The sequence below is a fragment of the Lygodium microphyllum genome, chromosome 10 (genome assembly GCF_053477565.2).
Source record: "Lygodium microphyllum isolate KBCC chromosome 10, Lygodium_microphyllum_v1.1.10, whole genome shotgun sequence".
Classification (NCBI taxonomy): Eukaryota; Viridiplantae; Streptophyta; class Polypodiopsida; order Schizaeales; family Lygodiaceae; genus Lygodium; species Lygodium microphyllum.
This window is the reverse complement of record NC_141144.1, coordinates 121,176,505-121,464,862: the sequence shown is the minus strand read 5'-3', so window position 1 is coordinate 121,464,862 and position 288,358 is coordinate 121,176,505. Positions and strand designations below refer to the sequence as shown.

The window sequence follows — 288,358 nt, the reverse complement described above, 5'->3', positions numbered from 1 at the left end:
TGCCCAAGAAATAACGCAGCTCTCCCAAATCCTTCATCTCAAACTTCTGCTTCAATAGCATTTTCACATGAAGGATATCTTCATCACTGTCACCTGTCATAATCAAATCATCAACATAAATGACAAGTAGCATAATACCGTTCTCTGTTTTTCTCACATAAAGTGAGAAATCTGCCTTGGAAATCTGAAAGCCAATAGTGACAAGATACTGTCCTATCTTGTCAGACCATGCTCTAGGTGCTTGCTTCAAGCCATACAAAGCTTTCTTCAACCTGCAAACAAACTCAGGATGAACAGCATGCACATAACCTGGTGGCTGCTCCATATAGATCTCTTCTTGCAAATCACCATGCAAGAAGGCATTCTTTACATCCATCTGATGTAAAGACCATCCCTTTGATGCAGCCATAGCAATGACTGCTCTTACGGTTGCCATCCTTGCAACCGAACTGAATGTTTCTTCATAGTCAATGCCATATGTTTGTGCATACCCCTTGACTACTAATCTTGCCTTGTATCTGTTCACAGAACCATCAGCATTGTGCTCCACCTTATAAACCCACTTACAGCCAATTGCATTTTTATCTTTAGGCAAAGGTACCAATTCCCATGTAGCATTTGCTTCCAAGGCATCCATTTCTTCATCCATGGCTTTCTCCCATTTTTCTTTTCCCATGGCTTGCTCAAAAGAAGTGGGTTCTGGTTCCTATATCACCTTGACCATATATGCATAGTGAATGGCTGTAAATCCATCATATTTCAGCCTATCCACAGGATACCTAACTCTGGTAGACCTACGCAAAGTGGGTTCACTCCCAGGTGCTCTCAAAACATCCCTGGTCTTCCTTACTCCAGGTGTAACAATAGAAGGAATACCCAACTCATCATCAATGCTCTGTTCTGAGCCACTGGATTCACCATCCACATAAGAGTGACCTACATTCACATCAAAGATGGGCTGATCAACCTTCTCTTTTCCTTTTCGTGATACCTGCATACCACTATCTGCATTGCTTTGAGAAGATTCTCCTGATCTCAATCTGCCTGTCCATGGCGAAGAATGTGAACCACTGCTAGAAGACGCTCCAGGTCCACTAATATTTTGTGATTGCTGCTGTGAATTCTGTGCAGCATTACCATTTTGTGCATCTATATCATCAATCACATTTACTGGTTTATACCAGCTACTCATCTCATCAAAAACAACATCTCTGCTCACTGTAAACTTACGAGTAGAAGGGTTATAGCATCTATACCCTTTTTGCTGCAGAGAGTAACCAATAAAGATGCACTTCTCAGCTTTTGGATCCAACTTGGATCTCAACTCATCTGGCACATGTACATAGGCAATGCAACCAAAAATTTTCAAATGAGAAATATCAGGTTTCCTACCAGTATACCTCTCCTCTGGAGTCATTCCATGTATTGCTGCAGTGGGAGTCCTGTTCATTATGTAGACTGCTGTAGCAACTGCTTCAGCTCAATAAAAATCTGGCAAGTCTTTTTCATTGAGCATGGCACGAGATACCTCTCCAATATGCCTGTTTTTCCTTTCTGCAATTCCATTTTGTTGTGGGGTATGACTGCATGAATATTGTTGCTTTATGCCATGCTCCTGCAGGAACCTTGCAAACTCATTTGAGAGGTACTCTCCCCCTCCATCTGACCTTAGGCATTTTATTTGCAGGCCTGTTTCTTTTTCAACCATAGCTTTAAGAGTTTTGAAATGCCCAAAACTTCACTTTTCTTTTTCATAAAATACACCCAAACTTTTCTGCTATAGTCATCAATAAAAGTGACAAAATAATGACAGCCTCCAAGAGATGCAGCTTTAGTAGTCCACACATCAGAGTGGATTAATTCCAATGGCTTCTTACTCTCTTGAACATGTCTAGGAAATGGTTTCCTTGCCTGTTTTCCAAACTGACACGCTTCACATACCTTATGCATTTCTGCAACCTTGAACTTAGGCAATCCTGCAACAATGTTTTGGGCCTGCATTGATTTAAGTCGTTGTACATAAACTTGACCAATGCGTTTATGCCATATATCAATATCTGCAACAACTACACCGGTCCCATGTGCAAACATTGCTGCACTCAATTCAGGCATGTCTGCATCCAATGTAAACATTATGCCCTTCTTCTTTCCTTTTGCTATCAAGCGACCTTTATTTTTCATATCCTCAACAAAGCATCCATGAGGATTAAATCTGACCTGCAAGCCCTGTTCAACCATTTGACCAACAAAAACCAGATTCTTGGTGATATTCGGGACATGAAATACATCGGACAGGTATTTCTTTTTCCCATCCTGCATAGACAAAGGAATTTTTCCAATCTGCACAATCGGATGTGCAGTATCATCACCAGTCTCCACAAATCCTGGTTTTTCCATTTTCCTTGCATCCTCCATCCATTCTGCATGACCTGTCATGTGGTTTGATGCACCTGAGTCAACATACCACACATCGTTGCTTTCTTCTGCACTTGTCACAGAATTGTTCATGTGCTGCACCATAAACAAATGCTCATTTCTGTCATCACCCTGTCTACTAGAAGATGCATAATTTCCTTGTTGCAGTTTTCCATTCATGATGTCATTCTGCTTTTTATAGCAGTCTTTAGTCATATGACCCATTTTACCACAATAGTAGCATTCAACATTACTGTTTGCATTTTGGCCTCTTTGCCATCCACCACGACCTCTTTGGCTCCCCCTGTCTCTAGAGTTACCACGTCCTCCTCCATAGGACTGGTTTTCTTGAGTTTGCTGCATATTCTGATTTCTACCACGGCCTCCAAATCGGCCTCCTCTACCTCTGCCTCTACCTCTTCCAGCATTTGAGTAGAAGACAGTTTCTTTTGAAGTTCCTCCTGAAGAAGATGCACCACCATTTCTCTGCTCCTCAGAAATTAGAAGAGCAATCAACTCCTCAAAATCAAGAAATCTTTCACGGACGGAAATGGATGTCTGAAACTGCGCATAATCCTTTCCTAGACCATTCAAGGTCACAGAAACTAAATCATCATCTTCCACTAGCGACCCAATGGAAGCAAGTGCATCTGCAATCTTCTTCACCTTCATGTGGTAGTCATTGATGCTCATATTTTCTCTTTGCACATTGTGCAACTCTTGCTTGAGCTGCATTTTCCTGGCTTGCGTATTTGTGCTATACATCTTTGACAGAGTATCCCATGCCTCCTTTGGCGTACTTGCATCCTGAATATGCACAATCATAGAGTCTGAAATGCTGATAGACAGCCAGTACATAACTTTCCTGGCTCTCTCATGCCATGCTTTGAATGCCTGCATTTTCTGTTGATTGGGAACATCAGGAAGAACTGGTTCTTCTTCATTTCCTGCAACAAATTCCCAATATCCTTTTCCCATAAGGAAATTCGTCATTCTAAACTTCCATGCTTGGAAGTTGTTCTTGTCAAGCTTTTCAGTGACAATCTGTGAGAGAGAATCAGATGCCATTACAGAATACTGCAAAAAATTCTGTCACTGCAAAAAAACACAGCTTCACCCTCACAAGAGCAAATCTGCAAAACTGGCGAAAGTGGTATTTGACCACATAGTCACTTCCTAGTGACGATTTTGCATAAACAGGAACCAAGGATGATTCTGTAACTCCCAATGTCTCTGTGCACAAGCATACGATGCAATTTCTACAGAAACTTTTCACCGACCTGTAGAACAGTGGCTGCACAGCATAAAACTGGGCCTTTTCCTGAGTGCGTGCAGAAAACTTCCGCCTCCAAAACAGGCCCCCTTGCTTCACCGCGAAGGGCGTCTCAACCTGAGACAATGTACTCCTGCACTTTCTGGCTGTGCTACCTGCAGAGATCTGCTCCCAAAACAGAAAATGAAAGCAACACTGCTCCTCTTACCAGAACACCGCGAGCTTGGCTTGCTTTCTTGAGCTCCTTACCACGAACAAGGCTCTGATACCATGTCAAGATTGTGGGAGAGAAGGAAGGAGTCTCACTTGTATCTTTCTTGCTTGCACAATGGGGGAATACACACAAGGGTGGAGGCTGAAAACAGTTTTCCTCTTCTTAGTTGTGTAAGCCAAAAGAACTCTCATACAAAGAAATAGAAGAACCTTATATATGGGTCTCAAACCAAACTCAACTAACTAAGGTGGCATACTAACTGAGCCATGAACTAGAGTAGATAAGGATAGCTATCATGTAGCTATTATTCATGGGCGGTGTACCAACCACGTCTGCAACTGACAAGTCAGTGATATAATTACACAACGGTCACCCTGGCGTATCACGAGTGGAGCTCGATATCTCAACACCCGCGTGGGCTACAGGTTTTTAGCCATGGTCACCTATATGCGACACGGAGCCAGTGTTTATTGATGCACACAGAGGGAGCACTTAGCCCAGTGTATCTTCATTGAGGGAGATTATTTTGAACTGCTTTTGCACGAGATTTAGGGTCTTGAATATTCCGTAGCGGAAATATTACACTCAAGCACACGCAAGAAGATAAGAGAAGAGAATAAGAAGAAGAAGAAGCTCTTTGCCAACACCAAGAATGAGAGTTTCCATTAACTTTTTGGCTTATATACATGCCCTCTTTCCCTTGGGTGGTCATCCCCTTTTTACATGGCCGACTAGACCCTTTTTCCCATTGTCCTAACTTCCTAGCTTAGTCCTACCACCCGTCCATGGTTACAAATCACACATGAGGGAGCCTAGTGCTCTTTTACAAAGATTTTGGTTGTGCCTTTATATTTAAAGGTGTGCCTTCTTGCTTTTGGCTTTTTTGCAACTTCCATGGTTGCACCTTGGACTCCTGGTGGTTGTTCCCACGCTTTTAGATTTTTTCCAAGCCCGTTATCTTGTGAGGTGCCTTTTCCTTTTTTTTGCCTCACACTTTTCCTCTTGATGCCTCTTTTTTCACTTTCTCTGCTTTGTAGTAAACACATGCAAGTATTCCAAACACCATTGATTGCCAAGAACATGGTAAGATGCTCTCAATTGAAGGTTATGGTGAATACTAGTTGAATGGCACCTTGTAGGAGACTTGAAAACTTTGAAATGCATATGTGGAATCTTCAATGGTGAAAATGCAAAATTTCCATGCCTATATTACTTTAGAGGGTGGATGAAAGGAGGAAAGAACTACTAGCAAAGAGTAATAAATGTTGCATTGGCACATGATAAAGAAGATCCCACATGGAAGCCCATCTTCAATATTCCTTTAGATCATATCCACATTTTTTCAATGTGTGATTTTGTTAGGATCATGAAAAAAATTGCATGTGAATATGTTTTCTTTGCTTATAAAGTGCAATCGAAAAAAGAGCCATTACAACACTCTAAAATCACCTCAACTGAGTCCAAATTTGACCAAACATACCTAGATTGATATATTGAAATCACATCTAATGTGCATGTGTAACTCATATAGTGATGTTAGACTACTTGTAAAGTGGCTATTAGATCAACTAGCCTAGTGATAAGAGAAAAACCCATGAGGCGAGAAAAACTTGCTTAATTCTGCATGTTAACTTTAGAGAAACTTTACACGAAATCCTCCAAAATCCTATGTGAGTGGCCAAATTTAGAGCCTTTTAATCTATGATAGCCTATACTATTCAATGCACTACCTCATGTATTAGACCACCTAAAGAGACTTTATCTTTAAATAGCGACACAACATTGGGATCACTTTTAATGAATGCACTACCCATTTTGGACCTATGAGACTCATGACCCACTTGGGGAGATTGTCTCTAGAGTTCTAATGGAGAAATAAAGGAGCCATCTAAACCTAAGTTGCCAAAAAAGCATAGGCGTCAAACCTCAAACCCCACTAACAAACTCATATCTAGCTACAAGAGACCAAGTTCCAATCACATTGATTGGTTTTTGTGACCACCTTGATTGAAAAGAACTGTTTTGTAAAATTATCTCCAAAGTGCTCATAGTTAAGCCAAATCAAGAGCTATCTAGCCTACAACATAACAAGCTATGCCTAGTCCTATGTCTAGTGCTATAGCATAGCAAATATTTCTAGTACTATGTCAAAGTAGTGGACACCAAAAATAAGCCCCACTGAGAGTGCAAGAGTTAGTTTTCCAATGACCTTGAGTATATTCAAGGATTCACCTTGACTAAACAAGAACATACATGACCCATCTCTTGGAATCAACCATGATTTTCAATCAACAAGTTGAATTGGGGAGCTTTCTAAACTAAAACATAGCCAATTAACCTAGCATTACTCCAATCATTTAGACTATAGAAGTAGGAACCATACTTCGTGCTAGGAGTCTTCAATTTATCACCTTGAGAAGATCAAGGATCACCTCAACTAGTTTCCCCATCTCATGAAAATGACCACAACTTTTTGCCTATGAATCTAATTCAAGTCTTGACTAAATTGAAATGGAGCTAGTTGTAACTAGTACAACTTAAATAGTAAGCCACAAAAAGAAAACTCGCAACTAGTGGTAAGAAGCCAAATTTGATCACATTGACTAGAATAACGACCATCTCAACACATCACCTCGAGTACACAAAAGCAACTACTTTTTTAGTCCTAGCCACTACCTACTAGCTATAATACACTCTTGTTATTAGTTTCTAACATATTATTCCTCTAAGAGTTTGGAAACTACCTTATTTGAGTTGAATAACTTGCTAAAAATAGCCAAAAACCTTAACCTCTAGTGAGTGGATAGCATGAGCTTAGATTGACTTTGGAATTGAAATTACAAAGTGTCAATTTATTGCACCTAATTGAAATGTTTTCAAGCAAAAATCTCTTTTTCTCACATCCCTCTTTATGCATCTTTGTTCATGCCTTCAATCATTACAAATGTAAGAGGTGTTGGGAGTGCTTATTAACTACTTTGAATTAGTAGAGCCAGTAACTCCCTCTTGAGGCTACCATTGCCCTTGCATGGCTACAATGGTGAACCTAATCATATGCCATGAATTGGCACTAGAGTGCTACATAACTGGCTATCCAGATTGTTGGCATATGGCTTATTGGAAATCCATCTTTAGATTCCAAGAATCTATGGTTAGACAACATCCTCTACAACATGAGAATTTTGTAATTTTAAAATTTCCTCCACAACAATAGAGATACGTGCCATTTTTAGGAGTTTGGCATGTTTGCTTATCAAACTTCATTTTCTTAAGCATCTAGATCATCCTATTGACAAGATTTTGATCTTAGAAATGTAGGTTGACTTCAATATCATAGTCCACACTATGTGATTGAATGTCATAGTCCATACTATGTGATTGAATGTCATGGTCCATACTATGTGATCTTGATCTTGTTATGTAGTTTGATTTTGATATCATGGCCCATACTCTCTATGATTGAATAATGAAGCCATATGGAAGGATATTGAGGCATTTTTGTTAATAATTCCAACAAGTAATATCTCCATATATGATGTAAGGAGAGCATATACATGCCAACTTCCTTGAAGGTATTTGATTCACACATGTAGGGAGCATATTCTGTGGTTGGATATGTTTTGTACCTATCATAATTGCAATTCTTATTTTGGGATTCTTTGGAAAGTGAGGTGACCTCTCGAATGACCTTCCTCAAGAAATGCTTGAGATTGGGAGTCATTCTACTAATAGTAGAATCCCAAAGAAGATCAGGAGCATCTAATCATATGCTTATTTTAAACCGAATTAATGGAGTCTATACATAAAGGAATTGGAAGAATCTACCCATCGTAAAGAAAATATATAAAGAAGGAGATTGGGAGGGGAGAGAAAGTTTAAATGAGGAGATAGAGAAAGACTAGAAATAGAGAGAGAGAGAGAGAGAGAGAGAAAGTAGAGAGAGAAGGGAGGGGAAACCATAGATGCTGAACAAGAAGGTTGGAGATGAAGAGGATTTGTATTACTAAATGAATGATGAAAAAAATAATCCTCTTACATCTTATACTCATGCCAGTGTGGCTCTAGTATTATTCTCTCACTAAAATTAAATGTCTATTTTCCCATATCATTACAATCCATCCTCACCTAAGAGTTTTGCCCTAAAAAACAAAAGAATATATTATTACAAATGATTTCGTAATGAGGATGATACAGTACTACTCTATTACAATGATTAGAAGAATATGGACAATCTAAAGAAAATTTTATGAAACTAGTTGGAATCGAAGGAGGGGACTAACTAGACCATATGTACATCCATCATAGGCCATAAATATGAAATCTTGGTCACAATATATTCATGGAAATCCACTTGCAAACAATGAATAGTATGCTATCTACAATAGTCCCCGTTGTAGTAAAATTGAGATAATTTTTTATGGACTTGTCCTAATTAAGTGTGCTATATGTCAAAAGAAATCTCATGATATGTACTTTCAGGCTATAGGTAAGTCATCTTTGAAAATTGATCATGATACAAACTATTCTTAAACAATGAGCTATCTAATGGTTGTTTGTAGCAAAGTAGGGGCCAAATATGTCTATTCTTTTAGCCCAAAGTGCCTCTTTAAGATAGGAAAGCTCCTCCACTATAGACAATGTTCTCAGAAGCCTCCTTTGAAGATAAGAATTTCCATTTGATAAGATATTCCACTATAGATCTAGTATAAAGCTTCTTTTCCAACTAGCCAATAGTCACCTCAAGGATATATTGAATAATTCTCTCTTCATCCATTGGTGGCAACTCCTCAAGTTAATCCACTTGTGAGCCAATAATGATCTTAGAGATATATTGAATAATTCCCTCTTCATCCATCGGTGTTTAAGATAATCCACTTATGAGCCAATGAAAGGTTTTTGTTGACTCACATGAAAAACATTATGGATATTTATAGTAGAAACCTGCATGCCAAGTCTCCAATCCATTTAAAGACCTTGTATAATCGATATAGCACTACCTCTTCTTCTTGAAACTCCATGGGTCTCCATCTCTCATCAACATAAAGTTTCATCTACTCTTGTGCCTTCTTGAGGTTCACTTTGAATTGATGAAGTAGGACCTATATTATTTCTAGCTTTTTCTTTCCTTGTGGGTTGATCTTTTCATTGAACATAACTATTGGGAGGGGCACTTTATATCCGTACAAAGCCTCAAAAGGGGAACTCCAATATTGTCGTGTGATGTTATTATAAGAAAATTCCACTAGATAAATCCAAGCACCCCATGCATGCTGCACATCATGGCAGTAGTAGCGAACATTAGTATCAAGCTATTTGTTGACCCATTGTTCTTGATAGTAATTTTATTCAAAAACCTTGTTAGCATATTTGATGCATATGTATGTGGACTAGGTCTAAGAGAATGGATAGATACGTGGATGGATAAGGATGGATGAGTTGGCACCAAAAAGAGACTACATACAATGTATGAAACGTATCCCATAGGCAAAAAGAAGGGTGAGTGTCCAAGTTGAAAAACTATAAATTCATGTACTTGTTGAAAAATAAATCAATCATATTTCTTTCATACATTCTTATTAAGAATGGCTCTCTTTCATATTGTCCATAATTTTGTCATTGGTATGAGAGCCAATGATAGGTAGGTAGAGAGACGTTGTTCTTTTCCTTCTTTTCTAAAGCAAGAGACTCTTATTTTTAGAAAAATTCTACAATCTCATCATTATCACATTTTTCTTCTTCTTCCTCCACACTATCAATTACACTAGATTGAATGTGCCTCTCACTTGTCCTCTATTGCCACACCTCAATCCTCTCTCTCTCTCTCTCTCTCTCTCTCTCTCTCTCTCTCTCTCTCTCTCTCTCTCTCTCTCTCTCTCTCTCTCTCTCTCTCTCTCTCTCTCTCTCTCTCTCTCTCTCTCTCTCTACAATCTTTTTTATTTGCAAGCTTCAAGGCACTTCGTCTCATGACCCGCACTACCACCAAGCTTGCAACCATCTTTGTTCCTCATCATATCACCACACTATTGCAAGAAAAAGTATTAACTTTCTCAAGGCTGCCATGCTGCAAACGCTAATCCTTGTTCCATGCTCCCAGAAAAGGGAGGAGCTTCGATTGAGCCCTGAGCATAGGCTAAAGAAGAATTCATAGCAAAAGAAAAGGAAGCAACTGCATCGTTAATGAAAGAGTTATCCACCTCCAACTCAGTATTGTTCAAAAATGCCTTGAAGTCCTGCATCATCCTGCAGCCAGAAAATCAGCATTGTTTTCAGACCTAGTTTTCTTTCATTATCGTATCTCCTTCCCTTCAAACCTTAGATATTAAGGTTTTTAAAAAGTTCCTTTTCACATATCTTCATCACTCAAGCTAGTGTCTTCCTAAAGGCTGCTTCACACTAGCAAAACTAACAAGTTTACTTGGAAGGGTTGTTCACACTGCAAAGATTTTCTTTAGCCGCTAATTATTTGTATTGACTACGCTTGAAGTATTTTCAAATCAAAAGTCATTGTATTTGCATTTGTACCATTCAAGCACATCTACCCTTGAAAAGCAAAATTTTCATTCTTGTAAACCGAAGTTAGATATAATATTATGTATAATAACTTGGTAAGACCTCTCCATTAAGAAAAATTTCAACTCAATATGTAATTGATAAATTCATGGGGTTTGGATTCCACACTTGGCAATCCAAAATTATGTGTATTGTTATGCAAAAGAGCTTATGGGGCATCATCATTGGGAGATACACAACAACAAGCTTGGGAGAAGAATACGAAGCAAACAATGAAAAAGCATTGGGATATATAGTAATAGGCTTAGGTGATGAGTACATACATCGCATTGATAGTATTCCAACTGCAAAGTCACCATGGGAGTGTCAAGATTGTGGGAGAGAAGGAAGGAGTCTCACTTGTAGCTTTCTCACTTACACAATGGGGGAATACACTGAAAGGTGGAGGCTGAAAACAGTTTTCCTCTTCTTAGTTGTGTAAGCCAAAAGAACTCTCATACAAAGAAATAGAAGAACCCTATATATGGGTATCAAACCAAACTCAACTAAATAAGGTGGCATACTAACTGAACCACAAACTAGAGTAGATAAGGATAGCTATCATCTAGCTATTATTTATGGGCGGTGTACCAACCGCATCTGCAACTAACAAGTCGGTGACATAAATGCACAACGGTCACCCTGGCATATCACGAGTGGAGCTCGATATCTCAACACTCCCCCTCGAGCTCAATCCCAATTCCTGCACACCAAGCAAGTCTCTGAACTTGCCCAGCTTCTCTGCACCCAATGCCTTCGTGAATATGTCAGCTACCTGATCCTCTGTGCTGACATAAACTAGATCAATAAGACCTAGTAAAACCCTCTCCCGCACATAGTGATAATGCACCTCAATGTGCTTTGTTCTAGCATGATATACTGGGTTATTTGCCAAGTGTATACTACTCATGTTGTCACAATAAATGATAACTGGCCCATCTGTAGACTGATGCATATCATAAAGTAGCTTATGCAACCAAGCTACCTCACATGCAGCCATTGCTGCACCCCTGTACTCAGCCTCTGTGCTCGACAAGGCAACTGTAGGTTGTTTCTTGCTGCTCCAAGTAACTGCAACACTCCCAAAAGAGAACACATATCCACTGGTAGATCGCCTATCAGAAATACTACCAACCCAATCAGCATCAGTGTATCCATGAAACTGTATCTGAACCCCAGTCTCATAAAATAGTCCATACTGCAATGTGGACTTCACATACCTGAGTATGCGTCTAGCCGCATCCAAATGTGGTTTCCTTGGAGCCTGCATAAACTGACTTACCAATCCAATAGCATAGCTCAAATCTGGCTTGGTAATAGTCATATAAATCAAACTTCCTACTATGTGTCTGTACATAGTAGGGTCTTCGAGAAGCTCACCTGCATCTACGCTCAACTTCACATTCTGCTCCAAAGGAACTGAAATAGACTTACAGCCTGTCATCCCATATTTGGACAGCATGTCCAATCCATACTGCCTCTGCAAGAGCCATATCCCACTTGGTGATCTAATCACCTCAATGCCCAAGAAATAACGCAGCTCTCCCAAATCCTTCATCTCAAACTTCTGCTTCAATAGCATTTTCACATGAAGGATATCTTCATCACTATCACCTGTGATAATCAAATCATCAACATAAATGACAAGTAGCATAATACCTTTCTATTTTTTTCTCTTATAAAGTGAGAAATCTGCCTTGGAAATCTGAAAGCCAATAGTGACAAGATATTGTCCTATCTTGTCAGACCATGCTCTAGGTGCTTGCTTCAAGCCACACAAGGCTTTCTTCAACCTGCAAACAAACTTAGGATAAACAGTGTTAACCCTCAAACGAACGAAGGTGGAAAATCCAGGAAAAGAGAAACGGAAGACAAAGACGCACAAGGAGAAGAGTCCTAAATAAGAGAGAAAGGTGCACAAGGAAAAGCGCAAGTCAAAACTTTTGTAAAAGGGTGCAAGTGTATCATGGCTTAATTCAAGGAGCACCGGGCTCTCACCCGTGCAATTTGTAAATGTAGATGGGCGGTGAAAAGGAAGCTAGGAAGATAGAAGGACAATGGGAAAAAGGGCCTAGGCTACGGCCGGCCATGTAAACAGGGGAAAAGGGGATAACCGCCCAAAAGGGATTTAGGGTTTTGTATATAAAGTTGGAAAGTGAATGAGAAGCTCATTCTTGTGTGTGGCAAAAAGTGGCTCTCTTCTTCTTCTTCTTCTTCTTCTTCTTCTTCTTCCTTGCTTAAGCTTGTGCTTGAGAGAGGGAGTGTGAGAGTGTGAGGGAGTGAGTATGTGAGGGTGAGGGACCAAGGAGGAGAAGCTCTCCATCTTCTCCTCTCTTCTTCTCTTCTCTTCTCTTCTCTTGTCTTGCTCGCGGCAATGGAGCTTGGAGCGTGGAGCTTGAGGATGGAGCTTGCTTGAAGCTTGCACTTGGATTGTGGAGCCACCGAGTGTGCGGGAGAGGAGGTAACTCGAACGGCACGGAGGTAAGCTCACTACACCCGTAGATATGGATGGCACGTTGGTTATGTGAGAGGTAGCCATTAGTGCTCGGCTTGGAACGCTTGAAACAATAAGCTGTCCGTGGGTCTTAGCGGTTGAGCGAAAGCTCTCACATTTTGGTTCCGTTGCCGGGACCACGGATTCAAGCCTTGAGCGCTTGCGCGCTTCAAATCAAGCATCAAAGTAAGGGTCTCCCCGAATCGGTGCTTGAGATAGGTAGGAAGTGAGGGGGTTGAAGATGGTATTTGATCTCCTTGGCAAGTAGGTTTTTTGTTTTGGTTGAGGTTTTGTTGAGAGATGGAGTAGTGTAGGTATTTATTTTATGATTTGGATGCATTAGAGTAGGAGAAAACAAGGAAAAACAAAGAAAACAAGCACCAGGGTTTATTGTTGCAAAATAGGGCAAAAATCATGCAAGAATTGGCAAAACGCTTGTTAGTGATGCCTAAGATTGGCATGTAAGTGATTGGGGGCACCAAAAGCATGCCCGGGAAGGGGTATAAGAGCCAAGAGGCCAGGGGAGAGCTCATTTGTGACTATTCAGTTTGAGAGAGAGAGAGAGAGAGAGAGAGAGCCATTGCATGATCTGCCCCGATCTAGCCATTGACGAGCCTATCGCACTAACCAGGTACATAAAACCCTTCCCCTGTCATCCTAGATAGGACCTGGAGGTTTGTGCTTGGAATGGTTGGGTAAATCACAAGAATCGAGCAGGATTGGCATCACGCTGTTTCCGTCACGCCGCATTCAGCCCGTCCGAGCGGTTGCTCCTGGGCCGAGCCCCAGAATCGGCCCTCGGCCCCTTACCATTCGGCCACTCGGCCCAAAACCCTAGTTGCCCCTCGGACCGTCCGAGGCAACTATCCGAGTCAACCCACTCGGCCGTCCGAGTCAGGCTCTTTGCCACGTGGCACATTCGGCCCTCAGCCAACTGCCGTTCGGACCGTCCGAGTTATCCTGTCCAAACCTGTCATTCGACCCGTCCGAATAAAAATCGCCCGAGTCAGATCTGGAGATTCGGCCCTTGACCCTGAGCCATTCAGCCCGTTCGAGTGACCCACTCGGACCCTGCAATTCGGACCAGTTGGTCCGAGTGCAATTTTCTGTCAAATCTATCAGAAATTTGACCCGACCCAGCAACTATGCAGTGGCATAACTTGTCCAAATCCTGCGGATGCTCAGAACTTGATTCTGGCACACGTAATAGGAAAAAAACCGTAGCGACAACCGCTTAGCAGCCAGAGGTATGCAATTGCGAGACACAGAGACTTAGATGCAAACCGCTGAGTTGCAAGACTTGATCGGCCAAAATGACGCGAGAGTGCGTAAGACGCTTAGAAATTAGTTGCCGCACCTGCCCTGAATTTTCGCACTTGAAGTACACTTAAGGAAACTGAAAGCCTGATTGAGCACAAGCGCACAGGAAGGACACACACGTTGAGTGGCCATAAATTGAGGATTGTATTCGATAAAGGAACTCACTCAGATAAACCACTCAAGGACCCCACCAGTAGGAAAGGACCCCCGCAGAGCGGGCCCTACCCCCTCTGCACCTCCCTCAAGTAGGTTGGAGAGAAAACGCGCGTCGTGATAGGCCCTCTAAATTGGACCCTAGTGTAGCAATGGCTCTGCACGAGCATGGATTCTCCCTTGCACAAGAGCAACCAAAATCCCGTGCCCGAATAGAGACAAACAGAGACCCTAGAACCTCAATGGGCCCATCTAGCCAACAAATGCAAAAAGGCCACACTACAAAAACACATACGTGTTGCATTCGGACTGCATCTAGTCAAAGCAGAAAGCAACAACATCAAGCTGCAATAGCGAGAATGACTAGATATGACAGTCCTGACAACAGATGCTCCTTGAATAGCCCTACACTGACGATCCAAGGCACCAATGGAGAATCCACATCTGGTCGTACAGTTGGGGACTCAAGGGCATTTGTTAGAAGGCTTAAATTTACAAGCCAAGACCCGGAAGATGAAGACATGGTACCACCTGCTTATCTTAGGGTCAAACTCACCACAGAAAGAGAGCATAGTGTTGATGCTCTCATTGATGAAGGAGCAGATTTCAATAACTTAACTTACGAAGCATGGATCCTACTAGGCCAACCAGAGCTCACACCGACTAGTGCAACTCTTAGCCCTTATGGGAGACACCCACAAGCACTCATAGGGAAGTGTAGAATCCTTGCGACAATTGAAACAGAAAGCTTGCCTATCCTATTTCATGTTCCTCCAAATAGTGCTAGTGTAGCTGCTGGAAAGAAACCCTTCTAGGAAGACCCTTCAAAAGGGTGACCAAGTGTGAGACTAACTATGTAGCATAGAGGATACACCTGACACTACCAGGTGTGAGAACAGTCACGACCTTTAGCGAGGGTGACCTCATCGGACCTCGAGGGAAAGGCAAGCAGGGTGCTGACATGACAGTCAAGCCTGTTGACAAGAGCGGGGACTTGTTGGAAGAGTTAATACAAGCGCAAGTCGAACAGCGAGAACCGGTGAGTAAGGCCATGCTGGAAGCAAGAAGGTCAGGAGACAATGCCAAGGATGGCCTTGGGACTTACAAATATCGTAGAAGACCCCAAAGGAAGCCCAAGCCTTATAGACGCAGGCATCGATGGAAGGTCAGCACAATGCAGCGATGGATATCCACAACGTTGCTGTGTGCGCAAGGGTACTACGCAGGTAACCGATGGATTTGGGTACCAAAATCCCCTGCTAAACTGCCCCTATCAGCTGAAGGCCAGGGTGCATCAAAAGCAATGAAGCACAGGAGGAAATCTAAGAGAAACTCTAGGGCTCGAGGCAAGAAACCAGATATGATTGTTCAAAGGAAAGAGCCTCAGCCTAGCCTGCTAAATGGACAGATGTCATGTGTAACCATTGAGCATGCACAACAATCGTTAGTGCCCAAAGAGCCTTTGATTTCCCAAGGGGAGAACAAGCATCGTAGACACAACGTTGCTCAAGGCAAGGCTGATCGCTCAACAAATCAAATGGCACAATCATCTAATAGCCTCGAGCAAATCACTCAGCCAGCGCCAAGTCCACCTAAGAACCCTAGATCTTCTACATCCTCTTTTTCCAAACAGACATAGGAAGCACAACAACGGTTGTTAAGGGAAACTGCTCAATTCCAATCTCTATCTCCATCTAAGCTTCCAAATGTCCAAGAGGAGGGACATGACGCCATCTGTAGCTCTCAACCCAAGGATATGCATAAGCAACGTAATGTGATTGGATCAAATCATGCTCGATCTACACAGATGAGTGCTCAAAGGGCAACAAAAAACACGGCCACTTCCGACCGCCCTAGGGACTTGACACCGCAATCCACCAAGGGTAGCCAACCCACTAAACTAGCTGCTACTACTTCCAAACAGGGATCACAGCAGTCACAGCCCTTGGCCGTGGCAATGCCCCGTGTGGAACGTGTCCTTAGTGGTTTACCTCTGGAGGAGGTGTTGCAACCAACTTCCTCAAAAACTCTAGCACTTCCAAAGTGCCTAAAGCCTAAGCTGGAGGAGTTCATCACAAGGGAGCTGACTGAAGAGCTAGACTTCCCGAAAAGGGAAGCAGTTGGGCCCTCACAGCCTGGTAAGGCTATTCAGCAGGCCACAGCCATGTCCCATAAGGACATAGTAGAGAAAGAGAATGCTGAGGCCCAACCAAGCACAGCAACAGCTGAACTGGTCCAGGGTCCTGAGTCGTTGAGCGATGCACCTTCATTGACCCGGAAAAAGAGGAGAAAACAATGAAGACAACAGCAGTCACAGGTGGTTGTGGACCCCAAGAGCATTGAGACCAAGAGTGACGAAGAGCTCGAGAATAAAACATCAAGTCCATCCACCAATGAACCCATCGATGCCTCTCCTGATAGCGGTGAAACCACAGTCACATTCATGGGCTCTATAAAATTAAAGCAGCTGTTGCCATCAACAGTTGCTTCCAACACGCAATCCACCGACAATAAAACTCACGCCGATCAATCAGGAGCGGATACAGCGTCGTCGTAACAGGGTGACAAATCTATACCAGTCACATCCGGGAAGAACCATGACAAAAGAGCAGCAAAACCCCAGGAAAAACGCATGATCCCTGAGAGCATAAGCAATCCTAGCGTCGACCAATCTTGCTCATCTAGGCCTAATCCCCCAGCTAAGCTAAACCTAGACAAATTCCTAGAACCTTGCATGAGATGGCAACCGAGCAAGCCCTCATTGAACATAGAAGGGTCGCAGACTGCTTATCTGAGTTGGATGCTAAGCTCAAGGTGTTCGCACGAGTCTATGTCCTTGCAGACGTGGGCACAATTCCCAAGGAGCAGCTTGGAGATTACTTGCCCTTCCCTCTATCATGGGAGGAGCAAGAACATCTTGATGAGCACTACAACAGGCTTCTGCATAAACGCATGCGACTCATCTCTGATGAGGAAGCCGACAAATTGCGCTTAACCGTCACGTTCAATGAAGTGCTCTGCCGACCGAATCTTGTAGACATAGAGCAACTAAAGCGATTGTCAGCAGGCCAGAGCCAATTCGAGCAGCGTTGATGCGAATGCCACGTTGTAATGGCCGAACTAGGGGCTCGGATCATGACAGTCTCTGAGGAGAAATTGGCCAAATGGCGGTCTCAAAGAGACCCAACCTATGTGGCACCAACTTCCCTTCGAGTGCTAACTGACATTTGGGGTATGGATTTAGCTTAAACTAGCCCAGAGAGCCCCTTGATTGATAAGGTTCTCACTGAGGAAGAGTTACACATTGCCAGTAGAGTTGGACAAGGTTCCATGCTGCTTGATGTGGCAAAATATCTATCGGTACTAAGTAAGCTGCCACGAGTGCTGGATGCGTATGCCACGCTCCAGTACAACCCCGAGTTCTACAATTGGTTCTTATCCTTGTGAAGTGACATGGATCCATGAATGTGTATATAAATAAACACTGATGTTTGTGTCACCATGTATAAACAACATCAACACACAAGCAATGATAGTCAAGCGCAGGGAGAAGAGTTGGGTTGGACGGGCTAAGCTTCTCAAATCCTCCTCTCATCACGAATTTAAAAGTCGTGTGACCATCCCCATCTCCAAGTGAAGGGCATGCAACCCACATTACTGCCCTAGGGAGCCTTGACCAACAACTCTGATGGTGTAGACAGGGTATAGTTCCTTCCTACACACCTTCTTCCCCTTCCAGTCTACCCTTCTGAGGAGGAGCCCTGCCTAAATCCGTGACCGCCAGCCGACGTAACTCGACGTGAACCAAGATCTGCTAATGGCAGGAGGCTAAATATACATCACAGGGGCCATCCCTCTATAACAATCACTGCATGCACTACCCCTCCCCTTCTCGTCCTATGCGCTTGACGACCCAACATAATCCCTTACATATAAATGATATTATCATGAAACGAATCCTAATCCTTCATTCGCATCTTACAGGCCGCCCTATGAGGAAAGCATGGAGAGCCAAAAACAGCTAGCTTGCAAGGACGCCCTCCGCAGTCGACGGGAACGTGCGGCACGTGCCCCTCCACCGGTGCGCTACGTGCCCACCCTCAAAAGGTACGCGAAGAAGCGAGGCCCTAAACGACACCGTCCTGGACGAAGGCCGAAGAATCACCGGGCCAAGAGTGTCGTGACTCAAAGAAATGCATAGCATGTGGCAACGCCTGTTGCACAGACCCCCAACGCACGCTCGGGCACTAGATGCTCACGAAGTGACAAAGCGGCCAGGGATAGGGTAGAATTTAATAAATTGTTTAAAGACATTCTGGACATGGCAGCGACCCGGGACTACACCATTCATGTCCCGGTCGACATGTTCCCCGCCCAACCTCATAGGAGCCCCGCACTAACACCGCCCCAGTCGCCTAGCCAACCGGACTCACCCCGCCTCATACCTATCAACTGAATCTCCATAATGTACAAGTAGCTCGACAAGTCAGCATGCCAAAACATTTTGTTTTTTTATGAGTAAAGGGGCAATATCCCCACTTGTACACTTTCCCGTTACTTCTCGTTAATGCATGCGACCTTAACAAGCAATGAAATAGGCATCCCAATAGACATCATAGAATTCTGAAAAATTATGTCTTATCATGATTGCATTTGTTCGATGCACTTAACACAAGCGAGCATATACTCTCACGAAGTGACAAGTGGATGCAGGATAATACAGATCCTTGTACGAAAGTGTTCAATGCCCAATCACCGCAAGATCATTGACCCCACAAAGAGCCGCAACAAAGCCACGCTGCTGAAAGCAAAAATCACCCTTACCGACCACCCACGTCGCATGGCCCAACGCACATTCATGGGCCACGCTCCCTTTCTAGGTCAAACTCTATAGTTGGCTCACGGGAGTCGTTACCTCAATTGCGCCAACATCGCGTGTGTCGCAAGGAGGTTTGCAATATCTCAAGTGTATCTCCCCATCTCAACAACTGCTTCTCTAACAACGAGACTGGGGCACAATCATCACTATAATATCCATTTCTTGAGCCTTCGAGCTTGACATTTTCCAACCCGCTGAAAGGCTGATAGCCTCAACATATTGCAATGGTTGTACTTAGGCAAGTCACAAAAAAAAAAAAAACGAACGAAAAGAACCACCCACAATCACAGCATAGCACCTAGGGGTCCTCAAATTAGGTACGTCCAGTGACCTTGATCGACTGGCTCCGTCCCTAGTCCCCTAGCCCTTTAGCATCATCCATAATTGTTCAGGGCACATCAAGGGCAGGACATACCTAGGGAGCTTGTCTCGCCTATGGATAGACCTGTCACCCTGACCCACTTGCACAATTCCCTCTTGCACTCTGCCTTAATACCATTGCAATCAATTGTGGTAAGCACCGCATGATTGGCCATGACATGTACACCGTCCTCATCAAGCAAGTCCAATAGCTTCCAGCTCTATCGGAAGTGCGGTGTCCCTGTATTCAATTATGCTACATCGTGCAGTCACAATGCAAAGGATGTCTCATATACCTTCACGTGTACTTCTTCTCAACATGAACAACTTTGCTTCATCCACACATTGTTACGAGAAACTAGCTCACGGTCTTCTAACTACGTAATATCTAAGTATACACGAGCACTTACATAATATCTGCACCGAAGTATATACACAGTTTGGGTCCTCAAGTGCAGGACAACACTCTCAGCTTACTTAGAGTTCGACCTGTCTCCCAAACTAATCAAATATATCTTGTGCACGATAAGAAGACAAGCATTGCCCCTTAGGGAGAGACCACATGAGAGGTTTTCAATTGCAGGTATTGAAGACTCCAACGAAGGTGTCATTCGCTCTTCATTAACACTCAACTCTGAATTCCTATCCTTATCACCCTGTAAGCCTGCCAAGAATCAGCATGTACAGAATCCCCAACAACCCACCACTCGTACTCCATCAGTGCAACCCAAAAAAAAAAAAAGCCCTACCACCAACTTCCATCGCCCTGCCACCTACCACTTAACCCACCAACAGGCTCCCAGGACCCTCTTTCACACCACCACCAACACTCCTCCATGGAAACCACAGGCGTCCTTGTCACCCACGTCTTTGGTGCATGCTCCAGCCTGCTACCTATGACGGTGAGTGCCATGGGACTGGCACTCGTCTAAGAGGGGGTAATGTTAACCCTCAAACGAATGAAGGTGGAAAATCCAAGAAAAGAGAAACGGAAGACAAAGACGCACAAGGAGAAGAGTCCTAAATAAGGGAGAAAGGCGCACAAGGAAAAGCGTAAGTCAAAACTTTTGTAAAAGAGCGCAAGCATATCATGGCTTAATTCAAGGAGCGTCGGGCTCTCACCCGTGCAATTTGTAAATGTAGATAGACGGTGGAAAGGAAGCTAGGAAGATAGAAGGACAATGGGAAAAAGGGCCTAGGCTACGGCCGGCCATGTAAAAAGGGGAAAAGGGGATGATCGCCCAAAAGGGATTCAGGGTTTTGTATATAGTTGAAAAGTGAATGAGAAGCTCATTCTTGTGTGTGGCAAAAAGTGGCTCTCTTCTTCTTCTTCTTGCTTGCTTAAGCTTGTGCTTGAGAGAGAGTGTGTGAGAGTGTGAGGGAGTGAGTATGTGAGGGTGAGGGACCAAGGAGGAGAAGCTCTCGAGTCTTCTCCTCTCTTCTTCTCTTCTCTTCTCTTCTCTTGTCTTGCTCGCGGCAATGGAGCTTGGAGCGTGGAGCTTGAGGATGGAGCTTTCTTGAAGCTTGCACTTGGATCGTTGAGCCAGCGGAGTGCGCGGGAGAGGAGGTAACTCGAACGGCACGGAGGTAAGCTCACTACACCCGTAGATATGGATGGCGCGTTGGTTATGTGAGAGGTAACCATTAGTGCTCGGCTTGGAATGCTTGAAACAATAAGCGGTCTGTGGGTCTTGGCGGTTGAGTGAAAGCTCCCACAAACAACATGCACATAACCTGGTGGCTACTCCATATATACCTCTTCTTTCAAATCACCATGCAAGAAGGCATTCTTTACATCTATCTGATGTAAAGACTATTCCTTCGATACAGCCATAGCAATGACTGCTCTTACGGTTGCCATCCTTGCAACCGGACTGAATGTTTCTTCAAAATCAATGCCATATGTTTATGCATACCCCTTGACTACTAATCTTGCCCTCTATCTGTTCACAAAACCATCTGCATTGTGCTTCACCTTATAAATCCACTTACAACCAATTGCATTCTTATCTTTAGGCAAAGGTACCAATTCCCATGTAGCATTTGCTTCCAAGGCATCCATTTCTTCATCCACGGCTTTCTCTCATTTTTCTTTTCCCATGGCTTGCTCAAAAGAAGTGGGTTCTAGTTCCTGTATCACTTTGACCATATAGGCATAGTGAATGGCTGTAAATCCATCATATTTCAGCCTATCCACAGGATACCTAGCTCTGATAGACCTGCGCAAAGTAGGTTCACTCCCAGGTGCTCTCAAAACATCCCTGGTCTTCCTTACTCCAGGTGTAACAATAGAAGGAATACCCAACTCATCATCAATGCTCTGTTCTGAGCCACTGGATTCACCATCCACATAAGAGTGACCTGTATTCACATCAAACATGGACTGATCTACCTTCTCTTTTCATTTTCGTGATACCTGCATACCACTATCTGCATTGCTTTGAGAAGATTCTCCTGATCTCAATCTGCCTGTCCATGGCAAAGAATGTGAACCACTGCTAGAGGACGCTCCAGGTCCACTAATATCTTGTGACTGCTGCTGTGAATTCTGTGTAGCATTACCATTTTGTGCATCTACATTATCAATCACATTTACTGGTTTATACCAGCTACTCATCTCATCAAAAACAACATCTCTACTCACTGTAAACTTACGAGTAGAAGGGTTATAGCATCTATACCCTTTGTGCTGCAGAGAGTAACCAATAAAGATGCACTTCTCAGCTTTTGGATCCAACTTGGATCTCAACTCATCTGGCACATGAACATAGGCAATGCAACCAAAAATTTTCAAATGAGAAATATCTGGTTTCCTACCAATATACCTCTCCTCTGGAGTCATGCCATGTATTGTTGCAATGGGAGTCCTGTTCATTATGTAGATTGCTGTAGCAACTGCCTCAGCCCAGTAAAAATCTGGCAGGTATTTTTCTTTCAGCATGGCACGAGATACCTCTCCAATATGCTTGTTTTTCCTTTCTGCAATTCCATTTTGTTGTGGGGTATGACTGCATGAATATTGCTGCTTTATACCATGCTCCTGCAGGAACCTTGCAAACTCATTTGAGAGGTACTCTCCCCCTCTATCTGACCTTAGGCATTTTATTTGCAGGCCTGTTTCTTTTTCAACCATAGCTTTAAGAGTTTTGAAATACCCAAAAACTTCGCTTTTCTTTTTCATAAAGTACACCCAAACTTTTATGCTATAGTCATCAATAAAAGTGACAAAATAATGAGCCTCCAAGAGATGTAGCTTTAGTAGTCCACACATCAGAGTGGATTAATTCCAATGGCTTCTTACTCTCTTAAACATGTCTAGGAAATGGTTTCCTTGCCTGTTTTTCAAACTGACAAGCTTCACATACCTTATGCATTTCTGCAACCTTGAATTTAGGCAATCCTACAATAATATTTTGGGCTTGCATTGATTTAAGTCGCTGTACATTAACATGACCAATGCGTTTATGCCAGATATCAATATCTGCAACTACACCGGTCCCATGTGCAAACATTGATGCACTCAATTCACGCATGTCTACATCCAACGTAAACATTATTCCCTTCTTCTTTCCTTTTGCTATCAAGCGACCTTTATTTTTCATATCCTCAACAAAGCATCCATGAGGATTAAATCTGACTTGCAAGCCCTGCTCAACCATTTGACCAACAGAAACCAGGTTCTTGGTGATATTCGGGACATGGAATACATTCGACACGTATTTCTTTTTCCCATCCTACATAAACAAAGGAATATTTCCAATCTGCACAATAGGATGTGCAGTATCATCACCAGTCTCCACAAATCTTGGTTTTTCCATTTTCCTTGCATCCTGCATCCATTCTGCATGACCTGTCATGTGGTTTGATGCACCTGAGTCAACATACCACACATCGTTGCTTTCTTCTGCACTTGTCACAGAATTGGTCATGGGCTGCACTATAAACAAATGCTCATTTTTGTCATCACCCTGTCTACTAGAAGATGCATAATTCCCTTGTTGCAATTTTCCATTCATGATGTCATTCTGCTTTTTATAGCAGTCTTTAGCCATATGATCCATTTTACCACAGTAGTAGCATTCAACATTGCTGTTTGCATTTTGGCCTCTTTGCCATCCACCACGACCTCTTTGGCTCCCCCTGCCTCTAGAGTTACCACATCCTCCTCCAAAGGACTGGTTTTCTTGAGTTTGATGCATATTCTAATTTCTACCACGGCCTCCTCTACCTCTACCTCTACCTCTTCCAGCATTTGAGTAGAAGACAGCTTCTTTTGAAGTTCCTCCTGAAGAAGACGCACCACCATTTCTCTGCTCCTCAGACATTAGAAGAGCAATCAACTCCTCAAAATCGGGAAATCTTTCATGGACTGAAATGGATGTTCGGAACTGTGCATAATCCTTTCCTAGACCATTCAAGGTCACAGAAACTAAATCATCATCTTCCACTGGCGACCCAATGGAAGCAAGTGCATCTGCAATCTTCTTCACCTTCATGTGGTAGTCATTGATGCTCATACTTTCTCTTTGCACATTGTGCAACTCTTGCTTGAGCTGCATTTTCCTTGCTTGCGTATTTGTGCTATACATTTTTCACAAAGTATCCCATGCCTCCTTTGGCGTACTTGCATCCTGAATATGCACAATCATAGAGACTGAAATACTGATAGACAGCCAGTACATAACTTTTTTGGCTCTCTCATGCCATGCTTTAAATGCCTGCATCTGCTGTTGATTGGGAACATCAGGAAGAACTGATTCTTCTTCATTTCCTGCAACAAATTCCCAATATCCTTTTCCCATAAGGAAATTCGTCATTCTAAACTTCCATGCTTGGAAGTTGTTCTTGTCAAGCTTTTCAGTGACAATCTGTGAAAGAGAATCAGATGCCATTACAGAACATTGCAAAAAATTCTGTCACTGTAAAAAACAAAGCTTCAGTCTCACAAGGGCAAATCTGCAAAACTGACGAAAGTGGTATTTGACCACACAGTCACTTTCTAGTGACGATTTTGCATCAACAGGCAACAAGGATGATTCTGTAACTCCCAATGTCTCTGCGCACAGGCATACGATGCAATTTCTATGGTAACTTTTCACCGACCTGTAGAACAGTGGTCGCACAGCATAAAACAGGGCCTTTTCCTGAGTGCGTGCAGAAAACTTTCGCCTCCAAAACAGGCCCCGAAATGGCCTCAAATCAAAAAAACAGAGCAACCAAGGGCTAAAGCAATGTCCCGCAGCATATACTGCCCTCTTGCTACACCGCGAAGGGCGTCTCAATCTGAGACAATGCACTCTTGCACTTTTCGGCTGTGCTACCTGCAAAGACTTGCTCCCAAAACAGAAAAATGAAAGCAACACTAGTCCTCTTACCAAAACACAGCGAACTTGGTTTGCTTTCTTGAGCTCCTTACCACGAACAAGGCTCTGTTACCATGTCGAGATTGTGGGAGAGAAGGAAGGAGTCTCACTTGTAGCTTTCTTGCTTGCGCAATGGGGGAATACACAAACAGGTGGAGGCTGAAAACAGTTTTCCTCTTCTTAGTTGTGTAAGCCGAAAGAACTCTAGTACATAGAAATAGAAGAACCCTATATATGGGTCTCAAACCAAACTCAACTAACCAAGGTGGCATACTAACTGAGCCACGAACTAGAGTAGATAAGGATAGCTATCATCTAGCTATTATTCATGGGCGGTGTACCAACCGCATCTACAGCTAACAAGTCGGTGACATAAATGCACAATGGTCACCTTGGCATATCACGAGTGGAGCTCGATATCTCAACAGTAGGTGGGCAAAGTTGTCAGGCGGTTTTTCACGCCCCTTTGGGTTCTTTGTTAGTGAGGGAGAGCCACCTCTCTTTTGTCCCACTATCTCCCCCAACATCCACCTTTTTCCTTGGTGGGTATTCTCAACATAGCATAGCATGCTACTCTAAGCAACCAGGAATTGGAAATGCAATTGAAATGGAAAACATCAATCAAATGTGAGAAGGATTGGGGATAGAGAGTACCTCTTGGATTAGTGACTCACTATCTATTACAATACTTAATCTCTTTTTATCAAATTTTCATCAAAAATAAGCTAATCATCATTAGAAAGTATTAAAGAAAAAATTACAAAAATGGATTCTCCTATTGAAGCTTGCCTAAGTGAATTGTTAGGCAAAAGGCAATTCCACAATGCTAATAAAATGCCTCTAATTCTCTAACTTGATAACAATGATTGGGCTCAAAATTTATGAGGATTTTCAATTCTTTAATCTCCCAAAGCAATTAGATTAAGCTTAACAAGAGGATGAATGAGAGAGTCAAAGAATTGGTGGAGAATATCTAACTCAATAGGTTAAAGAAGACTTGAATGCTCCCAAAGCTTGAAGATACTCCCTCATGACCAATGTGGCTTGAACAACCTTCAATCCTCACTCCTTGAAGGCTTTGCTCTTTGTTTTCCATTCTAGGGTTTCAGGAAGAGAAATATGTGAAAATGAATGAAGAGAATACTCAGAATGAAGATTATTATTATTACTTCAAGCCTTGATGCCAAAGTGAAAGAGTAGTAAGAGGAGATCAACAAGAATCCCTAAAAATGCACTACATATTCTGGGCTGGTCATCCTAGGGTGCAAGAAATGATTGATGCTACCGATATTGGTTATGTCATGGTTGGAAACTATAAAAGGAAGCAAATTCAAGTGTCGGATGACCTCTAGAGGCCAAGATTCGGGATATAGAATGAGTTCTTGGTTTATTCCTCCATGAAAATTGTGAGAAAGCTTGAAGAAAGGGGAAAGGGAACCCTTACTTTCAATAGTAGTGACAACTTACTGCTTCCTTAACCTCACTTAGCCACATTTCTCCAAAATTCTTATCAAAATGGTTTGGAAATTGATTCATGACCTGCTATTTTAGCCACAATGTGTTGAAAGCAAAGCATAGGAACTCTCCCTACATTAGAGAGGATAAGGGTAGCTAGGTGTAAAAGGGCTGGAGGATAGGGGAAACCCTGACCCTAACTCCTCCAGTGGCTATATAAACAGCCTAAAGTACACACTCAATTTAGAGGAGAGTGTACTAGTTGTACTTTGAGCAACTAACTAAACAAGATCTTGTCTCGTACTTGAGCTCCCTCTCTCCCTCTTGTGCACACTCTCTCAAACCTTCAACTCTGATTTGCAACATGGTATCAGAGCCTTCTCTAATCTCTTCAGCTTCCTATACCATCAGCTTCACTACATGCACATGATTTTTTTCCATCATCTTCATCTTTTACCTCTTGCCACCATAGCTAGCCAGACCCCTTAACCTTGGAGGACTTGGGGAAGCCAAAAGAGAGCATTTCAGCTCTTGACCTCAACTGAGGACTTCTTCCCCAACACAAGGCGACCTAGCATGGCACATCAGAGGGCAACATTATGCGACGTGGTGGGTGGCATTATCTAAAATGTAGAATCGGTGCAGTTTTTGGCAGCGTGATGTTTCCAGGCTTGGCGTGGGCAGCAGGCGGCGCAATCTTTGTGACCACCATAGGGCTTTCATAGCCCTTCTAATTAGACCATCTCTCCCTAAGAGGGCTTAGGAAAAATTCATCTCTGTTAGCTGCTAGAAGCCAAACCCTAACTGTCAGTTTCCTGGTAGCCATAGCCAAGAATGTTCAAGCTTCTTCAACTTTTAAATTTTTCAATGTTTGGTCATTAACAGTGATTTTAATCACTAATTCAACCTTTTTTGAGTCAGTTACTAATCTGGAAACTTTATCTCAGAGATTATTGCACTTGGAAAGTCATCATCAAGCTCATCAAGACCGACATCTACCATCTCTAGCAACATGAGCTACAGATGAGTGCTTGTAAGCACTAAGGCACATTGATCAATCAATGTTGCTGCTGGTATTTAGAAAATTTGAATGTTTTTCATCAGAAAATTAAAGCAATAGATTACTTTACTTCATTTTGTAAGGCTAATGTGTAGAATTATAAACACATAGACCATCATACACTAAAATTGTATTGCATACCTTGTGTGACTTTTTTCAAGTACACTGGTCAATGAAATCAGAGGGATGAGTGTCATTGTACTCTCCTCGGAATCATTAGCAACAAGCATTGAAATCATAGACCGTCCTTGTCCAACACAAGGCTCATCCATTAAGCTATACCACAAGGAGGAGCCAGAAGTCCAGTCTAGGTTCACATCATTGAAGCCTAAAAAGACCATTAAACCTCGGAAGAAGACTGCACATAAGAAAGGACCATCCACGTCATATTTTGAAATATTACATATGTATGATTTTTAGCCTTTTTCCTCATTACAACTTTGATATCAATTGTTTGATTTGCTTCCGCATTCAATGGCAAGGCTGTAAGAGACTAGACACTGCCCTTGTTCTAACAAGTGGTAAGACCTTCCCAATGGCCACAACATATGCTGATGTTCGTCCTCAAATTCGGAAATTTAATGGAAAATATTTCCATCCTTGGCAAGTTTTGATCAAATAGAAAATGATGAAAAGAGGATATTGGACCTTCATATGAGGAACCAAAGTAATTGACCCATCTAATCCCCTTGATGTAGAAGATGATGAGCAGGCTCAGGCCATCATCATGCTTCATTTAGATGAATCCTTAATTCATCACATTGACCAACTCTTAACTACAAAAGAAAAATGGGATGAGCTCGAAAGGCTCTACGGTGCTATAGGGAAGAACTCCAAGATACTTCTCAAGATTGAGTTTTTTAGCTTGGAATACAAACAAGGAGAAGACCTAAGCAAGTTCATTTCACATATGAAGGGGCTTATGGCACAGCTTGCCTCCGTTCAGGCACTCATTCATGATGAAGTTGCCATTGCCATCCTCCTAAAGTCTGTGAAGAAGGTTTTTCCAACCCTTGTGACTACCCTAACTAATATCCCAAACCCAACTTTAGCAAGTACCATCTAGTCATGCCTAGATGAAGAGAAGAGAAACCATACTGAAGGGTCATTAGCATTTACTTCCCGTGAGCAAGTGTTAGTTCATACAACTTCTACTAAGTGCTCCTTCTGTCACAAAAAGGGGCATATTATGAGCAACTACTGGAAGAAATACCCTGACAAAATGAAGTGCAATAAATGCAAAAAGATTGGGGCATATCACCAGTAAAGTGTCATGGTGTTCCAAAAGTACCTAAGGAATTGGAGGTCAACTGTGCCTCCCAATCCATAGGTGGGCAACTTTTTTGAGCCTTATAACACTCTCTACCTATAACTTTTTCTTGTAGCCTGATTTATAAAGGCATCTCATTGAGAATTAAGGGGAGGCATCCTATTTGTATCCAATGCCACCTAGCATTGAGGGGGGGTGTTGAAAGGTAAGCATAGGAACTCTCCCTACATTAGAGAGGATAAGGGTAGCTAGGTGTAAAAGGGTTGGAGGACACAGGAAACCCTAACCCTAACTCCTCTAGTGGCTATATAAACAGCCTAAAGTACACACTCAATTTAGAGGAAAGTGTACTAGTTGTACTTTGAGCAACTAACTAAACAAGATCTTGTCTTGTACTTGAGCTCCCTCTCTCCCTCTTGTGCACAATCTATCAAGCTTTCAACTCTGATTTGCAACACAATGTTGCCAAACTTGTCCAAGTCTCATATCAGAGCTTCCAAGTGAGTCTCTGCTTCAAGTAGATAACCTATAAGTACCTACCTAGCATGTGCCACTTATACCTATTGTCTTCGATTTGATGGAGGAAAATAAGAAAAAAAATGGATATAGAAAATGAAGAAATAAAATGGAATAAGAGCCTAAGCTCTGATACCACTTGTAAAGAAGGATATTAGGAGGAGAGAGAAATACTTAAAAAGGAGAGATAAATTCTAGACAAGGAGGAGAGAAAGACTATAAAAGAGAGAGAAAGTCTAGACGGGGAGAGAGAGAAAGAGCAGAAATAGAGAGAGAAATTAAAGAGAGACAGGAGAGAAAGCCATAGATGTTGGACAAGAAGGTTGAAGATGAAGAGCATATTTATATTACTAAATGAATGATGAAAAAAATAATCCTCTTATATATTATACTCATGCTACTGTAGTTAGAGTAGTATTCTCTTACTAAAATTAAGTTTCTATTTTTCCACTTCATTAAAAAATAAGAACTTCAGTAAACCCACAACAATATTTTTCACCTACTCTTCATGCAGATATCACATATGTGTGTGCTCTTAAGACAAGCATTTTCTAAGAATATAGAAGAAAATGGATTGGAGGGGATATGAAATGTTAAAATTTTCACAAATCAAAAGCTCTAATATGAGACTTGGACAATTTTGGTAACATTGTGGCTAACATAGCATGTGTCATGGATCAATTTCCAATCATTTTGATAAGCATTTTGGAGAAATGTGTCCAAGTGAGGTTAAAGAAGCAGTAAGTTGTCACTACTGTTGAAAGTAAGGGTTCTTTTTCCCCTTTCTTCAAGCTTTCTCACAGTTTTCATGGAGGAATCAACCAAGAACTCATTCTATATCCCAAATCTTAGCATCTAGAGGTCATCCAACACTTGAATTTTCTTCCTCTTATAGTTTCCAACCATGACATAATCAATATCGGTAGCATCAATCATTTCTTGCACCCTAGGATGATCAGCCTAGAATATGTAGTGCATTTTTAGGGATTCTTGTTGATCTCCTCTTACTGCTCTTTCACTTTGTCATAAAGGCTTGAAGTAATAATAATAGTCTTCATGCTGAGTATTCTCTTCATTCATTTTCTGCATATTTCTCTTCCTGAAACCCTAGAATGGACAACAAAGAGCAAAGCCTTCAAGGAGTGAGGATTGAAGGTTGTTCAAGCCACATTGGTCATGAGGGAGTATCTTCAAGCTTTGGGAGTGTTCAAGTCTTCTTTAACCTATTGAATTGTCATCAACTTAGGAGTTTCCTTGATACTTCTTTTGGACTATAGCCTTCCACTTCATAGAACCTTATAGCCACAACACATAGCACTTGTGATATTCCCTCAAATGCATAACACTTGTCCTATTTCCTCAAACATATCTCTACCCCTTTATACATACTAGTGTTCCTTGGATGCTTCGTGCATAAGGAACACTAGGCGCGAAGCTACAGTGAAGTAACCTGTAATGTCCCCATTACTTAGTTTATTTTAAGGTGCATATACATGGTGTTGCACATCCACACATAGAAAAAAAAAACTGCAAAATCTCTACATGATTTACAAGAAGCGTGACTAGTTTACTAGAATAGTTTGAAATCTCTAGTATCATGTTTAGATGACTTAATTTTCACTTTAGATGGATTCAAATATATATTGTGACTTATTTTGAAGGGAATAAGTCGTCCAAGACAAAAGATAGATAAAAATAATACGATTTGCAAAAATCGTCATTTTCGTCTATTTTTTAATAGATTTTTGTAGTTTTTCCCTTGATGACTTGTTGATCGATCGTTTTAAGTACCCGAACGTCAATATTTGGAGTTCATACGACGAAGTTATGATCCAAACAAGTTGCAGGGCAGAAAAACAAAATGAAATCTTGTCATCAATGATGTCATCAAAAATGCCAAAAAAGCAGGTGCCCTCTCTTTACCCCCCTCCCTCTCTCACTACTATATAAATAGGGATAGAGCATCATGTAAGAGACACACAATGACCCATGTAGAAGTCTCTCTACTGCTGCTATTGATGCGACAAAGCTCTGTTGTAATCAGCTGAGCCTCTCTCTCTCTCTCTCTCTCTCTCTCTCTCTCTCTCTCTCTCTCTCCAACCCTACACAGAAGCGCTACCCAAACTCGTCAGCTTCTTCCATGGCTTCCACGAGATGAGGATCGACAAGAGCAATCCTTACAGGACGAGATGCTAAAGGAGGAGCAACAACAGAAATCTTGACGAGGACGAGACATTGATCAAGAAGGAGGAGACTCTGCTCCACGAGATGAAGAGGTATCAACCCAAGGAAGGGGATACGCTAAAGGTCTCTCATGCTCTTCTACTTTGATCCGAGAAGAGAAGACACTGAAGAACTCTATCATATTCTATCATACCTCTACTCTCATCTCTATTTTATCATGGCCCCGAAGAAAAAAGAGTTCAGAAGCGGAAATCACAAATAACCCTACTAACGTGGAAGCAACAGTGGGAGTTGCGAGCACGGGAGTCACTAACGGAGTCAGGGCGCGGATGACAACCCTTTACCAACTGCGATACCACAAGTTTTTCTAAAAAAATTCTATCCAAATAAGATAAGTCTCTTGAGAAATACTGACTTAAGGCCTAGAAACTTGGTTACAAGAACTGGGAAGTTGGAGATCCCAAAATCTAGATATCCCTAGTTAAATTCCAAGGGGAAGATTTGATTATGTGAAACTCAAGTGTCGATTGCTACTAGAATTAAGCATCACTTGAAAGGTTCATGATTGATTGAAGTCATAATTGCTTGTAGATATCAATCTTGTTTGTGATCTTCTAGATTAGATCATGATTGAATTAAATATTGAAACAGATAAGCATTGAGGAGCCATATACCTTCCCCAAGGATAGGTGTTAAATCCCCATACCAAGAGGGGGATGTTTTTACCACCGCAGAAGAATGGACCGGCTCTGATGGCGAGAGGTCTCCCAGCAGGGATTGTATTAAGTAGGCGGTGGAAAGGTGCTAGGGGGCTCTTGCTAGTAAATCCTTTTTTCGCACCTAGGAACTACTTGGTCCCCTGTATGGCCCAAGTTCTACTTGGGACACCTATGAACGCTAGCTATAGGTGGATTTGATCTTGGTGACGTGCAGATGCGCCGGATGAGGCAGCACGTGAAATTGTATTTTTTCTCCTGTATGGGCAGGAGAACACACATTATGGAACATAATCAATGAACTTGTTTTATTCCGATTGTATGTCCGTGAGTAAATTACATAAACGAACAACTGTGCAAAAAAGGATATTAATTAATAAAGTTGTTTTAATATGTTTCACGTAATGTGGTAGGTAATTAGATAACTAAGAACTTCCATAGAGGGAAGCGGGCGGATGCATTCCCGACGAATCCAATATATGGCAGGGTAGTCTCGGTTAGCCAAGAGGTTTTCCCAAAACGCTAGGAAGAAACTCTAGGAAGAGCCGATTCGCTGACTTACCTAGGGTTTAGTCTTAGAACCTGAACTGTAAATTATCTTAGGGGAAAGGTACGGCAGTTGTACCAGAGCATTGTGAGGGATTTCATAAATCCTTAGTCCGCTACTGAAAAAAAGTGTTGTACTCCATGAACCAAGGGTAATGGCAGTTGCTCCTTTCGAACAAGAAGCCTCTCGAAGGACACCTCCGGATGTGAGTTAGTTGTTAATAGGTGACTGTTAGATCAATTAGGAGCCTTCAGGTCAGTCCTCCAAGGGTAACGGTAGGACGCTTCCCTTGCGGGATAGACCTAGGGTTAACCAGCCAGAAAAAATCCGATCATTTTGGTTAGAGTACGGGTGGTGATGGCTGGAAGGTAAACTCTGGGGGACTACTAAAACGTTACTCGTCACGTAATCAAAGGCGGGTACGTTACATAGCCTTACAAGGATAGTAAAGTTCTCATGCTACTGCATGGCAACTTCACTTCCCTTGCTTCTCTCTCTCTCTCTCTCTCTCTCTCTCTATTTATTTCTCCATCTATATACATACATATTTATGTGTGTGTGTATGTGTGTGTTCTCTCTTCCTTTTCTCCTCTATCTTCTTTTTCTTCTTGATTCGTCTTTGATCTCTCTCTCTCTCTCTCTCTCTCTCTCTCTCTCTCTCTCTCTCTCTCTCTCTCTCTCTCTCTCTCTCTCTCTCTCTCTCTCTCTCTCTCATAGCTTTGTCGTTTCTTCCTGTCAAGTTCAAAACTTGTCGCATTGCCTTGCCCTAGTAGATGCCACTATAGTCTTAGATCCCGATCAATGCCATTTTGGGGGAATGGAGCTGAGACTATATCCTACGGGTAGAGGGACAGATGTGTATCGCACCCCCTCATTTCTCACTCTCTTTAAACCAAGTGTGGCATAGATCTACTTTAGTTTGAGTTGACTTGAAAATTCAATGAATCACTACATGAGAGAGAGAGAGAGAGAGAGAGAGACTCTAGCATATTGGTGGCCCATCTTTCCACCTCTAGTGGCTCTACGTGTGTGTGTGTGTGTGTGTGTAATCCATATCATTATTGCTCTTACCAACACCTACATCCTACTTAGATCACTGCTAACCACCCCCACATGAGCACAGAGAGAGAGAGAGAGAGAGAGGAGAGAGGGGGGAGGGAAGGAGGAGTCATAGAGATAGTTAGTTGTATATCAAGAGAGGGGGAAAAAGAGACTCTCAAATTCAAATTTGGTTTGGAGGCATCTAGAGGCTTAGAATTAGGTTAGGAGCTTCCCAAGTCTATAACCAATATAATATAGTATACTAGTGTTCCACGCATGCTTTGCACACGGCATGGAATGTTGGGCCGTTGTCTCGAAGAAGTGACAAGCGAAGTAGTTCCTGTGCGTAACTTCGCTCAACAATCCATTTCTCATCTTTCTCTCTGCACTTTTTCCTCTCTATTTCTAATCTTTTTCTTTATCCTCTCTCTCTCTCCCCCCAATTTCCTATGTCTAATTTTCTCTCTCTCTCTTTCTCTACCTTCTATTTTAGTTTATTTTTCTCCTCTCCTAGTTCTCTCTCTCTCTCTCTCTTCCCTCTCTCTCTTTTCTTTTCGTTTTCTCTCCCTCTCATCTTTTTTCCTTCTTTTTCTTCTCTCTCTTCATTATCTTTTTAAAAATTTTCTTTTCTCTCTCTCTCTCACTCTCTTTTAAATGTTAAATTTTATCTCTCTATTATTCTCTCTCTCTCTCTCTGTTTATATTCTCTCTTCTTCTTCCTCTTCCTCTCTCTCTCTCCTCTATTTTTTCTTCTCTCTTTAAATTTTATCTTTCCTCTCTCTCTCTCTCTCTCCTTCTTCTTCTTCTTCTTCTTTCCCCCCTCAGTTTCTCTTAAAGTATGTACATTTTATCTTTTCTCTATATATTGTTCTCTCTCTTTATGTTCATATTCTCTCTCTTCTTCTCCTCTCTCTCTCTCCATCCCCTTTTCTTCTCCTCTCCTTTCTCCTAATTTTTATTTTTTTCTTCTCTCCCTCTCTCTCTTTTAAATTTAATCTTGTTTCTCTCTCTCTCTTCCCCCCCTCTCCTTCTCTCTCCCTTCCCTTCTCTCTCAAAAAATATTTAAATTTAAAAAAGACTTTTCACTTTCCTCTTTTTTTCCATCTCTCTTCCTCTTTTCCTCTTTCTTCTTCTTCTTCTTCTTCTTCTTCTCTCTCTTCGTTTTTCTTCTCTCTCTCTCTCCCCTCTCTCCTCTCTTTTCCTTCTCTCTCCTCCTCTTTTTTCCTTTTTCTTCTTCTCTCTCTTCATTCTCTCTTTAAAGTTGTTTCTTTTCTCTTTCTTTTAAATGTTATCTTTCCTCTCTCTATAATTCTCTCTCTCTTTGTTCAAATTCTCTCTCTTCTTCTTCTTCTTTTCTCTCTCTCCTTTTTTTATCACTGTCTCTCTCCCCCTTTTCTTCTTCCCCCTCTCTCCTCCCTTTCTTCTTTTCCTCTCTCTCTCCCTTAAATTTTACATTTTCTCTCACTATAATTCTCTTTCTCTCTTCGGTTCCCCTCTCTCTCATCTTCTTTGCTTCTTTTTCTCTTTGTATCTTTCTCTCAATTCCTCTCAGATTCTCTCTCTCTCTCTCTCTCTCTCTCTCTCTCTCTCTCTCTCTCTCTCTCTCTCTCTCTCTCTCTCTCTCTCTCTCTCTCTCTCTCTCAATATTTCTATTTTCCTCTATTTCTCTTTCAAGTTTTTTTCTCGCTCTCTTTTCTCTCTATTTTTTTCTTTTCTCTCTTTCCCTTTCTCTCCCCCTATTTTCTCTCTCTTTCAAATTATATATATTGTCTATGTGTGTGTCTCTCTCTCTCTAAGTTAAAAACTATATTAAAAATATTTACTTTTAAAAAAAGACTATTCTCTTTTCTCTTTTCTCCCCCCTCTCCATCTTTTTCTCTTTCTTCTTTCTCTTTTTTTTTATCATTCCTCTTCTTCTCCCTCTCAAAGTGTGTGAAAAACTATGTCAAAATAACCTTAAATTTAAAAACTATGTCAAAATAACTTTTTTTTATCATTCCTCTTCTTCTCCCTCTCAAAGTGTGTGAAAAACTATGTCAAAATAACCTTAAATTTAAAAAAGCTTTTAAAATTTTTAATTAAAAAGAAAGTTTAAATTAAAAAGTTTTATCTATGAGAGAGAGAGAAAGAGAGAGAACCTAGGTCCTACACATGAGAAAGAGGGGAGGGGAAGAAAAAGATTTAATTTTAAAAAGACTATTCTCTTTCTTCTTTCCCTCCATCTCTATCTTTTTCTCTTTCTTCTTCTTCGTCCTCTCTCTCTCTCTCTCTCTCTCTCTCTCTCTCTCTCTCAAAGTGTGTGAAAAACTATGTTTGAAAACTTTAAATTAAAAAAGATTTTAAATATGTTTAATTTAAAGAAAAGTTTAATCTAATTGTGAAATAGAAGAGAGAGAGAGAGAGAAACTTTTGATTTAAAAAGAAGTTTGATTTAATGAGAGAGAGAACCTAGGCCTTACACATGAGAGAGAGGGGAGGAGGGGGGAGGAATTTAATTAAAAATGGGAGGGGGAAAAGAAAGAGAAAGATTATAAGTGAGAGAGAGGGGATGGGGTTTTAATTTGAGAGAGAGAGCCTAGGCCCTACAATGAGAGAGAGAGGGCGGGGGGGGGGGGGGGGGGGGGATACTTTTAATTCAAAAGGGAAGGAGGAAGAGAAAATGAGAGATAACACTTGAAAGAGAGGGGATTTTAATTGAAAAAAATAAGGTTTGGAAAAGGGGGTAGGTTCGGGAAGCCCTTTGGAAGTTTGAGGCTTTCTGAACCTACCAAAGAAAAATAGTAGTAAGATATATGTAGATGCATATGTCTTCTATATTATTCTTGTATGGCTTATGTCTTGCCCAATATGCAAGTCGGATCTCTCTTGGTGTTTCAAATTTCCAACCTATAAGTATAGCCTAGACCTTAGGGTATATAAGGTGAGTATATCCATACAATGAAAATAGTATTTTCCCATGATATTGTTTATCTCCTTGTCTTTGCTCAATACATTGTGCTCCAATGCTCCAATTTGCTTACTGTTACACACCCTATGTCACATCTTGCAATGCGTACAAAATAGCTTAGCAAAGTTGTATCCTTTCACATCACTTGGAAAAGGTCCTTGTACGTGAACAAAAGATCCTATCCACAGTTGCATACCCAAAGAGTTGAGAGGCATGTCCTACCAAGTGGATGCAAGGATCGTATAGAGGTTGAAGGATACCACCCTTGTGGAAAAAGGCGATTGAAGGATACCACCCATGTGTTTAAAATAGCCTATAAAATGTTAGCCTGATGTGGTTGATGGTTTTAACTTTTGTGGCCTAGGGCTTGTGAATGGTTGTAAAGAGTAATTCGTTAATCAATGTAATATAACTACCGCATCACAGAAAACACGCCTGGTTGTAGCGGGGATAATCGGGCTAGTCTGCTCGCACGCAGAGGGATGGGGGTGGAGTGGATTTGGGTTGAGACCCTTGCAAGCCCTGTTAACCGACGGAAAATGGATGTGTTAGTTAGTAGGCAGAGTGACAATAAAACGGCGCCAATGTGGAGGAGCTTCCCGGAGCAACCCTCGATTACCTTACCACCTACCTCACTGCACCATCGTCCTCTTGCCCCCACTCACACACATGGAGCTCTGGCCAGCCTTCTATCTGGTTTTTCGTTGATATCTCAACATGTGAAAGTGTATCCCAGATTTGGATCGAGAAAATGCGATTGCGTCTGCAAATCTCCGTTCCGGGAGGATTACAAATAAAAGTGATATATTAAAAAGTACAAATTTGTCATGACTGCTGGAGTAGCTCAGTTGGTTAGAGCGTGTGGCTGTTAACCACAAGATCGGAGGTTCAAGCCCTCCCTCTAGCGTTACCTTGCCCAGATATAAATGTTCTCTTGATCCCAAAATTTTGTCCAACTTTGGGCTTTTCCGTTCTATAAATTAAACTTTCTCAACTATTGACCTCTCCCAAAAACTTTTGATTTTTAAACCTTCGCATAAAGCTTTAGGGTAAAGGGAGCCATGTTCTAAAAAGGTAACCACTTTAGGGTAAAGGGAGCCATGTTTTAAGAAGGTAACCTAGACACTTCAAAGTTCAAATTCACAATTGTTCTATTGTTTGCATGGAAAATATTCGACATGCAAGGCTTCGCTCACATGAAGCGAGAAAATCACAAATCTTTTTGACATGCAAGGCTTCGCTTGTATGAAGAGAGCGAATGACAAATCTTGTGCCATGATTGATCCACTAAATTGATTGAGCATGCTTGCTATTAATAACTAAAAGTAAGCTAAGATAATGCCATAGGAGAGGACTAATGAAAACACAATGCTCACATATCTAAATCATTAGAACTTCAATGCCATAAAACTCACTTTGTCATCATTCAAATTGTTTGTGATTACCTATTTACTGGCCCCTTCACCCTAGTGAGTATATTTTATTCTATGATACTTTGTTTGAATTGTTCTCAAAATTACTCTAGCACCATTGTGCAACAATATATTTATTATGCTTTTGGAGTAGGCCATGTCCAAAAAACATTTGAGTAACTTCAATATTTCCGTTTGCTCATGAAATTTCTAGTAACTCAAACCCTCCCATTGACTCAAAAACTTTTAAGTAGCCTCGACCCTTCCACCACCACCTTAGCACACTATTAAACTTCTTGTGAACTTTGGAAATATTTGACCACATTTAGAAACTTTCAAGTAGTTGCTTGAGAACCTTTATGACAATTTGACCATACATATAAAACTTGCATCTAGAAAATTATTTTTGCCACGCTAGACAACCTCATTTTAACTTTATCATAGCTACAAGTACACATCTCAAATGTAGCTTAACAATACGACAACAACATTTTCATTTTTGAGAGCAAAGCCAACCATCTCTTAATGGTTGATGTAGGCCATTTGTCCCCATTGTTGCATGTGCTCATAACATCCATAAAGTTAGGTTGACTCATGATCATAGATGTATTTTCATCCACAAATCTCTCTCTCTCTCTCTCTCTCTCTCTCTCTCTCTCTCTCTCTCTCTCTCTCTCTCTCTCTCTCTCTCTCAACATGGAAGTTTTTGTCACTCAAACATTCTAAAAAGTTTCTCATGACAAATCTAAAAAATGTATCTACCTCTCATGGGTTTGGGTGGTATATATTTATGAAGATGGACTTATGTAGATTACTATATATATAGTAGATATATTATTTTTCTTCACTAATCACAATGTACCATCATTGCCTCCCTCCCTCCTTCCCCTTACTCTTGAGAAAAAGAAAAATTATTATAGTACATGTTGTGCACACATATCCCATTAATGGCTCTAGTATGGAGCTAAAGTGGAATGAATGTTAATGAACTTCTAATACCCATCTCATTCCTATGCTTACATTATTGACTGCATCTTTCATAAGAGTATACCACTTTGTCATCAATAGTAACTACAACTTGCACACTTGGCCCATGATCTATGACTATGTCACCACCAACACCTCTCTTATCCTTGCTGCCATGCTAGCTTGTAACAATCAATGGCCAAGTAGACATCTCAATTACCCAACCCTTCCACTTCCTAGACTAGGCACCCACATCTAGGGAACACTTGGAAGGAAAGATCATGTAAAACTTGGAATTATTATGTACATCTCTTATCTCCTTTATCTCAAATAATTAAAGTGTTTGAAGTGTATCATATATTTCAAATCATAAAGGGTTTAAGGCATGTTATCTAGGTGTTTTAGAAAATGTGTATATGCTATCATCTTCAAAGAAGTTGTATTATCTTACTAACATTGCAAAGTAAAATACTAGATAAAATTTCTTTACTTCTTCCTTTCATTCTATCTATATTTTATTCTTGTCTATCACTTGTATGCGAGAGAGAAATGTTATTGTAAGGACACATGCATGTGCACACACCCCCACCCCCCCCCCCCACCCAATTCCCACACACACTGTAATATACTCACATTTTTTTTGTCACACACACAAACATTGATAATCCAACACACACACCAATGTTGATAAACTCCACAAAGGGAACACAAAAGAATAAGTGAGTTAGTATCAATTGGTAATTAGTAAGTTAGTGATGAGCATTAGTTAGACTAACTATACTTAGGGAGGGGGGAGGTGGCCATTTCAAGCCATTGTTGGCCACACACCCCCCCCTTTGGAGTTGCCTTCAATAGTGCTAGCCACTTTCCCCCATCACCATTTCTACCCATCTATGATATACCCCTTTCCCCCTCCAAAAAAAAATAGTAACATAGTAGATAAAATAGACTTACTGCTTCCTTCCATTCTATCTATATTTTGTTGTTGATCAAAGAGTGTGCACAAGAGAGAGTGCATGCACACACACACCCATTCCCCCACACAATAATATACTCACCTCTTTTTCATCACATGCACGAACATCGATAATTCATCACACACACATATGGTGATAAACTCTACCAAGGGAACACAATAAAATAAGCAATTTAGTATTAATCATTAGTTAGTAGGTTAGTGATGAGCATTAATTAGTTCACTATACTTAAGGAGGGTGGAGGTGGCTCCCCCCCACCCTTGGCACCTTGCCCCCAAAATGATCCTTTGCTCCTCTTCCTCCTTAAGAATGAATGCCTCCCCTCCTCCTTTGCATGCTTCGCTTCCCCTCCATAATATATATATATATATATATATATATATAGCAAGCCAAGAGGTTGTTCCAAAGGTGCAAAGAGAGAGAGAGAGAGAATTACAAAGAGGTCGGGATAAAAGTGAGAGAAGAGAAAAGAAAAAAAGAGATAGAGGGAGAAAGAGAAAGAGAAACATGAAGTGAAAACAAAGATGGCAAGGATAGAAGCATGTGTGCAAGATTCAACTAGTATATCCCCCCCCCTTTTTTTTCCTTATACTTTCTATCTTTCACTCCCATGTAGCTACAATGCTACAAAATATACATGGATGAAAAGGGATCATTTTCAAATGTAATGAATGAATCTAGGCATATGAACACCATCAATAATATCTAGGTTCTTTATGTTTATTATTAACTTAAATTAATTAAATAAGAAAGGCTACAAAATTATTGTTATTTCTAGGATAAACATTAGACAATAAAATAATTTTGTGTTTTTGAAAAAACACTACAAAAGAGAAATATCAAAGAAATAGTCAAGAAATCATATATCCACTTAGGAAAGAAATTATCAAAAAAATCAAACACTCAAAAAGAACTAGGAAAATTTTATTATAAACTTAATTACTAAGGGGACAATTCAAATAGTAAATATGCTAGATAATTCATTGGAAAATTTGTATTATGTTGGAAATACTAAGTGTTATAGTATTTGGTCCAAAAATATCAAAGAAATTATGATAAAATTCCTAGTGATAAAAATTCTAGGGAATTTTTCTAGCAATAAAAATTCTAGGAAATTTTCTAGTAAAAAAATAGAGTGAGAGAACCTATTAGGAAAAATCATATGTTTAGGTGGAATACCAAGCAAGGGTATAGGAAGTAGAGTACGGTTAGAAGTCACTAGGAACATGCATATGATGGCACTCTACGAATATTTCATCTTGTATAGTATAGAAACCTTGAAGCTAGAGTACTTACTATAGGTATGTGCAAGTTTGATGAGTCTGAAAATAGGGATCATACATATAGTGATTGCCATCTCTTAATTTATCCTAAGACAAAGTTTTGAAAAATAGAATAGGTCCAATATAGATGAATGAAACTTAGGACTAAAGTATAGGACATTGTAAGTGATCTTAGGTGAATGAACTAGACCTTGCTAAGATAAACATTGTTCATATAGAGCGGCAAGAGAGGGATTAAGAGATTTGCTTGAATTCCCTAGTTGGTAGGAATGGTAGACAAATATATAGGATATACAATACGGTTTGAATTACACATAGTGACGATATGAAATATCCTTTTACTAGAGTTAGGGATCATGCAATGATAGACTATTTGAGTATGAGGTTAGTTGAGGTAGAGGAATCCAAAGACCTTTTGGAATTATGTATTGTGTTGCAATGCAAATAATTTAAATAATGATCTTGTAAGGGGATACAGTAAATGTAATGTTTTTTGCAATCATACATTGTGTTTGGGTGGGGGTGATGCTATTGAAGATAGGGATCGTGCAATGGTATCATGTTGAGATGTTGCAATTGGAACCTAGTTATTAAAGTTCAATTGTTATTTGGTGGAAATATTTATAGTTGAATTTGGCCAGTTATGGATGTGGCTGAAGAGCCTGACTATCATGATGTGATGAGGATATTGTCAAATTGTAAGGCATGTACTCTCCCCAAGTCTTCTTGTGATCATCTTACCACCCAGCCAGATATTTCCATCTAGAGTGTAGACTACCACATAGTCAAGAGGTTAAACATGCAAGGATGTTTTCCCCTTATGGCAGCACAAGAACCAATGGGGTTCTGGTCAAATAGGCAATACTCATGAGCAATCCTCCAATAGGGAAGGAGTCCTTGATATGGGAATGGTACATGGTGATGGGGATCATAAAGGCTTTGAATTTCAAGAGAGGGGTTAGGGTGAGAAAGGGACCTCGATTAGGGTCAAAATATCCAATGACAAAGATAAAAGTCTTGGACTTGGCACTAGAGATGATGATTATATAAAATGAACTTAATTGTTGGGAAAATATTATTTTGAATTGCTTTTGTGTGGTGATTAAAGGAATTCATTGAACCTCTTGTAATGGACTAATTAAATAAACTTATTTTATACATCTCACAACGTCATAGGGCCTAAGTAGATAACTAAGCATGTTAGGTGAGTGAGTAGAACTTAGGGCGTAGAAAGAGGGTAAACCATTGTCATGATGATATTGTCTTACGAATAGGTGGACTCGATGAGTCAGGTGCTCCACGATTCCAAAAATGATTAAAATAGGAATAGAATCGAATGATGACTTTGTAAGACTACTGTCTTTCATCTTGATTAAGCACCATTTTAGAGGGGCCAAAGTGAGATTATGCCTTACGGGCCGAGGGATTGAACTCAACTCTCCTTCATCTCTCACTCTCTTTGAACCAAGTTTGGTGATCAGTCTACTCTTGGCTTCAGTTTTGCAAAGTGACGTTTCTTGGTTGGGTGCTAGATTGTTGATGGAGACTGTTAGGTCATAGGTCCCTCAAAGTCAATCTTAGTGGGTTGGACAATGCCAATAAATAGATAATGTTTATCTCATTCTGGACAGGATGGTTTGGATTTTTTAAGGTTAGACACTTTGGTTCTCCAAGATAGACTCGAAAGTCATTTGACTGATTAAGTCCATGAATCCTAAGGGGTCTAGACAATGTTGTTTAGGAGAGGCATCCTAGCGACTACCAAACGTCCTCTCCCTTGGCTTGGCTAGGGGTGACACACACACACACACACACACACACACACACACACACACACACACACACACACACACACACACACACACACACACACACACACACACACACACACACACACACACACACACACACACACACACACACACACACACACACACACACACACACACACACACACACACACACACACACACACACACACACACACACACACACACACACATTCAACATGCTTTATTGGTGTAGTCAAATGTCATTTGGGCCAAGGCCATGTTCATGTGCAAATTGAGCATGGTTACTTTGACAATCAAGAAGTTAATGATGAAGAACTAATCATTTCTATATTGATTAAATTGTTGCAAGTTGTAGTTAGGACAAAGCTTGCTGAAGGGGTGAATGGCTTTGTTGGGAGTGGCATGGCTTGAGAATGTGCACTAGCACCAAGTAGTAATCAGTTTATATGTTGCTGCAAAGTCACAACATGTAGTGACCTATCATACCTATAGCATGGGTCATATCAGTCAATGGTCAAAACTAGGCAAGGTATCATGATGCATGGTCCACCTCCTTACCAAATGGACTTACCATTGGTGGAAGTTGAGACCTCATGTTGGCATTCCCATTTGTAGTCATGGAGTCCCATATCGATGTCTCAAAAGAAATGCACAACACTCCTTATTTTGAAGCTCAAATGTGTTCCCTCGAGGATGGTAGGAAGTTGAGATGTCATGTAGGTATACCCATTTGTAGTCATTGAATCCCAAACTAATATCTCAAAAAGAGATGCATCACACTCCTTAATTTGAAGCTTAAAGGTGTTTCCTCAAAGATGCAAGTTACCAAACTTGATCTCCTATTGCTAGCTATTGGCAATAGGTGAAAAATAGATATCTCACCACTCAATTGTATCTTCCTAGATAGCACTTAGCCTTAGAGAAGGGACGTGCATTTGGTAGGCACCAATAAGTGTGATCTGTAGTGAGCCATTGTTGGCCAAAATAAGGGCTAGAAGAGCATTGGGCTTTGTGTTCGATCCTTACTAAAGCACTAAACAACCATTCACTACATTTCCAATGGCATTGCAGCTCAACATAATATTCAAAGAATAAATTACCCCATTATGTTTAAGTCATTCTACATGCTAAGCTCTACCAATATTATTTCATCCATTCCCACAAGCATCTCACTTTATAATCCTCCATTCTTGTTCATTAAATAGTAGCAACAACTTGAAGGCCATATTCATACTTGCATGGTAATGTAAATTTCTTAAAACCATAACACTACCATCCTTGCCGCAATCAAAGACCAAACATAATTACGTGACTCATTTGAAGGAATTCATCATAAAATGTTTGACTTTTCAATTATAGGCCTAGCTAAAATTACACTTTAAATGAGAGTTTAAAGTATGCCAATCCTTCATCACAAAGATTGGCCTTAGTTATTTTCTTTTGCACAAGACTATGGTGTAGATAAGAGAGGTTGGCACATATATATAAATCTATCAAATAATCTTGCTATTCTCCTCTTCAAAGGACAACATGGACATAGACGTAGACAAAAGAGGTTGAAAATAACATGAATATACTAAATGGCATTGTCTTTTTATATTCAAAGACATGAAATGGAGGTTGAAAACATTTACTCGAAAACTTTTTCAAGAGAGGTATTCCAACCTAGAAAACTCAAATGTCTTTGTAGAATTGGATTACATTGAAAATTGAAGGTGTTAACCCTCTACCGATAAATTCAAGTGCTATGAAATAGATCAATCACTTGTTGCATAAACAGTAACATAGACACAATTCTTATTGATGGAGACAAAAGAGGTTGATGGATACAAGATGAATTCATTGATTACAAGAGGTTGAGAAATAGCACAAATAGAGTAAGGGGTTAGAACATATTATGAATATATCAATCAATCTTCTCTTCTCCTTTGCTATACAAAGGATGACATAGATGATTTCTTCTTTTCTTCTCCTAGAGGGAAGCTAGCAAAAGCACATACGTTGGATAGGCGAGAAGAAATGAATTCATCGCTTCTCCGATGGCAGGGATGATATCGACAAAGGTTGTTCCAAGATTAAAATGTCGATGGAGTTTAGTCTTATGTTTATGATGGTTTTACGACAGATGCAAGTTTATGATGGAGTTATGTCTTATGCAGGCTAGACGCAAGTTTTAAATGTTAATGAAGGTTTTGTTCGAAAGGACCTTGATTGGACCCGGCGTATTCCAAATGTCAGCTTTCGAAGAATACGTTGTAGATGGAGCTTTGTCTTATGATATGATTGTTACGGGAGATTAGTCGAACCTTGTTGAATAAAACGATTTTAATATACTTTAATAATGTCTAAAAAGAAATTGTATGGGAAGATTATTGAACCCGACGTGAATCGAACACGCAACCTTCTGATCTGGAGTCAGACGCGCTACCATTGCGCCACGGATCCACTGTATAAATCGGCCTATATATGCTTATTGTGTAGTGTATCAGAAAATCCCGGCACAACCATCTTCTTTGGCTACCAATCCCCTCATTACTAGAGGGCACTTCAAACTTGCATAAGAGCAAAGTAAACAGCATCCCCTCTATGGAGACTATCTTATTTGTGATGAAGAGTATTAAGAAGAATATTGAATTGACTAGCATGTTAAATGTTCTTTAGGAGTCTTTTTCTTTAAAGAAATTTATCCATTTTGTATCAAAATGTGGAATTGACTAGCATGTTCGATGTTCTTTAGGTTGTTTATTCTTTAAAGAAAAGTATCATTTTTGTATGAGGTAGAGCAAACGTTTATATTTCATAACATGATTAGGCCTAAATTGCACACAACAATTGCAACAATGTTATGAAATGTTCATAAAAATATTTGTTCTTTGCGCACTGCCAAAGTGACATTGTAAGGGAATCAAAGTTGCCATGAAATTTCACTCCTCCTAAACTAGCCACTTGATAATTAGTTAATCAAATCACATTCCAACATATGAGACATCATTACTTGGACACGCTATATCACTTTGCATGGAAGAAATGATATATTATTGCATGATCATATAGCATGTCACCATGTGGTAACTCTATTTGTGTTGCATAGTTGACCTATTGGGTGATATTTTTATTATTTTTGAGGAGGTTTCATCTCTTAGGCTCTCTCATCAAAATTTGGACTACTTTATTAGTTCCTCAATAGTAACTTCTCAAGTAAATCATACAAATGAAACATGGAGGTCAATGTTACTCAAGTGTTGGAGGTAGCAATTACTTATATTTTATTCTCATAACTTAGTCATTGAGTATGTAACAATTAGTGTTACCCTCGACTAGGCAATTTATTCCTTGGAGTATATACTAGTTAGTGAATGTGCGATTTGTTCAATGGACATATAGCAAATCACCATTACTCTTTCAATCCTCCATTAATTCTTGCATTGTTGTTGATACATTGATTTTATTGAATGACTTGACATTTTAGTTATTTGTGTGGAGATAATAATCTTCGAAAGGTTTAGGCACTAGAGATGGGGGCAATGACACTATTTTTCTAAGCATAGTTGTATATATTTGACACTTACTATTGGTGAAGAATATTTTACAATCAGCTTGTATATTTTGTATGGTCGTCACATTTTGTATAAGATTTTATACTTGTTCATGAGAAGCCTAGACTAAGGTTATTTTATTCCAAGATTAGGCGATGGGAACTATAAGGAAAAAAACTAATGTAAGCCTTTATTGTGGTCTAAAAAGAGGTGGAGAATTAATACATAATACAAGCATGAGAAAGAGGGCCATTCATGCTTGGGAAAAGATAGGATCTAATATTTTGTCTTGCACTTGTTTCTTTTGCTTTGAATTATTTCTTTTCATTGTTCCTTGTGCTAGTACTTTAGTAATTTATAAAGTGGTATTAGAACTACATCCCAAGCTTAGTTCTTAGCCATGGTGGATGAGTGTTGTTTTGTAATGTGATCAGTTCTATTAATATGGGGTAAAAATATATTTACAACATCCCATAGGATTACTCAAAATTTACCAAAAGCCTTGGTAACTATTTTGTAATTGGCCCAAATGCCCTTCAAAGCTCAAAATGCTTCTTTGACTTCTCTAATGCATTTATTAAATAGCATTATCTATATAATTTCTACTAAACTATGCTCTTCATCTCATTCTAATATTCCTTCTTGCCCAAACATTCTTCATGGTCAATGGTCTCACTATCATCCATAACTTCTAGTCCTCACATTTCAAGTAGCCTCTATTGATTATGCCATGAAATCCCACCTACTCCATGTAAATCTCAAAGGCTCTCCATATCCTACTAACATTGTGACGCTCCTAGAATAGACAAAATATGTCTTCCTCAGCTCAACCATAGAAGAAGCACATAGTCTAATCTACTTGAATTTTTTGATTGGGGGCCTTTGTTAGAACCTTTTGAAACAATACCCTCCAAAAGGAAGGAATTAAGTCGATTTGAGGAAGTGGACATCCATATACTCCTACACCTCTTTGCCCATTCTTTTAAAGAGTCATTTGGAATCAAATCTCTAAGCTTTTCTTTAGCTTCTACGAGTACTATTCATCTTTCGTCGCGAACCTAGGTGTGCTCTTGAGCTTAAAAAGCCTTAGCTTCTTGTTGTTTGCCTAGCACAATAGGATCTCTCCCTTTTTAGGGATATGTGAGGTAGATCATGATTCTTTATTTTTTGTATATATGCTCTATATCCATTTGAGCTCCCTATTCTTAAGACTATACTCATTTTTAGTCTACTCCCCTGATTTCCAACTTGTTGCACTTGGATCCCACATGTTAGCTCATGTCTTGATTCCTTTTGCCACAATTTTGTTGGCTACTTTGGGCATGTCTTGCAATGAGACATAGTCATTATCATAGGCCTTGTTCATAATCTATATTGATTAGAGTGAGGGGTTCCCTCTAGGGATAATTTTAGTACTAATATTCATTGATTGGATATATTTTTATATATTTCATTTTTTTGATAGTTGAATTATACTTTTGAGTTTTATAATTTGCTAACATTTATAAGGTATATCAAGGTTATGAAAGCTCTTTCTTCATTCATGTGAAACATATTTTACACTTTCTTGGACGCTAAAATATAATTTCTATTAATATGGAATAATAGAGGGACTTTAGTTACAAAAGCCATGTTAAAGCCGTTTTGTGAATCTAGACATGTCCTCTCTCTCGATTTTACCAAGTAGGTAGGGGATACCTAGAAACCATGAAAGTTTTGATGCTATTGTTGGCCACTTAGTAGTGACATTGGTCCCTACAAAGATAGCTTTGTTCCTAGTGTCCTAGATTGCCTTAGGAGTACTGATCCTAATTATATTTAGCACAACCCTCCCTTCTTGATCTAGCTTATTGCTTTCCCCAAAGATACATGCTTGAAGTGTGATGCTCGATGTCACCAATGTGTGGGAGTACCTCATTCTAGATCTACTGTGTCTTATAGCCATTCAAGAATAGGTGTAGTATGACTTCCTCCTCTCTGCACATGCATGTACCATCCCTAAAACCTCTTTGGTGCATTTTTCTCGCGATGATCATGGCACCAATTATGATCCTCCATCCAAAAATTTTGTCCAAGAGTGGGATTCTAAGTCCCTAGAGGTTCTTCATGATTGTCTCAAATCTGCTAGAGTCTTATCTTTACTTTCTAGAGCTTGCATACCCTTTCCACTCCACTATTCCTACAGCTCAATAGACTTTTCAATAACTTGGTGTTGAGAGCATCTTGCATGGGGTTCTCCTTAATCTTCAATGTTAGGTACTTACTACTGATGTCTGTTAAACTACACGTGCCCTATTGAATAATTCTTCTTTCCACCACTTCCCATGTGAACCTTGTGTTTCTTGATAGATTCCATGTCCTTGCCCCTTCTTCCCCACTAATAACCCTATTGTCCCCCTCAACCAAGTGCTTAGCTTTGCTTAGCCCCTTTACTGCCAATGCCCCTAGCACACCATCCCACCACTAGAGTGTGAGTCGAATTGAACTTCGAGGCCCAGAATATGTTTGCCTCATGATCAAGATCTTGTCCATCTAGGTCCAGGTTTTCCTTCATCGAAATTATGTTCTAGCTCACTATTATGTGATCTATTATCCCTTTGGCTTTGGCCACAAGTAGTGTTGTGAAGTTATTAGGTATGTACCATCTATATTCCATTGCATGCATAGGTGTTTATTCTCCTCTTCAAGAATGGATGTTAGAATTTCCACCCAAGGTGTGTCACGTTCATAGCATTTCCTCAAGAGTTTTCCCTTAGCACATCTCTTTCAACTCAAGCCAGTTAAACCCCTACATCTTCCATGCTTCTTTTCATCAAGTCTATGCTAATTGGCACCATGTATCGGCTTTTGCCTTGTTTGCCCCATAAGAATTTTGCCACCATGGAATCCCATACTTTGCACTTGGTTCTAGTCCACTAAAGGACTAGAAGATAAAATCTCATCATGGGGAGGATGAAGAGCTTGAAAACTTTCAAGTGGATGTGGAGCTCCAGTTGTTTAGCTTGCTTCTCACCTTCTCCAAAACCTAGTTGGTTTTTTGGCTCTGCCAGATGTCAACCCCCATCGGGTGTCCAAGATACATGTAGATGGTTCGTCTACTGACTATCTTCCCTAGCCATTCAAGGCCCATGACATCTTCTTCTGTCACACTAATTAGTTGTGACTTTTGGACGTTCATTCTGAGCCCTATCATTCTCTCGTATACATTGAGTGCCCACATGGTTCTTTTTAGGTTGTCTTTGCTTGCCCCCACCATCATAGACAAATCATCTACATAGCGCTGCCCTAGGATTTGCTTTCCCCTATTCTTGAAACCACTCCTGTCATTCCATCCTAGTTTGGCATCCTCTTTTGATCCTAAGTCCGCACTTCTCCTCTCCACTTTCCCACGCTGGTTTGTGCCTCAAACCTTCCCAAGCCTTGGGCTTTGGAGAAAATTTCTCCCCTAGATGTGGACATGAGGTGGAGCTTAGCATTGATGCATGGATACTCTTTGTCTAGATGTTTAATGGGCACCCTATTAATGTTGAAAAATGCATTGTCCTTGCCATGACTGTATGTGGGATCTCTGCCTTTTGCCAAAAATTCTTAATGTAGGTTGTTTGCATCTCCGCATCGCTTTAGGCCTGCGTGTTGTCTTTCTTGTCTTGTTGCTTACCTTTTTGTCTTTGAACCACTTGCAACCATCTTCTTTTATATGAGCATCCCCTCTCTTCTTAGGCATCATGTGGTCCTCCTAGGCCTTCTCATTGGTCACCTCCACCTAGTGCCTATCTCATGCCTTCCCTTCCTATGGGGCTCACTCCCCCTTTACCATCGGACACTCTTTCTGGTAGGGGCCCCATTCACCACATCCAAGAAGTTTTGGCACTTCCACCTAGACTGGGCACTGCTTGCCAAGGCAATCCCTGTTGATTTCCACTGGCTACCACTACATGATGCAAACAGTGTTGAGGCCCTAGAACAACACTCTTTAGTAAGGAGTTTCTTGGTTGCCTTCTTGCAATCTAGCACCACCTCAAAAAACCCATGATTGTTGTAGTAGATTTGGTTGACACTGCCCTCTTTTTTTAAGTATTGCATTGAACCAAGCCATTTCATCCATTGACTTGGGGGGTTTCCCCTTGAAGAACACCAACTAAGCTCTTGAAGTCAAGAACATTTTTGAGGTGATCTTCCTACTGAAAAACTTGGCTTTCTCCTCCATGCACCTGTGGAGACTCTCCACCAATAAGTCTGAGGAGATGACTGTAAGTTTATCTCTATCTAAAGCTTGCAATCTTCTACACAAGGTTCCTCCCTCTGTGCACCACCACCCTTCTGCCCTGATGGTCGCCTCTCCTTCTACTTCCTACTCCTCGTTCCCCACGCTTCGTCTTCAATGATGATTTGGTCTCATATTCCACATTTCTCTCATTCATGTTGCTTCCTATGCTCTCTGACATCTCCACATCTTGTGTCACTACAAGGTTGGGCCTGTTCAAAATTGTCTACGTCAAGCTCCATGCATCATGGTGCATGGGACAGGGTCATGTGTCGGGTGCCACTTAATTTAAGGCTCTAGCTCGCTCATACCTTTGCTATCCAAAGCTCTTTGTCACATTATCTTATACTTAAGGTGTACAAAAATTTTGATTAGTAATCTCACCCATAAAAAGCAACTTGATTCTATGTAACATGCCCACCAAACTTTCCTTGATGGTACGTTCTTAGTATCCTATCAAGAGATGTCCTAGGAAGTGTTGTCCAAGATTTTGATAAAAACCCTTGGAGTTTGCTAACTAGGTTCACTTGAGTCTACCTCTCATAGTGGAAGTTTCGACTGTTCCCATGAGAATCGACCTGAGTCTTTCTGGTCAAATCTATTACTAATGGCTGATTAGTATTAGCGGTTCAAGATTCCATTCCCTATAGGAATTTGTGACTGAAACGGACTTACATTGCATTGGGTTTAAAGTGAATGGGAGAAGTATGACACTTTAATCCCTTTTTCCCAATGTTCTAAAGTGATGTGAGTCAGGCTTTCTCATTTCTAATGGTCCATTAAGTGTGATTTTTATTCCTTCTTAGGAAAGCTCTCGGCTTACTAAGACCACCCAACCATCCCCATCCTCCCGCTTCCCTTGAGAAAGTAGTTTTAGTTACCTAATTACCTACCACTTTAGGTTCAACATATTAAAACAACTTCTTTGAATTATCTCATGATACAATTCTGTTACACGCCCTTAATTCACGACATAAAAAGAGAATAAAGAAATTCCTTCTTCATAGTTCCTTTAAGAAAAATGACCTTTTACAAATATTTTCTTGTTTGAAGGTGTTATTTTCTCTAAGTTTCATTTCTCAACTAGTATTGGAACTTCCAAGACACATCCTGGAAATCAAAGGGTAGTTGGTATTTCGTAAGAGCTTAAGGAGTTTATAACTAGAGCCCCCTGGTATCCTCACCTCCTCTTGCCCACTAGAGTTCCCTACGATAAGACCTCTCGTGTCATAACTGTTTTATTCTCACTAACGCGAACCCCCTTGGAGTAGGTTTTATTCACATTGGCCTTGGGGAGGTCTAGTGCCATTAAGAACACTGCCTCAGACGGTGTTCTATGATCACCAGAATACTGCCTTAGTTGGTGATTTGTACTCAGTCATTCGTCTTTTAGCTTGATGATTTTAGGAAAGATCATTATCTAGCTTGCAATCACAAATATCTTATTTTAAATGCACTATACATAAACTCTTAACAATTTTATTTCCAATACAAATCTTTTCTTTCCAAAAATAATAACATCGAGACAAATTAGCATAAGTGGAAAAATTAGCGTAAGTGAAAATACCTTAATAACATCGAGACAAATTAGCATAAGTGATAAAAATAGTGTAAGTGGCAATACGTTCCAATAGTCTTCTTGGATTCCCCCTTAATTGGGGACTAGTTTGGACTGAATCTAAGTAAGAATTTCATACTTGAGAATAACTCCCTTGGAGTTTTCATGGGTCCTTGCCTGCAATAAAAGAAAATCTTGGTTAGTTTACTTACAAATAGTATCTTTTGGCAATTTCATCTCAAGGTCTCTTGTGTACCGAGAATTAGCATCCGTGATTACCAATCAAAAATTTTGTTCAATCAACACAAAATAAAAAATATTAAATCTTTTAGGGACATAATACTTTCCTTCTACTTACTTAGGTTCATCTTGTACTACAGACCCAAGTTACCCCTTGGAATTCGCAGTTAAGAATTCTTTTAAAAAGATTATATGCAAGAATTGAATAAAATCTTATGTCATGAATGCAACTTTTATTGCCCATTCATGGAATGAAGGCCTACTAGCTATTTTTATTTTAAAAAATAGTACATGAAGATCCATGATAGGTGCTTGGTTGATGGTATTCGCAACTTCGTTTGTAATCCCCGTACTCACTATTTTGTTTGTTGTAATTGTGTCCGCAGCATTATTGGCAGCTCCTGCCTCTTCGAGACCTTCATAACTTTATTCTTTGGGGTCCTGGTCTTTAATTTCAAGATTGAAAATGGAATTTTTGGTGAAGGAGCTTGGGGGTGATTAGATTGATGGAATTTTGATTGATGGGGGAAGGTGATCACCAAGAATTTAGAAAATTTGAGAAGAGTCTTGATTCCACAAAGAAAAAGGATAGAAGGGATGGAGGATTTGAATCCAAAAGCTTTCAGAGTATCCTCCTTGTCTTCGTGATGAGAAATTCCCATGCTCACACTTCTCTTGCCCCACTCCCTCTTGCTCTATATTCCTAAGAAGGGCCTCTCCCCTCTTGCTCGGATTACCCTCAATAGCTCCTTGTGCCTTGTATTTATATCTAAATTGAAGAAGAAGGGTTGTGGCTAAGAAGAGCTATCAATATTAATTGGGCTGGATTGTATTTTTCAAGCTACACTATGACAGTTCATGAACCATCATGTACAATGTCCATGGATCAATTGCACTATTGGTTTGTAATTTAAATGTGAGAGCTAGCTCACTCTTATGTAATTTGTATATTAAAATTGGTAGAATCCTAGGGATAAAGAAAAGATTATGTATCTAATATTATCCTATGAAGGCTCATAGACCTTAGGATAGACATGCAAATAAGGGAAGATCATTTTGAGACCAAAAAAGTGGGGTGGATATCCAAGAGCGGCAGGAACCCTAAAATTCATGTATAAAAAGGATGAAAAAGGATAAAGCAAGCAATTCATATGTGTGCAATTTTGAGATCCTTATCTTCTTGCAATCTTTTGCCACAGTGTGTGAGAGCAAGGGAGAGGGAAAGAGTGAGAGTGTGTACAAGTGAGAGACAAGGAGTGAAACTTCACCATTCTTCTCCCCTTCTTCTCCATCCCTACATGGTGAATTGTGAGTTGAGTGTGAGTATGTGAGGTTGAGTGAGAGAGGTAGGGTAAAGCTCATCAGGAAGCTTTCTTTATTCTTTTCTTATCCTCTGTCTCATTATCAATTAATCCTCTCCATGGCATTTATGAGAATGAAAGGGCAAGCATGAGCTTGAAATTATGCACGTGGACCATGGAGCATTGTTTATTGAGGTATTGTGACTATAGCTAGGTACGCTAGTAGGTAAGCATGATCCTTGCATGCTCACTACACCCAATCTTCAAGAATCTATTATTATAAATGGTAGATCTAGATTTGTCATTAGGTTTTGCATGTGCATTGGCTAGATGAGAGATGGCTATGTGACATAGTGCACCACTCTCTTGAAATAATTACAGTCATTTCTATCTAATGAAACCGATGTTGACCTCATGGATTGCAACGTTTTAGTCCCATTGTATAATATTTCTGTGCAATTAAAAGTTAGTTAGTTAGTTCGTAAGTTAGTAAAGTTAGTTAGTTGGTAATGTTAGTTAAGTTATGAGTTAGTAAGTAAGTTAGTAAGTTAATAATTAGTAAGGTTAGTAAGGCTAATAACTAATAAAGTTAACAATAAAAAAAGAAAGAAAAAAAGGGGGCCATCAAACTGACAACCGCTGTAAAGAGTGTCCCCTAATCATCATCCTCATCCTCATCCTCATCCTCATCATCGTCATCATCATCATCATCATCATCATCGTTATCAACATCGTCAATCTTCTTCATCGTCATCATCACCATCTTCATAATCATCTTCTTTACCATAAATATCTTCTTTACCACCAAAATAGGTGTCGATAGCCTCATGACCCCCCCTTTTCTTCAAAAAATTAATTAAAATAATAAAATAAATAGAAAGAAACTCCCCACTCTGAGTGGAGGAGCTATCTTTACACAAAGAGAGTAGAAAGAAAGGGGAAGGGAGAGGCAGCATGCACTTCTTTCCGCCTATGTAAAGGCATGCCCTCTACTTAGTTTTGAGGGAGGTGCAATGACATTTTGAGAGGCTGCAAGAGGGAGGTAGCAAGAGAGAGGCAGAAGGATACCCCCCCCCTCTCGAGTGGCTGCGAGAAGGAGCTAGAGAGGGAGAGAGTTAGAGAGAGAGATGAAAGAAGATCCCGAGAGGCTACGAGAGAGGGAATTAGAGAGAGGGTTAGAGAGGAAGAGAATTGACTCAACATCCCCATATCTTGGTCTTCAACTCGGAAATATTCTCTCATGCTCTCCCATCAAGAATTCATTCCACCTTCTCTATCTCTCAAGCCCGCTTGCGAACAGTGGCTCCAAAGCAATGAGATGAAAAGACCATGAGATCCACCGCAACTGATCAAAGAAAGGATATTTCTAGATATACGAAAGTGCTCGAGGAGGTTGATAGAGTTGCCACTACCAAACAGAACATAGGGTGTGACGAATGCAAGTGCAAGCAAAGACAAAATTCCCAATATCGACATACCAAAGCAGGTTATTCACAACTCAGAAAATAGACTATTATTTTCATATCGCCACATTAAAAAATAATATTTTTATCAAAATTTTACATAAAATGTTAACTTTTGCATTAAATGGTATAAGAACTACTTGTTAGAGTACATGGACAACATCCATATAAAAACCAACTACATAAAATATTACCTTCCATATTTACACTTACACGAAACGACAGTTTCATCTAGAGAGCATATTAATACACGCATATATGGTTAATTGCTACCTATGATTTGTAGTTAGATTAATCAAGATTATAATTTATACAATCATGATGGAAATAGTTGCAAGAGGTTATTACACGAAATGAGTAAAGGAATTTATGCACACTCAAGATTAGTAAAATAACTCGATATATTTATTGTCAAATGCGACAATGGTTAAGAATTTATTAATGCTTAAAAAGTAAAAGTCTATTTAAAGGACTTGTAAATCATATCGTTAAGTTATTGTCGTAATATTTTTCTGAGTACCGACTAAAGAAAATTCACTTATGTTGGGTAAGTTAGCCCTAAACATGAAATTCATGTATTGATTAACAAAGTTGAAAGATTTGTACTCAACACTTCTTTATGGGGCGCTGAATCCTCATTACAATGTAAGGTTACCTTAGGTTAAGGATCTACCTTGGCTATGTGAAGCTATGAACTGTATGATGGTGTGATTGTCATTGTTTGAAAGGATTTTTTATGTTTGCTAGAATCTAGATCTCTAATTAAAAACATTGACAAACATGATAAAAGGAAAGATCGCCCTAAGCTATCCCCAAGCTAGCTATGAGACCCTACTCCAAGGGGGTCATCATTATCGCTTTGAAAGACTTAACTGGCTTTGTAGTGGAAAGGTATACACAAGTATAGTGAGCTTACCTTTGAATCCAATCGAGTTTCCTCCTCCCCCAAATCCACCAATAGCTCCATGATCCAAGATGCACTTTAAGTAAGATCCATCTCCAAGCTCCAAGCTTCAAACTTTATAGCCACACGCATGAGAAAAGATAAGAGAAGAAGGAGAAGATAAAGAGAGGAGAAGAAGAGCTTCTCCATGGTCCCTCACTCTCACACACACACACTCTCTCTCTCTCACTCCCTCTCTCCCTCTCTCATACACAAGAATGAAGCAAGAAGCAATAAGCAAGAAACAAGAAGAGAGAAAGTTTGGCCACACACCAAGAATGAGTTTTTTCATTCATCCTTTGACTTTTATACATGCCTTGTCTCCTCATTGGGTGACCATCCCCTCTTTGGTTCCCATTCCTCAACTCTTTTTCCTCCTCCTTTCCTATTATCATGGCCTTAGCCCATGCTTCTTATTCTTTACAGCTTAATGGGGGGAGAGATTCCATTGCTCTTTTAAAAAATAAATTACAATGCACCGGGCATGAAGGGGATGCAATGGCAATGGAGAAGGAGAAGAGGAAGATGCGGGAGAGAAGAGCACACACAATGTAGGTGTTGTCCAAAAGTGATATGACAGCCTTATTGCACTATCTCATATATATAAATAAAGAATATGGGCAGTCACTGTACATTGGTAGGCCCAAGGACCTTTTACCCCAACAACCTCCCACTAAAAGGCCAATGGGCCAGGGAGTGAAAAAACAAAGAAAAAGCAAAAGAGACAAGGTGAGGAATCATGACATCTCACCCAATGCCCAATCGGAAAGCGAGTTGTGCAATAAGTGGGAACCTCTGCAAAAGAAGAGTCAAGCATCCCTGAGTCCATGACATCCAGGAGACAAGCGATCCCGCAGCTCCATACAGCGGAGCGATCCAAGAATGCTTCTCATGAAGCAAGCACAACTCATGAGTCCAATGCTGTAATGCATAAGCATCAGAGTAGCGCATAGCATCAGTGTGGCACATAGGAGACAGCTGAGAGCACATAGACTCTCCAAAGTCAATCATCGAAGAAGGGCCAACATCACAGACATACGAGGTCTCAAGATAGTATGCGGCCTCAACGAAGCAGAAGATTGACATATGATTGTAGCATCAACCATAAAGCGCACTGAACGCGCATCAAGAGGCTTGAGATATGTTTGCATCTCATAAAAGATAGGATGACGACTGCGTATAACCTGTTGGGCATCCAAATCCCATAACTTGTAGACTTGAAAGTCACCATCTCCATACCCAAGGAGAATACATCTGTGTGACATAGGCATATCTGGCATACATACAAATGCTTGTCAGCCAAACATCCTCAAGTAATCATACGCGGGTCTCATGCCTTGTGTGGTGTAATACCATCCAAAGTCAAACACAACATATTAAGCAAGTAGACTACCATCATAAGGGCATCAGCCCAAAAGCCATAAGATAACCTAGCTGTGGTAAGCATAGAAGCAACCTTTGCCTGTAGAGTCAGGCACATGCTATAATATTTCTAGGCAATAAAATTTAGTTAGTTAGTTCAAAAGTTAGTTAGTAAATTAATAAGTTAGTAAGATTACTAACTAAAGTAAAAAAATTTAACTAATGTTAATAACTAACTAACATTAAAAATAAATAAATAAATAAAACCAAGAGTCGTAACTCGATATTTTTTATGAATTAACAAGGACCGTAGCCACCCTTCATGGAAGTTACAATGTGAACAAGAGAGATGAGCTATATTAATCACTAATGTTAATGCGTATAGTAAGGATGGTCTAAAAATATTAGATTTTTGGACAATACTAGAATATTTTAAATATTATCCTATTAAAAAAAAAAGATATGGAGATTTCTAGAACTGGATGTCATTTAAAAGAAAAGACAAGTGGTGTGTTAGTTAGTTTGAAGATTTTATTTTTTTTATGGGAAAAAAATAAGAAAAAAAGAGAGAGATTGGCGAAATCACACACGCCGCGATCGCAGTCTACCAACAGAAAACGACACTTCAAACAAAGAAAAGAAGAAGGAGTAAACTAATAGCTTTCCAACTAAATGTCTTGGGGTTTTACTCCCGTTTCGGAGCCAATGGAACCATCAGATTTATGATCTGGGCATCAGATCACTGATCTTTCCAAGATCCCCCTCCACAAAGAGCTCATCTTCTCAACCACAACCCTTCTTCTCCAATTCACTATAAATAAGAGGCATGGGGGGGCTGTTAGGGAGACATAATGAGACCTCGAGAGGCTGCGAGAAGAAGCTAGAGAGAGAGAGAGAGAGAGAGAGAGAGAGAGAGAGAGAGAGAGAGAGAGGAAGAGGAAGAGAGGAAGAGAGTTAGCGCAATTCCCTTGTCTCGATCTTTAACTAAGGCATATTCTCTTACGCTCTCTCATCTCAAATCTATTCCACCTTCCCTATCTCTTGAACCACTCGTGGATGATGGCTCCAAAGCGACGAAGTGGAAAAACCATGGGGACCAATATAATCGGTCAAGCAACGGGTATTGCCAATGATACGGGAGTGTTCGAGGTTGCAGGAGTTGCCAACACTACTAACGGAACATCGGGTGTGGCTAATGCAAGTGCGAGTAAAGACAAAATTTCTATATCGTCATGTTGCTAAACCAGGTTATTCATTACTAGATTATTATTTTGCTATATAAGATAATTACATAAGATATTAGCTTCCATATTCTTCACTTACACAAATTGATAACTCATCTAAAAAATATATCAGTACATGCATAAACAATTAATCACTATGATTTGCAGCTAGATTAATTGAGATTCTACGTCATAGAATCATGTTAGAATTGATTGCCAAAGGTTATTGTATATATGTCTACATGCGCATTCGATATAGTTATGTGGTCAAATGCGACAAGGTTAAGATTTGATTAGATATGGCTATAGAAATCGATTGTCTATTTAAGAGTCCTATAGGTTATCTCACTGAGTAATTGGCACAATATATTTCTTTAAGGAATTTCGCTTATATTGGGTAAGGTAGCCCAAACGGAAAATTCATGTCTTGCTTAACATGTTATAAGAGATGTACTCAACACTTCTTTATGGGGAGGAGAATCCTCATTAGAATGTAAGGTTACCTTAGGATAAGGTCTACCTTGGCTATGTGAAGTTTTGAATTGCATGATGGGGTGATTGTCATTGCATCATTTGATATATATTTGAAAGTACTGTTTATGTTTGCTAGAATCTAGATCTCTGATTGAAATTATTGTCAAACAGAATAAAAGGAAGGATCGCCATAGGCTACCCCCAAGCTAGCGACAAGACCCTACTCCAAGGGGGTTATGATTATCGTTACGAGAGACTTCGACTGGCTCCGTAGGCAAAAGGTCTATCAGTAGGGATAGTCTCGGATAGTAGAAAATGTAGGTGCCAGAGGGGGCTCTAGCTGTAAATCCTATCTTGTTCCCAGAATCTGACGAGCCTCTTCATGACCCAGGATGGGATCTTGGAACCCTAAATACTAGTTATGAGGGTGAAATCTTGGTGGACAAAATATCCTTATGGAATTTTGTGTATCTTCGATTGGGACAAAAATATGGAAATTGTAATAAGCTTCCAATATAATAAAGAAGTTTGCTTTATTGTTTGAATTGTATGTGTGTCAGTGAGATAAATTATGTGAAGGAACCTGTGACTTAATGGACTAATTAAGGAAGTTGGTTGTATATGTTCCAATGAATGTGATGTAGGTAATTAAAAAACTAAAGATGACCTATCATCAAAGGAAAGCGGGTGGGCATAACCCCCGACAGGTTCGTCCAATGGTAGGGTGGTCCCGGTTAGCTGGGAGCTTTTCTAAATCACCAATAGAAATAGGAAGACGGCCAACTAGTCATTAGGTAGAACTGACTTGCATTGTTTTAGGGGGCCGGAATGGGATTTTGCCTTATGGACAGGAGGGTTGACGTACCGCAGTCCCCTCCTCTCCCATTCTCTTTGAACCAAGTGCAATGGCAAGTCAGATCGAGTAATCCTGTAAAAGTGGGACTCAAAATTATTGATGCTAGATGGCTGCTAGGAGACCCATCCGATTTTAGGAACCCAAAACTTCAGGTCGATCCTAGTGGGTTTGGCCGAAACTCTCCCGTTGCGAAGTAAACTCAATAGGGCCTAAGTGACAAACCCCGTGATATTCCAAGGGAGCACCAGCGGCATCATTTTCGAAAAACCTATTGATGGACTACTAAAAGGTGTGCAGTGGATTGAGACTAATGAACACCTCACAGTTGGTATCAGAGCGCACGTTAGTATAGATTATGACATAAGCTTAAGAAAATATTTTTTCTAAGCATAGCCTAGGACATGTTTCCTTCTCTTTATTAATGTATGTTTTTGAATTATGGCAGAGTAACAAATCTTGGAAACGATTCTTGACCTTTCGAGTAATGTTTATGTCCGCTATGCATTCATCCAGTTTTTCCTGGAGAATTCAGATGATGTGGGTGCTAGATCAATTATACAACACCTCATCTCTATATCATGAAAGACGGTGGTTGATTAGTGGAGGATATTGCTATATCGATGCAAGCCATCTAGCTTATCTTCAAAATAATCTGAAAATGGTAAAATAGATGGAAGATCTTAAAATTATCAAGATCTATCTATTTCATGAGGCCAGTCTAAACTCAGCCCTGTATACTCAAGGCAAGAAGATCAAACTAAACCAATATATCTATGATGAAGTTATGAATATCCTTCCGGGGCTGATAAAATAAAAGTCATAGGTCACTCTAGCCGCCACAACTACAAAAAAGATGGATTTCCTTAACTCCCTCAAAAATATAGATTTCTAGATATCTACTCTCTGAATCCAAGTTACTTCATAAAGGATGTATCAGAGTATCATACTTAGATTGTAGTAGGGAATCCTTTTCTGAAAGAAAATAAGATGAGCTTGCGAGCCATCTGAATAATGTATTTTTTATATTATTACCTTGTAGATCCGTTGTAATAAAAGATTGATTGATACTTTATCAATCAGAGAAATGATGCAAGCTTATTTTTTTCTTGAAATCTTTGAAATTGCAATTTAACTTTAGCAATGGGAAGAGAGTTTTATTTGAGAGTTGTTTCAAACAACTAAGCGAGAGATAATTTGAGTTTTGAATTTTATTATTGATGCTACATAAACTTTGTAAAATTTAACTTGCGAATCGCTAAAAATTTCCCAGAATCTCGCACCCACAATAACTCCCAACAAAGCTCAAGAGAAAAGGAATCTTTTGAAGCAAGTCAAACCTTTGGCATTTGATGGGAAAGGCGAAAATGTGGAAGCCGATGCAGAGATGTGGATCAAATCTATGGAAGATTATTTTACTGCTATTGGAACTATCCCAGCCAACCAAGCCATGATAGCTAAGCTAAAATTAATTGGTGAAGCTCGACTTTGGTGAAAGCAGTGGTGCCGAGATCAAGGTGTCCTTGAAAATACCATTACTTGGGATTTGCTAAAAGAAGCTGTAAGAGGAAGGTGTTTACCTCTAGCTTATCGCACCCAAAAGATGAATGAGTTCTTCAATTTGAAGCAAATGGGACTGACCTTGGAAGCATACTACTCCAAGTTTGTTTCTCTTCTTAAATATGCACCCCCCATGGATATTATTCAACAAGTGTCCAAGTTCTACAATGGGCTAAATTATCCTCCAAACACTCGTTTGGAATCAATGCGCCCCATAGACGTCTAGGATGCCTTGATTCGTGCTGCTCCTATTGTGCAGGAAGTACAATCAAAGTCTAACAACAATAAGTTCTGGAGCTACAATAACCAGAACAAAAGAGGATTCAAGGGTCAAGAAAAAAGAACCCAAGGCCAATTTTACCAAGGTCAGAAGAAAAAGGCAAAATCCAACGCAGTGGAAATTTTGTTCCTACCCAAGGAAACAGGGATGGTCTTAGGTGCTTCCACTGTAATGAGACATGACATTTCAGGAGAGATTGTCCAAAGCTTGGTAGAAACCATCACCAAGGCCAATTTTGAGGTCAAGGCAGAGCTGCCCAAGGCCGTGGTCAAGTAGCTATGGCAAGAGGAAGAATGTCTAAAAGAGACTAATAAGGAGGAAGACCCTATTATGGAAGAAGATATTGAAAGAGCAACTATTCATGCTGCATTCCATAGGAAAGGACCAATTTGTCAATATTTGGAAATACAGACACCAACTAGTCACCAAGGTAAATCATTTAAAGTTTTGATTGACTGTGGAAGTACACACTCATTTATTTCACCCAAGTGTGCTAAGAATATAGGAATAGATACAGTAAATGCATCAAAGCTGCTTGTGGAATTAGCAAATGGAAAGGAAGTACTTTCTACATAGCAAACTGCCAAGGTAGAGTTTAACCTAGGAGAAAACCTTTCAAGTATAAGATTCAGAGTAATGAACTTAGGAGCCTATGAATGTTTACTAGGAATGGATTTGCTAATTCCCAATGATGCTCATATCCATTGTGGAAAAGGTTAAGTCACATTTCAAGATTTGAATGGTGAAATAGCAACTACACAAGGTGAAACAAGAAACCTAAAGTTCAATTAGCAAAAGCTTCTCGAATTGTGAAAGGCTTGAAGAAGGGATTACCTGTTTACTTGATCAAGCTTAATAAGATAAATCAAGATGGTCAAGCAGAAGAACCATCCTGGTTAAAAGAGTACATCGACATATTTTCTAAAGAGCTAACTGAATTACCTCCAGAAAGAGAAGTTGATCATGAGATCAAACTTGTTCCAAGAGCTACTCCAATGGCAAAGAGACCTTACAAAATGTCTATTCCTGAAGCCATCGAACTAAAAGAGCAACTCAAGCAACTACTAGAACAAGGGTATATCCAACCAAGTAGTTCACCATGGGGAGCCCTAGTATTATTCTAAAAGAAGAAAGATGGAACTCTCTGTCTTTGTATCGACTACCGAGGGCTAAACTAGGTAACGTTAAAGAACAAGTACCCAATCCCGAGGATAGATGAGCTTCTTGATCGCCTACAAGGAGCAAAGATCTTTTCTAGGATTGATCTTCGATCAGGATATTATCAGATTAGAGTCAAGAATGAAAATATTCCAAAGACCGCCTTCAACACAAGATACGGTTATTTCAAAATCATCGTGATGTCATTTGGGTTGACAAATGCTCCAGCTACCTTCAACAGGTTAATGCAGGATATTTTTAGACCTCATCTTGATGATTTTGTTCTTGTATTCTTTGATGACATCCTAACTTATTCTAAGGAGGAAGAAGATCATGAACCACATCTTCGCATTGTCCTAGAGATAATGAGAGCACACAAGTTGTATGCCAAGAAGAAGAAGTGTGCCTTCTTCAAAAGGAAGATTGAATACTTGGGATTCATAGTGTCTGCTGAAGGTATATCAGTAGATCCTGCCAAGGTCAAGGATGTTCAAGATTGGCCACCCCCAACCACTATCAAGGAAGTGAGAAGTTTTCTGGGTCTAACAGGATGGTATAAGGTATTCATTAAAAACTACGCTCAAATTGCAGCACCTCTTACAACCTTACTTAAGAAGCAAGTTGGCATTAATTGGATGCCAATTGAACAGTCTAGCTTTGAGCAACTAAAGCATAGTTTGGTAATTGCTCCTATCTTAAGGCTACCAGACTTAAGCAAGGAATTTGAAGTTGTCACAAATGCCAGCTCTCTTGCATTGGGATGCGTACTAATGCAGGAAGGACATCTTGTAGCTTACTCCTCAAGAAAATTGAAAACCCATGAGCAGAAATATGCTACTCACACTTGGAGTTGTTAATTGTGATTCATGCTCTCAAATTATGGAGACATTACTTTCTTGGAAATAAGTTTTCCTTAGTCACAGATCATAAAAGTCTTAAGTGTATTTTTACTCAGCTTGAACTTAATATGAGGCAATGACATTGGATCGAGATTCTACAGGAGTATAACTTTGAAATTAAGTTCAGACCTGGTAAAGAAAATGTAGTAGCACATGCCCTTAGCCGTAAAGCCTTCCTTAATGCTCTTATCACTAAAGAATCATCTAAAGCAGAAACTCTGGCTACAATGGTATCAATGCCAACTAATCATATCATCAAGTTGACCAAGGATGAAGCACATAAGGACCCAGACTATCAACAATTATTTTGGGAAGTTTAGAATAAGGAACAAGATCCCAAACTCAAGACTAAGTATCAAGAATTCTCTATAGATGAAGACGGAGGACTTGTATATTTCAGAGTGAGACTATGCATTCCTTCTAGTCAAACTCTCAAGAGAAGGATACTTTGGGAAGCACATGATTCTCCTTTTTCAGGACACCTAGGGTATGCAAAAACCCTTAATGTTATCAGGAAAAGTTATTACTAGCAAAAACTCAAGGGTGATGTACTTAAGTATGTCACTGAATGTCTAAATTGCCAAAGGGTAAAATTTGAACGTGTCAAGTTACCAGGAAAACTCCAGCCACTTGACATTCCCCAGATGAAATGGGAATTTATTAGCATGGACTTTGTAGTTGAGTTACCTTTTGTACAAGGAGGATATAACTCAATAATGGTGATAGTAGGCATGCTAACAAAGGTCAATCATCTTATTCCAACAAAAACCAATTACAAAGGTTCAGATATTGCTAGAATTTTTGTAAAAGAGATTTGTAGGTTACATGGGTTACCTAAAAGGATCATCAGTGATCGTGATTCTCTTTTCACATCACACTTCTGGAAGAGTTTATTTGAACCCATTGGAACCCAACTTTGTTTCAATACTGCTTATCATCCACAAACTAATGGCCAGACAAAATGAGTTCATCAAGAAATTGAGGATATTCTGCAAGCATATTGTAGCAAGGAACCTAAAAGCTGGATTCAGTATCTATCCTTAGTGGAATTTTCCTATAATGCCTCCTATCATCGAAGTATTTAGATGACTCCATTTCAGGCAGTATACGGTCAAGATTGTTGTATGTCACTTAATTTTTCTAATCCTACTCTAAGGGTAGAAGCCTTGAAAAAAATGTTAGAAGAAATGGATGATCGAATCAATATTATCAGACAGGATATTCAAGCTGTAAGGACCAACAAAAGGCGTATGCTGATCTAAAAAGGCAAGAATGAATCTTCAAAGAGGGAGACATGATCTTCATCCGTGTCCATCCAAAAAAGAGTTATTTGTCTTTAGGAGAATTTAAGAAGCTAAGTCCAAGATAATGTGGACCCTATAAGATTCTCAAGTGCTTAGGACCAAGCGCTTACAAGATACAACGCCCTGAGAATATAAAAATCCACAATGTATTTCATGTTAGCTTATTGAAAGCATACGTAGCTAACCCTAACCATATCCTTGATGATCAACAAGTTGTAACACCTAGCCAAGGAGTCCTTGAGCTACAACCTGACAAAGTAATTGATGTAAGGAAGAGAAAATTGAGGAGTAGAACCCTTAAAGAATACCTTGTCCAGTGGAAGGATTATCCTAAAGAAGATGCTTCATGGATAGATGAGAATGCTCTCCATCAACAGTACCCATGGTTTCTCTCGAGATGAGGACATCTCGATTTCTCTAAGGGGAGGAGGATGTAATATTTCCAAGCAATAAAATTTAGTTGATTAGTTCAAAAGTTAGTTAGTCAATTAATAAGTTAGTAAGATTACTAACTAACGTTAATAACTAACTAACATTAAAAATAAATAAATAAATAAATAAAACCAAGAGTCGTAACTCGATATTTTTTATGAATTAACAAGGACCGTAGCCACCCTTCATGGAAGTTACAATGTGAACAAGAGAGCTAAGCTATATTAATCACTAATGTTAATGTGTATAGTAAGGATGGTCTAAAAATATTAGATTTTTGGATAAGACTAGAATATTTTAGATATTATCTTTTTTTTTTAAAGAGATATGGAGATTTCTAGAACTGGATGTCATTTAAAAGAAAAGACAATTGATGTGTTAGTTAGTTTGAAGATTTTATTTTCTTTAAGGAAAAAAAAGAAGAAAAAAGAGAGAGATTGGCAAAATCGCGCGTGCTGCGATCGCAATCTACAAACAGAAAACAACACTTCAAATAGAGAAAAGAAGAAAGAGTGAACTAAGAGCTTTCTAATCAAGTGTCTTGGAGTTTTACCCCCCTTTCAAAGCCAATAGAACCATCAGATTTATTATCTGAGCATCAGATCACTGATCTTTCCAAGATCCCCCTCCACAAAGAGCTTCTCTTCTCAGCCACAACCCTTCTTCTCCAATTCACTATAAATAAGAGGCATGGGGGGGCAGTTAGGGAGACATAAAGAGACCCCGAGAGGCTGTGAGAGAGAGGTAGAGAAAGAGAGGTAGAAGGATACCACTTCAAGAGGCTGCGAGAAGAAGCTAGAGAGAGAGAGAGAGAGAGAGAGAGAGAGAGAGAGAGAGAGAGAGAGAGAGAGAGAGAGAGAGTTAGTAGACCCCGAGAGACTATGAGAGAGAGGTAGAGAAAGAGAGGTAGAAGGATACCCCTTCAAGAGGCTGCGAGAAGAAGCTAGAGAGAGAGAGAGAGAGAGAGAGAGAGAGAGGAAGAGAGGAAGAGAGTTAGCTCAATTCCTTTGTCTCGATCTTTAACTAAGCCATATTCTCTTACGCTCTCTCATCTCAAATCTATTCCACCTTCCCTATCTCTCAAACCACTCATGGACGATGGCTCCAAAGCGACGAAGTGGAAAAACCATGGGGACCAACACAACCGGTCAAGCAACGGGTATTGCCAATGATACAAGAGTGCGCGAGGTTGTGGGAGTTGCCAATGATACAAGAGTGTGCGAGGTTGCGGGAGTTTCCACTAACCATGGAGACCAACGCAACCGGTCAAGCAACGGGTATTGCCAATGATACAAGAGTGCGGGAGGTTGCGGGAGTTGGCACTACTAACGAAATATCGGGTGTGGCTAATGCAAGTGCGAGTAAATATGAAATTCCTAGTATGGTTATGCTGCCAAACCAGGTTATTCATTACTAGATTATTATTTTTCTATATAAGATAATTACATAAGATATTAGCTTCCATATTCTTTACTTACACAAATTGATAACTCATCTAGAAAACATATTAGTACAAGCATAAACAATTAATCACTATGATTTGCAACTAGATTACTTGAGATTCTAAGTCATAGAATCATGTTAGAATTAATTGCCAAAGGTTATTATACATATGTCCTTATGCACATTCGATATAGTTATAGTCAAATGCAACAAGGTTAAGAGTTGACTAGAGATGGTTATAGAAACTGATTGTCTTTTTAAGAGTCCTATAGGTTATCTCACTGAGTTATTGGCATAATATATTTCAACCTTGTCAAGTGAAATGCCAGCTGCAAAGAAAATGACAATGAACCAAGAATTGAGCTCTACTCTTTGCTCAAAAAGCATCCGTGAGCATAAACATCAAAGTGGCATCATCCAAATACATCAGCATATCATCCCGAGTAGTCAAGAGCACCCGTAGACCATAGGCATAACCAAACTGGAGGTAAAATAACCTGTCAACCAAGTTAGCATAAATCCCAACCAACAACGAAGTGTCTACATCCAAATCAAGGCTCAATAGCCCTCAAATAGCATACCTGGCCATAAACCATGATGACCAAGCATCAATACATCCAACGGAACACTCGAATATCAACAAAGAGCATTATGCATAAGCCGTCCTCCCTGATAAAACCTTGCTGTCCAAACAATGTACAACAGTAAATCCCTACATAAATTGAGCCACGAAAGCTCAAACCAAGTCCCAAAGCATCTCAAAACATTGGGGAAACATCCCCAAAGCATCGTGGCATCAAATACCAAGCCTCGGGAGCATCACATAAGCTAAGAGCATGACATTTTCTTATTGTAAATCAACTCAAATCTGTTTTGAAAACATTCTGTTATCAAAATTTGGCATATCTAACATCGCCACTGCATTCTAAGTATGCCAAAACCCCAAGTTGGACTCTTACCTTGCCTAAACGAGTTCCAGATGCCCAAGATATGAGGAAAAATGGGATTTTCGAGCCAGATTTTGAAACATGCGCAAAAAAAACATGAGCTACTACTGTGGGGCCTGTTGGTTATCCTGAGGATAAGAGGGCAAATGGGAGCATACAAGGTGCCTAATGAAGCCAAGAAACACCTGTAAAGAGCCTATGAGGGTCGGGGAGAGACGGGAGATGAAATCTTATCTCGGGGGGAAGAAGCCATGGCTGGCATTGAAGCTCCAAGCTCTAGGTCTTCAATCCGGGCTGAAGTAATGTCGAGCCAAGCTCCACGATCAAGCTCTAATCCAAAGCTCTAATACCAGTTGAAGGGGATGTAATGGTAGTGGAGAAGGAGAAGAGGAAGATGTGGGAGAGAAGAGCACACACAATGTAGGTGCTGTCCAAAAGTGATATGACAGCCTTATTGCACTATCTCATATATATGAATAAAGAATATGGGCGGTCATTGTACACGGGCAAGCCCAAGGGCCTTTTACCCCAACATGGCACTCTTTTTGAAGAGTAGTATATATATTACAAATGAGTCCTTTAAGGCTTTTTGTAGTGCTTTCTTTCATTTGAGGTCGTTTTAGCCTCCATTCTAGCCCACATATACTATAAATGATTTTAATAAGTTGATCAAAAGAAGTTTTGATATATTGCAAATTTAGTTGTGTTTAGCATTTATAGATGTAAAAATTATAGATATTGGATTTGTAAGATTTCGAGTGTTTGCTAGGTTGCAGACACAAAGAATATTTACATATAGATTGTAGATTGTAATTATTATTATGTAGTTAGTGAAAAAGACTGCATGTGTTGATTATAGTGCACTTAGTATTGGCTTGCAAATTGTAGAGTTTACAAGGTTGCTTGTCTAGACAACAATTTTAAACAAGTTGTTAGTGAGAAGCTTAATAAGAATAATTATCTTACACGGAAGTTCAAGATGACAAATTTCTTGAAGTGCAAAGGCATTTGGAATTACATTTAAAGAGCATGGCAATGGGACCCAAAGTCCCTTAGCAAAATGCTACTACAAAATAGATAAGGCTAAGAAGATTGAGAGTAGATATAATGTGATGTATTGGCTGAGTGTGAAAGATGGTATGATGGAATATTTGTAGAAATTTGAAACCAATGCTATTGCTTGGAAGAATGTTACAAGATTCTTTGAGATAAACATAAAGGCCAGAAAGATGTAACTCAAGTCAAAGCTAAATCAAGTTAAAAGAGGAAATATTTCCATCAATGACTATGCATTAAAGATCAAGAGTATTGTGAAAACTCTTAGATCTATCAAAGTAGCACTTGATAATGATAATGTTATGTGAGCATATTTAAATGGACTTGGATGAATACAAGAGTTTCAAGTCATCTATGAATACTAGGGATGATATCCTTGACTTTGTGGGTTTGATTTCTATGCTGATACTTGAGGAGAAGAACCTTGTCTTGGATTCCTCTTCTTCTTAAATTAAGAGTAGGAACATGCATTTTACCCTACTAGTAGAGGTAGAGGTTATAGTCAAGGCCAAGATATTAGTTGTGGTGGCCAAAGTTATGGTATACAACAAAATGGGGGGGGATAGTCCTAAGGAATGGAGAGCCAAAGAGGGCAAGATATAGGTCTTAACCAACATTAGAATACTAGTGATATAGCAATGGTTGACATTGTGGTGTGAGAAGGGTCACATTTCTAATCATTATTTCAAAAAGAGGGCTGAAATTAGAAATGGAAAAAAAAAGAGGTAATTATGCTTCCACCAGCAAAAATAATAACGAGAAAAGTGAGTAGCTCTTTGTCATGTAATACTTTATGAATACTATGATTATTGCTAGTTCATCTAAGAATGATGTATGGTATGTAGACCCAGTGTCTCTCACACCACATGATTTCTCACGGAGAGTAGTTTAGAAGGATGCATAAATGAAAGTCTCAAATTATATGGAGAAAGGGGATGATAACACCTATCCCATTACTCACATTTGAAATGTTCCCTTGAGTATGTAGGATGGTAAAACAAAGTACTTAGGTTGATATGCTACATGTACTAAACATAACTAAGACCATGGTTTCTATTGGTCAGATGGTGGAATAGAGATTGTAGGTTTGGTTCATATCTGATAGTTGTTAGTAATGGTTGATAGTTATTATATAAAGGACCATGGAAATAGTTGCAAAAGGTGAGTATGTTGGAAGATTGTTTACTCTTGATGTAGGTCTACTTAAAATGGATGTTTCTATATTTGCACAAGGTTCACATATTGTGGCTGACATAAATTTTGGTATAAGTAGATTGGTCATGTAAATTGAAAACATTTTAAAAATATACAATCAAAACATATTGTGGATGGCTTATCAAAGTTTAGAGTTGATGGAATGATGAAGTAAATGCAACATATCAATTTGGAAAGTAAGCAAGACATGCATTTCCACATGAAAAGCATGCATATCAAAAGCTATTTGTGTTTATACATTATGATGTATCGGTCCTACGAAGATTGAAAGTATGAGTGCTTACAAGTATTATGTCTCATTCATTGATGATCATACTTGAAAAGTATGGGTTTATTTTATGCATGAGATAAGCGAGGTATTTACTCACTTTAAAAACTTTAAAGCTTTGGTTGAGAAGGAGACATTGTTGCATATTAAATACATAAGGTTAATGGAGGGAAATATTACTTCTCCAATGATTTTTCTAGTTTCTAATAGGAAAATTTTATTAAAAGGTAATTTACATGTAGATACACTCCAAGACAAAATAGAGTTACCAAATAGAAAAACAAACATATTGCAAATTTGGGTCAAGCATTGATGTCTAAAAGAGACTTGCCTCATTATTATTGGGCTAAAGTAGTTGCTACTGCTATAATGTTATGAATAGGAAATCCACAAATGATGTAGATTCTATGATACTTGAGGAGAAATATACCCAAAAAAGCCAAATTTGTCCCATTTGAAAGTATTTGGATGTATTTCTTATGCATATATTCCTAATGAGCTATGCAGTAAATTGAATCTCAAAGTAGAAAAATGTGTATTTGAGGGATATTCTCTTGAGTAGAAGGGATGTTAGGAATAAAGGCGCATGTGCTTACACCACCTATGTATTCAGTAAACAAACAGTGCCCACACACATGTACACTACAGGTTTCGGGTGCCCATGACTGTCACTTCATTCTTTATTCTTTCAATGACTAATAGAATAAGGGAGACTAGTCACGCATTGTGACTATTGGAGTTTCTACATCTTGATTCTCTCTCTCTTGCTCCATGTGCCATAGCTCAAACCTCCATTGCTTTCACTTGGACTTCTCCCTTCAACTGATATTAGAGCTCTCAAGGAGCTTCCTTAGCTTTACTCCAATCTAGATTTGAAAGGCTTCAGCACTTCACTCATGGCAACCATAGCTTCAACTTGAAGAGGTAACCATTGATGCTCCTCTTCTTCTAGGTCTTCTTGCACTTGTGTAAGGCTTCCTTAGGCTTTCTTGAGAACTTCAAAGTGCCTTTGGAGCTTCAGGGTGTTCAGCATTGGGAGGAGCAACCAGGATATCAACTAGTGTGATTGCACCTATAGCCCTACTGCCCCATTCTTGATCAGGTTTGGCATCTTCTCCAGCTCATATGATCTTTAGGCTACCTTAGCAATCATGTTGTATCTCAATTGCATTAGCATTGTGATTCTTGGACATCATTTAGGCTCCCCAATATTTGTTATATGTTGTATACAACAATAGACTTGTTGTACATTGATCTATGCAAGGTCTTTCTTCAGTAGACTTTAAGCTTGTCTAGACTTCTAATCATGCCTATTGGTGCTTGAATGGTTATCTAATTCTTGGGAGTCTCTTATGGATTGGATTGAGCTTGAATAGCTAAGTTTTAACATAGTTTTATTTCTCCTGCACATGTGAATAGCATACATGAGCTTCATGATACATTTGTGATGCGTGATGCCTCTGATGCTTGGCCTTAATGCCGTTGATGATTGTTTAATGCTTGGGAATGCTATTGACTTGGTTTGAGCTTTCATAGCTCATCTTATGTAGTAATAGAATGGGCAGCAAGCACTTGTCTAGGAAGTTTATTCCTATTATTCTTGGATTTCTTTCACGTACTTCATTCAACATATTGATGTATGTCATTCACGGTCTACACGTGAATATGCTATTAAAAGCTTTTAAGCTTCGACTTTCAGCTTCATTGTATATATTGGAGCATTGGCCTTATGCCTTGGGTGCTTCAGTAATTCTACTTATGAGCTTGAGGATTCGCTATATGTATTGCTCTTGAATGTATGGTCTTGATGCATCTTAGCTTCCAGATGCTTACGTACTTCATGTATTGAGCTTGATTGCTCATCTATCATTCAATTTTGCTTCCATGGGAGCTACTTGGCACTTGAATCTTTGCATTGAACTTTGGACTTCTATAATTGAGCTCGAGCTTACTTCATTGAGACAATGGGGCTTTCATTTGATGTATATGCTCTCTAGATGCTACTTGGATCCCATTACTTGCCGAGTTGGTTGATTTGATTCTTGCTTTGGACTTGGCACCTATTTCTATCCATGTGTTGTCAATGATGTATCCACCTGCTAGTTGAGCTTCATTATCCTTGCTTAGTTAGTTGTGCATTTGGCAAGTCTCTTTAGTTATTGTTGATTACACGTATGATGTTTATGCCCATTGGATATCTATCTCTTTGATACATTGAGTTTCATAGTTCCCAATGTTGGTTACATGCTCATTCACTATTGGTTGCTCATACATATCCCATTTGTTGCAAGTTATATCTTGTAGTTGGAGCTTGGATTTTTTGACTCGCTTGCATATAGTTGGTTTTGGATTTACTACTATATTTATTTCAATATCTTGTAATTGAAATTTTTAGCATTGTTTATGAGAGCAAACACTTTGCCTTGATAGTTCCTTGGTTGCAGTCTGTGATAGCTCACTATTTTGGTAGTTTCTCTTGCTTAGCCCTTGCATTAGCTATAAATTTGGGGCTGATTTGCACTAATTTAAAGCATTTTATCTTCTTTTATTGTGCTTTCATTTCTTTGCATAATGGCTAGTGGCTCAAATGATAATGATATCTTTACCATTGACAAATTGAATGGCACTAATTACAACTATTGGAAGGCATAGATATGGCAAGTTTTGGTACAAAACTTGCAGATTAAGCCATTCACACAGGAGGATGTAAATCCCAAATTCTTTGATATAGAGGATTGAACTAAATTGGATGAGTGATGAAAAACTATAATCATTTTGTTACTCTCTAAGTAAGTCTTCTCTATAATGTTGTTTCTAAAGGGCAAACCACCTAGCAGTTATGGGAGAAGATCCATGATATCTATGATAAGGACAACCTTGCCTCTCAGATGTATTGGTTGGCTGAAGCACCTCATGGACCTTTGTTGAAGGAGGGGACTTCTATCTCTGCCCACTTGAATAAGTTTCATTTTATTTTCAACAACTTTTCATAAGGGATTGACTTTTAGTAGATTCTTCCACCATTGATATTGTTTGTTACATTGCCTGAATCATGGAACACATTCCATACTACTATGTGTGCAAATATGTTTGGTGATGGACTGAAATTGTAAGATGTGGAGAGTATATTATTGAATAAAGGTGTTAATATAAAGAATATTGATACTTCTCATAGATTCCATACTTTAACAGTTAGAGGTAATAATGTAGTGATCATTGTGGGAGAGACTCTCAATGACAAGCACAAAGAAAAGGGAAAGGGCAAAGTGCATGAAAAGAATGATGATCAAAGCATTGTCTCCAACCAACAAGTCTAGTATCAAGATTGAAGAGATTATTGTAGTGCAGACTGATTCTATTATCATTGCATGCTTGCAACTTCTTTTCTTGATGTTTTACATTTGACTAATTCCATGTTCATCTATACTCAGTGTGGGCTGATTGATTTAAGGGGTTCATTTCATGTTATCTCTAATTACGAGTGGTTCCACTCCTATCATAGTGTAACAAGATCTATCAAATTGGATAATGACTTGGCATTAGATATTGTTGGTATTAGAGATGCACCACTGCAATTCGCTTTAGCTAGCATCTTTACTTTGAATGATGTATGCCATGTTCCAACTTTGACTAAAAGCCTACTCTCTATTGGGGATAGTTGGATGATGTAGGCTACTTTTTATCTTTTGGTGACTAGGCATGGAAGCTTACCCATGGGAATCTTGTCTCAAAACGAGGTGCCAAGTTTTTCACTCTTTATTCCTTGTATCTCGGTCTATTGATCATGTTTTAGTAGTAGACTGCAATATCACATGTATCATTATGGCATCATTGTCTTGGGCACATGTCATTAAAGAAAATGAAAATGCTTGTCTATTTTTGCAGTATCTTTTGTCCTTTTACTATAAATGTTTTGATTCTTGTGATCATTGTGTTTATGGTAGGCAAATATGTAGTTCACATAAGAAGTCTAGTATTAGGTGCATGGGTGAGCTTTTGGCTCTTATTCATTCTGATGTTTGTGGATCTATGCCCTACAAGTCGTTACCTAGTGTGAAGTATTTCATTACTTTCATTGATGATCAATTTGGATATAGGTTGAAATATCTACAATTTGATGATGTGTGTGAATATGTATCTAAACCCTTTGAGATATTTTATGATGAGAAGAGCTATAGGTGGTGTTAATTGACTACCTCGCACACCCCACCCTAGAATGGTATGGCTAAGCACATGAACCAAATGGTTCAGGAGAGATTTTGTAGTATGCTTAGCTAGAAATGCTTATCATAGCCCTTTTAGGCTAACATAGTTACTCAATCAATCCCTATGCATTGCTCTTGACTATTAGATTATAGAGGAGTTATGGTTTGAAAAACTTCCATCATATGCTCGTTTGCATATCTTTAGTTGTGAGGCTTTCTGCCATGTTCCCAAGGGTAAGAGCAATAATTTGGATCCTAAGTCAATGAAATGCATCTTTCTTGGTTATGAAGATGCATGCGATATAGGCTATCACATATGGGATCTGCATGCTTGGAAGGTCATCTACAATGTTGTTTTCAATGAAGAGAACATGCATAAGCAACCTAAGCAAGTTATTGAGGTACACAGGGTGATATTTTAGGAGGAGACTCCTATTATTATACAACTAGATAGACAGCCTACAATAGTTGATGTTCCAATGGTCCATAACCATGACATTAGATAGGATGTATATGTCCCATAGCATTTTTTGAGGTGATCTATGAGATATAAACATCAACCTAATAGATTTGCACCCTCCATAGATTATGTTATGGTGACAAATATTGTTGATCCTCTTACCTATGATGAGGACATGCAAAGAGGTGATAGTCACCCTTGGGAGAGGTGTTGGGGGTAAAGGCGCCTCTACGTAGCCGCCCGTGTATTACTACACTGACAATCACCGCCATTACACACTGCAGGTGGCTGACAGTCACCGTCACTTTATTCTTTATTCTTTTAGAGATAGTTTGAATGATAAGGAAGGCCTAGTCACACATTGTGACTGTTGGAGTTCCCATCTCCATTGGCACTTGGAAAGGCTCCATTTCGGGCATATGAACATGCTTTGATGCTTGGTTTTGATGGTTGATGTGTTGGCATAGTATTTGGACTAATTTAACACTGTTTTGGGATTGTCATAACAATCCACAGGCAGTTTATGATAGTGTTACACTGACATTTGATGCTACAGCTTGTTTGGCATTGTCATTTGATGCCCGGTTGGTCCCTTTGATGCTCGGATGTTAGGGGAATGTATGCCTATTGTTTGGCAACCATTTGGAGCTGATTTTGGTGCTGAAATTCTCAGTTTTGAACAGTAAATCACTGCTGTACACAGTTGGGCTGAAGTCATTTTACTCATGTATACTTATGCCTATGCCTTTCGGGCTATGTTTCAGACATATATGGTGATGTATTGACACTTAGGACTCAACATAGAGCTTGGTTTTGATTCGGGATTGTTGGTTGAGCTTGAGCTCACTTTGCAAAGCATTTGGATGCTCCATCTTGGATGTACTTATGGCATGTATGTTGCTTATATATGACCGGTCTTGACATGCTTAGCCTATGCCATTACTACATGCTAGTTATATTGTTTGGAGCCTATTGCTACCAGAGCTCGGTCTTGGCTTGACCTTGGATTCTCAGAGCTTACTTGATCTATTTATTGGCTTGCCAAATATGTATCTTGGGATGTACTTGATGTCTTACATGCTTATGGATGCTACATACGGATGCTCTACCGTCTACATGTTCGGGATGTACTATTGATGTATTGTCTTGGACTTATGTCATTGGCACTGTGTCTTGCCTTGGCTTGAGCTCTTGAGCTCGTACATATGGCTTTTGCTAGTGGGAGCATTCTTGAATGTTATCAGACATTGAGCAAATGGTACTTTTATGCATTGAGCCATTACATGCTATTGAGCAGTTACAGACACTTGAGACTTTGGGACTTCTTACCTTTTGGGATGATACATCATATGTCTTGGTTCACTGTATGCTTATGAGCTAAGTCTCAGTTTTGGATCCGTATCTTTGTGAACTGACACCTACTTGTGTCAAGTTTTGGTAGTGGCAGGAACACTTTGCCCAGTTGCCTGGGGGGTGTGCCTACTCACTGGCAGATGTTTGTATGATATACTTGGGTGTTGGATTCATGCTTATCGACCGTCATATGCTTATGCTATGCCTGCATGATGCCGGCTTTGGTCTTGGCAGTATCTGATTGCCTTGGGATCCGATTTTAGCATTGTTAGCTCTCTTTTACTGAAATCTGAAATTTATTACAGCAAGCATATATGTATGGGCTGACATGGATTTTTCATGTTGAAACACTCTAAAATGATGTACTTTCACTAATACTTGGTGGGCAACAGCTTTGGTTCCACTCTCTTTGCCATTTTTTCTCGATTTTGGTATTTTTTGGTCATTTTCTGCAGTAAACAACAAGCAGTTTTGAGCTGTCTACAGTTTTCCAGCCTTTGGTTCCATTCTCTGCGCCATTTTTTCTCGATTTTGGTGATTTTTTGGTCATTTTCTGCTTTGAACTATCTACAGTCTTCCATCCTGCATTATGGCGAGTTCGTCCACTGATCATACTATTTTCAACATCACTAAGCTTGGTGGTACGAATTACTCTTATTGGAAGAGCCAGATTTGGCAGGTGTTGGTGCAGAAATCGCAGATCAAACCTTTGAGGTTAAGCGGCATCCACCTGTAACTATGCCAAATGAGGAATGGCTTGAGATTGATGAGTTATGCAAGTCCACTATTGTATTTTCTCTCACAGAACAGGTTCACTATAATGTCTTTGAGGAAGAACAGAGTGCATGGCAGTTGTGGAAAAAGATCAAAAATCTCTATGACAAGAAAAGTCCAGCGAGTCAGATGTATTGGCTGAAGTAGCTTATGGATCTGGGCATGAAGGAGAATGTGACTATGTTTGCTCACTTGAGCCAGTTCCATACTATACTCAAGAACTTGACTTCGCAGGACATCACTTTTGCAGAGGATGTCACTCCTCTTTTCTTGCTTGGTACTCTTAATGAGTCATGGGATATATTTCACATTGCATTATGTGCCTCTACTGCTACCTTGAAATTATCTGATGTTGAGAGTGCTCTTCTGCAGGAAGAGGTTAACCATAAGAATTTGGATGCCTCTCATGTGTCTCATGCTATGAGAGTTAGAGGCAGGAATGATGGATATGGAAAGCATGGCAGTGGCAGTGGCTGTGGACGGGATTCTCAGAAATCTCGGTCCAAGTCTCGTGGAAAGTCATGTAGCAAATCCTATGGCAGGAATGCAGATGTTACTTGTCACCATTGTGGGAAAAAGGGCCATATTAGGCCACAATGCCATGAACTACACAATGAAAGGCGCAAAGATAAGGGGAAAGACAAAGTGCAGGATAAGTCTTTTGATCGCAGCATAGTGCCTACAAAGTCCAGTGTTAAAATTGAAGAGATCAATATTATGCAGCCTGAGGATGTTGATGATGATGATTGTATCCTTGCAGCTTCTTCTAGTGCTTCGCACATGATAGAGATACACTCTATGTATGCACAATGTTGGCTCTTGGACTCAGGTGGGTCCTTTCTTGTGACACCTTGCCGAGAGTGGTTTCATTCATACTGTACTGTTTCAAGTTATATGCGCTTGGGTGATGACAGCTCTCTTGATATTGTGGGCATTGGTGATGTTAGGCTGCAGTTTCCTTATGGCAGTAGTTTTGTTATGCAGGATGTACGTCATGTACCTGCTTTGACACGTAGTCTCCTATCAGATGGACAACTTGATGATGCAGGTTATCATGTATCTTTTGGAGACTCTGCATGGAAGATCACTCATGGCAGACTTGTGATTGCGAGAGGTGCCAAGGCTGGCAAGCTCTGTCCCTTGATTGTATCAGCTTCTTTCCTTGATCATGTTTTGCCTGTGGGTTCTATCCCACATGTATCTCTTTGGCATGCTCGTTTGGGCCATATGTCTTTGAAAGGAATGAAGATGCTTTCTAGTTTGCAGTACTTACTGCCCCTTGATTATGCATGTTTTGATTCATGTGAGCATTGTCTCTATGGCAGGCAGACTAGGTCTACACATAAAAAGTCTAGTAGGCCACGCATGAGTGAGCCCTTGGCATTGGTACATTCGGATGTTTGTGGGCCCATGCCTTGTAAGTCTATGGGTGGTGCCAAGTATTTTGTTACTTTCATAGATGATTTTTCACAAAAAGTTTGGGCTTATCCCATTAAGCTGAAATTTGATGTCTTGGCTGTGTTTTAGAGATGGCTTGTATTGGTTGAGAACCAGTCTGGGTATAGGCTAAAATGCCTAAGGAAAAATAATGGGGGTGAGTATGTCTCACGTGCTTTTGAGTAGTTATGTGATGAGAGGGGTATTAAGCGTCACTTGATCACCCCCTACATCCCCCCCCAGAATGGTTTGGCTGAGCGGATGAATAGAACCATCCATGAGTGTGTACGTAGTATGCTTAGCCATGCAGGCCTACCACAGAGCTTTTGGGCTGAGGCAATTAGTACAACTGTGCATGTCATAAATAGATCACCCTCTAGTGGTTTGGATTTCCAGGTTGGAGAGGAGGTATGGACTGGAAAACCTCCCTCTTATGCGCATCTCTATGTCTTTGGATGTGAGGCATTTTGCCTTGTGCCCAGGGACAAGAGAAGTAAGCTAGATCCCAAGAGTGTCAAATGCATTTTCCTTGGTTATGGGGATGTATATGAGATGGGTTACCGTCTTTGGGATCCGCAGGCGCGGAAAGTCATCCGTAGTCATGATGTAGTCTTCCATGAAGAAAAAATGCATAGGCAGCCTGAGAGAGTTGTTGAGATCCGCAAGGTCATATTTCAGGAGGAGCCGAGAGCTCCCGCACAGCCAGTTGGACAGCCTACAGATGCAGCAAATGCTCATGGTCAGGGTGTTGGACAGGCAGTTGGGCAGGCAGCAAAGCCTACCATGAGACGGTCTACTAGAGACAGACGTCCACCTGATAGATTTCAGCCCTCGATGCATTATGTCTTGGTTACAAATGCAGAAGAGCCTTTCACCTATGATGAGGCTATGTACATGGGTGACAGTCACTCCTGGGAGAGGGCTATGCAATCTGAGATAGACTCCTTGCATAAGAATGACACTTGGGATTTGGTTTCCTTGCCTACGCGCAAGAAGGCTTTGCCATGCAAGTGGGTGTACAAGCTAAAAAGTACCCCTGGACACCCCAAGCCAGTATACAATGCTAGATTGGTAGCAAAGGGTTTTAAGCATGAGCATGGTGTGGACTTTGATGAGGTCTTTTCTCATGTGGTTAAGATGACCACCCTGCGCTTAGTCTTGGCTTTGGCTGCTCAGCTTGACAGGATTTATGCCAGATGGATGTCAAGACGTCTTTCTTACATAGGGACTTGCATGATGAGATTTATATGGAGCAGCCTAGGGGCTTTGCAGAACCTGGCAAAGAGCACCTAGTGTGCAAATTGAAGAAAAGTCTTTATGGCTTGAAACAGGCACCTAGGGAGTGGTATCATAAGTTTGATGCCTTTATGCAGTCACATGGCTACAATAGGAGTGCTATGGATCCGTGTCTGAAGCCCATGATGGTTCTTTATTGATTTTGGTCCTCTATGTGGATGATATGTTGATAGCAGGGAAAGCTCATGATGAGTTAGATGCTCTTAAGGCTCAGCTCAAGAAGAGCTTTGAGATGAAAGATCTGGGACAGGCCGCTCACATACTTGGTATGCACATTAGACGCGACATGCATCAAGGACTCCTCTACTTATCACAGAGGGAGTACATTCATAAAGTCCTTGGGCACTTCCACATGCAGGATGTAAAGCCTATTGGCTGTCCATTGCCTTCTTATGTGAAGGTATCACAGGCTGATTGTCCGCAAACAGATGAGCAGAGGGCCAAGATGGCCAAGATTCCCTATGCATCTGCAGTGGCCAGTCTTATGTATGCCATGATAGCCACTCGTCCAAATATTGCCTTTGCAGTTGGTGTTCTAGCACACTATATGGCTACACCTAGCAAGAAGCATTGGGATGCCGTGAAGGGTATCATGAGGTACCTGAAGGGCACTGCAGATATGTGCATATGCTATGGCAGTCAGGATACAGGAGTCATGGGGTACACTAACTCCGATTATACAGGACATGCAGATAGTAGGAAGTCCACTTCTGGCTATGTATTCACCTATGCTGGAGGTGTTGTTTCTTGGATGTCTAGGGTGCAGAAATGCAGGCCCTTTCTACTACAAAGGTCGAGTATGTTGTAGCCACTGAGGCTTGCAAGGAGGCCATTTGGTTGGGTCATTTAGTTGCTGACCTTGGTATTGATGCTATCCCTACACTGCATTCGGATTCTATGAGTGCTATTCAATTAGCCAAGAATCCGGTCTTCCATGCAAAGATGAAACACATTGAGGTGAGGTATCACTTCATACGTGGGGTTGTTGAAAACAAGTCTGTTGATCTTGTCAAGATCTCGATTGACCAGAATCTTACAAATCTGCTTACGAAAAGCCTCTCTATAGAGCGCTTTGCCTTCCTCAGGAGGTTGATGGGCGTGGGATGAGATTATGTCTTTCCTCATCCTGTTGTACATGTATACATGTTGTACTGTCTTTTTTCTTTTTCTTTTCACTCCTCACTAAGGCAGATTCGCCTTTAAGTGGGAGGTTGTTGGGGGTAAAGGCGCCTCTGCCTAGCCGCCCGTGTATTACTACACCAACAGTCACCGCCACTGCACACTGCAGGTGGTGGGCGCCCGTCACCGTCACTTTATTCTTTATTCTTTTAGTGATAGTTTGAATAAAGGAAGGCCCAATCACACATTGTGACTATTGGAGTTCCCATTTCTAGTCTCTCCCTTTCTTGCTCTTGCTCTCCCACCATAGCTCTCGAGTCCAACCTTTGATCCATCGCTCCCTTTCAAGAGGTCCATGTAGTTAGAGTATCAATCATTATAGAAAAATCATACTTTGGGATTTGGTTCCTTTTTCTACTGAAAATCATACTTTGGCATGCAAGTATGTATACAAGTTGAAGGGTACCCATGGATACCCCAAGCCAACATATAAGGCCAAATTGGTCGCTAAGGGTTTAAAACAAAAGCATGGTGTTGATTTGATGAGTTATTCTCTTCTGTATTCAAGATAACTATCCTATGATTGATTTTGGCCTTAGTTGCATAACTAGACCTAGACCTCTGTCAAACGGATGTCAAGATGGCTTTCCTATATGGGGGCTCACATGATCAGATTTATATAGAGCAACCTAAGGGCTTGGAGAAAAAAGATAGTAAACACCTAGTGTGCAAGTTGAGAAATAGCCTTCTTGGCCTTAAATAAGCACCTAGGGAATAGTAATACAAGTGTGATGCTTTCATGCATTCACAAGGAGATACCCATAGTGATGTGGATCTATGTTTACACAATGAAGGGCTATGATGGTAGCCATATGATTTTGGTACTCTATGTGGATGCCTTGAAAATTTAGCTCAAGAAGAGCTTTGAGATGAAAGACATGGGAGAGGCCTCACATATTCTTGGGATTTACATCACATGTGATCACTCTAAGGAGCTCCTTTACTTGTCACAAATCTAGAAGGTCCTTGAGCACTTTCATATACAAGATGTTAAGTCTATTGGGTGTCCTTTATATTCTCATGTGAAGGTTAGCTAGGATGATTGTCTATAATATTATGAGTAGAAGGCCAAGTTGACCAAGATCCCTTATGCATCCACAATGGGCAATTTGATATATGCCATGATAGCCACTTGTCCTGACATAGCATTTACAGTGGGAGTTGTGGCATGATATATCATTACATTTGGTAGGCGGCATTGGGATGTTGTGAAGGGTATCTTAATGGCATTTTAGATATGTATATATGTAAAATATTACACGGCGCAGCGAACAGAATCTGAGAAAGAGATAGAGAGTACACAACAGATAAGAGGAGAATCAGTAAAATTCTTTAACTCCAAACAACTGATACAAAGATGGCTCTGTCCACCCGTGCGCTTCCACTGAGTGAAGCTTAGATGGCGATCTAGACAGAAGATAGGTGAAGAGCTTAAGGCTAGCTGGAACAACAACTCTGACTGGGTGAAAGATGAGTGTCAGATGGCTGCGAAGGGGTTTAGCTTTTATAGCCCGCGAAGGTCGTTAGGTCGGCCTGCTGACCGACCTACCATATGAGCCTCCACTAGTCGGCCAGGGAATATTCCCTTTACCATCGGGCCGGGGGCGCTGCCCCCGGACCCCCGCCAGGGGGGCCGCTGGCCCCCCTGGGACCCCCCAGCCAGGGGCCGCTTTCGCGGCCCCCGGACCCCACAATAGGGGCCCCTTTTAACTCCCTTACCACGCAACTCAATGCAATGTGCCTCGAGTTGCTACCAGCTTAACCACTCCGTCTAACCCAAAGATTAGACCCACAACAGTCACCTTTTTGCCATCCGGTCACATAGACCTCATCTGATATACAAGTCAGGACTCAACCAATGTCCGGGCTCACATTTGGCTTCTCCTCATAATGGGGGCCTTACAACTTTGAGCACCATGGATCATTGGTAGCACCTAATGAGGGTGGGGCATTGATCATATCTAACACCCCCCCTCAATGTCCACCCATAGGTGAACTATCTCCTCGGCCCAATGCCGAGTCTCTGAAGATGAACTTGAAGCAGATCCTTCGTAAGTGCTTTGGTGAAGATATCTGCTCCATTCTCCTCTGTTGGACAGTAGACCAATTCCACTATCCCATCCTCCATCAAATCACGCACATAGTGATACTGGATCTCTATATGTTTGGTGCGTGCATGAAACACTGGATTTTTGGCAATGGCGATGCAACTCTGATTGTCACATCTCAGCACAGTTGGTTCTTCATCCTGCACTCCCATATGCCATAGAATCCTTCTCAACCATACGGCCTCACATGCAGCAAAACAAGCTGCCTTGTACTCTGCTTCGGTAGAAGACAATGCCACTGTTGGTTGCTTCTTACTAATCCAAGAGAAAATTCCTGAACCCAAAGAGAAACAATAACCAGAAACTGACTTCCTGGAATCAATGTCTCCTGCCCAATCTGAGTCACAGTTCCCCACAAGAGAAGTTCCGAAACTGTATGTGATACCATAGTCAAGAGTTTTCTTCAAGTATCTGAGCACCCGCATCCCAGCCTTCCAATGACTCTCATGAGGTTTGTTTGAGAACCTGCTCAAAACACCAACAGCAAAACTGATATCTGGTCTGGTGTTACACAAGTAGATTAGACTGCCGACCAACCTCCTATACCTCCCAATGTCTGCTAGTGCTGATGTATCCTCAACGGATAACTTTACATTCACCTCCATAGGTGTAGCTATCTCCTTGCACTCGGTCATGCCAAATGCCTTCAAGATCTCCCATGCATACTTCTTCTGAGAGATGAAGATCTTTCCTGGCTCTTGCCAGACTTCAATCCCCAAACAATAGTGCAGCAAGCCCAAGTCTGTCATTTCAAACTCAAAACTCAAAGCCTTTCGAGTTTGGTTGATCATATCTTCATAGTCACCTGTAATAAGAAGGTCGTCCACATATAGGACAATCACTACAGACTTTTTACCATCCCTGTAAACATACAAGTTAGCATCTGAGGCACATCTTTTGAAGTTTAGGTTTAAAAAGAACCTATCTATCCGCTGGTACCATGCTCTGGGGGCTTGTTTCAGCCCATACAATGCCTTCTTCAGTTTACACACTTTGTTCTCAGAATGGGGGGCCTCAAACCCTGGTGGCTGAGCCACGTACACCTCCTCCTTGAGGTCACCATTTAAGAACGCTGACTTAACATCCATTTGGTACACTGGCCACTTCTTGTGGGCAGCCACTGCAAGTACCGTGCGAATAGTGGTCATTCTGGCAGTTGGGGCAAATGACTCTTGAAAATCAAACCCTTCAACTTGTGAAAATCCTTGGGCAACCAGTCTAGCTTTGTACTTTTCTAAGGTACCATCAGCCTTGTACTTTACCTTCCAGATCCACTTGGTGCCAATAATCTTCCGCTTTGCTGGCCGATCCACTAGCTCCCAAGTGTCATTCTTCATTATGCTGTCATACTCCGCCTGCATAGCAGCCTTCCATGATGGATCTGCAAGTGCTTCTTCTAAGTCAGTTGGCTCCTTTACTTCTCTCATAATCTCAACCATCAAGGCCATGTTGACTATGTGAGCAGAAGCCCTCCTTTGCTCCTCTATTCTCTGAGACCTCCTTGGTCCGTCTGCCTTCTCCTCAACAGATGCAGGCATAGGATTATTGTGGTCATAGAGCTGCTTCACCCAGCGCGGCAATGGCTTTTCCGGTGGGGTGATGTCAGGTTGGTGAACTTTTTCCTCATCATCTGAAGATGATGCTTCCTCCTCCTTAAGGATAGGGATAGCTCTCGGGACAGGTTCATAGTGGACTACTTCTTCGCTTGATGATAAAGTGGAAGACCTTGCCTTCTCCTCCTCCACTGTATGCGGCTCCTCCTTGAACACCACATCACGGCTCGCGATGATCTTCTTTGCCTCTTGGTCATATAACTTGTAAGCCTTCTGCTCATCACTATAACCCAAGAAGATACATTTTCTGCTTTTTGGTTGTAACTTGTTTCTCTTCTCATCTGGAACATGTGCATAACATTCACATCCAAAAATTCTGAAATGTGAAACAGATGGTTTCTTACCAGTGTAAGCCTCATGAGGTGTTTTTCCCTTGAGAGCCTTTGTGTAGCTCCGATTTAGAATGTAGACTGCAGTATTAACAGCTTCAGCCCAAAAATGGTTAGGCAATCCCTTGCCCTTTAGCATGCATCTTGCCATCTCCACAATGGTGCGATTCCTGCGTTCCACAACACCGTTCTGCTGAGGTGTGTGAGGCGTTGTCAATTGACGCTTGATACCTTTGCTCTTGCAAAAGCTTTCAAACTCCTTTGAGTTGAACTCACCACCACCATCTGTTCTAAATTTCTTCACACTTTTCCCTGTTTCATTCTCAACAAGTATTAGCCATTCTTTAAACTTACCAAAAGCTTGAGCCTTATCACGAAGGAAGTACACCCACATCTTCCTACTGTAGTCGTCGACAATCAACATAAAATAAGAAGATCCCCCCAAGGCCTGTGTAGGCATCTTACCACACAAGTCAGCATGCACCAACTCTAGAGGAGCATGTGCTCTATTCTTGCTTTCTTGTGGAAATGCCTTTCTCTGTTGCTTGCCCATCATACAAGCTTCACATGGTTCCTTCAATTCAGTTATTGTAGGTAGGTGAGCAACCATACCTTGCTTTTGCATCTCCTTCAATACTGCAAATCCGATGTGTCCAAACCTTTCATGCCAAAGCTTACTTGTGCCCACTCCAGCGGTGGCTGTAAGAGCACTTAGCTCATACAGGTTGTTCCTCCTTTCTCCTTTGCCAACAATTGTGCCAGCACTATCAATAATTTCTGCACCTGTCTTCTTGAACCTCACTTCATGACCAAGATCAGTTATGGCAGCAACTGATAAGAGATTTCTTCTGATTTCGGGAACATACAACACATTTGAAAGCTTTTTGACTTCACCATTTGCAGCAACAAAAGAAATAGTACCTGTGCCCGCAGCAGGGCATTTAGCATCATTTCCAACCGTCACAGTGATGGATTCTTGTAGAGGCTGCATAGAACTGTATAGACCTTTCTTGTTGGTCATGTGACGGGAGGCCCCACTATCCAACACCCAAGAGTCAGTGGTAGATTCTTCTTGCGCCGAGGAGCACACTTCCTCAACGGTCGCCATGAATAATTCCAACTCTGCTTCAGCCGTATTGGCTGTCTCTTTCCCTTTAGTTTTAAGGGTACCATTCTTTTCATCTGCCTTCTTGACACGACAATCTGCAATTGCATGTCCTTTCTTCTTACAGTAGAAGCACTCTCCTTGAAACTTCTTCTTGCCGCCCTTCTTCTTTTTGTCACCATCATTTTTGGTGGAGGAAACACCTTTGCCTTTTGCATTGGCAGAGAATGCAGCATCTCCATTGTTGCTTCCTTCTCGGGCTTTCAGCCTCAACTCCTCCTCCATTAATAATGCACAAAACTCCTCAAAAGTCAAAGCTTGAGGTCTCACCTGAGTATTAAGGGCAGTTACTAGTCCATCAAACTTTTGTGGACAAATCCGAAGACACCTCCGAGCTAGCTCTTCGCTAGTCTTTTGTATCCCAGCGCCAGCCATCTGGTCGCGCAGATTCTTAATCCGAGTGATGAATGCTTCAACCGTCTCTCCTTCAGCAAACTTCTCCGCTGCTAGTTGATTCTCCAAGTTTTGAATCCTTGTTTGGTTTCGTGTTTCATACTGACTCCTTAGTACATTCCAAGCCTCTGACGCTTTGGTTGTATGCTGAATCAGAGTCAAAACACTGTCAGAACAGCTTGTAACTAAGGCACACAATGCATCTGCATTCCTTCGTTTCCAAGCTCGTAGAAGATCTGCATTCGGAGGAATCATCACACTAGGATTTGATGGGTCGGGGGTAGGCTGTGGTTCTGCGTCAGTCCCCAGCACAGTCTCCAGAAGCTCATAAGAATCAAGGATAGTAGTAATTTTGAACTTCCACAAGGTGTAGTTTGTACCATCTAACTTGCCTTCGCTGAAGGTTGGTGGATGAATCCTCAGTGTTTGAATAGCCGGTACAGCAGCACCACCTCCTGCACCGCTTCCTGATGCGCCAGAACTGCTTCCCGGAGTCGACATCGTTTCTCTTTGCTGTTGAAGCCTTGGCCTCTTGCACTCTCTCCGATCTCTAGAGCCCCCTGGGCTCTGATACCATGTAAAATATTACACGGCGCAGCGAACAGAATCTGAGAAAGAGATAGAGAGTACACAACAGATAAGAGGAGAATCAGTAAAATTCTTTAACTCCAAACAACTGATACAAAGATGGCTCTGTCCACCCGTGCGCTTCCACTGAGTGAAGCTTAGATGGCGATCTAGACAGAAGATAGGTGAAGAGCTTAAGGCTAGCTGGAACAACAACTCTGACTGGGTGAAAGATGAGTGTCAGATGGCTGCGAAGGGGTTTAGCTTTTATAGCCCGCGAAGGTCGTTAGGTCGGCCTGCTGACCGACCTACCATATGAGCCTCCACTAGTCGGCCAGGGAATATTCCCTTTACCATCGGGCCGGGGGCGCTGCCCCCGGACCCCCGCCAGGGGGGCCGCTGGCCCCCCTGGGACCCCCCAGCCAGGGGCCGCTTTCGCGGCCCCCGGACCCCACAATAGGGGCCCCTTTTAACTCCCTTACCACGCAACTCAATGCAATGTGCCTCGAGTTGCTACCAGCTTAACCACTCCGTCTAACCCAAAGATTAGACCCACAACAGTCACCTTTTTGCCATCCGGTCACATAGACCTCATCTGATATACAAGTCAGGACTCAACCAATGTCCGGGCTCACATTTGGCTTCTCCTCATAATGGGGGCCTTACAACTTTGAGCACCATGGATCATTGGTAGCACCTAATGAGGGTGGGGCATTGATCATATCTAACAATATATATTATGGTAGCCAAGATACAAGAGTCATGGGGTGTGGGGTACACCTACTCTAATTATGCAAGACACATAGATAGTAAGAATTCTACATCTGGCTATGTTTTCACCTTTGCTAGAGATCTTGTTTCTTTGATATCCAAGGTAGAGAAATACATGGCCCTATCTACTACAAAGGTAGAGGGCTTGCAAGAAGGCTCTCTGGTTAGGCTATCTAGTAGACATGGGTATTATTAACATGGTCCCTATACTATTTGGGTTCTATGAGTACTATTCAGTTATCCAAGAGTCCAGTCTTCCATGTAAAGACAAAGTATATTGAGGTGTGTTACTAGTTTATTAAAGAGGTCATTGAGAATAAGTCCATCAAGCTTGTCAAGCTCGCAACTAACCAAAATCCTATAGATCTACTCACTAAAAGTCTCTTACTAGAGCATTGTGTCTTTCTTAGGAAGATGATGGGTGTTGTATGAGATACTGCTTTCCTCATCTTGTTATATTTTATGAATATTTTTACTTTTCACTTCTTTTTTTGTTGTTCTCTCCTCGCTATAGACACATTCCCATTTAAGTATGAGATTGTTGGGGATAAAGGTGAATGTGTCTATGTCACCTATGTATTCATTGTATTGACAGTATCCACATACCTATATAGTGTAGGTGGTGGGTTGTTAACCATTGGAATGACACAAGGCACAAAGACACAAAACACAAGGCACAAAGAGACTTATAAAGGATCATGAAAAGATAGCTTGTTGGAAAAAGAAGATCAAGAAGCATGGGAAAAATGTTAAAAATCAAGAACAAGATACGCATAAAATAAAGCACATTTTTTCCTCTATAAAAGAGCACCAAAAGCACCTTCCCGTGCAAAGTTGTAAATGAAAAGACACATGTGAAAGAGCCATGCGAATAGAAAAAGAATAGGAAAGACAGTGTGAAAGAGAACCAAGGCCGAATGGCCGATCATGGAACAGGGTTGGATGCTCCAAGGGGAGAAGGGCATGTATAAAAGTCAACAAGTGAATGGATAAGCTCATTCTTGGTGTTTCTGCAAACTAGCTCTCTTCTTGTACTTGCTCTTGCTTTCTCCTTATGTATGAGAGAGGGAAAGAGGGACTATGAGAGAGGGAGATTGTGGGGGTGTAAGTGAGTGAGCGGCTATGCAGAAGGTCTTCTTCTCCTCCTCTTTCTTCTATTCTATTTTCTCGAGCATGTGGCTATGGAGGTTGGAGCTTCGAGCTTGCTTGACCCAACACTTTGAATTAAGGAGCCATTAAAGGACTTGAGGAAGAAGACTACAATGATCGGATTCAATGGTAATCTCACTACATTCTTGTGTGAGAGCATGCACAGCTATGTGAGACGTAGCCATTGCCACTTTCTTGAAACGAGTGACTTGATAAGTGGTCCGTGGGGTCTCAACAATTGCTAGTGAGAGTAATGACATTTTGGTTCCATTATCGGGACCAAGGATTCAAGCTTGAGTGCTTGCACACTCCAAATTGAGTGATAGAGTAGGAGTTTGTCTCCAAAATGGTGCTTAGTTTAGGTATAAAGTGAGGGAGTTGGATGTGTTTGATTTCCTTTGCTTGATAGTTTAGGTGTTGAAAGATTTACAACCATAAGTTAAATCAATGGTATATTTTTTTCACACCAAAAGTCCACTCTAACTTAGACAGTCTCTTGGATGTGGCCCTCAAATGGTCTAATTGTCCACTTAAACACATTTTTTTGAACTCAAATATGCACCCCTATCTGAGTCAGACCTAACCATTTAGATGGCCAAATCTGGGACTCGGATAGTCAAATACCTATAACTTGGACATCCAAGTTGGGAGGCTAATTAACCGTGAATACTTTCTTAGGGACTAGCCAGGCCTCCCAAACATATCAAAGACTATGGGGTAAATATTGAGTGTAGCTAGGACCTACGAGTGTGGCCATAGAGCTGACCAACACCAAAATTTTCCCTGGCAAGCTCTAGAATTAACCAAATCAGCCCATCACTTGTAGCTTACTACCTAGAAGACACATTGTTTGACTACCTAGTGGGCATGTGAATGATTTCATTAAAGGTTGCACATTGCATTGTAGGCACTTAGGTGCATGAGAAAAAGTGGAAAACTTGATTGTGCACAACTCACCCTTGCATCATACCATTCGAGTGCAGAAGTAGGCGTAAACTAGCAAAGTAAGGCAAAATAATCTCATTAACAAGGAATGCACTAAAAGGGAATTAAGCTAAGAAACAAACCCATCAAGAGGACTTACAATACCTCTGGGACCACAAAAAAAAACAAGAAACCCATTATGAGAGGTAAACAACCTCAAACCACCTGAGAACCGAGTGAAGAAAGGAACAAATCACAATTAGAGACATGTCCTTAGCCGACCTAATCACCCTCATAGACACCTTGGTGGTTCAAGAGACCGCTACCATGGTAGGTGCTAGAATGGACATAGGCATCCAAGACCTTGGCCTAGGTGATTTTGCAATTGACATACAAAAACTCATATCATGATACGACTATCAAACAAAATAGCACACCTCAAAAGATCTATAGATGAAAGCAAAGCTCATCTCAAGGAGGAGAGGAGGCTAGAAAAAGTTATCGTGCAATGCTTAGCCAGCTACAACTAGGAGCAACATTCTTAGAGGCTACACCAAGAGATAGAGCTCAACAATGTCCAATGAGTTTTGGCCATCACAAGCAGGAAAACAGAGCTAGAGGAAGTGCTGATATTAGGGAGAGAGCATTAGAGGCCAATCTTACATTGAGTGAGCTCCTCACAAAGTGGCTATTAGATAACACTATGCAGAGCAAAATGGAGCAGCCCCAGCAGCTTCCTTTCTAGTTTGGACTAGGGATCACCCCGAATGCTAGAAGCTAGACCAAGATACCTATAGTTGCAAAGCAACTTGAGAAGTATCAAACAAATAATGATCCTTGTAGCTTCATTGAGCAGTTTGAGTAGGTATGCGAGGCAAACAGCCTCAACAACCTGCTTAGCATGCTCAAGCTTTTGGACTTTTCCTAGAGACAAGGGACGAACTTGGTTTACTAGCCTAGTCAACACTACACACAATAACTTCAATAACCTAAAGGATATTTTCATCAAAAGATTCTTCAAGGTTGGATACTCAAACAACCTCATTGTTAGGCTGATGAATGTTAAACAAAAAGACAAGGAGGAAATTCGAGACTGGCACTCATGTGAGAAGCCTCTACAAGAGGATACCACTAATGGTGGCTGAGTGACCCAATGAGAGATCAATCTCCACTGTATTTATCAATGGAATCCAAAATGAAGAGCTCTATAAGGCCTTAGCTAGTAACTCAAACTTGCAAAGGGATGTGTTAGCCATGGTCTTTGAAGAGGTAATACGTGTGGATGACTTGTAGAGAATCTCAAGAGTCACACCGCAAGTGAATAGAACCTTTAGGAATACTAAGAGAAGCACAATCCCTAATGATCAATCAAGCCATAGCACACAGGATAAGGGAAAAAAACTTGACCAAAAGTAAGAAATAGCTGACTGAAGTTGGAGTTTTCCAAGCTATAAGAGATGTTCAGAAGGCCAGTGATACCCCACATGCGGTGTGTGCACTGCGGTGGGAATCGTCTCCTAGCTGAATGTCTTGACACGAAAGCATGGCCTTGGGCTAACTCTGGTAAGTTTGGACATGATATGTCGCACTGTCGGTTGCCAAGAAGGCTCCCATACCCACAATCCTATACTCATCCCTACTATCCAAGGCATAGGTACTCTAACTTTGGAAGGGGATAGACATTAACCCCACAAGAATCCCAAGGTCACCTGGACCCATAGTGATCCACCCACCAAGTGATGGTTTGATACAATTTGTAGAGGAGCCACTGGAGGATGAAATGTATGTGAATCCCTATGTCTCATATGACAAGGAGTGTAATCCTATATCGATGGATTTTCGACCAGTGCCAACTATGGCTTTAGGCATAGGAAGGGGTAGAGGTCAAGGAGGGGGCCCAAACCAAGAACCACTAGCATATTGGGCTTGTGGATGTCTTGAGCACATTTCATCTTGTTGCCGAGAAAAGGATCAAGCAAGCAGGGATAAGTCCGACTTGAGATGCCTAGAGTGTGGTGTTATGCATTTATATGTTGATTTCCCTAGAAGGAAACCCTCCACTAGTACAACAATTGTGCCATTATTACCACTTGGTCTTTTTAGCATTGAAAAACTTGATGATGAAGCCACACTGATCCTGCCCAAATGAAGTAAGCCAATATCTCATTACCTAGACCTAGCAACTTAGATGCAACATCTAAGGGGTAAAAGGAGCTGGAGAAGGAGAAGAAAGAGGGCAGACACCAAGATAACACTAAAAAATGATTGTATCACCACATTGACCTAAGAGAGACAGGTTACGAATGTAGAGACAGAAACCTCTGCTCTCCTAAAATAACGGCAAAGGGAAATGCCAAGGTTGGAGAATAACCTGATCCAAAACACCAATTAGAAGTCATGGACAAAGTTAAAGAGTGGGTAAAAGAAGATCAAGCACACTTGCAAGATGTAACAGCCTGTTATAGAGGATGAGATTAATGAGCTCTCTAGCGTGAGTCCACCAATCTCCCCTACGCACTTAAGATCAAAAGATATATCAATACCCCATGTAGCACCACACAAGCAGAACCCAAATGGCATAGACAGAAGAATCTCCCAAGGGCTTTGGTAGAAAAGCCTTAGATTAGGGGAAAAGGAAAAGGTAGGTGATTTGCTCACAACATGTTGATATCAACTCTTGTGACCTTGCCACTAGGAAATTTTCTTAGGAAAAATCCCATGCTATGGCAGGTGCTAAAGTAGTGGGTGGAAAGACTCAATGGGCATGAAGCAACCAACTTGTTGGGACTATGATGCAAAGACACATATACCAAGGTTAACCTTGAACCCATTGTCTAAATCTTTACAAGTGAATGCCTTTTGGGAGGGCATAGAAATGCACATAGTCTTACCTATTGTTGCATTAGGTGATGCCACATGGAGAGGAATTGTGGACACAGAAGCAAGATTTAGTGTGCTTAGCCACACAGTTATGCAAGTATGGGGAAACCCACAAGCAAAAACTGTGTGGGAGCTTTCTCTCAACCGCCAAGACCCACGGACCGCTTATTGTTTCAAGCGTTTCAAGCGAGCTCTAATGGCTATCTCTCACCTAGCTGACGCGTCGTCGATCCTACGAGTGTAGTGAGCTTACCTTGATGCCGACACGAGTTTCCTCCTCTCTCACACACTCCAGTAGCTCCACAATCCTAGATGCAAGCTCAAGCATCCTCAAGCCTCCTCCACCTCCAAGCTCCATCCTCCATAGCCGTGCGCACAAGAAGAGAGAAGAGAAGAGAAGAAGAGAAGAGGAGATGGTGAAGAGCTTCACCCTCTTGATCCCTCACTCTCACACACTCACTCCCTCACACTCTCACACTCCCTCTCTCAAGAGCACACACAAGCAAGAAGAAGAGAAGGAGAGAAGAATAATAATAATCTTGTTGCCACACACCAAAGAATAAGCTCTTATTCACTTTTTGAACTTTATATATACAAACCCTAAAATCCCATGGATACCCATCCCTTTTTTTACATGACCGGCCATTGTGGCAAGGTCCTTTTTCCATTTTCCTCTTCTAGACTTATGCCTCTAGCCTATACCCATCTAATATTTTACAATCGGCGCACAAGAGGGAGATTGGTGCTCTTTTACAAGAGTTTTTCGAGTTTTTTGAGGTGCCTTTTCATTTAAAGTTGCGCTTTTTGCCCCGGTTCATCTTTAGAGGCCGTCTGCGTGTCTTTGCTCTTTTTCCATCTTCCTTTTGCTTTTTCCTTCATTTTTTCGCCATCTCGACTTGGGATTAACAGTACCCCCCTCCTAGATGGGTACCAGTCCCATGGCACTTCGGTGTTGGGTTGGTGTAAGGGTGAGGGCCACATGTAAACTCAGGTGCTTGTGGAAGCTTAAGAATGATGTTTGTCGGAGCAGCTAACTGGATGTCATGGGTTGACGAGGGCCTCCGAAGTTGGTGGTTTGGCGCTTTTGGGGTGCCTAAAGGAGAAGGTGCGGTGCTCTACCTAAGGGGGGTGCTTCCTCAGTGTGTTGATACATTGTGCTCGTGCTAGTGGAATGGGGAGGTGGGTCTAACCACAGGCGAGCCTGGGTGATGTCCCACACTTGAGGACCCCATTTGTGCCAAGGGGGTGCGGTGCCAGTGGCTTAGGGTGATAGGTCTAACCAAAGGTGAGTGTTACCTCCCTGGGTGTGTCCTGCCCTTGATGGGCCCTAAGCGTGAAGTGGGGGAGCAAAAAGGGCTAGGGGGGTCAGAGTGGAGCCGGCCAACCGAAGCCACCGGACACGCCTAACTTAAGAACCCCTAGGTGCAGTGATTGTGCTTTTTGTGGTGATAAGTGCTTCTATAAGTGGGTGACGTTGACCAGTCGGTTTTTTTTTTTGTGGGATGAATGACAGCTAGGCCTAATCCTCTTCGTCTGAATGAGGGGGGGAAGGAGGGCGGATGGATTTGCACAAAAATTATTGGCTTTGCATGTACCCTTTCAGGTTCATGCAGACGTGGAGAGAGGTGGTGGAAAGGAAGGGGTGATTACACCTAGTGAATTGGCTGTCACTCATGTCCTCTAGGATAGCTAGGCGAAAGGAAGGTAGTAGGCTAGCTCTCATCATTAAGCGTGCCATAGTGCAGCTATCAATAGCATTGGGATCAAAAAAGAGGGGAGGCAAGCCATTCTCTTGCGATGCCAGATATTGCTTGAATAGGAGCTTAAGAAGCCTAAGGTAATTACACATAGTTATAAAAGCGGGATCGGGACAGGAGGAGAATTCCGTGAGGAAGCGCATCATGGAGTCGGTTAGGCTTCCTAAATAAAAAAGGAGGGCATCCTCGAAGGAGATGGCATTGGAATTGTAGATGATGGGGAAGTCATGCCTCCCATGGAGGGTGGCAACAAAATCCACGCCTACCCTACAAGGATACGCCATGAATGTGGGGTCGTTCCTCTCATAGGGTAGGGTGTTGCAAAATACCATCCAAGCGAGCATGTTAATATTGCATATTCGCCTTCTCCAGAGGGGTTGGCAATTGTAGCCCCTTACGATGTGTGGCACTTCGTACACTTTGTCTTGCCAAAATTCTGCTTCCTCCATGTCCCACAGAGTGGGGGTCTTTGCCCTGTCGTCCAGCCATTTTTGGCCCAGTCGGCTGCCAGCCGCGGTCACCTCCTCCATTACTTTGATCGGCAGGACCCTTCTTAGGCTGTTAGGCATAAGGAAGCTGAAAGAGAAAGGGTCCTTTTCGATTTCCTACCTTTCCCAGATCACTAGCTCCGCATGGAATTGCGTTGGGAGGTCATTGGGGCATGGTGGGAAGGATGCGGATGGCCGCATGACTGGCTTGGCCTACAGCCTTTTTCTCGCTTCTTCCACCAATTTTTTCCGTTGCTCCTTGAGCGTGGCTTGTTTGTCCAGGGGCGGGTCAAGTGGTTGTTGTTCCTGAATGTGCGGCGAGGGGGGTTGTGGGATCACATCTTCTCTAAATCTGTTCATGTCAAATTCGAGTTCGGCTTCCTTCCCCTGCCGGTTTCCCTGTGGTGCTCTCTCTTCAAATCCTAGGGCATCCACTTCCTGGGGGGTTAGGCCGGCCAGCAGTAGGTATTTCCATTGCTCGTCTAGGTTCAGCCTAACCTCCGCAGGTTGGGGTGGCATTTGCAGTCCTGCGTGTAGGGCTCTGTGTGCAATGTTGAGCTTCCTTTGTGTCACCTCCAATGGCTCTCCCTCCTCTCGATGGGTAGTGTCCATGATGGTGTCGAGGAAGGCTTTTTGTTGGGCACCGAAGGCCACTTGGGTGGCTTCTACCTTGCTCTCTGCAATGATCTTTTCCTTTTCTACCAGAGCAAGGCGCCGTGCCAGTGTCTTCACCCTCTTTTCATTATGCACTGCCCACTCCTTTGCTTTCTTCTTCATTTTCTCCATGCTCTCCCCTTGCTTCAGGGTCAGTATCATGAGCCTTTGCTCTTGGTCCTCCAATTCCCTGATCAGCCTCTCCTGTTCTTCTCTTTCAAAGTTCAACTGATCGGTTAGGTGCTCAATCTCTTCTTGCTGCTCCTCCATGTCCTGCTTTCTTTTCTCATCCCTAGCGTTGAGCCTAGCCATGAGCTCTTCAACTTTAGCATTTTTTGCAATGAGCTCCTGATATTGCATTATCAGGAGCTTATGTTCTCTTTGCATCTTCACCAGCTCATGTGTTTCATTCTCGAGCTGCTACCTCCAGTGCTCTTCTCTGTCATCCTTAGCCTTTATTTCCTGCTTAAGATCCGCAATCTCCCTTTGCTATATGGCTATCATGTTGAGATATCGAGCTCCACTCGTGATATGCCAGGGTGACCGTTGTGCATTTATGTCACCGACGTGTTAGTTGCAGATGCGGTTGGTACACCGCTCATGAATAATAGCTACATGATAGCTATCCTTATCTACTCTAGTTCGTGGCTCAGTTAGTATGCCACCTTTGTTAGTTGAGTTTGGTTTGAGACCCATATATAGGGTTCTTCTATTTCTTTGTATAAGAGTTCTTTTTGGCTTACACAACTAAGAAGAGAAAAATAGTTTTCAGCCTCCACCTTTGTGTGTATTCCCCCATTGTGCAAGCAAGAAAGCTACAAGTGAGACTCCTTCCTTCTCTCCCACAATCTTGACATATCATCCTTGTGTTGTCAAGTTGGAAGGTGGCTATTGATTCATTCTCAGCTGCCAACTCAGCCACAGCTATTTTTCATTCTTCCTTAGCTCTCTCCAACTGCGAGAGTAGCTCGACAACATATTCGTCGTAATTAGCTAGCGGCGTCATCCTTGTTTGGATGGGTGTTGTTGAGGCCTCCACCTTTTGTCGTTTAGTATCTTGCGTAGACTCTGCGTCTGTGGCCGGCTACTTTTGCCCTGTAGCCATATTTTCAGTGCTCGTCCCCTGGGCTATCTCCTTGTTAATGAAGTACTGCATCCATGCCACAAGATTTGATACGTCTGTACTGGTGGGGATGCTAGGGGTGATGGTGGTTGGCTCGGTGGGAGGCACAACAGAGTAGGAATTGGATGCATTGGGGCTTTGCCCTTGCCCTCAGGTGATGGCGGCGGCACAATCTCCGGCACTTGTGTGCTTGACCCAAGCCTTTCTTCTCTATGTGTGCTCAAACTCCTCAATTCATCTACTCTACTTTGTTGTTCTATGGACCGGTGTGTAGCTTCAGCCAGGTCCTCTTCCTCCTTCCTTCTTAGTTCTTCCTCTTCTTCATCAGCCTTTCTTCGCCTTTCCTCTTCTACTTTTCTCTGCTCTTCCTTCTTTTTCTCTTTTTCTTCCTTTTCCTTTCTTTTTCTCTCCTCTGTCTCCTACTTTGATGCCTTCTTAGCCTTTTCTTCTTCCTGTTTTTTCTTATTCTCCCTCTCCTTGGCCTCCCTAAGGGACTCTCTCTTGGCCTTCTCTAAGTCCTCTTTCTCTTTCCTGTGGCCCTCGTCATCCTTTTTCTTCCTTTGAGTGGTCTTCTTTTTGGGTTTCTTGGTCGCCTTCCTGCTTTCCTATTCTTCCCCTTCTTCATCTGTTTCAGTTCTATCGGTAGATTCTTCTCTGTCCTGGTGAAGGGGCATCCTATTGGGCGTTTCCCCTTCTCCCTCCTCTGCATTCTGCATCTCTCTTATTGCCTCTTGGATGAGCGCAGTCAAGACACCTCCATACCCGATATAAGAGGCTTTGGATTAAGCTTTCTTCCTTTCTGTACCTTTGGAGGCTGGAGACCCTCCACCTACTGGCACACTTCCTAAAGCCAATGCTTTAGCTGCCTAGTCGATAGTTTTTCATGCATACTCGTTCTAGTCAACTTTATCCAGAGTGCGGGCCGCTATGTTTTCTAGCACAGGCACATTGATTCGATGCATCAAGGAGTTGTAGCGCTGGCCGGAGAAGAGCACATGTACTAGCTTTGCTTGCAGCCTAGCTTCTGGGTCAGGGATGTCTAGGATGCTGATGTCGTCATTGGTGAGCACCTCCTTCTTTTTCATTTTCAGCATAGCATAGACATCCCTCTTCTGTTTTCTCTCCGTCTTTGGCTCCAATCCCAAAGCCTTCTCCACCAAGGCTGGGTCTGGACGGACCTGCACCTACTTGGCACTTTCTCCTCTACCCACAGTCACTGTGCCGCATTCTTGGTCTGGGTCGTATGATCTGAGGAACTCTACACACTTCAGGTGGTCCAGCTCCTGTGAGAATTTTTCAAGGTACTTGCTGAGGTTACATTTCTCGACCACCCTCCTAGCTACTTTCTTCCTAGCCACCATAACTTCTATGTTACGGGCGGTTCGAAACTTAAGCTGGCTGAAGGTGCAATTTTCTAGGTAGATGCGATATTGCTCTCTTTCCTCGTCTGTGAATGGGAGTCGGTGGGTGCGGTCTTGCTGCGACATCTTTTATTCCTCTCATAGACCGTATTTTTCATTAGTGCTTGCGACATAATAATTTGCTGAAAAAGAAAAACTCTATGCTTTTGAATGAATTCATTAAGATCCAATGTAGATTCTCCTTTTCAGACTTTGACTTTTTGCCCTTTACTTCAACATTTTCATGCCCTTTTCCTACCCCATCCGTTTTCCATAATATATGTCTATGTGCTTCAGTGACTTTGATTTGATTTACTGATTCTGATTTGATTCACCTTACCCCCTCCCCGTTCAGCTTGAGAAGAATCCTTCCTAGGATTTAGGGTCAAAAGGTTAAGGGCTTGCGGCATGGGGGTGTAGGGGTTACTTGTGAAGGAGCCAAGTATAGAAATTGGGATTGTATTCCAAATGAGCTTCGCGGTCCATGTCAAAGGGTTTAATCCCCACTTGGGTGATGTATGTGAGAACATCTGTTAGAAAGTCACCAGAGTTGACTCGGCTAGCAATGTGTAACTCTTCCTCAGTCAACAAGTGGTCGAGGTAGGGGTGTCCTTTGATGTGTTCTCTATAGGATGGCCCGAAGAGTGGTTAACACTCGATATGAGGTTGGCGCAACATATGTGGGGTTGTACTCTATTGTTTTGATAGCATGGTGCTGCTCATCGTTGGTCATTATTTGGTATCCTTCAACTTCCCATTGCAACCTAAGAGTGTACAAATGCCTTAAGAACTGGGATTCCATCTTAGCAAGTCTTGACAGCTCTGTAACTTCTTGGTCAGTGATGGAAAAAGTGGTTCGCTAATCATACAATGTGATGAGGCGTTGTTTGATTGCTTGCTCTTTGGAGATCTCAATGGTGCTGAGCAATTCAGCAGCACTGGAGATAGTGGCTTTTGCAAATGGGAATTCAAACGTTTCCCAAGAACAAGGCATCGTTTGAACTTTGGTTGCGAAGGATTCGTCCAATAGGCTAAGTCCAAGCGATCGTAGCTCAGAGCTAGCGACACAAAAGTGGCGTCCAGTCGCTTAATGCAATCCCCATGTCATCCCATGTTTCTTTGGCTAAATCAGCTGCTAGTGTGAGAAAGGATTTCCTCTCGTAAGAGGGCCTAAGGCCTGTGGTGGGTGGTTGGGGTTTGGTAGGACTTGAGCCTTTGCAACAAAAAGTTGCGGTGGTGAGTGTTCTTGAGCTTGCGATTGGGTCGCTGGGACTATGGCTTGGTTAGCAGCAACCTCGAGTGACGGCCTACTACTTTCACGATGGATTTGGGAAGTCGGATTGACTCTGGCAGGTGATGACTCTTGTGACAGTGGCTGTCGCTTGGGTCGATAGGCTTAGGCGACTCTCTTGGGTTCACGCATGGATTAATTTGATGGTTGCGAGTCAGGGAAGCTCTGCGGCTTGTGGTTTTGAGGTTTTACGTTTTTTGGGATGATCAAGCTTGGGGCTAGCGTACGAGTGGTGCCTTTGTCCATGTGGGCCTTAGGTATCCATAGCCAAGCATTGCCCTCATAGTAGCCTTATGTGTGCAAGAGGGCTTTGGGGACCCATCTTTGACTGATTACGCGTCTATTCCCATAACTGCATTTGGGCCTTCTAGGTTTAGAGTTTCTGGTCTTATGAGGGTAGGAGCGTCGACTTCGAGGCGGTTGTTTAGGCATCCATTAAAGGCGAGGATGTGGGGCCTTAGCTTTGGCTGCTATGGGTTGCGGGTTATGAAATTTGGGGAGTGGTGGCCGCGCACTACCCCCCTCCTTAGACTTGACTACATATGTTTCTATCGGTGGCTTTGTGGCCCGGGATGAGGTTGCGCAGTCCTTGCTGAAAGCTGTAACAATGCGAACGTTGCCTATTGCGAGGTGGATGCGCTGCGACGCGTAATCAACATTGCAGTGAGTCTACTTTTTGAAAGTTCGCCCCAGTAGTGACTCCGTGCCCGCATCTTTAGTGTCTGGCAACACGTAAAAAATCAGCAGTACAGCCACAGGCTCGATAGAGATGGTGGCTCTGCACTTGCCCGGAAGTGCATATGAGTGGGCCCCATATGGGCTTAATTTGGCAGTGGTGGGTTGAAGTTGTGGTTTGCCAAGTTGGGTCCAATGATCGTGAGTTAAGACATTACAGTTTGCTTCCTCGTCGATCAGGGCATTAAAAGCGTGTTTGGTTGGCAGTGACCGTGATATGGAGGTATGCGGGCTCTACAACTTCCTCATCCTCATCGTCGATTTCAATGATTGTGGCTACTCGTACTTTGACAGGCAGTTCTAACATCGGTGGCTTATGCAAAGGATGCATAGGAGGGTAGTACTTCTTGACACGACTACCATTGAAGAAGCCTATTCCTTCACTGTCTAGGGTCTCAAGTTCGACATTGCCTGTTCAGCTGATTGCACGAACTTTGAAGGGTCCAAGACCTCTAAATTTCATTTTTTGCTTATGCCCCTTAACTGAGTAGAGGAGCACTAAGTCACCCTGTTCGAACTCGTACTGCTTGATATGCTGGTCAAACCAGGTCTTGCGTCGGGCTTTCTCACAGATCAGTGCATGGGTGTCTAGAAGACAAGTCTCCGAGAGGCGTTCGAGTTCAACTAGGCATTGTGTCCATGCCTCCTTCCCTTCCCATTGTTCTTAAAGCGCTATTCTCAGGCTAGGAACAAAGAATTCTAATGGTAGTATCGCTTCTGTTCCATATGTCAGCCTAAAGGGGATTTGACTGACAGCCATTTTATAAGCTGTGCGGTAAGCCCACAAAGCTGCCATCAGCTTGTTGTTCTAGTCGTTGCGTGAAGCAGAGACAACTTTGGTTAGGACATTGACAAGAATCTTATTTGTTGATTTGGCCTGGCCATTTGCCTGAGGGTAGTATGGCGAGGATTTGCGATGGATGATGAGAAAGGTGGACAGGAGGTGCGCAATCACTTCATTGATGAAGTGTGTGCCTTGGTCACTAACCAATTCGATGGGGCAGCCGAATCGTGAGATCCACAAGAACTTAGCAGTCATTCTAGCATCATTTTTTCGTGTTGCTCTCACTTCTGCCCATTTCGTGAGGTAGTTCGTGGCTACAATGATATACTTGGCTTGCGAATACTGTGCCGCAGGACTGATGGGTCCAATGAAGTCAATTTCCCATTTTTTGAAGGGTTGTCGAGCAATAACTGGGGTTAATTCAATTTGATCCTTGCGAATCAGAACCTTCGTCTGCTGGCACTCATCACAGTGCTTGACAAATCGTGCTGTGTCATGGAAAAGCATGGGCCACCATAGTTGAGATTGCAACACCTTTCGTGCTGTCGTATCCCCACTAGAGCGCCCTCCAACAATGCTGATGTGTGCCTCTGAGAGCACATCGTGTATCTCATGCTCACAAACATATCTGCGCAGCAATCCATCTTGCCCCAGCCTATAGATTTGGCTTGCAATCAGCTGATAGGGCTGGATCTTAAGGATTAATCGCCTAAGTTGGGCTTTTTCTATTGGTCGGTCAGGCAGTCCGTGCTCAAGCACTTGGACTATGTCATCTGCCCAATATGGCGTTAGATCAGCCTTAAATAGATCTCTTTCACTAGAAAGGTTAATTAGATGGGCGTCGGATAAGACATCAACAACACCTTGTCCAGCGGCTTCTTTAGTGGGAATGCGTGATATGTGATAAACCATGTAATGATGTTTTCCCTTCCACACCACCACGGAGAAGTCGAACTCTAAAAGCATAAGGAGCCATCGAGCTATGCATCCTGTAGCTCAAGGTTTATTTACTAGATAGAGCAAGGCTTGATGGTCCACGAAGAAGGTAAAGGGCATGGCCAAAAGATAATGCCAGAATTTCTTCACCACGAATACCATGGCTAATCCCTCCCTTTCCGTCGTCAAGTAGTTCATTTCCATCTCAGTGAGTTGTCTACTAGCAAAGCTCACTGGATAGTCTAAATTGTATTCGCCAGGTTGGCACAACATTGCCCCCACGGCAAAATTAGAAGCATCGATATGCATGTTGTTAACCCTCAAACGAACGAAGGTGGAAAATCCAAAAAAGCTAATCAAGCGCAGGTGATAAAATATCTAAGTCAACACCATAGAATTCAGATAAGTGATGTCTCCTTGCGTTGCACTAGTTTATTATAGTTGCGGCATATACCATGCATGTGCTCTCATGAAGTGACAAGTGGATACACGATGATACATGTCTTTGTGCAAAAGTGTTCAATGCCCAATCACCGCAAGACCATCGACCCCACAAAGAGCCACGACAAAGCCACGCTACTGAAAGCAAAAATCACCCTTGCCGACCGCCCACATCGCATAGCCCAAAGCATATTCATGGGCTACGCTCTCTTTCTGGGTCAAGCTCTATAGTTGGCTCTATAGTTACCTCAATTGTACCAACATCGCGTGTGTCGCAAGGAGATTTGCAATATCTCAAGTGTATCTCCCCATCTTAACAATTGCTTCTCTAACAACGAGGCTAGGGCACAATCATCACTGTAATATCCATTTCTTGAGCCTTCGAAGCTTGACATTTTCCAACCCACTGAAAGGCTAATAGCCTCAACATATTGCAATGGTTGTACTCAGGCAAGTCAAAAAAAAAATGAGAAAATAAAGAAAAAAAGAAAGAAAGAAAAAAGCACAAGAAAAAGAAACAAAAAAGAAAACAAAAAAAAGAAAAAAAGAGAAAAAAAATGAAATGAAATGAACGAAAAGATAAGAAGCACCCACAATCATAGCACAGCACCTAGGGATCCTCAAATTAGGTACGTCCAGTGACCTTGATCGACTGGCTCCGTCCCTAGTCCCCTAGCCCTTTAGCATCACCCACAATTGTTCAGGGCATATCAAGGGCAGGACACACCTAGGGAGCTTGTCTCGCCTATGGTTAGACCTGTCACCCTGACCCACTTGCACAATTCCCTCTTGCACTCTGCCTTAATACCATTGCAATCAATTGTGGTAAGCACCGCACGATTGGCCATGAAATGTACACCGTCCTCATCAAGCAAGTCCAATAGCTTCCAACTACCAAAAGTGCGGTGTCACTGTATTCACTTATGCTACGTCATGTAGTCACAATGCAAAGGATGTCTCATATACCTTCACGTGTACTTCTTTTCAACATGGACAACTTTTCCTCATCCACGCATTATTACGAGAAACTAGCCTGCGGTCTTCTAACTACGTAATATCTAAGTATGCATGAGCACTCACATAATATCTGCACCAAAGTATCTACACAGTTTGGGTCCTCAAGTGTAGGACAATACTCTCAGCTTGCTTAGAGTTCGACCTGTCTCCCAAACTAATCAAAATATGTCTTGTGCACAATAAGAAGACCAACACTACCCCTTAGGGAGAGACCACATGAGAGGTTTTCAATTGCAGGTATTGAAGACTCCAACGAAGGTGTCGTTCGCTCTTCATCAACACTCAACTCTGAATTCCTATCCTTATTACCCTATAAGCCTGCCAAGAATCAGTATGTATAGAATCCCCAACACACTGCCACTTGTATTCCATCAGTGCAACCCCCCAAAGAACAGCCCTACCACCAACTCCCATTGCCCTACCACCTACCACTCAACCCACCAATGTGCCCCAATGACCTTCCTCCCCACCACTACCAACACTCCGCCATGGCAATCACAGACGTCCTTTTGCCACCCACGTCTTCGGTGCATGCTAAACACTTGCTACCTACGACGGTGAGTGCCATGGGACTGGCACTCGTCTAGGAGGGGGGTAATGTTAACCCTCAAACGAACAAAGGTGGAAAATCCAGAAAAGCTAAAGCAGAAGACAAAGATAAAGGCCAAGGCAAAGAGAAACAGAAGACAAAGACGCACAAGGAGAAGAGTCCTAAATAAGGGAGAAAGGCGCACAAGGAAAAGTGCAAGTCAAAACTTTTGTAAAAGAGCGCAAGCGCATCATGGTTTAATTCAAGGAGCGCCGGGCTCTCACCCGTACAATTTGTAAATGTAGACGGGCGGTGGAAAGGAAGCTAGGAAGATATAAGACAATGGGAAAAAGGGCCTAGGCTACGGCCGGCCATATAAAAAAGGGAAAAAGGGGATGACCGCCCAAAAGGGGTTTAGGGTTTTGTATATAAAGTTAAAAAGTGAATGAGAAGCTCATTCTTGTGTGTGGCCAAAAGTAGCTCTCCTCTTCTTCTTCTTCTTCTTGTTATTGCTTGCTTGAGCTTGTGCTTGAGAGAGGAAGTGTGAGAGTGTGAGGGAGTGAGTGTGTGAGGGTGAGGAACCAAGGAGGAGAAGCTCTCCATCTGCTCCTCTCTTCTTCTCTTCTCTTCTCTTCTCTTCTCTTGCTCGCGGCAATGGAGCTTGGAGCGTGGAGCTTGAGGATGGAGCTTGCTTGAAGCTTGCACTTGGATCGTGGAGCTACCGGAGTGCGCGAGAGAGGAGGTAACTCGAATGGCATGGAGGTAAGCTCACTACACTCGTAGGTATGGATGGCGCGTCGGTTATGTGAGAGGTAGCCATTAGTGCTCGGCTTGGAACGCTTGAACAATAAGTGGTCCGTGGGTCTTGGCGGTTGAGTGAAAGCTCCCACACACGTGGAAAGTAATGATCCAATCTGGGGCTCATAGGATTGGTGCCAGATTCAATGTCTAGCATCTTCACAATCAGCAATCTTCATGTCTTTATCGACCCGGAAGCAATCCGGTCCCAACCGGACAATCTTTCCTTCACTGTTCTTCATTTCCTCTTGCACGCAGGAACAACCCTTTAGAGGAGAGAGAGGCAGGAGAGAGAAAGACTAGATCTGGTTCTCTTCATTCACACAGCCATTGCTCGCACGAAGGGCAGCGATAGGACCAGCAAGGAAAGAGAAGTTGCCCCCCATTGTCAGTTGGGTAGGTTGAATTCAGCCTGATGATCATCATTCATGGAGATGGAGTGAAAAATGCGCCGCCTGATGCAACCCGCCATACTCATGCCATGCTCAAAATTTGCATGAAAAATTGCGGGGGGTTAAAACTTCCCAAAGGGCACCCCCCCCTTTGGACTATGTTGTGGCCACCCTTTCAAATCTTGACCATTTGTTGGCCTTTTCCTTGTCCGGCATCCAATTCGAGCTCTGAAAAATCCTGGGCGTCCGACTTGATATCCCGCACTGACTGGCAACTCCTGACATCCCGCACGGTAGTCTGAAAAATTATCAAAAATCCACAAGCGTCGCTCGGGCGCCTTTTAAAAGCCGTCTTTCACTTGGTGCTTAAAATCGTCCTAGCTGGAGCCACCGCCTTTGATGTTGAATATTTTTCCCTTAAATACCGAGTTTTTTGGCAAATTTTAGGCACATCCGGGCTCAAAACTCCACTCTCATTGGCGACCACGGAATAGGGCGACTCAGCCCATCGAATCCCACAACAGATCTGCACAAAACAACCAAAGGAAGCATCAAGCTGATACAACATAGGTACATATTAAAACACAGCACAATGCTCACCCTACCCCCTGACAAAACCAAGGAATGACATCCACAAGGAGTAGGCCTAGCATAATCTGATAGAAGGTCCAAAGCTAGTCACTAACCGACTGCTCCAACACGGCCAAACTAAGAAGAACTATCAAAGAGATCGCCCTAAGTGGTGGTCTGAACTACCTACCTAACTAAGGACAACACAACTAGGAGCTCCTACTAGGCGAGGAATCCTATAGCCTGATTAAGAAGTATTTCTTGTAGCACATTTCTTCTTTTAGGTTTTTATGTTTCCATACTTGGGCATATAAAAAGGAGGGAGCTGAGCATAGTGACCCAAGGAGAACAGGGCATCGGCCTCAGGTCGTGTCTCGGTACCCAAGAACCTACCAAGCCCTCGCAAGGCGACACTTATCCTTTTCTGCCGCTCACTTTTATTTTCGCTCCAACCGTCCTTACTTTCTTCTTTTCCAGTGAGATGCTACCCCTAGGAAGACAAGGCATCGGCCGCAAGTCTAACTCGTCCCCAGGAACCTACTAGGCCTCCGCTAGGCAATGGTCAACTACTTATGAATTTTCATTTCTTCCCTTTTCTATTTTTATAGGGTTAGAACCCCTTTTTACACACCTTTATATATATTTATTTCCTTTAAGATATTCAGGGTTTCTTGTTTCTCTCTATCATCAGCATCATTTTTCCTCTGGGTAGGCTTCTCTAACTGCCTCACAACTAACAAGAACTCCTAGAACGGCTGCCTAGTAGGCTAGCAGAACAGGGTCACTAGGACTGCCTTCAAAAACATGTCTTTTGATGTCTGGCAATGTCTTTACAGGAGGCAACGACTACTCAGACCTCCCTCAAATAGAATTAACCTAAACCTAGGACTTCATGTCTTGGACTCCAGTCCCCAACAAGAAAAGAAAATCCCCTATAAGTACACAGACACATATAGCATAAAAACACGGTACTCATAAAGGAGAGATATCACCTGGATAGGGCCACGAGAAGCTTCTATGCAACAAAGGCTCCTTCCAAGCTCTTCTTCGAACTTGTCTAGCATAGAACTAAAACAAGAAACCATTAACCGTACCTGTACTAAACAGACAACTGGCCCTCTTGGCCTAATGAAATAAAACACTTCACTACAAAAACTAATCGGCCCTCTTGGCCTAATGAGATCAAACAGAATAGCACCTACACATGTTGAGATATCGAGCTCCACTCGTAATACGCCAGGGTGACCGTTGTGTATTTATGTCACCGACTTGTCAGTTGCAGACGCGGTTGGTACACCGCCCATGAATAATAGCTACATGATAGCTATCCTTATCTACTCTAGTTCGTGGCTCAGTTAGTATGCCACCTTAGTTAGTTGAGTTTGGTTTGAGACCCATATATAGGGTTCTTCTATTTCTTTGTATGAGAGTTCTTTTGGCTTACACAACTAAGAAGAGGAAAATTGTTTTCAGCCTCCACCCTTGTATGTATTCCCCCATTGTGCAAGCAAGAAAGATACAAGTGGGACTCCTTCCTTCTCTCCCACAATCTTGACATGGTATCAGAGCCTTGTTCGTGGTAAGGAGCTCAAGAAAGCAAGCCAAGCTCGCGGTGTTCTGGTAAGAGGAGCAGTGTTGCTTTCATTTTCTATTTTGGGAGCAGATCTCTGCAGGTAGCACAGCCGGAAAGTGCAGGAGTGCATTGTCTCAGGTTGAGACGCCCTTCGCGGTGAAGGAAGAGGGCAGTATTTTTTTGATTTGAGGCCATTTCGGGGCCTGTTTTGGAGGCGGAAGTTTTCTGCACGCACTCAGGAAAAGGCCCAGTTTTATGCTGTGCAGCCACTGTTCTACAGGTCGGTGAAAAGTTTCTGTAGAAATTGCATCGTATGCTTGTGCACAGAGACATTGGGAGTTACAGAATCATCCTTGGTTCCTGTTTATGCAAAATCGTCACTAGGAAGTGACTGTGTGGTCAAATACCACTTTCGCCAGTTTTGCAGATTTGCCCTTGTGAGGGTGAAGCTGAGTTTTTGCAGTGACAGAATTTTTCGCAATGTTCTGTAATGGCGTCTGATTCTCTCTCACAGATTGTCAATGAAAAGCTTGACAAGAACAACTTCCAAGCATGGAAGTTTAGAATGACGAATTTCCTTATGGGAAAAGGATATTGGGAATTTGTTGCAGGAAATGAAGAAGAACCAGTTCTTCCTGATGTTCCCAATCAACAGCAAATGTAGGCATTCAAAGCATGGCATGAGAGAGCCAGGAAAGTTATGTACTGGCTGTCTATCAGCATTTCAGACTCTATGATTGTGCATATTTAGGATGCAAGTACGCCAAAGGAGGCATGGGATACTCTGTCAAAGATGTATAGCACAAATACGCAAGCCAGGAAAATGCAGCTCAAGCAAGAGTTGCACAATGTGCAAAGAGAAAATATGAGCATCAATGACTACCACATGAAGGTGAAGAAGATTGCAGATGCACTTGCTTCCATTGGGTCGCCAGTGGAAGATGATGATTTAGTTTCTGTGACCTTGAATGGTCTAGGAAAGGATTATGCGCAATTTCGGACATCCATTTCCGTCCGTGAAAGATTTCTTGATTTTGAGGAGTTTATTGCTCTTCTAATTTCTGAGGAGCAGAGAAATGGTGGTGCATCTTCTTCAGGAGGAACTTCAAAAGAAACTGTCTTCTACTCAAATGCTGGAAGAGGTAGAGGCAGAGGTAGAGCAGGCCGATTTGGAGGCCGTGGTAGAAATCAGAATATGCAGCAAACTCAAGAAAACCAGTCCTATGGAGGAGGACGTGGTAACTCTAGAGGCAGGGGGAGCCAAAGAGGTCGTGGTGGATGGCAAAGAGGCCAAAATGCAAACAGTAATGTTGAATGCTACTATTGTGGTAAAATGGGTCATATGGCTAAAGACTGCTATAAAAAGCAGAATGACATCATGAATGGAAAACTACAACAAGGGAATTATGCATCTTCTAGTAGACAGGGTGATGACAGAAATGAGCATTTGTTTATGGTGCAGCACATGAACAATTCTGTGACAAGTGCAGAAGAAAGCAATGATGTATGGTATGTTGACTCAGGTGCATCAAACCACATGACAGGTCATGCAGAATGGATGGAGGATGCAAGGAAAATGGAAAAACCAGGATTTGTGGAGACTGGTGATGATACTGCATATCCGATTGTGCAGATTGGAAAAATTCATTTGTCTATGCAGGATGGGAAAAAGAAATACCTGTCCGATGTATTTCATGTCCCGAATATCACTAAGAATCTGGTTTCTGTTGGTCAAATGGTGGAGCAGGGCTTGCAGGTCAGATTTAATCCTCATGGATGCTTTGTTGAGGATATGAAAAATAAAGGTCGCTTGATAGCAAAAGGGAAGAAAAAGGGCAGAATGTTTACATTGGATGCAGACATGTCTGAATTAAGTGCAGCAATGTTTGCACATGGGACCGGTGTAGTTGCAGATATTGATATCTGGCATAAACGCATTGGTCATGTTAATGTACAGCGACTTAAATCAATGCAGGCCCAAAATATTGTTGCAGGATTGCCTAAATTCAAGGTTGCAGAAATGCATAAGGTATGTGAAGCCTGTCAGTTTGGAAAACAGGCAAGGAAACCATTTCCTAGACATGTACAAGAGAGTAAGAAGCCATTGGAATTAATCCACTCTGATGTGTGGACTACTAAAGCTGCATCTCTTGGAGGCTGTCATTATTTTGTCACTTTTATTGATGACTATAGCAGAAAAGTTTGGGTGTATTTTATGAAAAAGAAAAGTGAAGTTTTGGGCATTTCAAAACTCTTAAAGCTATGGTTGAAAAAGAAACAGGTCTGCAGATAAAATGCCTAAGGTCAGATGGAGGGGGAGAGTACCTCTCAAATGAGTTTGCAAGGTTCCTGCAAGAGCATGGCATAAAGCAGCAATATTCATGCAGTCATACCCCACAACAAAATGGAATTGCAGAAAGGAAAAACAGGCATATTGGAGAGGTATCTCGTGCCATGCTTAATGAAAAAGACCTGCCAGATTTTTATTGGGCTGAAGTAGTTGCTACAGCAGTCTACATAATGAACAGGACTCCCACTGCAGCAATACATGGAATGACTCCAGAGGAGAGGTATACTGGTAGGAAACCAGATATTTCTCATTTGAAAATTTTTTGTTGCATTGCCTATGTACATGTGCCAGATGAGTTGAGATCCAAGTTGGATCCAAAAGCTGAGAAGTGCATCTTTATTGGTTACTCTCTGCAGCAAAAAGGGTATAGATGCTATAACCCTTCTACTCGTAAGTTTACAGTGAGCAGAGATGTTGTTTTTGATGAGATGAGTAGCTGGTATAAACCAGTAAATGTAATTGATGATGTAGATGCACAAAATGGTAATGCTGCACAGAATTCACAACAGCAATCACAAAATATTAGTGGACCTGGAGCGTCTTCTAGCAGTGGTTCACATTCTTCGCCATGGACAGGCAGATTGAGATCAGGAGAATCTTCTCAAAGCAATGCAGATAGTGGTATGCAGGTATCACGAAAAGGAAAAGAGAAGGTTGATCAGCCCATGTTTGATGTGAATGCAGGTCACTCTTATGTGGATGGTGAATCCAATGGCTCAGAACAGAGCATTGATGATGAGTTGGGTATTCCTTCTATTGTTACACCTGGAGTAAGGAAGACCAGGGATGTTTTGAGAGCACCTGGGAGTGAACCCACTTTGCGCAGGTCTACCAAAGTTAGGTATCCTGTGGATAGGCTGAAATATGATGGATTTACAGCCATTCACTATGCATATATGGTCAAGGTGATACAGGAACCAAAACCCACTTCTTTTGAGCAAGCCATGGGAAAAGAAAAATGGGAGAAAGCCATGGATGAAGAAATGGATGCCTTGGAAGCAAATGCTACATGGGAATTGGTACCTCTGCCTAAAGGTAAAAATGCAATTGGTTGTAAGTGGGTTTATAAGGTGAAGCACAATGCAGATGGTTCTGTGAATAGATACAAGGCAAGATTAGTAGTCAAGGGGTATGCACAAACATATGGCATTGACTATGAAGAAACATTCAGTCCGGTTGCAAGGATGGCAACCGTAAGAGCAGTCATTGCTATGGCTGCATCAAAGGGATGGTCTTTACATCAGATGGATGTAAAGAATGCCTTCTTGCATGGTGATTTGCAAGAAGAGGTCTATATGGAGCAGCCACCAGGTTATGTGCATGCTGTTCATCCTGAGTTTGTTTGCAGGTTGAAGAAAGCCTTGTATGGCTTGAAGCAAGCACCTAGAGCATGGTCTGACAAGATAGGACAGTATCTTGTCACTATTGGCTTTCAGATTTCCAAGGCAGATTTCTCACTTTATGTGAGAAAAACAGAGAAAGGTATTATGCTACTTGTCATTTATGTTGATGATTTGATTATGACAGGTGACAGTGATGAAGATATCCTTCATGTGAAAATGCTATTGAAGCAGAAGTTTGAGATGAAGGATTTGGGAGAGCTGCGTTATTTCTTGGGCATTGAGGTGATTAGATTACCAAGTGGGATACAGCTCTTGTAGAGGCAGTATGGATTGGACATGCTGTCCAAATATGGGATGACAGGCTGTAAGCCTATTTCAGTTCCTTTGGAGCAGAATGTGAAGCTGAGCGTAGATGCAAGTGAGCTTCTGGAAGAACCTACTATGTACAAACGCATAGTAGGAAGCTTGATTTATATGACTATTACCAGGCCAGATTTGAGCTATGCTGTTGGATTGGTAAGTCAGTTTATGCAGGCTCCAAGGAAATCGCATTTGGATGCGGCTAGACGCATACTCAGGTATGTGAAGTCCACATTGCAGTATGGACTATTTTATGAGACTGGGGTTCAGATACAGCTGCATGGATACACTGATGCTGATTGGGCTGGTAGTATTTCTGATAGACGATCTACCAGTGAATATGTGTTCTCTTTTGGGAGTGTTGCAGTCACTTGGAGCAGCAAGAAACAGCCTACAGTTGCCTTGTCGAGCACAGAGGCTGAGTACAGGGGTGCAGCAATGGCTGCATGTGAGGTAGCTTGGTTGCATAAGCTACTTTATGATATGCATCAGTCTACAGATGGGCCAGTTGTCATTTATTGTGACAACATGAGTAGTATACACTTGGCAAATAACCCAGTCTATCATGCTAGAACAAAGCACATTGAGGTGCATTATCACTATGTGCGAGAGAGGGTTTTACTAGGTCTTATTGATCTAGTTTATGTCAGCACAGAGGATCAGGTAGCTGATATATTTACGAAGGCATTGGGCACAGAGAAGCTGCGCAAGTTCAGAGACCTGCTTGGTGTGCAGGAATTAGGATTGAGCTCGAGGGGGAGTGTTGAGATATCGAGCTCCACTCGTGATACGCCAGGGTGACCGTTGTGTATTTATGTCACCGACTTGTCAGTTGCAGACGCGGTTGGTACACCGCCCATGAATAATAGCTACATGATAGCTATCCTTATCTACTCTAGTTCGTGGCTCAGTTAGTATGCCACCTTAGTTAGTTGAGTTTGGTTTGAGACCCATATATAGGGTTCTTCTATTTCTTTGTATGAGAGTTCTTTTGGCTTACACAACTAAGAAGAGAAAAACTGTTTTCAGCCTCCACCCTTGTGTGTATTCCCCCATTGTGCAAGCAAGAAAGATACAAGTGAGACTCCTTCCTTCTCTCCCACAATCTTGACAACACATTCCTCCCCGAAATAGTACAGATATACAATAATATGCTCCTTTACAAGGAGAAAAAATAGGACTCACAGCCCTAAACTAAATGCATAAGATTATGACCCATCCCTCTTGCATATATAGCAAGAGGGCTACGCATAACATGTTTTCTAATCAACCTATGGGTCCAGGATAACAGCGGTAGATTGGTCTTGGCTACTCTTTGCATCACCCATATCAACCATTGTCTACCATATAGTGCATGCTTTGATAACATTCCCTACAAGCGACCAGGTCCTATCTCATTATTGATAGCAATATCCAAACTAGGACCACAGTTGAAGAAAATGTCTTCTTCATAAGCAAGATTTGCCAGTGAATCCGCAAACTGATTCCAGTAATGTTGAATCAGCTGAAAAGACACTCTCTCAAACTCCTCAAGTAGGGTCATCGCAGTTCAATGATACATACAAAGGATGGGATTCCGCATTGTGTATGTCCCATCTAGCTGATTCAAGATCAAGTGGGAATCCCCTTTTACTAACAACCGCCGAATACCACCTTGTTTGGCAATATGCAGTCCCATAATCAAGGCTTTATACTCCACCATATTGTTAGTGAATCCTGCCCAGAGATAAGCAGCTAACTTCATCATAACTCTATGTCGAGGATCGTAACTCCCTTTTTTATTAGGGCCCCTGGACGCTCCGTCAAAATATAATGTGTACGTCCATAATAGGTTTACACGGCGTGCCATCACGAACTCCTCTATTCGTAATTATGATAGTCAAAATTTAACATGTTTAGAGGGTGAACTGACGGCTCCATCCCACCTTCTTCATTGAACTCAACAGGGATACTTGTCAACATTCGTAAGCAGTGATGGCAGGAGACTTTGATCTCCCACACAAAGGTTTCGTCTTCTTGCTCAATCACTTTGTATCCTTTGCTCCACCAGATAAGTTTCCCCTGATGGTATCTCTGCTCCAGATATGGGTGCTTCAAATAAGGAATTAACCGCCCCATCAACCAGCTTTAAGCTCTTTTGCAGGTCTCAAATCAGCCCCAGCATGGACCTGCAATGCATTTCTCTGTGTTAGCATACTTAGAAAAAATAAGGTTTAATCTTATTAAGATTAACCTTATTTTTAAATTCTACTCCCTGCAGATTAGCTAGTAGAGCCGTAGACCTATTTTTTCCTATCCTGACAATCTTGTAGGGGCCATCCCATCTAGGTTCCAACTTCCCTGGAAACAGCTCCCTACGTGCATCATAATACAGGACGAATTGGCCTTTTTTAAAGGTATACTTCTTTGCTTTAAGGTCGTGCAACTGCTTCATCCAATGTTTAGCTACCTCCTGGTGTAATAACCTCTGAAATTTTAGTTCATCCAGGTGGGCTATGGTCGTGAAATGCTCAAAGAGTGAATCCTCGTCTCCCAAAGAGTGGTTAATTGCAAATTGTATGGTTGGCAACTCAATCTCGAGGGGTAACACACACTCTTCCCCATAGACTAATTTAAATGGAGTATGGCCAATAGCTCGCTTGAACATTGTATTGTATGCCCATACTGCCACATACAACTTTCTGTCCCAATCTCGTTTCTTCTCCGAGACTATTTTAGACAAGATACCCACAAGCTGCTTATTAGTACTTTCAACTTGTCCATTTGCTTGCAGATTATAGGGGGTCATTTTATTATGCTTGATTCGCCAAGCTTCAATCAAGCTTTTGATCATTTTATTCAAAAAGTGGGTTCCACGATCCGACGCTAGTTCCTTCGGTGGACCAAAACGGCAAATAATTTGCTCTAAAAGAAAACTTGCAGTCTCTTTCGCATTGTCCTACCTCGTCGCCCGCGCTTCTGACCATTTTGTAAAATAATCAGTTGCTACTATAATGTACCTCTTTTGAGTGGTAGACGACGGGGTGATAGGACCCACAAAGTCAATGCCCCACTTCTCAAATGGAAGGATAGCCATGATAGGTGTAAGTGGGGATTTCCTATTCTCTCTGCTATCATGTCTTTGACAGGTATCACATCTCTTAACATACTCAAATAAATCTTGGAAAATGGATGGCCACCAATATCCAGCTCCTCGTAAAGCTTTCTGCGCCGTCAACCATCCAGCGAAGTGTCCTCCACATGCAGAGTCATGGCACTCCTCCAAGATGAAAGGAACCTCGTAAGGCATCACACATCGGCGGTAGATATCATCAACACCCTGCCAATATAGTGTTCTTGCAATCAAAGAAAAATTCAAAGCTTGTTGCCTGATTTTTCTCTTTTCTGATTTAGATAAACCAGCTCTAGTCTCTCCCGTTGATAGATAATGCGTGATAGCAGCATACCAAGATGGGATAGAAGCTGTATCAATTTTAAACATTTCTTCAATATCACTTCCTTCAGTCAAAGTCTCTTTCGGCTCCCCGAAATCCACAAGGCATTCCACAATCCCCTGCAACCTCGGTGGCTTACTCTTAATCTCATAATCAAACTCCTGCAAAGTGATTAACCACTTTGCCAAACGATCAGGCGGTTGTAGCTTGTTCATAAGCAATCTAAGCCCTTCCGCCCTCGTATAGAATACTACCTTCTCATAGAGGATGTAGTGCCTGAATTTTTTAGTCACAAAGACCATCGCAAGGCACAACTTCTCCATGTATGTATAGTTGATCTCTGAAATGCCCAATTTTCGGCTTGCAAAAGCTATCGGATAATACCACTTTTCCTCCCAGATTTGGGCTAAACAGCAGCTGATACTATGCATGGTGGCGGCTGAAAATATGTAAAATACCTCGCCTCTTTTAGGTGCTTTTAAAATTGGTGCTTTTACTAGCTCCTGTTTCACATCCTCAAAAGCTACCTTACAAGGGTTGCTCCATAAAAATAGACAGCTAAAGGATAATAAGTTCGTTAATGGCAACATTCTTTCTACCAAGGCATTTATAAACCTTCGATAGTACCCTATCGATGGCAGAAAGCTATGCACCTCTTTCAGAGTGTGTGGTGGACTCATAGCGACTATAGCCTTGATCTTTTCAGGGTCAGTTGCGATTCCTACTAAACTAACCACATGGCCTAGCAATAGCCCAGAAGGCACTCCAAAAACACACTTCCATGGGTTAAGAGTGATGCAAAATTGTCTGCAGCGCTCAAAACACTTTCTTAAAATAATCAACATCCTTTCCCTTACAGTGGCTGTCCCTAGGTCATCGATAAATACTTTCAACTCATCTGGGGAGATGTCACCAAAGGTTTTGTCTACTGTTCGTTGCCATGATCCAAGCGCATTGCACAAAGCAAAGGCCATCACATGGTATGCAAAAGTACCAAAGACAGTAATAAAAGCTATTTTCAACTTGTCCTCTTCTGCAATTGCCATCTGGTTATATCCTGCAAAGCAATCCATAAACGAATATATTTCCCTACCCGCTAATTGATCCAAAATCTAGTCAATGAATGGCAACGGGTAGTAATCCTTAACCGTCTGCTTATTCAGCTCTCTAAAATCTACACATAGTCGGATCTGGTTGTTTTTCTTCTTTCTGATAACAACTGGTGAACACCATTCTTTGTGATCTACAGGGAAGATTAAACCAGCTTTCCATAACTTCTGTAACTCCTCAAACAGCACGTCCCTTAGTTCAAAAGGCATATGCCTTACTTTCTGACGCACAAGATGACTGCCTTCTTTTATAGGAATAGTATGAACAGCCAGGCTGGGAGGAATGCCTCTCAGCTTGTCATAACTCCAAGCAAAGATGTTGCAGAATTCTTGAATCAAGGACACATAGTCCTCCCTTTCTGTTAAACTGAGCATGGAACCTAATTTAATTGGCCGTGAATCATTTGGTGTGCCAAGGTCCAACTCAATCACATCTGCGTCTCTTATCCTATCTTGCGGCTCTATCGGATCATTTAGTGTTATCTGATAAATATCCTCTGTAGTGGACCCCTCTTTAGATTCATCACTAGATGATGTCTCACTACCAGATGGATCATCTGTTGTTTCTAATTCAGTAGAGGATAAAGGAGCTCTCTCACTCTGAGGAAACTCAGGGTAAGCATCAACTATTACTCGATTAGCACCTCTACCTTAGAACCACTCAACTAGTGGGTATATTGACTTGACAGTCTGTTCGTAAGATCCAAGGCCTGCCTAGCAAGACTCAATAGCTAGGACGTCCTACAAATCTTATCACCCTAAAGTCCAAGAAGCATTCTACACTTGCAACTGTAACATGGACCTTAGTAACGCAACCTTCTGGTTGCCTTAGACTATCATCGGCCATTCTGAGAAGGGTGGAGCTATCGTTTTGGATGCCTAGACCCAACCTCTCCATCAACTCTGAACTCATGATATTGACGGAGGACCCAGTGTCTACGATAGCATGCTCTACTAATACTCCATCCACGTATGCTGGTACCCTAGGGCAATTCTTTTCAGCATGATCAAACCAATCTTCCCCTACTCGTCCTATGCCCAAAGGTTCTATAGTATACCCAATACGCAGGATCTTCTTGAATTCCTTGCGTACTCCTGGGGATAATTTAATCAACTGTAAGAGGTTTACATCTGGTTTGACTTCGCAAAGAGAACTTGCTAAATCAAAATCATGATAGGTAGCCAAAGCTCTCTTTTCTCGCTAGACCATTCTTTCTTTTGGTCTCGGGACCGACTTTGGTGCTTCTTTTTTAGCTCTTGCATTCTTTCTTGGCACTTCCTCATCCTTCTTAGGATCGACTTTTTTGTCAATAGGCCTTAGAGGTCCCCCTTCTATGCCAGGATTCAGGACTTGCGTCCCCTTATCCCCTTGCTTAGGGTTTCCCTCAACTGGTTTTACATTATCTCTATCACCCTCTTTAGCCTTTTGGCCTCTTGTCACAGCTCTTAGGTTAGAGGTTTCAGCGACATTGACGTGTACATCCTCAATAAGGCTGACTCCATTGCCTTGTGGCAACTCTTCTATAGTAGTCTTTCCCCTTTGCAATATTTGTCTTGGCCCATCATTTTGCTGTAGGTTATTACCTTGCGCTCTATGATTAACTGGACCTGGTTATTTACTCCCTTGTTGGAGAGAACTAATCTTACTCCAACAGGTAGCAGTAAGTGGCCTGACTTCCCACAAATATCACATTTAACATTTGGACAGTTTTTAGGGAAATGTTGTCCGCCACACCACTTACAGCTGAATCTTGAGGGGCCACCCTCTTCAGGGCGTCGACTCCCTATCAGATTCTGCTGCTTCTTCAAGAAATTGACGTCAACTTTTATTTGCCGATATTGTTCAAAAATCATGTCGATGTAGTGCTTCATCATATCCTTAACTTCACCAAGGACATTAGATGCACTCGATTCATAACCTTGATCATCTATCCGTCGTTCCATTGGCCTAACAATTTGATTGGGCATTGGTTGTTGACTCACCGGAACAACATTAGGGTTCACAACTTGGCCTCCAACACTTGGTGGAGCCAACTGACTAGCCATAGGCATAGTCACACTGGGAGGAGCTGGCAGCAAAGGTACATTTTGAACCATGCTTCCTCTCCTATTAGGGTTAGTCATAGGCATCCCTTGAATTCCATTTGTCAATGGTAGATTGCTTCTAGGTACTAAACCCGTATCAAGATTTATTCGAGAGGAGTAGGCAATGCTACACTAGTCAAACAAAGATCATATGCAATGAATCCAAAGCATACTCATGCAATGGAGGAAATAGACAAGTTGTTGAATATTGGATTCATTTATGAGATTGAGCACAGGGGCTGGGTATCACCCATAGTAATTGTCTAGAAATAGACAAGCCGTTGAATGTTGGATTTATTTACGAGATTAAGCACATAGATTGGGTATCACCCATAGTAATTGTCTTGAAGAAGAATGGGAAGATTCGAGTATGCGTGAACTACAAAAAGGTCAATGCAACAATAAAGAGAGACAGTTATTCATTACCATACACCAAACATATGCTTGAGAGAGTGGTAGGAAAGGAAGCCTACAATTTCTTGAATGGCTTTTCTGGCTATAACCAAGTGCAAGTGCACACAGATGAGATACACAAAATGGCATTCGCAATAGAATAAGGTGTGTTTGCCTACATAGTCATATCATTTGGACTGACTAATGCACTTGCTGCCTTCTAGTGTCCATAATGACCATCAACGTGCTAAGTATAGATGTGCGGACTCATCTAGCTAGGCGTCCATCATCAATGTCCACACGTGTTGAGCTTGCCATCTCAACACTCCCCCTCAAGCTCAACTCTATCTCTGCAACTCCAAGTAAGCTTCGAAACTTTTGAAGCTTCTCTACACCCAATGCCTTTGTGAAAATGTCAACTATCTGATCCTGTGTGCTGACATATACCAAGTCAATCTCTCCTGCAAGTATCTTCTCTCTCCCAAAGTGGTAGTGCACCTCAATGTGTTTTCTCCTAGCATGGAACATTGGGTTGCTATCTAATTGTATAATGCTCATATTATCACAATGAATGACAACGGGACTATCTCCGTGCACATCCAAATCACCTAATAACTTTTGCAGCCATACCACCTCACATGCTGCCACAGCAGCACCTCTATACTCAGCCTTCATACTCGATAAAGCAACTGTCGGTTGCTTTTTGCTACTCCATGTAACTACTATACTGCCAAGGGAAAACATGAATCCACTAGTAGATCTTTTGTCTGACATGCTACCAGCCCAATCTACATCTGTGTATCCAAAGACCTATACATCCTTACCTACCTCATAAAAAAGTCCATAATGTAAAGTGGACTTCACATATCTCAATATACATCTAAATGCATCCAAATGAGGCTTTCTAGGCATCTGCATAAACTGACTGACAAGGCCAATAGCATAGCTCAAGTTTGGCCTTGTGATAGTCATGTAAATCAAACTCCCTTCCATCCTCTCAAACATAGTAGGGTCTTCTATCTCATCCCCTACATCGGCACTCAACTTCACATTTTGCTCCAATGGTACTGAAAGAGGCTTACATGCTGTCATACCATACTTGGATAACATATCCAAGCCATACTAACTTTGTGATAGCCATATACCATCATCACATCTGATCACCTCAATACCAAGAAAGTATCTCAGCTCACCCAAATCCTTCATCTTAAACTTCTTCTTCAAGGAGTCCTTAACTTCAGCAATCCCATTGTCATTGCACCTGTAATAATCAAGTCATCCACATAGATGACTATGATGACCAAACCTGCATCTCCCTTTCTCACATAAAGTGAGTGATCAACATCAAAAATACAAAATCCAATATTGACAAGATACTCTCCAATCTTGTCAAACCATGCTCTAGGTACTTGCTTCAGTCCATAGAACACCTTCTTTAACTTGCACATGTATGTGGAATGCTCTAAATCCTCATAACCTGCTGGCTACTCCATAAACACTTCTTCTTGCAATTCACCATGCAATAAGGCATTCTTAACATCCATTTGTTGCAAACTCCAACCTTTGGCTGCTGCCAAGGCAATCACATATCTAACATTTGCCATCCTAGCACCTGGAATGAATGTCTCTTCACAATCTATGCTATATGTTTGAGCATAGCCTTTTGCAACCAACCTAGCCTTATACCTGCTAACTGAACCATCTACATTATGCTTGACTTTGTAAACCCACTTACAACCAATAGCTTTCTTACCCTTAGGCAAGGATACCAAATCCCAAGTCTTATTGGCTTCTAATGCAGTCATCTCCTCATCCATTGTTGCATCCCAATGAGCATGACCAACAACATCCTCAAAACAAGTGGGCTCAACATCCTCAACTATTTTCACCATATAAGCATAATGGTGAGCTACATAACATTCAAATCCAAATCTTTTAACAAGGTATCTGACCCTACTACACCTGCATACCACTGGATCACTCATTGGAGCCTTTACATTACTATGAGCTCTCTATACACTTGGTGTTCTAACTAAAGGAATTGACTGAAGGAATACTAAGCTCATCATTCAAACTCTCTGAAACCACTAGAATCTCCATCAAATCCCAAATGACTAGTAGATGCATCATTACCATCCACTACTTTCTTCTTTCCTTTGTCTTGGCCTGCAACACTTACAGATACACTTGAAGATGTAGGGCTACTCCTTAGTCTGGGAGACTAAGGGCTCACTCTAGGTGTAGTACTAGATGATGTTTTTGGTCCACGAAGTCTCCGTGATTCTTGATTTTCTTTCTGCAAATGATCATTATCATCATCTAATACATCACTAGCAAGTGCATACCAAATGTTCATCTCATCAAAAATAACATCCCTGCTCACTCTAAACTCACCTGTGACAGGGTTATAACAACGATACCCTTTCTGCTCTAAAGAGTATCCAATAAAAATACATTTTTTAGCCTTTGGATCAAGCCTCTCTTGTAGCTCATCTGGCACATGAACATATGCAACACATCCAAATACCTTCAAGTGTGATACATCAGGCTTCTTGCCAGTAAAGCATTCTTCAGGAGTCGTCCCATGAACTGTAGTTATGGGGGTTCTATTCATAATATAGACAGCAGTATGAACAGCTTCAGACCAAGTTTGGCATATTCTTTTCAGCCATTAATGCCCGTGCAACTTTTGCAATATGCCTATATTTTCTTTCTGCAACCACATTTTGCTATGGAGTATATCTGCAAGTAAATTGCCCTTTTATCCCATGAGTCCTCAAGAAACCAATAAACTCATTAGAGAGGTACTCTCCTCCTCTATCTGATCTCAAGCACTTCACTTTCAAGCCTATTTTTGTTTTAACAACTGCCTTGAAAGTTTTGAAGTGCTCAAATACATCACTCTTTTCCTTCATGAAATATACCCATAGCTTCCTTGGACAGTCATCAATAAATGTAACAAAGTATTTGGTGCCACCATGAGATACATTCTGTGTAAGCTCCCAAACATCTGTATGCACCACATCAAGTATATTTTTGCTCACTTCGTTGTCATGCGAGAAGGGTTGTCTCGCCTACTTACCAAACTGGCATGCTTCACATACTTTATGAAATTCTGCAACTCTAAAAGAAGGCAAACCTGTAACCAATCCTCTGGACTGCATTAATTTCAAGCTTTGCACATTTTCATGTCTAATACGTTAATGCCATATTTCAATGTCCACAACCACTCCTTTTCCTTTAGCAGACATAGCAGCATCCATTGCAAGAATTCCAGCATCTAAAGTAAACATGCGGATAACTCTACTTCCTTTTGCAACCAACCTACACTTATCATTAAAGTCTTCTATAAAACAACCTTTTGCATTGAATTGAACCTACAACCCTTGCTCTACCATTTGGCCAATAGACACTAGATTCTTTGTGCTTGATGGCACATGTAATACATCTGTTAGACTCTTTGTCTGGCCATCATACAAGGACAAGGGAATCTTTTCAATGTGTGAAATTGGGTGGCATGAATCATCACCTGTCTGCATATAACCTGGATTTTGTAAGTCATGCATCTCTCCAAACCATTCAACATGGCTGGTCGTATGATTAGATGCACCTAAATAGACATACCATACATCATCATGTGTTCCCTTTCCTGTAATTGCATTTATCATATGCTACATAACAAACAAATACTCATTTTTATCTTCATTCTGTTGTGAAGACAATGCATAGTTTCCTTGCTGCAATTTATTACTGTGAATATCATCCTTCTTAGCATAACAATGGGTTGCAATATGACCTGTCTTGCCACAATAATGGCAAACAATAGCAGAATTTCCAGAACCTCTATTCTACCATCACTTCTTCCTCTAGAGGTCCCCCTGCCTCTAAGGTTTCCTCAGTCTCCTGAAACCTGCATTTCACCAAATTGTTGATTGAACATGTTTTGCTAGTTATCGCCAACACATCCCATACCACGGCCTCTCAAAGAGGATCTACCACGTTCCCTTCCTGAACTTGAGTAAAATGCTTGGACCTATTCACCATTTTTTTCAGATGAGTCACTCTGCATATTGATCTCTTCAATAATCATGAGAGAGATCAGCTTATCAAAATCTGAAAATGGCTTCCATACATATACTGAAGTAACAAATGATTTCCATGCCTTCTCATTATTAAGGCCACTCAAAGTGGATGAAACCAAATCATCATCATCACACATTGCATCAATTGCTGCTAAAGCATCTGCAATACTTCTCACCTTCAAAACATACTCATTGACATACATTTTCCCTTTCTTCAAGGTATTCCACCCTTGCTTGAGTTGAATCTTCCGTGCCCTTGTATTTACTGAAAACATGTTCTCAAAAATTGTCCAAGCTGCATGTGAAGTTTCTACATTCCTGATATGTCCCAACATTGTATTATTCAATGACTGCAGATAGCCAGTACATCACATTTTTGTCTTTTGCATTCCATTCTTTACATGCTTTTAATTCATCTGCAGTTAGAGAGATACCCAGCTCTGGCTCATTTTCTTTACTTGAGACAAACTCATAAAGGCCATTTCCAATGAGGAAGTTTGTCACACGAAACTTCCATGAAGAGTAGTTATTATTGTCGAGCTTCTCAATAATTGGATTTCCACTATTCTATGCCATTATCACAAAAAAAGGATACAACACAGCAAGCTAGCCTTCTACTACCTTTCACAACAAGTGTACATCAATTCACCAAGCAACCTTTTTCTCTAATTGCTCAATAGTACATGTAATCTACAACCTGTCTGTAGATAAACCTTATGTTTTCTTCCTCGCAAACACCTCAAAAATTACAAATTTGAAATTTGTAACATGTGCACCCACTTTCGGTCAATACAACCGAAATCATAGTGTAACCTGAAACTGTTGTCTACAACTTTACAGCTCTAAAACAAGGCCAAAAACGGCCTTAGATGCCAAAAAGAACTGTGGGATGGCCCTAAGGGTTTATTTGTAGAATATACAATGCTCTGCTCGCACATCAAATCTCACAGCAATCTAAGATTTTCACTCTACCCTGCTCCTAGTGCATCCAAAGGCATTATCCAAGAGAGAGAGTGGAAGAATAGGAGAGCTTCTTACCCATTGCTTGCTTGCTTGAACCTTGCTTCTTCTCCTTCACTTCAGCCTTCAAAATCATCCTCTCTTAGTGGCACAGCTCTGATACCATGTCAAGAATCGTGTGGTGGGAGGACTTACTTGAGCTATTGCACCAAATACACACTGTATACACAAGAGGAAGCTCACTCAAGAACACAAGAAGAGAGATGGAGGCCAAAACGTTTTCTTGTTGATTTATTCTTCTTCTTTCATACACTATACAATGTACACAAATTATAGATAAGATACAACATAAAGGAAATTGGCCTACTAAGTCAAACAGCACATAACAGACTACACAATCAACTGACGCTATATCTTTGCCAGCTGTAGGTAGGTGTAATAAACTAAATATAATAAGTGATAAGTCAGTGGCCATGTGAGTATCATGATGACCACCAATGTGCTAAGTGTAGACGTTCATACCCATCTAGCTAGACGGTCCATCATCAATGTTCGCATGTGTTGAGCTTGCCATCTCAATACATGGAAATGCAAGTGTTTAACCAGTTGCGATACCGGAGCATGCACAACCTAGAAGAGCTCGTAGCAATGCAACCAGGTAGATTGTTGAGCAACACAATCTAGCCAGTTACCTACAGAAGGTTAGCCAGTAGATAGATTACAACAGGTGCACAAAGCTCCTCATATCCTTCAATGCCAAGAAGAACAGTGGCACAATGACAATCAAACAAGAAGATGCAACCAAGACCGTGGAAGTGGTGCTCAGCCTGTAGTTGGTGGAGAAAGTCTAAGGGTTGGTGGACAAGTCCAAAAAGAGGCCAAAGAGAGATGTATATGACATGTTCGGGATGAATAAGCAGCAAATATACACAAATGATGGAACCAACATAGCAAACATCCCCAAGCCTACTGTCAAGATGCAAACCAAGATGGTACATGCTCTCTTTTCAAGCCAAATGTACAATGCACTCACAAATAGAATAGGGGTACCACTACTCGAGAGCCTTGCACTCAAGGCATTGGATAAAGTAAACATGAACTCCTACATCCAAACAACAATGTAGGTGTTGGCTAAGGTACTAGCATTAGCCCTAGGAGCCATGAGGGAGAATCCTAGCAAAGAGGGCCAAGTTAGAAAAAAAACACCCACTTTCAATGCATCAAACATGGGTTTCGGAGAAGTGCTAATAGCACAAATCCAAGAGGCTATGGGGGAAATGGATAGAGAAGAGGAAGGAGAGGAAACGCCACAAAAATCGTCGATCCATGAGCTCCACTCACCCATTCCAATGAGCCCTCCCACCTTGTACTCTATAGGGAACCTAGGAGAAGAAGAAGCTAGCAGGGTTCAACAAGAAGAAGTGGGGCAAGTGGCTAAGAAAAGGGAAGCTGACCATCAACCTCAATAACTAGGAACCTCGAGCAAGAGAACAGTGAGAGCAAGAGTAGCAAGGCTTAGCACTATCCAACAAGGGGGATAGGTGAAAAATCATACTAAAGAATCCCATCAGGAGAACCAAATCTACCACTACTGAAGAAAGAAAAGAACTACATAGGGTTGAAGAAGAATCACAAAAGCTCAAAGAGAAATGTAAAAAGAGATAGGAAGAGTTGGAAGAAAGGTTAAGATGAGAGTTGGAGGAGTAGGTGGCCATTGCTATCAAAAGGTCAGTTGAACAATCCTCTTGATCTCAAGAGCTAACCATGATGAGCCCAACACCTAAAGACGCACCTAGCACAAGTACTACTTGCAAAGGAGGTTGAGAAAATACCAATGGTGGAAGGGAAGGGAAAGGATCCCATGCATGCAATCCCACTCATCATGGCCCCCACAATCACCCTAGCACAAGAAGCCACAAAAGTGGTGGTTAATGAAAGCAACCTTGGTGCAGCTGGCCTCTAATCTTTGGGTGCAACTAGAGTCAATGGGGCTCCTCGACCAAATTAGTATTAGAGACTCATTAGGTACTATGGCCGATAAGGTTGTTGGTATGGTAAGCATCGAGGCAATCAACAATGGATAGTTTCATGCCCATACTTGCCATAGTTCTGAACATTCTACTGGCAAATGATTGCCTCTGCAATGTAGACACTATAAGTTAGTTCTAGTAGGTCTTCACAAGGCATTTTGAAGTTTGATAATCTCTAGCTTGAGGTTAGACATCTCTTGAGAGAAGTCCACTCCCTTGCCCTTATCCTATGATTTAGATGTTGCTTGATCACTATGGATGGTGGATCTTTCACTATGAATAGTGATGATTCCTATCAAATGTGTGGTTTTGTTGCTCCTTAAGCAAATCATAAATTTTTATGGTTTCATCAAATAAATTTTCCAATACGTCTCTCTACAAGCTCAAGTTGCTAGCCATAGCTTTATAAAACTCTTCATTTTTAATCCTATTAATGAGTACGGTTGACACATCGCTAGGCATAGATCTTTCAAGTTCTAGGATCCTCTTGTAGAGACTCCTCACATGGGCAATGTAGTCTCCGATTTTCTCTTTGTCTTTCTAGCTCACATTCATGAGCTTGATGATTAGGTTATCAAAGATCCCACTTCTGAGAAGTGTTTGATGACAAGTTCTTAAGAGTGTCAAAGTTGTTTTTTCCAATCTCATCGAGGCTTGTAAACCATGTCCAACCTTTTTCCCCAAGACACAACTCGAAAGTTTGTGCTCCCTTGTCAACATCCATGACCTTTTTTGGCTCACAAACCTATTTGAACTATTCAACAAAGCTACAAGGGTCATCTCCTTCCCTGTACTTGTCAACTTGCTTTGTGACGATCTTCATTTTTCTTTTGGTCAAGAGTATCATAGCTAGTGCACCACTGCCTTTTTCTATTGAAATCTTGCTTAGCAATAATTTGAGTAGGTGTTTGAATGCTAAGATCCACATTGGAAGATCTCGTCTCTCCTACCTCCTCTCCTAATGTTGTTCCTCTTGCTAGGTCTAAGATTCACTAGATTTGCAACAACTTAATCTTCTTCCTTTGCCAATCTAATCTCTGATTCCATGCAAATCTTGCCACTTGTTTGATAAGTTCATTGCCCAATTTTCTCTCTACTTCTAAGTCAGCAAGGATTTCTTTTGTGGTTCTTCCTGCATGCTCTATTTGAATATGCTAGTCATAAAGTGTAATGAGTTGTTGGACATCTGCAAAGAAATCCATTGCATCAAACTCTAGGCATTCCATGTTAGAGCTCATACTTGTCATGATCTTTGGATGTTCTTGGGTAACTAGTGTTTCTATGAGGTTGATCAACCCTAACAAGGAAGTGGGAGTTCCTATTGAGCTTTCCTCAAAAGGCTGAGATGTTCTCTTCCTTCAAGTTGATGTAGTACAATGCTAGCACTTGCGAGTGCTCAAGTTAAGTTGCTTCTACAGCCCTCACTGAGCTAAGTTGGCACATTTAGTTCTCCATTCAGTGTGGTAATCCTTTTCAATGTTATCATGTGTGCTGTTAGTCCCTTATGGTTTTCTCTCCTCTTGCACTCGTAGGTGTCAACCATGTGGTTTGTGGCCTTTACCGCTCAAGTTTTTTTGGTTCAACCCTATCCATGTCCTTGTTTTAATCCCTCTTGTTCTGTTGTAGGGCCTTAAGTCAAGGGTGGTAGTAGTGTCCACTAATAGTCCAAGTGGTTTTGACCTAGTGACACACTTAATGATTCTATGGTCTCACAAGGTTTAGGAGGTCTTTGGCAAGCTGTGTATCACAATTTCTTGGGTGGTATCTCCTAGTGATTTGTGCTTCACAAGTTTAGGATTAGCTTTGTGTCCCTTCAATTTGTTTGCCTCAAGAGAGTGCAAGGGAGCCTTAAAGCTAGGTGAAAATTTCTAATGGTTTCCAAGTCTAGGCATTGCACTTTCCAATCACTCTATATAATACTAGGCCATGGTTAGTCACTCAAGAGTGGATGAAACTTTCTTAGTATTTGTCTCCAATTGTGAGGTTTATATAGGGTATGATTTTAAAAAAATCTTCCCTTAGCACCCATTATGTGTTGTTACCAACGCGGTGTTTGTTCTGTTGTGTTTGTCCTCCCGCTATTTGTCTTTGTAAGTGCTTGTGTGTCTCTTATGTGGTTTTGAAAAAAAGTTGGTCTAGGTCAACTCCTTCCCTCATTTTGGCTGTGTGTCTTTTCATGTTCCCTAGACTCTCAAAGTTTTCCAAGTTGTTACTAAGGTCTGTATATGATGTATCTTGCACCAGTTTATCCTTGGCTCGAGCGTTATCCTTTCTCTCATAGTTCTTTGAGTGACTTGTGATGTTTTTGTGTTGTAGGGTCTCTATTTGGCTATTTTGGGTCTTTTCCTAATTGGTCAACAATGATTACTACTTTTCAATTCCCACTCAAGGGTTTCTGATACAAAGCATTAGGGAGTCCTTGGTCTAAAGATGGTCTTAACTCCCACTCAAGGGTTTGTGATACAAAGCATTAGGGAGTCCTCGACAATCTTAAGTGCTTGATTCAATTTCTATGCAAATGCTTTGCTCCTATGTGGTCAATTTGGATAATCTAGCACAAGTTGCAATTACACTTTGCTTCCAGTCAAAGCATGCACTATTATGCTTCTAAAATTCTATGGCACTATCAAAGTGTTTGTAATGTGTTCTTACTTTTCTTGGTTGTATTCCAACTATCCAATGATAAGATGAGTCTCTCTCTCAAAGTGTGAAGTTTTCAATATGGTATTGAGAGTTGCCTAGTTAGTGATATGTGGTCTTGGCCCTTTGACTCCAAGTCATAGTGGTGTAGTTTCCAAGACAATACGCCTATTCCGCAAGGAGTTGGGTGAGTTCAACCAGAGTTCCAATCTCATGAATCTTGCTACTTGCATTAGATTCAATGTGTCTTGCCTCTGTGGATGGTTTGCACTCCTATACATGTGAAGGGCTTACTCAAAAGTCTAAATGTAATTGTAAAATGAATTCTAGGCAAGGATCTTAGCACTCTAAGATGCATATGCTTGGAGATTTGATGAGACACTTGTTTTCACAGAATGAATTTTCTTAAGCAGTATGTGCATCAAGGGTTAGATCTAGGACCTATTGAAATGGTGATAATGATGATGTGGAGAATGTTTTGCTCTTTTCTCAACCATACACTCATACCCGTTATTGCATGTCCAACCCATTTTAGCCTTTGCAATGATTCATTTGAATTTGGATGAGAGAATGGAGTGGAGTTGTGGCTATAAATCCCACAACCTTAAGTGTTTGCTTTCATGTTTGCTAATGCTTCCCATTTTAGTGGCACCACTTATACTTCTCTTTGCAAGTGCTTTTCATACACATGAACCTTCTTTTCCTAAGGGTAGGATTTTGGATGTTTCCAAAAGCTTCCAAGAAGTAGAAGAGAAAAGCAACAAGTGAAGTGGCACAAAGATGCTTCAAATTGTTATACAGCACAACAATCTAGATCAACTTATTGCTTCGAGCCATGACAATGACCCATTGTTCCAAGTAGAATCTATGAAGTGAGTGGAATCAATGATGATGGTCTAAGAAATATAATGCTCTAAGTGATTTGCTTGGTGTTGCTCCAAGGAGATAACAATGGGGACTATGCTCCTAGCTGTGATGTGATTATGATGATCACACAATGGTTGTTGCTTTAATGTAATGTGCCCACTTGCTTTCCTTGGTGGCATGTTCTTAGTAGCCCATCAAAAGATATCCTAGGAAGTGATGTCCAAGATTTTGATGAAAACCCTCAGAGTTTGCTAACTAGGCTCACTTGAGTGTACCCCACATTGGAAGTTTCAACCATTCCCATGAGGATCAACCTGAGTCTTTCTAGTCAAATCAATTACTAACGGTTGATTAGTATTAACGGTTTGAGATTCCATCCCTTATAGGAATTGCTAACTAAAATGACTTACGTTGCGCTGGGTTCTAAGAGAATAGGAGAAGTATGACACTTTAATCCCTTCTGCCCAGGGCTCTAAATGATGCAAGTCAAGCTTTCTGGTCTCTAATGGTCTATCAAAAGTGCAACTTTTTTTCCTTCTTAGGAAAGCTCTCGACTTATCGAGACCACCCAACCATAGGTTTGGATCCATCAGGGTCCATCCTCCCACTTCCCTTGAGAAAGTGTTTTTAATTACCTAATTACCTACCACTTTAGGTTCAACATATAAAAACCATTTCTTTGAATTATCTCCTAATATAAATTCATTACATGCCTTTAATTCGCGATACAAAAACTAAGTAAAGTAATTTCTTTTTAATAGTTCCTTTTAGAAAAATGACTTTTTACAATGTTTTCTATTTGAATGTATTATTCTCACCAAGTTTTGTTCCCCAACTAGTATTGGAACTTCCAGGACACAGTCTGAAAATCAAAGGGTAGTTGGCAGTTTGTAAGAGCCTAATGAGTTTATGACCAGAGCCCCCTAGTATCCTCACCTTCTCCTGCTGACTAGAGTTCCCTACAACAAGACCTTTCGTGTCATGATTGGTCTATACTCACTAACGCAAAACAAAAGGAAAAATCCCTTGGAGTAGGTTTTATTCATGCTGGTCTTGGGGAGGTCTAGTACCATTAAGAACACTACCTTAGTCGATGTTCTGGGCTTGTCGAAATACTGCCTCAGTTGGCGATCTATACTCAATCACCCATCTTTTAGCATGGGATCCATGATGGGTGCTTGGTTGATGGTATTCACAGCTTCGTTTGTAACCCTAGTACTCGTCATTCTATATGTAATGATTGTGTCTTCAGTGTTATTGGCAGCTCCTACCTCCATGACCTTCCTAACTTTCTTCTTTGGGGCCATGGTCTTTAATTGCAAGATTGAAAAGGGGATTTTGGTGAAGGAGCTTGGGGGTAATTAGATTTTTTGTAAGTCAACCTTAATTAACTAATGGTTGCATCATAAAACCATAATATTCATGATAAATGTATCAACATGCATGTCTGTTTACAGGCACGTCGACCGATACATCTCGCCTATATTTGCATCATAATCAATAGATTAATTTATTACTTTGAAGTGTGTGTGATTGTTCTTTCTGTACGCTCTCACCTGGTCTTCTACATGGTATCTCGCTTGTCGTAGGGCCTGTCGTAGCTGCTCCAGGGAGTTGTACTTCTCGTATTCTTGCTCCAACCTTCTTGACTATTGATCAAGACAGCTCTCGATGGCTCAGGCTGCTGCAACCATGTGCACTTACAAAATCGATAAGTTGACAGACCCTAATTATCATACATGGAAATTAAAAATTAAAATTATTTTGCAAAAACTCGACCTGCTTAGTATTGTTGACGGTTTTGTAGTACAACTGCAACGTAATCATGCAACCTACATGGATTGGACCGCAAAGGATCTGAATGCTCACTTGGAGCTTCTCCTCCGTTTGAGCGAGCGCCCTACTCAATTGTCCAGACCTTAACCATTGCAAAAGCAATGTGGGACCATCTCAAGGCCGTCTATCAACCAACGGATTGTTCTACTCAAGTTTCAAGCCTTAAGCACTTGATCTAACTTCATCTCTCTAAAGATGATGATGTCCCTAAGTTTGTCCAAAATTGGCAACAGTCAATGGATAATGTCTCCACTTTGGGTCTCGACCTTCCTGCTAATATCTAGGCTACGTTATTATTGGCTGCATTACCCACTTTGTGGCAACCTTTTATTACCACGAAGGTGTCTACCAATCTGATTGTCTCAACTCTCATTCCTAGTATTCTCCAAGAGAATACTCTTCGTCAAACTATTGCCAATACCTCATCTTCATCATCACAATCCACACCCATATAGTTGATGAGAAAGACCAAGCTAACTCCTTTGCATCTGATCTAGATGATTTGTATGAATCTGATCAGTTGGACTCTGATGATGCACTCCTTGCCTTCATGGGCGATTGATGCGTCATCCATCACCTCTTCGTCTGTCATGTGGGTCTTGGATACTGGCGCCACATGCCACCTCACCTCTCGTTCCGATTGGCTGCTTCACTATAAACCTCTATCATCACCATTTTCTATCTGCTTTGGCAATAATGCCATTGCTCCTACACTTGGGGTTGGTACTACACGCATCCAATTGATGGATGGTAATGTGGTTGATATTGACCACATGTACTATGTTCCCCAATTAGCTAAAAACCTCATTTCCATTAGCAAACTCACTGATGCTTCTACATCTATTGAGTTTTTTCATAATCATTATCTCATTCACCATAGTCTTTCTAATAGCCATCTTTATGTTGCCCAATGTCCTCGTATAGGAAATATTTATCTTTCAGGTTCTACTCCATTTTCAGCCAAGGCCTATAGCACATCACATACCCCTATGTCCAACCATTCTACTCTTCTATGGCATTATCATCTTGGACATTTGAACCTTCAAACTATGCAACACATTCGTATTCATAAACTTGCTCAGGATTATACGTTACCTTCCCATGGTCACATTACACTTTGTGAAGGGTGTATTTATGGGACGCTTGCAAATAAGTCCTATCAAAAGTCCCATACCTTTACAACTTCTCCACTCTAGCTTATTCATTTTGACCTATGCGGACCCTTGCCTACTCTTTCCATGTCCAAATTCTCCTATTTCATTACCTTTATCGATGACTATACCCGTTTCACTATCCTTCAGCTCTTGAAGCACAAAAAGGCCACTGCCATTCTTAAAGCTTTCACCCATTACCATACTTTGGTAGAAACTCGGCTTGGCTCAAAGTTGAAAGCCATTCAGACTGACAATGGCGGCAAGTACGCCAATAAGCTTTTTGTTGCTTATTGTCAATCGCATGGTATTCACCGCCGCCTTATTATTCCTGAGCATCCACAACAAAATGGTCTTGTCAAATGGAAAAATAGAACCCTTATGGAATCCACTAGGTCTATGCTTAAGGTTGCTTCTTTGCCTCCTTGTTTTTGGGATGAGGCTATCATCTCTGCATGTTACCTTCAAAACCGCATTTACCATCGCTCCATCCAAGCCACCCCTTACACCTTATGGTTTCAACACCAACCCACATACAAACATCTTCGCATTTTTGGGTGTCCAGTGTATGCTTTTGTGTCTTTTGACACCCGTCGCAAATTGGACGACCATGCCCTTAAGGCTATCCTTGTGGGCTATGGTGAACCATATGGTGTTAAGGGCTATCATATTTGGTGCCCAACCCGCCGAAAGTTTCTCTTTACTCGAATGGCCATATTTGATGAGTCCTCTTTGATCTCAAGCACTCCTCCTCTAAGTTCATCTTTGGAGTCTCCTTCCTCCACATCATCCATACCTACCTTTAGTCCTCTGAAACACTCTGAGCCTTGCCTCTCACTCCTGGAGTCCTGCAACCCCTTCTGGTGCCCACTCCCCCCGCACCTCCTCCCATAGTGCCTTCTATGCCTCTTTCGGCTGACACAGTTTTGCAACCCATGTGCCAGTCCTCCCCTTATGCCACAAGCAAACCAACCCGGTCTTCCCGCCTTCGTCGAATATCGTTTACCCGACTTGAGTATGGACAACCTTACCCACCACATGGAAGGTCTCCCGCCACTCAACTCCATGTTCCATCCCTACCACTATCTAGTGGCACTAACCCGTCCCTTTCGATCTCATCTCAAGACATGTTTATTGCTCCTTCTCCTGAGGTCAGGCATGCGTCTCCACATGAGCATCAATCTTCCCTTGGGCCGCCCACACTTCACGATTTCATGCCCACTTCCCTTCTGTTTCCCCCAACCACTTCACCTAATCATCTCCTTCATCTTCATGCCCTGAACGTTCTCTATCTGATTTATACGAGTCTACAACTCATATTGATGCTCTTCTTGTTGAACATAAATCCAATGATGAGCTTGTCCTTGTCTCATCTGTTACCTCCCCATCCATCAGTGTTGGCTCATTCTCTTTGTCCCGCTCTTGATGCTATCAACACTGCTGGTGCTATCCCCATTGATGACGCCTTGCGCAGTGCTGAGACTCCGCTTTGGCATGCTGCCATGGAGTCCGAGCTCCCGTCACTTACATCTAATGGCACATGGGCATTGGTTCCATGTCTTCCTAATCGGCAACCTATCACCTGTTAGTGGCTCCTTCGTCGTAAGTATCGGCCTGATGGATCTGTGGCACGGTACAAAGCGCGCCTAGTGGCTCGAGGATTCAGTCATGTCCCTGGACTTGACTACCATGAGACCTTCTCCCCTATGCTTGTATGGCATCCTTTTATCTTCTCTTATCACTATCCACCGCTTCGGACCTTGAATTACATCATCTTGATGTCCAGACTACTTTTCTTCATGGTGACCTTCCTGAAGAAATTTACATGGTTCAGCCTCCTTACTTTGAGTCTTCCACCCATCCTTATTATGTTTGTCGCCTTCACGAATCCCTCTATGGTTTTAAACAGTCACCTCGCTTGTGGCTCCACAAGTTTAATTCTTTCATGATGGACCATGGCTATTCCCGCTTGCGCACCGAGCCTAATATCTACATTCATCACACCTCTGGCTCTTTCCTTGTGGTTGTGCTCTATGTAGATGATATCGATGTTCTTGGGTCCACCCTTCAAGTAGTTTCTAAGGCTAAAGTTGAAATGTCTTCTGCTTTCTCTATTACAGATTTAGGCCCACTTACCTATTTTCTAGGATTGGAGGTCTCTCGTAATCAGTCCATTGGTGTCCTTTACCTTCATCAAGCTAAATTTTCCCAATATATTCTCAATATGTTTGGTCTTCATCAAGCTAAACATGTCCCTAATCCTTTACCACCTTCCATCAAGTTGTCCCTTGATGATTGTCCCTCCACCCCTCAAGATCATGCTTATATGCAACAGTTTCCCTTTGATCAGTTAATCTAGAAGCTTCGCTACTTGGTAACTGGCACTCAACCTAATTTGTGCTTTGCCATAAATTATATCTCATGCTTTATGCGCAATCCGAGTACTAAGCATCGGAAAGCATTGTTGTGGATACTCATTGCTGTACTTTCGAGTTTGTGTTCACCCTTTTTGGTGGATTGATCACTTGGCAATCCAAAAAGCAGATTGTAGTGACTTTATCTTCAACTGAAGTTGAATATGTTGCAGTAGCTTTGGCTACAAGGGAGGGTTTATGGATTCAAATGCTTTGTGATGAATTAAAGTTAATTGATAGACCACCATTAAAGATTCTATGTGATAACTTATCATGTGTGTTTTTTGCTAGGAATCCCAAACACTCTGAGAAGACAAAGCACATTGACTTGAAGTACCACTTCATTCGAGAAATGATCGAAGAAAAGAAGCTTGCATTGGAACATGTGCCTACAACAGAGATGTGGGCTAGCTTTCTGATAAAGGCACTACCATCATGCAAACAAGCATGATGCTTGTTGCAGCAATCTTGTAATGATAATAATTTAGAATATCAAATGATGCTCCCATTAAGGGGCCATGTTGTAAATCGACATTAATTAACTAATGGTCGCATCATAAAACCATAATATTTATGATAAATGTATCGACATGCCTGTTCTTTACAGGCACGTTGACCTATATATCTCGCCTATTAGTGTCATAATCAACAAATTAATTTACTGCTTTGAAGTGTTTGTGATCATTCTTCATGTATGCTCTCACATTGTCTTCTATAAGATTGACGAAATTTTGATTAATGGGGGAAGGCAATCAATAAGAATTTAGAAAAATCGAGAAGAGTCTTGATTCCATAGAGAAATAGGATAGAATGGATGGAGAATTTAATTCCATGAGTTTGCGAAATATCCTTCTTGTCTTCATGATGAGGGTTCCAGTCCTCACGCTTCTCTTGCCCCACTTCCTCTCACTCTATACTCTTGAGAGGGGCCTCAGCTCTCTTGCTTGGGGTGCCCTCAACGACTCCCCGTGCCTTGTATTTATAGCTAAATTGAAGAAGAAGGGTTGTGGCCAAGAAGAAGAGCTCTTTATGGAGGGTATCTTGGCAAATTAGCAATCTAGAAGCTTTCAAGATGCAATCTAATGCTGGTGATTTGATCTTTGAGGCCCAAAGAGGCTACCAGAGATGCCATGTGATTGATTCACCTGACTCTCAGATTATATTGCTTCAATCCAAGCCTCTCATCGAACTAAGAAGAGGGGGAGATTGTTGGAGTTAACTACTGAACTATAGAAAAGTATTCATGTTTTTTCATCCAAAAATAGGTATTCCGAAATTGGGGGTTCATGGCACCATTTTCTTTCAAAAAAAAAGGGGGAGAGGGGGGGTGGGGATTTTGGGGGGGATGCGATGGCCTGTTCATCAACATCTTCTTCTCCTTCTTCTTTATTTTCAATGCTTTTAAGCTTTAAAGCTTAAAGCTTTGTAGTTTATCATACTTGCCAAGTTTTAAATGGGTTTAGTCAAATTCGACTTATGGTTCATAACTCACGTTCACGTGGTGACTTCCGTGATGGATGGCTACAATCCTTATCAATCTGGAAAAATGATGGGTAACAAACCTTGGACCATTTTGCTCAAGATCTTCTCTATTTAATGACTTAGAGTTCTTCAAGTCCATTTTGTGAGAAGTCAAGAAGATTTGAAATTAAAGTCGCAATATCACATCCTCTCCCCCTTAGAGGAATTGAGATGTCCTCATCTCAAATGAAAAAAGGGGTATTTGTTAGATAGTGATTCTTGCTCAATCCAAGTGGCATCCTCTTCAGGGTAGTCTTTCCACTAGACGAGATACTCTCTAAGGGTTTTACTTCTTAGAATCTTCTCCCGCATGTCAACTATCTTTTTTGGTTGAAGTTCAAGGACTCCTTGACTTGGCATTACAATTTGTTGGTTTAATTACATGGTCTAGGTTAGGAACATATGCTTTCAATATACTAACATAAAATACATTATGTACTTTCAAGTTATTAGGAAATTGCAACTTGTAGGCATTTGGTCCTAGACACTTTAGCACCTTATATGACCCACAATACCTAGGACTTAGCTTCTTGAATTCCCCCAAAGATAAGAAACTTTTCTTTGGACGAACTCATAGAAAAACCATGCCACCTTCTTTGAAAATGTGTTCTTGCCTTCATTGATCGAAATATGCCTTCTATCGATCCTTGGTGACTTGAATATCTTGCCTTATAACTTTCACTTTGCTGATTCATTTCTTCCAGCATTTGCCTAGATACTTCTACCCATAGGGTAGGATTGAAAAAAATCAATGGTATAAGACAATCTTGCCCATATAGTGCCTGAAAAGGAGTCCTTTGAATACTTTGATGGTATGATGCATTGTAGTTGAATTCAACTAAGGGTAGGTATTGGATCCACCGTTTGGGTTTCCTATTACAATAAGACACAATAGTAGTGAGTTTGGGAATCTCCCGATTCCCATTTTTTGAATACTGAAAAGGTGACACCCGGATAACATGTTCATAAGTTTCTCAAAACCATATGATGTGACCTATCATTGAAAAGTGCTTGAAAAATGGAATCTATTGAGCTATAGAACGCTCGATCTAGAATTATAGCGTTCAAGTTATGACAAATCAAAAGATTTGACCACATGTCCCAAACTTATGGGAAATTCCCATATTCCCCAATATGGTATTATATTAAGCTCTCAGTATGTCTTCAATAACTTGGTTAACCCACTCCATTTGACCATTGGTTTGGGGATGGTAAGCAATACTAAAGCAGAGCTGGGTTCCTAGAGCTTCCAACAAACTCTTCCAAAAGTTTAATGTGAAGAGAGAATCACGGACTGATGATTCTTTGGGGTAATCCATGTAACCTAAAAATTTTCTTAATGAAAAGCCTGGCAATATCGAAAGCCTTATAATTAGTTTTTATAGGAAATAAGGTGTGCGACTTTTGTTAACATATCAATGACTACCATTATGGAGTTATATCCTCCTTGTTTCAGGGGTAATCCAACTATGAAGTCCATGCTGATAAATTCCCATTTCATTTTAGGGATGTCAAGTGGTTGGAGCTTTCCTTGCAACTTGACACGTTTAAACCTTAATTCGTTGGCAGTTTAGGCATTCAATGACATACTTGAGTACATCACCCTTGAGTCTTTTCCAATAGAAGCTTCTTCTGGCTGTGTTAAGAGTCTTAATATAACAAGGATGACCCAAAAATGGAGAATCGTGAGCTTCCCAAAGTATTTTCATTTTGAGTTCCTGACTTGTAGGAATACATATTCTTGTTGTGTAATAGGCAAGCTCCTCGTTTATGGAAAAATCTTGATACTTAGTCTTGAATTTTGGATTTGAACCCTTGACGAAAATTTCTCTTAACAATCACTTATAGCTTGGATCATTCACTGCCTCCTCTTTAGCCATTTGTATGAGAGGGTTACTAGGCATGGAAATCATTGTAGCAAGAGTTCCAGCCCTAAAGGGTTCCTCTAGGATTAGAGCATTAAGGAATGATTTACAGCATAAGGTATCCACAATCACATTCTCCTTGCTTGGTCTATACTTGATTTCAAAGTCAAATTCTTGCAAGGTCTCAATCCATCAGCATTGTCTCATATTGAGATTTGGTTAAGTAAAAATCCAATTTAGGCTTTTATGATTAGTGACAAGTAGGTAATGTCTCCATAATTTAAAGGCATGAATTACAGCAAGTAGTTCTAGATCATGTGTGGCATAGTTTCTTTCATGGATCTTTAATTTTATTAAAACATAGGCTATTGGATGTCCTTCTTGCATAAGTACACAACCCAAAGCAAGAGAGCTTGCACTAGTTATGATTTCGAATACCTTGCTAAGGTCGGGTAGCCTTAAGATAGGGGCACTTACCAAACTATTATATATTCATCCATATTGTTTTAAAGGTTCTATATTGTTTCATATTTAGACATGTTTTCAATGGACTTGATTTGCAACGAAAACCATTGAGGAAGTTTGTATTGATGGCATGGATAGAACCATAGAGCAAGTTTGTCTAGATCTTGCAATGGAGAGACTTACCTTATATATCACTATACAGAGGAGTATAATTTTGGGGTGGAAAGCGGAGAGGGAAGAGTTAAGGACACAACATCATGCCTCACTGAAACCCATATTCTAGAGCATCAAGATGGTAAGTTTGATTATGTAGCAATCTCATGATGTGAAATCATTTAAATATTCTTCATCTTTGCAATATTGATAACAATATTTTATATTGTATAGAGGGTGAAAGAACTCAAGGGCATGAATGTGCAATGACAATGGGCATGGCATGTACTCATATAAGTGAAGAAATATGACTCATGAATTTCACATTCTGTGATCAAATGATGTGAAAGCCTTTGAAACTTCTTCCACTATATGATATCAATAGTAATGTTTCATCTTGTGCAAGGGAGAAAGGAATGCAAGAACACAGACTAGCAATGCCAATGGACATAGTAGCTACACATGCAAGTAAATAAATGTGACTCGTAGTTTTTATATTCACCATTGTATTATGTGAAAGCTTTTTGACTCTTCTCCCCCATTACAATATCAATAAGAATGTTTTGTCTTTTATAGGGGAGGAAACAGTTCAAGATTATGAACCTACAATGGTAGAATACATGCAAGCCACACACACATAGGTAAATGAATGTGCCTCTAGAATATTATATATAGTAATGTTTAGAAAGAGAAATATGTTGCTAATAGTGAGGTCTATTTGCAAAGGGCCATACTAATAGTCATGTGGAGGGCCCTTCACAAGATACCATCTCCCACACCCGTGTAATGGTGACTATAGAGTGGCATGGTGTTCTCAGCAAGTCATTCAAGATAAGAAATGCTTTATAAAGTGATCAACTAAGTGAAGCATCCTCCTGATTGGCAAAGGTATTAGAGGAGGTCAACCAACACACAATGGTTGAGGTTGATGAAGAAACCACGAACATTGCATGTGATATCATGGTGCTTCATCTCCCTAATGATAGTTTCATGCATCGACTGGCAAATGGAATTCCATCATGGAACTCCCATATTGAGGCAGACCCAATCACCACGCATCTAGTTGATTGTGTGTTAAGGATATATGGATGTTAATTTTTATTTGCCACAACACACTCCAAGGTAGGGCTCATCAAGTAGGTTGGGGATTATGAGCATCAGTGAGTAGAGTTAGGGCAGAGGTGTTAGGCCTTGCATATGACACAAGCTATTCACAATGAGATGTCTATTTATATCATTGGAGACAAAGGGGTAAGAGGTTTAAAGTCACAATATGGTCATGTTGGTCTCTGCTTATGTATTATACTTGGTGACTCCATTTACTAATTACAATTGGTAAAATTAGTATTTCATGACTTAAATGCAGATGCATGTGATATGTATTCTAGTGTACATGCGCTCAATGTCAATCCCCATGTAATTCATATATATACCCTTTATATCATGTGCATTCAAGGCCTATTTATAAATATCATTATCTGTGAATTTTCTCTTAATAAAACATAACCCTTTTCTATTCAATCTATAAGTAACCCCTTTATATGGGACCTTTCTGTATGTAAAAAATGTGTAAAATTTGTATTTTAAAAACCCTTATGTTGAACCCACGTGATACATATATATATTTATGATTGACCTCCCTAGGATGTCAATTAGAATATGGACAGGTGCAAAACAACCCCCGCAATCACTTCTTTGGGAATGAGTCACACGAAGCCTCTTTTTTTTTAATGTTTTGATGATATTTATTGGCCACACTTCAGCCCAACAATGACATTATTTGTGGATGTGGGGTAACATGGAATGAAGCTCCCAATCAAGAAGCCAACATTGAGAGTAAAAAGAGGAAGCATCGGTCAATTGAGTAGTATAAAGTAATGAAGCAACAAGTATACAATCATCAAAACTATACTCCAAGGCATTTATCTCCTCTATCTTTGCATTGAACTTAGGTATAATGCTACAGTTATTGGAAGATTTAGCATTATCTTGCCCTTTCTCTTTTCCTTTTTCATTGTGTCTATCATTGCACATTTTATAGCACTACAGCTTAATGTAACCTTGCTACCCATAATAATAACTTTTCAAAGAGGACTTACGACTGTGGAACTTACTATGTGATTGTCCATGAGACTAACTTGCCCCTATCGCAATGCGAGTCTCTATCACAATTATTATTTTCATTTCTACTATTTTTGTACCTAATTGTAAGTGCATGAGAAGTACAAACTACATCAATATTCTTTCTAAAGCACTCTCTGCATCACTACATTTAAAGCCATCTTCAACACAATCAACACTCATAGCAATATGGAATGTATCCCATGACTCTAGTAGTCTAACTAGCAAGAATGAAGACTTTACATTATCCTCAAATTGAATGCCCTGCAAGATAAGCTAGCTGAAAATAGAGTGAAATTCATTCAAATGAGTAGACATAGGGGTATTCTCCTTCATGCAAACATCCACAAGCTTCTTCAACCAATGAAACTGAGGTATAGGACTCTTCTTGTCATAAAGATTACCTATCTTCTTTCATAAACCACATGCACAACGGTTAGTCAAAATAACATTGAAGTACACCTACTTAAACAAAGACAATATGATAGTATGCTTGCATGGCTCATCAAGCTTATCCCAATCATCTCTATCTCAATTTTCTAACTTTATACCCTTGGCTTTCAATTGTTTAACATGCTTCTTTTGCACTAATACTTGCTATATTTACATCTTTCAACATTTAAAACTCTTACCATCTAACCTTTTGATGTTGAAAATAGCAATGTCATTGGATACATTTGAAGTACCTGCCATTATGTTTACAAATGACTACAAAGTAAAGAGTATGTGCTACTATAAGCACAGCACAGCAAATAGCCCCAAAATTAAGGCAAAAGCAAGGGTAAGAAGTATGTTGAGATGGCAAGCTCAACATGTGCAAATATTGATGATGGACCACCTGGCTAGATGGATTTAAATGTCTAGACTTAGAATGTCGGTGGTCGTTATGATCCTCACATAGCCACTAACTTATCACTTATTATTAGTTTGTTGCACCTACTTACAGTTGGCATAGTTATAGTGCCCGTCGATTAGGATAGTCAATTATGCATTGTTTAACTTAGTAGGCCACTTTCCTCTAAGTTGTATTTTATCTATACTTTGTGTATGTATTGTGTGTGAAAGAATAAGAAACCAAAAAGAAAATATTTTTGGCCTTTATCTCTCTGCTTTGTTCTTGAGTGAGCTTCCCCTTGTGTATATGGTATGTATTTGGCACAACAACTTGAGCAAGTCTCCCCACCATGCAATTTGTGACATGATATCAAAGCGATGCAATTGAGAGAGGCTAGTTTTGAAGGCTAAAGTAAAGAAGAAAAAGCAAGGATTTAAGCAAGCAAGCAATGGGTAAGAAGCTCTCCCATTTTTCCACTCTTTCTCTTGGATGGTGCTTGTGGAGGCACTAGAAGCACAACAGAGTGAAAATCTCATATTGTTGTTTTAGATGTAGACAACAATTTTAGAGTATATTGCAATTTCGGTTGTGTTGAATGAAAGTGGATGCACATGTTACAGATTTTAAATCTACAAGTTCAAAGGTGTTTTCTAAGAAGTAAACACAAGTTTTATTTACAAAGAGATTACATATTACATATATTGTTGAGCAATCAGTGAGAAGAAGGCTACTTTTGTATTGCTATGCACTTGTTGTGAAAGGTTACATAAGACTTACTTATTGTTTTGTATCGATTTTGTGAAAATGGTAGAGAATAGTGAAAACCCTATCAATGTGGACAAAAACAATTATCCATCATGGGAAGTTTCATCTGACAAACTTTCTTATTGGAAAGGGCCTTTAGGAGCTCGTTTTAGGCGAAGAAAAGGAGCGAGAGTTAAGTAACCCCACAACTGTAAAGGAATTAAAGGCGTGGAGAGAATGGAATGCAAAAGACAAAAAAAAAATTATGTATTCACTATCACTCATTGATAATACTATGCTAGCGCATATCAGAAATGCAAAAACTTCACATGAAACTTGGACAATGTTTGAGAACATATTTTCAATAAATACAAAGGCCCGGAAGATTCAACTCAAGCAAGAGTTGAATACTTTGAAGAAAGGAAAGATACATATAAATGAGTATGTTTTGAAAGTGAGAAGCATTGTAGATGTCTTAATAGCTATTGATGCAATGCTTAATGATAATGATTTGGTATTATCTACTTTGGATGGTCTTAATAATGAAAAGGCTTGAAAATCATTTGTTACTTCTATGTATGTACAAAAGCCATTCTCTCATGATCACCGAAGAGATCAATATACAAGGTGAATCATATGAAAGAAGTGGTAAATAAATTCAAGTATTTTGCTCAAGTTTAGGAAGGAGACATGGCAAATCCTCATCAAGAGGTTGTGGTATAGGACACGCTAGTGATAGCTAGTAAAACAGGTTAAAATCAATAGTTTGGTGAAGTGCACATTTCAGGAGGCCATGGAAACTTTAGAGACGGGGGGAGCTTTAGAGAAAGAGGTGGATGGCAAAATAAAGGTTTTAGCAATTCTAGGATTGTTTGTCATTATTGTGGCAAAACAACACATCATATTGAACCCCATTGTTATGTTAAAAATGATGATATCTACCATGGTAAATTGCAACAAGGAAACTATGCATCATATTTACGACAAAATAATGACAAAAATGAGTGTTTATTCATATATGCAACATATGATGAATATTGTTATAAGAAAGGGAATATATGATGATGTATCGTATGTTGATTCAAATGCACCCAATTATACGAGTAGTTATCATGATAAATGGTTTGGAGGGATGCAAGATTTACAAAATCTGGATTATGTATAGATGGGTGATGCTACCCAATTTCACATATTGAAAAGGTTCCCTTATCCTTGTATGATGGCCGGACAAAGGGTTTGTCAAATGTATTACATGTGACATCAATCATCACAAAAAATTTAGTGTCTATTTGCCAAACAATAAGGCAAGGATTACATGTTTGATTTAATGCAAAATATTGTTTTGTAGAAGGCTTTAATGATAAGTGTAGGTTGGTCACAAAAGGAAGTAGAGTTGGCCATATATTTACTTTAGATGTTGAAATTCTTGCTATGAACTATTGTTATATATGCCAAAGGAAAAGGAGTAGTTGGAGACATTGAAATATGGCACAAACATATCAGACATGCAAATGTGCAAAGATTGAAATTAATGCAATCTACATGGTAGGTTACAGGGTTGCCTGCTTTTAGAGTTGTAAAATTTTATAAAGTGTGTGAAGCATGTCAGTTTGATAAAAGAATGAAAGACAACTTATTTCACATGATAGAGATGTGAGCAAAAATATGCTTGATGTTGTGCATATAGATGTTTGGGGGCCTATAAATATATCTCTTGGTTTGATAAAAGAAGGAAAGACAACTTGTTTCACATGATAGAGATGTGAGCAAAAATATGCTTGATGTTGTGCATATAGATGTTTGGGGGCCTATAAATATATCTCTTGGTGACATCAATATTTTGTTACTTTTTAAACAATTATTCAAGAAATCTATGGGTATATTTTATATTAAAAAAATATTTGAGCACTTCAAAACTTTTAAGATTAGTGTTGAAATAGAAACAACTTTAAAAATTAAGTGCTTAAGATCAAATGGAGGAGGAGAGTAGCTCTCTAATGACTTTGGTGACTTTTTTAGGTCTCATGGAATAAAGAGATAGTTTACTTGCAAATATACCCCACTGTAAAATGAGATTGTAGAAAGAAAAAATAGACATATTGTAGAATTTATATAGGCATTGATGGTTAAAAATAATATGTCAAAATATTTCTGGTATGAAGCTATTTATATTGCTATCTATATTATGAGTAGAACTCCCATAGTAGTATTTCATGGAATGACCCCTGAAGAATGCTTTACAGGCAAGAAGCTCGATGTGTCACTTGAAAGTGTTTGGTTGTATTGCATATATTCATGTGTCATATGAGCTACAAAAGAAGCTTGATCCCAAGGTTGAAAAATGTATTTTTATTGGATACTCTTTAGAGTACAAAGGATATCATTGTTATAACCATGTCATAGGTGAGTTTAGAGTAAGCATGAATGTTCTTTTTTATGAGATGAATAGTTGGTATACATCTAGTGGTGATGCATTGGATGATGATGATGATTATGAGACAATTATGTATAGAAAGAGAAGTAAGAATTACAAAGCGTTAGTGGACCGTGAACGTCATCTGATACTACATCTATAGTTAGCCCTTGATCTAGGACATCTTCAAACGCATCTACAAGTAGTAAAGGCTCCACTAAGTGATTCAATAATACGTAGGTCTAGTAGGGTCATATACCTTGTTAAAAGATTTGATTTTGAAGGTTATGATACTCACCATTATGCTTATATGGTAAAGGTGGTTGAGGATGTTGAGCCCACTTGTTTTGAGGATGTTGTTAGTCATGCTCATTGGGATGCAGTAATGGATGTAGAAGCCAATAAGACTTGGGATCTAGAACCATTGCCTAAGGGTAAGAAAACTATTGGCTTTAATTGGGCTTACAAAATTGAGCATAATGCAAATGGTTCTATTAGTAAGTATAAGGTTAGGCTGGTTGCAAAAGGCTATGCTCAAACATATGGCATAGATTATGAAGAGACATTCAATCCAATTGCTACAATGGAAACTATTGGATATGTGATTGCTTTGGCAATAGCCAAAGGTTGGAGTTTATAACAAATGGATGTCAAGAATGCCTTCTTACATAGTGAATTGCAAGAAGAAGTATATATGAAGCAGCTAGCAGATTATGACGATTCAAAGTACCTCACAAATGTATGTAGGTTAAAGAAAACGCTCTATGGACTAAAGCAAGCACTTAGAGCATGGTCTAATAATATCGGATAGTGTCTTATTAATATCGGCTTTTATATTTTTAATGTTGATCACTCACTTTATATGAGAAAGGGAGATGTTGGCTTGGTCATCATAGTCATCTATGTGGATGACTTGATTATTACGAGGGTGATATACTGATAGTGGGATTACTGAAGTCAAGGATCTTTTGAAAAATAGGTTTGAGATGAAGAATTTAGGTGAGCTGAGGTACTTTTTTAGTTTTGAGGTGATTAGATGTGATGATGGTATATGGCTATCCCAAAGGCAATATGGCTTTGATATGTTGTCAAAGTATGATATGATAGCATATAAGCCTCTTTTAGTACCATTGGAACAAAATGTGAAGTTGAGTGTTGATATTGGGGATGAGGTAGAAGACCCTACTATGTATAGGAGAATAGTAGAAAGTTTAATTTACATGACTATTACAAGGCCAGACTTGAGCTATGTTATCGGCCTTGTCAGTCAGTTTATGCATATGCCTAGAAAACCTCATTTAGATGCAACTAGATGCATATTAAGGTATGTGAATTTCACTTTGCATTACTAACTTTTTTATGATGTAGGCAAGGATATACATATGTTTGGATATACAGATGTAGATTGGGCTAGTAGCATGTCTAACAAAAGATTCTTGTTTTTCCTTGGTAGTACAGTAATCATGTGGATCAACAAAAATCGACAGAGGTTGAGTATAGAGGTGCTGCTATGGTAGCATGTAAAGTGGTATGGTTGCAAAAGTTATTGGATGATTTGAATGTGCAGGGAGATAGTCCCCAGTTGTCATTCACTGTGACAACATGAGTGGTATACAATTAGCTAGAGACTTAGTGCTCCATGCTAGGACAAAACACATTGAGATGCATTACCACTTTGTGAGAGAGAAGATACTTGCAAGGGAGATTGACTTTGTTAGCATATAAGATCAAAAAGCCGATATTTTTACAAAGACGTTGGGTGTAGAGAAGCTTCAAAAGTTCCAAAGCTTACTTGGAGTTGTAGATATATAATTAAGCTTGAGGGAAACTATTGAGATGGCAAGCTCAACATGTGCAAACATTAATGATGAACCACCTAGCTAGATGGGTCCGTACATCTACACTTAGCATGTCAGTGGTTGTTATGATCCTCACATGGTCATCAAATAACAGCTAACTATAGATGTAGTAGCATCTGATATTCTAGGTCCACTAAGGCTATGTGATTCTTGCTTTTCTTTCTACACATAACTATCATAATCATCATCATCATCATCATCCAATGCATCACCACTGGATGCATACCAACTATTGAAATCATAAAATATAACATCTCTACTCACTCTAAACTCACATGTGATAAAATTATAGCAATGATACTATTTTTATCTAAAGAGTATCCAATAAAAATACATTTTTTAGTCTTTGAATCAAGCTTCTTTTGTAGCTCATTTGACACATGAACATATTCAATACAACTAAGCTATTTTAAGTGTGACATATCAGTTTGTAAAGCATTCTTTAGGGATCATCCCATGAATTATAGTTGTGGGAGTTATATTCATAATATAGACAGTAGTATAAATAGCTTTAAACCAAAAACATTTTGACATATTCTTTTCAACCATCAATACCCATGCAACTTTTACAATATGCCTAATTTTTCTTTGTGTAATCTTGTTTTGTTATGGAATATACCTGCAAGTAAACTATCTCTTTATTCCATGAGACCTAAAGATACACTGAACTCATCAGAGAGGTACTCTCCCCCTCCATCTAGCCTCAAGCACTTAACTTTCAAACCTATTTATGTTTCAACAATAGGCTTGAAAGTGTTTGAAGTACTCAAATACATTGCTCTTTTTCTTCATGAAATATACCCACAATTTTCTTGAACAGACATTAGTAAGTGTGATAAAATATTTACTGCCACCAAGAGATATATTCTATGTAGGCCCAAAATATTTGTATGCATAACATCAAGTATATTCCTACTCACATCTCTATCATGCAAAAAAGTTGTCTTGCTTGCTTACCAAATTGGCATGTTTCACACACTTTGTGAAAATTTGCAACTCTAAATACAAGTAACCCAGATTGCACTGACTTACCACTTATTATATTTAGTTTGTTGTACCTACCTACTATAGCTGGTATAGTTATAGGGCCAATCAATTACTATAGTCAGTTATGCACTGTTTGACTCAGTAGGCCACTTTTATTTATGTTATATCTTATCTTTACTTTATGTATATTATATTGTATGTAAAATAAGAAGAAGAAACCAACAAGAAAATAGTTTTGGCCTCCATCTCTCTTCTTATGTCCTTAAGTGAGCTTCCTCTTGTATGTATGGATGCGTTTGGCACAACAACTCAAGCAAGTCCCCCCACTACACGATTCACAACAAAGTGAAAAACTAAAGAGTATATAGCTACCCACAAATATTAGGTACTAGAAATCTTAAACAAGGTGTCTGCTCTCAAAGAGATGGCTCATAAATAGTTTTCAACATTGATTTCCAAAAAATATAGTAAATGACCATACATCTATAGGTTAATGACCAAAGGAGTAACCTCCCACTACTAGGAATATCTGGGTAGCAACTAGCATATATAAAATGCAACTAGTAGTATAGTAATCAAGTACCAAGAACTATCAAAACAGATAGGGTGTCAGATATATAGATCCATATAACAATGCATATCAAGCATGCATCCACTATTGACAACCCACTGACAATGATTGGTTCAAGATAACTAACCTCAAAAGCAAATCAATCCACAATCATGAACCTTTTTAATGAATAGTGTAGCATAAACTAAAAGAGCATAAAGAGTCTCCTACTAACTCAAAAAACCAAGCTTTATAATATGAATACAAATGGCTCTTACTAGAGGTAAATTCGGAATGCCCAATAGCACAACAAAAATCAACACATCAAGCACATAACATCTAAGATGCCCAAGCGTATCAATGATACATCCAATATGTCTTCAACTCGTAAGTAAAGAATCACTGAAACAAATGGCTAATATCCAAATACATCCAATGGAGCTCAAATCTAAGCTTCAAAGATCACCATAAATATATCAAGGCATAAACATCAATGACGAGCATCAACATAAGTATATCCAAGACTCAACTAGCATGTAAGCATGTAATACATAAAGCTTTATAACTTATAAGCTTACTTTCTAAACCATAACTATTCTATTCTATTCTATGTAAAACATAGAACTGAAAACTTGAAAGAATCAACTACATGAGTGCTTAGATCTATAGTTCTTGTTGTGCTCTTCATTTTTGGCTATATACACCTCAATCCGATATCAAATGCAAAAGTTATGGCCAAAATACAAAATTATTATTAAGCTACCATAATTGTCCATGACTTTTGCAGCATACTCTATATCCACTCAAAATGGATAGAATGGCTACTTAACTTAGTAAGCACTCAACAAGGTGCAACTAAGCCTTGAGAGACTCCTCAACTAGCCTAGAACAAGCATTGAAGGTAGAGAAGCCAATGTATATCTCAAATAGATTGAAATGGAGATACTATGAAAGTTGTAAGTTAAGGTCCATTCTTGGGCTATATCAATATCAGTGAAGCTTTTCATATGGTTGCTCTGATACCAATTGAAAGGTGGAGTAGAAGTGGAAGTACAAGCAAAAGCAAGAGCTATAAAGGTTCAAGCAAAGAAGAGAGAGACCAATGTGTGGAAAAATCCAACACTAACACTGTGCAACATGCCTTCCCTTATTCTATTATCATAGAAAGAATAAAGAATAAACTAACACTGATAGGATATTGCCACTTGCAATATACAGGTGTGCAAGTGGTATGTACAAGTAGATATAAGAAGCCAAAAACAAACAAGAGGGGAGAGCGATGAAGAAACCAAGAGCACACATACAAAAGCAATGGAGATTTGAGCACACAAAGAGATAGGGTTGAAATCTTCTTCTTCTTTCTTTACTTCCATAGAAAATGACTAAATCTACAATATGATAAAAGATTTAATATGAAAGCACCACAATGTATGTATACACGATCACTAAGTGTAAACCTACTAAGGAAAGAAGAGATGGTAGAATGAATGTGCCATAACAAAGGATGAACTACATGGGTTTAGTCCAACTGTAGAATCATTGGTGTATCCTTGTATCAATCACTTAACATGCTAGTGCATAATATCCCGCACATCACCAAGGTACATAGTTTTTTTGTTTTTTTTTTAGCCAAGTGCCTAATCAGACTCAAAGGCAGAACCCTATGCCACTAGCTTATGATTTCGCTACTTCCTTTAGGAACATGTTCCTTGGAAGACTCCACTTACCACCCAAATGATGGAGCATGGGTAAGCATCTAGCACCCCAATTCAGGGATCCATGTAGTGATGAACTCTCACCAACTAAAACCACCAATCCCAACAGATTCCCTTAAAGGGATGCCATACCCCAAGGTGCGTAGTGGATGCTAGCTCATATAGATCTCAAGATCTCAACACTCCCCCTTGAGCTCAATATGAGCTTCTGAATGCCAAGCATAGTTCTAAAACATTGAAGCTTCTTAGCTCCCAAGGCCTTGGGTGAAAATTTCAATAAATTAATTCTCTGTGCTAACATAAACCAAGTTAATATCACGTGCTAGAACCCGCTCCCTAATGAAATGGCAATGGATCTCTATATATTTAGTATGTGCATAATACACTGGGTTCCTAGCCAATTGAATGCTCCTACTAAGATTATCACAATAGATGATAACCTTCTTGCCTACCTGTATCCCCAAATCACAAAGTAGCTTGCATAGCCAAGCTACCTCATGTGTTGCAATTATAGCACCTCTATACTAGACAAGGTTAATGCTGGCTATTTTTTGTTGCTCCAAGTAACAACAATACTACCAACAGAAAATATAAAACCACTAGTAGACCTCCTATTTGAAATACTACCAACCCAATTTTCATCTATGTAACCATACAAGTCCAATGGTATACCTATACCATAGGATAATGCATAATCCAATGTAAAAAGGCATAATCCAATGTAAACTTGACATAGTGCAATGTGCGCTACATTGTATCTAAATGGGGTTTCCATGGAAGCTACATAAATCCACTTTCTAAATCAACTGTGTAATCTAAGTCTGCGGCCTAGTGATTGTCAAATAGATAAGGCTACCCACAATCTTCCAATACATACTAACATCCTCAATCAAGTCACCCTCATGTGCACTAAGCTTCGTATTAATATCCAAAGGTATAGAATTAGACTTGCAATCAACCATACCATACTTCTTTAAAAAATATCTAACGCATAGTGTGTCTACGTGACAACCATATACCCTCTCAAATCCTGATTACCTCTATGATGAGAAAATAGTGTACCTCTCCCAAATCCTTTATCTCAAATTCAATCTTCAAGGAGACCCTTCACATTATCAATCTCTATCTCACTATCATCCACAGTGATCAAATCATCCACATATATACTAATGGCCACAATACCTACATCACTATCATATATATAGAGTGAGTGATCATCCTTTGCTCAGTAAAATCCAATGCTGGCAAGGTATTCTACAATCCTATCATGCCATGCTCTAGATGCTTACTTCAGCAGCCCATATAAGGCAATGGATTGTTAGCTTACTTGATGGCATATTAGATATCCACATTAGATATGATAATTTATTGGGGAAAGACTAATCTGTAAGAGTAGACAGTGTGATATGTGGTGCAATTATTTTCTCATGCTCTATACACTCTCATGTTGGTATTTGTGCAGGTGGTAGAGGGCATTGCTCATATGCCAACGAGGAACCCAACAGAGCCAATGCATGCAAGTTGTTTGGGTAGTGAGGGATTCAAAGGGACTATTATCTTGTACGATGCATGTGTCAATGATTAGGCTAGTGGTCTACTATAGAGCACAAAATAGCATGGTGCATGACCTAATGTATAGAAGCTTTTTTTTAGTCGACTACAACAAGGGATTAGTTCCACACTAAGAGCGATAGCAAGGATGGTGAAGGAGGTGCAATTGGAACTAAAATATATCAACAACCTAAACTTAGAGGCAATAATGTGACTATAGTAATAAGAAAATGAAAGGTTTATATGAAAGTGGGGTTAGAGGAGACAAACACCTCTCACAGGCCTAAGTATGTGACTAAAAGCATACCTAAAGAAAGGGCACTAGAAAACTAAATGAGAGGCCTTTGCATTTTAACCAATCAAGGGTAGTGTCTCCAAATTATTTGGGGTAAATGGCGGTGAAGATAGTCCTTCACCTCATTGTTAGGGCTATAAGAAGGATTCTAGCTTGTAGCCATATCCAATGTCAAGGCAACATAACAAGTGGATGCTAATGAGGCCTCACATAAATATTGGAGCGGTGTTCCATAAGCTATAATGAAAAGGATAGATTTGGCATTGCCTTTAGATGCAACTATGAAGGGCCACACAGTGATGAAGCCCTTGAAACATGAGCTTTTCAAATCAAAGATGCCTAACTCAAGTGTCTTGCAAGATTGTTACGATATACACATTACAAAGAACCCAACATGTAACTGCCAGGATTTCATGTGTTGTGTAGTAGAATGGAAAGTGTATTTGGCATGCAAGAACTTGTATTATGGGTACCCTCAAGTGTTTGGAATGGATGCAAATGTAAATATGTTTATACACCAACCCATATGTATGGAAGAGAACTTGCACCTCATATTAGAAGTAGAAGAACTTTTCTAGTGGCACCCATAGTGTGACCAATGAAGCAAAAACTATGCTACATCTTAGCACAAATGTATTTGATTTTGTTGAGAAAATACAATCATAGCTCACTTGGTTATTTGTGGTCAAAATTTTGACAAGATTTTAGTAACCTTGTCTCTCACAGTTGTGGAATAGTAGGACACTTGCCAAAAGTCAACGCATTATAAATGTAGATCTAAATTTCTTGCATGAATTGTTTTGTATTGAAATCATTGAGAGAGAGAGAGAGAGAGAGAGAGAGAGAGAGAGAGAGAGAGAGAGAGAGAGAGAGAGAGAGAGAGAGAGAGAGAGAGAGAGAGAGAGAGAGAGAGAGATACTTATGAGCAAAGAGAGGAGCGTTTATTGCAATATATGTCATAATCCAATGTAAGATAAGTTCTATCAATCCATTGCTAAAAGTTCTATAAATTCAGAGTACACACATGATTGTTTTGGCAATGAGAGAGAGAGAGAGAGAGAGAGAGAGAGAGAGAGAGAGAGAGAGAGAGAGAGAGAGAGAGAGAGAGAGAGAGAGAGAGAGAGAACTACTTACAAGTAAAGAGAAGTATTTGTTACAACACATGTCATAGTCCGATGTAAGGCATGATCTATCAATCCAAAGTGATTGCATGAATGTTACCATGTTACAAATGAGAGAGAGAGAGAGAGAGAGAGAGAGAGAGAGAGAGAGAGAGAGAGAGAGAGAGAGAGAGAGAATCATTTACACAACATAGAAAGCTATTCGCAAAGAGAGAGAAGAAGAAGAAGAAGAAGAGAGAGGGGATGGAAAAAGGGAGAAAGGGAGACTAAGAATGTATGTGTGAGGAGAGAGAGAGGGTTGTTTATGAGTACAAAGAGTGAGTGACAAAGAGTGATAGAGAGATAGGGAGAGAGGAAGAGAGAGGGAACGGAAAGAGAAAGAGATTGAGTGAGTGGGTCAAGGAGAGAGACTTAGAATGCGTATGTGTATGTGAGGAGAGAGAAAAAGAGAGAGAGAGAGAAGGATAACTAATTGTTTATATGTAGAGAGGGAGAGATGAGGAGAGCAAGTTGTGTATAGGTAGAGAGAGAGAGAGAGGGAGTGAGTGAGACACACACACACACACACACACAAAGTGAAGGTGGTGGTGGCAGTGATGGCTCTAGTAGTGGTGGCCGTGGTAGAAGTGGAAGTGAAGGTAGATATATCGAAGGGTGGAATAAGTGAATAAGAATAGAGGGGTTACCTAAAAAAGCTCACCTCTTGCCGTTCCCCTTATGTTTTGACTTTTTGGTTTTTGTTTTCTTCTCAAAGTTTCTATTGCACTATTATAAGCCAATATATATGCACTATGCCTATATGTTTGGGTATGGTATACAATTATGAACATGTAGGGATGCACTAGGACAAGTATCCTAGGATGCATGTGTGTTACTAGTAATGTGAGCTCAGTTACGTATTCTTGGAATGAACAATGGGATAGTTACACAAAGGTGGTTGTGCATCGATACATGTGTATTCGTGTGGTTGCTCAGGTGTGGTGGTAGTTCAATATGGGGTTGATTATGTGTGCACTAGTGTGTAAGGGGTAGTGTGCTAATGCAAGTGTACTAGGGTTGAGTCACTACGTTCTAGGATACAATGGAATACCCTAGGTCCTATGTGGATGAACTAGTGGTTAAGGCCATTCTAGAAAGATGTGTGCATGTGCCATAGGCTAAATGCAAGAATGGGATAGTATGCAAGTCTAAGTAAGTGCCTTAACGTGCCATGTACAATGTGTATCCTAAGATATCGTGTGAGGTAGTGCATGTGGAATTCACAAGGTGGAGTGTTCTTATCCAAGATGCATAGTATCATGCACTATGATTGATGTGCAAGGGTGAGATATGCACTAGATTTTGGCACTATAGTGCACTAAGGTAGTGCACTAAGATGGAAGGCTGAGTGTTATTATGCAAGAGATGTTATGCAATGAAAGTGTGATGTGCAATAGTGTGTACTAAGTTTGAGAGCGCATGTGAATGGAAATGTGTGCACTAATACACATTGACATGCACTAAGTGTGTGCAAAGGTGTGTGATTATATTGCATGCACTAAGGGATGTGTGCACTAATCAAAGTAGAAGGGAGCAAGGTTTGTTCTAATGCATGTATGCACTAGGTTAGATTGTGGGTGCACTAGTATGTATGTACTTATGTGCATGTGCAAGGGTAGTGTACTATGGTGGTGCAATAATGTTGGCTATGGGTTTCTTAACGAGCACTAAGGTAGATGGATGTAGGTTAAGAAGGGGGGGGGGGGGGGGGGTCATAAGATGCACTTAGGGACAAGGGTTAGTGTGTTGGTTAGTGCATGTTGCACATGCAATGTACACAAGCATGGTATGTGCAAGTGCAATATGGTTTATGTGTAATGTGATGTGAACTCTAGGTATAGTGCACTAATGTGGAGCTATGTGCAAGTACAAGGGTGCACATGCAAGTGCAAGTGCGCTCAAACACACACAATTACTCACAAGCACACACAAGCATTCACAAGTGCACACATGCACATACAATTGCACTCAAGTGCATGCAAGTGCACACAAGTGTGCAATGATTGGTGTAGTGCATGCTTATGTGTAATAGGTTTGAGATGACTAAGGGTACAAGTACAAGTGCACTCAATTGCATGAGTGTGTGCTTGTGCATGTGCATGTGTGCATGACAGTGTTAGTGTTAATGTTAGTGCCAATGCAATTGCACTCAAATGCACACAAGTGCACCTCGGAGGGGTTAGTCATAAATATGTGCATTTTGAAATTCAAGAAATTTCTACTTTTCTCTTATTTGTTATGTATGCTCTATTTGGCTGTTCAGATTCTATACATTGCCCCGTGTAATTTCCTACAAATATTATGTTGACTATGTCAACAAGCACATTCCATTAACATTTCCAAGAGCAAGAGAATCTCTGCTTTTACTTTTGAGGAATTAGCAAAAGCAAAAAATAAGGAATAGCCCCAACCTAATACACACAAGCTCAACTAGTAAGGGGTAAGAACTTGCTATGAAAGTTGATCAATGTGAAGAAGAAACAAATTACAATCGATGAGAAAAATGAAATCTACAAAAAGGAACAAAATATCATTAGATACTAGTGAAAACCAAAGAAGAATCAAAGGTGATACCACAACACGAATTTTGACCTCCCAAGGTTGTAAAATACACGTGTAGAATGCACATTGGATGGAAAAGGAACTAGCAAAGGCCCTATTCAAAGTGTAGGGATCTAGGCTCCTTTATATGATCGTAGTATTAAAAAATATGTTTTATACATTGAATACCCCATGTAATTTATATAACACCCCAATTACCTAATGATCATTAGTATTTTATATTCAAGATTATATTAAATAAAATATTAATAATAATGAAAAATATTACTCATTTATCATAATAATAATAATAATAATAATAATAATCTAAGTTAAATAAATTTTAAATCATAACCTTTTATTTTTACTTATTTAAAATTAATAAAAATTAAAAAATTACATATCAATTTAATTATTCTTAATAATTATTCAATATTTATTAATTATTAATTATAAATATTATTAATTAGTTAATATTAATTTAATAGTGCTTAATTATTATAAATAATTTATTACATTTTTGAAATAACTTTTTAAATTGAGTAGCTCAAACCTCTTTAGCTTTTGGTAAGGAGACAAGCGCATTTTGGTTTATGTTAAGGCTCATTTGAGGGGTGCTATTTATATAACATTAAAAAAAATTGTACTAAAGAATTCTTTGGTAAGTAAGAAAATTTCCACTAATCTTTTCCTTATTCCAATATAGTAATCCATGTATTTGCTAATGTGCTCCTATATTACACCTCATATTTTTGGGGGCCATCATATGATACTACACAAACAATCTCTTGTTGTGTATTTTCAAACACATCTAAACTACCAAAGCACCAATGTGATAGGGGGGTTAAAGCCAAATCCATTCCAAGGAACAACCTAAAATGTTGTTGCCAAAATTAGCAAAAGTACAAAGTTCACTCTTGCCACTCAAAACCTTATGCCCATAAAGGTTAAAATCATATAGAAGTGCAAAGAATTGTTGATTGTGCTACAAAGCAATAACAAATCGTGTCTATTACTCAAAACACATAGCACAAGCCAAATGATCAAACACAGAAGATTGTTAAATCTTCACTTGGAATTGATAGTAGTAGCAACCCTTGACGTTGCTTTTCTATTTCATCAAAAGAAACTAATATACCCAAGCCCAAAGATAATGGTATGCAAATGGATCCACACCATAAAAATTAGTGAATTGTGACGAATCCTAAAGCCAAGGATGTCCAATAGTCAAAAGAAGACAAAGTAAGCAAGGTAATGCAAAACCTAAATAAATATTTGGAGGTAAAGGACCAAACCCATTATCAAGTGAGTACATCCAAATCATAGCCCCTAGCTATGTAATAAAGTTCAACTACATTTGATGCTCAATATATAAAATAATTGAAGAGCTTGCAAAGGGAAGAGATGTCATAATAATGAAAAAATGCTTTACCCTACTTGACACCACATTCAGAACTCTAGAAAGAGCCTATGAGATGATCGATCTAGGTATTGCCAACTATGACATCATTGAGGTAATGTCTCACTAGTTTATGACCTAGGGAGACTTGAAACACATCTTTCATAAAAGCATATTAATTCAACAAGAATCTTTAACTACCTTGACACAAAAGGAGGCATGAATTCTTTCACTTGTATCACCTTATGCACATGTAATGAGGATTAAAGAGATTCTAAAATCAAGGACCTCAAACATAAAGAATAATAAAAAATCCCTTCTTGAGAGAGTGGTATAAACATTGGGTAGAAGTCACTTGTACTAGCAATCGTCTCACGACCAATGCCAAACAACAAAAGGTCATTAAAACACTCCAATATGACCCCACATTTTGTACAAACACTTCTCTAAGGTCAATAATTCTAACTTGGAATCTCAACTCACTTGTAGATTGTAGTTTTTGCAAGTGGTTTGTTCTATCAAAATGTCTAACAACTTCAACCAAATTATCATTGAGAATCTTAATAAAAACACTTATTATGTATGGAAGTTCATGATGATAAATTTCTTGAAGGGAAAAGGTGTTTGGAATTACATTGGAGGGAACATGATAGTAGCACTCAAAGTTCCTGCGCGAAATGCTACTACAGAATAGGTAAAGGCCCTAAAGATTGGGAGCCGACACATAGTAGAGTCAAGTATTAGCTATCTGTCAATGTCACAGATAGCATGATAGGCTATTTATAAGAGTTTGATGTCTCTAGTATTGCATAGAAGAGTTTGGCAAGGCCGTTCAAAGTGAAACACAAAGGCTAGAAAGTTATAACTCAAACCCAGTGAAAAGAGAGAACCTATCCATTAATGACTATGCCTAAAAGATCAAGAGTATTGTGAAAGCTCTTTGATCTATCAGTGTGGTAGTTGATGATGATGTTATGCATGTATACTTAGATGGATTTGGAGATGAATACAAGAGCTTCAAGTCATCTATGAATACAAGGGATGATATTCATGATTTTATAGACTTGGCTTTTATATTGATACTTGAGGAGAAGAACCTTAGCTTGGATTCCTCTTTTTCTAAAAGAAAGAACAAGTTGCATATTCAATTTGTAAATTGGTACTTGAGGAGAAAAACCTTGTATTGGATTTAGGGTGATTCTCAAAGAAATAACAAGTTTAAACAGGTCTTTTACTCTAATAGTAGAGGTAGAGGTCATGGCAAAGACCAAGGTGGTGGTAGTGGTCAAAGTTATGATGTAGAGCAAAATAGAGAAGGACAGTCCCAAGGAAGGGTGAGTAAAAGAGACAAGTTATAGATTCTGATAGGTAACAAAATTCTAGTGATTAGCAAGGAGTGCTGACATTGTGGTTAAAAATGTCACATTTCTAAAAACTATTTCAAAATAAAGGTTGAAATTAGAACTAGGAAAAAGCAATAAGCCAATTATGCACTCAATAGCATAAACAATTATAACAAAAGTTAATATTTGTTTGTTATTATACAATACTTTATGAATTCTATGTTTGTTGATGGTTCATTAAAGAATGATGTATGGTATGTAGACTCAAGTGCCTCTAACAACATGACTTCTCATGGAGAGTGGTATAGAGAGATGCGCTGTCCAAAGTCTTCGAGCTATGTGGAGACAGGAGATGATACAGCTCATCCCATTACTCGTGTTAGAAATGTTCCTTTGAGTAAACAAAATGATAAAACTAAGCACTTGGCTAATGTGCTACATATACCAAGCCTTACAAAAAATTTGTTTCTATTGATCAAATTATAGAATAGGAACTACAATTTTGGTTCACATTTTATGGTTGTTATGTGGAAGATCCTCAAAATGATTGCAAGTTGATTACAAAAGGGAAACGTGTTGGCAGATTGTTTACTCTTATGTAAGTCTGCCTGACAAGGATGATGACATGAGGTTTAGGTGTTATGGCTGATATATAAATTTGGCATAAGAAAATTAATCATGTAAATGTGTAGTGGCTGAAAGGTATGTTGCTAATTAAATTAGGCTTACACTCTCCATTTGGTGAGAAACCCGTTACCACTAGTTTAGGATTAGGTAGAGGATTAATAGATTAAGAATGCAACAATTCAAATGGAATAAAGAAAATCAAAGTATTGATTAGGTTTATCATTTTTCAAAAATTTCTATGATTAGTGTAGCTTAGTTACATGATTAGATGTGTGGCAATTGAAAATTGGCTTCTTTATGGATCTCATGTTGAATTTGCTCTTTATTTTCAATTTATGTTGAAAATTAGTCATGGAGGTACAAATCAAGCCACTTCAAGTTGAAAATTTTCTACACTTTCAAAAAATCTGGGACAACATTTGCTAGCAAGCTTTCATAGGCAGAATTATGAAATAGCATCTTTAGTCAACCTTGAGTTGACATCATTATATCTAGTTTTGGTGTGAAAATGTTCCAAGCATTACACTTTGATGGCTCAGGTTCTCATTCTAGGGATATTCTTTCATTGTATTGCATACTTTGAGAGCCTTAAAGACACACTTGGATATTCACTACTCAGAGATAATTGCATAAAAACTTTAGGGTAAGCTACTCGAAGGTCTCAAAACCAATGAGTATTGTGACACCATGTGGAGTTTGGTGATATACAATATAAAATTAAAGCACTTGAGCAATCAAATCTTTCAAAGGAACCAAAATGCGGATCACAAATGAGCTCACACCAACACAACTCAACACACAATTAGGTGAGATCATCAAGATGAAGGCTACTATAAAAGAGGGCAAATGGGCAATTTATCAAGGTGGAAAAGCCATCATAAAAGAGTTCCAAACGCCTACGCATTAGGCTATGTTAGGATAATTCATTTATATAGTAATCCTTTTAGCATTAGTAATTGATTTCCATTCATGCCAATGGCACCCCAAAAGTGGATTCCATATGAATCTTGAGATGTCATTTTGTCCTATGCATTTTTGAGGCACCTCATAGTATGGTAATATCAATTTCTTTCTTTCTCACCATCATAGCTATGTTACCATGGTTCTAAAGTGAGTTCAAGTGTTGAGGCAGCAAAAATGATAGAGGTTGCAAGGCAGCTCCCAATATAGTCTTTTAAAGGATTGATAGAAACATAGGTAATCTTTTAAAGGTATAAGTAATAACATCATATGTGTGAGTAGTTTAAAGGTGAAAAACAATATATTGAGAAGGCAAAATATCAACAAGTGGAGATGTAAACCATGACATTTTGAGACACAAACAATGTATTTAAGATTCCTATCAAATAATCTTCTTTGCTCTACCTTTTGATGAAGAATCAAGCAAAGAGAAAGAGAATGAAACATGCTCAAATAAGGCAAAATTTATTAAAGAAGAAAAGAGACCATTTTATATATATGCATATTTTGTGATCTCTTTATATGCTCTATGGCTACAAAAGCAAAGGGGAAGGAAAGCTTATATCTTTCACAAAGGTCATAAAAGTCACTCTCATTGAACCTATAATTGCAAGTATTGAATATTCTAGGCTTTACACATTACATGCAAAAGTAAGCCTAAGAGCACTCCACCCTTAAAACACACAATAATATATATAACATGGAAGTGCAATCAATAGGTCATAGGCTAAGCAAAGTTACTACACAATAAGTTCTTACAAGTGAAGCTCTAATTTAGGATATTACTACATAATAATAACATTTAGTTAGTGTGATCAAAGACATCCACTCTAAAATGAACAATAGGAGGATACATATTCTATAGAAACGACCATAAATATCCCTATCCACTAGCTAAGCCATTCATACACATGGGAAGAAGAAATATTTTGAGTTGATAGAAGGAACCGAATTTTTCATAGTGTAGGTCCACCCATCCTTGAATTCATGTCCACAAATTCCCAGGTTCAATGCTAGACATGTTTTAGGAATGCAAACAACGAATAGGTTCTAAAATATTATCACAAGTTAAAGGGTTTTTATACAACCCATGAAGAGATCCTTTGTGGATACTAATGCAAGGTCATACTATAACACTACGAGAATCTTAATCTCAATATATTCTCCATATTTTTATGAAGAGAAAAAGCATAAGTTTCCATATAGCCTTGCTTGAGTTTTTAAACATTGTGCTTTTCATTGGCAAGGTTTCTACAGTTATCCTTAGATTGTAACTTCATTGTTAGATAGTTATCTCACATTTTGGCTTCATCTTGTTTGGGTAACTTCAAACTTGTGTCTATTTGGAAAGATTTACTTTTTTTTAGTCTTACAACAAAAAGAGAGGCTCTTATTAGGTTTTATTCTAGCATGTGAAAGCATAGAACAATAACCAAACATAATGAAAATAGTGAGACAATAGGTTTCAACAAAATGGTGTAGGATCATGAACACCATGTAAAAGCAAACAAAGTGATGATATGATGTCAAAATGACAACACGCTGTCATATTGCTGCGCATTCGAGGTGTGGAATCCACCAAAAAGTTGTGTGTGTGACATTTGTTACTTTGTACATACTTAGTTGTTGTGTTGCGTTTTTGTTCTGCGTGGGCAGTATAGTGGAGAGGGGTTGAAGCAAGAGGAACCATTGATTTCTTACAGCTTGAAGCAAGCAGGGCTCTCTCCCTGTGTATGCTGACCAGCACCCTTCAAAGAGTTTTTGGAAACTGTGGTCAATATGAAGTCCGATGAGAAGCCCAGTTATACAAAGTTGATTGGTATTTGATGGAGTTCTGATTCCAAATCCTGCCATCAGATCATTACTTATTGATGGTGATGTGAGATGTGTAATGTTGGACAGAAGCAATCTAGATTGAGCTCAGAATCTAAGGATGATCAACCTCGAAAGAAGGTTCGGTTGGGTATGCTAGCCACACAATGGGTTACAGTGTACAATTTTCACAAAATAATGAAACAATGGTACCACTTCAATGTTTCAGATGCTCGAATTTTTCAATATGTGAAAAAGGGATTTGAAGATGGCCTTTTTATTAGCAATGTTGCTTCCTGTTCAAATCTTTGGGCCCTTATAATGGATGCGTGAATGGGGGTTTCAGGACAAATATATGAACTTTCACATTTGTTTTTCCATAATGAGTGGATCATGGATAACTCGGAACAGAAATACTATATCACAGCAATGGCTGGTGCTGACAATGGAAATGCCTTTGTTGTCATGTCAAAAGGGACATCATTTACTCAATAGTCTTACAAAGTGAGGGATTCATTCCCTTTCAAGTGGATCAGCAAAAAGTGGAGGGAAGGATTTCACGTGACATCAATGGCTACTGCTGGAAGCAGGTGGGAAGTCTTGAGGATGCAAACAGAATTGTTACACATGAGGGCATGATTCATTCAACCTCGTCGGTACAGGTTGAGGAGCAAAGTGCTCAAGGAACCGATATGGTCATTAAAGATATAATAACAAATGCTTGTGCAATCTCTGCTGAGGATCGTGCCTTAGATGGATCATCAGGAATGATGTTTCCCATACTGAACATGGCGATTCTTTTATTGAGGCTTCAGTTCATGAGAAGCCTGTTGTCAATCAAGAGCCCTCGCAGTTCCACACGGATGGTTTGAATATTGTTGGCTTTGTGTTCCCTCTTGTTCATACTCACAATACTGATTCGCTGCCAAATTGTCCAAAGATAGGAAGATCAACTGAATGTGACTTAAAGCTATTGTCACATTATGAAAGAAAAAAGGCTATTGTGGGTGTAACTCAGGAGTCTTCTATCGAGGCTTGCTTTTTCTGAGCACAGTATATCGAGCCTAAAGAAAAAGCAAGGAAAAAGGGAGTGAGAGTGGCCGCTTTTGGAGAAACAGAGGATTGGAAAAAGAAAAGCTTCTGGGGATTCAACAGAATGATGGGCCACAGTTAACCAAGCCAACAAATTGTTCACGCTTGCGGGGTTGGGGCTGATGGTGTAGGACTTATGGCTGTGACACTGCTATCCATGCAGCTTGCCTACATATGAGGCATGGCAGGCCTTGCACGGAGACCTTGCTGCTCGATGAAATGCATGTTCCAAGGGACATCATTCTGTCTGTTCTGCAAATCTTCTCGGAGACAAAAGATCTGGGGGTGGCACGACGAGCGCATTTTCTGGTAGTTGGCATCGGATTGGATTCAGTAGCATTAATCTGCAACTACCTTATTCGATTGTATGCATCTTTTGGTAGCTTGCCTGAAGCAAATCAAGCCTTTGACAAGACTTTGAAACCCAGTGTCTACACATGGAACGCTATAATCTCTTGCCACCATCAGGAAGAAATCGATCGCCCTGTGGCTCAGCCCGATGTGCAGAATTCAGACAATCCATACACTGGATTGAATCCCTATAATAGTTTCAGAAAACTGATTGCGTCATTTGCATAACCGATGGATTAACATGGGCTGGCAGACGATGATGACTTGACATGACTGTTAGTTCTATATCAAATGCATCCTTACAAAAACAAATATATATATTGAGATAGTGTAGATACTCTAAGGACTTCTCCGTGACATGGGCCACAAAAACATCAGATCACTCTATATTGATCATGTCTGGCAGATGGCTCTGAACAATGTCACTGCTTCAGGGTTTGCATCCAAAAGGAGCTATTGACATAAAAAACCGATCATCAGTTGCTTCAAGATAGTACCCAGACTTGGCAGCTTCAACAGCATATTCTATGTCTTCATAAAGAGGTCCAGCTACATAAACGCCCTGTCATCTTACCCTCAATATACATCCCTTTACGACTGCTAAATATTGGAATCTTTGGTTGACAACCATCAAGTTGTACATGGACATTGTGCTCTTTAGGAATGTACCCAAAGTAACTGAGAGTTATGGTAATTGAGGATCAGAAGCTATAGGAGGAAGCAATTGCTGTATTTCTGAGTGACTTTGACCGTTGCTTGAGCTGTAATGCCATTTCTAACAGTTGTGAAAAGTCTTCAGCTATGGGAAATTTTCAGATTGAGATAGGTATAACAGTGACATGAATTTTCTTGTCATCATCCCAATCTCTTCTAACACCTAAGACGTGAAAGCGTCTGCATTTAAAGACCTTCGGCATTGAGAAATCTTCTATCTTGAAATTTTTCAAGAACCTCTGTGGTCGTGACTTTGCTTTCGAAACCCTTCGACAACGCTGAAGTAAACAAAGGTAGAATGACCTAAACACAAGCTAGATGCAAAATATGAGGGGGATCAATGAAGATTTGACAAGACAAGATAGTGCTACACAAGCTAAGCTAACTTGTAACATGACTTAAGTCATACCAAAAACTCCCAAAAACCAAGCAATAAAGTGAACATCTAACAATGAGTTTAATGGCCCAAAGTTGGTTGTATAGATTGTTTTGGATGTAGAGCTTCCTTATGTTGTGGCAAGTCAAATAGCCACAAGATGAATTATATATTACCATGTCCTATTGCATGGCTATCACATGCATAGGTTGTCAAATGACATTTGAAAGCTTTTCATTGGTTATGTGCTTATATAGCCAATCCCAATTATTTAATATATTTTGTCCCAAACATGTGGTTTTATATGATTACATTATTTAATACGAGAGAGAGAGAGAGAGAGAGAGAGAGAGAGAGAGAGAGAGAGAGAGAGAGAGTGTGTGTGTGTGTGTGTGTGTGTGTGTGCGTGCGCGTGTGCGTGCGTGTGTATTTGTGTGTGTGTGTGTGTGTGCGCGTGCGTGTGCATGGATGCATGTGTGTAAGCATGCATTTGTATGCACATAGGAATGCCTTACATGCAAAAGGACTTAGAATGCTCATACAATGTCACATCAAATGTTATAGAACAACAAAGGGTATGGGAGCATCTAAGGTTGATATGGGGTGAGCTCAAGAACTTCATGCAATAGTACATCTTTTAATGGAGTACAAAATGAAGATACGATTTCAAATAAAATGCAATATGATGAGGCTACTGCCTGGAGAGAGAGAGAGAGAGAGAGAGAGAGAGAGTCATCCCATAGATACTAATCGTGCTCGGGTCTTGGGAAGATTACCCCAAATCGACACATTGCAGCCTCGACATTCCTATGTTTTTCACTTATTGCATTCGAGTGGACTGTAGCACATTTGGCACACTAGACAAGTTGTTATCTTGACTTTGCCTCAACAATTCATGGTCGTATTAGATGCATCTTGGACTTTAGCACATTTAGCACACTAGACAAGTTGTTATCTTGACTTTGCCTCAACAATTCATGGTTGTATTAGATGCAAGGAGGGGGGTTTGTGCAGCGGCAGCTAGCTTTAAAGGAAGAGGGGATTCTGTGCACCGAGAGTGAGGGAGAGATCATAATTTGAGACGTACGCGCTTGGACCACTTGTGGAGGTCGGAGAAGATGACGTCTCCGCCAAGGTCATCGCCGGAGGCACCAGCAGCGACCCTCAGAATATCATGGATCAGGTCGAAGTTGCCCATGATGTCAACGTGCGAGGCGCTCTGTGTGCCGCGCCCTTCCAGCAAATTGGCTGGTGGAGCGTGCTTGTACTCGCGCACGAACGTGGCTGCGCCTGACGGGTTGAACTGCGTGCGTCCCCGCCAGCCCTTCGCACACATGAACCCCCCACTCAGTGCCGGCACTGTCTCGTCCCCGTCCACGAACTGCACCCCCCTTTTCAGGCAGCCCTCTGAATCACTGTCGGCTGCTGTGTCGATGCGGAATGGTAGGTGCCCCTGCTCTGCACTAGGCGAAACCTTGTAGATGTACGACCTTTCTGTCGGAATTCCAACCCCATACATGCAGTAAATCTCCATCTCAGATGCATTAGGTAACCTGCAAAGCTAGCAAAAATTAACTATTTCAACATGATGTATGATTTTCTTGGTTCAAGCTATTTTATTGCCAATAGCTGTTCAGTACACAGGCCCCAAGTGATAGGCTTTGCTTCAGTAAAGACCTCCCTCAACACACCGAGCTCAGGCTGTTCTCTACGACTCTGTAGAGCACAAAATCAAGTCTCGACAAGAACATACAAACAAACAGGCTGCAAAGAGCCCCCTCACCTCAACAAGCTGAGGCTATGTTCTCTATGACACAGGACACCAAAGCAAGTCTCAAAAGTAACACGCATAACATCTAAAGACATCAAGATAACAAATATGCACAGAATTTCTGGCAAGAAAGGAGGTATGCTGGTATGGCATGTTTAATACTCAAACATAGTGCACAATAATAAGTCTGTTGTATGTGACTTTAGTATTTACTAATGAACTCGAGATTTTCTGCGACCAAGCTGGCAGTGCCTCGCATTCTTAACTTAGCCCCATGCTACCATACTAGTTGTACTAGCAGTCAGGTCAGCCAGTTCTAGATTAAACGGCTCAGCTAGTTGGTCCTGCAGCTGATCCCTGCTCTAGTTGCATTGATTGGTTAATGTGGTCAAGGATGTTCTGGACTAATTTGGGGTTTTCTTGCATGTGGCTGCCAAATTACGACTTGTGTGGACAACAACTTTCTTCTTTTCCATTGTGGCATTTTGTTGGCCAGTGCATTTTATGTTTGGTATTAGAGTGGAGGTTCTCATAGGCTTAGATGGTTGCTTGTGGCTGAAATATAGAGTTAGAGATTCCTACGTGAAGGTGTGAGAATGCACAATAGAAGAGGAACATAAACATGGAGAGAAAAGGAGAAGAGAGAAGATAGCAAGAAGGAAAGAGAAATCTGCATTGAATTTGGAAAGAATGTGAATACAACGATGGACCGATCAGTCCCTGCACACAGCCCAAAGCCTTAGTGAGAGGACTGGATGAGGCTGGAAAATGATGACAACATCGGAGATGGTGATACCAGAGATGGATTGTGCTGCTAGCAAACCCGTCCTCTTGTGCCTACTAGTCTCTTGAGTACACTACATATCTATGGTGATGTCTAGCATTGATGTATGCACTTGGATATGCTTATGACATACTTTGGAACTTGGATTTGAGTTACATTTGATGTACTTGGGCTTTGGTCAGTTGCTTTGAGCTTCTATGCTTCCTCACTATCCCTTTTTGCACATGCAAAACTAGACAACAACAGGGAACTCATTAGAAATGAAGCTACATGTAGGGCCCAATCAAAAGGTATTTGCTGCTAGCCCTTCCCTAACTTTTGAAAAGTTATCTATGGTTCCACATGACCATTTGTTGGTGTATTTGGTACTACATTTACTTATGGCTTTAACGAAGCAATGACTCTAATGTCCAACTTTTTTGTCTAATGCCAGGTCATATTTACTTTGGCACTTACCTTTGTACCTTTGCCATCAAGCAAGCCTAACAAAGCTAGAAGACATTTATTGTGACTTCTTTGCATCAAGTAGGGAAACTGAAGTGTCTGGAGTAATTGGTTGTTTCTTCTTCCTTTCATCATTGAGTTTGGCCTTTTAATGGGATGTCCTTATAGACATGGCTTCTTGATAAAAGTCGAAAATTGGCCTATAAATGAACAAAGGACACTAGTAACCTTAACTAACAAGCACAATGAACTAAATCGTAAATCAGCATATAGCTCACGAATATGTAGAAATTGAGTTGGAGTGAGAGGAAACAATGAGTAGAAAACAGAGCGAGAGTGAGAGAGAGTAGACACATAAGTTGCATGCTAAGTGTACCTTCACTAGTGCAAAAGTGAAAGAAAAGGTACCAACCCTAAGGTTTATGTCCTACACCAAAGTGGATGTTCACCCAAGGAAAAAACTTAAAACGTCCTTCTAGGATCTAATTATTAGCGATGCACATTTCATGGGTCTTTGGCTCTTTATAATGTTTTGGATTGGGCACCTTTATGGGTAGTTGAGCAGCCCATTTAGGGATTTATCATTTATCTTAGGTATCTCCCTATGACTTCTATATACTCCACTCCATTCTTGTTGTATTGTATTAGATCCATTTGGAGAGGGAGTTTGGAGGCATTGTTGATCACGCACGTGCCATTCACTAGTGTGGTCTGTATGGTACATCTCGTGTATTGTGTCATGGATTATATGACTCATTCATTCATTGTTTGAGCTCTTGTGTTCTCTGTAAACATCCGAGTTGGTATTCTTGGTGTTGTGTGTTGATGTTCTTCAAGCTTCAAGTTTTTAGCTTTGCGTTTTCTCCTTCATGGTGCTGCCCATACTTGTCTTTTCCTGCTGTGAATTGATCTAGGGTTTGGACGACTTGTTTTCTTACTAAGCGACTTGTTCTTGTGCTTCCTCTCTTGTATGGCTACCTGTGTTTTTCAGCGCAGTACTTGCATTTTCATGCTGTCTTTTCTTAACTTGGCTGGATATCTCTTGACTCACGTAGTATCCTGAAATGGTATTTCAGCAGCCTCCAAATGAAACGGCCGTTTTTGGACCGAAACAGGGATAGGGAAACGCCGTTTCGGCATCTTGTGGGCACATGAGTAGACTAGTTATCCAGAGTAAAAACGAGTTGTCTTTCACATTTTCGTCTCATCTTGTGCGTATTCTTCTCTTCAATTGCAGCTCTTTACCTCCTGCAGCTCCCACCACCACCACCACCACCACCACCACCACCACCACCACCACCACCACCTCCTCCTCCTCCTCCTCCTCCTCCTCCTCCTCCTCCTTCTTCTTCTTCTTCTTCTGCTCTGCTGCTGCTGCTGCTGCTGCTCCTCCTCCTCCTCCTCCTCCTTTCCTTCTTCTTTTTCTTCCCACCTTTTAAGTTCTTCTCCTTTCAAGTTCCTTCTTTCCTCCTTTTTTTCATCCTTCTTCTTTATTTTTATTCCAAGGTCCCTCCTCCTCCTCCAATCTTCTTTTAAGTTTTTATTACTTAACCTCCTTTCAAATTTCCATTCCCTAATCATGGCACCGGATCCATTTCGGAGTCATATCACTTTAATCAAGGGATATGAGGGCTTCGGTAGATCAAAGAAGTGGTGGTGCAGCTGTTATGGATTGGAAAAATTGGGGAGTATAATGCGCATGAAAGACCACTTGGCATATGTCCCCAATAAAGACATCGGGCCTTGTGCAAATGTGTCAGTAGAATTAATGGTAAGTTTCCATCTTTGGTGTCGAAAGCGTATGAGTATTGAGTTACAAGAGGATGAATCCTCTTATCCAATACCACATGGGGGCTAATGAAGCATAAGTGGGGTATGGGGAGGCTGGTGGGCCTAGTGGCACTAACCAAATTGGAGGTTCTAGTGGCCCAAAAAAAGAAGTGTATATGTATTGAGTCCAAGTATAAAAAGGATTCTGTTGCCATCTTTTGGTGGTGGTGGACAACGGGGCTTCTCGCATGGTGCAAGTGTTCATTGAGAACTTAAAGGGTGGGTGATTGTGGAGGCAACTAGGGAACTCATTCGCTTATTTATTTGGGGTGCTATTTCTTTCAATGTAAGACAATTAAGATAGTGAGCCATATAGGGTGAGAGTGAGAAGGCTTATCCGCGGATGCATTACGTACATGGAAGCTTCAAAAGGAAAAAGCATCCATAGAGGTTCAATTGGAGTTCTTCAAGGAGATATGGACGAAAATAGATGTATGATATTATGCGATGGATGGTTAAATATGCGCGTCTCAGCCCTTACCATCACATGAGCTTTCATTTGGAAGAATATGTGACAGGTTATCATGGACGTAGAAGTTTAAAATGTGAGACATCTTATAGAGGCTAGTTTAGGTATGATAATAGTAGAGGATGATTTGCTTGCATTTTGTAATCATTCTTTTTATTTTGGCCGATTCACAACTAGGCTTTGAGAGACATTCTAACTAGCCTTCTTCCTTGGATAGGGTGGTAAATAGCCTGATTAAGCACTAATTACAAAATGTACAAAATTCACGTAGATTGAAAATACATACTTTACCACTTTGATCTTGGACATTGGATCCCTTGTTCGCCCTAAAACTAGCATCCCTTACAGTATTTCTTTATCTTATATTGCAAAAGGAAGGAGTACAATTGAGATCCTTTCATCTCCTCTGGTAATCCAAGTACCTCTTACTATCAAAATTGACTAGTAAGCCTCCAAACCAATTTGTCCCTTGATTTGCTTGGCATTGGTCTTTAACATGCTCATTGCATAACAAATTTAGCCCCAAATCTGATATTGGATGACTAGCCTCTTAAATATTCTTGAAATTCCTCGATTTCACCTTTTGGAAGTTAAGTCCTAGGGCCTCAATTTTGAGCATGCATCTTGAGGCGTCTGTCAAAACTCTAATTTTTTCTATAAATTAGGGTTTATAGTAGAGATTGATTGAAATCTCTTTCTCTGATGGCTCAAACTATTGGAAAATGCTAAGATAACTTGAGATATGGTTGGGGGATGAGAGAGAATGCTATAGAGAGAGAAATTTCACAGTTTCATCGTGAGAAATGCTTACAAGCTACTGCTGTCCTACTCAAACAACCATGAACTATTGTCACATTCAGCTTAGAACCATAAAAAAGACTACTGTCCCCTCTTATATGTTGTCATTTGCACTAGAAGGACCTTAGGCTGCTGTCACTTGCTCCTGGAGGGCTCCAAATTGCTGTCACATGTCGTAGGATTGATTCTTGGTGGCTGCAAATCACATCATCAATCTCTTCTTGCTCTCTAATAGCCTCATTTTCTCTCACAATGGTTGAAATAGACTTTCACTAGTTCCTAAAAACGTTTTTTCTATTTCCACGGGCAAGTTTACCTAAGTCGCAGCCTTCTAATTTTCTTTTTAAGCATTATTCATCTTATTAAATTAGTTTTTAGAATATTAATTTAATAATTATTCTAGTGCTAAAAAAAATAATTTCACCAACCAATAATGAAATTCGCTAGACTAATTTGTATTTCAAGTATCCTTGAGAAGTTATTGACCCTTAGACTCACATTAATTAATTAATTAATATCTAGACTCTAATGTCACTATTGACATTAGTGGCTAATTAACTAGTTTAGGCCCAAATCTAATATCGGGTATCACCTAGTAACTTTTGCCTCACACCAACTTTTGCCTTTGACACAAATTGATATCTTGGGGTCTTGGGTCCTGCACTATAAGACAATTAACTTGCACCTCACATGTATAAGTGACATTAGCATATTTGATTAACTTTTAATTAAATACTAAGCAAAGCAATAAAAATTCAGGTCCTCTTGATAGATGTAGCTTCACCTTGTCTTTAAATTGGAGAAATACAGAAATTGAGCTTCTACTTAGATATATGACATGTGACTTTTATCTTTCAAATCTTGATAATCTAATATATTATGCAACCTAGGTAACATATTCTATAATCTATTGCCTACTTAAATATTGATTTTGCGGCTTGTCTATTAGCAATTATCTAACGTGAATCTCTTAAATTTGAATAAAAATGCATTGTTATTTATATCCTTGTGTAAGATTGTGGTTAATGGCTTGCTGAGAGGAATTGGAGCACATGGGCTCTCTTCCAAACCAAAAAGAGCAATAAGCTCACAACTGCCTAGTTGGAGCATTTAGTGCTTTGCTATTGCAATCTCTAGCTTCTTGAGATCAATGCTCTGTCGTCTGGGTCTTCATAGGCATTTAGTGCTTTGCTATTGCAATCTCTAGCTTCTTGAGATCAATGCTCTGTCGTCTGGGTCTTCATAGATGAATTCATAATTAATAGTATTATGTACAATTAACTTTTTATCCTTGACACTTATCATTGCTTAGAAGTTGGATTGTAAATTGTGATATGTATGAATATTCAATATGTTAAATTTTCTTTCGTATCTTTGTCTTGTTCACCTTTACAAGTGAATATCAACAAGATTGATATATAGGTGCATAACATCCTAGAGATACCATAAGGAGGAGCGAGACATCTACTCTATGCTCTATGAGAAGCTATCCGTAACAATGCATAGAATCATGCACAGAGGAGGGCTAGAGCCACTAGAGCGAGAGTCACAAATGGTCGTGTATTATAAAGAGAGTCAGAGCCAGAGTCTGAGACAAAGATTGAGGTTGAGGTTGAGACTGCTTCATCATCTTCTCAAGCAGGTTCTCGAAGTTGGACGAGGAGATGATACACGGATCCTCAGAGTCTAGATAAGTCATGTCTCATGATACTTAGGAGTCAGTTTAGCATTGTAGATTGCAGTTGCCAGTTGTTCATTTAATATTGATACTTATTACTCAGTAGTTACTAGTACCTAGTGCTCAACGCTCACTAGACTTTGGAGTTTAGATAGATTATTCACATGACATAGTTACATGTATAATTGTATCTTGATTTTACTTATTTTCACTATTCTTCATAGATGATTAATGAGTCCTAAATCATCATTCATTTTGTTGTCTTAAGTTTTGAAAATTGAGTCTTAGTTGTGTTAAGCTGTCTTAAGTTTTAACCATTGAGTCTTGACTCTTCACTCGTGAGTTATGATACATACAATGAATTATGATTTCAATTATATGATATGAAACCTCAAAGTTTTGTATGAAATTTGGGTACATGTTGTTGTAGGCATTGATATATTTACATACTAATGTAATGCCATATTTATTTTAGTATACAATCCGAACCGCTGTTTCCCCATTTTCAAATTTTGGTTGAAGCTTCGAAACTTTGGTTTTTTCCATTTTTGTTTCCCCTGTTTTTGAAACTCTCAGTACTGTGGCTGGTTACTACTTGGGTTTGCAAATGCAACAATTTGCCAACATAAACATGTTGTATAGTAGTAGTGCAGCAATCAATAGCAATCGCATGATTGGAAACAATGCAAATCAACAAGGAGGCCAGAAACAAGTGCCACACCAATGTATCAATAATAAACTTTGATTAGTTTCATAGTGTGACCTCTAGAGAGGGGGCTCTTGTTGCTTCTTCTCAGAAGGGGTAGCAAGGGAAAAATAAGCAAAATTAAGACTCAAATCAAAACAAAAACTAAAGCCAAAATCAAAATCAAAATCAAGCTAGTGAGATCCAAGGAAACTCCCAATCATCTTTAAAACTTGGGTTACAGAATGTATCTAAGAAAAATAGGTATTGTTAGCATTGTTAGAAGGCTAGCCACTTTGTAAACAAGTGCCGATCAAAGGTAAGAGACACAACACCAAAAGCTAAGACTCAAACCTTCACTCCTCGGTCAGACAATACCCAGTAGGGAAGGTAGGGCCGTGACAATCCTCAACAGGGGTAGTGACAAGGCCAGACCCATACTGCCATTGGTTAGTCATCATAGTTAACATTGTTTTCAATGCTAAAGGGTATGTCCGATTGGTCTACAAAGACCCACATCATCTCCGTAGAGATATTTGAGGATATTTCAACTACTCCTTGGATTGTGATCAGTGAAGCTACTTTTTATCTTTCCAGTTTCTGCAACTGGGGGAGTTCGAGTTGGAAACAACTCCTCGGTCAAGATTTAGGCTCATAGTCGCATTAGTTTTACTATTGACTAGGGTCCAGCTTGCATTACGTTGGATGATTTATACTATGTTCTTGAGATTGGGATGAACTTGTTATTTGTTCACCAGCTTTGTCAGTTGGGTCAAGCAAACTTTCTCACACCGACCATCGTCGAGGTTCTCGACTCTTAGATTGGTTTAGTGATTGCTCGTAGTGAGGCATAGCCTAGTGGTCTATACCACATGACAGTTTCTTTTCAAAGCCGTGGGCTTTGAGTTCCACTACTTCAAGGCTTTATCCATTGCACGGGAGCCTTTGAGCACTGAGCATCTTTGGCATTTTCATTTAGAACATCTTAGATACAACTCTCTTTATGAGTTGTTGTGTTGACAAATGGTTGATGGCCTTCCATGCTTGAAGCTACCACAAGATATTTGTAAAGCTTGTCAACTTGGCAAGCAACACTTTATCCTATTCCCTTAGTAGTCTACACATAGAGCTGAGGCGCCTCTTAGATTGATTCATACTGAACTTTGTTGGCCAATATTCACCACTGCTTTGAATGGCGCGCTGTACTCTTTTTTGGTTGTGGATGATCATTCTAGATACATGTGTCTAGTTTCTCAAGCATAAGTATGATGCATTTACATATTTCTCTGCTTGGACACTGTTGGTGCATAACCAAACTGATCATCATATAGGATGCATGAGGAATGATAGTGGGGGCGAGTTTGTTAGAGATTAGTCATCTCTTGGACTAGCATTTCTCAGGTTACCATTGGTGCAGTTAGTTCTCTCAGAGGTACTCTCGAGGGGCATTATTCATTATTCCTATTAGTCAGTTGGCATTTTCAGCAGGCAAAGTGTACGGGCAGTTCTATTAGGTAGACAATGATGCCAAGTGGAAGTTGAAGGATCGGACGCTGATTATTTTATTCATTTCTTGTGTAGTCGATAGCTTTTTGATCAGATTGGGTAGTTTTGCTGGGTGCATTCATTATTTTGTTGTATTATTTTCTTCTATTTACACGTAGTTAGCAGCCTGCCCTCCTCATTACTTTTCACGTGCTGGTGGGAGAGATATGGCTCAAGGAGATACATCGACAACCCTTGTATATCTGCCCTCTTCATTTTAGCATTTATCGATTATGATTACCTTCGGAGGGCTTCTAGAGGACAACTTGTTCGAGGTATGTTGGACATTGTGGTGATTGAGCAGCCGTGTATATATTGCATTTGTGAGAAACAACATCGTGATGCTATTCCTAGCAAGGCTTCGAGGTGGTCTTTAGCATCCTTGGAGTTGGTTTCCACAGATTTGTGTGGACCTATGCAGACGGAGTCTCTTAAGGGGAGCTTGTATTTCATGCTAATTGTGGATGATTTTAGTAGGATAACATGGGCTTATTTTTTGCAGTTGAAGTTGGAGGCTTTCTTCCACTTAAAGGATTGATTACTCTTTGAGGAGAATTGATCATGCCGGAAACTGAAGACATTACGATTGGATACAAGAGAAGAATTTGTTTCTAATGAGCTTGCTAGATTTTGTACACATAGCGGTATCCACCAAGAGTTTACAAACACAAACACATCTCAAGAAAATGAAATATTGGAGCGGAAGAACCGAAGTGATTGAGATGACTCCCACCATGATGAAGCATAGACAGACACTTCGGTGTCTTTGGATCAAGGCTATGGCTAATGCAATCCACATCCTTATTCGATTCTCCACTTTAGCCGTTGTTGGTATGACATCTTGTGATGCATATTTTGGATATAAACCTAATGTTTCTTATTTTCGGGTTTTTGGGTGTGATGCCTATGTCCATATCCTGAAGACATAGCGTGATAAATTTGAAGGGGAGTCCATGAGAAATGATTGCCACAGGATGGTCCGCATGTTAGAGATTATCATCCCCTAGACATGTATTTTCCTCAGTTAGGCTGTGTACATATGTATTTTTCAGCCAGGCAGCCATTCGACAGTGTTACAGTGTGCGGAGCATGTTGAGGTCAGAGCAGCAGACACACAGGTGCCACGTTAGCAGCCACGTCATCGCTGCCAGGTCAGATACCACGTGGCCAGGTGCAGTCAGCCAGTACAGGTCGGGCAGTTTTTGCACCAGTCGGCTGCATTTAATGCATCCGATCTGGTCATTATTTGGTATTTCTTTTCTGCTGTATATAGCAACTCTTCAGCACATTGTTCTATACTTGTATCTGACAGATTTCAGCCTGCTGGTGACGGAGAATGCACTCGGGGCTGACGGAGATCGAGATCCTTGAGGTGGAGACATACGTAGATATTTTCTCTGCACCCGTATATAATTCTGCATCCTTATACAACATTCTTCACTGCAGATTTTCTGTGTTTCAGTCTCTCTCTCTCTCTCTCTCTCTCTCTCTCCTCTCTTTGTTCACTCTATCACGGTCATTCTCTTCTGCATTGCTTCACTCTGACATGGCATTAGAGCATTGAAGGACTGACCTAGGGTGTGGACCTATCTGAAGAGGAGTTTCCAGCGCGACACAAGGTTGTGTTTTCAGTGTTCAAGTGCGAGCAGGTGGGTTGCGCATCAGAACAAGGCTGAGGCAACCCTAGGTGTGCGAGAAAAGAGAAGATTTGCTGAAGCTATTGTTGTCTTTTTGCTGTTAGAGAAGGAAGAAGGCTGTGTTTTTGGCCTCTTAAGTGCAGATTTTACATTTTCATTGCCTCTGGTGGCCGAAGAAGGTTCGGGACACGGAGATAAGAGCCCTAGCAGGCTGTGTTTTCACAGTCAAAGGGGGTTTCTTTTGTGTTTGTGCAGGCATTGCAAGTGAAGATGTCTACAGAGACTGACATGGAGTTCCAGGCGATCATGGATGGAAGGTGCTTGTCTTACTTGCTCTTCTATCAGATCAAAAGCTCGATGGCGACAATTATTGCATATGGCGTGTGATGATGTTGGCCATACTGGAGTCTTATGATTTGGTGGAGCTTGTGATGGAGGAGATCAATTGGCCATCGGTGAGAGATGAATCCAAGCTTTCTTCAAATGCTCGTGTGGAGTTGACCAAGGCCCAGTCTCATTGGGACAAGTTGAATGTCGGGATTCATTCTTTTCTTTTTCCGTCTTGTACAATAGCCGTGATAGCCCATATAGAGCACTTGATGGTAGCTTGGGAGATATGGTTGGAGCTTCACTAGATGTAATACCGGACGACTCTCATGAAGAGGGTTTCTTTGGAGGTGCAAATGTGGACCCTGTTTGTGAATAAGTCTTCTTCGCTTCAGGAACACATCAACAAGCTTCGGCAGCTTCAGATATAGGTTCAAAATGCAGGGAAGTCCATTTCCACCGAAGATATGGTGATTACTTTTCTGTCCCAGTTGTGGCCACGATTCGGTACTTTGTATTCCGCTCTTATTTCTTCAGGGCAAGAGTCGACTCTTCGTTGGGAAGAGTTAGTTCCTATGGTCTTGGACCAAGAGGAAGAATTGAAGGGACATAATGCTTCCAAATCGGAGGCATCGATTGGTTAAGCCTCTCAGAAGAAGGGTAAGGACCAAAAGAAGAAGAAGGAGGACAACAAATCCAAGGACAAAGAGAAAGGATTGACATGCCATATTTGTGGTAAGACCGGCCATTGGAAGAAGGATTGCCCCGCCAAGGACAAGAAGGACATGAAGGATTCTGGAGTGGTGGGTGCATCCTCATCCATTGCTTTTTTTTCACTTTGCGGTCATTGACGATTCTACACCAAAGACTTCTGATGCTGCGATGACAGCTCTCGAGGCCCGAGAGTGGATTGTGGACAGCGGTGCCTCACGGCACATGACTCCTTCGATAGTTGGTGTTGCCCATTTGTGACCCTCACGTGGGTAGATTCTCATAGGAGACAACTCTTCTGTGTCTATTGCTGCATGGGGTGAGATGCAGTTGATTCCAGATGGACGTGGTGATACCCACACTTCTGAGGTGTTGCATGTGCCAGGTTTAGGGTATCATTTGCTTTCGGTACATAAGATTTATTCTCTTGGTCTCTTGGTGAAGTTTGACAGTGATGTTGTTCGAGTTCTTGATCGTGGATCGAGAAAGATTCTCTCTTCAGGATATGAGGAGAATGGCATCTACAAATTGAAGTCTTCTTTCACTCTTACCTCTATTCTTCTTACCTCTTAGACACAGTCCGAGCTATGGTATGCTCGGTTTGGCGACTTGAACTATGAGTATCTTCGAAAGGTGTTGCGAGGATCGCTTGTTTGAGGTTTGCCTAACATAGTGGTGAGCCAGTAGCCATGTGTCTCTTGCATTCGTGGAAAGCAACATAGGGATGCGATTCCCAACAAAGCTTCGAGGCGGTCTACTTCGTCTATGGAGCTTGTTTCTACGAATCTTTGTGGCCCGATGAGGAATGAGTCCTTGAAGGGGAGCTTGTACTTCATATTGATCGTAGATGACTACAATAGGATGACATGGGCCTAATTCTTGACATTGTAGTTGAAGGTTTTTTCCCACTTCAAGGATTGGCTTCTCTTCGAAGAGAACCGATCGGATCGGAGATTGAAGACCTTGCAATCAGACAACGGTGGTGAATTTGTTTCTAATGAGTTTACTTGTTTTTGTGTAGATAGAGGCATTCACCAGGAGTTTACTAATACCAACACTCCTCAAGAGAATGACATTTTGGAGCGGAAGAACCAAAGTGTGATCAAGATGGCACGCACCATGATGGAGCATTGACGGACACCTCAGTTTCTGTGGGCCAAAGCACTGGCTACGATTGTCCACATCCTAAATCGATCCCCCACTTCCGCCGTTGACAGGATGACACCTTTTAAGGCTTACTTTGGGACTAAGCCTCATGTCTCTTATTTTAGGATCTTTGGGTGTGATACCTATGCGCACATCTTGAAGCCACAGCATGACAAATTTGAGTTGGCTTCCCGATGCCAGGTATTTGTTGGCTACAACTCTCAGTCCCAAGGTTATCGTTTGTATGATCCTGTGAAGCGGGATGTCTACACAAGCCAAGATGTGCGGTTTATGGAAGTTTCGGCCATAGAGGGGGGTGAGGAGCACCCTGTACTTGAGATCCTGGGAAGAGTTGGGCTCCCGAAGACAGTTGCTTTGGAGCCAGAGTCTCTTAATGGAGATTTTTTTTCAGATTCCGAGTATTCTCTTCCATATCGGCTACTCTAGTGGAGATCCCACCGGTGGATGTACCTGAGTCTTCAGTAGCTGGGGAGCACCGAGGAGAGATCCGGCCTTCTCCTCATTAGGCCCGTGACACACTCGGTGATTCAGGGATGGAGGGGGTTCTTGACGAGTGGAAACCATAGGATGGACCGCGGAGGTCATGGAGGCACCAGGCACATATCATGGAGCTTGTTTTCTCTAACTACTGTTTGATGTCTCGTGTAATGCAGGATCGAGAGCCTACGTCAGTGTAGGAGGCTTTACAATTTGATCATTGGCTGAAGGCGATGGGAGCCAAGTTGGAGGCTATTGAGCGGAATGGCACTTGGTTTCTTGTGCCTTGTACCTCTCAAAAGAAGGTGATGACACTTGGTGTCAAATGGGTCTTCAAGACCAAGTATCTAGTGATAGCTCATTGGACAAGCACAAGGCTCGCCTTGTTGCTAAAGGTTTTGCACAACGCCTAGATGTTCACTTCCATGATACTTTTGCCCCTACAACTCGCATGGCGACTGTTCGTGGTGTTCTTGCCTTGGCTGGTCATAGGAGATAGCTTGTTTTTCAGTTGGCCTTCTTGAATGGTGATTTGAAGGAGGAGATCTATGTAGAACAGTCTCTTGGCTTTGGTTCCTCAGATGAGAAGCTTTACAGGTTAAAGAAGGCCTTGTATGGCCTAAAGCAGGCCTAGTGCTTGGAATGAGAAAATTGAATCGTTTCTCTAGGCCAAGTTAGGATATCAGTGCTCTAGGGCCGATCCGCAGCTTTATGTGCACACTTTCGAGGGTGGTCATGTGTTGTTTGTTTTGTATGTTGATGACTTGATTGTTGCAGGTGATCATATCCAAAAGGTCGAAGAGATGAAGGCAGCCCTACGTCAGAAGTTCGAGATGACGGATTTAGAACTTCTCCATTTCTTTTTTGGCCACGAGATTTGTCAGTCTCAAAGGGGGATTTTCATCTCTCAACAGAGATATGTATAGGAGCTCTTGGTGACTTTTGAGATGGAGGATTGTCGGTCCATTTCTACTCCTATGGATTCGAACTAGAAGGTCACTTCACATGCAGATTCTTCTTTGGCGGATGCTACCTGCTATCGTCAGCTGATTGGATCATTGATTTGGCTCCTCAACACATGGGCTGATCTATGTTTTGCTGTAGGTCTTTTGGTTGGGTTCATGAGTGCACCTTAGTAGGAGCATTGGCTGGCTGCTCTGAGGATACTACGATATCCGAGGGGGACATTCGACTTAGGGATTCATTATCTAGTAGGTACATATGCTTTAGCTCTTGTTCTTGCAGGTTAGAGCAATTCGAATTGGGTTGGCGATGTGGACCATCGGTGGTCTACTACAGGCTATTGCTTTACCTTGGGTGTAGGTGTTATCTCTTGGAGTAGCAAGAAGTAACCCATGGTAGCCCTATCTTCTACTGAGGTAGAGGATCGGGCCGCGTCTTGCACCACATGTGAGGTTGTGTGGCTTCGAAGATTATTGGAGGAGCTTGGCTGCCCCCAGACTCATCCTACTCTTTTGCGATGTGGCAAGGAGAGTTGCATTGCCTTGGCACGGAATCTTGTTTTTCATACTCGGACGAAGCACATAGAGATCTAGTATCACTTCATTAGGGAGAAGCTTATGGATGAGACTATAGATGTAGAGTACTGCAAGACGAAGGACAATCTTGCAGATTTGTTCACGAAGGCGCTTTCCCACGCTCGTCTTCGGAAACATGCTAGATCCCTCAGCCTTATGTCATGTCCAGGATCTGAGAGGGGTGTTAGAGATTGTCATCCCTTGGACAGGTATTTTCCTCAGTTAGGCTGTCTACATTTTTCCAGCCACGCAGCCATTTGAGAGTGTTACAGTGTGCGGAGCAGGTTGAGGTCAGAGCAGTAGACACGTAGATGCCACGTCAGCAGCCACGCCATCCTTGCCAAGTTAGATGCCATGTGGCAGTTTGCAGTCGGCCAGTACATGTCAAACAGTTTTTGCACTAGTCTACTGCATTTAATGCAGTCGACTTGGTCATTATTTGGTATTTCTTTTCTACTATACATAGTAGCTCTTCGACACATTGTTCTATACTTGTATCTGACAGATTTCAGCTTGCTAGTGAAGGAGACTGCACTCGGGGCTGATGGAGATCGAGGTCCTTGAGGTGGAGACGTACGCATATATTTTCTCTGCACTTGTATATAATTCGGCATCCTTATACAGCAATCTTCACTGCAGATTTTCTACGTTTTACTCTTTCTCTCTCTCCTCTCTCTATTCACTCTTTGTCATGGTCATTCGCTTCCGCATGGCTTCACTCTGACATTGCAATGGTCCTGGAGAAACCAGGCAATAGTACCGATGTCGAAGGGGTTTTAGTCAAAAGGTCGTATCCATCGAGGATCAGAGAGAGAATGAAGTAGAGAATAGGAGATAGAAGAGAAAAAAAAGAAGGTAGGAAATTCAAATGAATCCCAAGAATGTTGGAAATCAAGTTCTCTTCAAGACATGTCCACGTATTATAAATCAATCATAAAATCTTTTGTGACATCTGCCAAAGCCTTTACACAATATAAAAACAAAGCTCAATGATTCAAAAAACTATGTATTGATATTACTTGAGAAGGTAAACAAAATCCTTGTATGGAATTCCAAATACACTTTAACCCTATGTTTTCTTGATTATTACAGTAGTCATAAGCTAATTTTTTGATGGCTAAACTCCAAGACAAATGGTTCTTGGATTATTTAGACAATGTCTACTACTAATGGGAAGCAATCTCCAAGCATTAGATCTCTTGGAGCTCCCTGCTATACAAAAAATGTACACCAACTACTAGCTTATTCTTTGCTGCTTAGATGGTGATTCGAATGATTCCATTGGCTCCGAAAGGGAGGTAAAACCGTAGCACACTTGTCTAGAACTCTCTCCGATTGCTCCTCCTCTTCTTCTGTCCGGAGTATTGTTTGCTATTTGAAAACTGCGATTGTGCAATGTGCGAATTGAGGAATTTCTCTTTTTGCATGAGATCTCCCAAACTAGTTGAAAGGAAATTTGCTTTTTGTATATCACCCTATTTTAGAAGTTTTCTACACCTTTTTAGGATATTTATAAGAAATAATATCCAAAATATAAAAAATAGATTAAAATTGTCCAAACATATCATGTTTTTGAACCATCCATACTATGGATACTAACACTAATGACTAATATGACATTGACTCCCTAGATTAATAAAAAAGTCGAATGATGATGCACTCTTGGGTTTTTCACATTGTGTCTGCATAGCGGCACAACATTCATCCCCTCTGAACCTGCACATCCTCCGATTTGTGCCAAATTCCTAGTTGTCACCAGATTCACAGTCCTCATCCTTTGCAACCATATCCTTTGCTTCTTCATCTTCCATATCTTCTTGGCTAGCCCTCGTATCATGGCCACTATTTTCATCCAGTTTTGGCAACTCATAGGCAGTAGATTCTTGCCTCTTAAATAATTTGATTCTTTTCCCTACTACTGGAATTCTTATAGCTGTCGCATCTAACTCATTTAATGTATAAGTAGCATTATCAAACACCTGTCTTACCACATAGGGTCCAAACCATCGTTTGGAGACTTTACACATGACACTATGTTGGTTTTTCAAACTGCTATCATAAACCAACACCTAATCCTCATCTTGTATAGTTCTTGGCCTCAATCTATGTCTTTTGTCAAATCGTTGCTTGTTCTGTATCCTTGCTGCCCTTAACTTTGCAATTGCTGCTTCTATGTCTTTTGACTTCCTTTCTAACAGTCTAATACGTAAGGCTAATAACTCCTCTTGATTCAGCTCCCCTTCCCAAGGTAGTACACTCCATATGATTGTCATCTCTTCTATTGGCATGATAGGTTTTTGACTGTACATCAATTCAGTAGATGTATATCTTGTAACAACACTATGAGTTGTTCTGTCAACCCACAAATCATAAGGGAGCAATTGTGGCCACTCTTTTACCTTCTCTCCACGTGCTTTTGCCACTGCCTTCACAATAGGTGGGTGACCTCTTTCACTTTTCCCATTTCTTTGGGGTTGTAAGCTGAAGTTAAAGCAAGCTTTATCCCCAACCGTGCAAGAAATTATGGGCTTCACCCGCATCCAATTCATCCCTATCTATTGTAACTTTTTTCACACAGCCATATCGACAAAAGTTCTCTTCTAAGAGAAAAGTACACACTACATTTGTTGTCTTGGTACATAGAGCTCTTCCTTCCACTTGATTAGTTATGTCTTCATGGGCAAGTACAAGATACCTCATTTGTCAAAGACATGTAGGTATTGTGACTAAATTCACTATCCACTTAAAATGAAAAGACAAGGGACGTGTGTTGCAATCCATCTTGATGTCTCATAGATGAATACATTTGACATGTCGTACATGTTTCCACAAAGTAAGCAACATTCTTATACATGCATTGCCATCAATATCTTTCTTTGATCTTTGCAAAAGTACCCTAAACATCTCTATGGCCAACCCATAAGCTTTCATAAAACTCTTACATAACGTTTACTTGTGAAGCTCTATCACCTAGGACTCGTAATGGCATACCCTGTTTCTTCTTAGCATTTTTTCACAAGTACCCGTCTTTTAAGAAAAACCCATAGGCTTTTCTCTTGTTCTTCTTAAACTCCTGATCCGACCACTCTTCTCTCTTTGTTAATGTGCTGAGGTATTAACCAATTATCAGTCACTCTCCAACATATTTGTCTTCCAGAAACACTTCTACACAAGATATATAGCATCTAAAGTGTTTTCTCTTTTTTGTCCAAGCTTCTATTAGTGTTGTAGCAACTCTCTGCATTGCTGAATTCACTCTTATAGCACTTGTACTTGACAAACCAACTATTGTATCTGTGGCATTCAATGTCCTTGCATTCATGAGAGTTGTACCTATAGTTACAACAGCTGCCAATTCAGTTTCACTGATCAGAACATCATTTTCAGTAGCAAGAATGTCATCTTCCTCCTCATCCATCATCCCATCTTCATTCTCATAGCATGCTCGAGATAACATGTTTGCCATTGGGTTATCTCTTCTTGCAGTATGCTGAAATTCAGGGTTCAAAGATTTAATGTATACAATCCACTGGAGCATAGCAACGTTTGGGATAGCACAACTAGTAACGATATCCAATACTGGAAAACAATTAGTCTCAATGACTACACGAGCACCCATAAAATACTCCTTATCATATTTAAGAGAGGTTTGTGTAGGGAATTTAAGGGATTTTGTGTGCTAATTTTACTCTAGAAAAAGGTATCTTGAAAGTATATGGGTTGTTTTTCTATAGGATTGTTCAAAGGTAACATCCTGATGCATAAAGGCATTATTTGTTACCTACACACAAATCTATTAATGTATAAGGATATGCGACGTTATATGACCTTGAGCATGATGAAATCTTGCTGATATATGTCTAGACCATGATGAGATATGGTCTAAATATTCAATCTAAATGCTGGAATTATGTATCTTAAATGCTTTTATGTCACATAGATTGATCTTGAATCTCCCCATAATTTTTTTTTACTAGTGGATACCTTCTCTGCTATTCAGTCAATACTTTAGCACCAAACCGAATTGCCTTGCCTAATTGCCCATCCAATTCCGAGTGGGCTCGTATCAACAGTTATAATAATAGGCTTCCCATGTGAATAATCAGCCTTTCTCAATGTAGGAGCTGATTTCAAGAGTTGCTTCAATTTCTTCATTACTTTTAGATGCTTACTTTTCTAGTGAAACCTTTGACCTTTCATCAAGAGATGATATAGAGCATCAGCTACATGTACAAAGTGAGGGATTCATATAAAATAGAATACACATGCACCCAAGAATCTATGCATCTCAGATACATTTGTGTATACATCTTGCATTCTATCAATTTCATCTATTTTCACTGGTGATGGTCTTCGCCCATAGGGCCCACACATATATCCAACAATCAAAACCTCGTCAACTTCAAAAATTGACTTTTGTCTAGAAAGAGTTAAATGCACCTCTTCTAGACGCGTCAAATTTCTTTCACAATCAACAATATGGTTTGCAACAAATTGTTTGCACCCATGAGTATCCATGCCTTCATTCTTTTCATCCATGACACATCCTTTGATCGGAAAATCATCCTAGAAGGGCATTGTCAATTGTGGTATAAAATCCCTGAGTACCCTATTCATAGCATCTGTTATTTGTGCCACTGTGTTCATTGTACCTTGTGGGAGACTACACATCTGTACTAACCCCAAGGGAGGCTTTATGGTTGTGATATCCGTGCTCTCAACTATAAGTTGAAACTAATCATACCTTGAGGAAAGATCACCTAAGAATAGATTGCTCTGCCTGCAAAAGCCTTTGAAAATTCATCAACCATAGGACCTACATCCACATTTCTTATGGTCACTTTATTGACTAGTTGCATGTCTTGAATAAATCTCAAAGCTCCATTCTTTTTGGGCACAGAAAACCAACAATTTGAGTATGAGGCTGAAGAGGGCTCCAAGATCTTCATGTGTATCTTTTCATTTAGCAAATCTATTAGTTTTGGCAACTAAGTTTTAGGCGCTGGAATAGGCCTCGAGTTCCATGGTATATATGGCACAGAATATTACCATAGGAGAGAGAACATTTGGATCTAAATAATCTATTTCAGCTGGCTGAAATGTAAATGCTTTTCCATACCTACCCAACATCTGCATAAAACAGTCTCTTTCAGCAGGCAAAAAAAACCCTTCTGCACCAACTTTCAGTTCTTGTAATATTTCAACTGTAAATTGATGATCTATATCTTTAGGATTGCGTAAACTTGGCTGTCTTGACACTCTCTCATACACACCCTCACTGTTTGGTGGAAGCGGCAAAGCAACTGGTTTTATCTTTTTGTCAACCGTCTTATATTTTGTCTCCACAACTGCTTTAGCCCATTGTAATCCTTCCTGCTGAGCAAACAATGCTATAACAACATACATGTCCAAAGAATATACTGACAACACTCTATTTTCAGCCTCATTTTCTGTATGTATGGTTGTTGAAATTTCAGCCATAGTGTCAGTATTATTCAACCCATAAAAGAGGCCCAAAATATCTTCATCTTCAGCTAACAATCCCAGTGCTCTCAGTTCCTTAGCAGCCCATTTAAATACATGCTTCATTTGAACAGGAGGTGAGTACATCCTTTGAACAACACTGCTGTAGCCTCGCATTACAACAGTGCTTAGTGAAATTCGGTTCTTTGAATTCCCTTGCATTTGGAGGCAAAGGAAACTCTTGAAGTGTATCTCAATCCCTAGGATGATTAACACAAACCGTAAGATATTGGACTACTTTTATCCCATCCTTGCTTTTGACTCTTGCATAAGCAGAACTATCATCAAGCACCTTTGTTTCCATACACTCTCCTATAATATAGGGTTGTTCCAAAATTACTGCATATGAGGAACTAGCACAAAGAACTGCTGCTCTTTTTGTACATCACCAATCGTCACCTTTAATTAGGATATGCAACATAGAGCTTCCTCGAAGAATTATTTGTAGCCCTCATATGCCAACCATGATCAATGTCCACAAGCCATGCACAATTCTCATACAATCTACGCTCAATGATATTAATCTTAGACCCGTGGTCAAGCAAAGCATTACAAAGAGTCTCACCCTTCCCTATTTTCACTACCGTTTCTGTTCTTGTCCAACGTATTTTGTAACATGCTCGGGAGGTAGCTGATTTGCAGCTTAAGATTGATCCACAATTCTCCTCGTCACTGCCTTAGTTGTCTTTGCATTATCTTTATCTCTTTTTTGTTTCTCTTTCACAAGTAGATATGTGTTTTACACTTTTACTAAAAATGCGTATACTGAATATGGCTGAGATCTCCTCCGAATGGCTAAGAATTGCTGAGAATGGCTGAGCATAGACTGAAGGAGATGAGAGAATGTTGTAGAGAGAGAAAATTCTGAGATTTGTCGCGAAGAAGTGACCAAAATCAGCTGCTGCCTTGCTGTACCAGCCCCAATCGGATGCACCAACAACAATAGGAGCATCAGAGGCTGTGATCTTCAGGAGAAAGTGCATCAGCAGCAATTGTCAGCTTCCCAAGGTCAAGAATATGCAATCTCCATCACCAAAATGGTCTCCAATGGCTGGGAAATAGCCCCAAGAGCTGGCAGCAACAGTCCAACACCTCTTCCCAACAGCTCCAAAATGAAAAACGAGATTTCCCTCTCCCTTCAGCCCTATTTATTTTTCCTTCACTTGCATGGGAAAGTTTTGTCAAGTGGTAGCTTTCTTAATTCATTTTCAGCAATTTCCAGCCATTTAATTAATTTATTCAGCCCTTAATCCATGCCTAGAAAATTGACCTCGTCCATCCAAAAATTAATTGGCTAGGTCATTTGCAACCCAAAGTGGTCCCATGCATTAATTGACCCTTGGACAAGTATTAATCCATTAAGTGTAACTTGTTACAACTTTTGCCTTTGACACCCATCTTTTTCACAGTGTCCTTTGGCCTTCAACTCTGAAAAAGTAGCTTGCACCTCACATGTGCATCTTTTAATTGCACATTTGATTAATCCTTTAATCAAATGTCAATTAAACATAAGCAAAGCATCAAATTTTCACGTCCTTGTGACAGATAGAGTGAGAGTGAGTCGACGGATGGGTGTGTACCAGTGTGGTACACAAAGAATAAAATAATGTATTTATACTTAGGATTCAGTACACTTACACCTGCTAGGGTGAGTTCACGTGTGTGAAGTAATATATACACGGGACAGCGTAAAGGGCCTTTACATCCAACCACCTCCCACTTAAAGGTCCGAAGCGAACCTTTAACCAACTTCCACAAGTCTAATGCAATGCTCATGTTGAGCCTTTGCAAGACTTTTAGTGAGAACATCTGTAGGGTTATCCTGTGATTTGATCTTAGTCAGAGTGACTAGACCATCATCCAGAACCTGTCTGATAAAGTAATACCGAACATCAATATGTTTGGTACGTGCATGAAACATGGCATTCTTAGCCAGGCATATAGCACTCTGGCTATCACATCCAAGTACACGTGTTTTGGTGGACAGCCCAAAATCCTTGACCAAACAACCAAGCCAAACTGCTTCTTTTGAAGCTTCAGTGGCTGAAATATATTCAGCCTCAGTGGTAAAGAGTGCTACTATTTTTTGCAATCTAGAGCACCAAGAAACCACTCCACCAGTCAAGGTAAAGATGTACCTGCTAGTAGACTTGCGAGTATCCAAGTCACCTACCATGTTTGCATCACAATACCCCTGCAGATCTAACGTACCCTTGCCATAGCAAATACATTTTCTTTGTGTGCCCTTAAGGTATCGTAAGATACATTTCATTGCTTCCCAATGTGCTTTGCCAAGATTTGACATGAACTTGCTTATAAATTTCACTGCATAAGCAATGTCAGGTCTAGTGGCAACCATAGCATACATGAGTGAAACACAAATTGAAGCATAAGGAACACCCTTCATAGTACTGGCTGCCTTGTCATCTTTTGGGCAATCTGCTTTGCTAAGCTTAAGATAAGGTGGAAAAGGTATACCAAGAGGCTTAGCATCAGCCATAGAAAAACAATCAAGTACTTTGGCGATGCACTTTTCTTGTAAGAGAAATAAGAACTATTGCTCTCTATCTCGTGTTACACGCATGCCCTAATATGGCTTTTATGCTTATCAGCAATAAGCATATCATCCACATAAAGCACAAGTATAATAAGGCTTCCATCATCACCTTCTTAATATATAAGCAGTGATCTGCACCACTCCTTTTAAATCCATGTGAGAGTATGAAGGCATCAAACTTTTTATACCATTGTCTAGGAGCCTGTTTCAAACCATACAAGCTTCTCTTAAGCGTACATACCAAATGCTCCTTTCCATCAATAACAAAGGCTTCGGGTTGTTTCATATACAACTCTTCTTCCAAATCACCATGCAGAAATGCAATTCTAACATCCATCTGATCAAGTTCAAGATCCATAGATGCTACAATGGCAAATAACACTCGAAGAGTGGTCATTTTGTCAACATGAGAAAACACTTCATGAAAATCAATGCCCTCCTCTTGTGTATAGCCCTTAGCCACAAGTCTAGCTTTGTATTTGGGTTTGCCATCCAAACATTTGATTTTATAGACCCATTTGTTAGGAATGGATTTTCTATCCTTGGGCATTGCAACGAAATCCCGAGTATCATTGTGATACAATGACTTCATTTCTTCTTGCATAACTAGCTTCCACTTTTTCTTTAATTCACATGATAAAGCCTCTTTATACGTAAGAGGCTCACCTTCATCTATGAGTAAAATGCAATCCAAAGAAGGATCAAATCTTTGTATAGGTCTTCTGACACATGTAGACCATCTTACCCAATGATTTGTGTGATCAAGTAATGGATCTACATCCAAGGGAATGTCAATGACCTCATTGTTTGGCTGCTGAACTGCATGTTCAGGTTGCTGTAATATAATTTTAGGCTGCTGTAATTCATTTTCAGCATGTTATGTAGCTGCCCAAAAGAAAGCAAGATTTTCTTGATACTAGGTACATACCTAATATCATGAAGAATCAATTCTTGACTATTTTCCAGAGCCAGGTGTATGGTGCCCATTCCTTCAATATCACATGCATGATTGTTGCCAAGGTAGACTTTTCCAAGATTACCTTCTGTATAAGTAGAAAAATGAAGGGGTGAGAGTGCGCAATGGCGTGCAAGGTCAAAGCGTTACCTAAAGAGCAGAGATGAGCTGAGTTAGAGGAAGAGTGAATGCAGAGATAGGCGTACCGATGTGATGGTACACAAAGAATAAAAAGAATGTATTTATATGTTAGGGTACTTTAAGGGTGTGTTCACACCCGTAAGTCTATTTACATGGAGACGAAGGGACTTTACACCCAACAACCTCCCACTTAAAGGCCCGAAGTGGTACCTTTAAGCTAACCAACTCCCACTAAACGAATGCAATGCTCAAGCTGAGCCTTTGCAAGAGACTTAGTGAGAACATCTGTGGGGTTATCTTGGGTTTTGACCTTAGTCAGTGTGATAAGACCATCATCCAAGACTTATCGAATAAAGTGATACGGAACATCTATGTGTTTGGTACGTGCATGGAACATGGCATTCTTAGCCAAATATACTGTACTCTGGCTATCACAACCAAGCACTGGAGTACGTGAAGAAAGACCAAAATCCTTGACCAGACGGCCAAGCCAAATAGCTTCCTTAGAAGCTTCTGTGGCTGAAATATATTCAGTCTCTGTAGTACTCAGTGCCACAATTTTTTGCAATCTTGAACACCAAGAGATAGCCCCACCAGCAAAAGTAAAAACATACCCACTGGTAGATTTCCTAGTGTCAAGATCTCCTGCCATGTCTGAATCACAAAATCCCTGCAACTCTAGTGTACCCTTTCCATAGCATATACACTTTTCTTGTGTACCTTTCAAGTATCTGAAGATATATTTCACTACTTCCCAATGTGGCTTGCCAGGGTTAGACATAAATCTGCTAACAAGTCCCACTGCATGAGCAATGTCAGGGCGAGTTGCAACCATGGCATACATCAAAGATCCACAAGCTGATGCATAAGGTATACCCTTCATGGTACTAGCAGCTGCATCATCCTTAGGGCAATAAGATTTGCTAAGCTTTGAATGTGGCGGTAAAGGCACACCAAGAGACTTAGCATCAGCCATATTAAACCTATCAAGTACTTTGCTGATATATTTGTCCTATGAGAGAAACAACAAATGCTGCCCTCTGTCTCTTTTAATGCGCATGCCTAAAATGTATTCAACTGCCCCCAAATCTTTCATAGAGAAGGCTGAACTCAGTTGCCTTTTAAGAGCATTCAAAGTACTCTTATGCTGTCCTGCAATCAACATGTCAATCCACATATAAAACCAACACAATAAGGCTACTATCATCAGTCTTTTTAGTGTATAAGCAGTGATATGCATGACTGCGTTTAAATCCATGGCTGAGCATAAAGGTATCGAATTTTTTGTACCATTGTCTAGGGGTTTGTTTCAGCCCATATAAGCTGCGTTTCAGCTTACAAACCAAATGCTCTTTTCCTGGAATAGCAAATCCTTCTGGCTGTTTCATGTACAGCTCTTCATCCAAGTCACCATGAAGAAAAACAGTCTTCACATCCATCTGATCTAACTCTAAATCCAAGGATGTAGTGAGAGCAAACAAAACACGGAGCATAGTCATCTTCACCACTGGTGAAAAGACCTCTTGGAAGTTTATGCCTTCCTTTTGTGTATAGCCCTTAGCAACCAGCTGTGCCTTATACTTGGGCTTCCCATCAATACATTTCACTTTGTAAACCCATTTATTAGGAATAGCTTTTCTATCCTTGGGTAAAGGTACAAGCTCCCATGTGTTATTTGCATTTAGAGACTCCATCTCTTCTTGCATGGCAAGCTCCCACTTTCTCTTGTTTTCACATGACTGTGCCTCTTTAAATGTCAGAGGCTTACTCTCATCAGTCAACAAAACGCAATCCAAAGATGGCTGAAACCTCTGTGGCTGCCTTCTGACATGTGTAGACCGTCTTACCCAATGATCTGTATTATCAGGCAGTGAGCCTACATCTTGAGGAATGTGCACACCATCACCAGGTGGCTGATTTTCTTACCCTGCTGTTTCTTTCTTTCTTGCTCTTTCTGGAAGTACCGGCAATCGGGCTTTTTATGCCCTTTACGCCCACACTGATAGCATGTGACATCTTGCTGTTTGCCCTTGCGTTTGCTTCTGCTTTTCCCTTTACTGGCTACATTACCCCTCTTTTCAGACCCTGCCTCTTACATGGTAAGTTGAGCCACTGCTTTCACCACTAGACTTTCTTCAGATTTCTTCATTGCGAATTGAACCTCTAACACCATCAAAAGTCAAAGCGGGATTGTTGCTAAGTGACATAACCAAAGATTCCCAGCTGTCAGGCAAAGTCATCAATAAGAAAATAGCTTTCAATTTATCATCGAAAGCAGTCAAACCAGAGTCCTGCAAACTGACTCAAAACCCCTGTGAAAGCACTCAAATGCTCAGATGCTGGCTTAGACTCATCCAGTTCCATGTTCACAAGTTACGCATAAGATGCACTTGATTCACAGGAGTTGTATTTTCATAAGTATCCTTAAGCTTTTTCCATATAGCATAACCTGTATCAAGACGCTTGATGTCTGTAAGTACATCATCAGACACTGCCATCTTAATGTATGCAATGGCCTTTTTATTAAGTCTAGCCCAATCCACATCTGTCACAGCTGCAGGCTTAGTCTCCAAGAGAGCATCTTCACAGTCCTTGAGAAACAAAATGCCTTGCATCCTATCCTTCCACAAGTCAAAGCCAATGCCATCAAACCTCTTGATTTCAAAGAGGGATTTAGTGTCACTGCTACTAGAACCAGCCATTTTTCAGCAATAAACCAGAAATTCAATGCTGCAATTTATGACAACAAAAATGAGCTTAATATTCAGCTGATTACAGCCCAAATTTTCAGCAAATAATAGCAAGATTCAGTCCAAGTACATGTACAACAGTAGAACGAATGACTTTCAATAGTATGACTGCAATTTCAGCATACATTAAATGCATACATCACTACCAGATAACTCTCACTTCAGCATCAAAATAACATCTGTACCAATCCCAGATCTGCAAATGATCACTAAGACTGCTGCAACATGAATAATCAGCAATACATCAACTAAATGGGAGCTGCCCAACATGTGAACTTCATACATATGTGCTCGTATCAACTTGTGATACCCCAAAACACCAAGAATTCTCTGCAATTTCTCCAAAATCGCACAGCGGGAGATAAAAATGCTCAAATCACTCTGCTTATGGCAACAAGATTGTTTCAGAAATATTCCCAAAGTGCATTTCATGCATTAACTTTGCCAATATCCACAGATTTCAGTAAAAAAACCCAAAATTTCACTGATCAATTTGCCCTGATTGCATTAATACATATTCTCGAAAGCATAAAACGGGCAAATTTAGCAAAATTTCACAAAATTTTGCAAAAGCCCCCAATTTCTCGAGTCCAATTGTGCACCAATGTCAGTCAATCTGACTCAGCTAACCAAAATTTCGCCAATACAGCAAAAGCCCCAAATTTTATTTGTCCAACATTGAGAAATTTCACTCGGATGAGTAAATTTCGGTAAATTTGGCGAAATCCCCAATTCAAACGGGCACAATGTTTGCAATTTCTGACGTAGATGCCTTGATCTTGCACGAGCAGCACTCAATCTGGAAAAGCCCCAAATTTCTGGGCCTAAATCTACACAAATCTGCACATTGTGCTTATGTGTGGAAGCACCCGGAAGAGAGGAGTTAAAAATAATCTCAAATATTTCTGAAAAAAAAAATGGAATATGGGTCCGTTGACCCGACGTTCAGGTCCGTGACTTGTCAGGTGACGTGACGCTTGCCAAACTGCCGCCCGTACAGGTCGCGCTGGGCATGGTGTCGCTAGCGTGTTGGAAGTCCACCGCCTGATGCCGTCACGCCTACCATCGCGCCCGTTTGATGCTCGTTTGACACGCGTCACCTGTCACGCCCACCGTCACGCCTTGTCTGACGCTCGTCTCACGCTCGTCTGATGCCTGCGTCTAACGCTCCGTCACGCCTTCTGCTGCCCGTTGGTCCATGATGAACTTGCGTTTGTTTTGCCTGACTGTTCCCCCTCGCCTACGACTACTGAGTGTTAGCTGTTGCTTGCACCTGTCTCGTCTGCGAGCTTGGACCGTTGCGCTCTGATACCAGTTTGAAGGGAAGATAGTGCGCAATGGCGTGCAAGGTCAAAGCGTTAGCTAAAGAGCAGAGATGAGCTGAGAGTTAGAGAAAGAGTGAACACAGAGATAAGTGTACCGATGTGATGGTACACAAAGAATAAAAAGAATGTATTTATATGTTAGGGTACATTAAGGGTGTGTTCACACCCTAAGTCTATTTGCACGGAGACGAGGAGGCGAAGGGACTTTACACCCAACAAAAAACACTCTAGAGATGGAGTTACATGAAAAGAAGCACCGCTGTCAACAATCCATGATTGTGACAAACCATCATGAGCTGACAACAAAGCATCTATCGCATTTGTTTTAGTGATATACGTGTCCTCCACTATCATAGGAAGCGGATCTGAAAATGCAACCAGCAAATAATCATCTTTAACCTCTTCTATTTCCTCAATAACAACACTAGATACCACATTTGCTTTCTCTATCTCTTTAGGGGTAGAGCTGCCATCCTTGTCATTCTTTTTGTCTATTGCATTAGCTTGCTTCTTGCGTTCTTGTTTCCTTTTAAAGTACTTGCAATGAGCCTTTTTATGCCCTTTGTGACCACATTGATAACTGGTTACATCTTGCTGTTTTTCCTTGCTTTTGCTGCGATTTTTGTTTTTATTTGCAGCATTATATCTTTTTTCAGTTCTTTCTCTTACATTGTAGGTTAATCCATTGTTTTTCCCACTTGCCTTGCGTCTAATCTCTTCATTGAGACTAGAACCACGTGCACGATTAAAAGTCAAGTTGGGGTTATTTCTCAATGACACAACCAATGCTTCCCATGAATCAGACAAGGTCATGAGCAAGAAGATAGCCCTCAATTTAGGATCAAAAGTTGGCAAACCTGCACCCTGTAATTGACTTAAAATACTAGTGAAAGCATTCAAATGCTCTGAGGCAGGCTTGGACTCATCAAGCTTCAAGTTGACCAACTTCCGCATGAGATGTACCTGATTGACAGGAGTTGTATTCTCATAAGTAGCCTTGAGTTTCTCCCAAACTATATAGGCAGTATCAAGCCCCTTTATATCAACCAAGTTATCATTTGTGACAGCTATTTTTATGTAAGTAATGACCTTTTTATTCAGTTTAGCCCAATCCTCATCTGACAAAGCAACATGCTTCTGTTTTGCTAAAGCATCATCACAATCCTTTAGAAAGAGTATACCCTGCATATGATCTTTCCAAAGATCAAAACCATTGCTATCGAATTTACGAATCTCAAAGAGATTCCTTGTGTTAGATGTAGATGCACTGCTAGCCATCTTCAGCAATACACAACTGCAATAAAGGGCTGAATGCTTTCAGCCAATAGCAAGGTTGCTGAATTGTAACAAGTATAGACTCTTATACTTCCAAGGTGTCCAAGAAGCAAATGTTTAGCTGCAATTTCAGTCTCAAGTATTGATTACAGCATATACATGAATCAAAACTGATACATTTGCATTAAAGACAACTGCCACTTCAGTAATACATCACCAAAATTCCCAAATACAATGACCCAAATGCTGTATTTACCACTGTTTCATTGCATAGTGAGCCATCTTCAGCAATACACAACTGCAATAAAGGGCTGAATGCTTTCAGCCTTGAGCCAATAGCAAGGTTGCTGAATTGTAACAACAAGTACAGACTCTTATACTTCCAAGGTGTCCAAGAAGCAAATGTTTAGCTGCAATTTCAGTCTCAAGTATTGATTACAGCATATACATGAATCAAAATTGATACATTTGCATTAAAGATAGCTCCCACTTCAATAATTCATCACCAAAATTCCGAAATACAATGACCCAAATGCTGTATTTACCACTGTTTCACTGCATAGTGAGTATTCAACAATACATGTACCAAGAGAAGCTGCCCTTTTTCAACATTTGAAGCATCCAAAACTCAAAAGACGCCCACTCAACAATGAATCTGCTGCAAATTTCACTGTCCAATTTCAAATTGACTCAAAATACATCACCAATGTGAAAAGCCCCAAAATTTCTGTAGTGAATCTGCTCCAATTGCATCAATACATCTTCGCGAGCATCAAGTACAGGCTAATGTTGCAGAAATTTCACGATTTTTGCAAAAGCCCCAAATTTCGGGATCCAAGAGTGCACAATTTCCAAGAAATTGGCTCAAATAAGCAAAAAATTCACTTGCATCTGAAAATCCCCAAAATTTCTAAGACCCGTGCACTTAATGTGTGCAATTTATGAATTATGAATCATTGGCACATGTGTCTGGCACCAAATCTGGGAAAAGCCCCAAATTTTAAAGAGCAAATTTGCACAGATTCATGCTTTGTGCTTGCTCGCGTGAACATCTAGAAGAGGGGGAATAAATCAGACTGAAAAAATTCTGATTTTAAGAAAAAAGTATAGGGGCCGTTGACCTACCCGTCATCTATGCAACCGCGTCGCGGGATGGCTTGTCGACTTGTGCAACCCCTTGTCGCCCGTCATGCGTGCATGTTTGACGCACGTCTCCAATCCTGTCGCGCAATAGTCTTTCGTGACTGCACGCAGTTGCCCGTCGTACAGCAGTCGCCCGTGGATGGTTTGCCTTCTCGTGTGTTGTCATCTGGTTGCCCGCTCTTCAACAGCTCGCCAGACTGTTACGTTTGGTCACAATGGTGACGATTGCACTGTTAGTTGGCGTGAGTCATTGGCTCTGATACCATTTTGTAGAGTTGAAGCGGAAGCAGACAGAGAGAGAGAGCAGAGAGCAAGCACATTAATCGAGGAGCTCAATGATCCAGAATTGAACAATGTTGAACAGTGAGAGTGAGTTGACGGATAGGTGTGTACCAGTGTGGTACACACAAAGAATAAAATAATGTATTTATACTTAGGGTACGGTACACTTACACCCTCTAGGGTGAGTTCACGTGTGTGAAGTAATATATATATGGGAGAGCGTAAAAGGGTCTTTATGCCCAACATACCTCCCTATCCAAAATTCAAAGGAAGAGGCCATCCCGTTTCTTGTGTATGGATCTTGCTATCTTTCCAAAAGATGAGCTATCGTGCCAAGGCTTCCTAATAAGGAGCACAATCCTTTCTTTCATGCTACAAACTATCACACCAAAAACATTTTTTCCTTGGTTTAGGGGCTACTACCTGTCCTCTTTCCTCTTGTCTTTTCTCATTTAATTTCGTGACCTTCAACTGAAGACCCTGCATGCCTTCAACTAATTCACCTAATACACTCTAACAGTGGGAACAACAGGTGTGGCCATAGGGTTAGCTGCAGGTGGCTTATTGGATACATCAACTGTTTTGCTCATAACATTAGGCAAGTTCGATACATGCAATGTTTCTCTTCTTTTATCCTTTTTCACCAACGTAGTAATGACATCCTTAACTTACCTCCATTTTGTTTTCAGCATTGTCTCTGTAGTCTGATCCTCTAATAAATTATCAAGCTTCTCTTGAAACCTAGGATCTACCGCTTGTAGAAACAATTCATTTTTTGACTTGCAAGAGCTTACTATTCTGCAAGATCTAACTGCTTAAACTGACTTTTATATTCTCTTAATAACTCTACAGCCACAAAAACCCTTGTTGGGTTGTAGAACCCACTCCTAGAAAGTCTTGCAGACAATCAAATTGGTGTCTTCAATGTAAAATTCTTCTCGGAGTGTCTTATTGAAAGCTACCTAGTCAGCATCTTGCATGTATAATTCAGTAACTCCGGCTATTAATTCATGTATAGTGACCCACATAAAATATCGGCTCCATGCAAGTTGAGCCACTAAAAGAACATCTTTTAAGCATGGGCATGCAAACATGTATATACATTCGTGCCATTAAATAACTTCATCTCACGCTATACTGTTTATAGAGCATTCGCCATAACAGTTTCTATTTGAGCAAAAGCCTCCATTACTTCTTGTTGTTGTACTTGCATAAGTATGTTCATATTCTATACTAACTGTTGCAAAACATCACTAAAAATTGTGCGTGAAGGTTCTCCCATCTTGCCTTCCCTTCTGATGACCTTTTACATGAAGTTTATCAATGTCGAAGGGGTTTTAGTCCAAAGGTCGTATCCACTAGGGATCAACGAGAGAAGGAAGTAGAGAATAGGAGATGGAGAAAAAAAAGAATAGGCAAGAGATTCAAATGAATCCCAAGAATGTTGGAAATTAAGTTATCTTCAAGACATGTCCATACATCATGAATCAATCATAAAATCTTTTGCCAAGCCTACCAAAGTCTTTATGCAATATAAAGACAAAGCTCAATGATTCGAATCACTATCTATTGATAGAACTTGAGAAGGTAAACAAAATCCTTGTATGGAATGTCAAAAACACTTCAGCCTTGTGTATTCTTGATTATAACAGTAATCATAAGCTGATGTTTGATGACTAAACTCCAAGAAAAATGGTTCTTGGATTATCTAGACAATGTCCAAGCATTAGATCTCTTGGAGCTCCCTATAATACAAAAAACGTGCAGCAAACACTAGCTTCTTCTTTGTTGCTCAAGCAGCAAATTTGATTGTTCTGTCGGCTTTGAAAGGGGGGTAAAAACCTAGGACACTTGCTCAGAATTCTCTTAGATTGTTCTTTCTTCTCTCCTCCCGTCCGGTGTATTGTTTGCTGCTTGAAAATTGTGATCGTGCAACGTGAATTCGGGAACCCTTTTTTTGCATGAGATCTCCCAAACGAGTTGAAAAGAAACTTGCTTTTTGCATGTCATCCTATTCTAGAAGTTTTCTATACCTTTTTAAGATATTTATAAAAAATAATATCCAAAATATAAAAAATAAGCTAAAATTGCTCAAAAATTTCATATTTTTGAATCATACATACTACATACATACTATGGATACTAATACTAATGACTAATATGACATTCACTCTCTAGATTAATAAGAAAGCTGGATGATGATGCACTCCAGGGTTTTTCATACTGTCCGTGTAGCGGCATGACACCAAGCTTGTTTGTACGAACTACTATTTGATCACCCGTCCCATACAAGATAGGGAGTCCACCTCCTTGAAGAATGCTTTGCAGTCACTGCATTGAAAGAAGGCTACGGACTAGGAGTTGGATGCTATTGAGTGGAATGTCACTTGGGATCTTGTGCCTTGGTCCATTCATCGAAAGGTGATTGATATAAAATGGGGCTTCAAGACCAAATATCGTAATGTACTCTGGATAAGCATAAGGTGTGCCTTGTTGTGCAAAGGGCTTCACACAATAGCCAGGGGCAGATTTCCATGACACATTTGCATCTAAAACATAGACGGCTACCATTAGGGTGGTTCTTGCCTTTGCCAGCAATAGGAGATGGCTAGTTTATTAGCTTGATGTGAAATTCGCCTTCCTAAATGGTGATTTGAATGAAGAGATCTATGTTGAGCAGTCTTTTGGTTTTTTCTTATTAGATGGGCAAGTGTACAAGTTGAAGGTCCTTTATGGTCTCAAATAATCTCCACGTGCTTGGAACGAGAAGATAGACTTGTTCTTGCAAGGGAAGTTGGAGTATCGCCACACGAGGTGTTTGAGACGATGGATATGGGCCTTCTCCAATTCTTTTTAGGCCATGAGACTTACCAAACTTTGAGGGGAATTTTCATCTTCTAATAGTAGTATTTGTAGGAACTTCTGGCCATATTTGAGATGGAGGGATGTAAGGCCATTTCTACTCCTATGGATCCGAACTAGAGGCTACGGTTTATGCAGATTCTTTGATAGCGGATGCTACCTACTACTGGTAGTTGATTGGGTGTCCGTGATTCGGCTTCTTAACACTCTGGTTGATTTGTGCTTTCTTGTAGGTCAATTGGTCAGGATCATGAGTGAACCCAAGATGGTACATTGTAAGGATGCTATGAGGATTTTGCAGTTCTTGAGAGGGATCCCTAATCTTGGTATTCATTATCTAGCATGTACTAGAGATTCACCTTTGGTTCTTACAAGCTGGATGGATTCGGATTGGGCCAAAAACGTTGACCAATGAAGATCAATGACTGGATGTTGTTTTCCTTTGGGTGCAAGTGTGATTTCATGGAGTAGTAAGAAGCAACCCATTGTTGCCCTTTCTTCCACAGAGATGGAGTATTGAGTGGCCTCTTCTACCACATGTGAGATGGTATGGCTTTGCAGGTTACTAGGAGAGCTTGGTTGTCCTCAGACATATCCTATGACACTTCATTGCAACAATGACAGTTGCATTGCTTTGGCATGAACCCAATGTTTCATACTAGGTCGAAGCACATTGAGATTCAGTACCATTTAATTCGGAAGAAGATCTTGGATGAGACCATTGATGTGATTTACCTCAAGATGGAGAATAAGCTTGCAGATTTGTTTACAAAGGTGCTTCCTCAGTTTATTCCCCATCACTTCAAATCCCCAAGCCTTATATTGCTTCCAAGATCTAAGAGGGAGTATTAGAAAGTAGTCATTCCTTGGACTAGTATTTTTAAGGTTACCAATGGTACAATCAATTCTCTCAAAGGTTGTACTCTCGGAGGGCATTATTCATTATTCCTATTAGTTAGTGGGCATTTTCAGCAAGCACAGTGTCATGAGGACATGTATTTTTGAAACCTCACTTAACATGTGGATTGATTCGTAATCACATGGCTAAGTAAGTGTTGCATACGTGAGGTGTAACTAGGGTTAGAGTAAATTTACAAGCTCGGGACTCGAGGGAAATCATGGGATGTCAAAGGCAAAAGTTGCTATAAGTTATGTTGCACAGGTACTTGGTGGTATTTGGTGCCTGCAGTTGGCCTAGGTCATCCATTATGCTATGGCAGCCAGGATACAAGAGTCGTGGGGTACACTAACTCTGATTATGTAGGACATGCAGATAGTAGGAAGTCGTCTATGAAGTGGGTGAAGGCCAATTAAGTGCTTGAATCAAGGGGCAAAATAGATTGAAGACTTGCTGGTCACTTTGGACAGCAAGAGGAGTTTGGATTGCGAAGGGGATTGGGAGAATCCCATTGTAAATCAACTTTTTTTTCAATAAAGCTAAAGAAATACCGAAAGGGGCGCCAATTTTAGTACCAATCAGGTGTGCATTGTCCAAGATCAGTAGGTAAATTTGTATTTTCAGATTTGCATTAATTATTTGCTGTTGTAATTAAGTTGTAATCAGGGATTTACCACCCATCCACGGAAGGAAGGCTGGTTATATGGTTCCATCGCCGAGATACCATCGGATCCTTTGAATTGGTGGGCCCGTGGTACTTGATTGCAACTTGGGACTATTGCATTATTGTTGAAATTGTTCTCAGCAGTGAATTACAGCAAGCATGTCTTCACATGGTGATATGGGATCAAGTGGAGAGGATGCATCACTCCTTGGTCAATTATGTGGTGAAGGGGGAAATGCGATGACTCATGTTGGGCATGGTTCTCAACATGGATAGCATGTTGAAAATGTGGAAAATGACCCAAATGTTGGCACTTCAATGCATAAAGAGGTTGATGAGACCAGCAAGGGGCTGAAGAATTTGATGATAGCTTCAAGGATCGAATGCGTACAACAACAAATCTTTTTACTAAATTGGCAAAGGATCCCCAGTTAACTCGATCCTTGAATGTCCAAAGAAGGACATCAAAGGCAAAGAGAAGAAGACGCCTTCTACAGCTTTAGGACAGCCACAAGAACCGAAGGATATATCTAAGCCTTCTTTAGAAGAGCCCAAAATGCCTGATGAGCACAAATAGTTGGTATTCGTGGGGCAGCAAGTGCAAATGCATGGCCAACTTGGTAGTGCCAATCCATGGAAACATGGGCAGCAAGGCAATTATGCACATGCAAGCATGGGACAACAAGGATACTTTGGTGGTGGTACCATTTTTCATGCTATGGTTGGACAAGCACCGCATACGTGAATGTATGGCACAAACCCCTATGGTATGCAGCAATCAATGCATGGCTCACAACACCCAATGTATCTGGGTACAAGTGGAATGCCCAATCCCATGTATGGCAGCATAAGTATGATGCTTTGGGGCACAAAGGGGGCCATAAGGATATGTATCGGCACCCTCGGGGATTGTTGGAGCACAAGGATTTGGTGCTGGTCATGTAGGTGCTTCAGATAGTGTTGGTTTTCATGCAAATACAGCCAATGCACCCTTTTTGCAACAGCCCATTTATGATAACTTGACTCCCATAGGTCCGTTGAAGGACTATGATGAAGGTGGCAAAAGTGTGAAGTTTGAGTCTTTTAGTGGTGCACAAGTTGAAAGCACTTGTTTTTATTCAGCAGTTTGATGCAGCCTATTCTAGAGGCAACTTCACAGAGGCATCTAAGATATGCAAAGCAGCCACATTTTTGACGGGAAATGCATTGCAGTGGTGGTCTACACTTCTTATTCAAGGGAAGTCACCTACCACTTGGGTCCAGTTTAAGCAAATGTTTGCTTCAAATTGGTTGGCAAGTACCTTTGAAGTAGACATTATGATAGCTTGCAATTAGTTGAATTTCAAAGATTGCAAGAACTTGGATCAGTACAATAAGAAGTTTTGGGATGCATTGTTGCCAGTTACTTCTTATCGCTCAGTGCTCTCCATGAGCAGGTGCAGAAGTATGTTTGTGGTTTGCCAAAGGAATCAAGGATTTTTGCATTAAGTCCACTGTTTCTAGCATGTCTCAGCTTATAGAAATTAGTACTATAGCCGATACATTGCTGCGTGGAAGGATGCAGGATTCCACGATGATGATGCCAAGTCACATGTCAAAGCGGCAAAGGCTGAGAAAAAGAGTAAGTCTGAAAATAAAGTTGAAAATCGGGGCAGATCTGAAAAAATAGGGCTGGAAAGAGGAACAGATTGCAGAGAAAGAGTGGGAGAAGTGATACATTGTCACATAAACCTTAGCTGTCGACTGTCATTATGGTTTATCACACTAAGTTGGATGCCATGAAAGAGCAATATGTTGCTGATTCAAACTTTGCTAATGTTTATGATCAACTTTGCAATGGCCAAAGGCATGGACACTTTGTGCTAAGAGATGGATTTTTGATGATGCATGGACGATTGTGTGTCACAAAGCAGTTAAGGCCTAGAGTTATCATTGAAAGTCATGCTCTTTCATATGTAGGACATAGAGGTATTGATGCCACGGTCAAGGTAGTGGAGCATTTCTTTTATTAGCCAGCTTTGAGGCATGATGCAGAACAGTTTGTTAAGACATGCATCGTATGCCAGAAGGTAAATGATAGTCAAAAGATACCGGGTTTATTGCAGCCCTTGCTTATTCCAGATAGGCCTTGGCAGAGCATTGCAATGGACTTTATTTTTTAGCTTCCTAAGACACCTACAAGGAATGATGGGATATGGATTATCATTTGAAAGTTTAGCAAACAAGCCCATTTCATTCGACGAGGAAGAAAATAAAAGCTGATCATATGGCACAATTGTTTTTGCAACACATCTTTAAGTATCATGGTATGCTAGAGTTGATCATTAGTGATTGAGACCCTCGAATGACCAATTTATCTTGGAAGGGCTTGTTTGAGAATATGGGTGTCTCTCTAAAATTCTCATCATCCTTCCATCTAGATGATCAGTCTGAGGAAGTTAATTCCACAGTGTTAGATCTTTTGAGGTGCTATGTTTCAGACCACAAGACATAGTGGGAGTAGTATTTGCCCTTGGTTGAGTCTGCTTACAACAACACAGTGCATAGTTCTGTGGGCAAAGCTCCATTTGAGGTGGTTGAGGGTGGCAAGAAGGTACCACCTATTCTGTGAACTAAGGATAACATCTTTGAGGTTGATCGTTATGTGGAAAACTTGGATGTAGCCTATGCAAAGATAAAATATGCACTTCATAGATCGCAAGAAAAGCAAAAGAGGGCACTTAATCGCCACAGACGTGCTTTGCAGTTTGCAGAGGGTGATTATCTATTGCTGTGTTTTGAAAAGGCAAGGTTGAAAAAGATGAAAGGAAGAGAAAGATTGCATTCGAAGTTGAGTATGAGATACTATGGGCCATTTTAAGCGTTGGAGAGCATCAGTGATGCATGCTATAGGTTGAAATTGTCTCCACACTAGCGGATACACAATGCCTTTCATGTGAGCTTGCTTAGACATTTTCATAGAGATGTGCCAAAAGATGTCTCTTCTAAAATTCAGCTGGAGGTTGAAGAGCTTGATGAAACACTGGTTACCAAAGCAGATTTTGGCACACAAAGAGAGGAACATTAGGGATAAGGTTTCCAAAAGATACTTGATGAAGTTTATGAATTATTCGCCAATGGATGCCAAATGGATGGAGTAGGATGACTTGGCAGACCATCCTCAGATCTTGTAGCTTTACCTTGTCACATGGTTAAGTAAACGTTGCACACGTGAGGTGTAACTGGGGTTAGAGTAAAAATACAAGCTCGGGACTTTAGAAAATCATGGGATGTGAAAGATAAAGTTGCTATAAGTTATGCTGCACAAGTACTTGGTCGTATCTGGTGCCAACAGTTGGCCTAGGTCATCGATTTGGCCATAAGTGTCAGTTGGTGACACCAGAGAAGTGGCGTTTAATGGTACACCAATCTGATGTTCAGAGATTACGCAGAGACACTCGAGAATAGAAGTTGTCTAGCCAATTTAATTATTGGCCAGTCAGATTATTTTTCAAGGCACCAAAATAATTATTAGATTAATTTTCAGTATTTAAAGGCTGAAAATTAATATTTAATTATGAAAAATGTTGAAAAACCATTTGGAAAGGTTGCCACTTGTCAAAAATGCCCATGTAAAATTGAAAAACGTCTTTAGAGGCTAGAGAGAGGCATTTTTATAAATTCAGCTTGCAAGAGAGAGGGAGGGAAGGTTGCTGGTTTGATTTGCAGCCATTGGAGGACCTTTTGAGGCAGCCAAGGGCAACAGAAGACCAATCAACAATAGGTGACGGCATCTACAGGTTGTTGAGATGGGGCAACAGCAGTAAACGATCGATTTTCTTTAATTCTTTACATCTATAAGCTATTGTGGCAAGGCAGCAGTTGCATTTGACTTATTTTCACTCATTCTTTGCAACAGAACTCTGAATCTTCACTCTCTATAGTTTTCTTTCTCATCTTTCAGTCATTTCATATCCTTGCTTCAAAGATCTCAGCATTTCGACCCTTGGAGGTTGAGAAATTGCAAATTTATTTGTTCTAAACTTTAATTTATAGCAAAAATTAGGGTTTAGCAATAGCCTTGGAAAGCGTGTTAGAAATTGGAAGCTCCAAGATTTGGATTCAACAAGGTTGAAGGTGAATTTCAGCTGAATTTAGGTTGAGGACTAGTCAGCCATTGAATTTGGGGCATTTCCATCGTCTATGAAGTGGGTGAAGGCTAGTTAAGTGCTTGAATCAAGGGGCAAAATCGATTGAAGACTTGCTGGTCACTTTGGACAGCAAGGGGAGTTGAAATACCGAAAGGGATTGGGAGAATCCCATTGTAAATCAACTTTTTCTTCAATAAAGCTAAAGAAATACCAAAAGGGACACCAATTTTGGTGCCAATCAGGTGTGCATTGTCCAAGATCAGTATGTAAATTTGTATTTTCAGATTTGCATTAATTGTTTGCTGTTGTAATTAAGTTGTAATCAGGGATTTACCACCCACCCACGGAAGGAAGGTTGGTTACACAGTCTACAGATAGTTCTATTAAGCAAGTAATGATGCTATGTGACAGGTGGAGGATTAGTCATTGATTATTTTATTCAATTTTGATGTAGTTGGCCACTTTTTGATTAGGTCGGCTAGTTTTGCTGGCCGCTTGCATCATTTTATTGTATTATTTTCTTCTATTTAGGCCTAGTTGGTAGCCTGCCCTCCTCACTTGCATTTTAGCTATTGGTGGAAGAGAGACAACTCGAGGAGGTATAACAACAGTCCTTGTATATCTACCCTCTTCATTTCAGCATTCATTGATGAGAGATTTCTATATCTTCTCTCTCTTTTCTCTCTTGCTTTTTCTCGTGCTCATTGTCTTTCAGTCCTGTCCATATGCTTCCGCATTCGTTGCACTTTAATAGAGTTTACCTTCTACGAGTTTTTTGAGTTTCTACAGGAGCATGGCATTTCACGCTAGCTTGCCTCTATCAACTCCCCTTCACAAAATGGAGTAAGACGTAGGAATCAAACCTACTCTATGCTGTTCACCATAGAGCTCCTTCAGCACCTTTGGATTGAGGCTGTTAATACTTTGGTGTACATCCTTAACTGGTGCTCAACTGTGATTGTCCCTTAGAGGGCTCCATATGAGGTATTTTTTGGCTCTTCATCTATAGTTTTTTACTTTAGAGTATTTCGGAGTTGTGCCTGCATGTACATCCTTGATGATAAGATAAGCAAGCTCACTCCCTAACTATCGGATCCTTCGAATGACGAACGGGGATAGTAACAAAAGGCCAAAGATCGAATGTAGATACACTTCACTTTGCAAAACCAATGAGCAACAACGACACAAGCAAAAATAGAGATTGTGTGCACCATCATTTAGTGCAGTCTCTCTTTTCAAGTGACATGCCATAACATGCACATGTAGAAGGATGATGGGGAGAAAGAAAGAACAAGAAAGTTATATTGCTTTCTACAAAAGGTCAAATTAGTCTATGAGACCAAAATATTACTTTTGAAAAATCAAGGAATTTTTAAAGTCCCAAAATAGGTATCATCTAATAAATGGAAAATAAATAGTAAACAATACATAGTTGATGAGTAAAAAATGATGTCTAAGCCAAATACAATGTGGAACTGCTAAGGAGACACTCTCATTCTAAGATACCTCTCATGGGTCTGTCTAGCATAGAGAGACTAAGCGGCGAGGTATAGTCCCACAATGATGGTGTAGTATCATGTGTTTGCAGATGATGCCTCTTGCCAGTTGGGTATGGGGAATGGGCTTTGCATCTCTTTGTGGATATATCTAGGGTGGTCCCTCGTAGTGGGGCTAGCTGGGCAACAGGCTTTGCATCTCTTAGTGGCTATATCAAGGGTGGTCCCCCATAGTGGGGCCGTCGTTTGGTCCAATGAGGGCTTTGTAGTGGAGGGAGTATTTGATACTCTATAGAACTCCATGAGTGTGCGTTGATGTGTGGCTCTATGTCTTTGCTTTTGGATCCAGACTCCATAAGAGATGCTCTCTGTGGCAGCGTAGCTCTAGTAAGAAGAGCTCAAGACATCTTTGATCCGAGAAATCCATCACCTTGGATATTGGCCCAAATCGCTCTCTAAACAGGCAACGAAAGTGCTCTCGGATCTCATAGTACATTGGGCATATGCAAAGGTAGTGCTCCTCTTACTCTTGGTTGAGTAGATAGAGCTAGCAAATCTTGTCCTCTGGGGGAAGGGAGTCGATTATGTACGTGTCTTGATCCAAAGCTGTCCAATGGCGCATCATACACTATGAGACAGGTGTGCATCCATGTATCTCAGGCTGACAACAAAGCCATCAAGGGATATGTGCACAAGATGCTTCTAGTAGAAAGCCATCTTTCTCCCTAGATTCTTAGTAGGTGTCACCGATGTCTTGGTTGTGTGTAATTGAATAATGTCCATCTTAATGAGGTTTAGCTCCTCTTGTCTAAGCTCCAAGTGAGGACAATCCAATCTCCAGTGGCGCATCGTACACTATGAGACAGGTGTGCATCCATGTATCTTGGGCTGACAACAAAGCCATTAGGGAATATGTGTAGAAGATGCTTCTAGTAGAAAGCCATCTTCATCCCTAGATTCTCAGTAGGTGTCACCCATGTCTTAGTTGTGTGTATTTGAATAATGTCCCTCCGGATGAGGTTTAGCTTCTCTTGACTAAGCTCCAAGTGAGGGCAATCCAAGCTGTATTGTAGTGGTGGGAGATGATCCATGTTTAATCTGTGAAGCCGTAGCCATGCATTTGTTCGAGCATACCAGCACTTAGTATTCCCTTGTAATGCTAGTTGTCTAGACAACTCTAGTGCAACTTGGGAGTATCTTTGTCTCGGCAAGGTCTAGAGCCTATGCAAGAAAGTCACTCCCTGGAAGAGGGCCTCTACCATTATGGGTGGTGCTCACTATTTGGGGGGAGGGAGAGAGAGAGAGAGAGTTCCAAATTTACGAAAAAAAAAAAGAGAGAGTTCCAAAGCAATTTGCAGTTCTTGGGCCTGAAGGAGGCCGATGAGTTGAGTATTAGGATAAGGATAGTCATTCGGGATTGAAAGACAAGGGCCAAGGCTATGAATATGATATAAATTGACTCCCTCTAATATCTAACTTAGGGGTAGTTGGATCATTTGGCCGTTTGGGAATTGAAGAAAGTCAAACATTTAATGATTATTTTCTTGCATTCAGGTGGACTTAATGATTTACTGCCTTAATTAAGTGATTTAGCTAAGACAACTAAAGGCTATGACTATTGTTTAGTGAAGGACCATTGTTTTTGCTTAAATGCATTTTTAAAGCTTGACCATCATCTTCAAACTTCAATGAGACACTAAAATCTCATTTTAGCCAAAAAGTTGAGACCCCAAAGCCAACTCTGATTAGATCAGAAAATAGTCTAGTGTCTAAGGATAGTAGAAATTTCAAAGTTCTTTGCTCTTTGTTGGAGATGCATGCAATTTAGAAAGAACTACGTGACTTGATTATGGCTGTCATTATCTTGCCAAAAAAATGGATGTATGTATGTCTGACTGGTGTAAAGAGTTGGTCTTCATAACTGAAGTATTCCTTGGCATACCGTGGCTTAGAGTCTCTTTTTGACCGGAAGTTATGGTTGTAACTTGCATTTATATGTAGGGGGTTTTGCAAAATGGGTACACAAAGACTCTAGAGAGGCATAGATCAGGAGGAACACATTCAACATTTTAAACTTTTCCCTTCAGTACGAAAACTATGTACACCATGTAATGATTTCTGCTTATTTGTTTTAGCTTGAATACAGATCATCTTTTATGCAGAAGTAAGTATTCTCATTAAGTTCATTACAATGAAACTTTTTATAGGTTAGTGGTTCACCATGGACTATTGAGCAGCTGTCATCTGAAGTTTTCCCTTAGAAAAGAACCCTTTTCATAACACGTTTCAAGAGGTACAAGAAGAGGGCAGTTCCTGCTTCTAAGGCTGAGTATAAGCCACATGGCACTCCTCTTATGTTGGTGCTTTGACAGTTACACAGGCAGCAAAACCAAATCTTATGGCACTACAACAAGTATAAACCTTCTGCAATAAGTTTCCAATATGTGACTTCCCCAAGTCTTGCGAAGCAGCAGTTTTCTTATGCTGTATCTTATTTTCTAATAGAAGAGCCAATTTCATATATATTGCCCAACTCAAACAGCATTGATGTACCCAAGCAGATGGTGAAAACTGTGCAGAATTGTTCTGCTGTGTGTATGCTAACAAAACAAGTAAAGTGGTTCCTTTGCACATATTGCTTGCATGGGATCCCCATGCTGTTTCATGAAATGTTTGTAGAAAAATGGGTACCTTAATGTCACTCAAAGAGCTTCCTAATGAGCGATTTAAATGTGGAGGTGTTCTGATAAACATCAGCTGTTGATGAGACAACACTGGACTATGCAGAGTATGACATTAAAAAAATTTGTGAAGCTGCATTCTGGGACATCCATTGTTAAAAACCCACTCCTTGTAAGTTGTGTGTCATGGTTCTCTCTGCACACATGCCTCTTAAGTCCTTATGCACACCATGCACCCAATCTAACTTAGCTCATGTGGGTGGATTGGTGGGCTTCTCTTCACCTTATGCCTTCTTCCCCTTCCCCAGCTTGGCTTGCAGAAGAGAGAGATGCCACATCTTCAAAAATACTTTACCTTTAGAAACTCTATGGTCAAACATGGTCTTGTCTGGTGTGGTTGTTAAGTACCTGGAAGGCATGCGGTCATCCGGATGGCTTAATGATGAACTCCTTTAACTAGTTGATATTGTCCCCAGGTAAAGCCTAACCTATAGTAAAACTATTCTATCTTACAGTGTTGCTACTTTAGTAGTATGAACTCATTTAACTAGTTCATTTTGTCATTAGGCAAAGCCTAACCTATAATAACACTTAAAACAATTCCAACTTGCAGTAATGCTACTTCATTATGACCTTGTCTTATCTACTTGTATCTGCACCAAGAAAGCATAATAAAGTTAGATCACTTTACCGTGTCTCCAGTGGATTCGACCAGTACTTGAAATGTTCATACTTGGAGTCACTAACATCATCAGCCAGCCCTTGTGAAAAATGAGCATCTCCACGTTCCATCATTTGAGGAGCCACAAATCTAAGAAGTTTAGGTATGGAGCTTGCAGTGTAAACTTTTTGCTCTTCAACTGCTTGAACACTTTCCCAACTGAGGCTATGATACTCTGTCCAGACATCGCCACAGGAAATATTTGAACAAATTGGCGTGCCTTGCCTTGTATCCTATATGCAAGTCGGTGCTGTTCTAAGTTAAACAGTAGTAGGCACATCTATTGGTACGACCTTCCAATTATGTATTAATCTAAATCTGCCTACCTGCAACATCAATCGATGAATTTCATTTGCTGGAGATTCAGCGACATCTTTCCCAAATGAAATTATCCTTCCATAATGTGGCACGGGCTTTCCATGTTGGCATAATTGCTTTGTGTGTAGCCTATTGTTTGTGTGGGCTGCACCATTACCTTGTTTCTTTTTTGATGCACAGTCATACCCCTCTTCCGGTGACCAATCGAGCCCTCCCCACACAGTATCACCTCCTTTAAGTATCATCGACATGGTTGAATCCCAAGTCCGTGTAACTTGCATGATATGCTGGAGAGTCTGCAGTCCAAGAATATCAGACTCCATCACTCCAGGAGCTGCTGCCCTGGTGTCATATAGACAATAAAATAAGAAAAATAATCTGTTTTAGCTATAATGAGGGAATCAGTGACAGCAGACAGGAATCTAACATGACACCATGTGAAGATTAAGCCCATAGTAGGGAACCACTTATCAAGATCTTTTATCATGGACATGCTACCATTTATCAAGAAGACCACTCTTAAGGACAGAACATCTTTCATAAAGACTTTGTCTCTTTGAAGAGAGATCAAAAGCTGCACAGTTATGCTACAGCAAGATTAAAAACAAAAGACGAAAATACGGACTTGAAATAGGCTCATCCATATATAGACATAACCAGCCAAAATCCAGATTCCAGATCCTAGCCTTTAATCTTGAGTGAGGTAAAGAAGGTGTACTTAATAATCTTAGCAGCCCATACTAAGTCTGCTAATTTATCTTCACCTTAGCAGCCTATACCCAATGCTTCTATACATGCATCTTCCTAGCCTGTATCAAGTGCTTACATGCTATATTGGTTTTGAGGTGAAAAGGTTGTGATTAAGAATCTTAGTAGCCCATACCAAGTGCCTTCATATCTGTACCTATGCTAGACTAATTGCTTATCCTATAACACTTGACCAAGATTCAGAAGTTGTGTTGGTAGTAAGGTGGTTGAAGCAATTAATTTAGAAATGGCATGATATTGTACTATGCTTGTGAGAGCAGTCAACTATTCCTTATGTAGAGGTACTTGCTTCAGTGACATGATGCATACTCAAGGATTAGGTGAAAGGTGGCCAATGAGCCAGATATGTTTCCACACACTCTCCTGTAAATTAGCTCATATGAGGCCTGAGTATATCAAGAAAAGCACAGACTCTGCTAGAGCAAAATGAGGCACATTTCTGAATAAGCACTGCACCTTGGACAAGTGATTGACACTATTTACCAGCATGCATCTCTGCAAAAACACCCTCTAGAATGATCCCGAGCAAACCAAACTTTATTTGCTTTCTGAATCATTCATCTCTTATCTTCAACCATTGTATGATAAACGTGATTAGCTGATCATTTCAGGAAATCATCTTGGTGCATAAAAGCCCAATCCAACCATGGGGATGAAGGCTGAAATGCGCTCTCTCTCTCTCTCTCTCTCTCTCTCTTACATCATGCATCTGCTCCTCTCCTCTTGCTGCCATCACATCTACATAACATTGTCATAGCTAGTAAGCCTCAACACATGGAGGATGTCCGCTTGATGCTTCCTCACCCTAAGCATGCATGTGATCACTATCCTAAAGGCTCTTCTTTTATGTTTGATGAAGCTTCGCCACCTGTGCAATCTTTCCTATAGTCACTGGGAGCGGTCAATTTTTGGTGCTCTGTTCCCATTCATGTTCCCTGGCCCCATTTCCCATTCCCATGCCTATTCCATGTGATAGTATAGTCATAGGGAATGACATCTCGTGGCTGTTCCTATTCTCCCTCCCATTCCTCGCCCCCATTTCCCGTTCCATGTAACTAAAATCTCTTCAAGATCAACTAAAGGAAATGCAACAAAAGCTTGCCAAGCTGCATATTTCCCACTTTCCACTTGTGCCCATAGCCATTTATATGTTTCCTCTTAGTTCCATCCCAATCCCTTCAATGGGGAAAGTAGCAACATGATTAGGCCAACATCAATCTATAGCTTTCTTTTTTTGTCAAGAAAAGGAAGTCCTATTAGTAACACCTTGAAGAAAATCTCCCTAAGGAAAGTACAAACTACAATGAACTTACAAAGTAGCTAAGTCATAGAAACATGAAAATGGGAATGGCAATGGGGACGCCAAACCTAGGGAATGGGGACGTGGAAACGGAAACTGCATTAAAAAATTAAAATTAAGTAAAAATTTATTTTTCATTCATAATTCATGTGGAGTACTAAAGCCAAGGTATATAATCCACAATGAAAAATTAATATTTCAATCAATTCATGTGGTGCCGTGGGCAAAGCCAAGACAAGCACGTGAGTGAAAGATAGGCACAGGCTGTAGGTGACGTTGGTGAGAGACATGCACTTGATTTGGCAGGTGGTAAACTGGGGCAGTTGACTAGTCACTTTGCAAGTAAGTTTTGTGCCATGTGGCATTCCCTATCACGTTCCTGAGAGGGAATGCAGGGCATTCCCTCTCAGGAACAGATTTTGGTCTAAAACAGCATTTCAACATCCCATGGGGACTGATTTCGACCATTCCCTATCACTATTAGCTAAATATACCACAAATACAATCGTTGTGTGAAAAACCAATCCGGTGGACTAAAATGTTGAAACATTTGAGGGGCATTGTGGAAAAAGGTGCTAGAGTCCTAGGTCTACAAGGAGGCCTCTCTCCTCATCCTCTCAGAGTTGCCCTATATCCTCTCCCATCCCAGTAAAAAGTATGGATGATCTCTATCCAAATCCTCGAAAGAGTCTTTGCTATTTATACATGATGAAGGTCTATAGCATGAGTATCTATCGCGGTCCAAACATACTAGGCTATGATACTGGCAGTCAGCTTCCATCTACGACAATGCCCCTTGATCCACTGTGCCTAGAGCAATCTGAAGTAGAAATACTACTCCAATGCTACCCAATGATGAGAAAAGAAAGGCACACTTGAACATCCTCATAGCTACATGTTGGGCCTCTATTGGTGACCCGAGCTATAGGCCCATAGGTCATGACCATGGTCTTCGCTGTGCCATGAAATATCATCCAGAGGGCTCTCCTCCATACCTCTTGAGCTCTAGAGCAGTCCCATAGGTAATATCTCTGTGTCTCCTTTAGTTCTCTACATCTCGCACATGGCACTAGGTCTCTCCTGTATCCAAGCCAAGTGCCAACTGCTAAGCTCTTCTGAGCTAACAACCTAGGAAAAGGGATATCTTCCTAGGCCTAAAGTTGCTATAGAGCCTCCCAAAAGTCTCGTAAGGACTTCTTTGAGATTCCTTGTTTGTGCTAATAGGGGGTGGCTGCTGGCTGTGCTGTGCTGTGATTCTTGTTTGTGTTAATAGGAGCTTAGTGGTTGGTCAAGTGCCAACTACTAAGCTCCTGTGAGCTAACTGCCATAGGAAAAGGGATATCTTCCTAGGCTTAAATTTGTTATAGAGCCTCCCAAAAATCTGATAAGGACTCCTTTGAGATTCCTTGTTTGTGCTATAGGAGGTGGCTGCTGGCTATGCATTGATCCTGCTCATCTAAATCCTCCTCCCTAGCCTAGTGTAGCTAAAGCAGACTATGTTACATGGCCTATTAAGGAATGGATCCTTCCATACCCACTCTCTTGGATCCTACTTTAGTCTTTGGAGGGACCTCCTTTGATTACCCAATATCTCCATCCATCTAACAAGGGGCTGACTAGGTTTGGGTCAATGTATCACTTCCACTCGCACAATGTCTCTACTCTAATTCTCTTATCTATAAGCATCTCGTGAACTTTGTCTAGTCCAAGCCCCCTCACTAGAGGTGATCCTTCTTAATTATTAAAGTGAATGTCCTTCTCTACTAGTCACAATGCTTGCTAGAAAGATGTCCCCTTTGGAGAAGAGACTTTGGGAGTGCACAACGGAGAGAAAAATGAACATCGAGCAAATAGAGCAGAGTGAAAGAAACACAGGAGAAAGATGGAACAAATTGACAAAAGATTGAATGATACAAGGCTGCAACAATCAGCCTGATATGCAGCTTGGAGTGTCAATGTGGACGCCAAACAGAGGTAGGGGGATGAGACTAGAATGAGGAGGTGGCTGAATGGAGTGAGGGGGCAGGCTGCCTAGAAAAAGGCAAACTAAAACCACAAATAGTATAGTAGCTGTCTAGGCCCAAAATATGGGTGCCTAGGTCAGCCTGCCCAAATGACCAAAATGGTCATCTTGTCAGAAATGAAGTGCAGTGGTGCACCCTCAACCTAAAGTATCTAGCACATATAAAATGACAAACAAACACAATGTTAGCTCCAAATATCCTTGTTTAACTCATATTGAGGATCATAGGTAGGAGATGATTGTACATGATACATGATTGCTAACAAAGACCAACCCATATCTGGGAAATGCCTGTATCCATCCACCAATCTTGAGAAACTCCTATGATGGCCTCAATCATAGCTCTAACTCCCCTAAGACCCTGTAGACTAAGCCTTTAAATCTCTTACATAGCTCCTGAATTGTGAACTGATCCTGATCTCCCACTAAGGCAACAACTTGTACACCCTTCATCGCTAAGTCCTCCAGTGTGGTCTAACTCTCATCTCAACTAGTGGTTGAAGAGAAAAGGGTGTCTCCTCTTCTCTTTGGCTCTAGTTGGTGCTAGTTAATGAAGGCTAGATGATACAAATCTCCATGCCTTGATAGTAACATCTGCGAATTTGACCTCAAAGTTCCTCCCTAAGTCTTCGGTCCTCCATGTGTAGGTGTAATAGATTGAAGACTCCATAATAGAAGTTTCTTTAAGGCTCCTCACCTAGAAGAAGACCCCTAACAATAACCTTAGCTAATAATGCTTTGCATTGGCAATTGGGACCTATAATCCCCAATTGTCCTCCAGATCCGAGTTGTATAATGACATCCCAAGCACCTTTGCTGCAGTCAAGCTCTTTATCTCCTCTTGACCAAATATAGTTCCTAATACGACACTTCACATGGCCAATCCAATGCACAACTTTGAGAATACCCGACCGGGAGTGATACAACATGGTTGCAAGAAGAACCTACTGTGAAGAAAATTGCTAGGGTTTGCACTAAGGAAAATCAGTGTACGACCACGACAGAAACACAAGAGACAAACACAGACATAGAAAGGAAAACTCAAACCCTAACACCCAAAACTCAGAACTCAAACACAAACAAAAAAAGGGAAAGAAGAACACAACTTTGAAGTGAATGAATATTGCAAATGAATATAAGAGTGTACAAATACTCAAGGGCAGAGCACTATGTGAGAGAGTGATATCCATCGGAGATGGATCCCAAGTCTATGACCACCAGTAGGAGTGTAGGATGGAGAGGATGCAGCAAGCCTTAGGAGAACCTAGAGTGTTGGGAATAAAGGCTCATTGTGCCTTTTACCATGTTCGGGTGTGAATGCACCTTTCACTTGTTGTACTTTATATATATTCAAAACCTAAAAAGTGGTACACTAGTCTTTGTACCGAACATCAAGTGTCTTGCTCACTCTCTTACTCTACTGCTCTCAACTCTCTACATCTTCACTCTTAGCTCAAGAAATCTGCACAATAAATTGGTATCAGAGCACATAGGTTGTGCATGCTTCTCGATGCCAGTAATGGGCGTCACGCCACCTGATAGGCAAACAGGAGCTTCAGGCACCAATCGTCAGTGTTCAACAGGTGCAAGAGAGGCAGATGGACCAACAGGTGTAGCGAGCAAGGAACGGGAGGCATCTTTGTCAACGCCTGTCGTAGGCCACAGGTGATATGTTGACACCGGCCAAATGGAACTTGCACGCAACCAACCAGTGCGAATGTAACCAGGCTTAGCATGATGCGACCAAGCCAAGGCGAGATGCAACCGGGTTAAGTGGGCAGACACGGCGACAGGTTTAGCGCGGATGAGAAGGGGTTCAGCGAGCGCTCCAATGGGACAAGCGATGACCTGTTCGACAGGTCACCCATGACCAAGCGGGTCACGAATCATATTCGATAGTCAACACTATCATTTTTAAAAAAAATTCATTTCAATTTTATCCCCCTCCACAACTAGGTGTTCGTGCATACACATGCAGTGTGCAAGAGTGACTTGAAAATTTGGGGCTTTAATGCAGAAGTGGACAATTTGATTCAGAAATTGCAAAATCGGTACATATTTGTCAGTGAAATTTTGGGGTTTTTTCACATTTCAAATAAATTTCTTCAACTTCAATGAAATTTGTGCACATTGGACCTGAGAAATTTGGGGCTTTTGCAGAATTTCATCAATTTGTGCAAGAATTGCCTAGTATATGCACTTGGGTACTTGAATTGATGCAAACTGAATGGATTATCCTCTAAAAATTTGGGGCGTTTAATCCAAATTGTCAAATTTTTGCTCGGGGATGCCTTTGGAGCAGAAATTGCAGTGAAATTTTGGGGATTTCACATGCAACTAGTGGCTTGGTCTCTAATTGTGTCAAAAGTTGCTTGAGGAGTGCAACAAATGACATTTTTTAATTCTGAAAATCCATTTGCATATCTGAAATTTTTACAATCTTGGGATTTTCATTGCTAGGTTGGTACTCTTGTGTACTGTGATCACTTGTGGCACATTTTGGGCTTGCCTTTGGTGATTGGTTAGTTAATTTGGGATTGCAAATTATGGCTGGAAACAGTGACAACAATAATCTTTTGCACATTAAGAAGCTTGAGGGTGCCTATAATTTTGCAATTTGGCAAAAACAATGCTATAATGTCTTGGTGCTGAAGAAACATGTAAAGCCCATCAAAACAAAGGGAATCAAACCAGTAGACATGGAACAAGATGAGTGGGATGACTTGAACAAGCTTGCTCGCTCTACCATTGAGCTCTCAATGTTAGACAACTTGCTCTTCAACATTGAGAAGCTGAATTCAGCATATACAATGTTGCAAAGGCTTGAAGAATTTTATGCTTAGAAAAGTGCAGCCAACAAGGTTTATTGGTTGAAAAAACTGATGGACTTTCATATGAAAGAGGGTATAGCCATGTCTATACAGCTGAATGAGTTTAACTCAATTTTCAGTCAGCTGATTGCTTTGGATTTTCATATTGATGAAGAGTTCAAAGCTACCTTCTTGCTATGCACTCTACTTGAACGTTGGGATACTTTCAAGACAACTTTAAGTAATTCGAATGCTCAGCTATTATACTCTGATGTGGAGAGTGGATGTAAAAACCGCCTTCTTACATGGTGATCTACAAGAGGAAATCTATATGTAGTAGCTTGACGGTTTTGTTCCAAAGGAAAAAGAGCACATGGTATGTAAACTCAACAAAAGTCTGTATGGGCTGAAGCAGGCACCACGAGAATGGTATCACAAATTTGATACATTCATGCAATCTCATGGATTTCATCGTTCTCAAGTTGATCATTGCTTATATACCAAGAAGGCAACAGATGGTAGCCTTATTCTCTTGGTATTGTATGTGGATGACATGAGAATTGCAAGCAAGGATGTTCATGCGTTGGACTCGAAGCAGAGTCTACATAATAGCTTTGATATGAAAGATCTTGGTGAGGCAAATCACATTCTTGGCATGCATATACTCAGAGATAGATCAGAGGGTCTTCTTTATCTGTCACAGCAGGAGTATATTACGAAAATTCTGCAGCATTTCAATATGGAGGGGGGGTGTACCATTGCCTCCATATGTGAAACTTAATGCAGATGACAGCCCTACATCAAATGATAAAAAGGTTGAAATGGCCAAGATACCCTATGCTTCAGCTGTTAGTAGCTTGATGTATATTATGGTTGCTACATGTCCTGACATTGCATTTGCGGTAGGAGTGGTTAGTAGATACATGGCATATCCTGGTAAAAAGCATTAGCAAGCAGTGAAGGGTATCATGAGATACCTTAAGGGCACAAAGGATTTGTGTATTTGCTTTGGTAAGTACAAGTCATCTGTTGTTGGTTTCACAGATGTAGACTATATTGGCCATCCTAATTGTAGGAATTCCACTTCAGAATATCTGTTCATGTTCACAGGAGGAGAGGTCTCTTGGATATCTAGCCTGCAAAAGTGTATTGGATTGTCTACTATTGAGGCAGAATATGTGACTGCCATAGAGGTGTGCAAAGAGGCTTTATGGCTTTTAGGTCTAGTGAGAGAGCTTGGGATTGCAGAGGTTCCTATTCTCTACTGTAATAGTCAGAGTGCTATCATGCTAGCATGGAATCCTGTCTTTCATGCAAAGACAAAGCACATACAGGTGAAGTATCACTTTATCAGGGATGTACTTGACAGCAAAGGCATTGAGCTTGTCAAGGCACATACAGATGATAATCATGCAAACCTTCTTACGAAGGGTTTTCCAGCCAAGTGATTTGCTCATTGCCACCAGATGATGGGGGTTGGATAGTATATGTGTCTTTCAGCCTTGTACATACATAGACTTGGTTGATTCTTTTCTCTACCTTTAAGCACGTTGCCTTTAGATGGGAGATTGTTGGGAATAAAGGCTCACCGTGCCTTTTACCGTGTTCGGGTGTAACCGCACCCTTCACTTGTTGTACTTTATATATATTCAAAACTGAACATTAAGTGTTGTGCTCACTCTCTTACTCTACTGCTCTCAACTCTCTACATCTTCACTCTCAACTCAAGAAATCTATGCAACATGGAGCACCAAATGCAAGTTGGACAGATGACAAAGAGGGCTGCCAGCTATCGCCTGATGATGGAGATGGGCTACCAGCTGTCGCCTACACACTAGAGGAGCAAACACAGTAGTAGTAGGTGTGGCAACAATCTCTCCGGCTGGATAGCCACGTGTGTGTGGATTTTCTCACTCTAGTATAAGGCACATTGTCGTATTTTAGCAGATTTTATTTTTATCCGCCACCTTATTTTGTGGTAGTTTTTAAGTTAAATTAGAATAGACAATATTATGGCCAAGAAATAGAATCTTTGATGGAAACCAATGAAATAGGTACTTCATCTATAATGTAATCCCTTCATAGTTGCTGGCCGACAGAGTGGAGACAGCTTTAGAAAGTAGTCATTGTAAGCAAGTCGATTTCAAACAGATAGTTTTAACACAAATAAGATTTAGCAACCATCACGTTGTACTTCATAGATCAAGAGGACTGATGGCTGAAATCTGCACTCAAGGGTGTGAAACCTGCATAGACAGAATAAGGCTGAATGGGGGAAGCTTGTCTATTTATAGATGTTGAAGGGTGCCCCAAAGAATTAGGGTTTTTGGGGGATCATTGAAACTCTCTCAGTCTGCTTCCCTTTTTAAGGTTTTTCATTAATTCAGTGTGTTTTGGGGTTGTTTTAAGAATGCTAATCAGTTGAAAAGCGTGTTTTAGCTCAATACCTACTTGGCGACTACCACTCTCTCTACTAGTCAGAGCCCTGTTGAGCTCCAATAAAGGAGCTTCAAGAAGCTCTTGGAACTCAAGGATGGATAACCCAATGCCGTTGATACCCATAGATTTGTCTCTTAGGAAGGAGTTTATAGCCTCTGCTCTACGAATAAGAACATAGAGGGGACTAATGAAGAGCCTAGTCTCACTGATCTTTGCATGCTGAATCTCTCTCTCTCCTCTAGCCCCACTTGTCATAATGTGGTTGTGTGTTGAGGAATATGGAGCTACTTTACCCACTACTCTAGGAACCCATCCTTGGGAGTTAGCATTATGCCCTCCAAAAACCCCCAATCCAAATGGTTATATGCCTTCTAAAAGTCAAAAGAAGCACTATAAGATCCTGGTTTCTAAAATGAGCAAGAGTGGACTCCCAAATGGTAAAGATGTTGTTCAAGTTGTTGCATTCTTGCCCAAAACCTATCTAGGTGGGATAGATGTGTGACATCAATGGGGCTAGTCTAAGACTAATCTCATTCACAAGGATCTTGTAGGAAGTTCCAAGCAAAGCGATCAGCCTGTATTGTGTGATCTATAGTCTCTCTCCACTTCCTTTGAGAATGAGATGAATCAATCCCTTAACAACTTTGTATGACATAACCCATGATACCACAATCGTATTGAGAGCTGAGATGATGCCTTATAAGATCCCATTAGCTCAAAAAGACTTATCTAGTCCATATTCTCTTGGGTACTTGCTTGAGGGGCAATGCCAAAAAAGCTTTCTTCAACTCGTTTGTAGAAAGGGGTGTCTCTTTTCTACTCATCCTATTTGTGATCGTCATTCTCTTGGTGCCTTGTCATACTATCTCTATGTCCCTTTCATAGTACAGGGTCTAGTCGTAGATCCTAGTAAAGATGTCTAGTACTGTGTAGCCACTTATACGCTTCCAAAGGACCTTGTACAATGGATCTATCAGCTCTCCTGAACACCTTGTCTAGAGTATTTGTTAGATTAGGATTCAACAGCATGCACATCTCACACACACTCAAAGTGAACAAGTAAACAAGAGAGATGAGAGTTACTAGAAGGTCACATCCACTATGTGAGAATGATCACCATCCAACAGGTTTCTCCGGTTCCCACAGTGCTTTGTGGTTTGATACATAGCACACATCAAAAGATCTAAAATTGTGGAGTTAGCCTCCTCGGACCGACTATCAATTTATGGTTGGAAGGATGAAGAGAATTTCAGCATTGTGCCTATATTCTCAAACAATCCTTTCCAAAACTAACTTGCCATCCATGGGTCATGATCACTGATGACCGATTCTGGCATACAATGGCACTCAAACACATGTTGCATAAAATGGCATGCCATATGATCAGCCTTTATCTTTTTTCTCACTAGAGTGAAGTGTGTTTGCTTACTGAGCCTACATATAATAGTCCATATCCCATCATTCCTTGTAGATGTATGTGGAAGCTCAAATATCAAATCCATAGCAATGTATTGCCAAGGTCTATTAGGAATAGGCAAGGGCTGCAATAAACTTAGCATCTTTTACCTATCATACTTGACTTTCTAGTACACTATGCATTTCCTAACAAACTACTCAATATCATGCCTCAAAGTTGGCCAATAAAAGAAGTGTACAATTGCCTTAATTGTGGCATCAATAGCTCTATGACCCACATAAGAAGAAGCATGCTGTCAGTCATCATCTCGGCCCTCTACTGCTTTGTGACACAGTTATCCATGCATTATCAAAAAGCCCTCTCGAAGCACAAAGTGATCGTGCCTCTAGCCATTACAAAGCTAATTATATACATTTCCAAAGTTTGAATCAGTAGCATACCGATCCTTCATAGCATCCAATTCAATGTGATAAACTATATTGACACCCGATAATTGAGGCTTACAAGAAAGTGCATCAGCCAATACATTCTTTTTGCCATCTAAGGAGATAAACATGTGCCAAGAAGACTGCACATGGGTAGTGTAAAAGAAGCATATGTCATTAGAAATATGTTAGGCCCGAGGCAAGGGACATGCCACCAATCAATATTCTCTAAACAAAGACCTTAAGGCACTTGAATGGAGTTTTATCAATCCATCCTTCCATAATAGTCAATTCCCACTACAACCTACTTTTGCGAAGGCCCCAAATAGAGTTAACTTTATAATTGCCAACTAGTGGTGATTCTTAACAATTACGTGATAGATTTTATCAATAGAAACAAGCTCTAAATGCAGCCAATAGCCTACAAGTGTCGAATCTTGTTAGGGATGATTTGGAGCAAGGCTAGGGAAAGGGTGCTGACCCTACAACTACTAGGAGAGTATCTCCCTCAAACAATAGTATTTGTGAGGAACTGGAGAAACTTGTTGGATGGTGCACGAGAACATCATGATACCTTGTGGCAACAATGTTACATACTGCTTATGCTTCTCAAATAACTTTGTCTGAGTCAAAAAGTAGCACAAAGTCTAATGGTTTGTCTACACTATGAAATCAGCCCCTAAAAGACAGTGTTTCCATGTGAATGTGCATAAATTACAACCAAGAGCTCTTTCTCATAGACCTACAAATTTCTTTTTGTACCATGGAGAATACAACTCCCATAAGCAATTACACGGCTATCCTGCATTAAAACATCCCCAATGTTGTTCCCACATGCATCACACTACACAATGAGATTAGGCAATACAAGCACAGAATCCGAAGTCATTTTATCCTTTAATGCATTAAATACTATAATTTCTATTGTTGCTATCCATTGGAATGGCACATTCTTCTTCTACAAAGCATGCATAGAGAAGCATTTTTAGCAAAGTTCCATACATACTTCTTGTAGTATGAACAAAGACCCATAAGACTACGGATCTCATGAACATTCTATAGATGTGGCCATGAACAAATTGCCTTAACTTTAGCAAGATCCATAGAAATGGCATTAATTGATACAATGTGACCCAAAAAGTGAATCTCATGCAAAAAAGTTTCACGTTTTTTGTCATTAATCAACAACTAATGCTTTCACATCTCATTGAATACTATTGCCAAATGCTTGCGATGCTTGGCCTCATTCTTCGAAAAGACAATTCTGTCATCAAAGAAGTGCCCACGAATTCCCTATGCTGCCAAAATATGTCATCCATCATTCTATTGAACATGACATGAGCATTTGTAAGCCCAAACGGCATGACAAGATACTTATATAAACCAAAAGATGTTTGGAAGGCTGTCTTGGATACAAGGCCTAATCCGAATCTGATAGCAACTACTTTTCAAATCTATGTGGCTGAAAATGGCTGCTCCTATAATCTGTCCAAGATATAATTGATCCTAGGGATTGGAAATCTGTTCTTTATCGTGATTTTGTTTAAAGCACGATAGTCAATGTACATGCGCCATGACCCATCCTTCTTTTGCACTAGAAGCACTAGAGAACAAAATGAAGATGAATAGGGCTGAATCAGACCTTTCTCTAACAGCTCATTTACTTGACTTATTCTCTCCTCTTGCCAGGATGCATTGACTCTATAAGGTAGCTTATTAGTTGGGCTATTTCCGGGGATCAAATCTATGCCATGATCCTCACACCTTTCAGGTGGCAAGTATCCCTGAAGTCAGATACTAAACAACAACGGTTTTAACTTTCTTTCCCTGTTATCATCTTTTTCAGCTTGCTGCCTACTAGGACAACTCCTTGCCATGTGCCTTTCTTACTCACAAAATAAAGCATATATTTGCAGCTATCAATTCCTTACATCATGCATCATTTTTCCTACCCTTTCTTTGCTATCTGTTCCTCTTTTTGGACCCTATTTTCAGATCTTTCCTGATTTTCAGCCTTTATTTCAAATGTGCCCTTTTTCTCAACCTTGACCTCTTTGACGTGACTTCGCATCAATGTCTTGAAACCCTGCATCTTTTTGATGCAGCAATGCATAAGTTGTAGTAATAGTTACTATGAGCTGAGACATGCTCGAAACAATGGACTTCATGTAAAAATCTTGTATACCCTTTGGCAAACCACAAAAGTACTTCACCTGCTCATAAAGGGGTATTGACCGATAAGAAGTAGTGGGAACCAAAGCATCCTAAAACAACTTATTGTATAAATCCAAGTTCTTGCAATCCTTGGAATCCAGCCAATTCCATATTGTCATAATATCTGCTTTAAGGTACTCGTCAACTAATTTCAAACAAACATTTGCTTTAACTTGACCCAGGTGGCAGATGCCTTTCCTTGAATGAGAATTGTAGACCACCATTGCAATGCATTTTCCTTCAAGAATGTAGTTTCCTTGCGTATCTTAGATGCCTTTGTGAAGTTGCTTCTAGAACAGGCTGCATTAAACTGTTGAATAAAAGTAAGTGATTATGAGAGTTGAAGTAGATTGAAGCTGAGCTGAGAGCGAAGTAGATAGTGTGGAGAGTGGAAGCACGACACTGAATGCTTTGGTGGGGCATCTATTCAAAACATGGCAAGCACACATAACGGCTTCCATCCAAAAACTGTGTGGCAAAGCTCTTTGCTTTCAGCATACATCTCGCCATCTCCATGAGTGACTAATTCTAACTCTCTGCAATTCCATTTAGCTGTGGAATATAAGCAGTAATGAACTGATGATCAATGCCCTTCTGGTTCAAAAAAGAATTAAGCATAAAGGACACGTATTTCCCCCCTTCGTTTCGAATGGAGAGTCTTCACCCTGTAACCAGATTGGTTCTCAACAAGTGCCACGGAAGCCAAAAATGCATCATACACTTCTGACTTTTTCACTAAAGAGTAGACCCAACAGAAGCGTGTAAAGTCATCAATAAAAGTCACAAAATAGTAATATCCACCCAATGACTTTGTCTACATAGGGCCACATACATCTGAGTGCACTAATTGTAACCTGGCTGTGCCTCTAAAAGCAACATCATGGGGAAACTAAACCGATGCATTTTTCCCAAAATACATCCCTCACAAAAGTGCCCAGGAGGTTTCTCGAAGAGAGGTAATCCATCGAGCATGTGTACGCTATAAAAGCATCAAGCTACCATAGTTTACATGGTCTTTACATGCCCTATATGGACATGCCATAACTTCGCCTGTAACATAGCAGGAGTAAGAGTGGATGCTAAATAAGCCGACTTATCAATTGAAAGAGCATCCAACTCATATAACCCATGACATAGAGTGCCAGTCAAGACCAAAGTCATGTGTTCCTTATCTCACACCATACATCTGTCATCATCAAAGGTGACCTGCAAACCACACTGTGCCAAAGAAGAAATAGATAATAAATTCTTCTTTATACCTGGCACAAACAAAGCATCCCGTAGGCAGAGAATAGAGCCATCAATGGCTATGAGCACAATCTCCCCAATACCTCTAACAGGGTATGATGCATTATTGGCACACTCTACAGACTTACAATTGGGGTTGCACCAACAAAAGCAAACAAATCTCTGCGAGATGTGATGTGCCTAAAACCACCACTATCAAAAAACCATGTGCGTGCATTCTCGGTAGAGCTAAATGCTCTATCAACTCAAGAAGAGTCATAATTGCATGTATAAAAGCAATAGTCCCTATCTGCAACAAAGGACACTGACTCATTAGCAGTGGAAGGAGCATCAGAAACAGACATCCCTCACTCCTTTTTCTTCTCCTTGGCTATGCACTTTCTACACTTAACATAATGGCATGTTCCCTTCTTGGCTTGTGTGCCCCTTTCTATCTTATTGCTTTGTGAAGTGCTTGAAGTCCCAGAGCTTTGCGAAGCATTCTTTGCTTGGCTGCTCTTGCCCTTCTGTCATGCCATAAATGCCTACTCAAAGGCTATAACATCCACACCATTGTTTCTTCTTGTTTGCTCCTCCTCTAAGAGCAAACTGACATGCTGAAATAAGTAAGTGGTTGTGGGGCAATCCTCATGGTAAGGTTCAAAGCCGTATGAAAGGCCAAGTATGAGGGTGGCAATGAATTCAATGTAATAAATATCATTTGTGCATCTGAGTAATACTCATCAATATTCATAAGCTACTCATGCAAGTCCTGAATTTTGTTTAGGTGATCCTACATAGAATCACCCTCATCCATCTTCAATATCTCAAGCTCTTTCTTCAAGAAAGAGATGCGGGTCTCATTCTTATTAGCAAACATCTGCTCCAAGGTCAATTAAGCTTCCCATGAAAAAGATGGAGACCGAATGTGAGGGATAATAGATTGCTGAATTGCCAATGCAATCAGAGACAAAGCTTGTGCATCTTGTGTATCCCATGCCTTTTGTGTTGCTGATCTTTGGGGAAGTGGCTGAAGTGAAGCAAGCTGCGGCTGAGTTGCCTGTCGTCCATGTCCTCCTAGAGGAGTAGTAGGAGCCACAACTCCAGGCCTAAATTCTTCACCGTTGACATAGTCCCAAATATTTTTCCCAATCAGTACATTCTTCATTATCAAGGACTAGAGCGAATAGTTGTTACCATCCAACCTGTCCTCCTTGGATACATAGGTAAATACATCACCTCTTTGATTTGCCATGATAAACAATGCCAAAAAGAGCAAAAGAGTAATGTCCTAGCTGGACCAACGTGGAAATCTCAAAATTTTCAAAAATTACAGCAAGTAATTGCTGCAAGTAGCAAACTGAAGTATACTTTGTCAAAACTGTCTATAATGCATACCATCCAAGGTGCAATAAGTGCTCAACAACACTGTAGAGGCAAAAGCCCCAAAATTTCTTGCCTCAAAATGCTCAAAAACAGTCTTTCACACTGAAATTTCTTTGCATGAACCAATGTCTTCACAAAACCCAAAAGCCCCAAAATTCTTGACTTATTTGCCGAGTAATTTCTGCATCAATCGTGTCCTAGACACATATCGAGATTGCTTGTGCCTACCCGGGCAATGCACACAGGAACCAATGGCGGAAGCAGCTGGTCAGAGTTGAGCTAGTGGCAAGCAGCGCTGGTCGAGCTGGAGGCTAGCAGCATTGGCACAAGGGAGCTACAAATGTGGGCGGCACAAGGCAGAGACGAGCAACTCAAGACACAGGGGAGCTATGCAGGCGAGTGACGCAGGGTGGCTCAGGCACAGGGAAGCTGCGGAGGCAGATGTCTCAGGCGCAGGGGTGACGCTGGACACAGGCGGGTAGCAGTCTGGCACAACTGCCACTTCCAGCTCCCAACAAGGAGAGTGATATGATGTGAGAGTGGGCAGCGGAAAGGAAAGCAAAATGAAGTGAATAGAGAAGGAAACAAGAGAAACACAATTGAATGAAGAAAAAAAATGAAAGAAGATGGAATGATACAGGCTACAACACTCAGCCCCAACACACAACTTGAACATCAGTGTGGAGGCAGGAGGGTAAGACCAAAAGACGAGGAGGGCTGGTTGGATGGATGACTAGATGAATGGAGTACAGGGGCGAAAGTAGCTGACCTGCATCCAATGCAGGTCCAATCTGCAGAAAGTGCAATAATTGCCAAAAGAAATTGCCCAGCTGCCCAAGGCAATGGATGCTTGCTCCGAAATGAAAAAGATAGGTGGCATGATGACAAAAGCAAGAGTGAACCTCCATATTAAATATTTGGGACAAATGAAATGACAGACAAACACATTGTCACAGCTAGAATATCCACGTCCTTAGAATGAGGCTCACATGTAGGGGATGACCATACATGACACACATGATTGCTAACATTTGAATGTAAAGACATGAGAAAGTTCATTTAGCAATGGATTCACATGGGTTGAACATATAAATTAGGAGTATCATTATTGTTATCAATTGAAAGAGAACTCCATTGTAAAGAAGGCATTTGAATTTTGTCAATAAAGCACTAATAAGTTCACATTAAAAAGAAACTCCCTTAGTCTCAATGTTGAAATCATGTGCACATTAGATTCAATGGTTGCAATGGGTGGAGGGACCTCAACCATAGTAATGACCATCAAATTCAAAAGAAACTACACAACTTTCGTTAAATACACCTTGTATTTTCCTTCGAGTCCTTCTAGTGTCAAGGCACCTATCCACAGGCACTTTTTACCCTCTTGCATGGGAGGGGTTTTTTACCCATGAGAACACACTTTAGGGTGTAGGTCTATATAACCTTAGGGTTGTACCTTGTAATCTCGTTCTTGTGATTCATTTTAGTGAAGGTGCTCTTGTGCACTTCTTTGTGTGTCTACTCTCACTCTCACTCTTACTCCACTTCTTGGCCACTGAGTTGTTTGTTCGATCCAACAATGGTATCAGAGCTGTTGTGTTGCCAACCTTGCCACCATTGCTGCATTGGTTTTATCGCCAACTCCAACATGAGGAGTTCCTCAAGGTATTGCTGCTCACAACCGCCATCACCTCAATTGCAACATTTTCTGCTGCACCCTCTCTTTCTGTACATAGGCTACACACGACCCCTCTCACTATGTAGGTTGCACACAACCTCTCTCTCTACGCAGCTTGCAAGCAACCCTTCACATAGTCCTGTTTGTAGTCCCACATACAGCCTTGCTGCCTCTCTCAGCTCTACTTGCCATCTCCTCATCCCTGCCGGCCATTCACCTTCTATTGTGTGAATCTTCATCAAATTTGTGCAAATTTAGCAATTTCTCCAACATTCATGTGTGCAAAATTTGGGGATTTTTGTTCAAATTGCTTGACTCAACTCCAATCTCAACAGATTTTAGCTAATTGCCCAAAATTTGTGTATGCAACGCTCAAACAGCATCTACATCGACATTTGCATTGGTTATAAGCTCTTTCTCACCTTATTTTAATTTTTAGCCAATTCTTTTGCATAGAAGTCTTGGGATAACAACTCCCTTATCCATTTTCGGACAAATTCAAATAGTTGCCTCAATTGCATTTGTGTATTCTGTGTAAAGATGGCACATGATCAGAAGAGTTGTTTGGGATGCTTGCTACAGATAACAAGTTGGATGGTACCACTTATTCCACTTGGTCGTACATGATAAAACATGTATTGGTCACAAAAGGATTTTCGGGAATTGTCATAGGTTCAAAGGTATGGCCAATAGGCCCTAATGCACCCATATAGGTTCAACCAACATGCCTTTATCAGATCAGGAATGAGGCACGTGTTGCCTGTTTGAGGAAGCAATTAGATTCTAACAAGAGGTGATAGCCACTAGTTTCTTAGGGCAATAGGCATCAATACTCTCTTAATGAGTTGACTGCATTTCTACTGGAGGAGCAGAGTTGTCTCAACTACTCTACTACTACCTAAGATGATCAGGCCTTTGCCTCCTCTCATCATAAAGACAAAGGGAAGCCATCACGTTCCTCATCCAGCCGTCAAAAGGACAAAGATAACTCATCGTCTTCTTCTTTTCACACAAGCTAGGGCATGAGATTTTTAAGTGTTGCAAGCACAAAGCTATGGAGGGAAGAAAAAACAAGCCCCATTGACTATTATGACTACCATGTCTAGTAAGTGCCTTAAGTGAGCTACTAGGCAAACTTTTAATTTAATGAAAGCTTCAAATTGCACCTTGTTCCTTTTGCCCTATCCTTGCACCACATAGCCTATTCACTTATCCACCGCATGCCATGGTGTCCAATCTTTCATTGCTAGTGCAATGGTCACTCTGCCAAGAGCTAGGGATACCAGAACTAGAGTTCATTTTTAATTAAATCATTTAGTCCATTTGTCATTTTGGTCATAATCTCCTACATTTTTCTTTTTTTTTGCAAATAAAAAGTGGCTAATTATATTACTTCAAAAAAAACCTTTGAATACAAGGAAGTGCTCATGCTCAAAAGACTAGTTGGAGCTGATGCAGAGTTGCAAATATATCAAATGTACAAGCCTCTCAGGGCGGTCTAGGGGGGATGGGGGCAAAAAGCCATGGAGGGGGGGGGGGGGGTGTAACACCATTTGGGGCTGCTTGCCTGCATCTCGAAAAATAGGTCTTGGCCGTCCCAAGTGTGCATGAAATGACAGCAGAGCTCCTGACAAGCCCAAACTCACCTTGCACCTGATCCCATCGTCCGCGGAGGGAGTGGATGATAGAGGTCCAGAGCTCTGCTAAGGTCGCCTGTACTAAAAGTCTCTCTTCGCCAAAAATCTCTTGACACCGCGCCTTCCATATATGCCATCCAGTAAGACTCCCTATGATCTCCCATACTTCAGAGCGGTCTGCTGTGGACTCCAATACATGGCAGATGGGTAGAGCCTCCAAACCGACCACTGCACATGACCCTGCCTCGATAATGACTATCGTATCCTACGTCCCGGCCTCATACAGAAGGTGATGGCCCTGGCTGACTACTTGCCAGCAGAAAGCTCTCTAAGAGATACATCCGAGGTTGGGAGCCATGCGGCGAAGGATGCGGCATGCTCCTCTCCACACTAGCTGCACTGCCTTGCACGACCAAAGGCAATGTTTTGGGGTTTCCAAAGGTTGCTGTGTGCAGCGCTTACAAACTCCCTCTTTTTGCATTTGGGTAAGCCAACTTCCCACCGCCAAGCCTCCATATGCCACCAGCCATAAGAAATACGATACCCTCCTTGGTCTCCATCTATCCCATAGGTGGTGCCAGAAGGTCCGTCGGAAAGGCTCTGTGATGCTGTGCTCCGCCTAGTGCCTGCTATGCGACCGCGCCCAATCCATATCCTCCTACATCAATACGTGTCTGCCAATCCTAGCAATGTACTCCAGCAGCCTCGGTGGCTTCTTGGCGACTACAGTAGCCGGCCATAGCCACTCCCCTGGATCCCACTCCAACTCATCAAGTGGCTTGCCCTCCTAGATTTAAAGGTGCCACTCCCTGAACTCCTCCCAGAAGACAAAAGGGTCCAGCCGCCATGTCTTCCTCTAAAGGCCAATCACTCGGATCCTCCTCCATGAAAGGACATCAATCCTCTCATCCTGCTGCCCCCTGTCAAGAGCCAAACGCCCCCCCTCCTGCACAGTGAAGAAGACCCCAGGTGGAGCGTTGCTCACTCTACCTACCACTTGGAGGGAGATGCTTGCTGGTGAAAACCTAGCAGCCCATACCTCCCCAGGCTCTATCGGCTCTCGTATCGAGGGGGCAAGCCACTCTTGAGGTATTGCTGTATCTATCTCCCTTCTCCTTAACTCCACTCCTCTCTGACAACCTGATACTCGTTGCAACACCTCCTCGTCCACCAACCTATACACCTTCCGCCATGTCCTGATGGTACGAGCCGGGGCCGGCCCACTAGATGTGGGGGCGCTCACCAATCTGTGCCCCATCCTGATCTTTGACCTGGGGGTTCCAGATTATTGGTCTATCTCCTGGTAGCCTGGGGGGCTCTGGATTAGGACCTTACACAGGCCTTGCCACACGTGAAGCAAGCTGCATAGGAAAGGTGATCTGGGTTGACGTGAAGATCTATCTTAGGGACGGACTCCACTCACCACCGAGCCTCGATCTACACTCCTGAAGACCCTCCTGCAATAGGACCTTCCAGGTCTGCCCTCCTGGTGTGAGGCCGCGGACAACTAGCTTGCCCAAGAGGGCCATACTCTGATACTATGGGTCTATGATCCCGAGCCCTCTCTCTGGTCGATGTATGATGGTCGCCCACGCCACCTTGGCCCTGGAATCCCTACAGCCGTCTGACCCGGACCACAAAAAGTTTCACACTAGGCGGTGAAGCTGCACTGCACAGGATGAGGAGAAGCACCAACATGAGGCGATGTACCAGGCCGTCGCTAAGAGGACTTGATTAAGTACCAGGGCTCGGCCTGATAGTGAGAGGCAAGCCGTGCTCCAGTAGGTCAGCTTCCTCCAAATAGAATCGAGGACTGGAAGAAACTGTTGGGCAGAAGTGATGTCGAGTCCCACCTGGAACCTAGATAATGAACGGTCTCTGCCCTCTGCTCACCCATCTAAATCCTAGGTGGACGCCCCACTCCATGCTAGAGTCTAGGTTTGTGAGAAAACCAACCGACTTTCACCAGTTGATTTCTCCCGCTACAAAACAGAACACCTCAAGAACCGGTCTCACTCTCTCCAACATCAATTCATCGTCCTCAATGTAGAGTGTTGTATCATCTGCATACTCTGAGTCTAGCAACTTAGTCTCCTCCTTCACGGGAAGTCGGAGGCTGCGTAATCTGCTCACCCCTACCTGAGGAAATGGGACATCGCCTTTGCAAAGAGTAGGAATATGTACGAGGCCAAGGGGCAGCCTTGCTGAGAACCGATCTCTCCAGCCGAAACTCCTTCCCTCACTAGAGGCCTTGCACCCCTTGACAAGCCGCACTAAGCTATCATGAGTAGAGCCCCTCTAGGATACTCATAATCCTCTTATGTAGTTGCATAATTGATTCTAAGAGTTAGTGAGATGATCAAAATGTATCATGAACAAAACAAAACTACATCCAAAGTAACAACTAGTAAGATCTAGGAGTATAGGGAATGATATCCATGCATGAAAACTTCTGACATGACACAGCACCAACATCATGATGCTGAACTGGTTCATGATCTATAGCAGAAAAATCCTGATGAAGTGTATGAATCACCTCCTGAATCAGAGAATCATGATCATCAGACCGAAAGTCTCTATGCTGCAACAAAGTAGCTACATGCTCTTCACTTGCTCTTTTTGCATCCACAGCCTTCTCCAATTTTGCAGTGACATCCATGCATTTTGCCTCCAATTCCTGCACTTTCAATTTCAAAGCGTCTCTCTCATGCATAACATCCTCATAATCTGCAGACACAAAGGCATTCTGAAGCATATGATAAGCCCGAGAAATCATGCCTTCAAACCTATCGGCAACCATTTGCCATGCAAGTTTAACATCATTCACCAATGCATTTCGAATATCCTCAAAATCAGATTTCAATATCACTGAAGCATCCAGTTCAACCTCAACATTACTCAAGATCTGCTTCTCAACTTCTTTCAATGGCTGATATCTTTCCAACAACATTTGATAATCAACCTGGAGTTGAACATGTTTCCCCATAAAAGACTGCATTTTCTCCAAGTATTGATCCTTAAGTTCACTAGTCCATTTTTCAAAAAGTGTAGTAGACATTTTATTTTTATCCAACAGCTGCTACAGATGCATAATTTTACCATTAAGATCCAATTCCAATGCATCATACTCGGATTGCTTGTGCTGCACTTGCTGAGTCAAGTCCTCAATTGCCTTTTTCCTGGCAGCCAACTGAACCTGCATAGCAGTAATCCGAACAGCAGTTTGGGCATTGCGCTTATCAAAATCCTGGAAATATACCATGAGTTTTTGCATAACTCCAACAGTATCAGAAAGACGACCAAAGTGATCATCATGCATCCCAGAACCAGTTGAAACCGAAGGTATGTCGGCTGAACCTTCAGCCACTTGCTGAATACCAAAGTCATCACAAAGAGGATTCCGAGCATCAAAATTAGCATCTTGCTTCTTCTCCACTGATGTAGACCGACTCCTCAACCATATCTTCCCAATTTTCTGCTTTTTCTTTGCATAAAGATTGCCATCTACTTTAAAAGCATCATTCCCATCATTTTGTTTATAAACATGAAGTACATCTTTAACACCTGCATCCTTATGATCCCCCTTAACAAATTCAGAAGCAATCTGCTTAGCATATGCCTCATGATATCCAACCTGCTTCAAATCACTATAAATAGCCTATTTTGCAGTATCACCATCAAACATATCATGAGCATCATTGACATTTTTAATCTCCTGAGAAACATCAACTTTATGATCAACTTCCACTGCATCTTCAGCCAAAGAAGCAACATCCATTTTCAGCAAATACTCAGCTGTAAGCTCGGGATACAAGACCCGTGCATGCTCATACAAACCTGCAAGAAAACAACCCATCCGAGATTTCTGAAAAATCTTCTTACTTTTGGAGATCTTGATTTCAGCCTTGAGCCTATCAAACATAAGGCCTGCCCAATTCGGCATCCCCAAATGCTCTGCATAATAAAGAATGCCGTAAGTATCACGAGCAATACTATAGGTCTTGATAAACATCATAAAACGCTCCATAAACCACCGCAACTGCAATTTCTTGACACCATCAATGCGCTTCAGGACATAAACATTCCAAGGTCCAGCTGGTTCACCAAAAACATATTGCATCTGATCTTCAGTACACCGATATGCAATCGGATTATCATTCATAGGAAGAGCAAACACTTCACTGACAATGGCAGGAGATAACTCAAGATGACTTGCAATTTTACAATTTGAGTGCTGCAAAATATCCATCTGGATTGAAGCATGCACATTCGATACCCAGCGATCCCAAGGCAAACGGGCATAATCATACAACCTGATTTTTTTAAACCGTAATCGGTGAACCTCAGCCTCAACATTCAAATACAAGTTGGAGTCCACGAAGGGAGTACCAACAGCACTAGGGCTGGAAAGAGCTGAAGCATTCGATGGCATTACCTCTTCGTCTCCCTGCTGCACCAGTTTTTCATCATCGCTCGCCACATAAAGCTCATCATCGTCATCCTCCTGACGGCCGCACTTGGTCAGAGACAGCTTCCGGACTGAAGAGCGACGGGTATGCGTCATGGCGGTGAGAGTTGCAGGCCGAAAATGAGTCGGGAGTGGAGAAGGGGAGAAACCCTCAAAAGAAAACATGCCCTTTTCCATTTGCATGCCAAAGTCCAAGTTCTCTCTCAGTCTACTCTGTTTTGTGCTAAGTGTCACTTCAACATCATGAGATTTAAACCATTCACACATGTAACTACCAATAACTGATTCTTTTGTCCCATTTTGAATGATAACATGAACATTGGAATAATAAGGTTGTACCAATCTCTTAAGCCTAAATCCATTCACTGCAGGTTGTAAAACCTTCCCTTGCAAGTCCTGCAACAAAAAGGTACCCTGACCCATGTCTTTGAAAATGACAAAGAGATCTACATACCTAAGCTTTAACTTACCAGGAAACTTGCCAAGGCGAGAGTTATATACTACAACCCAATCTCCCTCCTGAAAATTTTTCTTCTTGACATGTCTATTAACCCATGCATGTCTCCTCAGTTACCGAATAGTTCTTTTCAGCAGTACTTAATCTCCTGCTTGCATAATAAATTGGTCTGTACCAACCAGATACTTTATCCTGCATTAGAACAGCTCCCACAGTCAAATCATATGCATCAACAAAAATATGGAAAGGTAAATCCCATGCTGGAGGTTGCAAGATTGGAGCCACCACCAACATTTTCTTAAGAATACTGAAGGCTCTCTCCTGATCCTCCCTCCAAACAAACTGCATCCCTTTCCTAGTGAGAGTTGTAAGAGGAGAACAAATATGTGATAAGTACCTTAAATACCTGTTGTGCCACTTAACTTGGCCCACAAACCTCGTGACTTCCTGCACATTACTTGGAGCTTTAGCTTTCTGAACAGCTGCAATTTTTCTGGGATCAATACTCATGCCTTCTTTTGACAAGATATGACCCAACAACACGCCCCTTTTAGCTGCAAAGACTGACTTGAAAGGATTTAATGACATACCAAACATTCTGCATCTCTAAAAGCATAACCTAAGGTGTTTGAGATGCTCTCTCCTGCTAGATCTAGCTGTGTGTCAGCACAGGAAAAATTTGAAGAAAGATGCTAAGCCCATTGTTCAGAAGAGGTATAGAATGAATCCTAATTATGCCAAACAGGTCAAGGAAGAAATTGACAAGCTCCTGAGAGTTGGGTTCATCAAACCAGTCAATGAGGTTACTTGGTTATCTCGTATTGTTGTGGTGCCAAAAAAGAATGGGAATATCAAAGTTTGTGTTGATTATAGGAAATTAAATGCAACTACTATTACTGATCCTTTTCCGCTTCCTTTTACTGATTCTCTCTTAGACGATGTGGCAGGTCATGAGATATATAGTTTTCTGGATGGGTTTCAGGATACAATCAAATCAGGATGCATCCGGAAGACATGGATAAGACAGCTTTCATCACAGAGTGGGGAGCTTATGTTAGCACAGTTATGAACTTTGGGTTGAAAAATGGACCGCCTAAGTTTCAGGGAGCTGCTCATAAGACATTTGAGCCTTATCTAACAACTTTTATGAGGGTCTTTATTGCTGATTTTTGTGTATTTCATATCTGTGTAATCCCAAGCAAACATATCTCGAAACTCTCTGCACAACTGAATTAGAGCCTGCTTGAAATTGTCCTCAACAAAAATACTAACCTTGATAGGTTTAGGCTCTCCTTCAATATTCAAGTCAAGCTCCTGAACCTCATCTTCAACAACTCTTGCAGATCTTCTCATTGTATGCTCATACCTTAATTCAGCCGGCACAATAGCTTTCTGCCCCTCTTCATCCAATACACCTAAACTGTCCATACCAGCTTGCTGTTTTTCAGGTCCTTCTTGCTGCAAAACTTCAGGATAAACAATGCCTTGATCCTGAATTAATTTATCCTACTCATCCCTTGTTCTGTCCTGAAATTCAGGATGCTCCGGACCTTCAGGAAGACATTTTGCTTGATGTCCAGACTGATTTTGACCTGCAGTTTCAACAGGTTGATGCTCCAAAAGAACATTTCCAGCCACATGAGGCTGCTCCTGATGCCCTTGTATAATGCCATCAACATCTATCTCAAAAACTGGAACCACAGAAGGATTTGCCTGAAGAAATAATTCCTCCTCATCATCTTCTACTTCATCTGCAAGGTTAATAGTCTGAGCCACCATAGGTCTAGCTGAACTTTTCAAGATAACCTTATTAACTGTAGATAACCTGATTTCCTTCAGTCCTCTTGGAATACAAACATAATCATTTCCCCAATCCTGCTTGAGTTTAGCCAATCTAAACGACGGTCTCCCCAAAAGCATTGCATAAGAGTCTCCAATTTCTGACATTCTCAGCACAACAAAGCTCACCCTGAACTTTAGACCAGCCACTAAAATTTGTTGATTCATTAAGATACCCAAAGGCTGTAACCTCCTTTGATCTGCCATCTGGACCTGAAATGGGGCTGGTAAAAGCTCCTCCTACTTAGTTGCCAAATATGTATGTTCAGGAAGTATATTAACTCCTAAACCTCCAACCAACAAGACGTCATCATGTTTTCTTCCTGCATACTCAACTTGAATAGTAGGTACTTGGTAATCCACAACCTCTTGCTGAGTTGGTATGACTGCCTTACAATCAGGAATTGCTTGTTCTTGATCCATTGTACCTTGAAGAGCTTCCTGCTGCTTTTGCCTGATCTTCAGGAGTAACTTCTCTTTAAACCCTGGTATCAAATCCAAAACTTGCTCCAAAGTCAACTGCAGGGAACACTTAGCCAAAGCTTGAAACAACTCTTCTGAACCACCTTGCTGTAATTTTTTAACATTTCTACTATCAGAAAACTATTCCTGATGATCAAGAACCTGATCCTGCTGTTCAAGAAGTTGGTCCTGCAGTTCAAGAAGTTGGTCCTGCAGTTCAGGAAGTTGTATGCCTGAAGTCCCTACATCCCCAACTTGATCAAATTCAACTTCTTTAGCAAGTTTTTGCAACTTTCTAACTTGTTTGGTTGCCTTTTTTCTTGTCTTTTCTTGTTCCTGCCAATCAAGCTTCTTGCCAGCTCGGCTTCTAGTGACCGCTAAAACCATTGGTTCATCCTGACATTCCTCTACTTCAATACAATTAGAACAATCACAATTAACATGCATACTTACAACATTAGTGTTACCTAAGACCTCTTTTGCCTCTTCTTGAACCTTTTCCTGGTAAATTTCCTGACAGCGAGCAATTCCTGTACCTTCAGGAGTTTGCCTATTCTCATCTTGATCAGGTAACTCTATAAGGACTGCTCTTGATGAGATGCTCCTGCAGGTCTTCCGTCATTGCGGGACCTTGCTACCGGCATTCCTCTCTCAGTCCTATGCCTTGCCCAAAGCTCACAGTTTGGTCCAACAAAGTGTCCTTGACCTCCACAATAATGGCATGCTCCCCTTTGTGTAGTTTGCTGTTGTGCCTGAAAATTTTCCCAAGCCTGTCGAGCTTGCATTCTTCTAGATCCTCTAAAGGGTCTCTGTGGTATAGTGTCAGGAATAATCTGATTCACTGCAACTGGTTGAATAGGTCTCGGTCTTGCTTGCATCACTGGCATCTGCTGTGCCATCCTAACATTAGGATTATATCAGCAAGCCCTAGTTTCATGGCCCTTTCTTTAGCATATCTCACAATGCTTTTCCTTCTTATTTTTAGAAATACCCAAATCCTTTAGCTTTTGTTTTAACATTTTATCTAACTTGCTGTCCACTGACTTCTTCCTATATTTTTCCTTTGCTTTCTTCTTTTTGGTCTTGGCTGATCCTAATTTCTTCTTCTTCTTCTTCTTCCTCCTGCTAAAATTATCTTCATCAGAGTCACTGGAATCATCATCAAAATCTGAGCTGTAATCACTGCCCTCATCTTCACTCTCTGTATCAGAATTTGATCCTGAATCTGCCTCAGAATCTGAATCCGAAGAGTCCTCATCTTTACTGTTCTTAGACCTAGAGGTACCAAGTCTTCTTTCCACTCTCATAGCTGCCCTAATCATTGTATTCAATGTATCATTCTGGCCCATCTCAACATTGGCAATGGGGTTCCGAATCTTACCTCTCAAACCCTTCATAAAGTAGGTAATCTGCATTTCAACTAAAGGTGTATCATCAGCATGCAGCCTATTTAGCAAATTCCTAAACTTCTGAGCATAATCCTCCGCCAACATAGCCTTTTGCTTGATTTTCTTAATCTTCCTAAGAATGTCTCCCGGAGTTTTATCTTTACGAAACCTGCCCAAAAATGTTGTTTTTAAGGCATCATATGAATTAAAGGCTGCCATACCAAAACTGGCAAACCAGTCCATAGCTTTTCCCTAAAAGGTGGCAGCAAACTGTTGCATTTTAACCTGATCCCCGTACATTTGATTGAATCCACTGGCTGTCCACCTGGTCTCAAATTGTGCCACATGGCAATCAGGGTTCTCTTTCTTCTTGCCTGAAAATTTGGATGCACGAACCTTTGGATTAACCAACTGATTTGGATTCATTTCTGGTCTGTTCTTGGGCTTCCTTGGAGGCGGTAATGGGTTAAAATTCAAAACCTTCTGAGGTGGAATTCTAGCACTTCTTAACAAAAATGTTCTTCTAAGCACTGCATGCTGTAACCTCTCAAATGCCTGTCTAGGAGGAGTATCCTGCTGGTCAAGAGGCAATATGCCCTCATCATCGGACAAAGTTGGAGATTCTGATGAAGTGGCAGGAGAATGATAAACTGTTGAGGTACTTGCAGAGGCACCCCCTTCCAAAGAAGTTTGCCCAACATCAATAAACTGCTCCTCATCCAGCCTGAACAAACCCCCTGTTCCACCCCTATCATCCAGCCCTGCAACCTGTTGCTGCTGTCTTGCCAAAGCCTCCCTGATTTCCCGGGACTTGCTTCTGGTAAAAATAGGATTGGATAGATAAGGGTAATAGTCTGACATAAAGACTGCCCATAAAAGGCACCTTACCCAATCCCAATGCCATCAACATTCCTGTCGCCTGAATCTCCTAGAACCTGATTCCAGATCTGCACCTGAATCAAGAAATCATGTTCCTGAACCTGGCAGGGATCACCAAAGTGTTTTGGCCTTCCTGAATACACAACAGTACTGAAAAGAAACTCCTTGAATAGATTTCTAGCCTTCATCTCCACATAATATTCGGGAAATACATTCAAATGCAGAGCAAACATCATGCTCAGCAACATAAAATTATTGATCGTTGAACACAACACTGTTTTCGTTCACCATAATCATCATTGATTGAATAACATGAAAGAGAATAACATTAACATTCAAGACACGATAAGAAAATGATAGGATCAAACATCAGTAGCCATTCCTGAGCACTGCCCATAGTCATATTCCATTCATGATCAGAAAAAAACTACTCGAATATAACTGCCTGACGTTTTGGACCTACGCCCTGACTTTCAGGTGACACATCATATGAAGTATAAAGACTGCTGTACATATGCTGACCAAAAGACTACATGCATACTAATACTAATGTATGAAATAGTACTAAATAAATGGTAGAATCCGAGCCCTAACACTGTGTATAAAAGGCCTCCTCTAATTTCTTCTCTGTGAAGAGGGCTAGGAGGAAGCATCCCATCTCCTCTGTGACGAGGAACGGGATGTGATCCCAGACCTACTGTCTACATTGCTGTCCTCAGGCTGAGGTTGCCTCCTGCTAGAACAGGCGCCTATAGTAGTCGGTGGCAATCTCCATCACCTTGTCTAGGCTAGAACGAGTCCTCCCATACTAATCTCGAAGGCTGCGTATCTGCTCTCCTGAGGTGCGAGGCTGGTGTACCTGGAAAAACTCCTTGCACATCGTGTCCCCTTTCTGCGCCTAGAAAGCTGCTGAGGTACGGAAAGAGAACTCCAAGCGCCTATCCTCAAGGCCACCAATGGCTGCTCACACGTGCACCTCTTGTGCGTGGAGGGTGGGATCCCTTGGTGCCTCCTGTAATAATCTCTGCGCGGTTGCAAGGTCCCGCCGAACTGCTCTCTCCTCCTCCCAGCTCTGCTGCCTGGCCTGTATAGCTGCCTCTTGGCAGATACTGCTCGACTCGGCTAGGACCTTTGCAACCTCCTCTGCGATCCGGTCCCTCGTACCCCACTCCTTGGTCCAAATCTGCTCAATCTGTCTCATCACCTCCTCTCTCCTATAGATCGAGTCCAGGATCCAACAGAATCGTGTGTCAAGGGCAAATATTGGAGAATCAAGTGTAAGGAGAACTGGGCAATGATCGAATAGTGTGGTTTTCGCCAACTATCCAATCTGGCCTCCACGAGAGCATTCCCATTCTCCCACATAAAAACTATCCAACCGCTAAACTTATAGGGAGACTTGTGACGACTGACCGAACAAGCATCTGTTCGGCGTGGAAGCTGCAGACGAAGAAGAGGAGCTATGAGGCATGCGGATAGGCTTTGCTACCGGCCTGGATGGTGAACTCCATTCCCCCATGGTAGCCCTCGGTCGGACCATGGGGGTGATGGATGCGCTTGGTGGTACCACCAAGCGCATCAATCAACTAGGCACAGGCGAGACTCCGTACACTGGTAGAAACGGGCTGCCTGTGCCAAGGGCCACTCAATCACATCTATTGGCGCTCTCCACTACATGGGTGCTCGAAAGATAATGCTTAGATAAGGGACCTCGGCCCCTGCCCACCAGTTGATGTCCATCATGCAACTCGTGCTGGGAGAAAGGGGGGGAGCTATGGACCCTCAGGTGAGGCGGCCTGTGACGCCTCTGTGGGGGGTGGATGTGAAGATCTGTGGACCTGTCAGGCAAGGTGAGTGCAGAGGCGAAGCGGAAGCAGATAGAAAGTGAGAGCTGTGAGTTGGCACAATAATCGAGGAGTTTTAGGACTCAGAGCTCAAGAGTGTTTGACAGTGATAGAGTAAGAGTGAGTCGTCGAATGAGTGTGTACCAGTGTGGTACACACAAAGAATAAAAGAATGTATTTATACTTAGGGTACGGTACACTTACACCCGTTAGGGTGGATTCACATCTGTGAAGTAATATATACACGGGAGAGCACGTAAAGGGCCTTTACACCCAACAACCTCCCACTTAAAGGTCCTAAGCAAACCTTTAACCAACTCCCACAAGTCTAATGCAATGCTAATGTGGAGCCTTTGCAAGACTTTTAGTGAGAACATCTGCAGGGTTATCTTGTGATTTGATCTTAGTCAAAGTAACTAGACCATCATCCAGAACCTGTCTGATAAAATGATACTGAACATCAATATGTTTGGTACGTGCATGAAACATGGCATTCTTAGCCAGGCATACAGCGCTCTGGCTATCACAACTAAGTACATGTATTTTGGTGGGCAGCCCAAAATCCTTGACCAAACGACCAAGCCAAACTGCTTCTTTTGAAGCTGTAGTGGCTGAAATATATTCAGCCTCAGTGGTAGAGAGTGCTACTATTTTTTGCAATCTAGAGCACCAAGAAACTGCCCCACCCGTCAAGATAAAGATATAACCGCTAGTAGATTTGCGAGTATCCAAGTCACTTGCCATGACTGCGTCACAATACCCCTGCATATCCAACATACCCTTCTAATAGCAAATACATTTTCTTTGTGTGCCCTTAAGGTACCATAAGATACATTTCACTGCTTCCCAATGTGCTTTGCCAGGATTTGACATGAACCTGCTTACAACTCCCACTGCATAAGCAATGTTAGGTCTAGTAGCAACCATAGCATACATGAGTGAACCACAAGCTGAAGCATAAGGAATACCCTTCACGGTATTGGCTGCCTTGTCATCTTTTAGGCAATCTGCTTTGCTAAGCTTAAGATAGGTGGAAAAGGTACACCAAGAGGCTTAGCATTAGACATAGAAAAACGATCAAGTACTTTGCTAATGTACTTTTCATGTGAGAGAAATAAGAGTTGTTGCTCTCTATCTCGTGTGACACGCATGCCCAAAATACAATCAGCTGCATCCAAATCCTTCATAGAAAAGGCTGAATTCAGCTGCCTTTTCAATGCATTAATCTGGCTTTTATGCTTACCAACAATAAGCATATCATCCACATAAAGCACAAGTATAATAAGGCTTCCATCATCAACATTCTTAATATATAAGCAGTGATCTGCACTACTTCTTTTAAAACCATGTGAGAGCATGAAGGCATCAAACGTTTTATACCATTGTCTAGGAGCCTGTTTCAAACCATACAAGCTTCTCTTAAGCTTACATACCAAATGCTCCTTTCCATGTATAACAAAGCCTTCGGGCTGTTTCATGTATAGCTCTTCTTCCAAATCACCGTGCAAAAATGCAATTCTAACATCCATCTGATCAAGCTCAAGATCCATAGATGCTACAATGGCAAATAACACTCGAAGAGTGGTCATTTTGACAACAGGAGAAAACACTTCCTGAAAATCAATGCCCACCCTTTTGTGTATAGCCCTTAGCCACAAGTCTGGCTTTGTATTTCAGTTTACCATCCACACATTTGATTTTATAGACCCATTTGTTAGGAATGGCTTTTCTATCATTGGGTAATGTAACCAAATCCCAAGTATCATTCTAATACAATGACTTCATTTCTTCCTGCATAGCTAGCTCCCACTTTTTCTTTAACTCACATGATAAGGCCTCTTTATACGTAAGAGGCTCACCTTCATCTCTGAGAAAAATGCAATCCAAAGAAGGATCAAACCTTTCTATAGGTCTTCTAACACGTGTAGACCTTCTTACCCAATGGTCTGTGTTATCAGCTAGTGGATCCACATCCAAGGGAATGTCAATGACCTCATTGTTTGGCTATTGAACTGCATGTTCAGGTTGTTGTAATACAATTTCAGGCTGCTGTAATTCATTTTCAGCATACTGATTTTGGTGCTCAAGCTGATATTCAGCCTCCCCTTGCTGCCCATTTTCATCTGGCTCAATGATGATACGCTGCTTGTCATAATCAGCATCAAAAGGAGTTGAATTTTCAATGGCTGATGGCTGCTCTAGTAACTGATCATGCTGAAATTTAACTTTCTTTTTTTGTCTGAGTGATTAGATGTGACATTTTTCAGCAGCTTTGACTCATTGAATATGGCTCCGAAGCACCTTTTTTATGCTTGGAACCCAAACTCAATAGCCCATTTCACCTTCATCTCCATAACCCATGAAGATGCCTCTATGAGATTTTATGTCAAGTCTGGTTTTGCTATCAATAGATACATGTACATAGCATTCGTAGCCAAAGACTCTTAAGTGGTCATATGAAGCAGGTTTGCCAGACCAAACCTCTTCAGGAACGCCACTATCAAGTGCATGATGTGGAGATCGGTTGCAAATATGCAATGCTGTTTTAAGTGCCTCTCCCCAAAACGGTTGTGAGAGATTAGTTGTGGATAGCATGCACCAAATCTTCTCACATAACGTGCGATTCATTCTCAGTCACACCATTAGATGATGGATTGTAAGGAGCTGTAAGCTCTCGTTTAATCCCATTGTCATCACAAAACTTATTGAATTATTTAGATACATACTCTCCCCCATTATCTATTCTTATGCATTTTAACTTTAGGACTTTTTGAGTATTAACCAATGCATAAAACCTTTTAAAAGCATCCAATGCCTCACTTTTCTGCTTAAGCAAGTAGACCCATAGCTTCCTAGAGTGGTCATCAATAAAAGACACAAAATAATGGAAACCACTATGAGTTTTTATTGGCATGGTGCAAACATCAAAATGGACTAAATCCAAGATACATGCCTTCCTAGAGGCTCCATGAGAGTAGGGACTCTTTACATGTTTATCAAAAATACAATCATCACAAAAGTCAAGCTTTGAGCTTTTCACATCAACTCTTCCAAGTGAAGAGAGTGCCTGCAAACCCTTTTGGCTCATATGTCCAAGACGCTTGTGCCATAACTCCATGTGTGATTGTACTTCAACAAATGCACAAACTCTCCAGAAAGTGCCTTGCAGTAGAGATAATATAGAGTCCTCTTTTTACCACCTCTAGTGACTAGCATAGATCCTTTCTGTATTTTCCACATACCACCACCAAAAGTAGTGAAGTAACCTTTGTTGTCTAGCTGCCTATCAGAAAGCAAGCACTTCTTGATGCCAGGAACATACCTAACATCATGAATAATCAATTCCCGACCATTTTCTAGAGCCACGTGTATGGTGCCCATTCCTTCAATATCACATGCATGATTGTTGCCAAGGTAGATTTTTCCAAGATTACCTTCTGCATAAGTAGAAAAACACTCCAGAGATGGAGTTACATGAAAAGAAGCACCGCTGTCAACAATCCACGATTGTGACAAACCATCATGAGTTGACAACAAGGCATCTATCACATCTGTTTTAGTGATATACATATCCTCCACTGTCATAGCAAGCAGATCTGAAAATGCAACCAGCAAATCAGCATCTTTATCATCTTCTATCTCCTCAATAACAACACTAGATACCACATTTTCTTTTTCTATCTCTTTAGGGGTAGAGCTGCCATCCTTATCATTCTTTTTGCCTTTTGCATTGGCCTGTTTCTTACGTTCTTGTTTCCTTTTAAAGTACTTGCAATCGGGCTTTTTAAGCCCTTTGCGACCACATTGATAACAAGTTACATCTTGCTGTTTTTCCTTGCTTTTGCTGCGATTTTTGTTTTTATTTGCAGCATTATACCTTTTTTCAGGTCTTCCTCTTACATTATAGGCTGATCCACTGTTTTCTCCACTTGCCTTGCGTCTAATCTCTTCATTCACAATAGAACCACGCACACCATCAAATGTCAAGTTGAGGTTATTATTAAATGACACAACCAATGCTTCCCATGAATCGGGCAAAGTCATGAGCAAGAAAATAGCCCTCAATTTAGGATCAAAAGATGGCAAACTTGCATCCTGTAATAACTAACTCAAAATACCAGTGAAAGCATTCAAATGCTCTGAATCAAGTTTGGACTCATCAAGCTTCAAGTTAACCAACTTCCGCATGAGATGTTCCTAATTGACAGGAGTTGTATTCTCATAAGTAGCCTTAAGCTTTTCCCAGACTACATAGGCAGTATCAAGCCCCTTTATATCAACCAAGATGTCATCTGTGACGGCCATTTTAATGTAAGTAATGGCCTTTTTATTAATTTTAGCCCAATCCTCATCTGACAAAGCAACAGGCTTATGTTCTTCTAAAGGATAATCACAATCCTTTAGAAAAAGTATACCTTGCATACGATCTTTCCAAAGATCAAAACCATTTCCGTCAAATTTACGAATCTCAAAGAGATTCTTTGTGTCAGATGTAGATGCACTGCCAGCCATTTTCAACAATACAGTACTGCAATAAGAGACTGAATGCTTTTAGTCAATAGCAAGGTTTCTGAATTATAACAATAAGTACACACTCTTGTACTTCCAAAGTGTCCAAGAAGCAAATGTTTAGCTACAAATTTTAGTTTCAAGTACTGATTACTGCATGTGCACGAATCAAATCTGATACATTTGCATTAAGGATAGCTCCTGCTTCACTAGTACATCACCAAAATTCCCAAATGCAATGACCCAAATGTTGTATTGTATTTACCACTGTTTCACTGTATAATGAGTATTTAGCAATGCATGTACCAAGAGAAACTGCCATTTTTCAACATTTAAATCATCCAAAACTCTAAAGACTCCCACTCAGCAGTGAATCTGCTGCAAATTTTACTCTCCAATCTCAAAACGACTCAAAAATACATCACCAATGTGAAAAGCCCCAAAATTTCTGCAGTGAATCTACTCCAATTGCATAAATACATCTTCCCGAGTATCAAGTACGGACTAATGTCGCAGAAATTTCTCGATTTCTGCAAAAGCCCCAAATTTTGGGGTCCAATAGTGCACAATTTCCAAAAAATTGGCTCATCCAAGCAAAAAATTTCATTTGCATTTGAGAATCCCCAAAAATTTTTCTAAGACCTATGCACTCAATGTATGCAATTTATGGTCCAGAGATCACTGCAATATGTGTCAATCACCAAATTTGGGAAAAGCCCCAAATTTTAAGACACAGATTTGCACAGATTTGCACTCCGTGCTTGTATGTGTAAACACCCAGTAGAGAGGGGAAAGGAAACTTTATTATTATTTTTTTTAAAAAAAGGAACGTTGACCTGCCCGTCCCATTTGCCGCCTGGCCCCATCGGCTTGTCACGCGTTGCCCATCTGACGTTGTCATGTGGCCTAAACTTGTTGACTGTGCGTGCGTCTGACGCACAGTGCTAGTTATGTCGTGCGCTAGTTCTAGGCGCTGATCCGGGTCACATGAAGATCGCGAGATTGCCTTTTGCCCCGATGACAACCTCTCGCCTGTCGCACTCTGGTCAGCCCGTCTGGTTCTGACGACTGTCTTTGCTTACCTGTCCTCTGCCTTCGCCTATTACCTATTACGTCTACAGTAGGCATTATCACAGATGCCACCTATTGATCCCAATGATGATGACTGCAATGTCTGCAGTGACTACAAGCCTGCACCGTTGTGCTCTGATACCGATTTGCAGAGGCGAAGCAGAAGCAGATAGAGAGTGAGAACTGTGAGTTGGCACAATAATCGAGGAGTTTTAGGACTCAGACTTGAAGAGTGTTTGACAATGATAAGAGTGAGAGTGAGTCGTCGAATGGGTGTGTACCACACAAAGAATAAAATAATGTATTTATACTTAGGGTACGGTACACTTACATCCATTAGGGTGGTTTCACATGTGTGAAGTAATATATACACAGAAGAGTGCATAACGGGCCTTTACACCCAACAGTGAGAGGGGGGGGGACACTTGCTCTCCAGCTCCCTGCCGTGGCTGTGTCTGAGGAGCTCCCTATACCCCCCCCTTTCGTCTCCCTCTTTGTTGTCTCTGTACTCGTGTGACATCCACCTGTGGGCTTGTTGGCGGAGCCGCCCTAGCATCGAAGCGCATGCACTCTACTGCCTAGTGCCCAAAGTCAAGGCAGTGCAGGCACTTCTTTGGCTGCCCAGTCACAATGACTTGCTGCCCAAAGGAGTATCTACCTATCTCAATCTCTAGGAACTGTGGGATATTCTTGACCTCTTTCACTGCCACCCGTACCTTTGGGACTCCTACGGCTATCATTGCGTCCACGAAAGATGGGGGAAGGACAGTGCCGAAGAGCCGTCCAAAGTCTTCCACCAACTGGCAATACTCTATTGCCAGGCTGGAAAGAGAAGGGTGACCGGTGCCAAAGAAACCTATTGTGGAGTGCAAATGCCTCCACTGTGAAGCCATTGTACCAAGGGACCATGTATATGACCCCCTTCGTGGACTCATAGGGTGAACTCGGTAGTAACTCACGAGCCGCATCTGCCAAGATGAGCTAAACCATGAAGATCCCTTGGCCCATTAGAACCGCCTCCACAATCTGCGTTGTGTCGATGCGCAGCGTGGAGTGGAGCCACTCCCGAAGCTGGGCCCTAGCTAGGGAATGTCCTACTACCTAACCATAGATTGTTGTTTCCTTTAGCTCCAGCTTTGTAGCCCGGACGGCTAAGAGCTGCTCCTTAGAGAGGACAATGCGCAAGGTGTTTGACTGGGGGGCACTGGCTAAATGCACCAGCGTCTGACCAGGGGTTTCCATTATGCGTCCCTTCTGAAAAAGTACCAATCACATTGTCGTGCTACCTGAGGGGGGAAAGTCGTTGTAGATGGAGGGAGCAACTCAAGGGTGGGGGGCAGTTGCTGTTTTTGGCGGTGGGGGAGGTGTTGGACGCCACAGATGGTCAGGTTACGATGGGCACCGCACAGGGAGTGGTAGGTCTGCTGGACGGAGCCGAGATCACGGGGCAGAGCCAGCGCGCCCGGAATAGGGGGGGGGAGGGGGGGAGATGGCGGGGAACGGTGTGTCCCAGGATGACAGGCAGGGGGAAGGGTGCGCGATGGCCGCAGGCAGACGGAGCGGGCGCGAGCAGTCGGGGTGGGGGGGCGATCAGTCGGGGCGGGTGATCAGTTGGACAGGCGTGAGTAGTCAGGGTGAGGGGCAGCAGTGCGATGTGACGGGCATGGAGCTAGGGGAAGTCTTTTTTAAAAGTTTTCTAATCCCCTACCATTTGCATACCCATTCCATGGCCATTGATCCATGTTGCTCTTTTTTGGTAGATTATGGTGCCTTCAATACCTTGGTTCATCCATTCTCGACTGAACATCACTAGAGTGATCTATTCAAGGCCTCTCCACTCTCATTGGCGTATGGTGGCCTCCTGTCAGATTGGGCTTTCATTTGGGGCCATCGATGTGTCTTCTTCTAGCTTAGAGGAAGTCACATTTTCCCTACCACATTTGTGGCTGTTTGTCTATACTCAAGCTATATCGAGCTGGAGTTCAGTTGTCATGCAGCTGATGCAATAAACAAGATCTCCATTGACTTCGTAGTGCAGCATGTGCTTAATGACAACAAATACAGTCCATCAAGGGCAGTAAGTTTTGCATAATGATATAAAGTGCCACAAATCTCAACATAATAGACAATCCCTCCTTTCATGCTGAATTCTTAATAAAATGACAGGGACGTTCATTCTGAAATGACATTTCAACTAAACGTATTACTGCACATTACCAACTTGTAAGGCAAAAAATAGAGGGACTTGATGAGAAAACATCACTGCACTGGATATGTAGAGATGCAAAACAGATTTAAATTGGCTCTTTGTTTCCCAGTCTTTCAATATTCTTAGTTAAGGAAACAAAATGAGTTCTTAAGTTTTAGTTGTTCAATGTTTGGTTAAGGGACCACATGGAACTCAATTCCCTTGGTACTATGCAAATCTCAATATACAAGACACATGCATTTCCTCATGAAACATTTGATGTAGATTCAAGTGGTACTACATTACCTTGCCATTGCAATATCTTTAGCTTCACAAGAGAAAAGTCCTGTCACTGCTTTCGGTACTCCAAGCAATGGCCCACCAATGTTCATGACAGCTTTTATATGTTTTGCACACCAATCAGAACCCCCACCACCACCCATTGGCAAAGGAGTCTCAACCCATTTCATGAAATGCAAGAAATATAGAGCTCCCATTGAATGGGCAGTAACCACCACCTTCATTCCTTCGTTTGTGACAACCAGAAGCTCTATTGTGCTTTTAAGCCTGCTCAAAGTTTTGTCCCGCACCTGCTTTCAGTCGCAGAAATTAGTGGAGCTTTTCATATCAGTGATTAGAAATTGCATCGATCTAGCTTAGTTCTTTCAACTTCTAAGTTATCATGCTGCATCTTATACAAAGACTAGATGAAAAGAAATGAAAAGAATATTTATTACCTCTGTATTTTGAAAGGAGAGTCGCCAATCATAAGCTGCCATGTGCATTGATTTCTCTTCATAACCAAGTTTTGCTAAATTCTCTATCAAAACTGCCCAAACAAAATAGCCTGGTGCAAAATAATCAGCTGCTACTAGCCCTGACACAGGTCTTACCCTCACACCTGGAGGGTCCAGACCTGTTCTATTATCCAGTGCCATGTGCTCCAGCCAACAAAGAGGTCTACAACAAGCCAATAAATAAAGCAGAAAGTTTGAAAATTTTCAGGTACACAAATGGAATTAAAAGCTCTTGGGAAATTAATATGTGCATGTCATTCCAAGTGATTCCCGTGAAGCTTTGACAATGACACTGAATTAAGTTTGACACCAAAGCACATGTGAGTAATTAGTGTAACAGCTGTAAATCAACAGCCTTTACCCTCTGTCAGCAGGTGAAGCAGATGATAGAGGGTCAGCTTGCACCTCTCCACTCAGTCTGTCTTACATAACACCAGTTTGTCATGAACAGATTTTACAACTCTCCAGCAGTTTACCCAGGTATTACAGCAGCATACACATTAAACATCTACTTTACATCTTGATGATGCTTTTTGATGCTCCTGTCCTGTGTGTTACACTGTCTATGTTCACAACCCGGCACAGGGACTGAATTTCATGACACACTTCTCATCAAAGAAAAAGTGTGACACATCTTTCAAGAATAATGCACTTGAAAAACCAACTTTAAACCCATTCTGGTTCTCCTCGTCAATGGTGCCATATGTTAGGTGATCTAACCACAGTTCTCAGAAACTCCCGAAACTCCACTTCTTTGCCATTACAACGTTTCCATTTCCATGTTTGCCTTTCTTATCACTGCTGTTACTGAACTCCCAAAGCTACAAATTTTTGGTGTTCCCATTCTCATTCTGTCCATGTCCCCATTTCCATAACTAAGGCTTCAAACCTTCATGCCTTGAACAGTGTATCTTATGAAATTCATTTTGCACATGGCAAAGTCAATAAAGTTGTGAGAATGCATAACCTGCAGGTTATGAGAACTAATTTGAGAATGTATAGTTATGTTTTGTTGTGAAACTGCATAACCTGCAGGTAATGAGAGCAGACATAGGAATGTATAGTTACGTTTTGGATAACTTGGGAGTGTATTTCCCATTATTGGATGTACGAGAATGCACAACCATTGGGAATAACTAGTTATGGGATCTATGAAAATGCACAACCATTTGACTTATGTTATTACTTGTGGGATCAAGTGGAACGCACAACCAGATAACATGTGAGAACCAATGGAATGTAGTGGAATCCACAATCCCATAATGTTCTTATTAAATTTGTGGAGTCGAACAAATTGAAGCTGCTCGGTAAATTTATGGTGCTTGGTAAATTTTACTTATGATGTTTCTGAAAAAATGAGCCTTGTCTGAACCCTTTTTACCCCCCTATGGTCGATCATAAAACTTTCATGGGTGACAAGAAGCATTGTTTTGATTTTTTCCAGGGGTCCAATTTGAAGGTGCACAAACTAAGCTATGTAACATTCAAAGTCTGAAGATTTCATGCATCTTAGACCCAAGATCCATGTATGTTGATACTTATAGCAAGAAATTGCCCAATATCTTTCACGTGATACTTGAGGAATAAGTTCCAAGTTCAAATCCAAGCAAAATTACAAATCCAAAACTCTATCACGAGAGTTACGAGAAATACATACCAAACTAGGTGTTCATACATCAAACATGAAGAGAAATAAGGTCAATTGTTTGGATGTCAATGTCGATATGATAAAGAATACTTATACATGGCATGATAGCTCCATCTCTTTCACAATTTTAAGTAGTTTCTTCTTTAAAACAGCATCTTCGTTCCCATGTAAAAGGCACCAGAAGCATCCATTCTTTGTAAACAACTCTCAACAAGGTACCACTTCTTGTCATGGTAAAAGAAGCAAACAAAACCTTAGTCATTCACAAGAGATAATAGATGATCACACAAAAGAGAGAATAGATGAGCTGACAATGACTTGTTTTCCATTAAGTCATTTGGAGAGGAGGGACCTCCACTTTATCATCGTATTTGAAGACAATAATGCTGATGTCATTAAAACAGGGTGATCACTGCATCTCAATCAGATGTTCAAAAGGCCGATTATCTCAACTCTTGACGTTAATATGTTGTTGAACATGATCATTCCTTCTTTCATACCTTGGAACCATGGCTTTGTTGTATAAACATCAACCCACTCTTCTCTTTGAATTATTTCTCGACATAACTTCAGTCTGATCACCTTCCTCATTGGTTGATAATGAAGACATCGCCAGTGCTTCATAAACACTCTTGCAGCCAATCGACCTTCCTCATCACTCCAATCCTCTAAGATTCTGTCATGAGCCACGTTTGTCAGGAGAGGGAGCTTCGCTATTGATCAGGCAGCACTACGCACCAACTATGCTTCCTCCACAATCGTGAAGCACTAGAAGGGCGATGACTGCTGCTCGCGGGAGGACATGAACAGCATCATCTCCACCCTAAACATTGCCATGTCGTCAATCATACAAGCCAACTCGTCAACTTCCTACCTGACGAATTTCCCGAAAAATTGTCGTTGCCATCTTAGTGCTCCAATTGGTCATGCTTATATCAGCCGCCGCACATGTTCGCAAGACTCAGTCGGGGTGCTATGAGCATAATCGTGCTGAAAGGTCTGTCAGAGAGGGTGATGGAGAAAATAAACATATGAGAGGCTTGTCTGAGAAGGTGATGGCACCAATAGCCGTACAACGCTAGATGGCAATCACGGCCGGGAGGGCAACTCTTCAGAAGACCAGGTCTCTTCTCCATTGTTGTCGTATTCTCTCCCTCGTCCCAATGTGCCGCGTCCTGCCTCACGCTTATATAGTTGATTTCTGCAGCTTTACATTAAGCCAGGCTTGCGCTTTTTTCCCAAGAAAAGCTTTAGAAAGCTTTTGTTTTTTGTCGACATATTGATGTCAATGCTTACGTTTAGAGTGCTGCCACCGTAATAGCAGCCAATAAAAGCCAACATATCGGGTTCAAATTTGAAGTGCAAAGCAATGTTTCGACCACTGCCATGTCAGCAATAGATGCTGTAAATTGCAAAGCACGATAATGCACTCTGCAGCGCAACTTTTGCAAATTTGGATCTAATTCTCTTGCCAGTCTATAGTCAAATTTTGTCAAATGGATAGCCTTAATTCTTCACAGAAGGGCAAAACATATTTTAGGTTTCCTCGGAGCCCTTTTTGAGTAGAACATTCCCCTTGTTAATCTTAATTTTGCAGGTTTCTCCTTAACAATAATCACATAAGTTCACATCAAGATGTCTTTGACATTGCTACTGTTCTTCCAAAAAGATCCATGAACCACAAGAGTGGCATTTAGAATCCATGCCACCACCACAACATCAATAATTCCAATTCTTTGTTGCTTTAACCCTTCATTTGTTTCCACAAAGATATTTCCAATTGACTCTAATTGTGGTATGCATCCTTTTCCTATCACACCCTCCATAAAGCTTTGCAATGAGTTTGTATACTCAGATAGACAAATTGCTCCCATGCTAACTATTGCTTTGTTTTAAATCCGTATTCCCAATGATAGTACACTCTCTTACATCTCCTTAAAACAATATGGCCTTCATCATCTTCCAACTTCAATCTTTAAAAAACTTTGATATATAGGCTGACATGATTGATTTATCGGTAGAGTAAACATTCCACAATTCTTGTGACAAGAAGAATTTCCATGATTCCTATCTTCGAAATCCATGACCTTGCTTTGGGTTGATCACTTCAACAAGTGTTACAATGCAATGTGCCTAATGTATTCAAATTTCTTGGCGAAAAACTCCACCCTCAAATTTGCAGTGGTAGATGCGCAACGTCACGACAACGCACGGACTCAATTCAACCACTGTCAACTAGTGCCACCCCACCTAAGGTCCTATTGTTGTCAGCCAACTCTTTGCCTGAGGGAGAAAAGGGCAAGCTGCTGCTGTTTTCAGCTTGCATGCAGTCCTACGCGTAGTCTTATACGCAGCCCAAGGAGCTACTATTTTGGAGGAGCTGCTGTTGTTCTCAGCTCTGCCCCTTATTTTCTCACCTCAGCCTGCCATATTCTCAGTGCTGCCTATGATTTTTTGCAAACCCTAAAAAGTGCAAAAAACCCTAATTTTCAGATTTGGGTTTTTTTGAAATTCTTGCAATTTCCCATCCATTGTGGTCATCTCTTTCCAAATTTCAGCTCGTGCTGCCAAAATTCCCAACTTTTGTTAATTTTCACTCCCCGAGTTCAAATTGAGAACCAATTCAAAGAAATTTCACAATTACTTTGGCATTTCCACCAAAAATTTTGGGACTTTTGTCAAATTTGCAGTCCCAAGTGCGAATCTTCATTGGAATCGCCGACTTTGCACAATTTCATCAACAATTCTGAAAGAAATTTGGGGCTTTTCTCCTAGAGGCTTTGGCATACATCTTGAGGCAAATTCCAGCTATTGTTCGCTATTGGTATGCACCCCAAGGTGAGATTACTGCAGAAATTCAAGATGTAAGTTACAAAATTTTTCAATTTCTTTTAAATTTTGGAAGAAATTTGGGGCTTTTGCTCGACACGCATTCCAAGGCAGCAAACGAGTGTACAACAACATTTAATTGTTGTTATAGTCACATTGAGCAAAAATCTTTGGAAAATTTCAATAAATTTTGGTAAGAATCTGCATTAAGGTATTGTAATTTGTACTTTTGAGGATACACATTACGAGGCACGTGTGGTACAACAATGCCTTGCTATTATTTCTTGGCTGAGTGCTGATTTGGGTCAAATTGGACACACTTTGACATTTATGTGACAATTTTCGTACTTGTTACATAATCCCAAGGGGATTTTTGGTACTCTGAGGAGTACAATCTATACTTTAGTAGAGAAGTATTTGGCTGCAAATTTTTGTCCATTACTAATAACATGGCATGTCATGGGACTAATGATCATAGCAATGTCCTTGGTGTCCTCACTCAGGAGGACAAACTTGATGGATCAAACTACCCGTTGTGGAGTTTCATGGTCTACAACCTTCTTGTAGGAAAGGACTTGTGGGACTACATTATAGGTGATTTACAGCAACCAAGAGATCTTGCACCTCAAACACCTCGGCGTAACGCTAGAGGAAAGGCTGTTGGTGCTGCCGCCCCTCCTACCAAGGATCAAAGGAGATGGGACTTAAAAGATGCACGTGCACTTTCTTTGATTACCTTGTCAATGAAAAGATCGATCATTCTACACATCTAGTCTTGTAAGACCTCAAAATTATGTACTTGAGCATATGTTTATAGCACGTAACGGGGCTAGAATATCTTATCTCTGTAGAGAGATAGCCAATGTGAACATGGATGAGGGTAATAGCATGATAGATCACCTTACTCAAATACAAGATTTGCATGAGCAGCTTTTCAATGTGAACGAAATCACTCAAGATACTAATTCAGTAAACATCACATTGAACTCTCTTTTAAAGTCATATCTTGGTTTCCACACCTCTTTGATGTTGTCTCTAAGGGGGGGATGGCCTTACATTTGTGGAGTTAGAAGGCCTCTTGTTGCAAGAGGAACAGACTTAAAAGAATGTTGCATTCTGTTCAGAAGAGGTGGCTATACTTTCCAAGTTCAAAGGCAAAAGAAAAGTCAAGAAAAATGCAAAAAATCAGTGCCATCAAATAAGGTTGTCCAAGACATAAAAAATTCTAAAAAGAAGAGAAAATGTTATTATTGCAAGAAGCCAGGTCACTATATTGATGAATACTGTTGGAAAATGACTACCAACTATGGAGGAGAGAAAGGAGAGAATTGCACTCTTATGGAGATGACTCATTATAATGCTCAAAAGCAAGGAGCTACCTCATAAATTTTGGTTAGAAGGCCTTCATGTATTGAATCGTGCACCCACTAAGGCACTAAAGACAATCACCCCGTATGATGCTTGCTATGGCAAGAAACCCAAGGTTGACTACTTTCGGGTGTTTGGTTGCATTGCCTATGCACATGTTCCAAAAGAGCTTCATAGGAAGCTTGATGACAAGGCTGTAAAGTGCATATTTACTAGCTACTTTTTGTCAGTAGGGATGTCATATTTGCTGAAAATGTTGCATTTTCACATGATTAGTTTCAAATGCCAACCACCCATGACATCGTGATGTCTTTGAGGGTCTCTTGCCACTTTCTTTGGAATCCATGCCTGCTGTAAATGGCCGGACAAACATAATACAGCAGGTTGTTGCTGCACCATATGCGCTTGAACAACAGGGTATTGATGATGGTTTGCCACATGTAGTGGAAGATGCAATACAGCATGAAATGGCTGCTGTAAATGCAGCAAAAATAGTCCCAAGATGGCTATTACAAACTCTCCAAGAGAGAAAAATGGATGCTCCTTTAGCTCAAAGCAGTAGAAGGGCTGCTAGACATGCAACATATGATGCAGGGGGAGCCCATTTGGCTGATTTTAAAGAAGTAGATAGTTGTGATGAGCATATATTTATAAGCTCACTATTGGATGATGATGAGCCTACTTCCTTGGATGAAGCTCAACAAGATGTATATTGAATGTAGGCCATAAAAGATGAGTTAGACTATATTGCCACTAACTCTACATGGGATCTTGTGGATTTACCACTTGGCAAGAATGCCATTAACACAAAATGGGTTTTTAAACTCAAACGCAACATTGATGGTACCATTGACACGTACAAAGCACGGTTGGTAGCAAAAGGCTATGCACAGAAGAAGGGCATAGATTATGAAGAGAGTTTTTCTCCTACATCCCATATGAGTATGGTGAGATGTGTAATCACTATGGCTGCAAATTATGATTGGAAGGTACGTCAATTAGACATTAAGACAACATTCTTGAATGGGGATTTGCATGAGGATGTTTATATGTCACAATCTCCAAGGTTTATGGTTAAGGGAAAAGAGCACATGGTATACAAGCTAAACAAAGCTCTTTATGGTCTCAAACAAGCTCCTCGTGCACAGTACTCTAAAGTTGATGCATATTTGGCCAGCAAAGGGTTCAAAAACCAACTGCTCTCACTCTATACATTAAGAATGAAGGGGGAGACTTGCTGATTATCATTCTTTATGTAGATGACATGTTGTTGACTGGACCTTCAGAAGCCAAATTTGCAAATTTCAAGGCTGAATTGAAACATACATTTGCTATGTCAGATGTGGGCTATCGACACTATTATTTGGGGATTCAGTTCACCCAAAATCAGCATTGTATCATCATGTCACTGTCACATTATGCGGATAAGCTGTTACATAGATTTGATATGCAAGATTGCAAACCTATGTGCACTCCTATGGAGCTAGGCTTAAAGCTATCTATGCATGATAGTGAAGAGATGTTTCATATTGCACTTTATAGCCAGTTGTCTTATTTATCTTTGCAACACATGCCCTGACATTCAGTATGCAATATCTCACGTAAGTAGGTATATACATAGCCCACAGAATAAACATTGGCAAGCTGTTAAGCGGATCTTCAAATACTTGCAAGTTACTGAGTCACATACATTATTATTTTCCAAGGAAGGAGACTTTCAATTACAAGCTTATTGTGATTCAGATTCGGCCAATGATGCAAACACTAGGCAGTTTGCTGGTAAACACTATTTCTTTTTGGGCCATTTATGCATTTCATGGCTAAGCAAGAAACAACCTATAGTGGATACCTCGTCCTATGAGGCTGAGTACAGGGCAGCCTTCATGACAACAGTGGAATGTGTACGGTTGCACAAATTGTTGGCTGATCTGCGTTTACCATTACAAGGTCCTACACCCATTCTTTTTAACAGTCAGAGTGCTATTGCAGTGGCACGAAATCTTGTGTTTCATGCTCCCACGAAACATATTGAGGTGCATTACCATTATGTCAAAGAGAGATGCTATGTAGGAGAAATCATCTTGATGTATATTGCTACACAATAAAATGTTACAAACATTTTCACCAAGGCACTACCTCGTGAGAAGTTTGAGGCTTTTCGCAAGTCCTTAAACTTGTTACCCTTTGTGATTGATCATTCTTGTATTTTACACAAATTGATCATTCCTGTACTTTACCACATTGGCATTGTAGGGGGGTATTAGAATTTGCCAATTCTATCGGCAATGCCCAATGTTTTAGTCTTTAGTTCTTTTTCAATTCTTAGTGTGAACACAGCTAAAGTTATAAGTTGTGTCACCACTCTTAGAGTTAGAGTTAGAGTCAGTTAACTCTAGTTGAGTTAGAGCTAGGTCTATCTTAGACCTATCTTGTACCTTTCATTCTCATTTTCTTTCAATTTAGCAAGTACACTCTACTTTTTTGCTTCAACACACTCATTGTCTCTCCTTTCTCTCCATAGCTAGCTGTCATTTCCCAACAAATTTATGGCAACAATTTCAGACTCTTTACTTGGTAGGCAAGCCCATCCCACCCTAGGCTTGGAAAGCCCTACTAGGATTGGACAATTAATAGTAAATTGGTCTTAGAGCAAGCATATGCAAAAAAGATCTATCATGTTGTCCCCTTTCACCCACTCTTGGATTTATAAATTGACGAAGTGGATCAGTACATTGGTCATACAAGAAGGGGTTGCACCTTGAAGTCATCCTACATGCAAATGATATTGCACTTATGTCAAGTTTACTTGAGGGCCCACATGTCACCTTAATGCATTGCAAGAGCTTTATGTAGAATGGGAACTCATGGGGCTAGACACCCATCTTATTAGTGACAAGTCGCATCCATATAGCAAAAGAAGCAAAGGGCATAGACTTTTGCTTTAGAAAATAGACCAAATAAAGCATCAATAATCCACTGCAAGTAGCATATATTATTAAGCACCAAGGTTCCACATTTGTATCATTAAATTTAAATTCTATTCCTTCTATGTCAATCACATTAGGATCCTTTGTATCTTCTCTAAGCTATTTTTTCATTTCCTCAAGTTAGCTTAGATCTTTCACATCTATGTATTAGGTCTTTGCTAGGTTTTTAATCTTACCTATAGGTGCATGTCACTCTGTGCCCTTCATCTGCACACCGTATCTCCCACACCTTGCTTATCCTAGTGTCATTGTGTTGGGTATCCCTCTCATGCTCCTTGAATCACTACCCTTGCCCGCTTAGAAGTAAGGTTACACACCCCCTGTTCATGGTGTATCATGGGCCACTTAGACGCAAGGTTAACCATCATCTACTAATGGAGTGCCTATGCACACTCCTTGGGCCACTCAAGCGCAAGGATATCCATCACATGCTTATAGCACACCCTGTCATTCTCCTTGGGCTACTCATACTATGATGATTGATCATGTCCAACCTAACTATCTCCTACCCGATCACTTGATCCCATTCTTGGTGGCTAAGTGCATACAATGGCACCTCCAAGCTATACTAGAGAGGTTCCGAATTGTGATGTATAAGCCAAACTAGACATCAACTTGTGAACACCAACACCTTTAGCTCCCATTCACAGCTAAGGCTAGTCTAGAGTACCTATCCCTAGGGGTGAATGTACAAAGCACCTTGTCTTAAACAAGGCCTTAGCCACGATGGGTGCCACTCTAAGCTCTACGTGTACAATGGTATCTTGGACCAAACCCTTGCTTCAGATCATACAAGAGATCATTGTGACTAGAAGGTTCTCCCATGGCTACTATCGTCATAATACTCCTCAATCCCTTGAGTAGGCTCTACCCTTATAGTCAACTCCATTGCACCATCCTTATCTCTCTCCTATACAACATTTGATGTGTCATCCTCCATTTGTGGATTCAGCTAGGTTCCCATGTAGGAGTGTTGTATGCAAGCATGGTGGTCACCACAATGTCAAATAGCCACAACTTTGTCCTCAACTCGTGGAATTGGATATGAGCACATCTAGACTCCAAGGTTCTCAAAACTGCATACACCCTCGTCTCAACCAATCCTCAATTGCTTTCCTCCTATGAAACTATGGCCCAACAAAACTAGCATATAGATAGACATAAGAGGTCACAATCTCTATGGCCTCCCCCATATTATATGGAATATAATCCAAGTCTGGTGGTCCAAGCTAAGGATGTTTTGAAGACCCTTACCTTGGCCTTTCCAACCAAGCACACGTGTTGTGTGCTATCAAAAAGTGTAACCAAAAGTCAAATATATGACCTTAGTCATATATTTTAAAATCATGTCATCATCGTGACATCATTCTATTGATAAATACCTATATGATAATTCACAATGTCCTCTATGCTAATTAGCAGTGTCCTGTATGCTAATTAGCAGTGACATGTTGTGTGCTAATTAGCAATTGCATGTGTGCTAAACCAAAGGTAATGTTTACACCATGTGAACTTGCACACTTAAACACTTCTTTTTTTACTTCGACTTGATGGCAAGAGAGAGTATTTTATCCTCTTTGTGCATGCAAGTTTGGTTTTTGTGTCTTCACCATCGACACTTTCCTTGTTGTATTTAGATTAGTGCCTGCATTTTGTGAACAGCCACTTTAGAAAGTGAAAACCCTTTGAAACTTTTATGGAAACCTGCTACATAACATGTCCCAATTGGCATTTTCCTTGCATTTGCATTGTGTTTTTGTGACTTGGAGGCTTGGCTTGTTGAAAACCCAATAGGGTGGCCTTCAAGTGAAAACCCTTGAATGTCTATCAACATTCCCTACTACAAGCCATGAGAACCTTCCTCTCTCTGTCATAGTAACCTCCCTGTTAGAAAACTCTAAAAACAAATCACCATCCAAGTCAGATCGAGGAGTCAAAGCTCAATGCAGCAGCCATCTGTCCATCCAAGTAGAACCGAACGTGTCATGCATCCATCACCACCATAAATCTATTTGCATGACCACTACTAGAAATACATGACACCATCTCATCCATGAAGCATGGAGAGGTAGTCACCAATGCCCAAGAGAGTAGACACCAAGGAACCTCAATGATCAAGCATGCCAAAAACCACTATCCTCTAGGAAGCCTTAGAAGCACTAGAGATGTGGATCAGATCAATGAAGCTAGGAATGTAGTCTAAGGAAAAGGTGACCTACAACTATAGAGAACACTTTCCCAAACATACTCTCAGTTGGAAGAGTAAGCCTCAAAGAAACAAGGATAGGCCACAAAGCAACAAGGATAGGCCACGGTGAGAGAATCATAAGCTCATCAAATACAACACTCATAATAGAAACAGGGATATGCAGAATGATATCGCACAATGAGAGAGAGAGAGATGCATGGAGCACTTGTGATCAAATAGCTCGAGCAACATAAAAGTTCAACAGTCCACACATAATTCAATCACTCAAGCAGTCAAACAAGCAGAGAGATTTGCACACCCTGAAGTGAGTGTAGTGACTGAGCATAACCAACACATTGGACCCTCTCTTAAACAAAAAAAGTAAAATGCAAGTGCGAAGAGAATAGATCAGCAGAAGACGCCGGGCTTAATACAGTCAAGGGCAAGTCCAGCCAAAAACACAATGTCTAGGGGTTGTAGAGCAGCAAAGGATAACACAACCATCCCACATGACCAGTCACAACATCCCAAAATGCGGGTAGGAGCAGCAGTTTGAAGCAAGAAAACAGGTTTTCCATCCAATAAGAGAGGGTAGCAACCTGAAAATGCATTAGTGACAGCAGCGTAGATGCAGGCAGCGGGTCGTCTTCCCCCCACATGCAGTCACCCAGCAGAAGATGAGCCACCTTTGTGTGTAGAAAGGGTTGTGACAGTAAAACCCAAGGGTACCAGCTCCGACAGCATTAAAACACAATAATTCAGACTTGTAATCACTGTTGTGCCCAGCCTAAACCTAATAAAAACTGCCAACACCCATGAAATGTGCATTGCTTACAAGATAGAGGCAATGGCAACAGGAGGGCATCAGCTGGAGTGATGGTGCAACATGCTCATGAGATAAGAGCGTGAGCATATAGAATAGGAAGAATGATGATGAGGGATAAGTGGGAATGCCCACTCCATATTGTTGTGCTAAGAAATGCACTTAACCACTTAAACAGCCCCAAAACATGCTTATTTTAGGCCTTGTTTAGCCAAAACCCTAAAATGGGGAGTGGATTGAGAGAGTTAAGTGGGAGAGGATCTAGAACCCTAATTTTCTATAAATTGGCAGTCAGCCCTCCACTCTTCCCTTAATCTCGTTTTTGCAGATTTCAAGTGTTTCAGCTTGCTGCCCACACCCCGTTCGCGGAGGATATCTCAGCCGAAGCTATCCATTGCTGTCTCCATCAATTGGCGCCTGATTTCCAGCCCTCTTCATGCAGTTTGGAGCTAATTTCAGTAAAATGACTGTTGTTCCTGTGCAGACCTGTTGCCGTACAGCCTGCCACGACATCACAGTCCTGCTGCCTACGTTTTTAGTCTTTCTCTCTCCTCCAGGCTGTCCTGCCTGCGTTTTAAGTCTTTCTCTCTCCTGTTGCCTGCGTTTTTAGTCTTTCTCTCTCCTCACTACTGTCTGCATCAAATCCAGCTTCTCACTGCTGCGTTTGCTAGTGTTCGACATCCGAAGGCTGCCTTGCTGCGATTCGGGATCCGTTCGGAGTACGACACTCTCTCCAACTCATTACTCCTGCCCTGATCCTTGAGATACAGGAGTTCGAGGTTCAGTATTTATTCACTGCATAGTGTGTTTGTTACATGAGCATCGTATTATTCAGTAGTTATATCACTTCATTTATTCATTGTGTTCACTGCCTTTGAGTTACCCTAACCCTACCTGTGTTCTTTTATCAGTCTGTGCTTTGTCGTACGGTTTCTGTTTATGTTTCTGTGTAGGGTATTTCTTAACATGGTATCAAAGCCTGGTACTCTCTAAGAAACCTAGGCCTTTGATCTAAAAGCTCTTTACAAGAAGCAAGAACAACAGTAGGTTCAAATGACTTCGAACACAACAACACCGATTCAATCTCCAAAACCAACTATGCCGAGAACCGAGCGAGAGTGGGCCGATCAGCTTGCTCCACAAAGTTCCGACATGGTGGAAGACACTTCTGATTACATGGAAGAAAAGCTAGTCAAGCTGTCCTTTGAAGAATTCAAACTGATCATAGCTCATCAACGAATGAAATGAAGGAGATCAATCGAAGGATTGCTCTTCAAGAAAATCTCCTAAATGAAGGTATGCATGAATTTCTCTCTTCAGATTTTGTGCGTAAGTCTGATGATGTTGCAGGGCCGTCAAGACCTCCATTAGGGATGGGTCCCCTTGTTGGAAAACAAGACCCGAAGTATGTTCCTTTATTTCATCCACTCCGGTGCAAGATACGTTAGATTCATCTTTTGTGTCTTTTTCTTTTACTTCTTCTGTTTTGCAATATTGTGGTAGAGATCATGTGGAAGAAAGTGTACAGTCTATTGACTACGGAAAAGGTCCTCTTGAGGACCAATTCTTGTATGTTAACACATGTCGTGGGGATTATAAGAAAAAGCCAGGTACCTTTTCTTCTACCCTTCTTTCTTTTATGTCTACTTCACAGAATCAAAATGAATTTAATGTTCATTTTTCTTCATTGCATGGTGCATCATCATCTTCACATTTTCATTTCCAATCATTAAATGATAAAAATGAACAAAATGCATTTGCACCTCATACACCTCATTTTCAAAACCCACCCATCCCACCACATTCATCCGCTGCTTCTCCACTTCAATTCACACCATTCACTTTTCCGTTTCAGACACCTTATATAGCACCACACATCACATCAGGGGGTTATGGAAACATAGGTACATCCTTTAGGACCTCATCCTTACCTCTGTCAAGTGGTGTTCCACCTACTTCACACACTCTTTCGGGATCATTGCAGCCTGGGTATCCCCCCCAATCTCTCCCGAGTGTGGATCAGTTAACTCGACAGTTTGCCTCCATGGCCTTTCCTAGTGGACCTTCTGGTCATATTATTGTGCCCCTGCCTCACTTTGGACAGGGCTTCCATGTCCCAATGCCTTCACATACACCAGCACCTTATGGAAACATTCATGTTCCAGTGCCTCCGCCTCAATCGGCAATCATTGAACACTCACAACCTACTTCTACCTACCCATCTTTTCCCCTTCTTCCTCCTCCTTATCAGACACATCCACCTCCACCATCTTACCCTTCATAACCTTATCCCCCACATCCATCTTATCCTACCTACTTGACACCTCATGCTTCTAGCTCGTCTTCTGCCAAGCATGCATTTAATGACAAGATTCGTTTTAACGGGTCAAACTTTACTACTTGGTTGAACTTGATGAGACATGTCCTTGGCTCCCAGAACCTATGGGATCTTGTGCAGGGGTTGGAGCCCCAACCCGATCGTGCACTTGTTCCATACGAGGTTGTCCACTCATGGCAGGCTAGGAATGCATCCGCTATTGTCGAGCTGATGTAGGGCTTAATGCTTGAATTTCATTCTCAGCTTCAACATTTTGACTTAGCGTCAGAGCGATGGGTACACTTGACTGACCGCTATGCGGCTCGGGATAGGACCCGTCATATTAATCTTAACCATGAGCTTTAGCTTTTCAAAATCACTAACCGGAATGACTTGAAAGTCAAGTTGGCTGAGTTTCGGTGTCTCCTCACTGAATTCTCCAGTACGGGGACTTCTACCAAAAATTGCATGAGATCGAGCTGGCTCTCAAATCTATATAACAAATCAATACAAGTAATGCAACTGCCCACATTCTATGAATTTGAGTGTCAGTTGTTACATACGCATGGTTGTTCGATCAGTTTCATATGAATTCCTCTTCAAAGGAGGCTCTTGTTGCTCATTCTCAGAAAGAGCAACAAGGGAAGGAAAAACAAAACCAAACCTCCACTCAAAATCAAAATCAAAAGCAAAATCAATCCGGGGAATCACAAGGAACATCCCCATCTCTCATACCTGGGTGGCAAAATGTACCTAAAAAGAATAGGTATTATCAACATTGTCAAAAGGCTGGCCATTTTGACGATGAGTGTCGATCAAAGGCAAGAGGCACACCACCAAAACCTAAGTCTCAGACCCCCATCCCTCAGTCGAGCAACCCCCTACAGGGGAGGCAGGGTGATGGCAAGGGGCAATTTAAAGGTCACACTCACACTGCAACCGCACAGCCATCTCAATCGACAACGTTCTCAACTCCGGAGGGCTTGTTTGACTGGTCTGCAAAGGCCCACATCGTCTCCATAGAGACATCAGATGCGAGTCTCGTCCATATCTGTGAGTTGCCTCCCAACAAGGTTACCGCAAAGGCCCACTCAACACAGCCAAGCACTTCAGCTCCTGTTTGGATCATGGACAATGGAGCTACACATCACATGACTCTTAGTGAGGACATCTTCCGTACCCGAGTCCCTACAGCCGGGCGGATCCGTGTAGGAAACAACTCGGTTAAGATTCAGGCACAAGGTTGCGTCAGTTTTGCCACTAATAAGGGTCTAGATCTGGCTACGCTGGACAATGTATATCATGTCCCTCAGCTTGGGGTGAACTTGTTATCTATTCAGCAGCTTTGCCGGTTGGGGCGAGCGGTTTTCTTTACATCGACCACAGTCGAGATACTTGACTCTTTGACTTGCTTAGTGATTGCTCGCGGTGAGGCACAGCCTAATGGCCTATACCACATGATACACTTTCTGACCAAGCCGACAGCCGAGGACTCCGTGTTCCATAGCTTTCAGGCCTTAGCCATCTCTCGGGAGCCTACGAACAATGTGCATCTTTGGCATTTTCGCTTAGACCATCTTGGTTATGACTCACTTTATGAGTTGTCACGCCATGAGCTAGTTGAGGGCCTTCCACGCCTGAAGCTTGCTCGAGATGTCTGTAAAGCTTGTCAGCTCGGGAAGCAACACCGTACCCCATTTCTTCAGCAGTCCTCTCATAGAGCTAAGGCACCGCTTAGATTGATTCATGTTGATCTTTGAGGGCCGACATCCACTGCTGCCTTGAATGGCGCACCATACTTCTTTTTGATAGTGGATGATCATTCTAGATACTTGGTGTACTTCCTCAAGCATAAATCCGATGCTTTCACATACTTTTCTGCTTGGGTGCTGCTGGTTCATAACCAGACTGGTCGTCGTGTCGATTGCATTAGGAGTGATAGCGGTGGTGAGTTAATCTCCCACGAGTTCTCCGAGTTTCTACAGCAGCATGGCATTTCTTACCTGCTCACCTCTACCAACTCCCCTTCTCAGAATGGAGTTATAGAGCGTAGGAACCGGACAGTCGTGGAAATGACACACTCTATGCTGTTCTCAGCAGAGCTTCCTGAGCGCCTTTGGGTTGAGGTTGTTAACGCTTCGATATACATCCTTAACCGGTGCCCGACTGTGGCTCTTCCTCAGAAGACCCTGTATGAGGCATTCTTTGGCTCTCGAACTGTTATTTCCCACTTCAGAGTCTTTGAGTGTCGTGCGTACACACACACGCCTGACGACAAGATAACAAAGCTCACTCCCCGAGCTAATCTTCTTATTTTTGTGGGATATTCCTCTGAGGCGAAAGCCTATCGTTTGTTCGATCCTCAGACAAACAAGGTGATCGTTAGGCGCGATGTCGTCTTTGACGAGAGGGATATTGTGCGATCTTCTGCACCGGATTCCAATCCGATTTCTTCTTCCACATCATTGGAGATCATGCCTACTGAGCCTGGACTACTTCCCACTCCTAACCTTCCCGCAGATTCTTCCGTTCCTAGGCCCCCTTCGCAAGACCGATTACCTCGCTCGTACCAACAAACCTTGCGGGATTCGGGGATCCTACCACTAGATTCCACTACAGAGGGACCTAGAAGATCTGCCCAGCTTGCTCCTCAAGCATCATTTGCGTCGCTGTTTATAGCTAATTACATAGTGCATTCTGAGCCAGATATATGGCAAGAGGCTCTTCAGCACCCTCAATGGAGAGCGACCATGGAGAAGGAGCTCGAGAGTATTCACCAAAATGCGACTTGGATATTGGAAGATCGTCTGAGCCACAAGAAAGTCATCAAGACAAAGTGGATTTTTAGGACTAAGCTAAAAGCTTATGGGACTTTAGACAAGTATAAGGCTCGCCTTGTAGTGCAAGGGTTTCGACAAAAGTATGGCATTGATTATGAAGAGACTTTTGCCCCTACTGCATGGTTGACTTCCTTTCAGTTGCTACTCGCACTAGCCGCTCACCACGGTTGGCCGATACATCAGATGGATGTCAAGAGTGCCTTCCTAAATGGTTTTCTCGAGAAGGAGATCTATGTGGAGCAGCCACCAAGCTTTCCTTCTGGAGGAATAAGATATTCCGCTTGCATAAAGATCTTTATGGGCTGAAGCAAGCGCCACAGTCTTGGTTCCATAGGATGGATGAGTTCTTACAGACTCATGGACACCATTCTATCCCTTATGACCCGAACTTATATATTCAATCTACTGCAGAGGGGGCTAGCTATATTCCACTATACGTTGATGACTTACTCATCACAGGTTCAGATTCTGCTGCCATAGCAAAAATTAAGGCTAAGCTTCAAGCTACATTTGAAATGATAGACCTTGGTTTGTTGTTCTATTTTTTGGGGATGGAGGTAGTTCATTCTGGGGGCTGTATTTTTGTGTCACAGCAGAAGTATGCACTTCAGCTCGTGGACCAGTACACTACGGATCAGACACGGCCAGTGGCCATGCCTCTTGATCCTACTGTCCACTTGTCAAAGGATACCCTAGGACAGCCCTTTGATGACCATACCTATTGCTTTGTTGTAGGAAAACTTCTTTGGTTAATTCACACTAGGCCAGATTTAGCTTACTCAGTTAGTAAACTCAATCAGTATTTCACAGCACCTAGGATGTCACATTGGGTTGCATGTCTTTGTGTGTTGCGTTATTTGTGGTGTACTTTTTCTTAGGGCCTGACATATGGTTCTGGTTTATGTTTGCAGGGGTACACTAATTCTGATTGGGCAGGAGATCCTAACACCCGGCGTTCCCATGGCAGCTATCTCTTTACCTTGGGCAAGGCTCCCATTTCTTGGCTTCAGCCATAAGCAGGAGACGGTGGCAGTTTCCACGGCCAAGGCTGAGTACCGGGCTCTCTTTAATGGCACCACCGAGGCCATCTACCTGAGGAGTCTACTGGCAGCACTTCATTTACCATGTGACTCTCCCACAGTTGTCTACTGCAACAACCAGAGTGCCATTGTCCTTGTGGGCAATCCGATCATCACACCACGGACACGGCATGTGGGAGTTCACTTTCACTTTTCCAGAGAGCAGGTTGAGCTAGATACTATTCGCCTAGAGTTTGTGCCTTCATCAGATAATTTGCAAACGTTTTGACCAAAGTGGTCAACCAGCCATTTCTTCAGTACCTGCTACCCAAGATCAGCTTGGATACACCCTCCCCTACTTCAACTTGGCGGGGAGCGGGTGCTTCCCTCTTGCTTTTCCTTCCAGTTTGAGAGGGGGTGGCTTCTACTCTTGATAGTGACAATGATGATGCTTACATTTTTTAGACATTACATTCATTTATTCTTTTGTATTGTATTATGGACATTTGTAACTCCATCCGCACTATCAGGATAACATGATTGTAAAAGGGCACTTGGACAAGTGAATAATTCTCCTACGAGGGCACTATCCAAGTGGCACCATTGCATAGCATATTGCATGAGCATGTCATCTTGCATCTCCCTTTGCATTACCCCATCCATTGGTATTCTGTTCAGGTAAACATGCATCTGTGCGCATTTATCCCTCTTCGGTCTTTTGGAGTGGTTGACTCTAGGATCCACCATATTTGTGGCATAACACATGGCAATTCTCCTAAAAGGCATTTTCCCTACCCTTGCTTGCTTGCTTACTTACTTTGCTTGTCTTGCTAAGCCCACCATCATCTTTTTCGCCTCTACATATATTCACCACATGATTGGCACACGCACACACTGTTATCATCCTTAGACACTTATCCTAGTTAGTGTGAGGGATTGGCTTGTTAGTTTTGTGAATGACTTGGATTTAAAACTCTCTTTATCCTTTCCTATCTGTCACTTAATCGGCCACTTCCCCTATATTCCTTATGTATTTTCAAAACACTTTTCCAACAAAAAAAAAACCAAAACACATCCAACACAGTCCATTATTGTATCCATCCGCGTTTGTAGGACTTGGTAGGCCCTTGGGCAGCCGACGTGCACCCTTGGTCCGATGCCCTGGCCTCTCTGGGGTGATCACTTGGGCTCCCTTGGTAAGATAACCATCACCTCTGTAGTCTTGGTAGGCCACTAGGTAGCTGACGCGCACCCTTTGTCGGATGCCCTGGCTACTTTGGGGTAGGACGCTTTGGGGTAAATCAAAATTTAGGCTAACCTACTTTTCTAGCCCTATTTTGGGCTTGGGAGGGTGTGTTGTGCTAAGAAATACACTTAGCCACTTAAACAGCCCCAAAACATGCTTATTTTAGGCCTATTTTAGCCAAAACCCTAAAATGGGGAGTGGATTGAGAGAGTTAAGTGGTAGAGGATCTAGAATCCTAATTTTCTATAAATTGGCAGCCAGCCCTCCACTCTTCTCTTAATCTCACTTTTGCAGATTTCAGGTGTTTCAACTTGCTGCCCACACCTTGTTCGCGGAGGACATCTCAGCCGAAGCTGTCCATTGCTGTCTCCATCAGTTGGCGCTTGATTTCCAGCCCTCTTCACGCAGTTTGGAGCTGATTTCAATCAGGCGACTACTGTTCCTGTACACACCTGTTACCGTACAGCTTGCCACGTCATCACAGTCCTGATGCCTACGTTTTTAGTCTTTCTCTCTCCTGCAAGTTGTCTTGCCAGCGTTTTTAGTTTTTCTTTCTCCTCAGTACTATCTGCATCAAATCTAACTTCTCACTGCTGCGTTTGTTGGTGTTTGACATCCGAAGGCTACCTTGCTGCGATTCGGGATCCGTTCGGAGTGCGACACACTCTCCAGCTCATTACCCATACCCTGATCCTTGAGATACAGAAGTTCAAGGTTCAGTATTCATTCACTGCATAGTGTGTTTGTTGCATGAGCATCGTATTATTCAGTAGTTATATCACTTCATTTATTCACTATGTTCATTGTCTCTGAGTTAACCTAACCCTAACTGTGTTCTTTTATCAGTCTGTGCTTTGTCGTACGGTTTCCGTTTATGTTTCTGTGTTAGGGTATTTCTTAACACATATCCTGTTATAGGGGATTTTTGGGTGTTGTCCCTACAATCAAATAAAATATCATTTTTTCTTTAACAATTCTTTTTGGGGTTGTTTTTGCAAAATTGGACCGCCAAATGCATAGTAATTTTTTTGTAATTTAGGCCTTTACTTTTACTTGCTCAATACTCCCTCCCCAACCCAAAAAGGTGCCCAAGGGGGAGAAAAGAAATAAATTGATATATTAACGTCTGCAAAAAGGCCAAAATGACCTATGAAACCATGAGTTAGAATCATCTATTTGATGGTATAACAGCCCGAAAAGAATAGTAAAAGAAAATGTGATAAAAAGTACAAGAAGACTAAGAGCTATAAGTAAAAACTTTGAGCAGCTCAAGGTAATTGATGGTGCATCAAGGGAGTACTGTAAGGGGGGTAGTCTATCCATGCTAAAGCCATGTAACTCAAACCACGTTGACATCTGTGCATACCGACACCAAGTGTCACCCTCCTTGACAAGCTGTCGAGAGGACTCAAGTGCCAGTCATGCATATCTATGTCTAGGAAAATCCCATAGACTATGTACATATGTGACTGTCCGGGTAAGGGCCTCTAGTACAACTTGTGTGGCCACTAGCTCAGCTTTGATAATCTCATGTGGTATAGTGGAGCTCCTCTAACTCCTCTCTAGGATATGTAGTCAACAATCCCATCAATGTATAGGCTGAAGAGTGTCAAAGAAAGGGGGCATCTGTAATATTTCCGATTCCTAACCCGTGTTCTTCATAAGAACCTCCTCTTGATAGGAGGTCATGAGGATAATAATTGAAATTATGGCAAATTCTTTTTAAAATTATCCCCTCTTTCCCCCAGCTGACTGTCGTGCTGGAGGAGAGGGAGGGAAGGCGCTATGACCAAGCTCCTTGTTGGAGCTCGTAGAAGGAAGATACCCATGCAGTCAGGCCGCGCGGAGGGAGGGAGGTACCTCTCCCTCTCCCATATAAACCCCTTGTGTGTGTGTGTGTGTGTGTGTGTGTGTGGGGGGGGGGGGGGGGGGGGGAAGTAAGGGTGGTGGTCGTGTGAAGAGAAGAAAGGATGCTGTGATACTCGGACGCTGCCAGCCGAGAGAGGAGAGAAGGAGTTGAGCCGGATCGCTGCAAGCCAGAGAGGAGCCACAACGTTGCAGTGCTGCCATGCGTGAAATAAGAAAGTAAGCATCGGCTGAAGAAGCTTGAGAAGGGCCGGGAGGCTGACGGTCACGCCTTTGTGCACCGTGAGGCTGAAGAAGGTCGAGAAGGGCCGGGAGGCTGACGGTCATGAAGGGAGGAGGATGGTCGCCTGAAGCTAGAAGTATGCTAGCTGCCGCCAACAGTCGTCTCCTTTCCTCCACGTGGGATCTCCACGATGCCCCCAGAAGCTTTAGAAGCTTCTTGGAAAGCTTCTAAAGCCCCCTTAGGAGGCCCCCCTTCTTGTGGGCTTCCTTAAAGCCCTTCCAAGTGGGTTTTAAAACCCCCCCTCCCCGGGATTTAAACCCCCTTTCTGTGGGTCCCATCTAAACCCTTTAAAAGCCCATTAAGCCCCTTTTCCCCCCCCTTGGGTTCCCCACAAGCTCCCACTAGGCCGAGTTTCTAAACCCCTTCCTGCGGCCCTTTCCTATTGCCCTCTCAAGTGGGTTTATATAACCCCACCCCCCCCCCCCCCCCCCCCCGCCCCCCCCCCCCCCCCCCCGAGAATTAAGCTCTTTTCACCCTTTTTCATCCCACAAAAATCCTATAGGCTCACCTTGCCTTGGGTTTAAAGTAAACCTTCCTGTGGAAATCCTTACTTCCGGGTTTCAAAACCCTTTTCCCATCAGCCCTACAAAGCGGGTTTTTTTCAAACCCGGAGTTTAAAACCTTGCATTCCACAAAGTCATTTTTTACGATTGTAAAGTCCTAATCGTGAAATCATTCCCTACTTCGAGGAGGCAGCTTTAAGGCCTTCTAAAGTTTGATTCTGAAAGACGGTGGAATCGATCAAGGAAGTCGAATCACAAAGGGAGTTTCGCGTGCAAAGGAGATGGCCCAAGAACATAAATCTGCGTCCAAGGCGAAAAGGCCGAATTCGCGATGGCCCCTAAGAAGGCACAAGGTGCAACCCCAGGAGGATCATCTCCTAACATCCATGTGGACATTTCACCGAATCCACAAGTCCAGGTTTTTCTTACTCATTTTGATTTAGGTCGTAATATTTCAAATTGTGCATGGATCATTTATGAAATTAGGATGCACTTTTTCGATTGAAATACCTTGGCTAAATTAAAGGAAATAACTTCGGTCAAAGAATCGGTCATTTGTATTAAACGAATGAAAAAAGAAGAACATAAGATCTCTATGCATTCCTAGCAAGTGGTTTTTACGCATTACAAGTAACGAATTTAGAAAAATTAAAGATCATCTTTATAAAGTCAAAATTATTACTATAGGATTCATTAAAAGAAGGTTGCTAATAATCAGTAGGAATTTGCAAGGCATGGAAATGGTTCTTGAGCTGCATGAAGTAGATTACACTTTAGTCAATTGGCTTAAATCTCAATCAACTACGTAAATAGTTACGAGAGGTTGTGTGATGCTCATTCAACGTACGAATATCTCACTTAGAAAAGAAGTTAGAAAAAGCTGTATGGGTCACATAAAACCCTAAAGTTTAGTAGCATGAATCTTGAATGCATGATAAAAAAGGATCAATTGGAATTATGCCATAACTTAACTTACGCTTTGATCTTAACCAGAAAAGTTAGGGATTGTAAATCTACTCATACATAGGCAATGAATCATGTGGCTACGAAAATGGTATCGTAAATATCTTCAAGTATAGACAAGGAAATTGGTTTAACCTAAACACCTAAACCGCGAGGGACTCGTTCAAGAATGGTTAAAGCGATGCAACATATCCCAAGTGCTAACTGGGATTTAGCACGTTGAGGACATGACCTAATCGCTCTTATTGCCAAAGCTGAAACTCTTAAACCTAAAGACTTGCCCACATTCACGCAATGTAGGGACAATAAGACGTACTTACAAGAGACACCCTAACCCTGTTTCCTATCTAATCATGATTTCGTGATTAAAAGACGCCATTCGATGGGTAAAATAGTCCCATGGTTTTTGATGCGACACTCGTGCAACAAGTTGCAGAGTCGCATGATCTTGTGAATTGATCACAAGAGAATGGCCAATTCCTCGAAATGAGATTGGCAGATTCTTACGCAAGTTTATCTTGCAAGAGGATGAATAATCGTCCTGATATAGTACCTTTCTTGGATAAAGTGACTAAGATACGGGGATTAGATATTTACTTGGAAGCAAAAGACCAATCAGTAAATTGGAATAACATATTTACTGCTAATAGAACTAACCCAAGGATATAAGGGTTAACAAACAAACCCTTGGGAATCTTGCCAAGTTGCAATTGATCCCAAATCGAGTGCTGGATGCATTCGAAAAGAAGGATTCACTCCTTAGCAGTTGGCCAAATAACGACCACTGGAAATGATTGTGCTTGTAACAGTTGTATAGAGCACTGTAGGCTTTGTTTGCTCAAAGAATTAAAGGATGAAAAGATGTCTAATGCTTCAGGTTGAAGGCCTGAAAGGAGTGGCAGCCTCAGTTACCTCCGACTACCTGCCTGACCCTAACCAAGGGGGTTGTTAACCACACCGGGAAGGTGGACCGAACCCGCTGCAAGAGGTCTCTCCGTTGAGTGCTACTTGGAGCAGGAGGACGCTTGGGTGCCAGGGGGGGCTCTAGCCGTAAATCCCTCGCCTTCCGGACCCTGCACAAGAGGCCAACGTGACTTGGGATTGGATCTCGAGGCCCGCATACTAATCTACGGGCGGAATCTTGGATTAGTAATCCCTGTGGATTGCTGGATAGCCTTCGGACGGATTATGAATAAGCCTATAGGCTGGATGTTATAAATGTATTCCAAAGATAAATATGATAAGCTGTTGAGAAGGAACTTGTTTGACATTGCTTTTCTATGTCAAGTGCTATGATTACGTGAAGGAACCAGTGCCTAACGGACTAATTAAGGAAGCTATTTGATGCATGTCCAACTAAATGTGGTAGGTAATTAGATAACTAAAACAACCTGAGGAAAGTGCGGTGGATGTGGCCATGGGTCCGTTCTACGGATGGGTGGTCCCGGTTGGCCGGAAACTTTTCTCAATCATGAAGGACAGCAAGAAGATCGTTTCAAAGGACACAAACAGCAAGGGCGCTGACCTAGAGTCTAAGTTATAATAATCCCGATTTACGCTGTTTTAGGGAAACGGAATGGGACTATGCCTTATGGCAGAGAGGTCGAGCCTTGCATCCCTCTCGTTTTCCATTCTTCTTGAACCAAGTGCAGCGAGAATCCGCTTCGGCCCTGGCATTTCTGCGTAAAGTAGTTCACTTGGGGTTTGACGCTAGTTGCCGTTTAGAAAATAACCATTAGGGAAAAACCCTGATTTAGGTCGGTCCTAAGTGGAAACAGCCAAAATACTTCCGCTACGTGGCAAACGCGGAAAGTCCTAGATCGCAAACACCGTGACATTCCATGGGAGTGCCGCGCAAAGCTTTCTAGACATTCTTTCCGATGGACTGCTAAGACGTGTCCTGAAAATTACAGGCGGACACGTTACAGTATCCTTGCTTTAACCCAATGGTGGAGTAAACAAGAGTTGAAAGGCCCTTGAGTGTATGTACTCTACCAACAACCCTCTCATATTGTGCCAAAATCCCCCAACTTAGCTCCTTAGGCACTCCCATAGCATGTCTATGTATCAATCTATCTCTATGTACTATGTTAAAGGCCTTGCGGAAATCCACATAGCAGCAACAGATCCATCGGTCATGAGTCCTTCCCTCCTCAAGATTGCCCTTCGTGGTCGTAGAGTTGATAGCCCTTCGTGGTCGTGCTATAGTCCATGAAGATAAGCTTCTTCAACTTGGAGTTGAGTTTGCTCCCTCTCTTCTTCTTATCCACATAGACAATTGCACCCAAAGATGCGATAGTGGGAAATTGAAGGCTTATTTCCAAAGAAAGCCTCATAGGGAGTCATATCCTATAATGCAAAGATAGAAGACCGATTATGGATGTGAACCGAAGTAGCCATCACCTCACCCCCTGCTCCAACATCGATCGGGGCCATTTTCAGCATGGTCCAATTGGCATGCTTCACCACACCATTCTCAAATGGTATGTTCGGATGGCAACATCCTATCCGAATATCATTATCCTTGCAAAACTTAGAAAAGAGGTCAGAGCAAAACTCGCCGTTGTGGTCTGCTCAAATGCCTCAAACCTTGAAACACGTTTGCATTTCCGCAAATACCTTCCAACCACAAATGTTGAAGTACACCTCACCTTTGCACTCCAAAAAATAAGGCGACACATAACGGTTGAACTCATCAATGATCAACATCAAATACTTGGCCTTCCCAATGGAGGCCGTGCCCATAGGACCACATAGGTCAATGTGGACCAACTATAGCAGTGTAGAAGTGCTATGAGAGGCAACCTATGGATGGGACTACCTACGCTACTTGCCCCTCAAATAGGTAGGGCATAGAGTGTGATGGGAGGAAAATCAAGAAGTCCTTCTAAGGCCATCCGATAGCATCAAATTTGAGGTACCATATTGGGCATGCCAAAATTGTCCTAGCTCGTGGAAAGTCCTTGCGCCAAGGGTTGTGAGTGTATAAAGCCCGCCCTCCTGTGTACCTATCCAAAGAACCACTCCTATTGAAGCATCCTCAACAATCATTGCATCTTGGGTAAAAACAACTCTAGTACCTAGTTATGTAGACCATGATCAAACAACTGGTTAAAAGCCAAATCTGGTACATAAAGAAATTTGGTAAAAGAATGTTTCCGATCTGGCAATAGAGGAATGGTCCCCACTCCGTGAACAGTTACGAAAGAATTGTCACCAATGATGATGAATCCACCTCTCAAACTCAAGTCCTAAAGCAAGTCCTATCCATAGGTCATGTGGGAAGAAGCCCCATTGTCCACGAGCTAAAGCTTCTCTATAGTGGAAGAAGCAAGAGCGGTGTCCTCCTCCTCAAACACATGTACAAAGATGTACAAAGACAGACTCCGTGGTAGCTGGGGTAACCTTCAAATCCTTAGACCCCTCCTTGGGCTTCAATTGGGGTTACTTTTGCCAAAACTTCTCCTCCACATGTATACCCTTCCCGCGGTGTAGGCACTTGGGCTTCTTCTTATTATCCTTTGTCTCCTCCTCCTTAACATCCCATTTCTTACCCTTAGCTTCTCCTTCTTCTTCCCTCATCTTGAACCTGCTGTGAAAGCCTTCATGGAGTCAAATCCACCAGCTCCTACCTCAGAAGAAGAATGCTCCAAATGACAAAACTGTACAAAAGGGCTCGGTGATCTCTCATGTGGCCATTCAAAGGAGAGAGAAAACCTCATTGTCTGAGTCATCAACGGCTTGGAACCGGGGATCCGACATCTTCATATAACCTGCAAACACATAAAGGATGCTGTAAGAGAGTCTGAACGGAGGAAAATTTAGTAGCACCTATAAGAAGAGAGTTGTGGATGTCCCGCCTTTGTCAAATGTCACCTATGAAACACAAAAATTGTGTTTACAACACTGAACAATAGGTTGAAATTTGAGTTTTTAGCAACAGTGTGGTCTCCTCTTTTGGTTGGAAACTCCGTGTCCTCACGTAGGTGATGATACCTATTACCATGTGAGAGTGCACAATGGAAGAAAATCATGAACATGAAAAGAGAAGAAGAGAAAGCAGGAAGAGAAGAGAAATCTCCATTGAACAATGAAGGAAAGCTGAATATAATGAGGACTGATCGGTCTCTACGTGGCACAGCCAAGGCATCACAAAGGGCATCTGATCAGGCTGAACAATGATGACAACACCTGTGACACTGATGGTGATGGAGTCGGAGAGTATGCAGCCTTCTGTCCATGCCGGAGACAAAGAAGATTGCGGCCACCAGGAGCACTTGAAAGAGAGAGAAGTGATATGACCTTTGCTACCAATTCCTATGTATAGCACATAACTAAAAAAAACCGGCCAACTACTGCAGCCGACTGCATTAAATGCAGCCGCAAAATGCTGATGTGAAATTGCAGGCAGTCCGGGGAAAATCACAGGCAATCTAGGGCTGAATATCATCCGATAGGGCAACACAAGCTGGCAAACACACAAAACTGAGAAGAAAACACAATCAAAGCTCCAAATGTCCCTGTCAGACTCTGACTAGGGCTCACAACCAGGAGATGACAAACTGACAAAACAAAGGCAAGCTAATGGCAACAAGGCAAGAGGAAGTCCAAGTCCAAAGCAAAAGAGGATGTTGGCAGCTCAAGGAAGGGGTGGTTGTGTAGGAGTAGGCGATGGAGTTGAAGGAGAGGTAGAGCAAGAAGAGTAGGTTAGCACAGCATGAAGAGTAGGTTGGAGTTGTGGAAGAGGTGGCATCAAGGGCTAACCAACATCAGCTTTTGGGTGGAAAGGAAGGTTGGTGGAGATAAGGGCAAAGCAAGTAGCAATCACCAAAGGTGTCAATAGTAGCAATATGGACCACTAGTAGCAACAACGGTAGGGCCTTCAACTGAAATAGCATATATCAATACTCTGATATAGATGGTTCTTCTGGAGGGAGCCATGTGAACCACTACCAATGTCAAAGTTCTTGTGTATGCAATATGATGAGGATCTGAGGGAGGATATCCCTAGGATTTGGATAGCCAAGCCCTTCTCATCCGGTAGAGCATCCTCTGCAAGAGGTAAGCTCTTTCTTTAAAGATGAGGCTAGGAGCAAGAGAGAAGGTCTCTCATAGAGATACAGAGGGTTGTTAGGGCTTCACTAGCAACACTACAAAGAGAGGAGGAAAGCAAGGCAGAATGTAGGTGGATGACCAAGAGGATATATGCTCCAAAGTAGAAGTAGATGCTATGAAAGAGGCAAAATTAAAGTATAAGTATTATGTGAGGGCTTCCTTTTGGAGTCATGCAAGGAACAAGGTAACAAAAGAATTCTTTCACACTACAAGTCCTAGGCACTCCAAGGAGGGTGTTAGAGGACTCACGACGGTAGACGAATCCTTGCCCAGAAGCTGCAAGAGGTTGAATAGGTGGCCTATTATAATCCCATGTTGGGCTTGACAACTAGACTTGAAAGCTAAGAGAGAAATTATGTGGAAAAGTACCAGGACAGTGGTCACAGAGAGCATGAGGAGACTGAATCAAGGACGTGAAATTTTGATGCTTTGCTTAGCATTTGATTAAGTGTTAATCAAATGTGCAAATGTAAGGCACATGTGATATGCAAGTTAGTTCTTTCACAATGATAGACCAATGACCCTAAGAAGTCAATGCGTATCAAAAGCAAAAGTTATAACAAGTTATATTAGTCACGTACCTAGTATCGAATTTTGACCTAGAAGATTTTTTTTAGCCATCACTGTCTATGATGGCACTAGAAACTAGGCATTGATTAATTAAGTTATGCTAGTTCAAGCAAGGACTAATAAATGCTTAAGAATACTTGGATGATAAATTAGCCTAGCCAATTTAATCGTTGATTGATAAAGGCATTTTTTTAGCAATAATTAAATATTAAATTATTTTTCAAAATTAAAATTTTGAACATTAGTTTAATTGGACTGAAATTTGCTTAAATTTGCATTTAGAAGACTGCCACTTGACAAAACTTGCCCATGCAAGGGGGGGAAAGGCTATTAAAGGCCGGTGAAGCTTCATTCCAACGTTGTTTGAGGTTGGGAGAGGAGAGAGAGTTGCTTGCAAATTTCCAACCATTGGAGACTGTCAGAGAGGTGTTGCCAATTGATCAGGAGACCACTGGAGGTAGGTGACAGCCCATATAGGCTATCTACATGTAGCTGATAGCAATTTTAGGGCCCACAAGGGTAGGTGATTGCATGTGGGGCTCCTATTGATCGTGGGCTAAAGTCAATCGGAGTCATTCACAATAGGGTAGCTTTATCTTTCAGTCAATTTTAACAATGACATTTCTCTCTCTTTGGCCTCCTCTCTATTCTCTTAGCCAATTCACAGCTTCCCTTAAGAGATCTCAGCCAAATTCAGTCTCATGAGCTTGCAATTCAAAAATTTATACTATGAAACCCTAATTTACAGTAAAAATTAAGGTTTATCAACCACCCTAGCTTAAAACCTGGAGCCTTGTACTTGAAATTCAGCAACTAAAGTTAGGGGATTTCAAAGAATTTCAAGAGGCAAGCCAACCAATGTTAAATTTGGGTAGAATTTGTCTTCCAAGGAGCAAATTGAAGGCCAATACCAAGCAAAGTAAGCAAAAATTTTGGTTTGAAAACTTGTTGGTTGTTATGGACAGCAAGATGTATTGAAGATTGAAGGAGATCAAGTTGTATCTTAGTGTACTTCAACCTCTAGAAATACAAGTTAAAGAAATACTGCAAGGGATGTCAATTTTGGGGCCAATAGGGTGTCCAATGTCCAAAATTAAGTAATAACATTTGTATTTTCAATTTGTATGAATTTTGTGCTTGCTATAATTAGCATTAAATCAGGTCATCTATGACCCTTGATGGCCCCCTTCTCAAAGGAGAAAATTGCAAAGGCTCTATTGGCATTACCCTTCGGGAGTGCTCAGGGGATGGTGGATTGGAAGAGCTTTCTTCTTGGGCTATTGGGATGTGATTAGCACATTAGACTTTTAGCAAAATTCCAAGAGATTATGGCATTAAGAGGTATGTTAGAGAGGCTATCTAAGGGATGATTCTATTAGCAAATCAGTCAGCTCAGGGTGAGACTGTGCTGTATAGGCTGTGGCCTTTTTTATAGTTTTTTTTCTGGCATTTTCTGGTGCCCTTTTTAGGGCTAGGGAGCATTTAATGCCGGCCAACTGCATTTAATGCTCCCCCTATTTTATGCCTATATATTGCTAGGGCTCCTCCTCCTCTTCTGTACTTCAGCCATCATTTGTGGATTCTTCTGAGGAGAGAGGAGCCGATGTCAGGGTGCCCACATAGCCAGTGATTCACTATTGTATACTGTTGTCTCGTGTTCAATATGGATTCCGTTTCTTGGGCATACATCTGAGTTCTCATCTGTATTTGTGTTTATTCTTTATCTCGTCTTGTGTTTCAGCAGTTTATTTCAGCATGTTGTTTATGCTTCCATTGCTGCACCACTTCTAACATGGTATCAGTTTTCAGATTTTATGTTTCTGTTGTGTTTTATTGCTGATTTCAGGACTGATTTACCCCTCTGCTGCCCTGGCGACTGCTATCAACCTGATTGCAACCAGATTTTGGCTTCCCTACTCTGCGTTTTGATTAGCATATACATCACCTGCCTATCCAACACCTCCTGCTGCCTGTGTTTTCCTCATCAAGCTGCTGGCGACAGTTCCCTACACCTATTTAGGCAATGTACAGCCAGTGTTTTGCTATTTAGAGCACTATTTTGGGCTGGGTGACTGATAGAACAGGCCGTTTTTGCTCTTTCTAGCAGATTTGAACTGATTTTTTGACTTTGTGCAGCAGATTTTGTCTTATTTTGATCAGTTTTTGGGTTATACTGCATGTAAACTCTTGCTTTATGCAGTCTGTGCTCGTGGTTTGGCTGTGTTCCCTCTCCCAATCCCTTCTTTTCTCTACTTCTTTCTAAATCCTCTCCAAATGGCTCCTCCATTCACATCCACTGATGACAAGCTCCATGGACCTAATTATTACACATGGAGTGCAGTGATGAAGGCTTGGTTTATTGAGAAGCGGTTATGGTACGTGGTTGGCGGAGCTATGGCACATCCTCAACAACCTTCTCCTGTTCCATCTGATTTTGATGAAGACAACCATGAGGAGGCTGTGCTTACATGGGATTTGGATGATGCCCGTGCTTATTCAGCATTACTTTGATGTATTTCCAAAGAAGTCCTACCGATGGTCACCTCCTGTACGACAGCTTTTAACGTATGGTCGAAGTTACAGTTCATGTACGAGGCTCCTTCCACCATGAGGGCCGTTACTCTCTATGGCTAGCTCCAGCAACTGAAGTTTGAATCCAAAGATACGATTCAATCCTTCTTACTTCGTGTTACCCAACTCCAGGACCAGCTTCGCACTATGCAATCTGCCCTATCAGAGGCACATCTTGTTGATACGGTACTCTACCAGCTTCCTCGGGAATTTGATGGAGTGGCGAATGCTTTACAGGCGCAGACATCTACGACTCCTGTCAGTTTTCTTCACATGTCCTCTATGCTACTTGAGTGTAAGGCTACTTTGTGACTACAGGGGAGGCTTCCATCACATTATGGAGGTTCAGGTGAGGCTCTTGCAGCTTCAGAGAGGGATTCAAAGTTGAAGAAGTCGAAGGCCCAATGTTATCATTGTGGCAAGTAAGGTCATTTAAGGAAGAACTGCAAAGAGTTAGAGGCTTCCAGGAAGAAAAAGGAGCCGAAGACAAAGCGGGATGCGGACTCCTCCGACGAGTCATCATCTACCTCAAATTTTGATTCCGGTCCTCCAACCAAGGCAAAGTCCAAGGCGCGGAAGGGATCCTCTTCTTCGGATCAAGGGAAGGGCTTAGTAGTCCCTTCCTCAACTGCTTTCTAGTGGTGGTGATGCGGACATCCCTCACGACTCTCCAGTGCCAAAGAGGGAGTGTGAGAGGGTGATGAGATGGGGCAGTTGTGCCTCATCTATATGTCTATACAGATGCACAGGATCCAGAGAGGGACTTCCCTCACGCATCGACCGAGGTCTGGCAAGTACAAATCCTGGAGCTAGGATTGACATCCAGGTTCATGATGGGCTGGTTACTTGACAGAGAGTGGGAGGCTTTCGTCTAGAGCTCACATAAAAGACACTTTGGCGGTTTTGGCCGCAAGCGGGGATTCCATGGTTACATGTCCAGAAACATGTTTAGCAGATTGGTCTTATATGTCCTAAGTGACATAAGTGACATAACACAAAGAGCTGCTATGATTCTTCTCTATTTTCAGGTGGTGTTGTTATGATCGACATCGACGTCAAATACTCTCCGAGGAATCTTGGTGGTGGGCTAGCCACTCACTACTTGGATATCCATGGTTCTTCTGGTGGTTCTACGTTGTGTAGTTTATGATACCCCATCATTGTACTATTATATTGTATCAGATCACCCCTGATCTGAGAGAGGGTGTTAGCAGATTAGTTAGCTCAAGTGAGTCTGTGCTATAGAAGCTCTGGCCTTTTTTATAGTATTTTTTCTGGCATTTTCTAGTGCCCTTTTTAGGGCTAGGGAGCATTTAATGCTGGCCAACTGCATTTAATGCTCCCCCCATTTTATGCCTATATATTGCTAGGGCTCCTTCTCTTCTGTACTTCAGCCATCATTTGTGGATTCTTCTGAGGAGAGAGGAGCTGGTACCAAGGTACCCACACAGCCAATGATTCACTGTTGTATGCTACTGTCTCGTGTTCGATATGGATTCCGTTCCCCGCGCATACATCTAAGTTCTCATCTGTATTTGTGTTTATTCTTTATCTTGTCTTGTGTTTCAACAGTTTATTTCAGCATGTTGTTTATGCTTCCATTGCTGCACCACTTCTGACAGATTCACCTCATCCAATGGAGACAAATTGCAGATCACACAATAGAGATCAATCCTATGATTAGTGTCAAATTCTCTCTCTAGATACTAGACCCCACCCACCCTACTTAGACTAGTTTCATTCGAAAGCGCAACATCATGAACAATATTTCCACAATTCTTGCACGATCAAGGGGACAAAACCTCATTGTGCTACTACTTAATTTTGAAAAGGCTTATGGTAGAGTTGATCGGGAGTTCTTGGAGGGTACCATGCTCACGATAAGGTTTCTAGAGTAGTGGATTAGAGGTGTAATGGCTCTCTACTCGGCTCAAAGCAAGGTCTTCATTGGTGTTGCTAGAGATGACAGATTTAGCATTCAAAGGTCCATGAGGCACGGATGCCCCTTGCACCTCTTCTTTTCCTATTTGTTGCAAAGACTATGAGTTCTTTCTTGAGGGATGGAGCTACAAACATTCAAGGCATTAGATGGCCCATCATAGACTTTAAAAGGGCCTTTGTGGCTGCAATAGAGTTTTTTTGCAAAGCTTCAAGTGCTCTTATTAGTTGGCAGAAATCTTATGGACAAAGGTTTGTGACACTTAACGATCAAACTGAAAGCTACATAAGGATTTCACTTGGGTTCCCTCCGACACGTCAGTGAGATGCTTAGGCTATCATGTGGATATCAATATTTCCTCACAGCAGCAATTAGCAACCTTACTACTATTAAGCATATGGCAGAAACTATTACATTGGACCACAATGAGATTATCATTGGCCATGAGGGTGGTACTTGCAAACCAGGTTTTATTAGCCACGATATGGTACATTTCTTTTTGGGCCTTCTCTAGATCATGCCTTGGCCAAGTGAAGTGACTCATCAAAAAATTAATTTGGTTAGGAATAGATAGTAGCCCTATGAGGGCTAAGGCAGCCTAGAACGTCATCATTCAACCTAGATCTAGGTGCAATTTGGGAATCATTGACCCAAATAATCAGAGTAGATCACTTGTGGTGAAGCTCATTGTGAGGGGCCTTCTTCTAGTGAAGAGCCTTGGAAGAAGTTCTTGCTATCAACACTAGAGACCATTGCTCCTACTCATGGAAGACCTTGGTAGTTAAATTGGTAAGTCTTGGAGATTGATCTTCACACTCGTATAATAGATGCAACAAATCCAAACTCAAAACTATTCTCAAGCCCTATAACTTGATCCTCGGATGTGCCGAAATATCCAATGGATGCTAGGTTAGCCATTGTTGAAGTGAAGTTGAGGCAACCACTTATCTACAATCAGCTAATTGGTACAGAGAGAAGTTATACCATTGGAGAGAGGACCCATCTTGGGGGAGGTTCTCTTCATACGTAATGTCTAAACCATGCACTCTCTTAAGTGGCCTAACATGAAATATCATTTATTGTGAAACTCTTTGGTTTAAATTCTATCCAAATCTTTGGATCTTGACCAACCAAAGGAACCAATTGGATTCTATCCTCTATAGCTAATTGACCATAAACTATATCCAAGAGCTCTCTTTGAAATTTCCTATAAAGGCAAGTTCAAACCATTTTGATAAATGTGAAAGCTTTTGTGATATCTATGCCTCCAACACAATAAGGGTTAGTTCACAAATTACAAATGAACAAGTGTTAAACGATACTTTTCCGTCTAATCCTCATCTTTAGAAAGAAAAGATAAGTTGGAAACACCTGTCCGCAACGTAAGATCTATGTAGGTGAGGCAGTTAAGCTAACACCCTAGAAACACATCACTTAAGATCAAGGCCCAATGCTTGCTTCATCTATTAACATTTTGCTAACAATACCATTTCACTGTGAGTGCATCCATTTTGTGTTAGATATGCTTAACGCCCCACCCTCGTAAGGTGCCACCAATGATCCATAGTGCTCAAAGTTGTAAAGCCCCCATAATCAGGAGAAGCCATGTATGAGCACAAACATTGGGTAGGTTTTGACTTATATGTCAGATGAGGTCTATGTGACTAGATGGCAAAAAGGTAACCTTTGTAGATCTAGCCTTTGAGTTGAATAGAGTAGTTATGCTAGTAGTAACTTAAGGCACAATGCATTTTACGGGGTTTGGGAGTTATCAGGGACCCCTATTTTGGGGTTCGAGGGTCACAGAAATGGCCCCTAGATAGGGGGTCTTAGGGAAGGCAATAGCCCCCCTAATGGGATCCAAGGGCAGTGCCCCCGACCGGACGATAATATTCCCTGGCCGACTAGCAAAGATTCATAATATGGTCATACGTGTCGACTAGACTACCTTCCCGAGCTATAAAAGGAAAGGTAACCTTTGTAGATTTAGCCTTTGGGTTAAATAGAGTAGTTATGCTAGTAGTAACTTGAGGCACAATGCATCGACTTGCGGAGTCTGGGAGTTATCAAGGTCCCCTATTTTGGGGTTCGGGGGTCACAAAAATGGCCCCTAGATAGCGGGTCTTAGAGAAGGCAATGGCCCCCCTGACAGGGTCCAAGGGCAATACCCCCGACCCGACGGTAATATTCCCTGGCCGACTAGCAAAGATTCATAATATGGTCATACATGTCGACTAGACTATCTTCTTAGGCTATAAAAGGAAGATCCCTCTAAAGCCATCATCAATCTATCTTTGACCTAGTCAAAGTTCTTCTAGCTACCCTTAAGCTCTTCGCCTATCATCTATCTGGATCACCATCTAAGCTTCACAATGGAATCGCATGGGTTGACATAGCCATCTTTGTATCAGTTCGTTTGAAATTAAAGCAATCTTTGTTCTTCTCATATTTGTTGTGTTCTCTACTCCTTGCTTAGATTCTGTCCGCTATGCTGTGTAATTTCTGCATCTTGTACTTGCAAGTTCTATCTGTAGTCTTCCCCTCTGGTCTTGCATTTGGTATTGAAGTTCCTTATCAAATTAAAGGGTCATGAGCAAATGTTGTTGGGGGTGAACAGTCCTCCCTTTGGAAGGAGACTGATGCTCATGTATTTTTCCCATGTGACAGGTATGGCAGATTGTCTTCACTATTGACTTTTGTGTTTCGAGTTAATTTTACCTCTTCAACATTCACAGACCAGATTATTAAGTTTTTGCACCACTAAGAGTTTCATGTTTTGAGTCAGTTCCAGCTTTCCAATATTTGCAGGTTAGGTTAAGTTTATGGACCTACGCAAGTGGGTCACTTAGATAACTTGGCCTTAGGAGTTTATCCAATATTCAATGCATTTCTGGCGGTGGGTCTGGCTGGTTAGACCTATTTTTTATCTTCTCTTCAACCTTTGGAGCACTAGTGCTGGGGCTTCTTCAACAGACAATTTCATTTTGTTGCATCTTATGGGCTTCCTAGTTCTCTTGATTGACTGCAGCAATGCTGTCGGCGCATGACAAACTCAAAAGTACATGGAAATTGGAGTCCAAATATCAAAGAGTTGGATGTAAAAAAATTTGCAATGAGACTCAAAAAGCTGATACTTGAGTACCCTTCTTCTAGCAAACAAAACGGTCCTTCTTGACATAGCAAAAAGAACAGACAGTTTTTGCTTAGCTTTCCTGCTGTGTTTAAGAAGCCTGTCAAATTGGTCAGCTATTCCTGTGCAATGTGAACTAGTTCCTGTGATTTCAAGGGCATCTCAGGCTTTACTTCATTGGAGAAACACAAATTTTCGTGACAATTTGAGGAAGGTGCCCTAAAATCCAGCTGTAAGTGTCACACTCGAGGTTTGTCTCGTAAGCATGCCAGGAATGAAATCACTATCATCTGAATGCGTATGTTGCTTCTCACACAGAGCTAGATCACTAAAACTGGTTCAAGAGGTCTTGTTTACTTGGATAACAGATATGGCTGAAGTGAAAGTCTTGTGCTTGAAGGCAACCTTAGTGGAAGAGACACTAGGTTACCTCTTGTAGACCTCCCCAAAGGTCCCGCCCCACAAGCGCTTACGAAACAATCCACGGGTGCAGGGATGGCCTTCCCATAACTCCAAGCCTCCAGTGACAGTGCCAGGGACAAACACAACCGGGTGGCGAGCCCTGAAGCCTTGTTTCCTCAAGGCCACACCAGGAGGGTCTGGCAAAGACCTGGAAATGGCTTCGGACAGTGGCGGAAGCAGAGACTTGTAAAGCACCAGCAGCAGCCACCAGGCGAAGCACACGCAGCCAATAAGCCAGTAGCACGTGTCCAGGCAGCCCCAGGCTGCCGGTCGGCCTTGCCGACGGCAGCAATGCCTTGTGCGGGCACGCCTGCGAGGTTTGGTTTTTTGACAGTCAGGGCAAGCCTCACTGCTGCTGTTTGCATGATCGTTCTCGTCGGGTGTGCCACGGGGGGAGGACGAGTCGGAGGTGCTGCTGGAGCTCTCGATTTCTGAGCTGGCAAACTTATTTGTCTCCTTCCTAGGATGTTTGTCGTTGTCATTATCGATTGATGGAGAAGCCACGATTCTCCTGCGCCGAAGCATATTGTTTCGGGGCTATTTTTCTGTCTCTCTCTCCTCAGCTGCTTGCTGCTGTTTTCTTCTTCGCCTGCGATGGCGGATGGAGGCTTATCACGTAAAGGATCTTATCTCTAGACACGTTCTTTTCTTCTTTTCAAAAGGCTCCATGATTCTCCTCCGCCGAAGTATACCGTTGCTCTCTCTCTCTCTCTCTCTCTCTGTGCTTGCTGCTGCTACGATGGCTGATGGAGGCTTATTACGTGACGACGTTCTCTCCTTATCTCTCGACACGCTCTTTTCTGTGCCTTTGCGGCCTGAAGAGTTTTGACAGGGACTTGATAACAGACAGACATCGTGCCACGTGTCGGCTGTTCTGTGTGCCCCCGACAGGCGCTGTAGCCTGCGGACTCCGGAGTGATAGGATGGCTGCCCAGCAACAACCCTTTTGAACCAGAAAACGACACTATGCTTTAAAAGGCCCTTCCCTCAAGGGGTCTTGAAACGATCAGGCTTTAACAGGGCCTTTCCTCAATGGGGCTTTGAAACTACACCCCACGGCCCAAATACTTACAACTTTTCCAAATGGGACCCAGTTCTTTTAGCTCCACCTTAGGGCACCTTCTCACGGTGCATCCCAAAACAATCGTGAAATTGACAACAAATTACAAGACACAAAGCAAATTCCTATCTCCTCTTCCCGCGAGCGATCATAACTAGCTTCTTACAGTCTTCTTCCTTTGTTGCAAAGCAATAATCTAAAGGTCTTACCCCTTTCTCCAAGTTGAAAAAATAATTTGCGGACCAACTATTGTTGTGATTGACAAGAAGTTGCAAAACTTTGCTTTTTGGCAAAAGTTTATGAACACACAAATTCGACTTGAAATCTAGGAAAAGGAACACTTAATTCCCCGCATCAATGATTTTTTTATGAAACTTTACTGCCTTTTGGCAAAAGTTTGCTTCTAATGCACAAATTCGCCCTGAAATCTAGGAAAATGAACACTTAATTCACCGCATGAAGGATTTTTTGATCAAACTATTGTGCTTTTTTCATTTTGGAACACACGGTGCCAAACCTCTCTTATTATGTGATGGTGTTCTATGAGTTGTGATCCATTGTGAATATGATCTTCTCATATTCATTGAATCAAAGTTCGTGCCTATGTACTTTCCATTAGCATTTGCATAGTCTATTGAATCTATGCGACATCTTGATTGTGAATGCATTTCTAAAGAAAAAGAAGAAACATAATTATGACTTTGAATGACCACATTGGCTAGCTTTAGTGGTAAAGTTAGTTGAATTTCCCTACCTTATCTGGGAAAGCTAATAATATTATGTCATATAATTGACTATACTTTGACTCTAAACTTTGAATTGGTTGGTGGCCTAATTGTATTTTAGAGGTAAAAAGTAGTTTGGCCTTCATAATAACCATATTCATTTTCAACATGCACATGACAATTAACTACACGTCCTACAAAGCATTATTGACTAACTTCATTATTGGCATGAGGTTTAACAACGAACATAAATGGCTTTTCAAAATGTGTGAGTTTCACATGTTTGCTATGAAGAACTTAAGCCCAATATGTAAACCAAAGATCAGAAAGATAAACTTTTGGAGCTAGCTAAAATGTGAGTACTTTGGGGGTTACTAAATTAGTATGGAGAGGGCACCTATTAAAATTCACAAGAGTGGGTATAAATTCTTAGTGGAGTTCAAAGATAGTACAAAAAACAATGGGTTAATGAGTGAAAAGGACCCAATTTTGCAATGTGCAAATAGTATATGGTTCTTTTGATCATGTGGTCGTGACT

General features: G+C 41.2%; 1 protein-coding gene, 1 long non-coding RNA gene, 2 other non-coding genes and 1 pseudogene across 6 annotated transcripts; 3 read left to right on the top strand and 2 right to left on the bottom strand.

Moving 5' to 3' along the window:
* Positions 1–37,589: 37,589 nt before the first annotated feature.
* On the top strand, positions 37,590–37,663 carry TRNAN-GUU (transfer RNA asparagine (anticodon GUU)). The gene has a single exon. It is a non-coding gene; the product is annotated as a tRNA-Asn (tRNA).
* A 7,897-nt stretch (positions 37,664–45,560) lies between these two features.
* Positions 45,561–45,632, bottom strand: TRNAW-CCA (transfer RNA tryptophan (anticodon CCA)). The gene has a single exon. It is a non-coding gene; the product is annotated as a tRNA-Trp (tRNA).
* Positions 45,633–161,994: 116,362 nt separating this feature from the next.
* Positions 161,995–162,666, top strand: LOC148030506 (casein kinase 1-like protein HD16 pseudogene; annotated as a pseudogene).
* A 2,634-nt stretch (positions 162,667–165,300) lies between these two features.
* Positions 165,301–286,922, bottom strand: LOC148030504 (phospholipid:diacylglycerol acyltransferase 1-like). Of its 2 annotated transcripts, none has more exons than XM_087686847.1 (6): positions 286,004–286,922; positions 249,309–249,531; positions 248,878–249,161; positions 210,151–210,484; positions 209,795–210,057; positions 165,301–166,113 (listed from the first exon to the last, which is right to left on the bottom strand). In XM_087686847.1, exons 1-6 carry the CDS (start codon positions 286,558–286,560, stop codon positions 165,630–165,632), a joined length of 2,145 nt encoding a protein of 714 aa, XP_087542973.1. In that variant the 5' UTR covers positions 286,561–286,922; the 3' UTR covers positions 165,301–165,629. The 2 variants fall into 2 exon arrangements, with proteins under 2 accessions (XP_087542973.1, XP_087542974.1); XM_087686848.1 differs by lacking the exon at positions 286,004–286,922 and adding an exon at positions 249,730–249,775.
* LOC148030505 (uncharacterized) lies at positions 165,972–209,384 on the top strand. Of its 2 annotated transcripts, none has more exons than XR_015692202.1 (3): positions 165,972–166,108; positions 166,198–166,467; positions 208,630–209,383. It is a non-coding gene; the product is annotated as an uncharacterized LOC148030505 (long non-coding RNA). The 2 variants fall into 2 exon arrangements; XR_015692203.1 differs by having other exon boundaries at positions 166,004–166,108; positions 166,190–166,467; positions 208,630–209,384.
* Positions 286,923–288,358: the final 1,436 nt, after the last annotated feature.

Bases quoted from the DNA above. Each gene is read 5' to 3' on its own strand.
- LOC148030504 (XM_087686847.1), bottom strand. From the start codon at position 286,560: ATGCTTCGGCGCAGGAGAATCGTGGCTTCTCCATCAATCGATAATGAC. The intron at 249,162-249,308 runs GTAATAAATATT...GACTGAAAGCAG, and splicing joins TCTCCTTTCAAAATACAGAG to GTGCGGGACAAAACTTTGAG. The intron at 166,114-209,794 runs GTAAAGTGATCT...CTAGCTTTGCAG, and splicing joins TCGAATCCACTGGAGACACG to GTTACCTAATGCATCTGAGA.